This window comes from Micromys minutus (genome assembly GCF_963924665.1).
Source record: "Micromys minutus genome assembly, chromosome: 18".
In the NCBI taxonomy this organism is placed as follows: Eukaryota; Metazoa; Chordata; class Mammalia; order Rodentia; family Muridae; genus Micromys; species Micromys minutus.
In genome coordinates, this window is record NC_137953.1 from 94,503 (window position 1) to 382,860 (window position 288,358).

At 45.2% G+C, this 288,358-nt stretch overlaps 5 protein-coding genes and 2 pseudogenes across 10 annotated transcripts; 4 read left to right on the plus strand and 3 right to left on the minus strand.

Annotated features, from left to right (window-relative positions):
- Positions 1-12,009: 12,009 nt before the first annotated feature.
- On the plus strand, positions 12,010-223,978 carry EEFSEC (eukaryotic elongation factor, selenocysteine-tRNA specific; the record flags this gene model as incomplete). 4 transcript variants are annotated; one of them, XM_080932444.1, is made up of 8 exons in its annotated part: positions 12,010-12,283; positions 87,045-87,252; positions 109,251-109,347; positions 112,780-112,944; positions 173,108-173,767; positions 186,731-186,887; positions 209,351-209,526; positions 223,898-223,978. In XM_080932444.1, 8 exons carry the CDS (start codon positions 12,010-12,012, stop codon positions 223,937-223,939), a joined length of 1,779 nt encoding a protein of 592 aa, XP_080788570.1. In that variant the 3' UTR covers positions 223,940-223,978. The 4 variants fall into 4 exon arrangements, with proteins under 4 accessions (XP_080788570.1, XP_080788572.1, XP_080788571.1 ...); XM_080932446.1 differs by lacking the exon at positions 173,108-173,767; XM_080932445.1 differs by lacking the exons at positions 186,731-186,887; positions 223,898-223,978 and having other exon boundaries at positions 209,351-209,520.
- Positions 85,048-86,121, minus strand: LOC308432685 (glyceraldehyde-3-phosphate dehydrogenase-like; the record flags this gene model as incomplete). Its single annotated transcript, XM_080932452.1, has 1 exon — positions 85,048-86,121. Exon 1 carries the CDS (start codon positions 86,053-86,055, stop codon positions 85,048-85,050), a length of 1,008 nt encoding a protein of 335 aa, XP_080788578.1. The 5' UTR covers positions 86,056-86,121.
- On the plus strand, positions 111,799-111,954 carry LOC308432465 (large ribosomal subunit protein eL39-like; the record flags this gene model as incomplete). The annotated part of the gene is made up of 1 exon (XM_080932211.1): positions 111,799-111,954. The coding sequence occupies one exon, from the start codon at positions 111,799-111,801 to the stop codon at positions 111,952-111,954; it is 156 nt and encodes a 51-aa protein (XP_080788337.1).
- Positions 141,100-141,595, plus strand: LOC308432751 (peptidyl-prolyl cis-trans isomerase A-like; annotated as a pseudogene). The gene has a single exon. The product of its transcript is annotated as a peptidyl-prolyl cis-trans isomerase A-like (transcript).
- Positions 223,979-236,577: 12,599 nt separating the features above from the next.
- On the plus strand, positions 236,578-236,898 carry LOC308432340 (SRA stem-loop-interacting RNA-binding protein, mitochondrial-like; annotated as a pseudogene). The gene has a single exon. The product of its transcript is annotated as an SRA stem-loop-interacting RNA-binding protein, mitochondrial-like (transcript).
- Positions 236,899-245,789: 8,891 nt separating this feature from the next.
- Positions 245,790-246,482, minus strand: DNAJB8 (DnaJ heat shock protein family (Hsp40) member B8; the record flags this gene model as incomplete). Its single annotated transcript, XM_080931927.1, has 1 exon — positions 245,790-246,482. The coding sequence occupies one exon, from the start codon at positions 246,480-246,482 to the stop codon at positions 245,790-245,792; it is 693 nt and encodes a 230-aa protein (XP_080788053.1).
- Positions 246,483-260,943: 14,461 nt separating this feature from the next.
- Positions 260,944-269,194, minus strand: GATA2 (GATA binding protein 2). Its single transcript, XM_080931928.1, has 6 exons — positions 269,059-269,194; positions 268,158-268,430; positions 267,107-267,748; positions 265,387-265,532; positions 263,284-263,409; positions 260,944-262,754 (listed from the first exon to the last, which is right to left on the minus strand). The coding sequence occupies exons 2-6, from the start codon at positions 268,384-268,386 to the stop codon at positions 262,455-262,457; spliced, it is 1,443 nt and encodes a 480-aa protein (XP_080788054.1). The 5' UTR covers positions 268,387-268,430; positions 269,059-269,194; the 3' UTR covers positions 260,944-262,454.
- Between the last annotated feature and the right edge of the window lie 19,164 nt (positions 269,195-288,358).

Genomic DNA, 288,358 nt, shown 5'->3' on the forward strand with positions numbered 1-288,358 from the left:
GTCCAGGGCACAGCTCACTGAGGGAGTGGCAGTTGAAGGAACATGGGGGATTCTGGAGAACATTCCAGGGTGTTCTCCCAGGCTTCACAGGTCTGAGGAGTTCTCCTGCTAATAAAAAAGAGAGGGTAAGACTGTGGGGAGCAGGAGTAGACTCAGGGGTCCTAAAAACAATGGCTATAGTAAATTAAGACCCTCACCAGATGCCAATACACACCTATCAGAAGAGCTAAATTTAAAACAAAGCTGAGACCTTCAAGTGTCTGGTTGAAGCCCTACAGCTCCGCTGGAGGGGGAAAGGGGGTAGCAGAACAGCTACTTGAGAGACAAGAAGTTGTTAAAAGTGAAATAGACTCATCTTGTGACTTGGTCAGTGTCATCATTGCTGTAATGAAACACTATGACCAAAAGCAATTTGTGGAGCAAAGGGTTTATCAGATTTACACTTTCACACCATTATCACGAAAAGAAGTTAGAAGAGTAGATTAGGGGTTAACCCCAATAATAGTCAAAGCCAAACAAAATAACCATAGTCGGATTCTCATTTATTTGTAAACTATTTGGAATATGCCTAAATTGATAGTATTACACCTCACCCCTAGAATTCTTTTAGGAAAAAATTCATAGGAAGGTACAATGAAGCCCTCCAGATACATCATCCAACTCAACAATAATCAACTCACAGTCAATACATGTTTCTCTTCTTTTAAGTTTCTAGTTTGGGTAGCTTTAATTCTCATAATTTCAAATATATCATAATAGGGGCTGAAGAGATGGTTCCATGGTTAAGAGCATTGACTACTCTCACAGAGGAGAGCTTGCAGTGAGGTGGCTAGGAACAGATTCAGTTCCCAGCACCCATCTGGTGGCTTGCAACTTTCTATAAATCTAGCTCCAGTAGGTATGTACTCTTCTGACATCTGAAGACATTTTACACATGTTGTACAGTGAACACACACACCATACCATACACATAACATGTAGGCAAAATATTCATACAAATAAAATAAAAATAAATAATTATTTTGTAAATACTGAAAAATAGCATAATGACTTTTAAGGTACATTTGATGCTTTTATAGTATTTTGCTAGCATATACAAAGCAGACAAAAATACTCTACTAGAACTTATCTTTTTGTGAAGACTTCTTTCCTTGGGAGCAAAACAGATAGGTCAGGGCATGCAAAGCTCCTAGAGCCACTGTCTTGAAGCACCATTCAAAAGTTCATGATGATGGTTTGCTGGTCTGTGGCCCTAGGCTGGCCATGCATCTAAATCCCCCAAAAGAGGAACACTTTGCTGATGTCACAACACATATCTCAGTGTGCTCTGATCCTCTTTCATGGGAGTCTCCTGGCCTTCACCTCTGAGTAGCTCTCTTGAAGTGCTCCTACTCCCATTCTGTAAGGCCACACTGTCATGCTCAGGGTTAGTTAGCAAGCAACTTCACCTTCCTAACCTCACACCTGCTGCTTCTGTCCTAAATGATTCCTCTGATAGTCTTTCTCAGTACCCCTTGGTCTCATGCATGGCTGGCCTTCTTACTATCCCTTTGCCCAACTCCACTGTCCCTTCTGTAATGAACACTCAGCCCTCAATGAACACTCACACCTCATACCTGTGGTGGCTTGAATGAGGATGGCCCATAGACTTATAGATTTGAATGCTTGGACACCAGGGAGTGGCCCTATTTGAAAGAAATAGTGGTATTTCCTTGTTGGAGGAAATGTCTTAATGGGGGTAGGCTTTGAGGTTTCAAAATCTCATGCTAATCCCAGAGTCTCTCTTCTGGCTATCTTTGGATTTGAATGTACAATTCTCAGTTACCTCTCTACCACCATGTCTGTCTGTCTGCTGCCATGCTCCCCAACATGATGATAATGAACTAAACCTCTGAAACTGTAAGGAAGTGACAGTTATAAGAGTTGCTTTAGCCATGGTGTCTCTTTACAGCAATGAACACTAAGATATGGTCTTTCTCATTTACTTCATTTAAACCACTTGTCTTATTTGCTGCTGTATCTCCAGCATAACAGCATATGAGAGTTGATATTATTATTTGTTAGGAAACCAAGAAAATACATGGTGGTGTGGTGCCTTTAATTAGAGCACTTGGGATAGGTGAATCTCTCAGTTTAAGGCCAGCCAGGCCTACAAAGCCAGGGCTATACAGAGAAACCCTGTCTCGAAAAACCAAGCCAAACCAAACCACCACCACCATCAACAACAACCAGCACCAAACCAAAAAAACAAGAAAATGAAGTAATAAGACTTAAATGTAAATAATGATTTAAATTTGGAATTGCATTATTCACTTTTCTGAACTCCTATATTCAAAGCCATCCTCTTCTTTAGCATATAAGGCTCTGGGGCTACCCAATGTGACCTTGGCATCTCTGGTACATTTTAAAGTAAGTGTTAGAAGTAGCACCCTTCCTCCTGAGTACCATAACCTACATGCCACCCCTGAATTCAACATTGATCTTCAGGGGATTTTTTGAGGAGGGTATGTAGAATTTCCATAAAATGCACAGATCTGAAGTGTATACTAACTGCAAGTTGATTATACAAACACTGGTAAAATGTATAGTTTTATCAAGACTCAGAATACTCTAATTACCTCAGAAAAGGCCTTCAAGGCTCTTAGTTAACTTCCAGTCTACTCCAACCTCAGAGTCACCCTTAACACTGTGTAGGCTTTTCCCACCAAAGATGGCTTTTTGCCTGAGACAGTAAGTTTGAAATCCCTACCCCACCCACCAATTCCATCCTTAAACCTGCCTGCCTGCCAGCCCTTTCTACTCTCCTCTATCTCAGGTTGTCATAACCATGCCTCCGAGTATTATTCCAGTTTAGGGAAGATGTTACCACCACCAGGAGCCCTCTCATGCCCATGGCTTATTCACCCTCCACATTTGTACCCACTCCTTATAAATACCAGGTTCAGTGACTGCCCTCTCACCTCTTCCTGTCCTGCTGCAAGCACTGTTTCACCTGAGGCCCAGAGTTGTCCCAAAGATGGGTCATTGCTTTAAAAGTCAACCCATGAGGGGCTGGAGGGATGGCTCAGTGATTAAGAGCCCTTGTTGCTCTTGTGGAGGAACTGGGTTTGGTTCTGACACCCATGTGGTATCTCACAACTATTCATAACATCTGCTCCAGGGAAACTGATGCCTTCTGACCTCTGGCATACCAAGAATACACATGCTGTAGATATACATGCAGGTAAAATAGTCATAGGCATATAATAAAGTATATAAAAACATTTTAAAAATTAAACACATGACGTTCATTATTTGGTTTGAAGTCAATATTACATTAAAGCTTTAAAAACTTAAACTAGTTGTTGTGCTTTCTGTGTGTATTAAGGGAACACTCTGCCACTGATGACATTCATCCCTAGCTCTTGGTTTATTGAAACAAGGTGGATAGGATTGATAACTCAAGTTGACCTCAGACTTCCAACCTGCTTCTGCTTCTTAAGTGCTAGGGTTGCAGGCATGTGCTGTCACCCCTTGGGTGCTGGGGGTTGTCACTTCTTGGGGGCTGGAGTTACAGGCATGTGCTCTCAGGTCCAGCTCCTTAAACTTCAGGTTAAATACACCTCACCTGAGATGCCTGGGACCAGCAGCATTGGAGATTTCAGGTTTTCCCCTTATGTTTTGGAATGCTTGCACACATGTAATGTGATCACTCAGAGGTAGGACCCAAGTCTGAACATGAAGCTCATTGTTTCCTAAGCCCTTTGTGTATGGAGCCTGAGGCTCATTTTACATGCTTGCTTATGTTTTGACTCTTGCCTGACATGAAGTCAGATGTGTAATTTTCTACTTGTGGTATCATGTCAAAGCTCAGAAAACTTCAGATTTTGTTGTATTTTGGACTTTTAGGTTAAAGATGCTTGGTTTTTACTGTTTGTCAGGATTTTATGTAGGTCAGAATGAGCAGTGAAGTTTACTGAAGCCAGGTCCTATTCAGAACATCTTGTTACTTGGAATGTCCTCTAAAACTCTTGTGACTTGTCTGCTCAGCTTCCTCCTAAAGATGTCCACTGTTTTATCATTGGGTTTTAAACAAACAGACAAACAAACAAGCAGAGGGCAAAGCCTTGTTTTCTATTTGGAAGATGGGAAAATGACACAAATGTTGGGCGCACTAATTCATATGAGGACCCAACTCTTGTGACCCATTTAGTTCTAATGATACATCTCCAAGTGCATGGGGAGTGGGTATTAAAGCCTTGGCACACTAGCCTATGGAGAATGCAATTTAGTTCATGGCAAGGATTCTGAGTGTAGAGTTTTGATCCCAAGAGCCATTGGGGATACTTCCTTCAAACACGAATACCTGGCTCATCACAGAGGCAAACTGGCTGCCCAGTAAGAGTCAGTAAACTTTATGCTTGGCTACCATCTGAGCAAAACTGCTGCCCTCTTCATGAGACCAGCTGTACCTATTTTCCAGAGTTCATCATGATCAGGCATGTGGACCATGACATTCCCTCCTAGGAGGAGGCCTCAGCTGAGTCACTGGATCCTCACTTGAGTGTCTGCTACTCCTCCAAGCCATGTGTATTCAATCCAGCCCTAAGGAGTGGCCTCAGGACTTGTGGGAAGAGGTATAGTATATAGGTTATTGTAGATTAGTAGAAAGAAGGAGAGGGAAGCCATAGATTATGATATGAGAAAACTTTCCAGTGCAGCTGCTCTGAGGTTATCAACACTCCTATCCTCTCACCCATATTTATAAGTAAGCTGAATAAACTCAATCCTCAGATGGTTTGTCCTTGAACTCTTAGGAAGAAGGGTAGAAGTCATTTGCCTCATCCCACAGGAGGGGATTTTAGCAACAAAAGCTAAAGTATTTGTCAGCACTCTGAAGTCAGGCTTTTATGTTAGACTGCATTATTGTAATGAAACCTATATAGACAAAGAGACTTTAGTTTTACTCCATAGTTTCAGAGATTTCAGTACACAGTCACTTGGGCTTGATCCCCCAGTCTGTGGCAGAACATTAGTATATCATCATTGTGAAAAGAGAAAGTAGCAGTCTGACTGAACTACTCACTTCATGATGGACAGGAAGCAGAGAATAGGGAAGGGACTACTTCCTTCTGCTAAGCTTCATCTCACAAAATGTCCCTTCACATGAGAGTAGCACCATTCAGCTCTCTAATCCTCATTTCTCCCCTATGAGGTCCCAGGTACCTTTTTTTCTTAGCCTTTGCCAGAGCAATAATTTATGTGTGTGGCCTCTTTCATGGTTCTAGGGCATCAGCTGGGGCCCAAGCATTCAACACACAAGCCCGTGCAAACCAATTCACTTTTAAAAAAAGATATAAAGTTCTCTTAATTTTTGACGAATAAGTAATAAAAAATGTGACATTAAAAGCAAATGTTCACCTTGTCAAATACCAAAGGAGAAAGGATATAAGGAAATATGGGTCCTTGTCAAAGCCTAGATTTAAAAATCTAGTTTTTCACTGATCAGTAATAAGATTGTCTTTGAGACTCTCATATATATTTGACAACAGAAAACTGTATCTAATTGCCATTTTTCCATCATTTTTGCTTTAGCTCACACATAGATACATAATTTTGATTTTTCTTTTTTTAACTTTATTTTAAAAAACAAAGATAAATATACAGATTTTAAGCATTTTTGCATAAAAGTATATGAATACATTTTTATAAGGTTGTAATTAAGTATTTGTGGGTACATATACATACACATATGTATATATGTAACAATAATATAGGAAAAGAGGTTATTAATTTGAGGAGATAGGAGAGAAACTGGGAGGAGCTGTTGGAAGGAAAGGGGGATGTGATACAGTTCTATTTTAATTAAAATATATATTTTTTTCTTTTTTCTTGAACTTCACACAGTCTGTGGGTTGTTTCTGGGTGTTCAGAGCTTTCTGGGGTTAGTACCCCATTATCAGTGACTGCATATTATGTCTGTTCTTTTGTGACTGGGTTATCTCACTCAGGATGATATTCTCTAGATGCATCCATTTTCTTAAGAATTTCGTTACACCACTGTTTCTGATAGCTGAATAGTACTCCATTGTGTAAATGTACCACAATTTTTGTATCCATTCATCTACTGAAGGACATCTGGGTTCTTTCCAGTTTCTGGCTATTATAAATAGAGCTGCAATGAACATTGTGGTGCATGCATCTTTGTTGTATGTTGGAGCATCTCTGGGGTAAATGCCCAGAAATGGAATAACTAGGTCTTCAGGTAGTACTATGTCCACTTTTCTGAGGAACCGCCAGACTGATTTCCAGAGTGGTTGTATCAGTTTACAATCCCACCAGCAGTAGAGAAGTGTTCCTCTTTCTCCACATCCTCGCCAGCATCTATTGTCATCAGAGTTTTAAAACTTGGCCAATCTGACTGGTGTGAGGTGGAATCTCAGGGTTGTTTTGATTTGCATTTCCCTGATGGCTAAGGATGTTGAGCACTTCCTTAGATGTTTCTCAGCCATTCGATATTCCTCAATTGAGAACTTTTTGTTTAAGTCTGTACCCAATTTTTTAATAGGGCTGTTTAATTCTCTGGTGTCTAGCTTTTTGAGTTCTTTGTATACCTTGGATACTAGGCCTCTATCTGATGTGGGGTTGGTAAATATTTTTTCCCACTCTGCTGGCTACCATTTTGTTTTCTTGACAGTGTCCTTAGCCTTGCAGAAACTTTGCAATCTCATTAAGTCCCATTTGTCAATCTTTGACCTTAGAGCTCGAGCTATTGGTGTTCTGTTTAGGAAATTTTTTCCTGTGCCTATGAGTTCTAAGGTTTTCTCTACTTTCTCGTCTAATAGTTTCAGTGTACCTGGTTTAATGTGGAGATCTTTGATCCACTTGCACTTGAGCTTTGTACAAGGAGATAAGAAACGGTCTATTTTCATTCTTCTGCATGCTGAGTGCCAGTTGGACCAACACCATTTGTTGAATAGGCTGTCCTTTTTCCATTGAATGTTTACAGCTCCTTTGTCAAAAAATCAAGTGACCATATACGTAAGGGCTCATTTCTGGATCTTCTATTCTATTCCATTGATCCACGTGCCTATTTCTGTACCAGTACCATGCAGTTTTCAGCACAATTGCCTTGTAATATAGCTTGAGGTCAGGGATAGTGATTCCCACAGATGTTTTCTTGTTGTTGAGAATGGATTTTGCTATTCTAGGTCTTTTGTTATTCCAAGTGAAATTGCACATTGCTCTTTCCAACTCTATGAAGAACTGGGTTGGAATTTTGATGGGGATTGCATTGAATCTGTAGATTGCTTTTGGTAAGATGGCAATTTTTAATATGTTGATCCTTCCAATCCATGAGCATGGGAGATCTTTCCATTTTCCGAGGTCTTCCTCGATTTCCTTCTTTAGAGTTTTGAAGTTCTTGTCATACAGGTTCTTCACTTGCTTAGTCAGAGTCACACCAAGGTATTTCATAGTTTTTGTGACTATTGTGAAGGTTATCTTTTCCCTAATTCCTTTCTCCACATGTTTATCCTTTGAATATAGGAAGGCTACTGATTTTTTTTGAGTTAATTTTATATCCAGCCACTTTGCTGAACTTGTTTATCAGCTGTAGGAATTCTCTGGTGGAATTTGTGGGGTCGCTTAAGTACACTATCATGTCATCGGCAAATAGTGATGTTTTTACTTCTTCCTTTCCAATTTGTATCCCTTTGATTTTCTTTTGCTGTCTAATTGCTCCGGCCAGGACTTCCAGTACTATGTTGAATAGGTAGGGGGAGTGTGGGCAGCCTTGTGAAGTCCCTGATTTTAGTGGGATTGCTTCAAGTTTCCCACCATTAAGTTTGATGTTGGCTGTTGGTTTGCTGTATATTGCTTTTATTATGTTTAGGTATGGGCCTTAGATTCCTGTTCTTTCCAAGACTTTTCACATGAAGGGGTGTTGAATTTTGTCAAATGCTTTCTCAGCATCTAGTGAGATGACCACGTGGTTTTTTTTTCTTTGAGTTTGTTTATATGGTGGATTACACTGATGGATTTCCGTATGTTAAACCATCCCTGCATGCCAGGGATGAAGCCTACTTGATCATGGTGAATGATCATTTTGATGTGTTCTTGGATTCGGTTTGCAAGGATTTTGTTGAGTATTTTTGCATCAATGTTCATAAGTGAGACTGGTCTGAGGTTCTCTTTCCTTGTAGGGTCTCTGTGTGGTTTAGGAATGAGGGTTATTGTAGCCTCAAAAAATAAGTTAGGTAGTTTTCCATCTGATTATATTTTGTGGAATAGTTTGGAGAGTACTGGTATTATGTCATCAATAAAAGTCTGATAAAATTCTGCACTAAACCCATCTGGACCTGGGCTTTTTTTGGTTGGGAGGATTTGATGACTGCCTCTATTTCTTTAGGTGTTATGGGATTATTTAGATGGTTTACCTGGTCCTGATTTAACTTCAGTACCTTGTATCTGTCTAGGAATTCATCCATTTCCTCCAGATTTTCCAGTTTTGTTGAGTCTAGGCTTTTGTAGTAGGATCTGATGATTTCTTGAATTTCCTCAGTTTCAGTTGTTATTTCTCCACTTTCCTTTCTGATTTTGTTAATTTGGATAATCTCTCTTTGCCCTCTAGGTAGTCTGGCTAAGGGTTTATCAATCTTGTTGATTTTCTCAAAGAACTAGCTCTTGGTTTTGTTGATTCTTTCAATGGTTCTTTTTGTTTCTATTTGGTCGATTTCTGCCCTAAGATTGACTAATTCTTCTTGGGTGTATCTGCTTCCTTTTGTTCTAGAGCTTTCAGCTGTGCTGTCAAGTTGCTGATGTATGCTCTGTCCAGTTTCTTTTTGGAAGCACTCAGAGCTATGAGTTTTCCTCTCAGTACTGCTTTCATTGCATCCCATAGGTTTGGGTATGTTGTGTTTTCGTTTTCATTGAATTCTAGAAAATCCTTAATTTCTTTCTTTATTTCTTCTTTGACCCTGCTATCGTTTAATAGAGCATTGTTTAGTTTCCATGTGTCTGTGGGCTTTTTGTTGTCTTTGTTGTTGTTAAAGACCAGCCTTAGACCGTGGTGATCTGAGAGGATGCATGGGAGTATTTCAATCTTCATATATCTATTGAGGCTCGTTTTGTGACCAATTATGTGGTCAATTTTTGAGAAGGTGCCATGAGGTGCTGAGAAGAAGGTGTATTCTTTTTTTTTTTTTTTTTTTTTTTAGGATGATATGTTCTGTAGATATCTATTAATTCAAGTTGGTTTATAACCTCTGCTAGTTTTACAGTATCCTTGTTCAGTTTTTGTTTCCCTGATCTGTTCATTGATGAGAGTGGGGTATTGAGGTCTCCCACTATTATTGTGTGGGGTGCAATGTATTTTTTTGAGCTGTAGTAGGGTTTCTTTAATGAATATGGATGCTTTTGTATATGGAGCATATATGTTAAGGATTGAGAGTTCCTCCTGACAAACTTCCCCTGTAATGAGTAAAAAGTGTCCTTCCTTATCTTTTTTGATAACTTTTGGTTGAAAATCTACTTTATTCGATATTATAATGGCCACTCCAGCTTGCTTTTTGGGGCCATTTGCTTGGAAGGTTTTTTTCCCCATCCTTTTACTCTGAGATAGTGTCTGTCTTTGTTTCTGAGATGAGTTTCTTGTATGCAACAAATTGCTGGGTTTTGTTTATGTATCCAGTCTGATAGCCTATATCTTTTTATTGGGGAATTGAGTCCAATTATGTTAACAGATATCAAGGAATAGTGGTTGCTGTTTCCTGCTATTTTTGCTTTTGAAGGTTCAATTGTGCCTGTATGTCTTTCTTCTTTTGGTTTTCTTGGTTAGGAGTTTTCTTGTTTTTATTAGGATGTAGTTCCCCTCGTTGTAATCGGTTTTCCACCTATAATTCGTTGTAGTGTTGGGTTTGTTGTCAGATATTGTGTAAATTTAGTTTTGTCTTGGAATATCTTAGTCTCTCCATCTATGGTGATTGAGAGTTTTGCTGGGTATAGCAGCTTTGGCTGGCACCTGTGCTCTCTTAGGTTCTGATGATGTCTGTCCAGGCTCTTCTAGCTTTCATAGTCTCTGTTGAGAAATTGGGTGTGATTCTGATTGGTCTGTCTTTATATGTTACATAGCCTTTCCCCCTTACTGCTTTTAATATTTTTCCTTTACTATGGGCATTTGGCATTTTGACTATTATGTGTCAGGAGGAATTTCTTTTCTGATCCAATCTATTTGGAGTTCGGTAGGCTTGTTTTATGCTCATGGTCATCTCATTCTTAAGGGTAGGGAAGTTTTCTTCTATGATTTTGTTGAAGATATTTACTGTGCCTCTTAGTTGATATTCTTCGCCCTCTTCTATTCCTATTATCCTTAGGTTTGGTCTTCTCATTGTGTCCTGGATCTCCTGGATATTTTGGGTTAGGAGCTTTTTGGTTTTTGCATCTTCTCTGACTGTTTTGCTATGTTTTCAATGTTATCTTCGGCCCCCGAGATTCTCTCTTCCATCTCTTGTAGTCTATTGGAAATGCATCTGTGACTCCTGATTTCTTTTTTAGGTGTTCTACCTCTAGGGTTATCTCTTTTAGTGTTTTCTTTATTGTGTCAATTTCCATTTTAAATTCCTTCTTCCATTCCTTCATCTCTTTGGTTCTGTTTTCCTCTAGTTATTTGAGTTCTTTGTGTGTTTTTCTTGTTTCCTTTTTAAAAGCTTCTAATTCTTTGTGCTTTTCCTCCCGTTCTTGTTTAAGGATCTCTATCTACATTTTGAGGTATGATTTTAGGTCTGAGTCTTCTTTTTCTGGTGTGTTTGGCATTCCGCTGTTTGTTGTGATGGGAGAGCTGGGTACTGGTGTTGCCAGGTTGTCTTGGTTTCCCTGGGGTATGTTCTTTCCCTTTCCTCTTGCCATCTTGTTGTCAGTCTTGTGTCCCTAGATCACTGCTGGCTCATGGCTGGCTCATGGCTGGCTCACTGCTGTTCCTGGTGGCGGGTGGTCTGAGCCACCAATTCACTGTCAAACTACAATCCCTCGTGCCCCAGAAAAATAGAAGGATGGGAATGCTTGGCCAGCATCCTCTCTGTGACAGTGGCTAAAGCCAAGCCCTTTCCTCTCCCTTCACATGAGAGCCATACCATTCAACTCTCTAATCCTCATTTCTTCCCTGTGAGGTCCCAGGTACCTTCTTTTCCTTGTCTTTTACCCTTTGCTAGAGCAACTATTTAGGTGTGTGACCTCTTTCATGGTTCTAGGCACCTTTCAATACCTGAAGGGAATTACAGAGGCTAGTTGGTATATCATTCACCGCACATTTCAATTTCATACACAACAGTTGCAGCTCCTCATGGTAGCCTAGACTCCAGAGTGAGGTTTTTCAACGAGGCCCTCTTTCATCTTTTCACAGTGCTTCTAGGTTTCTGATGGTCAGTTCTCAGTCTGCACTGAACTTCTAGTGACAGTAGTTGAGGGGTCTTCTCTGAACTTCACTAGGCTTCCCACTTTTCCATCTCTGTACTTTCCAGATAGTTTGGCTTGGCCATTGGTCTTGGGTTTTGCTCACTCCTGTTTTCACAGCAAATAATGTCGATCACCACATCCTACTAAAGTGTATACAGTCTGCATTTAATAAAGGCTGACAAAAATGAATGGAAGGATGGATGAGTGTGTAAAGAGAGAAGGAGGAATGGATGTGTGGATGGGAGGGTGTGAATATGGATTGGGTGAGTGGAATGATGGAAGGAGTGAGGGAACGAAGAATGGATAGATGGATGATGAATGGGTAGGTGGATGGAAGGAGGGATCCCTAATCTCAGACTGGTGAGACATTGTGGGGTGGAGAGCCGGATAACAGCAACCGCAGGTAGCAGTCAGGCTTTTGTTCAGTCCAATGTGGGCTCTGCCATAGCGTAGTGTGTGCCCGAGGGCGGAAGCTTCCGTGCCGGAACCGGCGCGCTTGGCGCAGGTTGCGGGGGGTGCGGCTTAGCAGGCGGACCTCAGGGCAGGCGCTCAAGCGACTGCGTGAGAGGCGGCGGCGAGATGGCGGGCCGGCGGGTAAATGTGAATGTGGGCGTGCTGGGTCATATCGACAGCGGCAAGACAGCGCTGGCGCGCGCGCTGAGCACTACGGCCTCCACCGCTGCCTTCGACAAGCAGCCACAGAGCCGCGAGCGCGGTATAACGCTTGATCTGGGCTTCTCCTGTTTTGTCGTGCCGCTGCCGGGGGCTGAACCTGGGACTAGCGACGCGCTACTGCAGGTCACGCTGGTCGACTGTCCCGGGCACGCCTCCCTCATCCGGACCATCATTGGCGGTGAGCGAGGGCCGGGGCGGGTGCCGGGCTCGGGTTCGAGCTCGTGGGATGGTGGCCTGACAGCCTAGGCCTGCCTGGCCGCCAGCCAGCCCGGGAGACTTGGGGGCTCGAACTCCCAGCACGCAGACACAGTTCCCACCTTTACTGCCAAGCAGCGAGATGCTTTCCTAGAAAAACAAACAAAACAACAAACAAGCAAACAAAAACGATCCAAAAAAACAAACAAAAAACATAACAACAACAACAACAACAACAAAAACCAAACCCTGCAAAAAGGGTGTACACAAGCTTCAAAAAAAAAAAAAAAAAAAAAAAAAAAAAAGTCACCACTCGCCCGTCCTTTGGTCTCCAGGTTCTCTGTCCCAAACACTGCTCTCAGTTTCCTGTGTATGGATGGTTTTAAGAAACGTACACAAAAACGCAGACAATGTGCAGGAATGAAAGATCCTGTTTTTTCTTCTGCCATAATACTTGGGGTAGGTTGGGGTAGGGGGTGGAGAACCCTAGGCTCTCTTAGATTTCATCCCCCTCCCACCCTGCCCCCATACACAAGTCATCACTGTCTGGAGACTCTGTATCTACACATAAAGTTCCTTTGTACTTTTATACCAACATTTTCTTGACTGACCTTTGTGACTTTTCTAGGGTTGGCTATTCATGCTGTAGTAAATAATACTGTAGCCCAGAAGGCTTGGGGGGGGGGGTGCACTAGTGTAATAGGATAAGTTATGTCTGAACTGACTAAGGCAAAGGTTATATGTATTTTCAGTCATGATGGGCACTGCTAAAATCTGCTTTTAGAATCTGTACCACTTAATGAGTCTTTAAATACAGGCCATCTTTAGGATTTATAGGACATTATAATTTATAGGACATTATAAATTAAAGGACTTGTAACTATCCTTCTTTGCTCAACTCGATCCCTCCCATTTGTCTACGTGAAACTGTTCTTATGTCTTTTAAAATTCTTTTTGCAAACCCACTTAACTACACTTACCTGTTTGTAAGCACCCAGCACAAAAAGAGGTATGGCTGAGTCTACCTGTGTAGCTCCAGTGACTCATTTCCCCCATGCCCTCTTGCCTTGGGTTTCTTTCCAGCAGTACTCTGCAAACCTGTAAGCATATATATGGGGCAGGTGGTTCCTTAGTCATTCCAGCTGTGTGATGAGTTAAGTTCCTTAGGCTTTGTGGTCTCCCGTTCTCTATGCTGCCAGCAGTCTGAGACTGTTCCCTTGTTTCACTGAAGTGGAAATGGAGGCTTACCTGCCAGGGTCACTCTCTTGCACAGTTTATCCAGTCCAGGATTCACTCATTAAAGACTATCAAGGACCACACAGTAAACAAACAAACTAAACTAAAAACTCGCACTAAATTCTGACTGGTCATATTCATATACATTTTAGGAAATGTACTCTAATTGGAGATAGAACATACAGGGTAGAAATCAGAAAGTGGGGTTGACATGTCCTTCAGTGGTGGAGTACCTGCTTAGTGTGCAGGATGCCCTAGGCTCTATCCAGTATTGCAAAGAAGAAGAAGAAATACAGGATCTGACTTGCAATAACCTAATGATTTTTCATCTTTATGATGGTGTGTAAATTGTACAAGTTCAGTAGAGTTCTGACCTTTTCTGGTTAGTGACATGGTTGGTTCTTCTGACACTGAGCAATGCAGCAAGCTGCAGCTCCTAGTCAGCCCTGAGGTCCAGAGTACAAATCTCAGTGTACCCAACTCTGGTTGCTGAGCTGCCAGGTCCAGAGTTTCTGTGTATTCAGTGCATTTTTAGCATACTTAATATTTTCAACCTACAGTAACAGTATTGGATGTAGCCCAACTATAAGGGGAGAAACATCTACTATCTAGGCCAGGGCAGAAAGACAGATATTCTTTTAGAGGTGTACAGAATTGGGTTCAAAGATTTTTCCTTTTTAGCTCTGTACCCTTTGAACCTTGCTCTGGACCTTATGTCACTAGTGAATAATGGTGACTATGCAGTTACTTTCTGGCATGGCTCTTCTCAAATATTTCTTGTCTTGGTCAAACTTTGCAGGAAGCGTGTTTATTGTGTAAGGTTGTTGGGACTTAGGAAGGCAGCTAGTCAGCTGGAACCTTTCTATGCTGCCCCAGTTTCCTGAATTCCTGCCCACCCCTTTCAATATGTACATTTACATAGAACCATTGTGTGGCAAAAGCTTTAACCTGCTGTATATGATCAAAAGGCTGTGGTCCAACACTGGTGTTTTGATTGAGAGTATAGAACCATACAAGGGGATTTGTGCTCTTGTAGCCAGTTGTTGCTCTTCTTGCTTCACATCTTGAGAAAACTTTACTTCCTGGTCTTAAAATGTGGCCAGACCTCAGTGGAGTGATGAGACCATTCTTCCTTAAGGTCTCATTACTACCTTCTTGGGGACCAGAAAAATGTAGCTTTTTTCATTTGAAGAGAAACATGAACCTGCTGGAGTCCCTGCTCTGACCCAGGCCTGTGGCCAAGACCTTGTGACTGGGCAGTGTCCTGTGGAGAATCATCACCCTGGTTTTCAGATGAGGAGACAAGCCTGGCAGTTTAAATGCACAGGGCTGTTGCTGGAAGTTGCTTCTCACTTGTACTCGGGGTCTATTTAATACTGTGTCTTGCCTTCCTGAACAGGCCAAATCTTGACAGTATCTTTGGAATCCTGCCGTTCACCCACTGCTGCCTGAACAGTGGGTGGGGTCATTTTTAGGGTCTTATTCAGAGCATGTCTGTTTCTTGCTTCTAGATTGCCAGTACTTTTTTGTTTGGTTTTGTTTTTGAGGCAGGGTCTCTCTACCTCTGACTGTTCTGGGACTCGCCAAGTAGTCCAGGCAAGCCTAAAACTCAGAGATTCTGTCTGCCTCCAGGTGCTGAGACTAAAGACATGAACCAGTGTGCTTGACTCCTCAGTACATTCTTGTATTTAGATTAATCCAGTTTCTTTGTTCCAGCCTCGGTACCCAGGCTCTCCTTTCCTAGAGCCTCCTCAGCAACTACTTTCCTACATTTTTGACCTTCACTCATGTCCACTTTTCCACTCCTTAAATAGGTCAACAGTTACTTCCCCCAAGGTCTTTGCCCCTGCTGTTGCTTCTTGGTATGTCAGACTCCTTGTTGCTTGTCTCAGTTCAGATGTCCCTTTGTTAGTGAGGCCTCCCTGACTCACTCTCTCAGATGTGTCTGCCCCCAGCCCTCACCCTCAGACTTTCCCATTTCCTCACGCTCCTTGGGTGTTGTGTTTGTTGTCCTTTGCTAGAACCAGGACTGTATGAGAGCAGAGTAGGATTTGACTCTCTAGTGTTCTCTGGTGCCTATGCTGACAGCAGGCATCTGGCAGGTTTATAGTAGGTTCTAAGTGAGAAAGAGCTGTGTTCTTCTAATGATCTAGTTGGCTGTGAGTTAGTAGAGAAGGTAAGGACAGGACTGACATGTAATAAGTGCATCCTAGTGTCAGCTTTTTCCTCATCCAGGAGATGACAAAAGAAAACTAGCAAAGGCACACTGCTACACTCCAATGGTGTCTCTGGAGTTGTGCGCACAGTGAACAAAAGCTGGAGTAACTCATGTAAGCTGAGTATATAGTACAGCTGTCTAGCTACTCCTCAGTGTTCTGGGGGCTGAGGATTGCTTGAATCCATGAATTTGAGCCCAGCCTGGGCATCATAGTGAGGTTCTGTTTTTTTTTTTTTTTTTTTTTTTTTTAAAGGTGGGGATTCCTCACCCTTTGTTGAGGCACAGGATGTGGGTGCATTGAAAAGAAGAACTTCACTAGGGCAAGGAACCACCTGGTGATGCTGCTTTGTTAGGTTAGGTTCTAAGATTACTACAAGTAGTATGGGGTCCAGCCAGATGTCATAGGATGTGACAGGTATGTTCAGAACAGTGAAGGTTTAAACAGTTTGGACCCAGAGAGTGGAGGTGAGGATTTCTCTTTAGGGCCTAGAGCACTTTGGAAGACTGTTGTTTTGTAGATGTTATGTGGCCAGCTGAGCTGTGAGGTATGGTCTTCATCTTCTCCTGGGATCCTTGGATGACTGTACCATCTGTTCTCAACTTGTTGGGGAGTCAAGTGACCCTTTCATAGGGGTTGCCTAAGACCACCAGAAAACAGTTTTATTACAATTCATAACAGCAAAATTACAGTTATGAAGAAGCAAAGAAAATACTTTTATGATGGGGGGGGGGGTTCACCACAACATGAGAACTGTATTAAAGGGTCTCTTGATAGTCTCCTAAGTTAAAGCCAGCTGTCTGATTCTATTGTTCTCCAAAAGAACTCTCCAGAAACAAGAATCCCTCCTTCACAAAAAATGGACATCTTGGTTGGAGAGATGATTCAGTGGTCAAGGGCACTCACTGGCTTCTCTTTCAGATGACCCCAGTTCAGGGCCAAGCACCCACATTGCAGCTACAACCATTGGTCATAATTCTAATTCTAGGGGAATTTGACACCTTCACACAGACATACAAACAGGCAAAACACCAGTTAATGATCTCAAATAAATTGTTAAAAAAAATAAAAACAAAACAAAAACCGTTTTTTTTTTTTTTTTTGCCCTTGTGGCTCAGATGAAGTGCCTGGTGGTGCTCTGGGTCAGATGTGATGAATGCCTGAGTCAGTTATTTGGTGCTGTCCTTCTGATTGGTGCATTAGTTTGTTTTGTTATTGTTTTCTTAACCCTCACAGTTGCCCTGGGAAGGAAAGGTGAAATTCACATTTTATAGATAGAAAAATCCTGTGCCTCAGAGAGAGCAGGGACACAGTTACTGCTAGCCAAGTTTGAATGGACTCCACATGCCTCCACAGCCCTTGTCTGGCTTTCTCAGCATTAATGAAAAGTGTGCTGTCCACTGCACCCTCCTTGGTTGCGCTTCAGGGTGATATTTTTCTCAAATCCATTTTCCAGTATAAATCTTTCAGGGTTAGAACTTCAAAAAGATTAAACAATGTATGTTTTAAAGACTTGGGTTGGGATAAGAGATGTAAGACTCATCTTTAATCTAAGTCCAGTAGACGAGAAAAAATGCTGGTCTCTTGGCTTAGCAATTTATAGTTTTCTGGTGGCTGCAAGGATTAACAGTGTTTTGTCTCTTGAGTCTTTTGTTCTGGTTGTTTATGATGGGTCTCCAAATCCTCCCATCTCATACCCACTCTGTGAGGCAAGCCCTGTATGACCAGGACCTTCTCTGGGTCACTCCTGCATAGGAATGCACAGGAATTTGCATGTGTGGCCCAGTCACTGTTCTTGGAGCCTAGGGGACTTTGCCTCTTACCCTTGAGACATTTTTCTTTGTAATGCTTATGCTATGTATGTATGTAAAGAAAAGCTTTACTTTTCTGACTTCCTGTGTTCTTATTTCCTAGAAGTACAAGTTTTTGGTCCTGTGATCTGCTTTTCCAGGCTCATCCCTTTAAGTCCCTCTGTATTCTGTTAGAGAACCTTCCTTTGGACTTGTGAATGGAACAGGGTTTGTGTGTGCAAAAGAATACATGCCATCAACCAAATTTCTGATGCCACTCTATGTAGTGCACACTGGCCTTGAGACGTGCATACCTAGGGTTAGAATGTAGCTTGGTATAAGCAGAGGGGGCCTTGGACAGAGGCCTTGGCAGCCAAGAACACAGGGGTGTTATTCTAATGGGAAAAAAAAATGAAAAGACTTGTTTTCCTTGCTTTTGGTTATTCTGTGAGCATCTGTGTAGGAACACATGTTGTTAAAGTATGGCACTTACATGCTTGTTATACAACATTGAAGCTTATTTAGGTGCTAGAAGGGGAAGTGCTTTCCTCAACACAGGCTTTGGCATCAGGCATTGGCTGGGCCTTGGTTTCTTGTACTCTACACCTATGTCTGTTATTTTCAGCAGTAAAACACACCACATAAGTACACACACACACACACACACACACACAAAGATTCTGTGTCTGGAACAGCCTCTGTGATGTCTTCTACTACCAGATGATGCTGAGCCAACATGAGTTACTTGCTTTCCCTCGCTTCAAAGGCTCTCTGGTCAGTAGGAAGTCTGCCTCACTGCAGTGAGCTGCTATAGAAATACAAGTGCTTCTGTTGTGCCTGGCGCCTTATCATTCTCTGACCCCACTTGATCTCCTTCCAAGCTACAGTGCCTTTAGCTGTCTCCAGGAGACTCTAGTTGAGCTCCTCTGCACCATTTTCTCTTGGAGCTGGACAGCGGGTGACTTTGCTTTGGTTGGGGTGACAGTGTGGGAGCGGCACAACATCAGACACAGTCTTGAGTTTAAATTAATGCAGAATATTTGAGCAGCAACCAACAGGAAAGAAAAATGGAAGCAGGTAGTCATATTTCATTCCGTTGGGCTACATTTTTCTTCTCATGGGGCTTGCCCTTGAGAATAAAACATATCAAATGTTAAATCAAAGAATATTTTTGTAGTCATGCTAGGAATAGAAAATAATGCAAAGACTTTGCCTTCTTGAGGCAAATATTTTTCTGGAAGGTTATAATCAAAGTCAGAAGGAAATTGTAGCCACAGCTTTGGTAAAGCTGTGATCACTTAAAATTAATTTCTTTTAAGCTTTTTGCTGAACGTCTCTTGTCTGTATCCGAGTGTCTCTGAGTTTTCTTTCAGAACCACTTCATTCAGGCTGGGGTAAGATTTGGGCAGGCATTTAAGAAGATAACCTATCAATGAAGCCCCAGGACCTGGCCTTTCTTGGTCATTCTTTTGTTCAGCCATCCTGGGACTGAGCTTTTTGTGATTCTTTGTTCCCTTCCCAATAAGGGCTTTGGTAGCATGTATAAGGTGGTGCTGTAGCTCTGGCCTTCAGCTGCCTTACAGTCCCAGCTCCAGGGAGAGTGGGATTTTGGAGGCAGCCTTACGATGGAATGGGGAGCCAGTTTAAACTGAGCAACACATTGTCCTCTGCTGTGGGGAAGACCATACCATACTATATGGCTGGAAGCACCATGGGGTGAGGACAATGCCTGTGTCTCCTCTGTAGTTCTACCTGGCCTGCCTAATAGAAAGTACATGATGGTTTTAAAAAGCAGTTCAGATAATGTAAAGTTCGGCATGCTCAGTGTTTTCCTATGTGTTTATGGAGTTGCATGGCTCTCCTCTACAAAGAGGTGCTGTGCTTGCTCACAGTCTGCTCTGCAGAGCTGGGCAGCTGCCAGCCTCCACAGCTCTGTAGATTTTAGACTCTAACAGGAATGGAATTATTTTGCGCCTGGCTTAGGTTTGAGATATGCTTTGTAGCTGTTGTTTTGAGAAACGGTCTCACTGGGTAGCCCATGCTGGCCTTGAACTTGCAGTATTCTTGCTTCTGCTTTCCAGGGGCTGGCATTATGGCATTCCCAGTTTTTAGCATGCTTTTTAAAGTTAATCCATATTATGGCATATAGCTATACTTCATTTCTTCAAAAAATAAAATTTGTTCCTAATCATGATAAAAAATGATAGAATGCTTGCTATCTTACTAAGCCATCCAGGTTGCTTCTTTCTGTGCCAATCATAACCTGTGGGGACCCCTGTCCTAGGGACTTCTAGTAAGAGAGATTCAGATGGGGATGTCTTAATGGGTTTTGTTCTTATTTCTTTTTGTTTATTTTAAGACAGGTTCTTACTACATAGCTCTTACTGACCTGGAACTTACTATGTAGACCAGACTAGCTTTGAACTCACAGAGATCTGCCTTTCTCTGCCTCCCATATGCTAGGGTTAAAGTTGTATACCACTATGCCCAGCCGTCTTGGTGTTTTTATCCACTCACTTTGGTTCTACATGCACTTACTGTGCAGTGTTGTTTTGGATGTTGTACTGGCTGGTTTTGTATGTCAACTTGACATAAGCTGGAGTTATCACAGAGAAAGGATCCTCCATTGAAGAAATGCCTCCATGAAATCCAGCTGTAAGGCATTTTCTCAGTTAGTGATCAAGGATGAGAGGGCCCATTGTGGGTGATGCCATCCCTGGGCTGGTAGTTTTAGGTTCTGTAATAAAGCAAGGTGAGCAAGAAGGGGAAGCAAGCCAGTAACATCCCTCCATGGCCTCTGCATCAGCTCTTGCTTCCTGACCTGCTCCAGTCCTGACTTCCTTTGGTGATGAACAGCAACGTGGAAGTGTAAGCTGAATAAACCCTTTCCTCCCCAACTTGCTTCTTGGTCATGATGTTTTGTGCAGGAATAGAAACCCTGACTAAGACAGATGTGAAGCCAAATAGAAACTATGTGCATGGCTTCAAGGGTCTTGTAGTCAGGGAATTCAGGAGGGAGTGGGGTGGGTAGGTAAGATACAAGGGTTGTAAGAGTCTTGATCAGGAGAACCTGTATGATGTGTTGTGATGTGTGAATGTGTTGTGGCACAAGCAGGAAGGACACACCCCCTGATGGGGACACAGGGCCAAGCCTAAACAGATGACCTGGAGATTTGCCAGCAGAAAAGCCACGGGGAATAGTCTCAGCAAAGTACTGGGGTGTGAGAGCAAGTGGATCTGGTGGGGAAGTGTGATGAAGTGCTAGGCTAGTCCAGGAAGGCTTCTTGGAGGAGGGGCTGTCTGGTTATAACTTTGTAGGATGATTGAGAGCTTATTGACTAGATGGGGGACAGTTCAGCTAGAGAACCTGAATGCAGACAGGCAAGGCAGGACTCGAACATGTAGTCATGAAAGGAAAGAGTAACAGGCCCAGTGGCTAGAGGCTGGCTGGGATAGAGCTTAGGAGCTGGGTGTACCTTGTGGGAGAGAGTGTGTTTTAACTAGGGGTCCTTGTCGTGGTCTTTATAAGCTTTCTTCTAGTCTGAAAAAGGGTCCAGGTCAAGTAACTTTAGGGCCAAGTGTTCTGAATGTGCTCTTCCATCAGCAAGCAAGCAGGCAGGCAGGTGGCTGCAGGGGGAATACAGAACTCTGGGGTGCTGCTGTGAAATGCCAAGCAAGGCCAAGGAGCTTCTGCCTCTCAGGAGAGGATAACTATAGGTTTGGAGGACACACACCATTCAAGACCTCTGACATTTACTTTATTCTCAAGGCCTGTGTCAGGGAGCCTCTGGTGGTAAGTGTCTTGCTGTATGTCTCAGTTGGTGAGTGCTGCCTCAAGCTTCCCCTACCTGGTTCCTGGCCATGCTTTGTCCAGGATTGCAACCATGCCTTTGTCCACATCCATATCAGAAGAAAGCCATAGCTCCTGAAGAGCAGTTTATATACATGGCACATGAGATGGCTGGTCCCAAGCACAGGTTCTGTTAGCATCCTCCCCTGCACTTTTTACCCTTCTTCCCTGGACTGGTTAAGTTTGCTTCTTTTTAATTGGGTCTTTCATTTCTTGTGCAGTGCAGCTAGGCTTCTGCTGCTTTGAAGTGGCCTCACTGGGTAGGAGGGAGGACTTAGATAATGCTCTTCTTGGCAGCAGAAAAAACAATTTTACTGTTGGGATATGTTGACTTTCCCTCTTTTGCTGTCACTGTATTGTGATGATGTTCTCTTGACTTGAGGCCTTCAGGAAAATTAGAATGATTTCCTTTGTCTCTAACCTACTTCCTGAGGATATTTATTTGGTGGCACACACAAGTGCTACCTAAAGATAAACTTGACTTTTTTCTTTAAAATCAGTGCTGGAAATGCACTAATGTTGCTCTGCTTGGTTGAAGGACCTGCCTGGCCTAGCCTTTCCTGTAGGTTTAAAGCCTGGGGAGGTCAATGGTTGTTGCCCTTGGCCATCTGACCTTGATATTGGACCTAAAACTGCTTGTCTGCATTGGATTGTGACACTTGAAGACAGTCACTCTACTACTGTGGTAATTTTCAGGTGAGTCCTATTCCTTGCCCTTTTGACACAGGCACCAGGGACCCAGTATGTGTGTACTTCGGTATTTCCTATTCCAGAATGATGACTTAGGGCAAGCTTGGAGATAGTCTGCAGAGCTTAGCTTTAGAGGAGGAAGACTAGCTCAAGTAAGAAGACTCTGTTTCTTTAATACTTCTGCCTGACACCTAGAGACTAGAAAACCACAGACTGGCTGGGATTGGTGTCCAGCAAGGTGCTCCCTATTGCTGATGCCCCTCTACTGCAGAGCTTGAAAACTTGTTGTGAAGGACAGCCACATTTCCAACAGAACTTTCTGTTGGATATTCTTGAAAGCTTACCAGTGACAAAGATAGGGGACATATCAACTAGAGACAAGTCAGACAAGGCAGGACCAGAGAGCATGGAATTCACAAAAGAGGAAGTGGTGCTCTCCCCTGTGTGTGGTTTGATGCTAGGGGTTGTCAGGGAAGGAGCTTGGGTCTCCTGCCTTCATTGGTATTCCAGACTTGCTCTTTACTTGGTCTGCATACCTGCCAAGCCCCCTTCATCCTGCTTGCCTTCCTAGAGGCCCTTCAAAGCATGGGCTGTAAAATGACCTTCAGTCTTCCTTTGTCCTCCTCCTCACAGGAATTACTTGTTGGCCTTATACCTTTTTCAGTGCAACTGTGCTTGGGATAGGATTCACCTAACTGTAGATTGGATGAGCTCAATTTCTCTGTATATACCTTCCAGTCTGCAGCCAGAAACTCTTCCTAGGTACCTTTTATAGTCCTTGATTAAATCTTTAGTTACTGTCTGATGGCAGAAAGCCCAAGCCCCTCATCATGACTGATGTGCTCCTTCCTGATAAATTTGCATTTTCTCCCACTGGGACTTTGTGACACCATTTGGATACCTCTGCATAGACAGAATATGCTTTCTCAGGCTGTGCCTTCTGATAATAGCTTTTCTGGGGAACCCCCTTGTCTCCCTTCCAGGCTGGACTAGGTAACTTCATTTATGACTTTCTGCACTCTGTGCATACTCTTGGGGATTTATTTTTTCCATCTTACTCATTTTGTATTTAGTGGGTAAATCTTCTGAGGGCTGGGCCTATTATCATTTAACTTGGTCTCTAAGGGGATGATAGGATGGGACCTGGCCCAGTTTTAATAACTAACACATATGTGTAGGCACTCAGGAATTATTGAATAATGGATGGATGGATGGATGAAGAAGAGGTCATTTCCTACTGCCTGCACTAAGCAGTCCTACTCCTATGATGCTTTAAGGGTCTACCCAAAGTTCAATAGTGGAGGAAGCCTGCCTCGAGGTTAGACAAGTTAATCTTTCAATGGAAATTCAATCCTCACTTTTCATTTTCAGGCCACTTTACGTAGCAAAGTAGTTTAACTCATAGCAGATTTCTGCCATGCTGATGGTTAATTTCACGGCCCACAGAGGGTCAGCACACTAATGCCGAGAACACGTCAACCTCAGTGTGGCTTGCCGCACACAGTGAGGGCCCAGCAGCCCTGTCTTTTTTTTTTTTTTTAGAGTAGCAGTATTCAAACATTCTTCAGTAGGCTGATTTTGAGTTAATAGGGGTGACCCTTTCAAGAACAGTTTTAAAAGCTATAATGTAGATCCCTCACAGACTGTGTATTTTCCTTTCTCTATGCAGTTCAAAAGGGCTGTGTCATCTCAGGGTTTTGCCAGCAATCTTCAGCTTGACCCTGGTTGTTTAAATCTGCAGGAGGAAATTTGAACAAACTTGTTCTTTGGTAATTCTTATGCCTTAGTGAACCTTTAACCTTAAGGTTTCTTTCAGAGCCACTGGCTGCATTGTCACCCTCTGTCCCTGCTGAGGCTTTCAAAGGGCATTGTCTGGTGCGCCTGTTTTCACTTTTCTACTGGACTTCTTTTGAGGAAGGGTATTAATTCAGACCTGATTCTGAGGCAGAAGGGGGAACTTTTAAACTTGCCCCAGAGCTCAGGGATGGGGAAATGAGCATAATACAAGCCCATGGCTGATGCTGGTGAAGGAGAGAGAGGCCTCAGCTTTCTGGTAGACAACCTCTGCTCTGACATGTCCTGTCTGACACCATGGTCAAAGAAGTGATTGGCTCTGATAAGCAAGCCTTCTGAATATAAGATCCTAGAACGCCAAGTTCTTAGGAACCTGGGAAGTCAGTGGTGAATATGGGGTTAAACTGATCATTTTGAAAGACCACATACTAATGAATTTCCTGAGGTCAGCCACAAGACACCTTAAGTCTTGGGGAGAGCACTAGTGCTGTCTGGTGCTGCTCCTCCCTGTCACTGTTCAAGAATTCCTGATGCTCGTTCCATTCTGTCTCTCTCTCCTCCTGTAGCTAGCCAGTTCACCCTCCACTCCTTGTTTGTTTTCTCTTGATGTGACTGTGATGGTACTAGAACAAGTCTTTGTGGGCTATGTGATGATTGAGACCAGACCTTACTTGTCATGTGTCATGCCCTTTGAAGCAGGCTTGGGGTCTGCTAAAACCCCTTGGCTGGCTTCTTGGCTTTATTTCTTTCCTTGGGCTTCTTGATATCTTAAAGGTAGTGACCTTATTCTGCAAGTTTGATGACACAGAAAGAATTCCATCCTCATGTTAATCAATCTGCCTGCTAGCAAGGCAGAAGTTGCCTTAGCCTCCCAGACAGGTGGGAGGCAGGTATTGGGAAGTAACAAAACCATGAAGTGTGAGTTATGGTCAGTACTAAGGACAGTATAGGACTGTTGGCTTTGGGGTATCTCTTTTAGGCCTTCCTGAGGCAGTAGGGTTGAAAAGTAAATTCTGTAAAAGGGGCCTGCAACTGGTGAGTTAGGAATGGGTACTACAAGCCAGAGGAGCAGCACCTACAGTGGCTCTGAGGAGAAAGGTAGCTTGGGCTGGTCTGTAACGGGGAGAGGGGATGGCAGGCAGTCACAGACAAATATGCACATTTGGGCTCTGTTAGTCCTGGTTTTGCTGGAAGACAAGCAATAGTATATCATGATCCATGACACAGAGAGACATTCACACTAGCCCTCTACAGGTGGGTGGCCATGCAAGGTTTTCTCTACTGGCTTTTGTATGTCCTTAGCCCTGTTTTGTTTCTGTTACCAGGCCTCAGATTCAAGTGGGTGTTTCTTACCCTTTCCTTAAATTCTTAATGTTGTTTTTGTTGTAGTATTGGAGAATTGAATCTCAGGCCTTGTGTGTACTAGGTGAACACTCAATATTACTTTCCTGTAGTAGAGTAGTTGAAGTATGGTTGGCAGGCAATTCTGGTATGGCAGTAATTAGCAGGTTTTACTGTTCTGTAGTGTGACCAGTGGCACAATGGCATCTCAGGCTCCAGTCACAGGATGGGAAGATAGCAGTCCTGAATGGACAGCAGAGATGTCAAGTAAGGCATCCATCCAGTCAGAACTGGTGAGCAGACATGATGTGGCTGGAACCTGGCCACACTTTGCTAGTCTCCTTGAGCATACTGCCCTTGATGTTCCCCACCACCCCTCCTGCAGGGTGTACTGGGTGAAGGGTAACATACAGGATCAAAAAGCTGTTCCTTCCTGATTTTGCCTTTTCAGAACTGAGGTTACTATGGTTTGGTCTCCCACCTGTGCCAGTGAGATGGAAGAATGGGTGCTGACCTTCTGATTTGTTTTTTAAAACAGACCTGAAAACTGACTTCATAGAAGCCTGTTCACCTGAGCTTGCCGCTGAGCAGGAGTTACTGGCCTTAGATTCGTGGAGGTGTCTTCTACCCTTAATTAAGTTCTTTGTGTTATATTTGTTGCCATATTGGACAATTGAACCCAGAGACTGGCAGATATCCTGCTACAGAGCCATACCCTTAGTTCCCTTTTCTAAAAGCAAGAGAGTAGTAACTGATTGACCTTAGAGCTCTTTTGAGATGCCACCTTGGTCTTCAGTCTCCAGGAAGTGATTGTGTCTGTGCTCTGGAGGAGTCACCAGAGCAACAGCTACCTGAGGGATTCTTGTTCTCCTTTTCTCCTCTGGAACCAAACGGGTTTCCTCCCCCGTTCAGATTTCTTAAGTAAATGGAAGTGCGACTTACTTATTATTGCAGGTTCATTGATCATTTCTAGAAGCTTTTTTAAAGCACATAATAAAAGTCCCCATGATAACCAACAGCTTTTTGAAGAGTGAATGTTTTCTAGGAGCCATAAGAATCTATTGCATTTGGTCTGATTTCTCTAGCTGAAGCTTCCCTCTTATCTCAAAATCTGCCTTAGAAGGCAATCTGGGAATGCACAGCAAACACTCTGGTAACAAATGTGTGTCATTCTCTTCCTGACAAGTCCCTATGCTGGGAGACCCAGCTCTACACAGTAAGTTATCCACTAGGTGTGGGTAGATACACCCTGTGCTGATTGAAGCTTTTTGGTGCACAAGAGGGCAGTGTTTGCTTGCAGTCTCAGATGGGTACTCATGTGCGGGTTCACAGGTCAGCATAGTTAGAATGACCTCAGATGTATTCAAGACAAAATAAACTGTAAGTCATGGTTGTGATGAGTTCTCATATATGCCTTTAAATACAGAACCCTTCAAAACCTTACTGCTTGTTAGCCTTCTATTTCCTAAAAAAGAAAAATATTGTTTTTTTCAATGTTTATTTTTAATTTTTTTAAATCAATGAAAATATGGTTTGCAAGTCTTGTACGACAGTGGTAGAGGTTACACAGTGTCACAGACGCAAAACAACGGCTTCCTAATTAAAAACCAGATGGGCGGATTTTTGTTTGGAGCAAGAGGTCAAATGTATTTTCTACCCCTTTCACATCAATGTAAAGATTATCTGCCTTAACTTTTAAAGTGTTTGAAGGTGTATACGTCAGCAGTCTTTTATTCTGCCACCCCCCTCCCCGTAAGTTGACTTCCTTGCATCCAGGTGTTCCCTGTGATTGACTATGCCTTTTTTTTTTTTTTTTTTTTTCTTTAAGGATTTGCCCATTTTCAGTTCTCCCATGGTACTCTTCTGCTGAAAATTTTGGCTCAGCAGGATGCACGCTGAGCCAAAATGCAGCTCTTGCCCCCACTCAGTTTCAGCTGGGTACTAATTTCCAGCTAGGCTGTGTGTTTGTTCAGTCTCTATCAGCTCAGAATGGACCAAAATGAGTAAGACCTCTGCAGCAAGCAATATGTGAGTGGACCAGAGAGACACATGCTGACAAAGATAGAGTGTATCTGTGAGAGAATGGTCTGGGTGCTATCCTTTCTGGGATGTAGATAGAGCCTTTGTTCTGAAGAGTTCCCTTATACCAGAGATCCCTCCACTAGCATTGTTTGTGGTCCCTCTTGTGCTTTGGTCAACAAATAGATTGTACAATTTTTGAGACAGTTTTCAATTTGGATCTTAAGGCCAGTCAGCTTTCTTGTGTTTGTGCCACTCTATAAGTTTTGCATATTGTGCCTTAAGCATTGTAACTTGTTGGGAGTGTAGGGAAGACAGGTCTACTTCTAAATCTTCACAGGGAGCTAAGAGGTGCATGCCCAGTGAATTATGTTATATCCAGTTATGCACATGAAGCCCAAAGACCTTAGGTGGAAATGTTGGACAGGCCATCTTGTGATCACATAAACGAGCCTTTCCTAATCTTGCTTTCTTTACCAGATCAGGGAACATACCCTAGGTGTGTGAGAGAGTTACAGTAGCAACTGGGATACCAGTAAATGGATTCTGACCTCCTGGAGCCTATCCCTGGGGGTTATAGGCCTACAGGGTTTAGCATCAGGATGTAGCCTTTTAGGGTCCTTGGAACAGTCAGACATCCTTTCCCTCAGCACTGTTGGTATCAGGAAAGAGTATTTAATTTATGCAAGAGCAGTGTTTCAGAGAAGGAAGTGAAATTCTTATTTTTCTTAAGGTGAGGTAGTAAAGGGAGAATACACTCCCTGCTTTCCCTGGCTACTGAACAGGATGGAGAACAAAGCTGCTCTTTCATGTCTGAGGTCATCATCGGCATCTATTTTTTCCCTCTCCTTCTCTCTCTACTAGTGTCCTGCATCTCCCTTGCTTACCCCCTTTTTTTCTCTCTTTTCCTGCTGCCCTATAGAGACTCTGGTTTTTTTTTTTTTTTTTTTGTCTAAACTAGTCCTGGGGAACTCAGTATCACGTTCTGTTCATATCCTGATGCTAGGGTGTTTTTGTGGTCTTAGATCTTCTCTCTAGCATGTATAATGGCTTTCAAGGGCCATGCAAGGTGCTCACCCTGTGCTGCCTTGGCTTGTACAAAGTGCTGCTTGTTGCTTTTAGACTGTGCTTTTGTAATTTCTTGTGCAGTAGTGAGGACAGTGCATGGTTACAGGGTGATGTCAGAGTTGGTGAGCTTTGAGGTAGGCTGGATGTGGATCGGCTTTATTTCTGGGTAAAGCAGGTTTGGGGTTTTGGGCTGGGTAGAGGCTCTCTGGAAGAATTGATCAAATTCAGAGTTGCTTGCCATTTAATGAGTCCCAGGTATATGAATTCTGCCAGCCCAACACATGCAGACTCTGAAAAGCCTGAAGGAAAAGACATGGTCCCATTTGGAGGAACGCCTTCTGCAGAGGGAAATTTGCCAGGTTCTCCTTTCCTCAAAAGGAGGGAGGGAGGGCTGGAGAGATGGCTCAGTGGTTAAGAGCACTGACTGCTCTTCCAGTGGTCCTGAGTTCAATTCCAACAACCACATGGTGGCTCACAGCCATCTGTAATAAGATCCAATGCCCTCTTCTGGTGTGTCTGAAGACAGCTACAGTGTGCTCATATACATAAAATAAATGAATAAATATTTAAAAAAAGGAGGGAGGCAGACTGTATCAGTTGGGAGCTCCTGGTGGGACACATAGTTCAGCCTTGGCACTGGCCCAGGTCTGTACCATTCCCTGCTCTGCTCTGATTAGGGTTTGGGCACCTTGCTGTGCTTACTTAACAGAGGTAAGCTCTAAGCCTCAGTTTTCTTATCTTCAAAATGGGAGAATAATTGTGTGTGTGTGTGTGTATGTATGTGTGTGTGTGTGTGTGTGTGTGAAGATGTACATAGAGCTTGTCTAACTCAGTAAATTTTTAATGGATATAATTTAGTTTTTAAATACTGTCAGAATATACATATACAAATAAATCTTGTCAGAAAATCTTTCGGTGGGAGGCATGCTAGGTAAGCAGTATTTGATGTCATGTATAATATACAGGTTTGTCTCTGCTTGGGACTAAACTCATGAATGTGGTTGAAGTTTAGAGGAAGTCTCTGGTGGGGAAAGGTGATGTAACACAAAGACAGAGATACATAAACTATTGGTATGTGAAAAAACAGTGCTTGGTCTCTGGAGAGGCCAATTTGTAGGCATCCATGACTGGTGTAGTTTAGAAGCCTATAGGAAATGTGTGATGCAAGAAGCAGAACCTTTCTTAAAAAAACATATCTGACACCAAGGAAGAGATTCTACAGAAAAGCACAGAGAAACATAAAGGCAACTGTGGAGTTGACAGGCTTGAGGCCAAGAGCCAAGGAAATGGAGTTTGAGTTCTGGTTTCAGTGTTTGTTAATTGTGTGATCTGAAGTCAATTACTAACTTCTTAGGGCCTCAACTTCCTGGTCTTCAAAATTAAGAAAGAAGCATTTTGAGGATGAGAAGACATATATCTGGTATACAGTATTCAGGTAGCAACCATAATTGCAGCCCCTGCTGCTCTTTTCATTACTATGATAAGGTTTTCCAGCCTCCTGGGACTGCCCATCGCCAGCTATAAGCGTGGAAGTGTTTTTCCAAAACCCTATAGGATTTTTTTTTATAGTATAAATGAGTGCACTGAACCATGGGACATTCTTGTAGACAGACTTACAAGTAAATTTATATGAACAAATTTTGGAAATCCATTTTTCTCTTGATTTGCTATTTTAAAACTAGATTTTTAGAAGCCCTTAATAGCTTACTTAATATATAAGAGCCTAAAGTAGGCCAGTTTTTGTAATTCTGGTGAGAGAAAGGGTTTCATAAAACTTTGGGATATTTTTCTAAAAGACCGGTTCAATTATGGAATGTCCCCTCCTCCAAGTTGCTGTTGATTTGGGGGACATACTCATGTCCAAATGCACCAAATATAAAAGATGAATTTTAAAGCTTTTAACTATCACAAAGCATTCAACCTTTATGGGGGTTTTAAAGGTCTTGATGACTTTCAGTTGCCCACATTTGCATGTCTGTGAAGATTTCTGACAATGAGGTTGGTAAGGAACGATTTAGGGATGGCAGGAGCTCCTATCAGTTCATCAGATTCTGGAGAACCTCCCACACACTTTACTCTTGAATCCTGCCACTTGCTTAACCCCTGCAAAAAGTCATCTGGGTTTAAAGTTTCTTTACAATTAGAAAGGCATATTTTATGTCAAGTTTTTCTCACTAGACAGGCTCATATATATATATATGCACACACATATATTAAAATAGGAAGATTGATTTTGCAGAGTGATGAAGAAAAGCAGGTAGGAAAGAATTAGGCACACATTTGGGTTTAAGGGAGAGCTAAACTATGATTGGGCAGCACAGACTGTGGGTTAGCGTGTGCAGACTCATGTAGGAGAAACTGAGCAAGATTCAGTGCAGCAAGTGAAGCTGCTTCAACTCAGTCCTGGAGTGCAGACTCGTAGGCTGAGTCTTTCCTGTGAAGGTTTTTTTATTTCAGAGACATGGCTTTTTAAATCACTTCAAAGCATTGTCTTTTTTAGGGAGATTTAAAATATACAAGTCATTTTATTTCCTACAGTGAAATGACACTTTTCCTGAAAAGATTCCCATCAGACAAAGTGAAACTGGAAGTTGTTGGGATAAGTAGCCTGGACCCTGGTGCTGAGAATTGCAATTTTGCCTCCCTAGTAATCTACACCAGCTTGGGATTCCTAGACGATGGTCAAATTTTCTGCTATGTGTTTAGCTCTAAATATGGTGTATGTTGAAGTTTCTAAATAAAATTTCTTTGTAGAGACAAAGAATGGGTAGAAGATGAAATCCAAGGACAAAATGGCATGTGTAGATAGATCAGCAGTTTAGAAGTTCATGTTGAGTCTCTACATCTTTTAACAGAGTATAGATGGGCTTTTTCCCTGGGCTGTCAAAACCTTGCTGTTGTTCGACAGACCCAAGACTCCTCTCTGCTTGTAACAGTATTATCACTTCCCAGTCCCTCTCGGTACTGTACGTGTTTTTGTATCCTGGTAGTTCTGTCGTTACATGCTTTAGATATTGGTTGTGTGATTATTGCAGTGTGCAGCCGAGCAGGAAAGCTGGGATTTTACATACATTTCTAGGCATTTTTGCTGGAACACAGGCAAGTAAAATGCTTGTTTTTACATGCTGGATAGGGTGGGAGTCACAGCTTTAATTTTTAAGTGTCTTTTTGAAATAAAAGTTGGTCTAATACTGTTTTAGTTTCTGCAATGATGCAGATTGTACTGAAGCTGTGTCTCCTCCCAAGGTGGACAAAACATGTTCTGTGTGCAGAAATGTGAGCTGCTGCCTGCATCAAGAGGAAGGGAAAGAGGAAGCTGTTTGCAAAACTACTTAAAATAAAATTGAAGGGTCAAACATGGAGCACAGTCACTAAAGGGAAAGGAAAAAATGCCTTGGGTCAGTTACACTGGAATAGCACAGGCATTCACACTGGCTACAGGGCTGTGTGCTTCTTGCTAATAAGATACAATTAGAGTAGATAATATTTGAGTATCTATGGCTAGATCTCACTGCCTCTGTATCAGGGAAATTAACCTAAAGGGCCATGTTTTAAAAGTTTGGTTCAGGGAACAGATGTCTTTTGGAAGAGAAATGGCAAGCTGTTTTCCTCCTTGTGGAACCTTGCTTAGTCCCAGCCTTCTAAGTGGCATCTACTGTCAGATGTAACAAGCTGTGGCTCTGGCAGAAGGCAGGCTTGCGTTAGCATTTTACTTAAAAGCGATCAGTACTTTTAAATTAAACATGCAAAGTTATCTTAGTGAGGCATTGAGGCTGCTGGGTTATCGAATTTGGCTCTCAGTTTAGCCAGTTCAGCAGGGGCGGGAGTAGAATCTAAAGTAATTAATATGCAAGTGCACTTGAGTCAGCAAGGTGGTAGGTTACTGTCTTATCAGGACTGAGAGAATCTTTCTCAAAATGTATACTTTTTTTGCAAGTAGATTAAAATCCTATTGTTTGAAATTCACATTTGAAGTTAGGTGCCAGATTTTAGCCAACAAAGCAGGTGGGAGGGGAAACACCTTCTGTCTAATGCTTGTGTAATACTTAACATGGAGACCTGATACACAGGTTATCTGTGGGTTTTCCTTCTCTACTCACATTGTTTGGGTGGAAATTCTATTGTTGAAAAGTACTCACTGAGCTAGCTAATGAGAGCAGTTGTGGTGAGACCAAGCCTTAAAAAGACAAACTGAGGTGGCAAAGAGATGGTTCAGCAGGTAAAGGTGCCTGCCAGAGCCTGAGGAGATCCCTAGGATCCACATGGTGGCAGGAGAGACCTCATTGTCCTATAATCTCTGGATGTGTGCTATGGATGGCATTTGTGCAAACACACATATACATATACAATAAATAAGTGAGTGCAATATATTATAAAGTGGCAAGTTTAAAAAGACTTGAATACTGGGCTGAGTCCTGTGTACCCTTTAAGGTCCTCCTTACCCACTCCACACACAGACAGCCAGAGTTCACCCACCTGCTCTACCCACATGTTAATACTTGAGGCATGCCATGCGTTTTTTGTTTTGTTTTGTTGTTATTTTTTTTTTCCTTTGTTGTACACAGTGGCTGTGCTGCAGTGTCGGGAGAGGACCCACTTAATCCTGTTTCTTGCTTTTAGACAGGGAAATAAAATCTTATGGATGCAGAACACTGTGGAGATGCATCTTTTTCTGCCCCTAATAGAGTGCAAAACTCCTGATCTAGCACTACCACAGCCTGTGAAATGTTGCTTGGCTCTAGCAGACAGAAACACTGGCCTCTAAATATCCAATGTGACTTAAAAATGAACAAATTAGAGTGTACATCTTTTTTCTGCATGTTTGAGGGTAACCACAACAGAGGGCCAGGTTTTAACTAGCAAAGCACACAGGAGGAAATAGGTGGACATCCTTCTCTTCTGGAGGCTTATCCTGGATCATTGGCTTAAATTAAGAAATTTGGGGGCTTTTGAGTGACAGTACCCTTTGATAAGAAGCATAGAGCTCTTGCTGCTTCAGGACTGCTTCAGAACATGGCCCTGGGATTCAAGGCCAAATGACCTTGGCTTTTGGAAGGTGACACAGGGACTTAGCTTGGGCGTGAGTGGGCGTGTGGCTGGCTTCCTCGAAAAGGGTCTCCAGGGTTTCCTGTGGAGCTGTGCCTTGTCCATCCAGTGCCACAGCCCTTGTGCTTCAGATGAAGGATAAAATACTTGGGAGAATAGCTTTCATTGTTCCCATTCCCAAGCCCTTTTCTGTATGTGCAGAGCTTTCTCAGTTTGTCTGTTTGTTTTCTGTCCTCCCATTTCGACCCACAGCCTGGGCCGACATTCTTTGGAGCAGATCACATGCTCCTGGCAAGCAGTGGGCATTCTGAACTCTTTTTGTGTTTCCAGTCATGGTCCTCAGTTCTCAAGGGAGACCTCCAGCCTCCAGTCCAACTTAGGAGAGAACCAAACCAAAACAAGAAGCCTTGACATAAACTGGAAGTAAAACTTGGCAGCAGCAGCACAGACTACGATAAGGAGTTTTGAAGTATCTCCTTTGAAGAGTCTTTCTTGGAGAACCACTCACTGCTGCTCCACAGCTGGGGTGGGGGCAGGAAAGAGACCTCAGGACTCTTAGTCTGGGGTTTTTCAAATTCAGAGATGTACAAGGAATAAGAAAGAGAATGTAGGCAGGCAGCTTAGGGAGACTCAACACTTCAGGACTTTCTTTCCTGGGCAAAGGTGCCCAAATTGCAGCGTGGACAGCAGCTAGCCACTGAAGCCATTGCTCACTGTCTGTTAATGTCATCACAAACTCTAGGAGGATAAATGTGTTTCTGTCTTGATCAAAAGAAGAAAAAATAGTCATAGAAAAATTAGTAGCAGAAAAGAGACCTGTCCAAAGTGGGTTTGTTTGTAACTGTTAGTTTGTTAGTTAGGTCATATATGTATATGTTAGGGAATTCAAGTATACTAACAGATGGACAAAGAGAGAGTTCTGTCCTCCTGTCTTGGCTCCTAATTTTCCCTTGCCAGGTATGCATGGTTCTGGTAACTGAGGTGGTGCACCTTAGTGGGCAGTAGCAGCAACTGGAATCTCTGTAATGACACTATTCTCACTGTAGATGACCTGTGAGGTATCATTTGCCATGAATAATAGAGCTGCTCTTTAAAACCTTGTGCACTGCTTTGTGCAAACCCCAGGGTCCTTTTCTGCACTCACTGCCCCTGTGCAGACACCATTGACCTTTTTCTCAGAGAAGCCAAAGGGCTCCGACCATGTTTCTGCTATCAAAGACTCTGGCATTTTCTAGACAGCTGCTGAGGGAGGCTGGTCACTGATCAGAAGCATGGCTAGAGAGGAGGAGCAGGGAAAATTATTTCTTGCTGAGTTGTCCAGATTAACCTTGAATTCCTGGGCTCAAACAGTTCTACTGTCTCAGTCTCCTAAGTGCAGGAGGTACATGCCATGGTGCAGGGCTGCAGTGTTCACTCGCCTAGGTCCATACAGTCTTGTTCTTTGTTAGCATCCCATTGAACTGGACATGAATTCCAGTTATGTATATCATCTCTCGTATACACACACACATATGAGTTGAGCCATCTTGGGCACATGATGGGCTTCCTGAGTTTTAGGGTGAGCCTGAGTAAGCAAGGTGCTCAGGGTCTGCCAGTGAGGACAGGAAGAAGCAGGGTGACCATAACTGCTAGTTTGTACTACTAACCTGTTCTTCTCATCTGGTCCTTAGAATCTCTGATCAGTCACAGTTCCTACCTTCTAACTGGCAAGTTACTTGAAATCTGAAAAATGGGACTACTTCTCCTTCCTCCACCAGCTCCCACTCAGAGTCCCACCTGTGGGCTCCAGGTTGTCAGCTCCAGAGGAGACTGCTTCTGTTGTTCAGAGCTGACAGTGCATGCCAGCAGACTTTCTACCCAATAGGTCTGAATGCCTATCAGAAAGGCTGATGAGTAAAGTGCTTCTTGTGTTGAATAGAAACCCAACGTGTGACTGGGCTCCGTTGAAGGGTCTTTGCCTAGTGTGAGCAAAGCTGGCTTCCATCCCTAGCACCATAATGAGGGAAGGAGAGGAGAAAACGAAACATTACCAAGAGGAGGTTCCTTATTTCTGCTGCTCTGGGCAGCATTGTTGCCTGTGTCACTCTAGCACCAGAGTGCCTAACTCCTCATGTGGTACCCAGCAAATCCTCAGTGTGCTATTATTGGCTTTATTATTATTATTATTATTATTATTATTATTATTATTATTATTATTATTATTATTATTATTATTATCATTATCATTATTATTATTGTTGTTGTTGTTATTGTTATTATTATTATTTTATTGAATATTCTCTGTATTTACATCATCATCATTATTATTAATTTGGCTCATATGTAGACTATTAGGGAGGGATTTGAGTTTTTTACATGTTCATAGGACAGCCTGGAATAAAGTTATTTCCTAACCCTTTGTGAGAAGTAGTCATATGGAACATTATGGGAAGTGGGGTTGGTGGAGTTTCCTTCTGGGGTTAAGATGCTTCTGCATTGCTAGAGGGTACCGAAGCCTGCAGTGGGAGCAGCAGGCTACCCTAGTTGCACATAGCTCTCGTCCACTCTTTTTTTCTTAGGAGGTATGCTTTTTGTTGTTTTAAGATTGTGTATGAGTGTTTAGTCCTCATGTATGTATGTGTACTATGTGGTGTGTGTGTGTATGTGTGTGTGTGTGTGTGTGTGTGTGTGTGTGTGTGTGTGCCTATAGAGGCCAGAAGAGGGCTCTGTATTCCCTGGAACTAGACTTAAAGGTAGATATCAGTCATCATGTGGGTGCTGGGAAAGGAACCTGGGTCCTCTGCAAGAGAATCCAGTGCTCTTATTCATTGGGCCATCTTTCCAGCCCCTCTGGGCCTCTCTTAGTATCCCCAGGGTGGAATCAAGTGCCAGTTGAGAGGCATCACAGAAGAGCACTGGTGTTCACACTTTCGACTTCTAATGTGTCCTTCAAAGTCAAGAAATGTGCTATAATATGCACAACATAGAATTTCCTTTTTAGCCACTTAAAATATTATTGTATGTGTATTCACATGTGAGTGTACACATACATATTTGTGTACATGTGTATACATGTATATGGGTGTGTGTGTATCGTGTATGATAGCATGTACATGTATGATAGCATATACATACATGTGTTGTGGAGCACTTGTGAGGTCAGAAAAATTTTTGTTAAGTTGGTTCTCTTCTACCACCCTTAACTGAGTTCTGGGGATAGAACTCTGATCTGTAGGTGTGTAAGCAAGTGCTTTTGCCCACTGAGTTGTCTTGCTGGCTTTTTATAAAAATCATTTTTACATGCTCATTGGTAGTCCTGGAATCATGTGGCCATCACTGCCACCCATTGCTCAGACTTTTTTCATTTTCCTAAGCTGCTCTTAGCACTAACTTTTCCCAACTCTTTGCCTTTGGCACCCACCATTTTACTTTGTATGGATCTGACTACACAGGACCCTCACATGAATAAAATCAACACTATTTTTCTTTTGTAGGGACTTATTTTACTCAGCATAATGTCTTCAGATTTATCCAGATTGTAGCATGTGTCAGAATTTTTCCTTACTAAGAAAATTTATAATAAATATATAAGGAAATTTATTTATAACTGGCTCTGTAGTTTTATATTTGGCTTAATTTATAGGTTTCCTATGCTATTGCTTGATCTTTGAATTGTTACTTCTTCTGATCTTGTTTAAAATGAAGGGTAGCATTATTTATAATAGTCAAGTAAAAATAATCCAACTTTGTATCAACTAGTGAATATAATTTTTAAAATGTGGTATATCTGTAAAAAGGAATATTATTCAGCTTTAAAAAAGAATAAGGCTATAAACAGTGAGATACAGTTTTTTTTGTGTGTTTGAAAATGTTTTAAGTTATGCTGGATGGGGCAAGTGGGTTTTATGGTAACTGTTTATGAGGAACTACAAACCATTTCCATGATTGCTGTACCATTTAATGTACCTCTCTTTTCTTAATGTCTTTATCATAATTATTTTATTATTAATCTATTACCATATATATTTTTTGAATATTAAACTGCTTGGAATTTTTTTTTTACACTCCAGATTTTATTCTTCTCCTAGTCTACCCTCCAACTGTTCCGAATCCCATATCTCCTTCCTGTCCCTCCCCCCATCTCCACATGGATATTCCCATTCTACCTACCCCACCAGATTTCTAAACCCCAGGTCCTCCAGTCTCTTGAGGGTTAGGTGCATCTTCTCTGATTAAACCCAGACCTCTGCTGTATATGTGTTAAGGGTATATGCTGCCTGGTTGTTGATTCAGTGTCTGAAAGATCTTGGGGGTCCAGGTTAATTAAGACTGCTGGTCCTCCTATAGGGTCACCCTCCTCCAGCTTCTTCCAGCTTTTCCCTAATTCAACCACAGGGGTCAGCAGCTTCTGTTTATTGGTTGTGTGCAAATATCTGCATCTGACTCTTTCAGCTGCTTGTTGGATCTTTCAGAGGGCAGTCTTGATTTTTTTTTTTTTTTTTGAGCACTTCATAGCCTCAGTAATACTATCAGGCCTTGGGGTCTTCCCTTGAGCTGGATCCCACTGTGGGCTTGCCACTGGACCTTCTTTTCCTCAGGTTCTTTTCCATTTCCCTCCCTGCAGTTCTTTTCAGACAGGAACAATTATGGGTCAGAGTTTTGACTGTGTGATGGCAGCCCCATCACTCACTGATGCCCTGTCTTTCTGCTGGAGGTGGGTTCTACAAGTTCCCTCTCCCCACTGTAGGGCATTTCATCTAGGGTACTTCCCTCTGAGTCCAAAGTATCTCTCACCTTCCAGGTCTTTGGTACATTCTGGAAGATCCTCCCAACCTCCTACCTCCTGAGGTTGCCTGTTTGCATTTTTTTTTTTTTTTTTTTTTTTTTTGGCCCTCAGGGTTTCAGTCCTTTTCTCCCATCTAATACCAGATCACGATTCCTGACCCCATCCCCATCCCCTTTTCCTCCCAGGTCCCCTCCTCATAATGTTCCTCTCGGCGTATACATCACTGGTTATCTTCATCTTGTCTATTTGTTATGCTGTGCCCATCCCAATCTCTATTTTATCATAGTTTTGATTTGTATTTTTTCTGATGGTTGAGGACAGAGAACATCTTTTTGTGTGGCTATTAATATTATCTTACTTGCTTATCCAAGCTCTTTGCTTATTTTTAAATTGAATTTTCTTTTCTTTTTTATTGTGAAATTGCAAGAGTCTCTAAAATATTCCAGATAGTTCTTTATGCGATGTGGGGCTTAGAGATATTTTCTTCTGTTCTGTGAGTTGTTTTCTTACACTGAAAACCAAAAACAAAACAAATGAACACTTTAAAAAAAGACTTTACTCATTGAACATATTATGGGATACAGTGTGCTATTCTAGCATAGGTGTAACATGTGCTGATGATATCCATATGATTGGCATGTCCATTGCCTCAAACATCTCCTTGTCATTTGCACTGGGAACATTCAAGATCCCCTCTGCCGCTGTTTTAAAGTGCTCTGATGTTGCCAGCCGTAGTTGCTGTAGGAGTTGGAACCTACATTTTGAATCTTTTAGCCACTGCCTCTCCACCCTCAGCCTTTTCCCTAGCTTCTCAGACCCCATTCTCCCTCCTCCTCGGATGACTGTTGTAGCTGCCGTGGTATCATCTTTCTGTTCTGAACTCACTTCCCTTAGCAAAATATCTTGTAGATACTATAGGCTACCATAAACACAGGATCTCATTTTTAATGGTTGGGCAATATTTCTTTTTCTTATAAAAATGATTAATTAAAAAAATTAAATTATGTGTATATGTGTGGGGTGGGTATGTGCACATGAGTTACCCAAAGAGTCCAGAAGAGGGTATTGGCTTCCCTTGGACTAGGGTTACAGTTAGTTGTGAGCCATCCGATGTGGGTGCCAGGTTCTCTGGAAAAGCAGCAAGTGCTATTAACTGTTAAACTATTTTTTCAGCCATCATTTTCTTGATTCTGAAGCTGGAAGTTTTTAAAGTTTTGCACGAGTCCAGTTGATTGTTGTTTCTTATGCTTTTACTGTCATTTTAGAAACTATTGCATGGTTCAAGGTCACAAAAATTTACTAGAAGTTTTATGAAAATTTATTAGGAGTTTTATAGTTTTTAAATCCCTCTCACCCACAAAGTCTCACTGTGCAGCCTATGTAGACCGGGCTATCTAGTTTTACCCTCACAGAAGTCTGCCTGTCTCCTGAGTGCTGGGATTAAGGTGTGAACCCCTGAGCTCTTCCATGTAAGTCTTTGATCCATTTGTGTGCTGTGAGACAGAGACACCTGTTCTATTGCACATGAATTCTTGTTTTAGGACATTTGTTGGTACCTTTGCTGAAGATCTTTTGTTCTTGTGTGAGTCTTTCTCTTTACTTCCTAGTTCTTGTTTTGAAACAGGGTTTCTCTGACCTGGCTGTTCTGGGGCTCACTGTTTAGATGAATTCAGAGAACAGCTTGTCTCTGCCTCCCAAGTACTGGGATTAAAGGTGCCACCATCTGGCTTGAATTACTTTCTGTTTGTTTTTGAAGCAAGATCTTATGTAGCTAAGGATGACCTTGAACTTCTGATTCTCATGCCTCAGATGCAGGGAATATGCCATGTGTCACTATGCCTACCTTTGAATTGCCCTTACAGGGGTTAGGGGAAGATTTATTTGTATGTGTGTGTATAACCCAGAGGACAATTTACAGAAATTTATTCTTTCTTTCTGGCATTTGGGTTCTGAAGTTTGTAAACTTAGATTTTTCAGATGTAGCAAGCCATCTTGCCAACCTGCCTGAATGACTTTTTGTTAAAGCTATGAATTCTGACGCTGGAGAGAGTTCACTGAAAGCAGAAAGATCCAAGTTTGACCCACAGAATTCATGTTTTTTTTTTTTTTTTTAAGTCTGGCATGGTGATAAGTGCTTGTGATCTTAGTACTGGGTGTAAAGGATAGATAGATGATATTGGGACTCTCAGGCCGGCCAACCTAGCCTAATGGGTGAGCTCTAAACGAACTAGAGACTGTCTCAAAAAACAAAATAAAACAAAACAACAAACAAACAAACAAAACCTAAGGTGGACAGCATCTGATGAAGAAAGATGCCTAAGGCTGTCTTTTGGTTTCCACATATACATATACTCCCTTCTCCCGAGACTGCCTTCCCAGGATTTAAGGGTGCTGGATAATGATAGATTGCTATGAATATGCATTCATGGGGAGCCATGAGGAGGCACTGTTTCTCCACCTTCTCTGACATCACTAGTTACCTCTCCTGCTTGTATTCCCTTTTGTCTCTAGGGTTTATTCCAGGAAACCTGACTGTTGAGGTTCCATCTGCAGGAACATGGAGGCAAGTTCTCTGATGTCTTCATGCTCACTAGGTTTCAGCATGACCACACCATTCCTTTTAGAGTCTAAAGCTTGAAGGCGATAGGTCCTAAGCAAGTTCTGTTTCCATCTTGAACATTGCCATTCATATGTAGTTGCCAAGGGCCTCATCCATATTTAGTCCAGGAGTTTCTACCTGAGTCAAAATGAACTAAAAGATGCTCTCTCTGACTTGGGAACTTAGGAAGAGGAGACAAAATTTGGTGTTCTGGAAATTTGCATAGTAATAGTAGTATGAAAGAGAAGGTGGTTGTGCATCCAAGTTTGTGCTGGTGGCTAAAGGCCCTGGGACTCTTTCTGAAGCCCTTCTTGTTGATATACTTTGTGAGAAGGAAAAAACAAACCCTTTATCAGTGGATGGCCCTATGAGGTGAGCATTGATGCCACCTGTTATTTTTCATAAATGTGGGGTGTTGGGTTCTGCGCCACCTCACCCTCCAGGACTTATGTTCTTGGAGTTGGTGGGTAAGAGACAGCATGGGAAGAATATGTGCTGAGAGTCATAGTGTGTGGAGGGCATGAAGTATAAAACCACTGGGTGCAGTGGGAGCTGGGGAAGGCCTCATGGAGGAGGAACCATTCGTATAGAGACCTGACAGATAAGTTGGTATTATCTTGGAGACTGATGACACAGTTCCTGGACACCCATGAATTCAATGGGTTCAGAAGGTACAGCAAAACTATGGGATTGGCACACAGCTAATGAAACTAGGACCAGGGCATGTGGGGCATTTTCTGGAGGAGTAGTTGTGGCAAGGAAGGCAAGATCTGTGGTTTTCTGAGATGGGTAAAAGAGAGAAGGGTGGGAGTACTGGTTTAGTTCTAAATGTCAACTTGCTGCAACCCACTCGCCTGGGAAGAAAGCTGCAGTTGAGGAATTGTCTAGAGCAGGTTAGCCTGAGGCCTGTCTGTGGGCTCTTATCTTAACTGTTGCTTTGGGGGGACACAACCTACTCTGGGCAACACCATTCCCTGCTCAGGAGGTCCTGTATGGGTATGTGAGGAAAGCTAACTGAATCTGAGTAACAACTTAGCAAGCAGGCACAATTTATTTGTCTCTCTCTGCTCCTCACTGTGGATATGGTGTGACTGGCTGCTTCAACTCCTTCTTTGATTGCCCCTCATCAACAGACTGTAATGTAGAGTTACAAGTATCAGGTAAGCCTTTCCCTCCTTTAAGTCGCTTTTGGTCAGGTTGTGTGATCTTAGCAACAGAATTGAAGTTAGATCCCAGGAAACTGCTTTAGAGGTTAGCACTTGTATCTTGTGGGATGGGATGAGGTGCAGGAAGGGTGCTTAAAGCAGAAGGGTGTGAGGTATGGGTGTAGGGAGAGGGCTGAGAGCTCTGTTGCTACCTCCAGGAGGCCTGGTGGGTGCACAGGCGGGTGGCAGGCAGGGCAGCCTCAGGGCCTCTTCCTTGGGGAAGATGAAAGGGACTCCATTTGACTTCGTTTTATGCCAATCAGGTGCAGCTTTTAGATTCCTGGCAAGCTGCCACATTGCCCCCAGGCAAAAGTTGGCGGCCATGGTACTGTTGACCCTTTGTAGTAGATGGGAAAGTCTCTGCCTCGCGGATGGCCTGGAATCAGGAATTTGGAATGCATAGCTAATGCGCCCCACTCCAGACCTTTGGTGTTAGTGTTCCACAGGATCACATCTAATTGACTATTTCCAAACTTTTGTACATTTTGACTGTACAAGCTAGGTATGTTGCCAGCAGCCCCCCTTGCTGGGGCTTCCTCATCTGTAGTGCTCTGGGCTCATCCTTTCCGAGAGCTCCTAGTTCTTCTGACATGAGGGGCTCTGTGTTTAAGGGTGCATAGTGCTTTTTTAGATACTCTGGGCTCTCTGGAGTTCTATAATGCTCCATTGTGTGTGGTGGCTCTGTCTTTTCTATCTTTCCTATTACTGTGGATCTGTGAGCTGGACAGGTGATGAAGCTGGCAGGCCCAAGCAGGACCCTGACCTAGGGGTTGGGGCATGTCAAGGTATGGCGACACTATTCAGATGGAGTGGCCTTGGATCCTCTCTCCTGAGTTCTTTTTCAGTTTCTTGAGTATGGGCTCTATGAACCTAACTTTGTTTCCTCTGCATGGGGTAAGACCCAGTATTCCACAGTGTTCAGTGTTTCTTTATGACCAGCTTCTGACCTGTGTATTAGCCTTTCTAATGCAGCCATAGAATGTTTCTCTCTGATGCTACTTTAAAAAATGTGTGAGGTATTATTGCAGTAAACTATAAAGGATGAGCATTGCCGTCGGCACCATTTTTAAGTATTCAATAGTATTTAAGTTCAGTAGTATTACATGCTTATGTTTACGTTCAGTAGTAGTACATGCTCATGTTTACATTCAGTAGTATTACATGCTCATGTTGATATGCAGCCCTCACCAGTCTGTTTCCAAAACTGTCTATCCACTCTGCCTTGAACCTTCTTGCATGACACAGCTCCCATCACTTTTAGCCCCTGACTGCTATTATCTTGCTTTATACCTGGGAGCTTGACTACTCTAGGGACTGTGGATAAACAGAGTCAAGAGCTGTTTGTTCTTCTGTGACAAACTGGCTTATTTCACTTAGTGTGATGTACTCAGAAGCCCTATGTTGAAACATATGTCAGGATCTCCTCCTTTAGGTGTGTATATCCCCCAGTGGTGATTCTCTGCACATCTGTTAGTTTGGTTGATAGTGAAGCAAATACATTGCTGGGAACTATGGGTCTACAAGGATTGGGTCCTTCCAGCCTCTTTGAGTATTTACTTAAGAGTAGAGTTACTAGATACAATTCAAATTGTCCTTTAAGGCAGAGCTAGCTCTCTTTTTTTTTCTTTTACTAGTGTGTATAAATGTATGATGTGGGGTTGAAGCACACAAGCTCTGCCATGACTATGCAGGTCAGAGAACAACTTTAGAGTTGGTTCTGGCCTTCCACCTTTACATGAGTTCTGGAGGTAGAACTTAGTCACTAAGCCTGAGCAGCAATCACCTCTACCACTAGCCCCAAGGATATTTCTTTGAAATAAGTGATATTGCAAGAAGACTATGGAGTTATTGGGGGAGAGTGCACATAAGATACAAGAGATCTGCTTCTCTAAGAATGTTAGTCTCCTTGGAAAAATGTAAATGAGGCTCTACAGATTTTCAGATGGTAATCACAGGCACATTAGACCCTGTCATGCTGTTCTCTAAGAAGCCACTCAGCCTCTTGCTTTCTTTGGGACTGTTCAACATCATAGAAAAGAACCCAAGTCTTAGATTTTAGGTTCAAATTTGGTACTGCCCCTATTGACCTTAGGACAAATGGCTGTAGCAGGGTATCATAGGCTCATCAATGAGCAGGGTTTGGATGTGGCTCATTCACTTCCTTGGTCTTCCCTGCTTCAAGCAAAGCTTCACTGGATGCCAGCACAGGCATATGGCTTTTCCTCTGAAGTGGGAGGTCAGGAGAAAAGCAGCACACCTTTAAAGGGGAATGATCCACACCATGTGGAATCTGTTTCAGCCAGGGGATTCACTTGGGAAGAAGAAAAGATTCACTGCAACCACATGGAAAGTGAGGACACCACAGAGCTGCCCCAGCCCACATTCCTGGGAAGAAGGTCATGCTGTGCTCCTATTCCTCTCTGCTGCTCCTTAGGATGTGGAATCTTTCCAGGTCACAAAATGCAGGGCACCTGCATGGTCTGTGTCCTGTGTCATGGTGACAAGGCCAGAGCCTCTGAGCTTCAACTGGGCTTACTGGTCCTGCTGACAGGAGGTGGCAGAGCTCCATCCTGGTTGAGGATCTTGTGTACTATGACAGTTATCATTCCTTTTCCTGGTAGAAACCAGCAGTGTTTGGGGAGGAGGAGAGTAGCTATTTCAGTGGTAGGTTGTTAGAAAACTTCTTTCCAGGTGGCCAAACCATTCAGGGGAATTATGGGGACTCTCTATCCACACTTGCAATATGGTGTGATTTTTGTCCCACATGTTCTAGAAAACCACTGAAATGGGCTGGGCTTCTTTTCAGCATTCTGTCGACTGAGGCCCCAGAGGCACATAGTATGTGTGAGTGCTTATGAGGCTACTTGTGACAGACTCTGAAACATGAAGCACCATACCAGCTACAAGGCAAAGTGAAAAAGATTCCAGTGCCTTTTAGTAACATTCAAAGTGCAGGCACCAGGGAGCTACCAGCTAGACAGGTGTCAACAGGCCACTCCCAGGGCTGGGGCTGCAGGTGGCTGACATCTTTTTTAGAAAGTTTTTTCTCCAGGGTTATTCCATTTCCAGTGATGCTTTCTCCAGTGTCTGCAGTGAACATTGTTTGTTTGTCTTCTTCTTCCCCAGGCACAAGTCTGCCCACAGCTCTGAGGAGACCTCTGGGTTGATGCAGCCACGAATGAGGCTGTAGCCAGCTGGCGCTCCTTGCCATACTTCTGCCCCAGTGTGTGGTTCTACATAGTGGCAGTTATGTAATAAACAAAACACCATCTTTGTGCCTGCTGGCACCTTGAGATTCTTTTAAAGATTTATTTATTTTATGTATATGAATATTTTGCCTGCATGTATGTATGTAGGTGCATCATGTATGTGTGTGTATATTACACTCTATGACTAAAGTTACAGCTGATTGTGAGCCACTGTGTGGGTGCTAGGAATCAACAAGTGCTCTTAACCTCAGTGCAGTTTCTTCAGATTTTAATCTAGACTCATTTTCATGCATAGAGACTAGGCTTTTGAAATTGAGGAAACATGAAAGAAACCTACCTTTTTCTATTAGTTTAGATGTTAAAGCAATGAAAATATTTTTCTGATACCCCTACCACAGCTCACCTTCCACTGCTACACAGTGCTGGAACCAAGTTCCTGGTGCGGATGATTAACAGGGCAAATACTTAGAAAAGTCATTAAGTGGGTCTGGGATAATTATTTTGTCTCCTAATGGAAACTGAAGTCTCTGTGCTAGGACTAAGTACTGTACCTGGTAACAGCAGAAACAGTTCAGTGTCTGCTTGGAGCTGCTTTTCTCCCCAGACACCTGCCAGACACAGGCAGACCCTAGCTCCGTTGCATCCTGTCTCTGGGGTTTGAAAATGTCTCTTGTTTCTTACTTTCTGCGAAATGTTCCATAATCACAGTCAGTTCTTAATGGCCATGCCTTCTAGCATCCTGAAAGATATGATGGACCTGGACATGAAGTCAGGATGGTAAAGCCAATGTCAAGGATAGTAGATAGAGGACCCTTGAGACAAAAGGGAGAACTCAACCCTCTCCCAGCAAAGTGCACACCACTATTTCAGAAGGTGTCTGGGTCCCAGCAAGAAGCATTGTTCAGATCAGCAGTGGGTTGCCCTTGTTGCCTTTCTGTGGGTCCTGTCCATATGTGTAGATTTGTATTGTAGCTAGAAGCCAGAGGGGAGTCTGTGACTGCTGTTTGTGTGAGTCAGTATCTAAAGAAAAGAAAAAGAAATAAAGAAGAAAGGTAATTTATAATATTTTCTTCTGAAACAGCTCATCTCAAATAACTAAAAAAGACAAGAGACACTGCTGGGCAAGGTAGTACATGCCTTCATTACAGCACTTGGGAGGCAGAGATAGGCAGATCTCTGTGAGTTCAAGACCAACCTGGTCTACAGAGCAAATTTCAGAACAGCCAGGGTTATATAGTAAGACTGTTTCAAAACCCAAAAATTCCCATAGTACCTAGTCAAATGAAATTGTTCAATTGTTATGATGAGCAGATGATGTACATTAACACAGGTTTTCTTTCTGCACAGATTTTACATGCATATCACTCTATGAGTAAAGTTTTTACTTAAGTGTGATTGGTTGTGTATGTGTAGAATGTGCACTCTGATACAAAATTATTGTAGCCTTTGTGTACCTTTGAAATGTAAGGTTATTGTTTCTAATTATTTTTTTGATATAGGGAAAACTATAAGAAAATAATAATGGACTGGTTTTCATGGTTGGAATTGTATATTTGTGTAATTTTCTTGTGCTACTTTTTAACCTTAATACTGTACCCTAAGCATTTTCCCACACCATTCGGCACTTCAGTAAGTATCTTTTTTTTTTCATGCCTGTAGGCAGTCTACCACAATGAATAGACAGTTGTTTAAGCACATGATAGTAATGGAAAGAATCGACTTAGAGAAATTTTGTTCCTGTTTAGCCTCTGTGCACATTGGCATAAAATGACAAGTACCTTGTTGGGTTGCTGAGAGCCTTGTTCAGAAGGGTTAGGCACACAGGAAGGGGACACTGCTATCAGTAGTGATGGTAGGGGCAAGAACAGGTTTACCATGAAGTCCTCATGAGGATGTCCCTGTTCATGGGTTAGAAAATTTTAGCCCAGTGTGGCCTTTCTTGCTGAAGGAATGCTGTCCCTTCTGTAACCACAGTTCCCTCTCTTGCTTTCCCTGTTCTGTATATTTTTATAAGCTGCTTTACATCCTTTTGCAGTAAGACAGATTAAGAGTAAATAAACACAACTGTTCTCCCTAATGCTGTAGATTTAGCTTGTTCTGATTTCTTGCTGCTGTTAATAGTGCAGTGTGGAATATCTTTTTGCATTGAGGGGTAGTTTGAACTGGATTCTTTCCTGGAACTGTATTCCTAGAAGTGAAGCTCAGGGCCAAAGGGCATGTACACCTTTATACCTCAATCCTATGATGCCAGTTTGCTTCTCAGAAGGTCATACCAGTCTACAGTCCCATGGCAGCAGTGGAAGAGAAGATGGGCACTCCTCTTTGAGGTCCTTGTGAGTGTGGTGTCCTTTTTAAGCCTGGCTCCTGGCTGTAGGTAGCAGCATGGCTTTTCACCTGCCTGTTGTGCCTTGCTTCATTGTCACCAGAATTGAGGTCTGTCCTGCCTCCCATGTAAATCTTGTTTCTGGGGGGAGGTGGTCCTGTCGCCAGTCAGTCCTGCTTGTGAGGACTGCCCCTCTGCTAGACAATGGGCACATTCAGACCCAACTCTGTTTTCAGTTATTAAAAAGCGGAGCCGGCTGTCTGCCTGAGACTTTAATCTTTGAGCTTTTATTCCCTCTCTTTTCTCCCTCCCCCAGCCTTTTGTTTGTGCAGTTACGAACTGAGCTGTGGGGTGTGTGGGTCCTGGAGTCTGAGTATGTTGGGCCTTCTCTTGGCAGTGACAGAGAGTTGGAACCTGAGCAGTGTTATTTCAGAGTAAGCTAGGGTGGTCATGGATGGGAGGGTACACTGAGAGGAGAAGCTCCTCCAGCAGCCTTAGGTCTTTGCAAAAGCTATGTGGTTTACATGGCTATGGGGCAGAGGACCACCACTTCATTCTGTCCCCATGCTTAGTCAGGACACTTTCTGTCCTTGAATTGCTTAGTCTTTATAAAACCTACTGACTTGTGGCCTGTTAACATTTCCTCTTGGGAAATAGTTGCTGTGGTTGAATTAAAAGTATGTGTGTATTTGAATAAATGCAAAATCCCAAGAAAGTTCTTTCATAATACTCTCAAGACTCCTAAGACACACCCAGAATGTTCCAACCCCCCCCCCCCAAATCTTCCAGTTTAGACAGGGCACTCTGTTGGTGATGTACTTATGCCCTGTAGTGACAAATTGTTCAGGATCACTATACAGCTGAAGATCAATTGGCAGAGCCATAATTCAGACCTATGGGGTGCAGAGACACTGACCTCTTTTGGAGGGAAACTAGGGCACTCCTGCTCATGGAAGTACTTTTGTTACTTCTCCAAGGTGTGGGCACAATTCTGCCAAGGACTCCACTTTTCAGGCCAAGCAAGCCTTTGACATGAACATGAGACACATTTTCCTCATCTTTCCCCCTTCTATGTATACGTTAAAACAAAACAAAACAAACCCTTCGTGCACATGTGCAAGTCTGCAGATGCTAAAAGAGTGTGTTAGATCTCCTGCAACTTGGGTTACAGACTGCTGCACACTGCCTGACTTGGGTGCTGGCAGTTAATCTCCTGTCCTCTTGAAGAGCAGTAAGCACTCAGAACTGAGTACAGCCACCTTTCAGCCTCTGATGTATCATTTTTATAATTGAATATGTCTTGTTTTAAGGTTTTTTTTTTTAGACCACCTAGCCCCCACACTTGGGCATTCTATAAATGGTTCAGAGAAAGTGACTGTTGCCTTGCCTTCTATAGGTAGGTGACAGAGGGCAGAGTGGCCCTTTTACTGAGTTGTCTTTGTTTCCATGTGCATGTGTGAGGCTGTAAGCTTCACAGTATGCTGAGCTTCAAAGGCTTTGTACTGTTTTCCTCCTCCTTAGTGGTCAGCTTCCTTCATACCTTCAGAGTTCAGCTCTCCTTAGTGCTGAAGCTGTAGGACATGGCCTTGTCTTGCACCATTTAACCTGGTGTCAGCTGCACGTCTTTCTAAATGAGCACATCTTTCTGTACCTTTGTATTTCTTCCTTAGAAGTAGAAATAGCTGGGCAGTTGTGTTGTCATAGATACTGCCAAGCTGCTTCTCTAAAATGTATTGATTGATTGTTTTATAAAAATAATATTTTAAGTGAGTTGTCATCTGGAAAAATAAAAGCCTTATCTCCATTTATATTTTGACTTTCTGTGCCCTGGCAAACTGTCATAGACACTTAGGTTCGTGAACTTGGATTTGGAAAGCCCAACCTCAAGATTAGTCAGTTTTTTCCATTTTAAACTTGCAATGTGCTGCTTGCAAGACCTCTACATCTGTGGCCTTAACCTGCAGAGGCATCCAGGAGACTTTCCAGCTAACCTATAAAAGAATCCCCCTCCTCCACCCCCTGTGGTCTGTTTTCAGCCAAGCTTTGGTAGATAGGAAAAGAATATGGGTTGAAGCTGTGGAAAAATGGTATTGTGGATTCATGGAGGAATGAACTTGATGCAGGTTTTCTCCAACAGCCACAACACTACTGGAAGGCAAACCTACATTCCCTGCAGTCACTCTTTGTCTTTATGCCACCTTAACTGCCAGTAGTGTGTCTTCTTTTCAGAACATCTGCAGTCACTTGATAACTGTGTCTGCAGGGTTAAATAGAGAAGCTGTGGACCATTACAGTTCCTTTCATTCCTGGGTTGAGGTAGTTTACTGTTGGCCTCCTGTTGGCTGTTAGAGATCAGAGGTGTGTGTTGTTCACATTGTACCCCATTTATTTATTTATTTATTTATTTATTTATTTATTTATTTATTTATTTAAATTTGCATATTTTTTCTTAACTGTCTCCTCCTTGAAGTAATAAATTGAGCATGCTAGTATCATTTCCGTCTATACAAGTTAGAATAACTGTATAACCACTACAGTAGATTTGTATGTCACTTAAAATATAGCGCATATATATATATATATATATATATATATACACACACACACACACACAGGCAAAACATTAATGCACATAAAGTAAAAATAAACAAATCTCTAAAATATGGTGAATATGTTCTATACTTTGGGCAACTTCATACTCTTTCCTAATGGTCCTTTACTGTCTTTCCTGCCCAAAGATTTGGAGCCGAGCTCTTATAGCTATGGGACACAGATCGGAGTTAAGGGGTGGTGTCTGACCTAGCGTTCTGGGTATTCTCTGCAAACCAGAGGTCTGTGGGGAGCCAGGATCAGTATGCTGGGGAAGGTTTGAAGGAACTCTAGAATTGAAACATTGGTCCCTCTGGGAAATCCCAAGAGGGAGGAATGAAAGCCCAGAGCCTAGGAGCAAGCATAGGAGCCCAGGCAGTGCCCAGAAGAGCAGGACCCAACTTCTGCATTTGAGGTCTCTACTGGCGTGTGTAAGAATGACTGCCTGGCCCAGCAAAGGACAAAACTCAGTCTGGAGTGGGAAGGGCAGATACACTGCCTGGAACAGACAAGAAGGAGCCTGGTGAGCAGTGCTATTTTGTTTCATTTAGGAAGGATAAAGCAGTCAGCTCCGGGACTCTGGGTAACTCTGCTTGTTTGATTCTGTAGTGCTCCCCACAACTGGTTTACTCTTAAAATGGACAGAAGTTAAAAGAACTCACGGTGTATTCACCATTAGATGTAATGATTCTAGCACTTCTCTAGATCTGATACTTTGAATTTTAATATTTAAAATTCCAATGACAGAGGCAGAGCCTCACTGCATGTAGTGGGGCCAGCTTGGTTATATGATGATCTCTATTCCAGGCTGGGGTGCATAGCAAGACTCTGCCTCAAAAACCAAACAAAACCTAAAAATAAATCCAAGCCAAAGCACAATCAGAATCTTTTGTTTTTTTTTTCTCTAGCCTAATGTGGCAAGAAGAGAAAATATCCTTTCTTGGTCTCAGTATGGGGTTGAAGATTTTACTACTTCTGCTATGTTGTTTGTTATGGGTTTTCTGAGGGTTTGTTTAGAGGGCCTAGCAGCGGATTGATGCTTCTTATAGATCCTTGACCAAAGAGCACTCAGTTCTCTTCTATCAGGGAAAGATATCCTCTTCTAAGCACATAGTTTTGGGAAGGACACACTGACAGGTGAGAGAAGAAAGAGATGTTCACCTAGCCAGCCAGGCCAGCCAGATCAGATCTCGCAATCAGTGGGGACACAAATGTGGCAACTAGGTAACCCCCCTGTTCTGTCATGAATTTTATGTATGTATTGAACATTCACGCCATGCATAGTTGTGGAAATTGGTGTTTTTATAAAACTCCATTTACTGCAATGATCATAGAGATTTTCTTGTTCTGGTAAATTACAAATGGAATGTTTTGAATGTTAAACATAACACTTGGTTGTAATTTTTCTGTTTAAGCATTCCTTTAGCTTTATAGTTTTTTATTGTTGTTGGTTGTGGTGTTTTGTTTGTTTTGTTTTGTTTTCTTTGTGATAGGGTCTTAGCTTTGACTGGCCTCTATCTCAGTAAGTAGCTGAGGATGACCTTGAACTCTTGGTCCTTTTGTCTTTACATCTTAAATTCTGGGATTACAGGGCTCTGCATATTAGACAAGAACTCAGCAAACTCATTTCCAGCCATGTTGTGTTTTAGTTTTGTCCCAGTTCTAACAAGCTCATGTGGATTTTTATTTTCTAGTGTGAATACCGTGTCCCTGCATTGCCAGAAGTAGATAGTATGGATGGGTGGTTATATCCAAAGGTAGAAATTTGAGGCAGGAGAAGGTCTTTGCTCCATCAGTGACATTCTAATGGCATTTGTTGAGGCCTTGTTACTTGGTTTGATTTGTAGCTCTCTAATAATATTTATATAAAACCCCATGCTATCCCCACTTTCCTACAGGCATACACAAGTCTTGGAGTTGAATCATGATGGGCTGTTTGCTTACCATGGTGGTGTTTCTACTTGGACAGAAGAGGAGTATTGGCAACTACATAGGAAAGACACTAGTTAGTTCTAGGATCAGGGCAGTGAAAGTTAGCCAGCATTGCCAGTTAACTTGGACATTCCTTGTCAGGCAAGCATAGCTGGGTGAGTTTTTGATTGGGCTCAGGCAGGTCTTACTTAAGCCCTTCTTCCTAGTTGTGCTCATAATGCACAGGGAAGGCATGGGCACCCCAGGGTGTGACCGCTGTACAGACACCTGCGCAAGTGATCACACATAATAAACAGTTCATACTGACCTGTGAAGTATGGCTGAGGGAATAGAGGCCTGTGAGAAGTCAGTACCTGTCAAGGATGGCCTGTGGGCTTGCACACCAAATATAGAGAGCTTAAGTCTCCTAAGTCCAGTTGGAAACTCATCTAGCCATATTTGTCTGATTGGGAATGTCAAACTTAATTATGGGAGATTTATTTATCTAGGCATTAATGAGAAGAAAGGAGCATATGCCTGTGACACATCTCTGTCAGGTACTCTTGTCAACTTCATGACTGAGGTATTCAGTGAGTTGTTGGCAGTCAATGGATTGGACTTGCTAATTCTACAAATTCTATACTATTAGAACTAAAACAGATGCTTAAGATATGTGAGGTGAAATTATTCAAGATGATAGCCACCCTCTTCTCACCGATTCATTTCCTCTTAGCTGTTTATTTGTTTTCTCACTCATCTATTTACTTAAAAATTGATAGGCCTCTCCTCTAGGCCAGGCAGATTCTGTGCTGAGCTCAAGGCAAAGGACTACCTTCTGGAAGCTTCAGTACAGGGAAAAGATATGGGAACCCTCTTTTCAGTGCTACCAAGCAGGCTCGTGGAAGGGAGCCATAGGGCGGTGGTGGGCTGGACTGCTGGGGCAAGGAGGGACCTAAAGAGGGGCTCCCAAACCACTAGGGCAGAGGGTCTTCTTAAAGCACAGTTAATTCTATTGCAGTGAACTCTGCCTAAGGAGAGGGCCTCAGGCCTCAGCAGATGGACTGCTGGTCTCAGGCAGTACTTGTCTGCAAGGATCCTTTGCCCTGTAAACATTTTATTAGACCATTAAGTTGTCTTCAGCTTCTCCCACACCCACTAATGCCTGAGAAGGCTAGGCATATGCTTCCATTTTTATGAAAACTTGCCTTTCTAAAGCTTATTCTTTGGGTTTTTTTGCCTTAACTTATCCGGTTAGAATTCTTATCCTACAGATCTGGCCTGGAAGGGAGGGTGGCCCAGACCTAACTCTAGGGGCCTCGTTTTACTAAGAAGTCCATTGGTGCTTTATGGCTAGATGCTTTTGTAGACTGTTCTTTTTACAGTCAGTCACTGACACTGTAGTGTAGGCAGTGGGATGTCTCAGTGTACCAACATTTTTAGAACCTGCCTGTACCTTCTTTTTTCAAGTTGAAATAATATCCCTGTGAGGATTTTACAATATAGTGTAATAATGGGTTCAGGATTACCACTAAAGATGTAGGGGTGAATGCAGTGTATAAAGAGTTGCAAGCTGAGATGGTTTGGGACCACACTATGTGAGATACATTGGTCCTTGCAGGGAGGGGACTGCTTGACAAGCTTAGATCCTTGGCCCTAAGCAGAATCTTTGACTTTCCTGATGGTGTCTGTAAACAGCCCATGTTGGGTTCCTATGTTCTCCAGGAGGCAGAAGGTGCTTGTCATGGTAGGCTACCTTGGAGGCATTTGGCCAGCCATTATCCCTGAAAACTTAGCTTTGTCTTTATCAGCAAATGTACTTAAAGCTTTAGAGCAAAGGATGATAGCCTATAGGATGAAATTGGCTTAGGGCCAATTTGTCACCCAGGATTATATGAGCACAGAACACATTTATTAGGAAAATGGGACGATCATGGCCAGCAGGGAGTCTCTTTTAGGGGCTCTGCAAATGGGAAGACATTTTTTTCTTTGAGAGTTAGGTTAGACATTATAATCACATTATCCACCAAAGTTGCTCAACACATATTATTTACCTTATTCATATTGACTAGTGAGGTAGGTGGTCTAATGTGCCTCTCAGATTATGACAACCCCACCCTACACCACTTTTGCTGTTGAAGTCTTCCCACAAGGAGGGAGAATCTAGGATCCTAAGGACAGTGGTCAGCAGGTGCTGGAGCCCTTTGAACACAGGTTTGGCTTACTGGACTAGATTGCCAAGGCCTACCTGCCCTATACCTGAAGGGGCTCTTTAAGCTCTAGTTTTTAAAACCCCACCATATTTAAACATAAAAACAATGAAAGAACACATTTTCTGGGGGGTGTCATGGCTCATTGCTCCACTTTAATACATCAGATGTAATTCTGCCCTTCCTTCCTTCCTTCCTTCCTTCCTTCCTTCCTTCCTTCCTTCCTTCCCTCCTTCCTTCCTTCCCTCTCCTCTACCTTTGACATTTAACCATTTTCCATTGAATGGAAGCCAGGTTCCAGAGTGTGTTGCCTCCTCTAGCTTCCCCTGAGAGGTGGACTGTGAAGGAGTGCAATCTTTGTTTGTAGTATCCAAGTAATAATGCATTCCCAGTGGGGTTAGGACTATATTGACTTGATAGGGTCAGAATATCCTGGCTTTTCTAACAGATATATCTTAATCATCCCTGCTCCCAGTACTTCTGAATGGTACTGGGGAGATTTTAATGGTCATTTAGCTGCCAGTCTCTTCTGGCTGACTCCTTGAATGTCAGTGCTAACTGGTACCAAGCTGGGGGAAATATTGCCTCCCTATCTGTTTCTTTTGTTTTGTTTTATTTTGTTTTACTTTTTTTGGACAGATGACAGGTTTCTTATTTCCAGTCAAGACTTTGTATCTCAGGAGCCTGAACTGCTATGACAAGGGAAACTACAGGTAGTTGGACTAGGGCTAGATCTCAGTGAGGGAGTTACTTGGAGCAGAGAGGCTCATACAGCAGATGGCCTAGAGTTTGTCCCAGAGCCTCTGCTGTGGCCTTGGGCATAGTTGGACCTATAACCTCTCTGTTTCCCTCAGCACTGTTGGACTACCTATGTGAATTACAGTGTATGTAATGTGACCTCTGAATCCCATTCTCTTCCATCTGTCCATCATCTAGATACGGGACACCAGAAGCCCACAGTATGGGAGGAGGTGGGCTTCTGCCACTAAACTGTATTGTGAATTATCTGGGGGAGTCACACATTGCATGAAAAGTTGGTGCCAAGTCAAGGTGTTATCTGAATCACCTCTGAGAATCCCCTTGGAGGGACTTCCTTCAAGTGATTATTTCCATGTGATCCAGCCTTTTCTCTGGGGAAGCATACTGGGTGGAAAGTGGTCTTACAGTCTCCTCTCCCAAACCTATATTAGAGACCTAGTTTAGATAGGACATTGGCAGAGATGTGGAAGCTGACTCAGGAATTGGGGTCTGCATGTCTGAACAGACAGTGCAGGTAGAAAGGCCAGGCAGAAACTTGGGAGACTTGGTATGGTCAACATCAGAGAGCTACACTGTGTGATCAAGACAGTCTTTCTTGATTGTAGTCATTTTAGAACCACCTGTATTATTTCTGTTCTTGGCTTGAAGCCACATATGTTCAAAGTTAATATGCTTTTATAATCCAATTTAAAAGTTTTAGGTCATTGTAAGGAAATGTTTCTCCTAGCAAGTAGAAAACCAATGGTTTTTTTTTTTTTTTTTTTTTTTTTTTTTTTTTTTTTTTTTTTTTTTTTTTTTTGCATGCAGGAGCCTCATGTCTGTGTTATGGAGTGCCCTAAAAGCAAATAGTTGTCAGATTCCAGCCAGCCATGGACTGTGAGCTTGCTCCGTGTTTTGGTTTTGTTGTGAAGAGAACTTAGAGCAGTTTGCAGAGTTAAGCAGATTATGCTCCCAATTGGGACTTGCTCATTGTTTGATCAGAAAAATTGAAAGAGACCAAAAAGTTAATTATTTTCTTATACTATAATGCCAGATCATTGTATGACTGTAAATGCCCCCTAATTGGAAGACCTTGCTTTAGTCAGTGGTGAACCACTAATGGTTGTGACTAGGAACCTTCTATGCTGTAGAAAGGCAGCATGTACAGGTCTATGGAGGGTACAGTGTTGGAGAAGCCAAGAGAGAAACACAGAGGCAGTGACCATAGTGAGGGAGGAGCAGAAAGCATAATAAGATGTAGGGATCATCAATGGATGGGGTGATGTCTGACAGTTCTTGATAGTGCATAGTAGCCCCAGTGAGGAATCGGGGAGGGTTTATAGAAAGTAGCCTGGGGCAGTTGGGGGTACATTCTGATATTGAGATTTCTGTGTGAAATACACACATACACAGCACATGTATGCCTGCAACTCAGGTTGCTTTGAAAGAAAGGTCAACTGAGTTCCATGTTAGATCAACCCAAGCTCAACTTTGGTCCCATCCTTTGCATGTGAGAACCTTAGTTCCTGTTTGGACAATGAGATTCATGAACTATAAAAAAGGTTCTTAGTTGGTACCTGATATAGCTATGGTACAGAACAGATGCCAAAAACTAGCAGCGTGGGGTTTAAAGTTCCTTCTGATATCCAAGTAACATTTTTTTTGAGAACATTAGCATCAAAGTGAGCAGATTACTGCACACTTTCCCTGGAGTGGAAGAAGCGTTGGCTGCTGTCTGTCAAATATTTGGTGCATGGTGAATGATGGAGCTTTGGCTGCTGCTGAGGTCCCACGTTCAGGCATCAGGAGCATTCTTTAATTTTATTTTTGTCTACTTCCTAAGCAGCAAAAGCAAAATGATTCTGCCTATCTGAAACTTTAAAAGTATCAAGCAGCTGAGAGGAATAGTGGTGGTCTTACTATGTTGTTAAGAGTGTGGGCATTGGCATGGCTTTAGTTGTTTACAAAGTAGGATAAATATTAGGGTGCTATTAGTATCCAGTTTGTAGGGTGGCAGATGCAGAGAGATGTTATATACTGAGATCTAGTATTGGGTGTGGAATGTACTTACACTATGGATGTTCTTGGTTGTCCTTTTTGTACTTCACAGGAGGCTATTAATGAGATGTTTATGGATAACAATATTATTCATTCATCCTTCCTTCCCCCTCTCTCTCCCTCCTTCCCTCTCTCCCTCCCTCTCTTCCTGTTTGCTGTAGTATCTTAAAATATTTAGGTGCCAGGTGTAGTGTGGCACATTTCTTTTATCCCAACATCCAGGAGGCAGGGGCAGAGGTACAGAGGCAGAAGCGCAGAGAGGCAGAGAGAGGCAGACACAGACGCAGACAGAATCCTTGAGTTTGAGGCCCACCCTGGTCTACATAGTGAATTCCAGGACAGGCAGAGCTATGCAGGAGACACTGATTTTGTGTGTGTGTGTGTGTGTGTGTGTGTGTGTGTGTGTGTGTGTGTGTGTATAGGAAATCACAACTAGTTTACCTTTGTGTATTTATAAAAATGTTGATTTTTTTTTTAGTTACATTCTATTTATTTTATTTTTGAGAGTGCTGTGAAGATGGTTCTGCAATTCTTTGAGCCTGGGGAACTGTGAGCTCCTATGCAGAGACTGACTCTCATTATAAGTATTCTTGACACTGCCCTTGTACCCTGAGTTCCCTTTGTTTATTGTTCTATCTGCTTCTTACATGCTGGTCAGAGACCACTTCCATTTAGAGGCCATCAGTCTTATAAACCTTCTTGTTAAAGTGAGATGCCTAGAAAGACCTGGCTGTTCTAATTACAGCCCTGTGCTGCCTTGCCCCCTCTCCCTGATACATTGAGCATGTAGTGCGAATGCAAGTGTAATGGGAAGTTTGGAATGGGTCATACTCAGAGATGCTCTGTTGATTCTCAGGAAGCTGGGCATTTGTGGAACTGGCCTTTTGTCTCCTGCTATTAGGGATGGCTTGCAATAAGACTAGTGGTAAGATTCGAGGTGTGGCTTTTGTTCTAAGATAGTGGAGTTATACTTCAGACTTTTCTGTGGACTTGAACACTGAGCCCCAGCCACCATGGAGAAAACAAATAAAGTGCAGTATACTGCTCAAGTTGCTGCAGTGCTGGCTTGGCTGCATATTCACCACAGCACCTATCCTCACCCCTGGTCTTTTTGGTGAAGAGGAACTCTTGACAGACTGTTACTGACCTGCAGCAAGTTGGCAGCTTGTCCTTACTGCTTGACTTGGCCATTGGGAAGAAGAAAATGCTGAAGTCCAGGCCTAAAGTGTGGTAGCTACTGCATGTAAAATGGGCCATGTTGTTCAGGCCTAGCTGTGTTGTCTATATGCGGAGTGGTGACACTTCCCTTAGGTGGCACCTGGCTCAGGACTTTCTAGATTTGGGAGATGTTACATGCAAGAGCTCCTGGGAGGCAGCCCTTGAGATGTAAGTATCTGAAGTGGAGGGTCAAGCCAAGAAGGAGGATCAGCATGGGCTGAGGAGGTCTCTTCCCAAAAGCTATATGAGGGGGACAATGTCAGACCTATTTTAATGCATAGTAGAAAAACTAAACTAGTACACAATCATGTATTTTTTATGAACATTTTTGTTTGGTGGTTACTAAGAGAGGGTCTTACCATGTAGCCTTGGCTGGCCTTGAACTCACAGAGTTCTTTCTGCTGGGATCAAAGGTGTGGTCTTTGTGCCTAGCTTTTTTCAATTCTTTTAGTATAAAAAGTTTGCCAACTTAAAGATAAACATCAATAATAAAGGAGGTGAGAATCTCCAAAAGCAAATCAGGAATAAGACCCCTCTTCTCCTCAGAAGGGCAGGCAGCATTCTAGATTAAAGGAATCTAGAGAGATCTACCCTGAAAAAAAAAATCAAGAACTGTTCTGAGAGACAGAAGGGACAATGAGGAATTTGAATACAGGAGCTTACTAGGTAATGTCATAGTATCTGTCCTGATTCTAAGACAATAGGTGTTTGAAAGTATGAGTATCACTTTCTGCAAACTACTTTAAAATGGCTTTGAGACCTCATATGTGCAGATATAGATTTTATTTCTGTGTACTACATATGTGCAGTGCCTGCAGAGGCCAGAAGAGGGCATTAGATCACACGGAACTGAAGTTACAGCTTCTTGTGAGCAACTGTGTTGGTACTTGAAACTGAAACTAGGTCCTTTGCAAGGGCAAGTACTCTGTTGAGCCATGTCTCTAGCCAGACATTTTTGATGTTTTATTGCATTAGTAGACTGTACATCTGATGGTGGTTCCTTAAGTATGTATCAGAGACAGGCACTCTCTTAGTGTAAGAACACTTGATGTTTTCACAGCAACAGAATCCCAGTGTTTTCCAGTACGTGTGCCTATCATTAAGTACTCTCCCACACTCTCTCTCTGCCCCCTCTTTCCATCCTCCGTGTTTGTGTGTGTGTGTGTGTGTGTGTGTGTGTGTGTATGTGTGTGTGTGTGTGTGTGTGTGTGTAGGTAGCACACAGGAGTGCACACAACAGCTCAGAGTGGGTGAGAGCAAAGTATTATCCTGTTCCTTCAGCTAACTTTTGTGATTTGGTGCAGAATGACTGACATTTGAAAGTGTCATGCTGTGGGGCTTTTCTTCAAGTCCTTGCTGAGGTTTCATTTCTGGAATATGTCTTTAATAATATATTATAATTGGATAAGAAAAAGTTTTGACCTAAGGAAAATCATTTAGTGACAAATCACTAATATAAGTTGGTTGGAAAATATGAGATCAAGACTCTGTCTTTCAGCTATATAAAATGAGATGACTAAATTAAAATTTTTCTCAAATCAGCATGGCAGAAATTCATTCAGTAGCTATATTTGCAGCCACCAGTTAAGATCCTTATTAAATAAAAAAGGACCTGGTCTAGACCCAGAGGCCATCAGTTAGCCCTGGAATATCCATGATACGATGTGGGATTACAGAGTTACCTGGATCTCCTTATTTCCAAAGGGAAAGTGGAAACTATCTCTCTGTGTCTCTCTGTATGCCACCTAACAGCCACAATTAAGTTTTGTTTTGGTAAAGGTAGTAAAAAGCAGTTGATGGTTGTGATCTGTGTATTTTCTAGCATTCAGATGTGAGGAAGTATCTGTGCCTTTGTGGAGGAGACTGTAATAGCAAAGCCATCAAACATAGTAAGCCATGGTTGAAAGTGGATACATGAGAGTGGAGGAACTGCGGGTGAGCATCTGAGGTAGATGAACTATCTCATCATTAAGGTCATGACAGTGTTAGTTTATTTCACACCACATCTAGTCCAGAAATACATTCCTTTCACCTTGATGCCTTCTGCCATATGGCTGGCATATGAATGCCATAGTTGAATGTCAGTTGCATTTTGGCCTTTCCTAAGGGATTCACAGATGTATATTTTGTTTTGAAGTTGTGGCTATTGATGTTACTCAGATGTCAGGGGCAAGGTGTTCATTATCCTTTTTGTTCTGCCTGCATTTGGGATGAGACTGAGCTAGTGAAAGTGGAGGTATGGCTTTCCTTGGAGTTCAGATTCCTAGTCCCTGGGTTTGGATCCTGGCTCCACATTCTAGTGTCTATGTGACTTGATATATGATGATGATGACTATGATGACTGCAGTGACAATAGTGATAATAGCATTGACCATCCCTAGGTCTTGATCAGATTTTGAGCAGAATATACCTGGTATAGTGTTAGAATCAATAGTATGGAGATACAGTCTAAGGATGAAAGAAATGGCACCTCAGTTCCCTTGTCAAAGCATGGGTTGAGGCATCCTTTTATTCATAATCTTAGGTTATAAAGAACTAAGTAGCATACACCTTAATTCTAGCCCTCTGATAATTGAGTCAGACTAGGCTACAAAGCAAGTGTTTCTAAAATATCTCCTGCTCTCAAACTTAGGATTTTTAAAAAGATTTATTTATTATATATGAGTACACTGTAACTGTCATCAGACACACCAGAAGTGGGCATCTGTTCTCATTACAGATGGTTTTGAGCCACCACGTGATTGCTAGGATTTGAACTCAGGACCTCTAGAAGAGCAGTCAGTGCTCTTAACCTCTGAGCCATCTCTCTAGCCTACTTTGGAAGTTCTTGAGAACTAACTTTAAGTACAATAGAATCTGGGACCTGAAGTGATAATGGTCACTGCCTACCTCTAAGATTACACTTTATATTGGGACTACAGAGTTCTCCAAGTTCTATTCTCTGGCCAGTCTTGACTTCTATACAGAGAAATTTCCAGGGAGATCCCAAAGAAATAACAGAGAAGGTGACTGGCACCTGCTTGGGGGCCCTGTGTACCTTTCGAGTCAGGTCACCTCAATGTTAGGAAAGAATGAAGTCTTTTGAACAAGAATGGCCATGTTCTAGCTGAAGTTCCAAATCTCTAAGTAATAGTTTTTCTCCAACATCACATGGCCTAGCAGACCTGACAGTCTTCATGACAAACCACGTCTCTTGCTGTTTCCTTTCCCCAGAGATTGTTGATAAAGCTGTCATGTTTAGTTGGAACATCACAGAAGTTAGACAGAAAAAACAAACAAACAAACAAGCCTGAGGTTCTGGCCAAGTTGTAGAATGGTAGAACATCAAAGCTTGGCCAGACATCAGGCTTAGCTCCTACTGGTGCCTACATGGTCACCAGCAGCCAGCAGTCTTCAGTTTAGTGTAGGTTCTGTGTGGAGAAGCAGAAATGAGTTGAGGGCAGTCCTGAAAAGAAGATTTAATGTGGGAGATGTAGATCTGGGTTTAGCCCATGTTGGAGCTTGTAGTTGTTCACACCAGGCTCACAGTGCTGTCCCCACAGTTCTACCACTTGCCTCAACCCAGGTCTCTGACAGCCAACCTACACCTGCACCAGCTCTCTGAGTCTGTCTCCTGGTGAGTGTTCACAAGACTCCAGGGCCTCAAGGGGATCTGTTAGCCTGCTTATAGACCACAAGTCTAGATTACTACTACAATACCCACAGTGGTCCTGTTCCACAGGTGGGTCTTTTCTTAGAGGAAGCTGGATGTGAATTGACACCAAACCTGCAGGCACGTTGCTGGGCAGTGCTAAGTTCACCCAGGTTGATCACCTGTAATCTGGGTACTGTGTGGGCCTCATCCCAAGAAGGGGAGGGATTGGAATAGCAGGATTCTAGCTCTTACCCTGGTATGCAGCATAGATGATATCTTGTCTACCTTCTCTTTTAGCAAAAAGGAACTATAGTTTGCCAGGTGACTTCATCAGGCTTTCACCCAAACTCACTAATCATCTATCTATACTAGCTCTCAGTACCCTAGGCCTGGACCTTCTTCTGCCCACCTGTCCTACAGACTGCCTAGGGGGTCTGAAGTGAGTCTAGGAACCAGTGTCAGCACCATGTCCTCCCTCTTTCCACCTCCCAGGTATTTAATGTGTTACCTCAGCACAGTCTTATGGATTTTAACATGATTGTGGCCTTGGGTGGGAGGACCTGAACAGCCTCTTAAGGACAGGTTGATGTGGGTACCAAGACTTGGTCAATTGGCTATTATCTGAGTACCCTTGGTGTTTTAAGCATTGAGCCTAATAGAGTGGAAATAGTGACCCACTGTGCCCACTCTCTGGGACCTTTCTGCATCCTTGTTCTGTACACAAGGCTCAAGAGATTCCTTGAGTTGCTCTGTCCACTCTGCAGATCAGTAAAGAGAGCTAAAGCTGCAGTCCACATCCAGGGAACAGGCAGAGGGCAATTCGAATACAACATAGATTACTTTCTGATGCCTTACCAGTTTTGGGGAAGAGTACTCAGGAAGTTTTTTATAGGGCTACCCTTTGTGATTCATGTAAGCAACGTGCCTGAAGGATGAGAATGGGCAGCAGGGAGAGAACAAAAAAAAAAAAAAAAAGAAAAAAAAAAAAAAAGAAAAAAGCAAACCGCAGAGGCTTAAAAGTGCCCAGACTACTCTGCTGGGTCTGTCCCTGAAGCAGATATAGATTGTAAGGACTGCTCAGAAACAGCTGGTAACAGGACACCATGCTTTCAGCCTTTCTCTCTTCCTTGTTGCCAGAAAAATAATCAGCCCTGTATCTTAAGTACTTGATGGAGTGGCCCAGACACCAGCTGTAACTTAAAACAATTTTTTGTTTCAGCCGTTTAAAATAAACAGATGCGCTGGTATTCAGTTCCAGTCCGGTGTCCATACATTTGAGTGGGTGGCCTCTGTATGCTGCCTCTTGGACCTTCATGCCATGCTGGCATGGGCTGTGTTCTTTGGGACTTCCTGTGTGTGCTTTCAGAGGCCAGAGTGTGGACTGAAGTGGCCTTTGGGCTAGAGCATAACTTAACCCCTTCCTCCTTTCATCAAGTCAGGTGCTGTGCTATACTAGTCACAGCATGAGCAGAAAACCGTCCAGCCATCTGGAGCAAGTCCTTTCAGAGCCTCTTCCCACTCCAGAGCGGCTGTCTAGGCCTCATAAGTGATTGTGTTACAGGCTTTAAGGTGTTTTTTTGTTTTTTGTTTTTTTATTGGTTTTAGCATTATTGATAGAATCCCTAGTAAGGAAGGAAAGATTTCTTCCCTTTCTATTTATTTCCTCCAGCCATGACTAGCTATCCCTTGCACCTCTTTAGAACCCTCAGGAACTTTGTGTTCTGTGCATAAGAGCTACTGCCTGTTGTCAGGAAGTATATAGAAAAGAGATGCATTCATTCAAGGCACATGCTCTAGAGCACTGCACTGACATCTTCCCTGTGATTCCTGGTTCAGCCAACTTCCTTTCTTTGTCACAGTGGTAGCCACCACCCAAATAGCCTCCTTGCAATAGTCTTTTCTTCAGTAGCCCCATTACCCATGTGACAGAGTAAACATCAGCAAACTACAGATCATGTCATTTCTTCACCTAACTGGCCTCATTGGGAGTAACACAACCCATTTCATGCTGCTGCCAAGCAGGCTTCATGTGACTAAGCCCTGCCTCCCTGTTGCTGTTTGAACACTGCCTTCTCATGGTGCCACTCTCTTATGTGACTGTTGTCCTTTCTGAAACACCTTGCCTACTGTGGCTTTAGCTTAGACCACTCTTCCTTTCCACCTTCCCACGGAGCCTCCTGCCATATGCTTTAGAACATCATCTCACAACATCTGTTCTGTTCCATAATGTTGTTTTGCTTTCTGAATGGCTTTATGTAGAAAAAAAGCTAAGCAGAAATATTTGTCATTTGTGTCTTAGCAGAATATAAACTTTATAATGACAGTTATATTTCCTTACAGTAGTGTCTGACACATAGTAGATACTTGAAAAACTTACTGTTTAATGAGTTAACATATCCTCGGCACCTGGTACTGTTTTGCTGTCTGAAGTTCTTTGTGAAAACACCCATTTTTACCTACGGTTGTCTTTGAGGAATGCAGTATGCTGGCAAGTAGCATGGGCATCAGAAAGAATAAAGGATGGTAAGAACAGTGGCAAGCTTGTTTTTATGATTGCAGAGGGGACAGAACCCAGGTCCTGGCATATGCTAGCTACATGCTCCAGCAGTGAGCTGCACTGTAGGACTCCTGTACACTTACTGTGAGGATATTTCAATAAACATATTAATGTGGGGATGTTTTGATACAGCTCCCTGGGGTATGTATCATGTGTCCTCTTCTGCAGCTAAGGGACCTAAAGGACAGAGAAATAGTCTCTTAACAGAGTTAGAAGCTTTACAAGTGATAGACCTGGAGTCACTCAGACATCCTTGCTTCAGAGGGCTTTCATAAGATATGATAACTCTGTTCCTTTAAGGGGATGTCAGGAACTGAATGAATTGACACGGTCCATCTCTACAGGAAGATGTGGAAGAATAGCAGTTCCCAAATGCAGAATCTTCTGTTAGAGCAGACTGTGATGTCAGAGCTCTTACTCAATGGCTGTAGAGAACATAAAATGCCAGGTGACAGAGCTCTGAGTAAAACAGAAGGTCTAGTGTAGCATGTATTCTTTCAGCAGGGTATAGCTTACCAGTCTCTGCACCTCCTCTGAATGGCCACAGACTCACTGTTTCTTTCTTAGCACAGCTCTTTGTGCTATCCCCGCAGGGGCACCTCCTATCCTGAAAACAGCCTGCAGAATGTTTTCAACGCACATTATTTTATGTTGTTGTTCACGTGCTTTATTTTGTTTTTCTAAACAGAGTTTCTCTGTAGATTCCAGGAGCTTGCTGATCACCTGGCCAGGCTAACCAAAAGAGCAAGCTCTAGCTGAGGAGGATACTTAGATATCAACCTTTGCTGTCCACTAAAGGGCACACCATGAACAATCACTCACCAGCATACCACATGCACACATGCACAAACTAGGGTGAACACAGTAACTTAAAACCATAAAACATTGAAGAATGTCTAATTGTGGTATGGAGCAAGGCTTCAGCACTGGGGTTACAGGTGTGGCTTTTTCATAGATATTGGAGCTGAACACAAGTCCTTGTGTCATGCAGCAAGCATTTTACACAGGGTTTGTCTGCCCAGTCCTGCTTCAGGGGGGTTTAATGCTCTCCTGGGGCTTGTTCTGAGGTTCCAACCCCCTGCCAGACAAAGCAATATAGTGTTGCTCCACTATGCACTAGGAAACTGGAAGATGCAGGTGACATCTTCGGACATTTGTTGTAGCCAGCTGGTGGTACTATGTACATCACAATGGCTGGTGGTAGGACAAACTGCAGGCTCTTTGGCTTTCAGTTAGGGACTTGTAGCTCTCTCCCGTGGATTGAGTTGCCATCAGTGTTTGGAGGGATGAAAGTGACATGATGGTGTGTCTCCTCTTAGATATATGTATCTGCCGGATAGTTAACCACCTTCTTCAGATTCCTGCTAAACATGCCCCAGGTACATTGCCTTTCTATATAAATAAAGTAAAGCAGTGCTGAGGAAGGTGACACATGCAGACAGACACTAATGAGGAAAGAATGACAGATCTATAGCTGTGCCCATGGTGTCAGACTGTAGTCACAAGAACCACTTCAACTGAGAGTAAACTCACTGGTGACAGAACTTCTGGGGATGCCCTTAACTGGTTACCACAGCCTAGTCACCCTAGGGGTGCCTTTGTATCCATAGCTTGTGGAGTCACCTATGTTCAGGGTGGATTTGCAGACAGTTACCAGGTATAGAGGAAAGCCACTCCCATGAGATGAGACACACTGACACAGGCAGGAGAAGTCAGACCCTGCAACTGAACCCTGAAAACACATCAGGACATTGTGAAAAAAAGATGAGTAGATAAAAAAGAAGTGAAGAACCATTTCCAAAACCACTCAGCTAGTTACCTGGCCAGGCTACCTAGCATCAGGCTGGCCTTTATTCTTCCTGTTATTCACTTTAATGGTTTTTACCCTCTGACCATGACAGTCAATTCATATTGCATCAAATATGTTTCTGGGATAGAGAGGCTAGTAGAAGCAAAAAAATGATAATCTATGAATCTAGTACACAGCATTCTGATGAAGTTTTATCTAGTTGTAATTATTCTGGACATAAAATTTTAGACCCTGATTTACAACAATTTTTGAGCTATAGGCCTTGTTCCATATCATAATTAAATAGTCCTTGCTGGCTGGCTTATTCTCTTTTATGTTTTTCAGTTATTTGTGTTCACCTTTGTGTGTGTGTGTGTGTGTGTGTGTGTGTGTGTGTGTGTGTGTGTGTGTGTGTGTGTGTGTGAGAGAGAGAGAGAGAGAGAGAGAGAGAGAGAGAGAGAGAGAGAGAGAGACTTCCCGTTCTGATAGCTGCCTGTTGAGTGTTTTCATTTTAGATTATTCTTTTTTGTTGTTGTTTGGTTGGTTGTTTGGTTGGTTGTTTGGTTTTTGAGACAGGGTTTCTCTGTGTATTCCTGACTGTCCTGGAATTTGCTCTATAGGCCAGATTAGCCTCATGCTCAGAGATCAACCTGCTTCTGCCTCCCACATATGCACCACCACATCTGGATTATTGCAGATTATTCTTCAAAGAAAATTATTGGAACTAAGACCTTTTTTGATGGGTAGAATGGGGACAAGGATATCTGAACATGTTTGGCCTTGGCCTTAATATTACATATTAAGGAGTTTGTCTGGCCTGGGCCATGGGTCCTTGAAGCCCTTCAGTGTTTTGTGGGTCTGTTCTTGTTGTACAATGGTCCCACAGTTGGGCTTATTCAGTTGAGATGTTTCAAATGGTCATGCTGGGAAGACCAATCATATGAATGTGGTTTTAGGCTTTGGGCCAATGATAGCATCCTGATTTTATAATCATAGAGCCGGGGAACCTGGAAGGTGACTTCAGTCTCATGGCTAGCAATCTAGTTAGGTGTACTTCAGTAATGAGAGAACCCATCCCTGAAAAATGTTCTGAAAACTGAGGCTTAGATGATTCTCAGGTTGATAGATACTAATCTGAAGTGTTGATATGCTTAGAAAGTAATATTCAGGCCTCATAGGGATGTGGCACAGGAGCATACAGAAAGCATTAGACCCACACAGGCCTCCTTCCAAGGGTTTCCTCTTTTGCCTGATAATAAAACTTTAATCATAATTATAATGCTGTTAATGAGCAGTTCTCCAATCCAAGGAGGTCAAAGAAGCCATTGGAGTTTGGAGTACCTGGTCAGAAGTGTGAGAGGCCCAGGGACTCTCGGACTTGTAATTGATGTCTGAACTGAACGGGTACTTGCTGGAGTCTGTGACTTTATTTTGTGACCTTTGATGGCAGCTTGGCATGGTGAATGCCCCAAGTGAATTACAATACACAGTTGTGATATAAATATCCAACTGTGCTGTTAAGTTTGCACAATGTCTACTTTATCAACTGTGAAAAGTTAAGTGACCTTTAACTTCTCTGAATCTTGGTGTCCTATGAAACAGAACTTTATAATTAGTGATTTGGTGCCATCTCAAGTTGTCCTATGACTAAGACACCTGGGAAAATGCCACTATTACATTTTTATTTATTTACTTATTGAAATTTTTATTTTTTAAGAGAATTTTATACATGAGTGTTATGGTAAATATTAATAAAGGATCTGCTGCTATTGATTCCTACACAGAGCCACAGGCCACTGCACTGGAATCAGAGTAGTGTGGGTGCTACTCTGCCAAATGGTCCGCAAGCCACCCTCTCCCAGTGTTCTTTCTTTTAGCTGCCCTCTTCACGTGGTTCCTTATGCAGGTAGTTATCATGCCTGGCACACACACATCTCGTTCCACGGGCCCTGCACAATCTCACTCTGCGCTGGCAACAGAGCTGGATCCACATGTTCCAACTGCCTTTCAGCCACTGCTTTTACACACTGTCCTCTATGGCCCAGTAAAATCATGACTCAACAATCAATAATTTATCAATCAGATTTATGTGTTAAATTCTTCATCCATAATACATCCAAACAGTAAATTCACTGCCACTTAATAAAGATATAATCCACCCACCTAGACAAGATAAAATCAATCTAGTTCACCTTGATCTGAACCATCCTCCTCTGCTATCTCCATCTTGATTCTCTTGCTTCTCCTTCTCTCCCGCCTTACCAAAACTCCCCCAACTCTACCATCTAATCATGTATCACCTTGACTTAACTAGTGCCAGCCCTCACCTGCATATAGACATCAACCTACACATGAAAACTGTATTTATGTAATTTTCACACTTCCCTCTCCCCCTCCACACCTCCTGAGTTCCTCCCACTTCCTTTTAAATTCATAATATTTTTTTCTTCATTATGGTTACATATCCATGCATGTGTGTATAAATACAACTTGCTGAGTCCATTCAGTGGTACCTATATCATGTGGAGTTGAGTAACTTATTAGAGAGTGTATTCCTGGACAGGGCTGATTCTCCCTAATTGAGCAGCTGTTGGGCCTGGAGCTCTTCCTCCATCAAGTTTGGCATATCAACTAGTGGTGCCATTTTGCTGGCCTTATTGTTTAGATTTCATGGGTTCAGCTTTCTTGTCACACATAAAAGACATCATCTCTTAGTAGATGTCCTAATCCTCCGGCTCTTAGTCTTTCTGCCCCTTTTCCTTGATGGTCCCTGCTCTTAGGTGTAGGGATTCTGTTGCAGATGTATCAGTCAGTTGAGTAGGCACCCAGTTGTTCTTTGCACTTTGACCAGTTGTGGATTTCTGTAATGATCTCTGTCTCCTGCAAAAAGAAACTTCTTGCGAGAGCTATGCTTGTCTGTGGATATAAGGACAAGTATTGAGGATGCAGTTAGGGACTGTGCTGTTTTAGGAAAATGGCAGTAGGAAATCTTTCTGTAGGGTCCTTACCAGCCATGGGTGGTTTGTTAGGTTACAGTAGTAGGCATGAATTCCCTCCTAGGCTGTGCATTGTTGTGGCTCTTAGGCTTTACAGCTGGGTAGGACTAATGCTTTCTTATTTATTCCCTTGGCAGCTTGAATAGCACCTTTAGATACTCTTGAGAGCTAGTTCACAGGAAAGGCTTCTGAGCAAGTTCTAGCTCTATTCTTGTAAATCCCATGTACTAAGTATATGGTTTCTTCAGCAATAAGGTCTTACTTTCATCTTTTTGGTCAGCAGCCAAGGGCAGTGACCATAGCCTATGTTGTTTTGGGAGTCTCTTGGACTCTCATGACCAGCAAGGAGCTTTCCCTTGCTTGGCCCTGGGAATCTTGTTAGATAATCTGTAGCTCTTTGGGGGAAACATTATCACTCCAAGTGGCATAGCTTCATTCAAAGTGTACATGTTTAAACATTTAAACACTCTCTCCCTCCCTCCCCTCCCCCTCCCTCTTTCCCTCCCTCTCTTCTCTCTCTCTCTCTCTTCTTTCTCTCTCTCTCTTTCTCTCTCTCTCTGTCTCTCTCTGTCTCTCTCTCTCTCTCTCTCTCTCACACACACACACACACACACACACTCACTCACTCACTCACTCACTCACTCTCGAGCACACACCAAATATGTATTTTAAAATATATGTAAAATGTTTTTCTAGAACTTCCCTAGAACACCAAACATCCTGTGTTCCTCTGTCTCTGTACAAATGTTAGTGAAGCTGTTAGGGAAGGGATCTTCATTCACTGTTGGTGGGATTGCAGACTGGGGATAGCCACTGTGGGAATCAGTGTGGAGAAGTCTCTAAAAGCTAAAAGTAGATCTTCCATATAACCCGACTATACCACTCCTTGGCATATGCCCGCAGGACTTGCCATCCTACTCTACAGATCCTTGCTCAGCCATATTCACAGCAACTGTGTTCACAGTAGCTAGAAACAGGAGGCAACCTAAATATCCTTCAGCAGATCCATTGGGTGGTGAAGATATGGTAAATATATACAATGGCATTCAGTTGCAAAAAATTAAATTTGCAAATAAATGGAAGGAAATAGAAAATATGAGTGAGGTAACTCAGATCCAGAAAGATAAACACTACATGTTGCTTATTTGTGAATCTGAGCTCTGAATCTTTAGATGTGACTACATAGGCGTATAGTAACCACAGAAACCAGAAGATAAAAAGGGACCTTGGCAAGGGGGTAGGGTGGAGCATTAGAGAGGGTGATATGGTAGGACACAGGTGCTGTGAAAGCAGGAATGGGAAGAGAGAGGGCCATAGCCTGGGTGGGGAGGAAAAACAGAATGCATGCTACCCTGACTGGGTGATAATTTCTGGGCTCAAGTGGTCCTTCTTGGGACCACAGGTACAGGGCATCACTTCTGGCAAATATCCCTTCCTCCCTCTATTCTTCTTTCTTGCAGTATCTTAAAACATTTATGAGTCAGAGTGGTGATACATGCCTTTTATCTGAACATCCAGGAGGCAGAGGCAGATAGAACTCTGAGTTTGAGGCCAGCTTGATCTACATAGTAAGTTCTGGGACAGACAGGACTATGCAGCAAGACCCAGACTCAGAAAGCAACAAACAAATTTATGAAATCATACATCAATTTACCTTTGTTTATATGTCTCTAAAAAAATTGACCAAAGCAATGACTTATTAGTACTAGTATTAACTGTAACTCCTTGAATTTTATACCTCATTAATATTCAAAATTATGCTACCATTCAAAGACTGGTGTTTAAATTTTGTTCTACAGAAAGAAACACACACACACACACACACATACACACACACACACACACACACACACACACACATTTCTGATGTTTGGTACAGGTAAGGTGCCCAAGGCTCAGGAAGGTAACTGATTTCTTTGAGTCAACCCACAATGGAGGTGTTTGAACCCATGAGTTTCCATGAGGTTTGTGGTCTGTGCACTATTCCAGGCTGTCTGGGTCCACTTGTCTAGTGCATGAAGCCTCTACCCTCAGCAGAACCTACCACATACATGCATACATACATACACACACACACACACACACACACACACACACACACACACACACACACACATGCAGGGCAACTCTTTCCTGGAAACCAGAGCTGAATGCTTAGTATAGATTCTTCTTAGATTTGAGTCTGTTCTTTCTTGCTATTGCTGCTTTTTGCTACTAAGGATGGAACCCAGGGTCTTGCATATGCTAAGCATGCATCTCCTGCTAAAAGCCACACCCCAGCCTCTGTGTCTGTTTTTAAGGAGCTGCTTTTGGAATGGAGCCAGAGGCCTCCTAAAGCAAAAGCACATGACTAGAAAGGTGGAGAGGACTATGGGGGATTGTGGCTTTGGTATCTTAGCTCTGCCATGCTCTGGCTGTGTGTTTGAGGCTTGCAAATCGGCCTCTTTTGTTAAGTTTGCTTTGGCAGGATAGAATTATAGTGATTTCCTTATAGTGGAAATAATGGATAAGTAGGTTCTGAGCACTTATGGGATGTGCCTAGCATGGGATACTTCTAAATGTGAGTGTGACAATTCTTCTCTCCTTTAGGGAGGAGGACAGAGCACTAAGGGTAGAAGTTACCACCCATGCTTCATCTTTCCTGAATTCCCAGTCCCAGGACTATTTTTCCTCTTTTCTCTCCCTGGCTTGCTTGGTGTACAGGTGCACAGGGCTACTGAGCCAAGGGATACTCAATCTTAACATTAGCAGACTTTAGAGCAAAGTACAGGACTTCAAGAGCTGACTGTGTCTTGCCATTGCACCTCATGTGGTCTTGGCACTGCTGCTTTGCAGATTGAGGTGCCTGGCACAAAGTTGGAAGCACTTTTATCTTCTTGTGGTAATACGGGTATTTCTAGTTTCAGAGTGATGGGACTCTTGCAAGAAACTGATGCAAGAAACTGGCAGGGCTTAGACTCTGCAAGAAAATGGAGCTCTGCTCAGCCTGAGAGTGGAGCTCATTGTTGTGGGAATCTTGCTGCCAGGGGTGTACTGAGACATTCCTTCACCTTAGAAGAAATGAGGGTTTTAGAAAGAGGTCAGGGGCCCAGAACCTTAACAAAACCAGAGAGTTCATAGGGTGAGTCACATAAGAAGGACATCAGAACCAATTGGCTAGAGAGGGTCTAATAAATTGTGTCCCTCACAAGGACCAGCATTTTCTATTCCTTGGGTGGGCCACATGTGCTTTGCTCTCAGGAAGATTGGGAACAGCTGTCCTGAATCGTTGCTGTTGAGTCATATCTGGTCCATGGGCCAGCAGTTGGCGCCTCTGGTCATTCAGTTCCTTTTTAGCAAAGCTCTTGGGGAAGTGCATGCTCAGCATCCTCTGTGTGGTGCTGGCAGCCTGGCTTCTGTGACCTCCTGCTGTGTCCTTAGCCCAGAGCAGCCTCTCCTGGGCTTTCTAGGTCCTTTAGCAACACTTAGAAAATCTTTCAACTTTACTCTTCTCTGTTGTTCCTCTACATTACAGTGGGTGTGTTGGGAACAGGAACAGTGTTGGACTCCTGAATTCTGGAGCTCTATTCATGGAGTACCTACCTGAACAGGTGTTTGAATGGGAGAGGACCAGACTCATTTCAGTGCCTGGTACCAGGTGGGACTTGGGTAGCTAGTATGAAGGTATTAGAGTGGGGCATCTTGGAGATGAACAGTGGGGAAAGAGAGCCTCAAAGATGGAGCTGTTTCCCTGACATACTGGCCTGGTCTGCCTACCACTTTCTCCAGGGGCCTCTGTGTCCTGGCAGGTCTCTCATTGATTTCATTCCTTAAGTTGCTAACTATTGGGCCCACAGGACATTGTGGACTCTGCAGCTCTTCACAGTGAGATGTGTTCCTGCTGCCCCTTCTGAAATGAGGCCTGCGGTGCCTCTTCAGTCCCCAGTCTCCATCCAAAAAAATGTCTAATTGTATCTTGAACTCATTTACATTGCTTGCTTCAATGGCCTCACTTGGCAGCTGAGGCCATATGCTAATTCTATCCTTTTCATGAAGGAATTCTGCTGATTTTACTTACTTTTTATGGTAGATCCTGTCCTTTCTTCTCCCCCCTGCCCCTCTTTTTTTTTTTTTTTTTTTGTCTGCTGGTTTCCAGGCAGTTTTTCAAGCTGCTCTTTCACTGGCCCTGTACGCCTGTGCCCTCTGGACGTGTTCCTCTATGGTAGAGCTCAGCCCTCAGTCCTGGCCTTTCTTCACTTCCAGCTCAAGGCTAATGTAGACTGCCTTGCTGTGGTTTCTCTACAAACAAGGAGGGTTTTCTATGGCCTGGTGGCACACATCTTCCAGGGCATGTTTGTGTCTGAGGCCGTTGTGAGGGTGCCACAGCAGCAAGAGCCTCGGGAAGGGGGACCTGGCCTCTACACCGGGTAGGGCCCATTGTGAGGCCTAGAGCAGTCTCTTCTGCCCTGAGTTGAGCCTTCTTTACCTGCTCATGGATAGATGAAGACCAATCTTCTCTATTCAAGTTTGTTGAGTGTTTTCCAAGTAGAGAAGTCCTGGAATCTGATCTTCACTGTAATGATCCTTACTTGACCTTGCACTTCAGGGGCACAGCTGTTCTCTCTCCTTTTGGTTTCTATATTCATACACCTTGTCTTGTTTGCAGTGCAGGAGATTGAAGCCAGATCTTACACATGCTAGGACACCACTACTGAGGAGTAAAGATGGATTTGGTCTTTGCAGTAGGGGGGAGGGTGTTCTCTGTGTGGTCTCAAGCTTTATAACAGTCTATCAGGTGATGATACAGCCTAAATATGGAGGTCCCATTAGCAGGGCTGTGAAAAGTTGTGATGTTCTTGTGATGAAATCTTCCAACAACACCTCTGTTTGAAGTTGTTCCTGCATTAAATAACATGTGACTAACTTCAAAGTGCTGGACCCTCTGGCCTTATAATGCATTTCATTCACTCTATGTTAAGTGTTGAACACCTACTGTGTGCTTGTGGTACAAGGGGAAAGACAGCCAGAGTCCCAGAAGCTGCAGAGGGGCCTGTATAGAAGCAGTATAGCAGAATTGCCCAGGGGCCTGATGGAGCTGAGGGACGTGTCCCTTCTAGGCCAGAGAAATGAGAGGTGATATGAGAGGTACAGGTCAAAGGGCATGTTGGGGTTGTGGGAGTAAGCCTGGGAGCCTAACACCTCCTCATTAGCTCTGGAGATGCCAAAGCTGGGGAGGGAAAGTAGTTAATTCTCATAGCCCATTTGGAAGTCTGGGTGATCCTCAAGTTTGTAGCCACTTTGATATCAGAGTTACTTTTCATTTACCCTTCTTGGCAGCTTTCATCCTTTCCCTCTTTGAGCACTGAAGGAGCTCCCAGGAACATGGGGGTTACTGTGAGCCTGTATGCTGGTGCCCAGCTTCCTTCTGACACAGGTAGGTAAAGGCTGAAGAAATGTGTTTGTTCTACTTCTTTCAATATGCCTTTCTAGAGAACACTCTCTTCATAGAGCTCACTCTGGGAGCTGCTGACCACACTTGACCCATAGGCATGTTTGGTTTGGGCCATATAGTTTAAACATTTTTTGAATTGGTTGTCAAAATTTAAAATTTGGCAAATTTTATGTAATAGCCCAGATTTTTGGCTTCTGTTGAAAAGTAGGAAGATCTGGCAGTCCCAGGCCTGCATTCCTGCCTGGCTATGGTGGGCTGGAGCTGGAGAAACTATACCCTCTAGCAGGGCTCGGGAGTTTCCACTCCCTGTGGTCTCATACTTGGTCTTGCTCTTTGCTTCATCACCTACATAACATTCTCACAGCCCCAGAGGTGTTTATATTTTGGACTACTGTATCTTATGTTCTCCGTTCCAGAAATGTAGAGCATTCATCAGTGAGAATGGTCTTTGTCCCAGGTGGCTGTATGATTCAGACCCCAGGTGAGGGTTGCAAATTCATCTGTGAGCTTTATAGTGCCAAGCAGGTGGGAGAAGCCCAAGGTGCAGACATGGAAAGGCTGTTTGATAGTATCATTTGGGGAACTAGAGTCCTTTGTCTCCCTGCAAAGCCTGTTTCACAACCCACTCTTACTAACATAATGTCCCATGGGCTGAGGTGTGCCTGGAAACATACAGGTGGACAGGCTCCCTGTGGGATTATATAGTTCTGTGTTCAGAGGAAGTAGCCCCATGGAATAGACCTCAGACTGAGCTAAGTTAGGCCTAGTGCCCCATGTTCAAACTGTAGGTTGTGCTGCCTCCTGCCTTCTTCCTCCACACAGGCTGAGTATGTTGTATATGCTGAACAGGTTCTGACTTTCTACGCCTACATTGCTGAGGCATGTCTGACACTACATCCTGCCAAGTAGCTAGTAGCTGTTTAGGAATAATGAGCTCTGATTGCTTATTTTCACTATGGAAATCACATAAGTAGGACCCCAGAATTACCAATGTTTTGAGAAAAATAATGACTTAGAAAATAAATCAAGTGTAATGGTATATATCTCAAGTCCCAACAACTCAGGAGGTTGAGGCAAGAGGATTACTGGAAGCCAGAAATTCCCAACAAGTCTGGGTAACTTAGTGAGATCTTGTCTCTAAAACAAACAGAGAATGATATTTCCCAGGTATCTTGATAGCACTCACCCCTCCTGCTTCAAGGGATAAGGTACTCTCCTAAACCACAGGCTGTTGCTGGGCATATCACAAACTGATTAGGAGTGGCTATATTTGCGCTGGTTAGATGGATGCTAGCCAGAGAGCTAGGCATCTTGTGAAGGATCACAAATTGGGGACCATTGCAGGCTTTAGACAGGAGTCCAAACTCTAGGTGTGCTTTTCACTCTGCACTGTGGGCCCTTTCCCCAGCTCCTGCTCATGACCCAGAGTGGCCTGTGGTGATGGATCAGAAAGTTCAGAAATTCCCCATGCCTGTAATGTGTATTGGGCCCTGGTTGGTCAGTAAGCCTATCTATTCATTAGTGTCAGGAAGGTTCCCAGACTTCATCTTGATCCTGCCTAGTCCTCTGTGCCCACCTTATCTCAGAGCCATAGCATGGGGTCTGTGTTTGGGCCTCAGACATTACCATGTGAAGTTTGCTTCAGCTGCTGGCTTGGGCACTGTTCATAGTTGCATTCCCACATCCCCTCTCAGTGGTTGTCCAGAAGTTCTGCATCCATATTTGGAGATTCATCTGTGTTTCCCCTTCTTTCTCCAGCCCCTCAAGGTATCTGCCAAAAGTCTGTATAACTCATATCATCTCCCAAGCTGTTATAGTATATGAAGGCAAAGCATAACTTAGTTATTTTTGAATACAGATTTTTTAGCAGAAGTAAGAAGTGTGGTGGGGGAGTTTTTATACTCACTGGACGAAATAGACAATATTTCCTGAAACAGGAGATATGAACCTCAAAGAATTTAAAATAAAACATTCATTTTATTATTTTTTTTAAAGAAGGAGAACTGGGGGGGGGGGGGAAGTAGAATAGTCAGTCTTTTTATCCTAAGTACAGATGAAATTGATTAAACCTTAAAGACTGGCCTCCGCACACCCGGTTTATTAATTGAAGAATTTCCTCTTACCCAGAATGGGAAGTTCACATTAACATTGAGCTTGCCCTGAGTGCTGGTGACACTTGAGAACTGAACATTTTCCACAATCCTATTTTCTCTTCGGTGCTAGAGGAAATCCTAAAATGGCTAAAATGGGGGAGGGGAAGAGGGAGCAGAACCCATACTTTTAAGGAAGCCTTCTTTCATTTCCTTGTAAAGCATGAAATCAAATTATAGCTTGTGGCCCACAATTATTTTATTTCTACATTTCAAATTCCATTTTCTGCTCCTTCTCAATGCTCTTGAACAGGGGCTGTACTGTTGTACAAAGTCAGCTGAAGAGATTACCCCAGATAGACTGTGACACAGTAGCTTAAGGAAGCAAGCAGTCAGGCTCCCCTGCTGGGTCAGGACCAGGCCCCATGAACCCTCCTACATCCGGAAGGTCCATGGCATCATTGCTTCTGTCCAGGGAGCCTCTGCTCTGTGTGCAGACCCTGGCTGTACCTCTAAATTCAGAAAGGGCAGCATGTGCAATTTTCAGAGGCTCCCAAGTGTTAGTGGTAGGAGGTAGCACAAGGTGAGGCTGGTACTGATGTTCTGCTGCTGGCTTCTGGGGGCTAAAGAAATACCTGTTTTGTAGACTGCAGACCAGCTGTATCTGCTGCAGTTATCTATCAGGGTTTATTGACTCACAAAAGAAGGGGTGGGAGGCTTAGTGGACTCTCACCTAAGATTCCAGCTGCTCCTCCCAGCTGTTTGTATACAGTTCTCTCCCTAGTGTGCTGAGGCATTAGAATCACTTGCTAGTCTAGAGGTTGGAAGACATTAATTGAAAGAGCTCCCTCCACCTGTGTAGCTATAGGGAAGCTGTCATTAACACTGGGTGACAACTTTTCAGTGCAGCTACTTTGGGGTCACCAGAACTTCAGCCAGTAATCTCTCACCCATGCTTTCTAAGTAAAGTCAATAAACTCATTGGTTTTTCAGGGGGACTTTGGAATCATACTTTGTGTTGTTGTTATTGAGGCTGGGTAGACATTGATTATGTCTCTGCCTGGAACTCTCCCTGCCCTTCAGCTCTTGGTCAGTAGTGTAGTTTTCTCATCTGTAAATGGGGTGACTCAGTGCCAGGCACTGTTAATTCTGTCTTGGGTCCTTTTTTTTAAATTTCTTAAGCAAATGAATACTTTTATTAACATGTAAGATTTTGTTTTCAACAGGGTAAGGGTTCTTTTACTATGGTCATTATTACATTGTTAATCCAGTAGATAAATCATGGGATTTGAGAGTGGTTTTACTAAAATTTTTCCCCTGGTAGTTCTAGGATATCTTCTTTTATGTGTGGGCTGTCTGTTCATTTCCTCTCCTCAATTTTACTTCACCTTCTTCTTCCTTCTTAAATCCACAAGCTTCCTCCTCTTCTGTCTTTGCTCAAATGGGCACTGGACAAGTCCCTTCCATTGACCTGCTGTATATCCAAGCCACCTTTCCCAGCATAGTTCTGAGCTTGCCTGTCCTGTGTTCTTGCCCAACTGGAAATCCATTTGCTGTGTTAGGTGTTTGCTTTTTACTTCAAATCACTGGCTCATGATGGATTGGAATCCTGTTGTTTTGGCTGTGCAGGTATGCCAAGCTCTTATGGAAAGCCAGGACTCTGAAAGTACTCCATCATCAGTGTGCTGCTAGCTGTTGACCTCTCTGGTACTTTCCATTAAGTTTTTGGTGTTCTTATGATTAGTTTGAACTTCATTCTGTTTGAGGCATTAAGGTTAGTAGTATAGTGTGATTGTTAGGACTTTATTTAGCCTTTAGATTTGTCTTTAATTTTTTTATTCAGAAATGTTTATGTTGATGAATTTACTGACTTCCTATTTTCACCTCTGAGCTATGTACCCTATTTGGGTATGTTTTATATTTCTTTATATTTCTTTCCCATGCTTTTTTCCCCAGTACTTTTGTGTCTTTATGTTTGAAACGTTTTGTTTGTCTGTTTTGAGACAGAGTCTTTCTATGTAGCCCAGACTGACCTCAAACTCATAGCAGTCTATCTGCCTCTGCCTCCCAAGTGATGGTATTAAAAGTGTGTGCCACTGCCATTCTTGGCTGAAATATTTTATTAAATTGCACTTATTTACTCTGTGTGTCTGTGTGTATGCTTGTGCGTATCATGGCAGGCAGGCATGTGGTCAGAGAACAGCTTGCAGAAGTTTGTTCTTTTCTTCCCATTGTGTGGGTTCTGGGAATTGTCTTAGTGGCAAGTGCCTTTATCCATTGAACTGTCTTGCCTGCCCTTATGTTTGAAACTTTGATTAATTTGGAAGCATGGTTGGTGTAAAGTATAAACTGTAGATCAAATTTTATTTTTATCAAGATGCTGACTGCTGCCCCTAGCTCAGAGTTGTGAGGTTGTCCTGATTTATAGATAAAGAGCTTGGAGAACAATGGCTACCCACTTGTGACTTCACAGACTACAAAACTGGACATCCTGTTCATGCCCTCTGCTCTGGAGCTTTCAGCCAATCCCCAGCCTGCATACTCTTTTGGCATTTTTTGTTTGTTTGTTTGTTTGTTCTTGGCCAGAGTCCAACTCCTGCTTTTCTTGTCCATTCTGTTGAAAATTTTTTTTGATCTCCTACATGGCTTCCCTTTGTTGTCCCTCCTATATCTCCCTGTAGACATGGCTGGCATTGTTCTTCTGTGTGTATCCTTAGGTGGTGATAAATGCAATGGTCTTAGATGGCACGTGTGTTCCAGGGGACACTGGCAGATCTCCTTCACTTGAATCTGCTCTCCTTTCTTTGCCACCTGCAGGACCTTGCCCACCTGTTCTTTGGGGTGTCTTCAGGTTCCCAGAGGTCTCAGGAATGTGGGATTTTGGCCATCAGGCAGCTAGTGATAGGGAAAGGGAAAAAAAAACTTTGAAGTCAGACAATACTTGGCTCTAGTATTTCTTTGGTTGTGGATGACTGCAAGCTTGTCATCAGGTTTGTTTTTAGGGAAGTAGAAGAGCCTCTACCACATGGGGCTGAAGTGAGGATCAGGGCTAACTAGGAAGTCACAAGTTCAAAGTTGATAGGAGCCTACACTGGTGTAAATCCAGGGCAGGGGTTCATTGGAATGGTCTGCATAAGGTATAGCTCAAAATTCATCTCTCAGGGATCTTCTCCTTGGCTATGTTAAATATAAGCCCAGTCTTAACCACATCTGCTAATTTGTAAAGATTTTACGTAGACTTCTTGAATGGTTGGTGTTAGCTACGCATCTACTCGTCACAATACTGTGCAGGCTAAATGACTCTTGTTCCAAGCCTAGGCTTGGCTCCATCTGGTTCTTTCTAATAGTGGCTGCTGCTTTGGGGCTTTTGGCTGACTGGGCAGCCCACAGATCCAACTGTGCCTGGGTTGGCTCTACTCCTACCCTGGCATTCTGGGGATGAATACCTGGACTGTGTCCTTTGGACCACTTGATCCACTTGGTCTTCTACCTCAGGAACAGGAGGCTTTGCTGTTGCTTATATCTTAAATTCCAGGTGGCAGGGAGATGTCACTATCACCTTCTGAGCCTTTCCCACAGGGCTCTCCACCCAGGATTTGGCTAAGATGTTTAGAAGGTCAGTTGTAGGTCAGTTGACACAATAAGAATACCCATCCCAGTGGCAGATACAGTGCTTTAGGCTGCCACTAAAAATTGATGCCTGGTAAGGGGACACCCCATATACTACTTGGTAGGAACTGGTGGTAGCATTCCTTTCATGTTTCATTGATGTTGTATACCCAGGCCTGTGGATATATGTAAGCAACATAGGAGTCCAAGGGTTTCACGGAAGTCCCATATCATCCAGGCCTGTCCTATTTCAGAGAAACTATCCAAAGAGCAAAAATCAGAAATGCGCCAGCCATTACACACCCTATTAGATTCTTCTTAACAGAGACAAATGGTCACAACATGATATAAATCTACACATACATGAATGCATATACAGCTAGAGTCAGTGTAGCAACAGCTGCAACCTGTGATGACATCTGACCAATGTTGGTTTCTACCTGTTAGCAAGGTGGTTTTGGAGAAATTATCTAACTTGCCAGATTCATAATCCCATTTACCATAAAATGGAAAGACAGGTAGTATAATGAGTAATGAATTAATACAGTATAGTGATGATGGGACATCCCTTTGCAAGCCATGACCCTCTTCTAGACATGCCTTCTAGACCTGGTCTCTATCCTGAGCATCTACTGGAGCAGGAGCCTGTGTACATTCACTACCCATTGACCCAAAGAGGGTTTTGTGGTTCTGGGCTGAGATCTTGCTGGCATGATATGGAGTAGTCTGATGGAGCAATGTCAGTGGACTGAGCTTCATTCCCTCAAAATCTTTGCTCCTTGACCTTGACAAGATTGTCAACCTTTCTGAGCCTTATTTTCTCTTCTGTAGTCAACCTCTTTATTGAAGGATGAGCTGCAGCTAAACCAAAAGGAACATAGACCTCCACAGCACATGTAACAATAACAGCTATAAAAATAGGCAGTGATGGCTGGAGGCATCCTGGAGGCTGCTATGGCCAGGTGCCACCCTAACTTAGGTACAGTCATCTTTTCCCTCCTATAGATCAGAGAGCCGGGGAGCTAGTTCCCAGCACCCATGTCAGGCAACCCAGAACCATCTATAACTCCAGTGTCAGAGGATCAAATGCTTGTGGCCTCTACAAGACACACACACAGTTAAAAATAATAAAAATAAGATCTTTTAAAAAATAGGATAAGTTATCACCGCAGCTTCACATAGATGACATTAGTATGTTTACACTGTAACTGTGTACCTAAAAAGTCAACAGCTGAAAACAAAATTTTTATTATTTTAAATTTAATATTTCTTCTTCTTAGAATGTCTGCTTCTTTTGATTTTTTTAAAAAATATGATTTTACAGATGCTAAAATATGTTTAGTTTTTTATGTCATTTCCTCGCCAAAACATTGTTTTCCGAACAGTTTTTTCTTCAATCCCTGGAAGAAAATTATATCTCACAGATAAGTCAGACTTTGTTAAATGCTGACCTTTGTAAGTTTTTTGTTATTTTTATTTTTGAAATGATTAAGATATGTAATCTACAGAATTGAAGATTGTAATTTTTTAAAGTAGGGAGAAACTTTAACCCTGTCATAATTGCTCTGCAAACCTTTTAAGGGTTCTGTGGTCGGGATGGCTGATGAAAAGCTCTGATAGATGGCTAAGTATAGAGGGTCCCTTGTAAGCCTTGGATTTTTTTTTCTATTTCCCACCCACTCACTCACTCTGTCCCTCTAGTTTCAGGGTGATTTTCTACCCTGGGTTCATGGGAATTGGGAAGGACACTGTCTGATTCATTCCATGAACATACTAGAGAGTTTGAAAAGGCAAGACAGGCAGGCCAGTTGTATCACTTCCTGTTGCCTGATCAAATGTCTGATGAAGAAATGGGAGGAACTAGGAACTGCTGCTAGACACTGGGTATTTGCCTGGAGCTGACCCCAGTTTCCAGTGGTGCCCTTGTTCTCAGTGTGACAGTCAAGTGGCCTTGACCTCTGCTTTCCTTAGAAGTTCCCAGTGCTGCCCATGCTGCAGAGAATCTCCTGGAACAGAGATGTGTGCTTGCTGCAACAAAGGCCACTTATGGATGCCAGATAAGACTGCAGATGAAGCCTTTCTGGCTCCTGGTGCTTGGGTACTGGCTACACCAAGCACCTGGGTGAGGTGATTAGTTTTGTCTTCCCATTCTCAAGGATGAGGGAGGGCCTGCTGTGTGGAGCTCATGAGTAAACTGGAGTTCATCATGAGTTAGCCTCTCCAGCAGCCAGGCAAGTGAGGCTCTATTGATAGTTTTATGTACTGTTGGAAAATTGGATTTTGAGAAAAAGAACAGAGGAGGTGGAGAACATTGCTTATTTATCCAAACATGGGCTTATTAAACAGTGTCATAGCAGGGTCTTGTGCTTTACACAAAGATTGAAAGACCAAGCTTCAAGTGAGAACTCAGTTGGGCCAGAACCATGGGCAGTAAGGCACAGGTGAGCATCAATATAAGGTGCCTTGGTTCTCAAATGGACCCTAGGTGGCAACTGAGGACAGGGATTTGTTGTCCCCCACAGGGACAGGCAGATTGTGCAGCACAAGAGGTAAGAATTCAGGTATAGTTGTTCAGATCTCTGCTCTGATGCATTCACTGTATAACACAGTCACTCATTCTGTGTCTATACAGTTTCCTTTTCCTCATTTGTGAAGTCCTTGTGGGGCTGATGTTCTGAGAACCTGGACAATTGGAATTAGCCCAGTACCAGTGTTCTGCTTTGAGTCTGTGCAAACAGGTGCTCAGGCCATGACACACATCCTCTTCATGGTTTGCCTACAGACTTTAGTTCCTCTAGTAGCTGAAGAACCAACCATGTGACCCTGGAACCAGGGCCAAGGCTTACTATATGTGGGAACATTTGTAGGTGGCTAGATGCATCTTATTGGTGAGATGGGCCCAGAGAAAAGAGAACACATACAACTAGAGTCGAGGTTTTGTAGCCTGTGGTGGTAGGCCATGGTAAAACTACTACTGGTTAAAAAGAAGGAAGATCACATTGATGAGTTTTTGCGTTTAGGGGTCAATGGAGTCTTTTAATAGCAAAGCAACTCTGCCAGGTCTTTGCTTCATTCTTTGGCTTAAGTTCTTGTAATTTTGCTAGCTTTTAATAGATTCCTTACACTCCTATTTGAAATGGAAAGAAATAGTGTGTGTGTGTGTGTGTGTGTGTGTGTGTGTATGTGTGTGTGTGTGTTTGTGTGTGTGTTTCATTCCTACCACTCTTTCTCTCTCTATTTTTTTTTCTATATTCCCTTGGATATGTCACATATTGAACAAATGCTCATTCATCTGCAGGGCTCTCACAGGCACAGTTAGAACATGCTTTACTCTGCCCTGTGCTCTTCTCCCCACTGCAAATTATTTTATAGTAGTAAAAGGATCCTTTATTTTTGTCACTGGTGTTGTGCTATTCTATTTCATGATATACCTACCTATTTTAAGTTTGTTCCCTACATTCACAAGGTCTCCAACTTCAGTAACAATATATGTGTTACAAATGTGTCCTGTGTGTTAATGAGTTTGGCTGGGTCAAAGATTTATATGCATTTTCTTTCCATTTCATTTTATATATATGGGTGTTTTGCCTGCATGTATATCTGTACACTATGAATATAATACTCTCCAAGGCCAGAAGAGGGCAACAGATCTCATGGAACTTGAGTTATAAGATAGTTGTGAGCCACCATTTGGTTGCTGGGAATCAAACCCGATCCTCAGCAAGAGCAGACAGTATTATTAACTACTGGGTGATCTCTCCAGCTCCAATTACATACATTTTGGTACTCATCTCCAAAATGTTTTTGTAAGTCTAAAGGTCTCCAGCACTGTGAATCAGTTATGTATTTTTAGTAAGTTCTTTTGGATGTTCTAAAGTTCTAAAGAATGGATTTTGGAAAGCCAGTCTAAGGAAGCATCCCAGATAACAACTGGCTAGAATTGGAATGGAGATGGTTACAAGAGGCAAGTTGGTATCCATTGCATAGTGGGACCTTTTGCTTCCATTCTGTGGAAAGCTTCTGTTCATAGAAGTGGGAGAAGCAGTATCTCTTTCAAAGCAGTAAGAGGGATTTGGGGCACTGCCTACCAAGCAGTGACTTAAACCAGGACATGGCTGGTTTGATGCTGCTGCATGCACCTGTTCTTCCAACTGTATTGTATCCCTGCCTGACCAGGTAAGATAGAAGAAGAGGCCTGCAAAAGAGGACACCTTGGCCATGTCAGGCCTGCAGACACACTGCCATTCCTTGGGGCTGGGGCTTTAGCCAGTACTAAATAGGCGGCCCCTGAGAGCAGCAGGTGGATTACTTTAGCAGTTCCCTTTGGCACCAGATGGCCTTGTGACCTAGAGCATGTACTGCCATGTTTTGAGCCTTTCTGTACCTAAAACAGGGTAACAAAGAATGAGCATTGCTGGTGTGGCAACCATGGCCAGCTTTTTTCTAGTGCCCCTCTGCCCCAGTAGTAGGTGGGATTGGTCATAAGACTCACTTTCTTTCTTTCTTTCTTTCTTTCTTTCTTTCTTTCTTTCTTTCTTTCTTTCTTTCTTTTTTTCTTTCTTTTGTGGGTGCAGCAGAACTTTATTGATGGTATTCAAGAGAGTAGGGAGGGCTCCCTAGGCCCTTATTATTATGGGGGTCTGGGATGGAAATCGTGAGGGAGATGCTCAGTGTTGGGGGCTGAGTTGGGATGAGACTCTTCAGCAACTGAGGGCCTCTCTCTTGCTCTCAGTGTCCTTGCTGGGGGGAGGTGGGTGGTCTAGGGTTTCTTACTCCTTAGAGGCCATGTAGGCCATGAGGTCCACCACCCTGTTGCTGTAGCCATATTCATTGTCATACCAGGAAATGAGCTTCACAAAATTGTCATTGAGAGCAATGCCAGCTCCAGCATCAAAAGTGGAAGAGTGGGAGTTGCTGTTGAAGTCACAGGAGACAACCTGGTTCTCAGTGTAGCCCAGGATGCCCTTTAGTGGGCCCTCAGCTGCCTGTTTCACCACCTTCTTGATGTCATCATACTTGGCAGGCTTCTCCAGGCAGCATGTCAGATCCACAACAGATACATTGGGGGTAGGAACACGGAAAGCCATGCCAGTGAGTTTCCCATTCAGCTCTGGGATGACCTTACCCACAGCTTTGGCAGCACCAGTGGATGCAGAGATGGTGTTCTGGGCTGCCCCACGACCATCACGCCACAGCTTTCCAGAGGGGCCATCCACAGTCTTCTGAGTGGCAGTGATGGTATGAACTGTGGTCATGAGCCCTTCCACGATGCCAAAGTTGTCATGGATGACCTTAGCCAGGGGGGCTAAACAGTTGGTGGTGCAGGATGCATTGCTGACAATATTGAGGGAGTTGTCATATTTCTCATGGTTCACACCCATCACAAACATGGGGGCATCAGCCAAAGGGGCAGAGATGATGATCCTTTTGGCCTCACTCTTCAAGTGGGCTCTGGCCTTCTCCATGGTAGTGAAGACTCCAGTAGACTCCACAACATACTCAGCACCAGCATCACCCCATTTGGTGTTAGCAGGATCTCGCTCCTGGAAGATGGTAATGGGCTTCCCATTGATGACAAGCTTCCCATTCTCAGCCTTGACTGTGACATTGAATTTGCCATGGGTAGAGTCATACTGGAACATGTAGACCATGTAGTTGAGGTCAATGAAGGGGTCATTGATGGCGACAATCTCCACTTTGCCAGATCCTGAGCAGAAGGCAGCCCTGGTAACCCGGCGCCCAATACGGCCAAATCCGTTCACACCGACCTTCACCATCTTGTCTAAGGGATGGGGCTAGCACTGCATGAGAAGATGCGTCTGTCTGTAGAACAGGGAGAAGCAGAGAGCCCAGACTCACTTTCAGAGCAAGCTTCTTCAGACTTGTTAGTGATCATAGTGTGGTCCTGAAAAGTCTCTATGAGGAGATCTTGTAAATGGAGGCTATAATTACTGTTCATTTCAGAGGGGGCTGTGTCTCTTTTCCTGCTTTTTCTAACTTACCCCTTTTCTCTTTCTTCTAAATTATTGAAAATACCTCTAACTTACCTTACAGAGGGCATGGTCACTCTGCTTCTAAACACTTGTGCTTCTAACATAGTAGTTGGCACTTTCCAATCACTAACACCTCTGTCATATGAGCACCTCCTATTGTCCAGCTCAGACATGCTATAAATGTATACATAGCCAACTGTGCATACAGAAGTTCTGGATGATCCAACATCCTAGAAAGAACAGAAGCTCCACAAACAGGTTGTAGTACCAGTGGTACTATAGATGGTGAGCATCAGGCTTTGAAGCCATTGTAGGCAACCCAATATTGTGGGGGAAAATGACCCTCTTACCTTTCCATACATTGATGGAGAGCTTGTATAATAAAAGCCTTGCTAGGGCAGGGAGCTAGGTATTGGAGTCTTTCCTGGTCAACATCTCTTGCTGGGTGAAATGAAAATGAGAGCAGTGGTCCAGCAGGGAGGTGAAGGGCTCTGGAGCCAGGTATTTCTTAATAAAACTCAGCCCTACTGTGCACAGCCATGGGGCCCTGAAAAGGCCTTCAGCTTCCTCACCTCTCCTGGTGCTCTTCTGGCTGGATGAGGTTATACTAGTTTGTATACTCGTTTGGACTGGCCAGGAAGTATCAGCCATTCCTCCCAGTCTGTCCACTATTGCCATGCTGGGACTAGGGTGGTGACCTCCTATGACTAGGATGGTGACTTCTTGTGAGGCTCACTAACCCAACTCTTCTAACCTTTCTTTTATTGCTCCAGGTGCCCAGATCATTGATTTGATGATGCTCGTGATTGATGTGACCAAGGGAATGCAGACACAGTCTGCAGAGTGCCTTGTGATTGGCCAGATCGCCTGCCAGAAGCTGGTTGTGGTGCTGAACAAAATAGACCTATTAGCAGAAGGGAAGAGACAGGCAGCGATTGACAAAATGACCAAGAAAATGCAGAAGACTCTTGAGAACACCAAGTAGGTTTGCTAATGAGAGTTCAATGTAAGGTGGTTTCTCATTTAACACTTTGGGCAGGCAGGTCAGCCTTACATCCTGGTAAGTAGAGTATGCCTGTTCACATAGCTGCTACTGCATTAAGCAAGACTAACATGCCTTTTAGAATTCCAGAAAGCACTGGAACATAAAGAAATGGGGCACCCTCACTTGTGGGAGAAGCACAGGTGGTGTCCTGGTGAGCAGTCTTCAATCTATCAGTTCTGAGCACTGGTACATGCTCCTGTGTATGTACTGAGAGCCAGCCAGGTACAGGGCTATACTTTAGACCTCAGATGTGTGCCCAGCTTTCAAAGCCTTGGAACCTAGGGCATGGGTCCTATGCTGTCCATGAGAACTCAGACCTCAGTGCTGGAGCCTAGGTATCATGTTCTCCAACCACCTGTTTTGTGATGCCTCCCACTGTCAACCCAGGACAAAATTGCCAAGCTTTGTAAATGGGTGACTGCTGCTGCTGGCAGCCAGAGCACTTGCTTTATCTTGAGAGAATGAGAGAGATCAAGAGAGTGAGGGAGCAAGGGGAGGGGGGAGGGAGAGAGAGAAAGAGAGATTGAGAGATATCATGTTCCTAAGGAACTCTGAGCAGGGAGTAATCAAATGAGGTTTCAGACCATCACTGGTTATAGGAGGAAAGCTAGCCTGGTTAGCAGATTCAGGCTCCAGGAGAAAAAAAGAGGAGGTGGGTCAATGGTTTGCGACGTTTTCCCAGGGAGAAAAAGGCTGTCTGTGGTTGAGACTGTGTAAGAGGAAGGAGGAGAGATGTAGGAAAGATGCAGGAAAGCCCAGTTGCCTCTATGCAGATGGGGCAGCAAGGTATTATTAGAGCTAAGGGCAGAATAGGAAGTAAGAGGTGAAGATCATCTGTTTGCTCAGGGGCCACAGAACTTACTGATTCTGATGTGGCCAAGAAAATGAGTTAGTCACTTTGCTGAGCACACAGGGCTGGCATGCCTTGTTGTTTGATGGCTCTCCCTCTTTGGCCATTCCTTTTGGTCAGTTCTGAAAAGCCGTCACTGGGAAACAGGGCTTCCTCCTCTATGCTATGTTGCCTGAGACAATATCCTCTTCCCATACCTCTCCTTCTCCAGCCTGTGGAGGGCAAGTAAGTAGAGAGTGGTTTTGTTTCCCTGTCATAAAGATTGATATGCCTTCCCATTTATGATTTTTTTTTTCTGATCCAACACCTGCAGCTCTCCCTCAGATGCTCAAGTTGGTTAAATTAAAGCTTCAGCTCTGTGAATGGGCCATATATGTCATAAAAGATTTCCTTGCTCTGCCTTTTGTTAGCAAAATTCATCAATCTGATAAAATCGACATATTTAGATAAGTGTTGCATAAGAATTCAGACTTCGTTATTCCTAACGGAAGTGGATATGAGAGTGTAAAAAGGAAGATAAAAATTATATCTCCTTTTTAGTGAGTTATTGATCTCCCTGCTGTTTGATTTACTTGTCAGAAAGGGGTGAACACATTTTTGGAGACTTGCATAAACCCCAACAGTGTCAGCTCACTTCAAATGAACGGGGCCTTCAGGAGTCCAAGGGCACTTCTGAAACACTTGCAGCTCTGACCAGTCACAGGGAGGGGAGAGTGTCCCTTGTTTTTAAGTCATCTTTCCTATTTTAATGTATTGGCTGGAGGCCAAATTATTACTTTACAATATTAAAAGAGGAAATTGTCCTCAGAAAGGTATGTGAGCCCTTTCTCTCCTCCCATACCCAGAGGCGGGGCAGGAGAGGGCAGAGCTGTTGCTTGTGAGTGGAGTCTTGGGGTCCTGTGCTCAGGCTGAGTTTGAAGAGCTCTGCTGCATCATTTTCAGTGGTCATTTCCTTCCGTTTGCTGTCTTTGTTAACTAAATGTGAGAAACAAAAATGTGGAATGGTGGACGCCAGCATGGTCAAAACCTTAACAATGTTTAAGACAAAACTTATTTTTCTTTACTTGAAATTTTACTTTTAGTAGAAGAAGTTGAAAATAGAAAAAAGTAGTTAAAGAGCAGGGCTACCTAGTGATTTCTTTTTTAATAGCAGTTACTGACACCTTTGGGCTGGTGCTCTCTCTCCTATCTTTTTAGAAGTATAGCATTGCTTCCACACTTATTGATCCCAGCACTTTGGAGGCTGAGGCAAGGGCATTTAGAGTTTGAGTTTAGCTGGGATCACAGGTATGTGACACCTGCACTCTTCCAAGTTCTTTTGTTTTGTTGTTGTTTTGGTTTTCTAAGTTGTGGTAGAATACACTTGAATACCATTTTACCATCCATAGATAAATAACCCAATGACTCAATGCATTCAGTATATATATATATATTTATATATAACTAGACCTTTCTGTGGTCCTTGTCAACTACTCCCAGGCAGTAACTACCTCCTTGCCCCCCATGCGGACTCTTTTCTGCTCTTTATCTTGATGATTTGCCTGACTCATAGTCTTTTATGGATTTAAGTTTTGTCTATGATTACAGCTGTATCAAGATACTGTTGCCAAGGCTTAGCCTGCTTTGTTTTATTTGTGCCATGTGTTTTTCTCCCTACTGTATACCTGCCATTAATGGGCTGTGGGCTACTCTTAGCTGTTGGAATGATGAACTGCTGTGAACTCTGATTTCTGTCCTAGATCTATGTACCTAGGTATTTAGGAGTTGGGGCAGACTTGTTCAGGAGTTCCATTCACACTCCCAACAGCCATACGTGAGGGCTCCAGAGTGTCTATAGTCTCTCAACACTTGCTGTTTTCCTTGAGGTAGGGTCTTACTGTGTACCCTAAGCCTACCTGCAACCTACAGCAAGCTCTTTCCCCAGCCTCTCACTTTAGTGCTGAGATTATAGGTTAAGACTACCACATCTGGCTGTTTGCATTTCCCCCCAGCTGTCCTTCTTTGCCAGGTAAGAAGTCACCTTACTGCAGTTAGAGTTTTGTACTTCTATTGTGGCCGGTGCTGAGCATGTAGTTGGTATCTCTATATTTTTGTAGAGAAATAGGTGTTTATATCCTTTGTCAAGCTGTAAAGTGAGTTGTTTTCTCATTGTTGAATTGTAGGTTTGCACATTAATCTCTTATCTGAGATATAATGGGAAAGTATTTTCTCCTATCTTGTAGGCTTTTAACTTTCTTTAATATACACAAGTTCTGAATCCTGGTGAAATCTCATTTTTCTAGCTGTAGCTTTAGCTCTTGTGTCTTGGTTGTTGGTCTATTTGATTGTCTTTTGTAGTGGTGTGAGTTAAGAGTTGAGTTTCCTTCTTTTGCATGTAGCTTTCCATTTTTTTTCTAGCACCATGTATTGAAACAATATTCTTTCCTTTTATCATTGCTAAAAAATTAACCCACCATCTAGACTTAGCTCTTGGCTTTCTGCTCTTGTATTAGCTACTTTTCTTCTGTGGCTATGATAAAATACAAGAACCAAGTCAACTTATGGAAGAAAGTTTGTTTGTTTGTTTGTTTGTTTGTTTGTTTATTTGACTTACTGTTCCAGAGGGATAAGAAGAATCCATCAATTAGGAACAGCAGAGATCCAGGGACACAGGCCTGGTGACACTGTGGTGGGAGTAGCTGGGGAGTAGAGAGGTCAGTGCAGAGCGCTCGGAAAGTGTGCCCCCACCCATTGGTTCAGGGGAGAAGGAACCCTGCCATAGGGTCTCAGTTTCCACCCGGCAGACCCGTTGTGTACAGAACAGGCGCTCAGGCCATCTGCTACCAGAAAACAACAAAGATCCAGGGACACAGGCCAGGTAAAAGGGAGAGACGGGGACCAATCACTGACAACAAGACCACATATAATCACAGACAACAAGATGGAAAGAAAAAAGCGAAAGAACTTACCCCAGGGAAACCAAGACAACCTGGCAACACCAGAACCGACCTCGCCCATCACAGCAAACAGCGGAATGCCAAACACTCCAGAAAAAGAAGACTCAGACCTAAAATCATACCTCAAAATGTAGATAGAGATCCTTAAACAAGAACGGGAGGAAAAGCATAAAGAAATAGAAGCTTTTAAAGAGGAAACAAGAAAAACACTCAAAGAAATCAAAGAACTAGAGGAAAACAGAACCAAAGACATGAAGGAATTGAAGAAGGAATTTAAAATGGAAATGGAAACAATAAAGAAAACACTAAAAGAGACAACCCTAGCGGTAGAAAACCTAAAAAAGAAATCAGGAGTCACAGATGCAAGCATTTCCAACAGACTACAAGAGATGGAAGAGAGAATCTCAGGGGCCGAAGACAACATGGAAAACATAGACAAAACAGTCAGAGAAGATGTAAAAGCCAAAAAGCTCCTAACCCAAAATGACCAAGAGATCCAGGACACAATGAGAAAACCAAACCTGAGGATAATAGGCGAAGAATATCAAGTAACCGGCACAGTAAATATCTTCAACAAAATCGTAGAAGAAAACTTCCCTACCCTTAAGGATGAGATGACAATGAGCATAAAACAAGCCTACCGAACTCCAAATAGAGTGGAACAGAAAAGAAATTTCTCCCGACATATAATAGTCAAAACAACAAGTGCACAAAGCAAAGAAAGAATACTAAAAGCAGTAAGGGAAAAAGTTCATGTAACATATAAAGGCAGACCAATCAAAATCACACCTGACTTCTCAACAGAGACTATGAAAGCTAGAAGATCCTGGACAGACATCATGCAGACACTAAGAGAACACAAGTGTCAGCCCAAGCTGCTATACCCAGCAAAACTCTCAATCACCATAGATGGAGAGACTAAGATATTCCAAGACAAAACTAAATTTACACAATATCTGACCACAAACCCAGCACTACAACGAATTATAGGTGGAAAACCCAATACAAGGAGGGAAACAACATGCTAGTAAAAACAAGAAAATATCTAGGCAAGAAAACCAAAAGAAGAAAGACACACAGGCACAATTCAACCTCTAAAAGCAAAAAATAGCAGGAAACAGCAACCACTATTCCTTAATATCTGTTAACATAAATGAATTCAATTCCCCAATAAAAAGATATAGGCTATCAGACTAGATACACAAACAGAATCCAGCATTTTGCTGCATACAAGAAACTCATCTCAGAAAAAAAGAAAGACACTATCTAAAAGTAAAAGGTTGGGAAAAAACCTTCCAAGTAAACGGCCCCAAGAAGCAAGCTGGAGTGGCCATTATAATATCGAATAAAGTAGATTTTCAACCAAAAGTTATCAAAAAAGATAAGGAAGGCTACTTTTTACTCATTACGGGGAAAATTTGTCAGGAGGAACTCTCAATCCTTAACATATATGCTCCAAATACAAGAGCACCCATATTCATAAAAGAAACCCTACTACAGATCAAAAATACATTGCACCCCACACAATAATAGTGGGAGACCTCAGCACCCCACTCTCATCAGTGGACCGATCATGGAAACAGAAACTGAGCAAGAACACAGTGAAACTAGCAGAGGTTATGAACCAATTGGAATTAATAAACATCTACAGAATATATCACCCTAAAACAATAGAATACACCTTCTCAGCACCTCATGGCACCTTCTCCAAAATTGACCATATAATCTATCACAAAACAAGCCTCAATAGATATAAGAAGATTGAAATACTCCCATGCATCCTCTCAGATCACCATGGTCTAAGGCTGGTCTTTAATAACAACAAAGACAACAAAAAGCCCATATACAAATGGAAACTAAACAATGCTCTATTAAATGATAACATGGTCAAAGAAGAAATAAAGAAAGAAATTAAGGATTTTCTAGAATTTAATGTAAACAAAAACACAATAAACTCAAACCTATGGGATGCAGTGAAAGCAGTACTGAGAGGAGAACTCATAGCTCTGAGTGCTTTCAAAAAGAAACTGGAAAGAGCATACATCAGCAACTTGACAGCATAGTTGAAAGCTCTAGAACAAAAGGAAGCAGATACAACCAAGAGGCATAGACAGCAAGAAATAATCAAACTGAGAGCAGAAATAGACCAAATAGAAACAAAACGAACCATTCAGAGAATCAACAAAACCAAGAGCTGGTTCTTTGAGAAAATTAACAAGATTGATAAACCCTTAGCCAGACTAACTAGAGGGCAAAGAGAGATTATCCAAATTAACAAAATCAGAAATGAAAGTGGAGACATAATAACTGAAACTGAGGAAATTCAAGAAACCATCAGATCCTACTACAAAAGCCTATACTCAACAAAGCTGGAAAATCTGGAGGAAATGGATGAATTCCTAGACAGATACCAGATGCTAAAGTTAAACCAGGACCAGGTAAACCATCTAAATAATCCCATAACACCTAAAGAAATAGAAGCAATCATCAAAAGCCTCCCAACCAAAAAGAAGCCCAGGTCCAGATGAGTTCACTGCAGAATTGTATCAGACATTTATTGACGACCTAATACCAATACTCTCCAAACTATTCTACAAAATAGAATCAGATGGAAAACTACCTAACTCATTTTTCGAGGCCACAATAATTCTCGTTCCTAAACCACACAAAGACTCTACAAGGAAGAGAAGTTCAGATCAATCTCACTTATGAACATTGATGCAAAAATACTCAACAAAATCCTTGCAAACTGAATCCAAGAACACATCAAAATGATCATTCACCATGATCAAGTAGGCTTCATCCCTGGGATGCAGGGATGGTTTACATTATATAAACAAACTCAGAGAAAAAAACTACACGGTCATCTCACTAGATGCTGATAAAGCATTTGACAAAATTCAATACCCCTTCATGTGAAAAGTCTTGGAAAGAACAGGAATCCAAGGCCTATACCTAAACATAATGAAAGCAATATACAGTAAATCAATAGCCAACATCAAACTTAATGGTGGGAAACTTGAAGCAATCCCACTAAAATCAGGGACTTCACAAGGCTGCCCACTCTTCTCCTACCTATTCAACATAGTACTGGAAGTCCTGGCTGGAGCAATTAGACAGCAAAAGGAAATCAAAGGGATAAAAATTGAAAAGGAAGAAGTGAAAACATCACTGTTTGCAGATGACATGATAGTGTACATATGTGACCCCAAAAATTCCACCAGAGAACTCCTACAGCTGATAAACAAGTTCTTCCAAGTGACTGGATATAAAATTAACTCAAACAAATCAATAGCCTTTCTCTACTCAAAGGACAAACATGTGGAGAAAGAAATTAGGGAAAAGATACCCTTCACAATAGTCAGAAACAATATGAAATACTTTGGTGTGACTCTAAGCAAGTGAAGGACTTGTATGACAAGAACTTTAAATCTCTAAAGAAGGAAATCGAGGAAGATCTCAGAAATGGAAAGATCTCCCATGCTCATGGATTGGAAGGATCAACATATTAAAAATGGCCATCTTACCAAAAGCAATCTACAGATTCAATGCAATCCCCATCAAAATTCCAACCCAGTTCTTCATAGAGTTGGAAAGAGCAATGTACAATTTCATCTGGAATAACAAAAGACCTAGAATAGTGAAATCCATCCTCAAAAACAAGAAAACATCTGCGGGAATCACTGTCCCTGATCTCAAGCTATATTACAAGGCAATTGTGCTAAAAACTGCATGGTACTGGTACAGAGATAGGCATGTGGATCAATGGAATAGTATAGAAGATCCAGAAATGAGCCCTCACATATATGGTCACTTGATTTTTGACAAAGGAGCTGTAAACATTCAATGGAAAAAGGACAGCCTATTCAACAAATGGTGTTGGTCCAACTGGCACTCAGCATGCAGAACAATGAAAATAGACCGTTTCTTATCTCCTTGTACAAAGCTCAAGTGCAAGTCGGTCAAAGATCTCCATATTAAACTAGGTACACTGAAACTTTTAGATGAGAAAGTATGGAAAACCTTAGAACACATAGGCACAGGAGAAAATTTCCTGAACAGAACACCAATGGCTCATGCACTAAGGTCAAATATCGACAAATGGGACTTAATGAGATTGCAAAGTTACTATAAGGCTAAGGACACTGTCAAGAAAACAGATTGGGAAAAGATCTTTACCAGCCCCACATCAGATTGAGGCCTAATATCCAAGGTATACAAAGAACTCAAGAAGTTAGAAACCAGAGAATCAAGCAACCCTATAAAAATGGGGTACAGAGCTAAACAAAAAGTTCTCAATTGAGGAATATTGAATGGTGGAGAAGCATCTAAGAAAGTGCTTGACATCCTTAGCCATCAGGGAAATGCAAATCAAAACAACCCTGAGATTCCACTTCACACCAGTCAGAATGGCCAAGATCAAAAATTCAGATGACAACAGATTTTGGCGAGGATGGGGAGAAAGAGGAATACTTCTCCACTGTTTTTGGGGTTGTAAACTGGTACAGCCACTCTGGAAATCAGTCTGTTGGTTACTCAGAAAATTGGACATAGTACTACCTGAAGACCCAGTTATTCTACTTCTGGGCATGTACCCCAGAGATGCTCCAACATACAAGAAAGACACATGCACAACAATGTTCATAGCAGCCCTATTTATAGTAGCCCAAAGCTGGAAAGAACCCAGATGTCCTTCAGTAGATGAATGAATACAAAAATTGAGGTATATTTCCTCAATGGAGTACTAGTCAGCTATCAGAAACACTGACTTTATGAAATTCTTAAGAAAATGGATGCATCTAGAGAATATCATCCTGAGTGAGATAACCCAGTCACAAATAAAACATAATATGCAGTCACTGATAATTGGATACTAACCCCAGAAAGCTCTGAACACTGCAGAAACAACTCACAGACTATATGAAGTTCATTAAAAAAAAAACCAAAGCCCAAAAAATAAAAGAGAAAAGAAAATGAAAAATTATCATGCTTAATATTTACACACCAAGAAAACTTTGACTATTTCCAGGTTACATACATCTTGTTTTACATGTACTTTATGCTCATTGTAATTAGTAAGATTTTATTGCATACTATCAAATTTTAAAAAAATCAAGTACTGACAAAAATATATTTGTATGCTTTCATGCAAAAATCCTTAAAATCTGTACAGTTATCTTTGTTTTTTTAAATAAAGTTGTTAAATTTAAAAAAAAAAGAAAAAGTAAGAAAGACAGAAAATAAAAGAAGAATCCATCATGGCAGAGTGGTATGGTCGCAGGATCAGGAAGTTTAGATTTCATGTCCTCAAATGCACAAGTCAAAAGTAGAGTATGTGAGCAGAGGAGACATTCATTCCCAAAACCAACCCCAGTGATGTGCTTCTTCCTTCAGCATGGTTGCACTATCGAAGCCTTGCCAAACTGTGCCAACCAACTAGAGACCAATGAAGCAAACTATCTAAGCCTATAGGGGAAAATCTCATTAATGCACTGCAATAGTATTCTATTAATCTATATTCATCTTATGGGCCTTCCTTATCACTTTGACAACTAACTTTGAGATATGTTTCAGAGTCAGGAAACAGAGTCCTCATAGCTCTGACCCTTTTTGAAGCTGTTCAGCTGGCTGAAACTTGTACAATTCTGTATGAATTTGAGGGTCTGCTTTTCTCTATCTCTGAAAAGGCTGTTAAAGTTTTGATAGGGATCTGAAGGTAACTTTAGCACATTTCATACTTAAACAATATTCTCTCCCAATCCACAAACACTGAGTGTCTCCCCATCTATCTAGATCAGTAGTTTCAATCTATGGATTGTGACCCCTTAAGAGGAGCCAAATGACCCTTTCATAGGGGTCAATTTCAGGTATCTTGCATATCAGATATTTACATTATGATTCATAACAGTAGCAAAATTACAGTTCTGAAGTACCAACAAAATAATTTTATGGTCAGGGGTCAGCACAACTTGAGGAACTGCATTAAAGATTCACAGCACTAGGAAGGTTGAGAACCACTGGTCTAGATCTTTGATTTCTTTCTTCAGTGTTTTCAGTTTTTAATGTTCAGGTCCTCTGTAGTTGATTTATCCCCCATTTAATTTTGCAGAGGTTTTTGCAAATATAGACAGACTACTTTTACTTTCACTTTGGCTTGTTATCTCTAAAATATGAAAATGACTAATTTTTATGTGTCAATGTTATATAAATTCAACTCCTTTAAAATAACAATTGTAGTCATGACTCTTGTTTTGGTTTTTTTTGTTCTTTATTTTTCAAGACAGGGTTTTTCTGTGTAACCCCAGCTGTCCTGGAACTCTGTAGACCAGGCTGGTCTGGGATTCATAGAGATCTGCTTGCCTCTGCTTCCCAAGTACTGGGGTTAAAGGCATGGACCACCACAGCTGGCTATCATAGCATATTTTTAATTTTGGTTTCTGTGTTTATTAATGTTTTACCTAGCAGGCTTTTAAGTAGCTAACATTCTGTTCTCACCCTGTAGACTGGGTTCAGTTTTTCTTGTTATACTCAGATGAACCTGAACTGAACCTCTGTACAGCACTGACTTTGTCTCTACACTTACTCCCTCATGGTAGACTCTCAGCTGTGAGATCATGGGAACAAAAGCCATGAACCCTTAAGCCCCTTTTGAACATTTGAACATTTTTCATATTACATGAGTCTTGGCAGCCACATTTGTCTGTGGGTATAAGATGCATTTTAAGCTTAGGGTTATGATGGTGTTTCACTCTGGTTTTAGTTTGCAGGTGACTACTGAGGTAACTGATAGTAAGCATTTGGACTTACACGTCTGTGATTTTAACATGTATGTTTTGTCTCTTTGCCTCTTGGCATTTTAACCTTTGTTTTTGCTTTTCGGGAGTGTTGATATCAGTGACGACCTTGCTAGCCCTTTGCCCATCACCACACTTGCTACACTCGAGGCTTCAGCATTTGTTCCAACCATTTTAGTTGCTTTTCCTTCAGCATCTCAATTTTCTAATTTTCATGTAGTCAAACTCTTTGATTGTTTTTCTTTGTGATTTTTTTATCTCTGAAAGCATTTAAAATTACTGTTGCATAAACATTTATCAATGTAACAGAAATCAGAATAGTAGATAAAAATGTACTCACAATCTCCCCAATGCAGTAAATTAAAATGCTTCCTCAGAGGATCCCTGTCAGTCTCTTCCACTTGGACATAATTGGAGGCAGTTGTTATCACCACCACATTGACACTGTTCAGTGTTCTGGGCTTTTCTGTTTATTTTTCCACTAAGTGTTATCATCTGACAGCACCCTTGATGCATCTTTCTTGCAGATTCCTAGTTCTTTCTTCTCTTAAAATACTGTGTATTTTTCTTTCTTTTACAGCCAGCTTAGAACCCTGCATTCTCCAAGTTCCCCTGATTCTTGACACACTCCCTGGAATTGGCCTTACTATCAGTCTCCAGGGATTCATTTCTTACTCTGTGGACTCTGCAGGCCTGCATCATACTGCTGTGGCCAGTTGCCACATGCTCTTGGAAAATTCTTCCTCCTTGAGGTGTTGTTTCTTTGTGAGTCAGGAGCTGTTGAGTTCAGCCTCATAGCCTTTCTAGGAGAAGTGCTTGGAAGCCTGCATGTAGCAGGTCCTTAGCAGGGAAAACTGTAATGAGGAGGCTTGGCCCTATGCCAGGGATTCCCACACACAGATCATTAAGTTCGATGGGTTACCCCAGAGGTCGGTTTTGCAACCTGTTTGACTGCTGAGAAAATAAGACTTGATAAATGATGGTCATTTTGGAAGTCTATGACATAAAACTTAAAGCTTTCATTCTGTTTACTTAGATTTCTTTTTTACATGGCTTATAAAATAATTTATATGTAATATGTATACATATGTTGTTGTTATCTAGGACTATATGCTTGTGGAAGTCAGCCTCGGTACACAGGTGTGTTTGGGCTAGTGAGCACTATGATACATCTGTGTGGGTAGACTGGAGGAGATGGGAGCGGGTCAGGAGATGCTCTTGAATGCTCCTGGTGTCAACCATTACTTCATTACAGGGCTGAGGGCTGCCATCTGGTTAGAGTCCTTCTTCTGGAACCTCACAACAACCTAGGAATTCCTGGATAGTTCTCCTCTTTGTGCCAAGAGCCAGGATGGCTCATGTACAGTAGGCCTAGAAAATAGCACATCTGTCTCAATCTGGTGAAAATGATCAGACATCTAGCAGTGTGTTGCCCAGATCTGAATTTCCAGATACTTTATGGCAAATTCTTAGAGCACATGCGTGTACACACACACACACACACACACACACACACACAGGATGGGGAGTGGGGGAGAGAACTCACTAGGTCCTAGACCTGAGGCTGGAAGCAGAGCCAGAGTAGGTATGCTGCTTGGTTCTAATTCCAGAGTTCTGTCACCTACAACAGAATTTCCTTAACCTGCTTCTGGTGTAGAAGGTGCTGGACTCTGGCTCCTGAAGAGCTGATGGGCTGATGGTACACTAGGCCTCTGGCAGCTCTGGCCAATCTTTAGCTTCTCTGTTGTAGGGACCCAAGTTTTGCTCCCAAGCATTGGGATTCTAGCTGAGCATGTGCCTAGTTCTTTGTATAGAGCAGGGCTGGGGTGTTTACTTTTTTCTCCCCTTTTTGATTTATGTCTTAGGGAGAGGCCTGCAGGCTCAAGAACCCAAGAAGGTAGGGTCTCTCTTGAGGACATGAAGGACATATATAGGAGTAGGCTTTAGTGATGTGTCAAGAAGCAGGGATCAGAAGAAAGCATCTATTTCTGTTAGTGTCACACAGAGGTAGAAACCTTAGCAAGAGCTCCAGTCTCTTACTTGCCCATGGCTCCAGGAATCCTTGGGTTTAGTTGTGAGCCATTTGTACATCATGGCACAAGTGGGATTTCATCAGAACCTCACTTAAGGAAGGATACTGTTATAAGAAAATCAGGTGAGAGAAGGGGGGAGGATAAAAGGAGGGGGAGGATAAAAGGAGGGACAGGATCAGGTGTGGGAGGAAATGGGGGAGAAGTACAGAGAATCAGGAAATTGAATGGAGAGGTATATAGCAGGGGTGGGGTTGGGGGTGGGGAGATGGGTAACCAGGGATAGCCACTAGTAAGTCCCAGATGCCAGGGAAGCAAGAGGTTCTCAGAACCCAATGAGAATGGCATTAGCTGAAAAACTTACAAAGGGGAGGGAGAACCTGTGGAGACCATAGCCAGGGGATATGTACAGCTCCCATTTGAGGGATGGGGCCACCCACCCATCTCAAAAATTTTGACACAGAATTGTTCCTGTCAAAAGAAAATACAGAGACAAGGTGTAGAGCAGAGACTGAAGGAAACGCCATCCAGAGACTGCCCCACTTAGGGATGGATCCATTCCATCTTCAGACTCCAAACCCAGGGCACTATTGCTGATACCAGGAAGCACTTGCTGACAGGAGCCTGGTATAGTGGTAACCCAGCAGGCTCTGCTAGAGCCTGACCAATACAGATACAGATGCTCTCAGCCAACCATCCAACTGAACCACAGGGATGCCAAGGCAAGAGGTAGAGGAAGGACTGAAGGAGTTGAAGGGGATTGCAACCCCATAGGAAAAACAACAATATTAACTAACTGGACCCCCCCACCCTCCAGAATTTCCAGGAACTAAATCGCCAACCAAAGATTACACATGGACTGACCCCATGGCTCTAGCTGCAGATATAGCAGAGGAATGCTTTATCTGGCATTAATGGGAGGGGAGGCCCTTCGTCCTGCAGAGGTTTGATGTCTCAGCATAGAGGGATGCTAGGGAGATGAGTTGGGAGTGGGTGGGAGAGCACTATCATAGAAACAGGGAGATGGGATTGGGGACTTACAGTGGGGAAACCAGGAAGGAGGACAGCATTTGAAATGTAAACTAATAAAATAACCAATTTAAAAAAAAAAAAAAAGAAAGAAAGAAAGAAAGAAAGAAAGAAAGAAAGAAAGAAAGAAAACCAGGCCTAAGCTATGTGAATAGCAGACACTGGGTTTTTTGGAAATAGCTGGGTGGACTATTTTAGCCAGAGGACTTTTCCTTAAAGAGAAACAAAATCTAGGCTGTAGGGAGGCCTGCAGAGGTCCTGAGAAGAGGTCAGCAGATGAAAGGTTAGGTGAGGGGCAGACTTAGTCAAAGGGACTTCAGAAGGCTTGAGATGGGCAGTAGGATCTAGTGGTGCTGAGTTCTTCCCAGGGTTCTCCCCTTCAGTGACCTCTTCTTGGGCCCCCAGGATAGTGGGGTAATGGCAATGACCAAGAGCCTTGAGGAAGGAAAAGACATGTGACTTGGAGTGCATAACTCACACTGTAGTGCAGGCAGATTGATGTGGCACAGCTGCCACAGATGTTGGGAGAAAACTAAACTGGGTTATCTCTAAATCTTTCTTACCTGTTTCAAAGAAATGTCTCAGCTCAGTCCTGCCATGTCTTTTCGGCACCCCTAGGTTTAACCAGGCTCTGTGCCTTCAGTGGAAACAGTATCTAGATGGTAATAGCTTTGTTTTGTTTTTCTTGTATTTATTTTTGTAGCTTCAATAGTAGAAGCTTTTTGTCCTCAGAGACTAAGCTGCCATTAGTTAATTTTAAAAAAATCTGTTAGAGCAGAAAATAATTAAAAAAAATTTAAAATAACACATTCATACCTTAAGCATAATATTTTCACTGAAAACACTTGTATTCATGTTCACTTAATAGAATCAGTGTCTAAGTGACAGAAGAGTAAGAACATTCATACACTCCAGTGCTGCTTCTTTCTCTGCGGGTGCTTTTCTGGCATCTGTCTTGCCTGTCTAGGATGTCTTTGCTGTGTGAGCACATCTGTATTTGAAATTTGGGGCATCTCCTCTTCATGGTCTGATTTTTAAAAATGTTTGTTTCCTGCTTTGTGTGTAATTTCAGTTTTTCACAAATGGTCACTCCCATTGTCTTGGATTCCTTGGACAAAGTGCTATGTGGGTAGGGAATGGGGGAGAGGACAGGTCTTTTTGGTGCACCTAGGCACCAAGAACTATGCTGGTAGGGGCTTTCCATTCCTTCTGTCATGACCCCACAAGGTGGATGTCACTTCTGCAGACCACTTTGACAGAAGAAAATCTTAAAGTTGGACTGGCTGCAGTAAATTGTTCTAGGTCACACAACTCATGAATGATGGGAAGTGTTTCAAAGCCAGCTCTGTGTAAAGTGTCAACCTATGTTCTGTGGCCAGATTAAGAAGAGTAACAAAACCTGATACAATGTGTGCAGTTTTCAAACCAATATAATCATTATATGATAATTGTTGGGAACTTGATTAATCTTTTTATTCTGGAAGGACTAACGTAATTTTCTGATATTATCATGAGAAAAGTTTTATTTTGTGTTAACAAATTTCAACATATATAAATAATTTTAAAGATACAAACTATATGTTGAATACAACAAGTAAATGTCTTGTAGAAATCATTACTAAAGTTAGGATTTTAATAGCCAGTTACATGATAGGCATAATTGTAACATCCAATATTCTGGTCATTTTCTATCATTTTTAAATTACAACAGAAACACCTGCATATTCATATTCATGCAACAATATTTACAATTACCTGAGTTATGGGATCAGCTTAGGTATCTGTCAACAGAGGAGTAAATAAAATAGGTGTGGCCTATATATGCCCAGTGGATTTCTGTTCAGCCATAATGAAATTATGTCATTTGCTGGGAAATAAATGCATCCAGAGATCATCAAATTTAGTCAGACTCAAACATACATGGCATATGTTTTCCTCTCACTTGTGGATTCTAGGTATCATATAGACACATAAAGCCATATATGGATATGTGAGACATGGAAGTAGAAATAAAACTATCTTTGGGAAAGAATAGCAATAAACAGAGAGGGGAGAGTAGTGAATAAGTATGTGCAATTACATGGCACACATGAATGAAATGTCTATGAATCCTATCGCTATGCACCTTAGTTAGCCTTACCTTTCAACTTGATACAACCTAGAGTCATCTGAGAGAAGAGAAGCCTCTAAGTTGAGGAATTGTCTAGACTAAGTTTCTTGGTGAACATGTCTTTGAATAATTGACTTGATTTATCTTTGTGTTTTAAATTATGTAGGATTGTGCTTAAGAATAGAAGACATTAGATTACCCCAGAGTTGAAGTTACCTCCAGCTGTGAGCGGCTGATAGTGGTGTTAGGCACTGAACTCTAGTCTTCTATAAGAGCAATGCTTACTCTTAATTGCTGGGCCATTCCCTCAGCCTTCATGTTGATAATTGTAGGAGTGCCCAAGGCACTGTTGGCGGCACTATTCCTAGACAGGTGGTCCTTAAGTGTATCAGAAAGCTAGCTAAGTGTGAGCCTAGCAAAAATGAGCTAGCAAGTAGCATCTCTTCGTGGTGTCTGCTTCTACTTACTGGTTTGAGTTTTTGCTTTGATGTCCATCAGTGAAGGACTATGGTCTGGAAGTGAAAAGCAGATAAACCTTTTATCCTCTTACATTGCTTTTTGTTAGATTATTTTGACATGGCAACATAAAGGAAACTGGAACACTATGTAAAATAAATATACACAAAAAACCAAGAATAAATTATAGACATTAATTGATCAATCCTTTATTACCATCAGACACAGGCAAGAACTGAGATTATTCCAGAATCTTGAGTTCATTTCTTAAATAATATAGAACTTACATGATGTGCACAGTACCTGATTAGATGTTTTCATTGCAGTCTTCAAAGTAATTATATCAGGGATTCTACTATCATCTTAATGAGGAAACTGAGGCACAAGGGTAAATGGACACTGCAGTTATGGGAAGGAAATTTAGGAGCCAGGAATTACTTAAAGTTCAGTGTTTTGGTCTTAGAAGCCTCTTTGCAGAGCCTTATGCTAATTCTATGATTGTCCTTACAAGGACTCTAATCCCTCGGCTAGTTGCTATCATTTGTCCTTCAAAACCAGACTAAACAATGGAACCCAGTGACACTCTGGTAGCCTTTGCCACATACAGAATCATAAAGTCTATGTCTATTCCCTTCTTCTTCTCTCAGCTGCTGGTGATGTAGTCATGGACTTTATTGTCTGAAACCATAAGCCTAATTAAACACTTTCCTTTATAAGTTGCGATGATTGTGGTGTTCTGTCCCAGTGCTAAAAAGTAACTAAGGCACATGTGAACATAAATTCATTTCTTCCTTCCATTCTTGTGGACACGTGTAGTAGAATTCCTTGGCCACATGGTACTTCTGTGTTCTTTTTAATTTTTTGAAGCATATTTGTTGGTTAGATATATGATATGTGTTGATGGGCTTCCTACAATTTAAATATAACATCCTCCTGGTCTCCATGGCTGAGACCAGCCCCACGCACTATTATTCTCACCTGTGAGATGGTTTCTTTCCAAGCTGGGGGATATCCTCATCACCAGCCAAGGCTGTCATCTGCCTACTTTTTGAGTTAATGGTTGGAGTTTGTTCAGTTCTAAAATGTTCAGGTTAATATTTTCATCAAATTTGGGAAGGAACAGACTATGATTTTGTCATCCATGATGATCCCATTTATTCTCCTTGTTTCACAAGCCACCATTGTATTTAAGCTGCTATGTCTGAGATACAGCTTTGCCACTACAACTGGGTTCTCTGCTTCCTTTTCCCGGGTGAACCAATCTCAGTTGTCAGCTCTCTATTCTGCATGCTCAGACCCATTCCTGATCTCATGTGGAGTTTTCATTTCATTTGTTGCATTTCCAAACTATGGATTTCTTTTTAATGTCTGTTGTGTTGACTTTCCTAGGGTGATATAAACAAGCATCTACTTACCCCAGATAGAGAACTGATGACAGACTGAGGTCTACTATAGCACATTGCTGCATTTATTAGGTCTACTTAACTCTAAGAGCATGGGCAACTTTAAGGAGGCTGTATCACTGAACTTCCACACTCCATGAGTGACTTGCTAGCAGCTGGGAACCTGGGGCTCTCTGTGACTTGCAGGCAGCCACACAACTTTGGATCTCTCTCTTCAGCAAGCATAAAGCTTACTTAACCTAGGGGAAGGAAGTGCTCTGTGAATCTGATTTCAGAGACTTCCTGACACTTCCCATTATTTCCTTTCTAAATCTTAAGGATTCCTTTAGAACTTCCTGAGTCTTAATGAGCTTCACAGAAGAATAAGTGTTTCAATTTGGAGGAAATTGTCACAGTATATCAGTGTGTGTGTGTGTGTGTGTGTGTGTGTGTGTGTTGAGAGACAGGGTCTCTATGTAACCATGGCCATTCTGAAGCTCTCTCCATAGCCTAAGCTGTCCTCAAACCTATAAAGATCTGCACCAACTGTTACACTTTCTCATTTGGTTGAGGATTGCCATCTTACCCTGGAGTTGTTTAGACTTGGTTTATTTATTTGAACACACTGTGGAAAAACTGCTATCAAGTCTGGGAGAGCTTCCTAGGGACAGTCTCTATTAATTCTTTCTTATAAGTGGACTCTTCTCTAGCTTCTTTGCAGTTGTGATGGGTGATGTTGGTTGTCAGCTTGATGGATTGATAAGTGTTTAGAAGGTTAACATAACACATTTCTGGGTATGTCTGTGATGGTGTTTTCAGAGAAGATGAACTAAGGGATAAGACCCCCCTGAATGTTGGCAGCCATACCGTAGGTGAGGGGCCAAATGGAATAAAAAGAGAAGAAAGCATGGGTGTACTCTCTCTGCTACTGGCTGTCATGAGTTGAGTGGTTCTGTTCCACCATGCCCCTTCCCTTTGTAATAGACTCTGCAACACTAAACCAGAATAAGTCTTATCTTTTCTCTATTAAGTTGTTTGGCCCAGGTATTATATCATAGCAAAACACAACACAACACACACACACAGACACACACACACTTGAACAAACTTTGAACTAATGTGCCTATATAATAAATTTGTTTTGTTTTGATTTTTTGAACCAGTTTCTCTGTGCAGCCCTGAGTGTCCTGGAAATCATTCTACTAGGTTGGCCTTGAACTCACAGAGATTTGCCTTCCTGTGCCTCCTGAGTGCTGGGATTAAAGGCTTATACCTTAGTCTCTGTGCCTGGCTGTAGAAGAAATTTTTGTTGATTTGATAATAACATATTGAAGTAGCATTGGAAGTCACATAGACCCTCATTATACTTTGTTATAGATAACTTTACAGATCAGATTGGGAAAAGTATGTATTCTTTGTCTTGGGGGCCCTGAAGTTTCCACTCAGCTTAGTGGTCACTAATGATAGGACAGAAGTTTCCCTGGATGTGGGATGCTCCTTGATGAGGGTTTCTGTATGCATGTGGGGCCAAGCTGTCAGAGTTCCAGCAGCAGTTAACATCTGTTTTTACTCTCTGTTTACATAGAACCTGAAAGACAGAGGTGAGGGCCCAGCTTCTTCTAGGTCTCTCCTGAACATGCAAGTTCTGTGCCCGTGGTGACCTCTGTTCTCAGGATATGTGAGAGCTTTTCTAAGCCAGCTATGAGCATCTGATTTTTTAACTTTTCCTGCTAAGCTTTTTAATCATCTCATTGTTTGCTTAAGCAGTTACCTTTCACCTCTTTGTGCTGTTGACTATTTCCCTTTATTTTCAACAGATGCACTCAGGGAAAGGGCTTTTGCAATGAGAAAATGAGCTAATCATTGTCCTATCCTGGGTTTCTCTCTACCCTCATTATGAGAACTTAGTGGGAAGATAGCAAAGGGAAGTTAGGAGAAACTTCATTTTCCATGCAGGAGTAACACCTTAAATAGGAAAGGAAAAATTCAAACAAGAAGCAGAAACTCAGGAGCCCTCAGCAGCAGCAGGATGCCAACCAAATGTTGTCACTATCATAACTCCATGCACTCAGCAGGCTTTGGGGTGTAGCCCAGAGATTTCTCTGAGAGCCTTAGGTGCCAATTGAGAGATGTTCCTTCAGAGCAGATCTGCAGAAAGCAGATCACCAACAGCAGCAACAGGAGGGCTGTGTCCCCTGTCTGGCATGTGTGGAAGACTGGAATCACAGGTTTCTGGAGCAGCAGGTCTTGGAGGCTGGAGATAGCAACAGGAACAAATATCTACAACTGGAGTATGGAGTCTTGCTGGCTGAGTTAGGAATGGGTCTCCTTGCATGAGACAGAAGCCCCCATGTGGTGAGTCTCATACTGTGTCTGTCTCTGGTAAGTCTTCAAGGCAGTCTTTCTTCTCCAAAGAACATAGCATCTGGGAGCTGGCTTACTGGCCAGAGCCAATGTGAATGAAGTCATCATTCTCTTCCTCCTCTAACAATCTAACAAGTCTCTTTCTCTAGAACTTATTGGCTCATATATAATATATACATATATATAGTCAGCTGTGGCCTGATTGACCAAGCTAAATATGTGTACATGCAAAGATGATGAAAACTAGAATCAGTTAGGGGGAGCTCTCAGACCTAGGAGGGGAAGAGAAAGCCTCCCAAACTTTGAGCATGTTTTTGATTAAGTCACTTTCTCTATGTCTTCTCCTTCCTCCATGTTGTAAGGGCAGTGAGAGTAGAGGTAGAGATCCCTCCTTTGGCCTTCCACATTTGTACCTGATGCCTTGAGCTTGCTTTCAGCTACATGGAGAGCCTTCTTTTAGACTGCCGTGAAGACCCAATCTCAATCTCAAGCCATCCAGTCTACCACAGTTATCTGTCAGATATATCCCATTAGGCTAGGGATCCATTCTTGCATGGGTTGCGCTTTGTTTTGAACCTTTGTTGCCTCAACAGTCTCTGGGAAGTGGGCACTTGGTTGTCAGAAAGGTGGCAGCCATGAAATTGATGCTAAGGTCAGGGTCCATTCAATCTACTGTTGGGGTGTCAAACAGCCCATCTCTATCTCCTAGCTTTTGGAGAGTTCTGATACTCTTTCTACTCCTATTTAAAAGTCCTCAAACAGTCCAGATACACATAGCCTTTCTGATGGAATCCTCTAGGAAACTACCAAATAGGAAAATTGTATTTCTTGGGGTCAAGTGCTCTGATAGAACTTAAACCCATTCTGCTCCCTCTATGGTCTAGCTGACGCTAGCATGGTTCTAGTTGTCAAGGCCACCACAGAGTTGGTAGGTAAATGGAACAAAGCAGGTTAAAAATATCTATTTATAACTTGTTCTCAAATTCCCAACCATTTTCACTTTTCTTGTTCAAGCCTTTGGTTAACTCTAGAGTTCTGGAAAAGTTGGGTCATTTCTGTTTAAGCTCTTATTGATTCCATGAAGAGTCTTTGACGTGTACTTGTTTACCTTGGCTATTGATCTTTCAAGGTGTGTTCAGTCTGAGGTTCATAGCTTATGGATTCCCCTAAAGCCAAGACAAGTCTGCCCTTTGCTGGTATGCTTGCTGCAGTGAATGCTCATAAATGAGGAACTTCCAAGTCACAAGGTTAAACTGTGGGTTTTATACTCATACCCTTCCCAGTTTCTTTCTCTCTCTACCTCCTACTTGTGGATCAAAATGTGAATTCTCAGATGTTTCATTTAGCACACCTCTGCTCTGCCATCATGGACTCTAACCCTCTGAAACTGTAAGCCTCCAATTAAACTTCCTTCTATAAGTTGCCATGGTGTCTATTACAATAATAGAATGTAACTAAGCCAGGGGAAATTCCTTGGTACAAAGCATGAAAAAGCTATGTTCAGAGGAAAATGTAGCATATGGGAGTTGGGGGGTAGATTATGAGTGGCTTTTTCCTCCTTCTCTGGTAGTGTTACTGCTAGTTTTGTTTTAATGAAGATGGCTTAAGTAAGAGATTCTCCTCAGAGAGTAGGGCTTTCTAGATGCAGCTTTAGGGATCACCAGTAGCCTTAAATTTCAGAGAACTGGATTGTGGGGATCTTTTAAAGAGCTCCTTGTAGTCTTAAGACCTGCCTAGATCCCTGCTGCTTCCTGGGAAGGCTCAGGAGGAGTTGAACTTGTAGGTGAACCCCTTAGATTCCAATATCTTTTTTTTGTAGTACCTCTATTTCACCTGGCAATTCAGAGCAGTGATGTTACCTTCTCATGCTCATCTGAAAGGCTGAAAAAGAGGCATGTGGCATGCTCAGTGATGTGCCGGCATCTCTGCAGGTCTGCGCCAGGTTGCGCTGTGACTGTCTTGATAATTGTTGTTCTATTTCAGATTCCGGGGTGCACCGATTATTCCTGTGGCAGCCAAGCCTGGGGGACCAGAGGCTCCTGAAATGGAAGCTCCACAGGGCATCTCAGAACTCATTGAGGTACTGTTGGCTTAAACCCAGGCTGCCCTCTGCCCCAGTCCTGCTCAGGTTGCCCTCAAGTTTCCCTCTGCTTAAGATGAAGAGGCAATCCTAGCAAGAGGTCTCCAAGGGCCCCTCTCACACTCTGATGTCAGACTCTTCACCTCCCTTAGAGACTCCAAAACAAAGGTCCATAGAACCCCTGGGCACTAGACTCTGCAGAGTCCTTCTGACCTGACCCACTGTGCTTTCTACTCTGTCCCTTCTCTTTTATACTTCCATTCAGACAAAGTAGTGCCTTTGTTTGTTACCTGTCCCTCAAGCCTGCTATACTCCCAACTCTCTCCTCTCACTCAGTGGAGACTCAGTCTTGTTTAGCATATCTGATCACAAACACCATTCCTGTCCTTCAGATTGCATAGGTTTCTTCAGTCTGCCTCCAACTAAGTAAAGCCTAGCAGCTGGAGCAGCACAGCCTCCATCCTGGCAGCCTCCACATTTATAGACATTTTATTTTGTAGAACTATGGGTTTAAGGCTCAGGCTGCTCCTCCAGGCTCAGTAGCAATGGCAGCAACAGTAAGCCCAGTCATCCAAGTAGTCCATTGCTGTTTCCTTCTCACTGAACAGAGAGCACTGAGAGCAAAGCAGAAGCACAGAGCACAGTGATAGTGCTCACCACCTTGCCAGTGAATGAGGCTTTCATTCAGGCAATCTGATAAATACTGGTTTGACCACTGTCCTTGTTCTTCCTTTTGCCTGGCAGGTGTCAGCAATATCCCATGGTAGCCAGCAGACAGGGATGTGTTCAACGTAGTATGGATAGTGATACAAAGGAAGAAGGCGGTGAGGAGGAAGTGCACTGAGTCACTGAGCCCAGTCACTCACCTGGTTCAGGAGTTAGAATGTGTGCTCACCTTGGCCTGCCTACTGCTCTCTGGATTCAAAAGATTCATGGGTGTGGGGTTGAGAGAAGGGAAGCCATCCCGCTTAGTGAGACTATGTCAAACAACAAGAATTACTTGTATTAGATTACTTATTTCATGCAGTGAACAAAGTTGTAGTGCAGGAAAGGTAATGGCAACGCCACAGAGATGCTATGAGGCTAATTGAATTACTAGGAGTGATATGTTTACCACAACAGTGACATGATTTGGCTCACCAGGCTCCATATTTAAATCCTTTATTTTTTTTGAAAAAGGATTTATTTATTATATATAAATACACTGTTGCTGTCTTCAGACACACCAGCAGAGGGCACCAGATCTCATTACAGATGGTTGTGAGCCACCATGTAGTTGCTGGGATTTGAACTCAGGACCTCTGGAAGAGCAGTTAGTGCTCTTAATCGCTGAGCCATCTCTCCAGCCCCTTAAGTTCTTTACATACTGAATCTGCAACACTCCAACCAAAAGTTGGAAGGCTGAGGAAAAGTGAGATTCAGAGAAGTGTAATGACTTGCCCCAGTCACTTTGTGACAGTATGTGGATACATCCATCCTGAGAAACTCCTTACCTGGGATACAGGCTCACAGATGTTACACAGGCCTCATATGCCATGTATCCCTCTCTCCCAATCAAGCACTCATGACAGACAAGTGTGGAATGCCAGCTTCTCCTAGAGAAGTTACCTCCTCTTGAGAGGCCTCTTCTGCAGGGATGAGTCTCCCCACCTATTACCCTACCTCATTCCTACTGTATGAAATAAATTAGTATGGGCAGTTCTGTCATTGCTGTTCCTTTCTGTTGGAGTAGGATCTCATTAAGTAGCTCAAGTTGCCCTGGAACTTTCTATCATTCAGTAACACAATGCCTGGGCTTCCTACTTTATGTCAGGGAACAAAAGGAAGAACATAGATTATTTATTTACTTGCTTATCTCAGTGGTAACTCAGACCCAGACCATGGTCAGAATTTGTTGGAGTCACCCAGATTCCAGAGCTAAGTTCACATGTGACTTCCATGTACCAGCCATGCCCGTGTTTCACACTTAGCAAATGTTTTCTGGGCAGGCACTTATTATTTTGTCAGTTCTAGAGAACACAAATTTGGGATCCTGGAACAATTAAGCAAAATCTAGGAAAATGTGACTATGAAACATGTCTACAAAGTATAATATCTCAGACCAAGTCTATATACATCTCAGACCTAGTCTGTTTTGAATCTTTCCATTATTTTTTCAAAGAAACAGTTATCACAAGACAATACTTTAAGAACACTTACTGCTGACCTGAATACTTAGACATTATTACTACTCTCTCCTGAAATCAGAAGTAGGAAACTGAAAGCAGTGGAATCTCTGTGCTCTTTAAAAAAAAATAGTGATTAGTTCTGACAGCGTCTCAAGCACATAAATGGCCTGAGGAACGCTGGCCAGTTGTACTATTACATGTAGAAAGCCAGCCATGTTTTTCAGGCCTGGCCTTTCTCTTTCCTCTGCCATCGTGGCACTACACCTGATTCAATGCTCTCACCATGTTGTCTCACAAGACTTTCAGAATCAAGCGATTACTGGCCAAGAAACAAAAGCAAAATTGTTCTATTCCTCAGTGGATTCGGATGAAATCTGATAACAAGATCAGATACATCTCTAAGAAAAGACACTGGAGGAGAACGAAGCTGGGCCTGTAAAGATTCACACAATGGCAAGACTGAGGGCTTATACTGAATTGTGGTCATCGATTAGTCCTACCAGATGGATTTCAACAATTTTAACCTGGAGACTTGCTCATGTCTAAATTAGGGTGTTTGTCCAGTGATAAAATTATGAACCTTTCAAGAAAAAAAAAAGCCAGCCATGAAGGAAAAGTGGAAGCCCAGATTCCAGGAGCCTCAGGACCCAGTGAACTTATATCTCCATTTGTTAGTGCCTGCCTGGCAGAGGGCACAAAAGTTTTATGTGTGCAGCCCTTTGCTTTGGACCTTAGGCATAGAGTGTCGCCCCTGGAAGCCAGCCTTCCACCCTCTCACCTTGAGTTTTTGCTCCATCTATCCTTCACTCATATGCTTTTCTCTCAAGCATGGTGCTAGCTACTAGAGATCTCTTAAGTCCATGACCTTTTGGAGTGGGGATAGGCAGATGTTAACAGCAGGGAGTGGACTGTAGTGATAGGTGAGGAGACTCAGCCATACAGAAGAAATCTCTGCAGAGGTCTGCCTACTGTGGGTGCCTGGCACTGGGATATGGCATGGCAGGCAAGGCCTGGATGACATCTGGAAATCAGATGAAGAATCTTGGAGCTTGCAGCTTGGGGAGGGACTGTATGTGAGGACCATAGGGCAGATAACCTGCAACAGCTGTTTCAGCTGCAGTGTGGAGTCCTCACCAAGTCCTTCTCATTGAGTTAAGTACAGCACTGGTCTACTGACCTGTGCCAGCTTGCAAGGTGGCCCTGGAGGATGCCAGTGGCGTAGCCCCTGCACCTGTAGGTGTTTATACCAGCATTTCTTTTTCAGCTCCTGAAGTCCCAGATTTCCATCCCAACAAGAAACCCCTCTGGACCATTCCTTATGTCTGTGGACCACTGCTTCTCCATCAAGGGTCAGGGCACCGTGATGACTGGGACAATCCTCTCAGGCACTATCAACCTTGGGGACAGTGTGGAGATCCCTGCCCTCAAGGTCAGTCTTCCCTCAACTTTCCTTTGTCCCAACCCCCACCCTCATAACAGTAGGAGAGAATACAGGCCCTTGGTCTTGAGAACAGCAGAGTCTGCTGACCCTTTCTCAAGTCTTCTCTTCTACCTAAAGGGGAGGTAGCCTGCCCCTCTGTGGCATCATCTGTTATTCAACCCTCTGGCTTCTTGGATTCTAGAACTACCGTTTTTTCTAGTCTCACAGTAGTGACTGTATAGTGTGAGCTAGTGATTGCCCACATAAGAGATTCCTAAAATAAACCAAGTCTTCAGAGGTAGGGTGAGCTTGAGAGCACCTAGGGTGCTGGGTGAAAATCCAAACTTTCTGGATATTGACAAAAAGTATGTGTGGAACTATCTCTCTGTTTTGTATCCCAGTCTTAAATTTGTGATTCTCTTACCTTGGCCTCCCCAGAACTGTGATTATATATAAGGTGTGTGTGTGTGTGTGTGTGTGTGTGTTTTCAAGCATGTACACAAAAGCCACCAAACCTGGCTTTAGATCTATGAGCACCTTTAAAAAAAAAAAAAAAAAAAAAAAAAAACTAGGAGAATAGAATCGTAAATCACACACAGTTTTGGTGTACAGTTGTTCACTCTGTTAGAAATACAGATTACTCGGCATTCCCAGTGACTGCAGAAGCCCTGCAAGCCCTTTGAGAGTGGAGGCTTAAGGTCCATCTTCTCTTCCAGATACTGTGGCCTGAAGGGCCTTTATCAAGGTGACTTATTTAAATGACTTATTTAAAAGGTTACTTAATTGGGCCTAGTGGCATCTACCTGTAATCTAGCTTCTAAAGAAGCCAAGGCCAAAGAACTTAATATGATCCTGTCTCATGAAAAAGTGGAGGAGGAAACCTGACAATAGCTCATCAGTGGAATGCTTGCCTAGCATAAGACCTTACAGATACTTTGCCCATGTCCAAGCACCATGGTTGAGCCCTGCTAGCACATGAAGTGAGCATGTTACTGCACAAGCAGGCCAAAAACACAGCCCTCATCCTAAGCAAGAAAGGACAATCCTATTCCTGTGCCTTGTGCCAGCTCTGGTTAGGACAGTGTGTTGGACACAGGGAAAGTGTATGTTCTAGGGTCAGGGATGAATAGTACTGTATCCCACATGAAGGGTTGGTGGCACAGGGAAGAATTCCCTAAGCAGGGAGTCCCAGCTGAGGGGAAAAAGCCTGAGTTCTTACAAATCCAAGAACTCCTGGGTGGTGTAGCCAGAATGGGCAGCAAGGCTATATCATTTCCTGAGAATAATTGTGGATAAAAATCCCCTTCTTTCCCCCCAGTATAGCTCTTCTTCTGAAGAACACATAAGTCAAAGCCATTTCAAGCCAGGGGTTAAAAGCCAGATTGTACAAAATAAAGCATAAAATTACGAAAATAAACTAAAGTATATTTAACAAAAACAAGACTAGAGTTGTGACAATGTGCTAACTCTTAGTTGGAACAGAAAGTAAACTGATGCTGAGTTTCTGAACAGTTCCTATGATCAGCAAGGCAGACCTATGGGGCCAGCCTGGACCATCTCCTTCAACCCTGGGAAGACATGTTGGCAGCTTGAAAGAGGAGCTAGAGCTAGGAAAGAGGTGTGACAGAAGGGCTCTCAGTGAGCTTTGATCTGGGGGTCCTTAGGGCATTCAAGGGCGTAAAGAAGGCTTTGATAACAGGGCAGTAGCTGAATCACTGAGGCCAAGGGCTTGGAGCAAGGGTAAGACCAATATCCTCCTCTTTGGTAGGCAAACAGACACTTGAGTAAGGACATGCACTGAGATCCCTGGCCACCCTTTTTACCCTTATAAAGAGGTAGAACTTACCCATCCATCTCCTAACCTAGAGCCTCTGGCATGTGTTTGGCACCTGTACATGTAACTCTTCTCTTGCTGTGGTATACTTGCATCCCTAGATAATGTGCCAGTAATCTCACTGGTCAGGAAAAACAGAACTTGTAAGCAATGTATTTGAATATTCAGCTAAGATTGCCAAGCACAGTGTGGAGGATAAAGCCTTCTCTTTTTCTGCTTCAAGTAAGGTGAGAGGAGAAAGGAACGAATCAGGGAGAACTGTTAGGGGGTGGTTATTCTCAAGCTTCTTGGATGTCATGACTGCCAAGGCTGCTGAAATTGGGAGATGGCTGTTGAGAAAGCACAACTGCAGTGGGTAGGGGGCATACTGTGCTGAAAACATTAGGGCATGTCAAGTGGACCCAGTCAGGTATCTCAGAAGAAGCTGGGATAAGGTAGACTTATTGAAAAAGGATGTGTGGAGCTGGTTCCTCTTGTTTAATGATACAGATCCATACTAGCAATACCTCTGGACAGGAAGAGGTGCAGAATGACAGGGGGAGGGGGAGGAGGGGGAGAGAAGGAGGGAGGGAGGGAGGGAGGGAGGGAGAGAGGGAGGGAGAGAGAGAGAGAGAGAGAGAGAGAGAGAGAGAGAGAGAGAGAGAGAGAGAGAGAGAGAGAGAGAGAGAGAAACTGGGGCTGCTGGTGGCCTATCCCCAGGTAAGGCCTGTCACATGCCCCAGAATCTTTGTGGACATCTTGGCATTGTCAGCAGAGGGCTCATAGGCTGCAAGTACACAGAAGCTCATCTCAGATCCCAAATCTCAGTTTCTTGACCTATCACCTATCACCCCTCCACTAGCTGTGATTGGCCAGTGCCTGTCAAGCTGGTCAAGCACGAAGGCATCATAAACTGTGGCCTTCTTTCAGTGCACAGTGCCATCCTCGTCAGATTTCACTAATAGATGCAGACACGTCTGACCGCATGAACTCCCTTGGAGGAAGGACATGGCCATTCCAAATAAACAGTGCATTCCCCTGTCCATACCTTGGCTTGTTTCTGCTACCATGTCCATTTCCAGCTGGGGTTGATTAGCTGAGTGAGGAAATGTTGGGGAATAAGGAGTAAATGACAGAGGTGGGGGTGGAGGGAAATCTCATTTAGATCCCAGAGAGGTTTATCCTGAGAGTCATAGCTTTCTGTCTATCTTGGTCTACAGGTTAGGGGATTCCTCTGGTGAGATTTTATCTGGAGATTGTAGGTGAGTTATATTCCTGGTAGTGATTGGATACTGGGTTGTAATACCAGAGACTGTCCAAGCTACAGACATGGGAAAGAGCATGCTAGGCCTTCATAAAAACCCATGCCTAGCACTTTTTAGCTCTTTGGGCCCAGGCAAGTTGCACAGAGCTGTAGGGTAGGGGATGTGGAAGGATTGAAGAAGGGCTTGGCAAGCCTTCTGCACCAGAAGTGGCAGTGTCTGAGTTGACATCTTTGGCTCTTTTTTGCCTTTTGGTGTCATATGTGGAGCTCTTATTGTGGGTTCAGAGAGATAAATGTGGTATGGCCTGGCTGTAAAGATACTGGTCTCTAAGGACTACTAAAAGACTTACTGAAAAAAGATGTGCTTTGCAGACAGTTGTGACCAGCCAAAACCAGACACTGCTTGAATAATGGTAAGATGTATTTCTTTTTTTAATTTGGGGAGGAAAGGATTTATTTGGTTTATACTTCCACATTGCTGCTCATCACTGAAGGAAGCCAGAACAGGAACTCAAACAGGACAAGGCAGAAACATGAAGGCTGGAGCTGATGCAGAGTCCATACAGAAGTGCTACTTATTGGCTATTTCTGCATGGCTTGCCTAGTCTTCTTTCTTATAGAACTCGGGACCTCCAGCCCAGGAATGACACTACTTACAGTAGGCTAAGCCCTCCCCCATCAGTCACTACTTAAGAAAATGCAATATAGCTGGATTAGATAGAGATATTTTCTCAGTTGAGGTTCCCTTCTTTCAGATAACCCTAGCTTGTGTCAATTTGACACGTAGACCTAGGCAGCACACTTGGCATCATTTAATTTAAGTGTGCATGTTGAGGTGTATTAATAGCATATTTAGATAATTATTTAATTCATGAAACATGTGGAGAGTCGAAATTTAATAGCACATGCCTTCAGGTTGTCATGTTCAGACCTTCTCAGTCCCAGAGAAGAACAGGAAGACCTTCAACACCACAGGGCATCCTGTTCTTTTGGGGGTTGAGTGCATATTGGTTATGTTCAGGGAGAGCCAAGTCCAGGCCACAGTTTTAGTATGGGAGATGTGGCAGCTACAACCTGGGTATCTTGGAAGGATGCAAGCCTGAAGGAGCCGTGCTGTCCTCTGCTTAGATAGTCCATTCACTAGTTCTCCAAAATACCTTTGGACTTCTAGGTCTGAGACCACAGATAAAACCAAACTGCCAAAGAGTCTTGTCTGACCCTAAGCCCCACCCCACCATAGACTTAGCCACACCCAGCAGAGTCTTAAGTCCCACCCACCAGAGTCTAAGCCTTACTTGATAGCTGCCAGCTATTAAGTGAGCTCTGCTTAGGTGGTCTGGGAGACATGTGCAGGTACATCCACACCTTGCCCACCTACAGTCTGAGTTCATTTCTTCCACTACTCTTTCTGCTGAGGGGCTGTGTATAGAGTTAGAGCTTGTAGAGTCACACTGCCCAGCTTGTATTTTCTACACTGGCAGGTCATTTCACCTGTCTGATGTACAGTGGGGAGAAGATGTCACTGTCCTCATATCAGAGTGTGAAGATCACATAGCTGTTCTAGTTTACTTTTCTCTTGCTGAGAAAATACTGATCAAAAGAAATTTAGGGAAGAAAGGGTTTATTTGTCTTACAAGTTACAGTCCATCATCGGGGAAGATTCAGCAGGAACTAGAAGCAGAAACTTTGAGAAACACTGCTTACTGGCTTGCTTCCCCTGTCTTGTACAGCTAACTTTTTAAACACAATGTAGGTCCGCCTATTCAGAGGTGACACCACTTACAGTGGGATAGACTCTCCCATATCAATCAGCAATCAAGAAAATGTCCCACAAACATGCCTTCAGACCTATCTGATGGAGATTGAGGTTTTCTCTTTTCAGGTATAGTTTTGTATCAAATTGACAAAAACCATAATAATGGCTCAGCAGGTCCCATATTTGGCACCTCAATCCCTAGGTTAGGTTACTGCTCCCATGGTTGGCACTACAGGATGCACCAGCTTCTGACCTCCCCTGCTGGTGATAGGGCTTAACCCAGTGGATGCCTATTAAGCAGATAGGTGGTGGGAGAGTCTAGTCACTTCAAGTGGATATCTCTTATGAGAGCTGCCTGTTAGTAGAGTACCAGCCCAGGGAGCCTCATAAACTTGCAAGTGGCCATTGCATCTGCATGTCCTACCACAAAGCAAGGTCTCCTGTCCTGTACAGGCTTTGAGTGGGACTAAGTCGGTCTTTGTTTCTAGGTCAGGATAATGATTTGATCAGAAATGACATTCATGGAGGGCTGCATAGTATACCTGGGCATCTTGCCCGGCTAAAGCACAGAGTCTAGGTCCCAAGTATGCATCCTATTATTGGCACACAGGTGAGTCATTCTTCTGCAGTCTGGGTTACCTTCCTGATGAAGACAACATCCAGATGGGCCTGAAGGCACTTGACCTTTTCACCATTGCTTCCCTCCCATGGTGGAGAAGGTGGCCAGGAAAGCTCTGACTAAGGCTAGGTCATGGTGGATTCTGAAGTGTGGTAGATAAAGGCTCACCACAAACTTTGCACCATAGCTTTGGGGCTGCTGTGCCCTCCTTCAGCCATGGCATATGACATGTGTCACCAAAGAAAATGTCAGCTGCCAGTAACCTGAGAGGATTACAATTTAATAAATGAAATGGGTTCTCTGTTGGGAAGTAAATGGCAGCCAGGGGTTGAGAACCAAGTAGACGTAGCTTGGTGCAGCTATGCTGAATTGGTCAACATCTATCTAGTGCTGGACTGTGCCCAATACAGACACGAGTGCTGTGTGGCACCTAGCAGCATCTGGTCTGTGCAATCTCTAGCAATCTTTCTGTATTGGAAGTATGCTTTGGCTTCAGTGGACAATGTGGCAGGGTGTGGTCCAAGTAATTACTCTGGTTGCCTCCATGAAGCCAGTACTGTTCTCCCCAGATGTCACTGCCATCTATCTCATGGTGAGAGTGGACCACTAAATATCATCAGCTCAGGGGAACCTGCAGTGAATGGAGTATCCCTTATCTTCTCATGTGGAAAGTACCTAGTCTTGACCCTCAGATGTGTGCACTGTTGCTGAACTAGGAGGAAGAGCGTAGTGCTCTGGCTAGCATAAGGAATGTTTCAGCCCACAGGAGAGTGATGCCTAAAGTAGTTGATGGACATATGAGGCTCCCTTCACAGCAGGCTAGGAACTGGACTGCTTGGTAGATTATGACTATCAAAGAGCAGAGACAGGAAGGGGCTATCTGGAAGGACAGTAGAGGAGGCTATCTCAGAACCAAGCTCTAGAGAGCAATTCTGGGGACTTCATGTGGCCTCTGGAACTTTGAGCATTTTTGCTTTTCCTAGGCTCCCTTTGTCACAGACAGCCTGTAACCACAGCATGAGCTTGTTCCAGCTCCCTAGTACCCACCTACCCTTTCAGGAAGGCCTCCTACACTATGTAGAGTAAATTCCACAAACAGGGTTGTCAGTCCTGTCCTTTCCTGGCACTGAATTTGAGGCCCAGTAGGCCCTAAGCCAACACTTTTTGCATGTAAGAACAGCGGGAGTCTGTGCTTGTAAAAACTCAAGGTCACATCACATTTGCCTGAATTCCAGTCAGCTGGAATCAAGGAATGGATGTCTTGGATAGAGAGCATCTAAGGCAGAGGTTTTCAATTTATGGATCATAACCCCTGGGGGGAGGGGTGCTAAGATCTGACTGGGTCTGACATGGTATGACCTGGTACCTATTCCTGTCTTGTGCCTATACAGCCTAATGGCTTAACCACAGCTCCTGTCTGCACAGAGAAGAGTCAGGAACTGAATTTGCTTTGCAAAACTGTAGTGGACAGTAAAAGGAGAAAATTATTCATTCAGTGTCCATGTTGTTCATTCAGCACATTGTGAGCACCTGCTGTGTACAGGAGCCAGGCCCAGTCACAGCTGTTGTCAGAAGTTACCTCTTCAGTGGAGGGCACTGAGTGCCTTATTGAAGTGATAATGGGATAGAGAGCTGCCTTTAAGAATAGGCTAGAAGTATTCCACAATTCATGGAACTCAGTCATTCAGTGATCCCAGGAAAGAGACTGGGTCACAGCCAGTATGTCCATGACCCCATGACCTAGGAAGAACTATGCCAGTACTCCTTACTTCACCTTGGGTAACCAGGCTGCTGGCTAGGGGCTGGGGGCTGGAAGGAGCTGCTGACCCTTTCTAGTGCAGCTGACCAACTACACCTACAGCCTAGGCTCAGCCCTACCCTGCCTGGTTTCAGTCTGGGGCTCAGCTGGGACCTTTGTATTTGTTTTTCTCCCAGAAGGAAAGTTGAATATTTCCTGAGAATTTGTAAAGCCAATTCACCACTAAACTGAATACTTAGATTCTTTCTTTAAAAATAAAATAAAACAACAGTAAAAGCACTGTAAACTTTACTGTAATTGTTCACAGGCTTTAACTTATAATAATTAAAGGGAGCAGGCAAGTGAGATGCCTTATTAAAATAGAGATACTTGCCTGCTTTTGTTTGAAATTTTGGTAAAACACTCCATTATAACATATTCTTTTAAAAACTAAATTCTGTCCATTCAGAATTTGGGTATTTTTAATTTGGGTTTTTCCCCCCTTCTCTTCAGAATATTTAAGTGAGCTGACTCTGGGCAAGGGTCACTAAGGAGTCTGGGCCTGCCATGTAGGTCACTGAACTGTTAACACACAGCTATGACATAGCCTCTGGTTGGTTGTTCAGGATAGCATTTGTGAAGACCTCAAATATGGCAACAGTGATGAGGACCAATTTGGCCTGTGCTGCTCTGGTACTGCAGATCACATTGTCTACTGGCTTTCCCCTCTGGCACATATACACAGATGCCTACAAGGTGAAGCAGGCATCTGAAGTCTGAGGAAGCAGAAACTTCTAGGGAAAGGCTGAGCTGCTGAGGCCAGGTTTGCAGGCTTCCAGGCTAATGCCAGGGTCTTGTGGTGAGAGGACCTCAAGGAACATGGCACAGTAGTACAGTGCCTTAAAATTATTAAGGAAGTGGGCTTACCAGGGTTTGGTGAAGGTCAGAGCTTAGAAATGGTTATGGGAGAGACATGCTATGGATGACCCCACACCTCTAGCCTGAGTTGTTGCTGGGTAACAGTACCCTTGCTAAGAATGAGAGCTCTGAAGGTCTAGAAATAAGCAGGGCTTATAGGCCAGGGCTATAAGGTTTCAACAAAGTAGAAGTGATTAAGGAACCACCCCCCCAACACACACACACAAACACTTGATAGGATGCAAGCTAACAGACATGTTTGCAGCTCAAAGTTTGGAATAGTTTTCTGTTGGGCATTCAAGCCTTGCATTTAGGCTTCTAGCATGAAATGATTGAGAAAGTTTTTTAAAATGTAGCCATAGAGGACCCACCAGGGCTGCTTCTGTTATCTCAGCCTCTTGCCTCAGGAGCTATCCCTATTCTGAAAAATGAGGGGGTATTTCTGGGGACCCCCCGAGAGAGGCAACCCTTGCCTGATAGGGCCAGGTAACAGAGAGGGCAGCCCCCTGCTTCCCAGCCTACTGCCTCCTCCTCTGCTGCTGCCACTGTGAAACAAACCGGGGTGCCTGGGCGGAAGGTCAGGAGTTTAAAAGCTGTTTGATTCAAGACTGGGGTAAGAGACAGGAGGGGAGTGCGCTGGTTTTATATGTGGATCCTGGTATTTTCTTTTGAGCTGGGGCGGAGAGTGGAGGGGCAGGGAGGGAAGGCAGGCTGCCAGAGGGAACATTGCCAAGCAGAGCACTGCTAATGCAAACCATACGGCTGGCGGGCAGGCAACAAGGCCCATCTCCTGGCCTGCTTAATGCAGTCCTTGCAGGCAGGCAGACAGGCAGCCTGGGCAGCAAGGCTGCTTAACCCTTCAGGTGCTGAGCCAAAAGCAGACCTTTTTACTTCAGCATGTGGCCATTTCTGTCCTAAGCCATAGGAAGTAGAAGGTTTAGCAACGACATTGGCTTCTACACAGTGGGTGCCAGAAGCACTATTCCTTCCATTCATGATGATCCAAAGTCCCTCCAACATTCTGTGAGCCTGCTTGTCTGGGGTTGGGAAAACCATGGTGAATGGCCATAGGTCTACAACAGGTAATTTTCAGCCAACAACCCTCCTGGGAAAGGATGTCTATCCATTCCTAAGCTGTTTCTAGAGTGTTGTTAGGGATAAATAGTGTAGACAGGCAGCTGCACTTACAAAAGGGAAGCCAGATTCGCCCAGGGCTGCATAGCCAGTGTTCACCATTGTCTGCCCACACTCCCCTCCTCTTCCCACCCCATACACACCAGCCACTTTCCAGCATAGCAAGCATAGCCCATCTCGGTCTCTGGTCATAAGTGTGGAGGCAAAGGCTATATATACAGACCAGTTACCAATAACATCAGAGTAATGGTTAACCTGTGTGCCAAACCCACTGCTGGAGTCAAGTGATAGTTAGAGACAGAGACTTGTCAGACTTGCTGAAGGCATGCAGTAAAGAGTCTGAATAGCTGGAATAAATGCAAAGCCAGGTGCAGAAGCAGGTTTTAAAACACCAGGGGACTTGGCTCCATTTACACATGCATTCAAGTTTATACAAGTGTGTCAGAAACAGTCTGGAAGAAGACAGCACAGTGTAAGTAGTGGCTATCTTGGGGGAGTGACAGACAGTGGAATTTAGGGAGCTCAAAGAGCTTTCATGTTTTTGTCTGTATAATTGGTGTTTAACTCTTTACAATGAGCCAGCATTCATCTCTTTCTCATGGGGCTTTTATAAAAGAAAAAACATATAGAGTCAGAGAAAGAGGAACTTTTGGTCCACTCTCCCATGTCTCCATTACCTCTCTTTTGTTCCCTCACCCAGCCCAGGCCCTGCAAAGCCATTCTCTGCTGGGGAGGCTTCTGGTGGAGCCTCCCTGTTCTGGTGGACCTATAGCTACCCACTGCCTTTGTGTGCAATCTACAGGCTAGTCTGACCCACTTGGAGCTTAGCACAGCTGAGGCTTACTGTGAGATAGTTCAGTCTCTGGTCCCTACTGTGCTGGGCCTTCTCTACAAGTGGTAGCCTTGCTCTGGTCATGAGCATAGCTCCTTGCTTCCCCTCCAGTTGTTTTCCCTTTCAGCCTTTGGTACTTTGCTTGTATGCCCTTCTCAAGAAACACACATGATCTGTTGTTTGGTACACCAAAAATGCAGTCTGTGGCCTCCCGTGCATACATACATAGATTATTCTATCCTTAGGGGCTCCTGTCTTCTCTACCAATGCTCTGTTGATGCAGCACTTTAGTACTTCTGGCTTCTGCTACGACAGTGATGCACTCTTGTTTACCAAAGCCTACTTGCTCTTCCCCAGACACCAAAACCAGGCACTTCCTGTTTCTTAATTGGCAAGGAAAAATCATGGCTCTAAGAAGTCAAATCCCATATTTTATGTATAGATCTTGTTTCAGTTTGCGTGTACCTTCCACCTACCCTCTGTAGCTCCTGTAAGTGATTGTTACATGGTTTGAAGCACTCTTGGCAATGTTAATACTTAGGCTTTCCAGTTGCTTTGTGGGTCCTAAGTAGGACCATGCCTTATAGCAATTCTTGGCAGTTCTTAGCTTTGGGCTCTGCAGGCCTTCATGGGCATTTTCAGTCCCAGCTTAGACTGTGGTATAGAGTGACCACTTTCATCCACAATTCAAGCAGTTTATCCCCAGAGACTGTATATAGAGGAGGGACAGATGTGTCACAACAGATGATGTGGGCATACAGAAATCTGCTTCTTGGAGATTCTAAAACCCCAGTTAGAAAGGGATTTAGGCCTGGCACAAGAAGTTTCTGGAGAACTTTGCTGTGGAATCCTATATTGAAGAGCAGTGCTTGAGATAGCTCAGTTATTCCTTCCTGAATGACTTAGCAGTGAGGACCCTTTCTTCTGGTCAGTACTATGGAAACTTGCTCTGATCTCTCAGGAACCTAATTTGCTAAAGCTATGTTCCAAGGACAGGCAATCAGGTATGTTGTGGCCTATATTGGGCTTTGTGCTCTGGTGTGGGTCATGGATCTGGATCTAGCAGCTTGGACCTTCTGCTCCTCTGCTCTTTATAGCTCAAGGGTGTGTGAAAGTTGAATTCCACTGAGTTGTGGCTCTTTCTATCAGGAAACACCATGCCATTGAACCTGCCCTGAAAACTTAAGACCTTACTGAAACTATCTAACGGGAATTTTGGAAGACCCTCTGCCCTCTCTTGCTGTGAGCAGAGCTCTAGCCTTCAGGCTTCCAACTCAATGCTTGACCTTGTGGTCCACATGAAGTGTTAGGAGACAGTGGTGGGAAGCAGGTGGCCAGCTTGTGAAGGCCAGGAGTAGGTTGCTCAAGCCTCCTTCCCACGGCCATGGCCAAGGTCCATAGGGAACCCTATGAAGCTTTTGATGTGCCGCTGGTGCTTGGCTTCACCATGCTTGTTTGCCTAAGCACTCCTCCTGCCAGTTCATTCGGACCTTCTTCTTCTTTTAAAAACATGCTTCTTGCCAAAGGTTATTTTGGATCTGTTTTTGTTTATCAGGTAGGATTGTTCCAGCACAATTGAAAGCAGACCCACATGTTGACACGCACTAGAGCTGCTTGCCAGGGCACGCATACATATACACACGCAGGATATGTAGGAGTCAGCCAGAGCCCTTGAGTGTAAGTCACTTGAGAATGGGCTCCAGGAGACTTCTCCATAGAAGACTTATATCTTATAGATGCCCTCTAGATGCAAGTCTGGGCTGAATGTAAGCTGAAGCTAGGGAAATAACCTCTTTGGATAGGTTGATGGGGTTTAGGAGATAGTTGTCTCTGCTCTGCCTGTATAAGGGGCCTTCACTGCTCTAGACTGAGGGATCCTTCACTGTGACTGGGTTCCCTCATTCTCAGGCTGCTGTGTGAACTCTGTGTTGGACTAGAACTGACCAGATATAGGTCAGAGGCAAAGGAATGAGACTGCCAGACCCTGCGGCTGAACCTCCTTTCTTTGGAATATAGCTGGGGGCTTTCTGTTGGAAGACTTGTAGTGGGTTTCTTCTGAATATCACTCCCCATATGCACACCATGGACCTGACTGCATACAGACTGCTCAGAGGAGCCAATTCTGGAACACACTCATTTGTATCCTGCTGTCCCTTGAGGGACACCTGGAGGCATACACATTGCAGAGAGACTAGGTGGCTAGGCTTGCCCTCTTTTCAATTCCAGACCAGCTTGCAGGGAGGCAAGTACACCAGTTCAGCTGTGGGTCTCACTGAAAAGGAAACACAGTCCATAGCCGAGGTCTGTTTGTTCATATTAGGTTACCTGTGATAGCAACTGAAGTCAGAGAATTCATTTGCTTTTCCAACTGAAAAATCAGAGCGTTCTTTCTGAGCCCAACGGCCTAGCAGAGATGTCTCATTCCTTTGTGTCCTGCTTCTACTGTTTTTGGCTCCAACACAGTGTAATCTGGTGCAGCTCCAGGCTAGGCTGCTCAGAATGCCCTCCAGCCCTTCCTACCTGGCTGTGCTCTGCCACACCAGGACTCAGCTTCCTGATGTCAACTGCTGAGGTTTAGGTCTGGGGCTTGAACCTCTGGCTCACATAACAGTAGCTTGGTAGAACAGGGCTCTCATGCCCAGTGATGTATGTGATGCTACTGTCACCCTTTCCCTTCCATATCATTCATTTGTAGCCTTAGACCAACAAAGGGAAGCACAGAAATACTTCAGCTTTCCCCTTAAATAGGAAGGAGAGGCATTCTAGCATTTTCTTCAGAGTTTTCAAAATAAGATATGCTTACCATTAAGCCTTTAGCCCTACTGAAAAATATCTACAGATGACCCTATCTTGCTAAAGCAGGTACCATGGGCTAGTTTTCCACCAATAGCTCCAAAGCACACACAGCCTGCTGCACAGTTCTGTGATAGTGCTTTGGGGAACCCCTCAACCCAAATATCCGGGACATTTTTCCTTTTCAGTAAACAGATTACAAGGTCACAAAGCTAACTGTGAAACACAAAACAATTGACACTTCACTGAGCCTGGAATTTTTCTAATATGTACTTTCTACTTCTTGTTTCCTTGATGGTCACCATTCTTCCTAGAGTTCTGCATGTAAGTTCATCTTGATGTCTCAGCTCATTCTAATAAGTCAGGTGTTATACGGATGCAGATTATAGAAATTTACTAAGTGGTTCCATGCCAGCTGGCTTGGTGGGCTATCCTGGATAAAGAGGTTCTGGTCCTGTGAAGGCTACTAGGTATAGTATGAATACAGAATCTCTGTAGTCACTGCACTAAAGAAGCATAAACAAGAGGAAGGAGTGAGGGACTATCATAGGAAGGAAGTAGAGTTAAGGTACCTGGCCATGTGGCTAGCTTATTGGAGACACATTGTGGGTGTGTGGTGATGCACAGTCCAGGTGAGGGTTCAGTTAAGAATAAGAGTGCAAGCTAGCCACTGGCCTTTGTGATACTTAATGAACTCATGACCCTACCACCCCCAACCCCTACTTCCTCCTAAATGCTGGAATTACATACATACAATGTAATGTTTACTCTCTTGCACCTTTTGTGTATGTGGCACTAAGGACTGAACCTAGGATGTTTAATGTGCTAGACACAGTATTCTGCTAGCAAGTCATCCACTGGGACACAGGACTCATGACAATGAATAAGTTTGCAAAGAGAAGACCTTCCTTCTTGAACATCTGTGGCATGTGATGGATGAGTAGAGAGCAGGGAGGGGAAGGGCTGTAAAGAAGGCCAAAGGGTAAAGGAAAGCCAGAGCTGTACTCTGCCTTGCTCTTTACTGCCTGCATCATTTGTACTGTGGAGCAGTAGGATGGATAGTGATCAGACAGCCCCTTCCTTCCTGCTCTGCAGCCTTTCCTGAGCCTTAATCTATTTTTCTTCCTTATGCTGCCACTGTGGACAATGACCCAGCTTCCCCTCTGTACTCCTTCAGTTTGCTTCTTGCTAGCTCTGGAGCCTGCACTTATTGGCCTCAGGGCTCTTGGCACTCAGCCCCTTGCCCACCCCTTTTGAACTGTCCCCTAAGTCTGTAGAACTGTCAAATAGTCCATAGAGGCTTTAAACCAACACACTTACAGGCTTTTAACTGTACTTAGGAAAAGACCTTGATGATACCTGTAAGCTCCTGGGTTCACTCTATGAGATACTTTTCTGTCTGAAGTTTGAAAGAAATACTTCTTCCACAGGTTTATAGTCATAAATATATGGCATTGTTTTGTGTGTTTTAAAGCTATATGCTAGTGGTAACGTTTCTGTCTTATTTTGAGCCTGTTCTCTATGGTTGGCAATGTGATTTCCAGGTTTATCTGTGCTGCTCTGCAGCCTTAGTTCATGAAGTCTTCCTGCTGTGTGGTGCTCCATATGCCTGTTAATTACCATTCATGTATTTCTTCTTTCAGATGTTGTGGTGCCTGGCACCATACTTGCTTTTCAAACATTTCTCTTGCAGCTTTAATGTTTTTTCCATTGTCATGGTATTGTACCTGCAGTGTGATAAAGGGTTCTTTTCTGGCCATGTCTGGTTGGGTTTATGAATGCCTCATGTTCTTTTCTTTTCCTAGAAGTGGTGACTTTCTGTTATAATTTCATTGAAATCACTTTCTGTGTCCTCAGTCTGCATATCAGCTCCCTGGGTTAGTCTTTTCATTGTGTCCCAGTGATTTTGGATGCTGTGGTAAAGACTGCTTTTTTTTTTTTTTTTTTTTTTTCTCTGTATTGCTATCAAAGTGGTAACCCTTCAGCCTTACCTTCAGTTGCTGACAATCTCTCTCCTTCCTGTTCGGTCTATTGAGATTTTTGTATTACTGGTTTTTAGTTTTCTCTCAGACTCTCTCTAACTTTCTTATCCAAGTTGTTGAATTTATTTTTTAAGGTTTGTTTTTAAAAAATATATTTGTTAGTTTTTATGTATGCATGCCTGTGTGTACATGCCTCAGTAGCATATGTGTGCAAGTGCTCAAGGAGGCCAGAAGAGGGTGTTGGACTCACTGGAATTGGAGTTACAAATGTGTGAAAACTGCCATGTGGGTTCTGGGAGTCTGCAAAAGCCAGTAAGTAAGCACTTTTAAATGCTGAGACATCTCTCTAGCCCTTTCTTATTAAAGTTGAATTTTTTGTCCAGGTCTTGAATTGACTTGAATTTACTTCATCTGTCTATTTGAATATTCTTTGAGATAATTGGTTATTTTAAAAACCAAAATTTTTAGTTCTTTGGCATCTCAGGCATTTTGCTGTCTTTGAATTTGGTTTTTAGGGAGTCGTAGATTATGGAGTCGTCTTTCATTGTTGCTTTGTCATGTGCTAAGTTGTGGTACATATCTGTTGGAATGAGCATCATTTCTGATTTCATCTGGGGATCTTCTTAGTGATCAGTCTTCTCTGAGGGCCCAATCCTAACACCAGGGAGGAGAAAATAAACTACAACTTACCAAGACAAACCAAGTATAGATACAGTTGAAGTCAGTTAAGCCAGCTAACACAGCCATAGAAAAGAGGATAGCAATAACATTGTGAACTGAAGTTAAAAATCAGTCACAGTAAAAATGATAATAAATGAATGAAATAGAATGGCAGTGAAAGGGAAAAAGGAAAGAAAAGGCAAGATAAAATAGAAAAAATAAACCAGGAAGAATGAGGAATTAGAAAAGAGTGAGAGATAAATCTAATTACACAGTAAGGAAAAAATACCTTAATGAAATTAGAAAAGCAGTAAAAGTGATTTAAAAACTAAAAACAGAAAAGATCTTTAAAAATAGAAAAGTGAAAACAATAATATAATAAACAGAATAAAAATGATTTTTTAAAATGATAATGAATTGAAAGACTTTTTTTCTGGTTCTTTTAACTTGAAATCTGCTGGTTTTGGGGTGGTAGTTGTAGCCATTGCCTCTTACCCTTCCTCCACAGCCTTTCCTGTATTACTTTTGAGCTTCTCGAAGCTACTGTTGGCCTAACTAGCTTTGCAGCTTATGAGCTAGGCAGGATCCACATTATCCTGAGACTCCCCAGTTGGTATATTCATGAGAGACAAATATTGAAACCCAGAAGAGTCTGAAAGTGCACTGGAGAGAGTCAACTCTGAGACACTGGAGGGGAGAACTAGGGAAAGCCAGTGCTCTGTCTGCTGACCCAACACTTTCAAACCTGCCCAGCAATGAGCCACCCTTCAAGGAGCGAGGCAACTGCAAACAGTCAGGCCTCTCTGCTCTCTCTGGGCCAGAGTTCTCAATTCAAGCAGCCAGTAGACTACATGTCCAGGGAATGGGATCCTGGGTTAGCATTCCACCAACCATGGGTTCAGGGCCTCCTCAGGAATCCTTAGGGATGTTCCTTTGCCACAGAGGGAACACAGGACCACAGACCACAGCATGAGCCCTTCTACTTAAGCTTCTCTATACCCAACTCTCCACTCACCAACCCTCATTTTTCTGCCATGGCTATCTCCTAGGCAGATACCATGGCATGTGTCCACAGTCTCCCTAAGTTGCATTTGTTCCTTGTCTACAGGTCCCAGAGTAGCTTGGGCCTTCTTTCAAGGTGGTACCTGGCTACATCACCCCAAGATACAGAGAATAATCAAATGGATTTTTTTTTCTCCATCAGTGTCCTGCAGCACAAGAGTCAGGGTCATCTTCTGGCTAGAATGCCCATTGGCAATTCAGAGTTGCCTTTCTTTTCTTGAAGTGTGACTTTGGCTCCAGTCCCCAACAGGTCTGTTGGTTGGCTGGACAGACTGAGGTTTGTCCAGCCTCTTCTGCCACCTTTCTCCTTTACATAAGTCCCAGTGTTCTTCTTTCTCTCTGGAACATAGTCTTCTCTTAGTTACCTGGAATCTTGGCCTGTATTTGATGAATATACTTCAGGCATTTTTCATCCTTCCCTTAGTGACTGTTATAAATATTTGAATCCAATGTTCAGTGCACCTCCATGATCTGCCCTCCTCATGGGCAGAGCTTGGTCCAGTAGAAAGAGGAAGCTTCCCCACCTTAAGGAAAGAGTATTTCATTATGCATCATTAGGAACCTTTCCCATGGGAAGTGTCCTTTTCTCCCCATCGGGTAATTTAGTCAGGCATCTTGATCAGTATGGATTGTGGATTTGGGCTTTATACTTAATGTTATAATCCAATATTACATTGTTTTGCTATTCAAATGGTTTAATTCCTGACTACTGTGTGCTCTCTCAGTCTGGCTTCTGTGTCCCCTTGACATTTTGAGCACTTCCTGACTTTCAGATACACTCTACTCATCTTGTAATTTTGTGCCCTAGCCCTGGAATTTGCTGTTTCTCCCAGAAGCCTCTGGTTCTTTTAACTGGTGACTGATCATATAAACCAAGGTCTAGGCACTGGTATTGTCATTGATACTGGATCATCATTACTTCTGAGCCTTGTTAGAAAGCAGAAAAATATACTCTGGTGTAGAAACCTTTACAGACATGTCTGTAATTATAGATGAAGATATATGTCCACCCACATAGTCTATATTGCAGCTTGGCAAGAGTCCCTGACTCCAATCAAAATCCATCAGGGCTCCCTCTGGTCTTCCCTCTTCCTTGACAATAATTTTTTTTTCTTACTAGAAGGATCTAGGCTCCTTTAGCTGGCTTAGACTCCCCAATCTCCCTATTAAGGTGATAGTGGTGGTTTAATGATATCTCCCACAACACCATGACCCACTGTGCTGTGGGAGTAGAAGTGATGCTATTCATACAGTCATTTAGAAAAGCAAGCCTCCAGAGTTAATTTGGTATGTAAAAGATGACCTTAAAACATGTAGGCCAGGGAGTTGCACACAGGAAAGACCTTGGTGAAGCAACTCAGAAGTGGAGGCTTATATACCCTCTGTCTTCAAGAAAGGCTATGCAGAGCCATGCCTACCATGGTAAGGGAAGAAGAGATGAGAACTAGCTGTAGATCTGTATGTGTGCCTGTGCCTGTGTCTGTGAATGGGGAAAGCAAGGCTGGCTGAGACCAGAGGAAAGAATGTTATAAGAAGACTACTCTTCTGGTGTTTGGTCAGGAGAATTAGTCTATGGGACTGCTTTTCAGTGCTGGAAATAAAGCCTGCAGCCTCCCAAGCACAATGCAGGCACTCCACTAGTGAGCTGCATCCCTGCTTTTAAGAAAATAGACAATACATTATTATGATAGAAAAAAGTCCAAATGTATTGCAAAGTGTTTCCCACCCTAGCACCATTCTATATGCATACCTGTGCACAGTCAGGTGTGTCTCTATTTCCCATTACTGCTCTTTTAATGGCACTGTAACATACACATTTTGTACCTTGAGTTCCCCAACAAAGACTTTGTCTGGGATGGTATTCCAGAATAAGGACAGACCTGCCTATATAATGCTTAGTTTTTATTTTCAGCTTAACACAAACTAAGTCATCTGGGAAGGGGGAACCTCAGTCAAAGATTGCCTCCATCAAATTAGCCTGTGGGTATGACTGTGGAATGTTTTCTTGATTACTAATTAATGTAGTAGGGCCCAGCCCACAGTGGGCAGTGTCCTTCCTGAGCAGATGGACCTGAACTGTGTAAGGAAGATAGCTGAGCATGGGTCGTGAGAACATACCAGTAAGCAGTGTGACTTGGTGATTTCTGCTGTAAGCTCCTAAATTGTATATCTGTCCTGACCATCCTCAGTGCTAGACTGTAACCTGAGAATTATAAAATGAAATAAACCTTTTCCTCCCCAAGTTGATTTAGGTTAGTGTTTTATCACAGCAGCAAAAATGAATACAGCCCACTTCCCTCTGCCTTATGCAACTGTAGTCGCAATAGCACAAACACACCTTCTTTCTTGTCATAACCAGTACGCCTGTTTCCAGTCTTGGTTGATCGTCTCTTTTGTGTCTTACAGTATGCATTTATGACACAGGTCTTTTTTGTTTGTTTTTGTTGTTTGAGTGATTTTGGTTTTTAAACAAATTTCTAAGAAAAGAATTTCTAAGGATGTAAGTGGTTTTGGCAGATGTTGCAAAGACAAAATTTAAGGCTGTGACAGCTGGTATGTTTCACTCGAGGTAGAGGTGCCAAACAGGAATTTGACTGAGCTTCTTGACTCCTTATCTTTCTTACTACTGGAAGGAAGGAAAGTGTACATTCACGGTGAGCTAGTTGTGCCTGAGCAAGACTGAACCCTGCCTTCTCTGACAGTGATCAGCAGGTCAGGGGGCTTGAGATCACTCATATTTGAGACCTAGCATAGGGCCAGGTGAGGAAAAGGAGAGTCCCGTGTGAACAAGCGTGTACTTGAACCCTAGGAATGGGGCCCTACATTGACTCTAGAAAGCTCTCAGCACATAGTACTCAGCTGGTATGTTGAGTTGGAGCAGAGGGCCTGTAACTTACATTTCTGGGGTGAGAGAGCTAGAAATCTATACTTTCAAGAGGCTTATGCTGGAGAGATGGCTCAGCGGTTAAGAGCACTGACTGCTCTTCCAGAGGTCCTGAGTTCAAATCCCAGCAACCATATGGTGGCTTACAACCATCTGTATTGGAATCTGATGCCCTCTTCTGCTGTGTCTGAAGACAGCTACAGTGTACTCAAGAGGCTTATTTGGTATAAGCTAAATAAAACCTATGTGTATGAATCCTGGTTTTTTTTTTTTTTTTTTAACCACCTTTGGAATGTTTGTTCACCTGCCTCTCTGCAGTACCTTGGTATCTTCTCTCTCTCTGGAGGCTTCTAACCTGTCTGAGGGGGCTATGAAGAATGGCCAGTTTCTGTACTTATGAACCAAGTACTCAGTTGCAGCCAGGTATCAGTATAGATAGAGTATACATGGGTGGGTACAGTTGCATTTTTATCCTGTTTAGGGGGCTGTGTCCAGTAAAGAGGACCAGCTCCCATGCCCAGTACCAGTATGGGATCATACTGCTTGCTATTTAGTAAATTGACTGGTAAGTGATCTTTTATGAATCATTATATGATTCTTTGTGCATTTTATTGATATCTGAGATCTTTAATTTTGATAAGCTTCAATTTGTCATTATTATTATTACTATTACTATTATTATTAATAGTGTGTACTTTCTGTGTTATATGTTGTGTGCCATCCCAAATTTAATTTTTTGGTATGAAGAAAGGCTTGAAGGGTGGATTCTTTATTGTTATTTTTTCATATGTCTGTATAATTGTTTTGAAAAGAATTTCCTTTCTCCCATAAATGCCTTGGCATTTGTGTTTTAAAAAGTGAATTACTTGGGCTGGCAGATTGGTTAATCACTTAAGGGTGCTTCCTACCAAGCCTGAAGACCTGAGTTCAGTCCCTGTGACCCATGTTGTAGAAGGAGAGAACTGACTTCTGCAAGTTGTTCTCTGACTTCCACATGTACATATACATATGTAGATAAATACAGTGAAAAAATGTAAGTAATCGTATGAATGTATTTCTGGACTCTGTTTGGTGCTATTGATCTACCCATTTTAATTCCAAGTTTATACTGTCTTGATCATTGTTACTTTAGAGTAATTTTTAAATGAGGTAGAGTCAGTCTTTCAGCTCTGTTTATCTCACACATTGTTTTGGCTCTTTAAGACCCCCTGCAACCATAAGAATTTCCTTATTACCTTAGTTTTTAAGTGTATTGGGATTGTGACTGGTGGCACTGGGTGAAATCCATGGGACACCATAGGCAGCTGGCCTCATGCCTGAGCACCCCAGTCCATGAACATGGTATATTTTCTATAGCTTTGGAGATATAGTTTTTCCCCAGTAAAGAGCTACAGTTTTTAATATCATTTATTAAGTTTATTTTAAGTATTATTTGATATTACTGAAAAATATTTCTAGTTATTTGCTGTTTGAATATAGAAATACAATTGATTTGCTCACATATTGGATATCCCCTCAAAAACTCAGGTTGTATTCTGTAGCTTGCCCTTTTCTTGATATCTGAGATCTTTAATTTTGATAACTTCAGTTTGTCTTTTTTTTTTAACAGGATTGTGCTTTTTGCATTTTAGGTTGTGAGCTATCCCAAATTAATTGTTGCTGGGTATGAAGAAAGGCTTGGGGAGGGGCGTTGCAGGGTTTTTTGTTTGCTTTTTTCATATGTCATATAGAATTTAGCCACCATTTTAACAGTTCCCAGACCATAGCCTCTAAGGAAGGTTTAGGCCTACATTTCTAGCTTTTAAATATGGATATATATTAGCTTCCACTTTGTTCTATTATTATATTTTTATAAACCTATTTTTTTAAGATCTATTTACTTTATGTATGTGAGTATACTGTTGCTGTCTTCAGACACATCAGAAGAGGGCATCAGATCACATTACAGATGATTGTGAGCCACCATGTGGTTGCTGGGAACTGAACTCAGGACCTCTGGAAGAGCAAGCAGTCAGTGTTTTTAACCTAAGAGCCATCTCCCCGACCCTTTATGAACCTATTTTATCTATTTATTGGTATAAAATTAAGAAACTTTTTTGGTATTCTTTTATGTTTTCCAGACTCTGTCATGATCTCCCATTTTTTTCTAATGTTGATATTTGTTTTTTTTTTCCCCCTCCTTATTTTCTTCCTCACCATTGACTTGTTTCCTTTCTTCTGACTTCTTTGGGTTATTCAGCTGTTCTCATATAATCTCTTGAAGTGAGTGCTATATCATTAATCACCTGCCGTTCTTCTTTTCTGGTGGATACATTTAGAACTGTAAATTTTCCTCTAAATCCTGTTTTGACTTCCTCTAGTAATATGTCCTACTTTTAATCACCTGATAAAGCTTTCAGGTTTTTGGTTCTGATTCCTTCTTGGGCCTATAGGTGATTTATAAAAGTGTGGCTGAATTTTCTAATATGAATTTCCTAATATCTAAGGTTTTTTTAAATTAACTTTTTCTTGTTGGTTAGAGAACCAATATCACTTTTGTCTTAATGAGGAATCACCTTTTGACATGTACCCAGACCTCTGTAGTGCCCACTAAATAGGACTGTCCAATGGTGCCAGGACTGCCACTGACTGTCACAGGACACTTGTCTGGCTGCACTCAGTATATGTGGTGTTCATTCAGTTCTGGCACAGCTCACTCAGTCACAAGATACATTTGTCTGGTAATCCAGGCTTCAGGGAAACAGAAGGAGGTGATTCAGGTTCCAGGTTCTCCAAGATCCCTCCTTGCTCAGCATTGACAGGCATGTCATGTCCCCTCAGTGCTGCCTCTGGTGACTGCCAACCACAAGAGCAGGGGTGGCCCCTGGCTGCTGCCTGAGGCCTAGGAAGGAAAGGAAGCAAGTTCAAGTATGTCACCTGTTTATAGTTTTCATGATTTTTCATTTGGCATTTCGATCTGTCTGGTTTTGGTCAAGGAAATGCACCCGTATCTCATAACAGGAAGCCCCTTTTGTGATCTTTACTTCAAGGCATTTTTCTCTCTCTACTTCCCTTTACCTTTTTTTTTTCTTGGCAAAAATACAGACCTAATATGATGTGCATCTTATTAAAAGTTCAGCATAATTTATTGCCATTGGTTTGTTTACAAAATAAACATTCCAAGCTGCATGACATGGCCTTCCAACCATCACTGCTCCTTTTTTTTGTGGGTTTTTTTTTTTTTTTCCATCTTCCTTGGGGCTAAGTTTGCACTGGGAAGATGGACAAGAACTCAAGCCTGAGAGAAATCACATGGTTCCATGCCTGTTTCCTGTGGGAGTCACTTGTTAAATAGCTAGTTTCAGACAGCTAGCTAACCTAGCAGCTAGTATTAGTCATGTGAACAGGCACCCCACCAGGTGAAGCTTGGAGCATATCCCAGACCTACCTTTGCCTTCTAGGTGAGGGCCTCAGATGGAAAGTGAGAGCCAGGGAATTCTTGACCCTTCTCCAGCCAGCCATCCTTCTGCCATAGGAAGTGTGTGATGGGAAGAGGAAAATGAAAACAAAAAGATTTTTTTTTTTTTTTTTTTTTTTTTTTTTTTGGTGTTCCTCAACTCCATCTGAGCCTTACACCAAATAGAGCACATGCTATTGCCATAGTCTTAAGTATTACTCCATCAATCCCAAGGAGCTAGAAGGACGTTAGGAGAGGTTATGTTTGTCTAGGCACCTGGAGACAGACTAGCCTGGCAGTTTCTGTGGAGAAAGGGATTATAAAGCAAGATTTCACCCTCTGCTTGAAGGCTGGTTGTCCTCACTAGATGGATCAACTTTGGAAGTACCCAAAAGCTGAGAAATGCAGTCCATGCAGGATCTCAGAATACACTCATCAGAATCAGATATCCTGCCTTTGTAGGGGGAAAATGAGGTACAGGCTAGGTAAAGAAGGCAACCTGATGGCTGGGGAGATGGCTCAGTGGTTAAGAGCACTGATTGCTCTTCCAGAGGTTCTGAGTTCAATTCTCAGCAACCACATGGTGGCTAACAACCATCTGTAATGGGATCTGATGCCCTCTTCTGGTGTGTCTGAAGAGAGTGACAGTATACTCACATAAAATAAATAAATCTTAAAGAAAAAAAGAAAACCTCTGTGCAGCTAACACATTCCAACTTTGCCCTGGCATCTTTGAACTCTCCTCTTACTCTACCCAGAGTCCAGCACTACAGACTTTCTGATGGGCCCATTTTCCTCATAGTCTGGATTTCCCCACTCTATTCCTAGCAGAGCAAACTGCAAGTGTTTTCTGGGTAAGGCAAGCCTTCAAACTATCCACAGGCCTTTCAGAACCTCTACCCTTCCACACTTATATAAGTCTTAGAGAGGCAGTCAGGGGTCACCTTATTGACTTTTCTGTCCCTCTACTCTAAGCACACACACTCATTCCTGTCCATCTCCCAAAAATCTAGTGTGTTTCACAGTACATTTTGGGTACCTCTAATGTACTTAGTGGCTTCAGACAACATGCATGCAAACTGTGTATTCAGCACAAGCTCCTAATGTGATATAAACCAGAAAAACTTTTTAGAACTTGCCCAAAATAGTTGATAATTTGCAGATTTGCTCTTTCAGATCTTTTCTATGCAATGTAAAAACAGATAACCACCATTTCTTACATAAGACTTCTTACTGTTTGCTCAGGTTATTTTCCTGTGTGTTTACATATACCATGAATTATTTTTCCTTTTTGTATATTTAAACTGGGCTTTTGTGTTTCATTATGATTCAAGTTGAATAAAGGTAAACGTAAAATTGTGTGCTTAGTTTCTTCACTCAGCTCAAGAACATAGAAATGTTACTTCCTGACAGGGTAAGGGGCTATACCCTTGCCCTTCTGGAGCACATAATGTATATGTGGTCTCCTGTGCCACTGGCCCTCTTATAAGGGACTTGGCTGAGTTGGAATAATAGGAGAACACTGCATTTCTGTAGGAAGGTATGAGGCTGTGCAGCCTCATACACTCTAGCTTTGATGTCTGTGTAGAGCTGGCTTCCCCTCATCTGTACCTGAGCAGTTCTTAGTCAACAAACTTTGCCCAGTTCTGCAGAGCCCCATACTACCTAGGCTGTGGATGTCTCCTAGACCTGGCCTATACTGAAAGAGACAGCTTTGGGGTGTCAAAACCTTTTCTATTGAAGATCAGAAGCCTGGGTTTGGTTTGGAAGTATCCTGTGAAGCCAGTCAGGTATGCAAGTAAGGTCTGATTCCTGGCCTAGTGAACACACCCTCTTCCATTAGAGTTTCTACTGCTGTGAAGAGATACCACGACCAGGGCAACTCTTATAAAGGAAAGCATTTAATTGGGGCTAGCTTACAGTTCAGACATTAAGTCCATTGTCATCAAGGCAGGAAGCATGGTCACATTCAGGCAAACATGCTGCTGGAGATGTTACCAAAAGTTCTACATCTGGATTGTCAGGCAGCAGAAAGAGAGAGTGAGCCACTAGGCCTGACTTGAGGTTCTAAAGCCTCAAAGCCCACCCACAGTGATACATTTTCTCCAACAAAGCCACACCCACCCCAACAAGGACACACCTCCTAAGAGTGCCACTCCCTATGAATCTGTGGGGACTATTTTCATTCAAACCACCACAGTGAAAATGGGCCCCCAGGCTCATGTTTAACTACTTGGTTCCCATTTGATGAAATTGTTTGCGAAGGATTAAGAAGTTTGTGGCCTTACTGAAGGAGGTGTGACACAAGGACAGGCTTGAAGTTTCAAGAATCCTGCCATTCTTAGTGTGCTCTTTATCTCTTGATCATGGATCAAGATGTAAACTCTTAGTTATTCCCACCATCATGCCTTTGCTCTGCCATTATGGAGTCTAACCCTCTGATACTCTTAGCTCAATTAAACACTTCCTTTTGTAAGTTGTCATGGTGAGCTGTCATAGCAATAGAACAATAACTAAGATACTCAACTCTATTGTTCATAGGCCTTTCTAGGTCCCTCACTTTTCTTCATCTGCCTCACAATTAGCTTTACATCTATTTTCAGTCTGGACTCTTTCATAACCTGAAGGACAGGATTTATGGGAGAATGGGCCAGTGGATGAGCTGGTACCAGAGGATTTAACTATGTGTGATCATTGAATGAGAGGATGGATAGTGAGAATGAAGGAATCCTTGAATGAGGATCATTTGGCAGTAACAGGGCTTAGAAGGCCCCATTTGGAAGGTGGCTGCAGAAATGTATGGTTAGCTGCCCCTGACCTGAGTGGCTGCACTTTATGAAATGATGCAAGGATGAGTTTTTCTCACTATAGTAGAAAAACTACCAGATTTTTATTAGGGCAAGTTGTTGAGAGCGTTAGTTACATAATTTGTCAAAATTCATTTAGGTGTCAAAATTAAATCATTTTTCTTCACTTCCTGGAGGATAGGTAATAATGATAACAAATTTCATGGCATGACATTTAATCAGCCCAGTCAAGAGACAGAATGAGCTGGGCAGAGAGCAGAGGGCAGCAGTGTTAATGACCTTGTGGCCTTGATGAGGTGAGTTCACTGTCTTAGTGTTACTGTTGTAGTGAAATACCATGCTCAGATTCACATTACAGTTCATCATCAAACAGGAACTCAAGCACATCAGGAACGTGGAAGCAGGAGCTGGTAGAGAAGACATGGAGAAGTGCTGCTTACTGACTTTCCCATTTTCTTATGTAACATAGAACCACCTTCTCAGGATATTCCCACCCATAGTGGGCTGGACACTCCCCACATCAATCCTAATTAAGAAGATGCCCTATGGGCTTGCCAACAGCCCGATCTTATGGAGGTATTTTCTCAGTTGAGGCTCCCTCTTCTCAGTGATTCTAGCTGTGTTGATAATGGAGGCTGGGGCTAGTGGTTTACTGTCAATTTCCTGAGATTCTGATACTAGGCAAGGATGACTGGATAGGCCAACAGATTCATTATTCTGGTCTCTAGTAAGTTCAAAAATAAATGCACTGGGTTGGAGAGATAGCTCAAGTAAAGTGCTTGCCATATAAGCGTGAGGACCTGAGTTCTAGCCCCAGAGCCCACATAAAAAGGCCAGGTATGGTGTCACATACTTGTAACTCCAGCACTGGGATGATGTAAGGTAAATCCTTATTATCCTGCTGCCCAGTCAGGCTAGTCTACTTCATGAGGCTCATGCCAATGAGAGATCCTGACTCAAAAAAAAAAAAAAAAAAAAAAATGGATAGCTCTTGAGGAATAACATGTGGTATCCTCTGGTCTACACACACACACACATACACACACACATGCATGCACGCACATGCTCGCACAAATAGCCTAGAGAAATCACAAAAGTAAAAGATAATCTTGCTTATAAGCAAACATTTATTAGTTTAATATGGAAAATAAGGGAGAAATTATTGAAAATCTCATTTTGTTAGATAATTGTGGCTTTTTAAAAAATAAAGATGAATCATCTCAGCAGAAAAAAGATGAGGCAGTCTTTCCTTCCTCACTACAGATCCATTCCTCAGAACCATTGCAAGCAGGTATAACAGTTGGGTTTTTTGTTTGATTGTTTGTTTGTTTGGTTGGTTGGTTGGTTGGTTGGGTTGGGTTGGGTTGGGTTAAGTTGGATTGGTGTTTGGATTGGTTGTAGTTTGGTTTTGGCTTTTACCAGTTTTTCAGAGGCAGTTTTATATCAGGACTCATTTAAGAGCATTTGGGGGTCTCTGTGTGTTTACACACACACACCCTATTGTTTTTGTTTTGCTTTGTTTTTTACTTAAAAATAAAATGGTACAATTTTTAATTGTGCTTTAACATTTTTAGGTCATTAGCAATATTTGAAAATTACCAGATTTTTCCTGAAAAAAAAAAACACTGGCAGATTTGCATTTTTTTTAATTACAAAATAGAAGTTTTATACATTCCTGCTTTTCTCTCTGTGTAAAACTTTTCACAACTAATTTATTATCTTGATAGCAATAGAACTTTTAAAGTTAAAGCTAATTTAAAAATAATGATACATCTGTGTGTGTATGTACTATTCATTAAGCATGAGTATGCACAAGAAAATCAATTTTATTCAAGTCCTGAACACGTGTAGAGACTAAGTAAGGCTCAGCAGTGTTGGGACTGATTTTCATAATAGGCCAATGTAAACTAAATTTTACTTTAAATACAATAATATATTTAATAAATAGTAGTTTACTACTACTGTTTTACTACCATCATCTTTCCTACCACACTATCCACTGTGCTTTTTTATTGTTTGACAATTTCATATATTTATATGATAAATATGAGTCCTTATTATTGGAGGGCTAATGAAAGAAATATTTCACTGTTTTCTTTTTTAAATGAAATTGTTATGTTCATTCATTTGTTTGTTTATTTGTTCACAATATATTCCAACTGCAGCCCCACCCCCAATACTTCCACTCTGTGTGAGCCACCTCCCCTCTACCCCAGACCTACTCCTCCTTCATTTTCCTTCTGAAAAGATCTGGCCTCCTAGGGATAGCCACTAAACACAAGCAGCATTAACAAGATACAATTAGAGTGGACACAAACCCTCATATCAAGGCTGGACAAGGCAACCCAATAGGAGGAAAAGGATCCCATGAGCAGACAAAAGAGTCACAGATATCCCCATTCCCACTGTTTGGAGTTCCATAAAAACACTAGGCTAGCAAACACCGCTGTCCTGCTGTCACTTTTCTCCTCTTGCTGCAGCCATGGTCAACCCCACTGTGTTCTTTAATATCATGGTAGATGGCAAGCCCTTGGGCCACGTCTCCTTTGAGCTGTTTGCAGACAAAGTTCCAAAGATGGTAGAAAACTTTTGTGCTCTGAGCACTGGAGAGAAAGGATTTGGCTATAAGAGTTCCTCCTTTCACAGAATTATTCCAGTATTTATGTTCCAGGGTGGTGACTTCACACTGGCACCAGGTCCATCTATGGAGAGAAATTTGAGGATGAGAACTTCATCCTGAAGCATACAGGTCCTGGCATCTTGTCCATGGCCAATGCTGGACCAAACACAAATGGTTCCCAGTTTTTTATCTGCACTGCCAAGACTGAGTGGCTCGATGGCAAGCATGTGGTCTTTGGGAAGGTGAAAGAAGGCATGAACATTGTGGAAGCCATGGAGCATTTTGGATCCAGGAGTGGCAAGACCAACAAGATGATCTATTCCTGACTATGAACAACTCTAATTTCTTTTGACTTTTGGGCATTTAACCCATCAAACCATTTCTTCTGTAGATCAGGAGAGCACTCCCACCCCATCTGCTCACAATATCCTGTAATCTCTGCTCTCACTGAAGTTCTTTGGGTTCCATATTTTCCTCATTCCCCTTCAAGTCTAGCTAGATTGCAAAGTTAAATATATGATTATGAATAAAAACTAAATAAGAACTGTTTAAAAGAATCACTAGGCTAACAACCATAGCATATATTCAGAGGACTTAGTGTAGACCCATGCAGGCTCCATGATTATTTCTTTAGTATCTGTGAGCCCCTGCAAGCCCTACTTAGTTGATATCTGCAGACTTTGTTCTTCTTGTCTTATTGACCCCTCTAGTTCCTCAATTCTTCCTCTCCCCATTTACCCCAGCTCTAAGGGGAGGGACCCAGTGGAGATCTTCAATTTGGGCTCACTCTCCACCTAATATTTTGATGCGGGTCTCTGCATCTGCTTCCATTAGCTGCCAGCAGAAGCTTCTCTGATAATAATTGAGCTAAGCCTAGATATGGACTTTTGGCAGCTGGTGTGGTGCTTCTGTGTATGTTCTTTTAAAAACAACACTCAAGCCAAGCATGGCAGCTCAAACCTATAATCCCAGCACTTGGGAGCATGAGGCAGGAGGACTTCTGTGATACCAGGGACAACTTTAGCCACACTATGAAACCCTGACTCAAAAATAAAACAGACGACAGTGAAAATGATAAGAGACTGGAGAGAGAACTCTGGTTAACAGCATGTACTGCTCTTTAATGAACCTGAATTTGGTTCCCAACACCCATGTGGTACCTTGCAACAACCAACACCTACCTCCTAATTCCAGGGGATCTAACACCCCTTTCTGGATTCTGAAGACATCTGTATTCACATGTGCACATATCCCCACACAAACATGCACACACATAAAGCAGTGCTCACTTTATGCATTATTGTGATCTTCATGATGCTTGTCAGAGTGTATATTTACATCTGATTTTGTTCACATTCCATAAGCATTGAGTTATATGACTGCTGTTTTCTGTAGCTCTTTGATAAACTGCTACCCTAAAAAAATCAGTTGATTATATACATGCAGCCTGTTTCTTAAGCTCAGTTGGCTTGTATGAGGATAGCATGTGTGACTGCTTAGTGATAAGGCTGCAAGTCAGATGGTTCATAGATTTACATCCATAGTTCTTAAAAATATTGCCTAGGGGCTGGAAAGATGGCTCAGTGTTTAAGAGCACTAACTGCCCTTTCAGAGGTCCTGACTTCAATTCCTAGCAACTACATGGTGGCTCACAACCATCTGTAATGGGACATGATGCCCTTTTCTGGTGTGGCTGAAGACAACAACAGTCTACCTCATATAAATAAAATAGATAAACCTTTAATATATATATATTCTAATTCCCTCATGGAAATGTGGCATCAGGTTACACCCTACAGTACTCTGTGAAGATTGGTCTTTTCTCCAGACTTTGGCTGGATTAAGTGTTACTAGTTGTCTCAAGCTTTACTTGACTTGTCAGGTGAAATGAGGCCATTTTCCTTTGCTGCTCTTTGAATTTCTGTTACTTATGAACAAGATTGTCTTCAAATGCTGTTTACTGGACATTTGTGTCACTGTGTCTATAAATTACCTCTTCATAAACTTGTTCGTTTTTGAACTGGGCTCTTTTGTCTCTTTAATTTGCATAAACTCTGTAAAATGAAGACCTTGGCCTATGCCAAATATGTTATAACTATTATTGTTCTTTCTCTGTGTGTGTTTTTTACATTTTGTGTGTTTGTGTGTGCGTGTGTGCATGTGTGTGTATACTATGTCACAGTGTACAAGTAGAGGTACCAGGACAATTTGCAGTACTCAGTTCTCTTTTCACCATGTGGGTCCTGGGCCCTAACTCAGATCATCAGGCTTGGCAAGTACTTTATCCACCAAAGCATTTTGCCAGCTTCTTTTGGTAATCATTTGACTCACCTTATTATTTTCTACTCAAAAGTTTACACGACTTGTGTATTTTCTTTCCAGCTCACAATGACCTCTGAACTTAACCCCACACTCATCTAAAACCACCTAGTTTCTCCATTCTTCTGCATATAGTCTTTGCCTTTGTTTTGATGAGGAGAAAGCTATGTTCTCACCTTATTCCTATTAGGTACAGGCATCATGTGTTAACAGTCCCCTCTTAACCATCCCTTTGGTGACACACTTCTTAGGAAACATTCAGACCATATTTGTGCTATCTTGTAACTCACTGCTCTGCTCACACCTCCAGTGCCAGCACTCTGTTCTTTATGATTATTCTAGTTTGGAAGATAGGCTTTTTGGAAGGGAGTAGGGTCTCTCTTCCCTTGTTTTTCTCCTGGTGTCTCTGTTTCTGTTTTGCATTTATGTTTCAGCTAAACCTTCACACCACTTTGTTGCAATTATAATTGATTTGAATATAGAACAGTTTGAAGATCAGCTCTTTAGTTTCCCTAGGATAAATACCCATTTTAACATTTGGTCCTTTTTATATGCGAGAAAGCATTTTGTGTCTTCCCATCAACTTCACATTTTCTTCTGTTCTCTACATTCCTTGAGTTTGTACTAGACATGAAATCTTTTTATTTTCATTTTTTGCTTTTGTGTAGAAAACTGTTTGTTGAGTTAGTGTTAGTTCTATAAACTTCCAACACAGACCTCAGTGGTGGTTTTTCTTTCTGATCCTTCAAAACCTTTTGGTATGTGATTGCATCATTTTTTCAAGCAGTAATAATCTCTATTGTTCCTTGTAAATACTTAGGTTCCCACTTTCTTTCTTTTACTGTAGTGCTGACTGGCTACAGAACAGAAGCATTCTCTTAGTGAGATGTAACTACTGTTTTATCATTAAGATGTTAATTTCTGATCTCATTTAACTTTTTAAAAATTTGCCAGGAATCTTTATGATATTATTTAGGATTATTTTTTAATCTTTTGTCCTACTAATGTGGTAGGTTCTCTAGTAATACATAACAGAATAGATGCTGTTAGTTACATGTCATTCTTTTTAATAATTGTATTGTAATTTTGAATACTTTCAGTTAAGATTTTTATGTTGGCATTCATAATTGAGATATGGTTGACACTTCCGTTAAGTCATGGTGTTATATAAACAGAAGGCTTTAGAGGAAGAGCTCACCCACTTTCCTCTGTGTTCTGTCTAAGATAGCTATTCTTTAGAAGAGGAAGGGAGCTCATATCTGGAAGCATCTGATTTCAGTATTGGTGGGAAGGGTGGTGCTTTGGTCTTTTTTATTTCTGTCCCTATCAATTTGGTAACATGTTTTCCTGGAAAATGATCTATTATCTATTTTATTTTATTTTATTTTATTTTATTTTATTTTATTTGGTCTTTTTGATACAGGATTTCTCTATTATCAAGTTGTCTTGGAACTCCCTATGTAGACCAGACTGACTTTGAACTCTCAGAGATCTGCCTACCTCTGCCTCCTAAGTTTGAGGGACTAAAGGCTTGTGCTACCACTGCCCTGCTTCTGTTGTCCATTTTTAAATGTGTTTGCATTGTTTGTACATTGTTGGCCTTTGCAATTCTCTTTTGTACACAATTCCAAGCCTACCATTATTTTTGTTCTGACTAAATATGCCACCATACCTCCCACTCTGTCTCCCTGGGCTTCTTGTTCCTTTCTTACCCTGGAAGGGTCTCACATCCTCTCCTCAGAGATCCTGTTAGCACCACCTTAAGTGCTCTCCACTGTACACTGTTGCTTCCCAGATACCCCATGGGGGTCCTTTACCTGTGAAGCTGGTTAAATAGGAATTCCTCATCTCCAGGTTTTAGGCTCTTTCTCTCTGTTCTTTAAGGATCTCTTTCTTTATAAAGTTTATAAAGTCCCACAGCACTTTTTCCAAGTGTTTTCCTGTCTGTAAGATGGGTAGTTTTAAAACCTTGGATTAGACAGGACTTGAGCTCACTATTTTATGTTTCCTCACCTGCTTCGGATAACACTGGTCTTTTCACTCTGACAGATAATGAAACTAAGACTCAGGAAAGCAACTCTCCCAGGGTTGCACAGTTGAAGCAGTGAAATAATGATTCACTCTTAGCACAGGGGTCTCTCATTCCCAAGTCTTTATTTGTTGTTTCTGTTAGCAGCAGCCATAGCACTATGGGTGGATTCCAGGTCGCCCTGTATTTCTGGCTTTTGAGGTGAACTATGGCACATAATGTAACCTGGTAACTACACTTATTTTGTGCTTAATTGGAACCAGGCTGTATTGGGCTCAAAGGTCAAGCAAACAGTCTTCTAGCCAGTACCTTGTTACCCTCCCAGCCTCTTCAAGTGGGGGCAGCTCTGCTGCCTGGAATGTGGCCTGGCCACATACAGGCATCTCCTGTGCCTGCCCTCCAACCTTTACTCCAGCTCTTGTGTGCTCTTTGGACATTGTTTCTAGCCTCAGTTCTGTGTCACATTCAGAGACAGTAGATGGAGCCAGAGACTTGGAGAAAAATGACATCCATTCTAGAGTTCCTTACTCTTGGGGCCAAGATACTGTGCTACAGGTAAAGAAAAGGCATGGCTCACTGGGACTGAAGAGTGATGAAGGGTTTTTCTTGGCTTCTTTGTTGTCATATATTAAGGTTTATCTGAGAAGTAAGGACTCAGGGCTTAGCCAAAGGAAGTTCATAGAAAGTCAGCCCTGGTTCTCACTGGCTACATGACTGCTTTATGGGCCTTGTCCTGGGTTTCCATTCATAACAGAAAGAAATTCTTCTGTCTGTTATGTTACCCCCACAGCAGTGGCTAGAAAAGTGCCCTGAGACAGCACTGAATTTTATGTGCGACTAGGACAGGTAGGAAATGTGCTGTATCTTCATCATGGAGTATCTAATAGGAAGGGTCAGACTAAAACGAGTCCCTGCTATGTAAATGCAGCCATGCCTGCTTGGCTAAAAATCTGGCCTTGCACATTGCCCTGGATCTCCTCTAACAGAGCATAGCTGCCACTGACAGTAGCTGGCCTTGCCCTGTTGAAGGCATAATGACAGTGGTTACACCAATTTTCTCTCATGCTCACCCCTGAGCTGGTTAGTGGGGCAGAGCATGTACCCAGTGACCCTTCGTGACTCCCACTGTAAGAGTGCATGACATATCATGGCACTCAAGCTCATAGTTTCTGTGGCAGATTGAGCTGTTGTCTGGGATAGATGAAGCAAGAAGCTTGATACCTTAACTGTTTGTGGCACACTCTGCCCGCAAAGAAGTGTAGTGGAAAAGCAGGATTTAGGAACTGATATCTACTGTTCAAATCTAGAGCTGGCCTCAGGAAAAGGGCAGGTTACCAAACCTATATGGTGCCTAGTGACCCAGTTCTTGCTCACTCAGAGTAGAAGTACCAGGCCTCAGTGCTTCCATGGCTGCCTTTGCTCTGCTCGGTGTGTCTCAGGCTGGGTAGAGGTATATGAGAAGAGGAGGCTATATCAAGCCCTTCTTGACTACCTCCCATAGGCCACATGTTGGCCTGGGCTCTGTGCAGAAAAATGAAGCTCTTGGATGTCAGAGCCAACAGGACCAGCCTCCTCAGAGTTCTCATTCCAATCGTCTTTAAACATTTTCAGCTAAAGAACTTGAATTCAGATGGACTTGATGCAGAGCCCCCGAAAACACGGTCTATAAAAAGGAACTAGTTTGTTACAATGCAGGTGGGAAATTTAGTCTTGCTGCCTTGTGGCAGCCATAGCAGCCAGAAGCACAAGAGTCCCAATATGGTAGTTGTATTCCTGGACTTAATTGTTTGCAGACACATATTGCCTGAGTTTCAGTCTTCCCAGCTGTAAAATGGATGCTCTGTAGGAAGGTAGGAAAGTTGGAGATGCATAGCTTTTGCTTTGAGCTGGAAATTGAGGAGATGCTTTAGCCTAACAGTGGTTATGGATGAGCCTTTCTGACAGATGGTCAGCTGGGGGCTTGTGCTCAGGAGCTCACGAACAGTCTGCCTTTACCTGGGAACCATACTATGCAACATTTGTTTGTTCATTCTATGACTTTCTCACAAGTACTCACCAAGGACTGAACTAGGTCTGGTTATGGTAGATTTTATAGCAGCTTCTCACTTATGGTTGGTATTGTCTTAGTCCAAGGCTTGCAGAGAACCTGAATTCCAGGTGGTAGCCATACAAGTAGAGAGAGGTAAGGCTGACAGAGTGGGCCTAGTAGCACCTGGTGGGACTTAGCAGCTAATTGAGGACAGGGCAAGAAGAAAGGGAGGGAGATCCTGGCTAGAGTTGGGAACCACAAGAGACAGAGAAAGCTCAGCAACAGCATTAAAGGGCAAGGGTCTGCCAGAGGGTGGGGTCAACATACAGGATGAGGAAAGGAAGGAGGGCCTTTAGCAATCTTCTGTCTGAGTCCATGCAGATAACCTCCATACCCACTGTGTAGCGAAGGGGAAAACTGAGGTTCATAGAGGAAATGTGCATGTGGCTATATAACCAGTGGATGGCTGTAGTTTGCATGTGTGGATTTGTTTAATAAAACAAACAAACAAACAAACAAAAACCAAAAAGAAACCAGTAGCTATTGGTTCCAGCCAGAAGTTATTGTGATTCTCCTCCAGCTGTAAGGTTTAAATGGGATGCTCAGGTTTTAAGAGACCTAAGGTAGAATTAGAAAAAACCCAAGTGGCCAATTGCAAGGCATAAGGCCCATCAGGAGCAACAGAGAGCTTTGCTTCCAGCCAAAGAAGTATCTGCTTCCTCTCAGGCTTTTCCTAGGAGGGCCTGGCAGCTACCCTGGGCTTCACCCTGTCTGGCTTCCCTACCTGGTCTAGCCTAACTTGCTGAGATGCCAACTCCACATTCTGGGGTTCTACTCACATGCCATCCTTTAGGTTTTTACATCATCCATCCATTTAAAACCAATACACTTGAAAAAGGAAGTAGAAAACAGAGGACTGGTTGTTTTCTAATCACATACCCCCTGTGCAGTTTAATGAAGTCATAACAGAACTAAGGGAGGGGCCTGTTTGCTCTGCAGTTCTTGGGAAGAAAAGCAGATGCCACCATTATCTCCATGCCTCTGGCCACCATGTTTGAGAGCCTAAGAAGCAGAGCCACGAGTAACCACATAACCTTGGTCTTTGTGTGGTGAGCCTGTGAGCAGGGTGACAAAATTATAACTCACCTCACTGTATTTCTAATTAGAACTGGGGAAGACACAGGTTCTCCTACTTTTCTCCATCCTGCTATAAGCAGGAGCTGTGTCTCTTAAGCTGGGAAGCACCCATTTCTGGCCAAGGAAGACTTGAGCTCCCCAGCCCCTGGGATAGTGAATGACAGAGCTGCCACTTGTGGCCTTGACCCTGGACTCTTTCACACTTGGAACTTGATTCCTGGGTGTTCCTATGCATGTGGGGCAGAGCACCCCAGCCTCCTGACATCTGCTCTGTTGCAGTCCACTTTTCGTTCTGTTCATTTTCATTAAAATGTGGTTAGAGTCAACTCACTGAACTGCCAGTTCACAAGGTGGGTGTCTGCAGTGCAGCTCAGGCTCTGGGCTACCTAGTAGGCTCTGCCACCTCCTGGCCTCTGTCATCTCCAGGACTCTGCTATTTCCCAGGATCTGCCATCTTCTGGGCTTATCACCATCTTGACTATTCCGTTTCTCGGTCTCCACACCTCCAGGGCTGTAATCTAAGAAAGTCCCTCTGAATAAAAGTATTTGATTTTAGAAAGGCATCTTAGGAAGGCTGCTACATTGCAATAGGAACCAACTGTGAAAATAAGTCAACTAAAGGTGGTTTGCATCTCAGGAAAAAGCCTATAAAATTTTTTAAATAAATAAAATTCATACTCAGAGTGAAGCCATCATGAGAGGGTAGCAGTATGCTTCGGGGAGAGATAACTATGAAGTACCTTTAATTGCATGGCTCCTTGGTTCTTAGAAAGTATTGTTGTTTTTACAGAAATATGATCTTCCAGCAGTTTCCAAAAGTGGTTCTTTGGGAACACAGTGATGTTTTTGTCAGAGCACTCACTTGTCCCATTTCTTTCACAGCGCACACACCCCCCCCAGCCGCTAGATTTGCTGTTTTTTGCAGGAGAGAGCTTGACAGGTAGTTCGTGAAAGCATAGACATGCTAGGTTAGAAGGTTAGAAGCTGGGCATGGTCAGGAGAAGGGGAGGGTTTCATTTCATATTCTTCTCTATACACTAATGAGTCCAATGTGCTCCTTGGGCCTTGAGGGCACAGCCTAGAAACCTGGCCATTTGCAGCTTGTCCTACATGGGAAGGTCCAGGCCCTAGAACTAGTTTCTGGGTTCCACTCCCAGCCTCTTTAACAGTACCCTGCCCTTTGTGGCCTTGGGTTGGGACTCTTGTAATGTCAGAACCTCACAGAGAGAGTGCAGAGACTTAGTGCTCATTGACATGCTGAGAACAGCTACCCAGCAGTGCTGTGACTTGCAATGGTTTTGTCCCTCCAAAGTATTGTTAGAAATATTTCTAGTTCTCATGTACTCCTTTGGAGAACAAGTGGGCCCTGCTTTGTACTGTAGAAGTCTTCTTTTTTATAGTAATATGAACTTGGCACAGTGTACTCCAGAACTCAGACCACCTGGCCCCCTGCCCTGTACCCACAGGTTGGCGGCTTTCCAGTGCTACATCCATCTAGATGCCAGTGTTCATGACAGGGTTGAGTCAGAATTTGGAGAAGTGAAGAGCCCACTGCATGTCAGACCTAGAGCCAAGCAACTCCATCTTTTGTTCTTAACCTGCCCTGCCCTGCCCTGTAGTTATATTGATGATAGTCCTTTCTCAGAGGAGCAAATTAGAGTTGCTTTATCACATATTAGTAAGTAGGTATACTACTAATATGTTTTGGACAGCATACATATTTCCACCTACATCCAGCCACCCATAACTGGTCCAAATATGCCTCTTCTAGAGTTACGGCCACTTCTACACACATAGGATAGAGTACAGGGGTCTGCTGTCTTTGTGTCACCAACCTGTGCTGAAATAAGGGAAGCCTTTGTTTGATATAAGCACCTAGCAGCCGTCAGATACCAGCACTCAGCAGATGGTCCACCTTCACTCTCCGAGGAAGGACAGAGCCATTCTTGGTTGCTGAAAAGTAGAATGTTCAATCTAATGAGAAGCAGTTGAGAGATGGGTGGCCACCATCCTTGCAGCAGGCCTCATGTCCTGACCTGCTTGTTGAGGCTCAGATGACAAGCAGGCTGTAACAGGTGTGGCTTCATCTGGGCAGGACCTCTGTCTCCTCCTTCTTCTCTGTCTTGTAGAAGAATATCAGAAGAGAGTTTCCATGTTCTAAGCTACCAATTGTAAAAACCCTGACCCTCTCTGCCTAGTTCTTCTACAGGAAGATGACTTGGTTTGGGGAAATGCTGGCTTTTGTCTTACACAGCCTGTAATTGGAATCTGAGGGTTACCAGCTTAGCTGCACTGTTGGGTTGAATCAAGAAGCCCTGGAGGTCTCTGTCCTCTCTTATTTCCAAGTTCCAGCATGGCAGGTAATACTTTCTCTATTCTTGTCAATTCATGAGCAGCTACATCCTACTTAACCCACCAAACCAGAGTGAGCCTCCTCCTGCAAGGAAATTTGCTGCTCCTTTCACTGTTTCTTGGGACCACAGGGCTACCTGAGGTCAGAAGTTTGTGACTACCTGTTGAAGCCAAGTTTGGACATGAAGAAGATACATGGTTCACTATGTTAACAGTGGGTTCTTACTTTGCTTCTTGTGGGCTATACTCCCAAGTTCAGTCCAGCCCTGTGTGATTCCTTTCTATGCCACATTGAAGCCCCAGGAGGCAAGTAGGTGTTTGCCACCATACTATAAGCACCATGGTACATATGCCTCTCACCTAAGCTGGCTTGTTATCAGGCTAGCTCTCATCTGTTCCACTCTCCCAAGAAAATATTTCTACCCACGATGTGTGTGTGTGAAGGTCTGTGGAGGTCCATTGTTGCTAGTGTCTGCTAATGAAGCTTTAGCAAGCCAGCTTCCTTCATTTACAACCTGAGCATTGTGAACCTAAAGCTCTCAGGGAGATGCTTCCTACTCAGGAACTGCCTTCATGTTCCTGAATATATTGCACTTTTGTTTTAAAACTTTTTAGTTTTCATTTTTAAAAGATGCCTTTATTATTTTTATTTATATGCATGTGTGTCTTTGTATGCTAGGTGCCCTCAGGGGACAGAGAAGGACATTAGATCTCCTAGAGATGTAGTTTTAGGTTGTTGTAATCCACTGGACATCAGTCCTAGGAACTGAGCTTTGGTCCTCTGGTAGAGTAGGAAACACTCTGAACCACTGAGGTTTCTCCAACCCCTCACTTTTGTTTTAAAAAAGCGATGTCCTGAGATGGAAAATACCACAAAGTTTACAGAGTGAAAGCACCCTAAAGACTTCTGCCCTGGGTTCTGTGTCCCAGTGAGCTGCTGCTATTGCTCTTCTAATAACACACTCCAGTGTCTGTCTCCTCATTTCACTTCAAGATCTGTAGAATGCAGCCTGCTTTTAGCTTTCCAGGTCTAGATATGACCTACACACATACCTCAGTCCTAAACACTGCCTAGGAGGCAAAAATGTGCTTTCAGAAGTTCTCACATTCCTGTCCCCCTGCTCATGCTAGAAGCATAGCCATGCAGAGTTCTTTCTTTTTCCCTCTGAAGTGAGTTCTCAAGCTTAGCACTGCTGTATATGAACCTGACAATCCTGCCCTAAGGATCATGCTGGACCCTAAGAAACAGAAGCATTTTTGGCTATACCCAACTGTGTTTGTGACACAATAACACCTCCCTGACATTCCTTATTGCCATTGTGACAAGCAGCAGTTTGTTCATGCTGGGCATTTATACCTTCTATGAGGTGGGGAGTCACCCAGATGGAGAGCCACTGAAGCTCTGACAAAATTTGGAGAGCTGTGCAGAGGCAGACACAGATGCCTGGCCTGGGAAGATGGTAGCTGGGGTCAGATAGAGACATCAGCATGCATATTGCCTGCTCTTCAGTACTGCCACCCTCCCTTTCTCTCTCTCTCTCTCTCTCTCTCTCTCTCTCTCTCTCTCTCTCTCTCTCACACACACACACACACACACACACACACACACACACACACATTTGCTTATTCCCTCACACAGGATCAGGATCTTATATCAAAGAGGGTAAAGTACGATGTGCAGTAGGTATGTTATAAAGCTGGATTTCTCAGTGGCAGTACTTCTATGTGATATGCAGAAAGGCTTCTGAGGGTAATGCTAACCACACCAGCACCTGCCTCCTATGCTATGAGGAATAACACAATAGTGATCATACATGTACATGGGGCAGAAGTCATGTACATGATCTAAGCATTGGATATCTCTATTCTTGCTGAGGCATTATCTTAGTTTGTAACCTGGACTAGCCTCAGCCACCACACCTAGCAGACATCATTCTATGAAGGAATTATCTGCCAAGCCCTCCCCAGGGCTTGGGCTTCTCAAGTTTATGTCTACAATAAATTTGGCTATACTGGTAGGCAGTGTAGGCCTTCATCCTCTTTAGATTCTAGAAACAGAGGCTCAGAAGATGAAGCCTTTGTTCAGGGCCACACATTGTACTCAAAGGGAGAAAAGCTATGCTCAGACTGCCTGGTTGTTGTATATCCAGCAGACAGGACTGGGTCTGAGGGAGGAAGGGTGAGATAGAAAAGAAGGGAGGCTGTTGTTGGTACTGTGTGTTGTAGCCAATTAATCACTGTCAGGGCCTCTTTGCCTCCAGTCTTTTGCACAGTGTCAGTGTATGGATAAGCTCCATGTCTTGAAATCTGCACATTCACCAGAGCCCTTGGCAGGGTGACTCCAACCAGCCTACCTCTTGAGCTCAGCCCTCTCCTGCCACTGCCAAGAACCTGAAGTTATGGGTCAGCATGGACCCCCTCTTTCTGTTTTTTTCTTAGTTGATAGTGTTTTTCTGATTATAAAAGCAATGCATACATACTTGCTGGACAAAATATGGGGAAATGTAAGGAAGAATATTACACAGACTTTCAGCACTCACCATTGTGTTAATGTCTTGTGGTATTTGCATAGCAGGGCTCACTGGGTTTAATTTTTACTTAATACCCTATTTTCTGTCTGTCTAACTCTTTTCCTGAATCAGGGTTTTACTGTATAGCCCTAGATGTTCTAGAACTAGTTTATAGGCCAAACTGGCCTCAGACTCAGATACCTTGCTGCCTCTACCTCCTGAGTGCTGACTGGGATTCAAGGCGTGCACACCACCGCCCAGATTAATTTTTTATTTCAGACAAATTTCTTTTTTTTTTAATTTTATTGGATATTCTCTGTATTTATATTTCAAATGTTATACCCTCCCCCCCACTCCCTTCTCTCCTCCCCCTCAACTTGTTTCCATGAAGGTGCTCCCTCTCCCAATCACCCACTTCACCTCAGTGCCTTGGCTGCTGCTGATGTTGTTCAGACACATTTCCATACCATTGTTTTGTACTGTCTTTGTCCCATGTCTTTGACAGCTCTTGGCCAGTTGCCACTTTATTGGTCACATGATATTATGTTTACATGTTTTCTTTATTAAGATTCTCAAAATAAGTTTTAATTGTACAACTGACAACTGAGATACATTTTTATTGTGACTCTGGACTGCCAGGAAAGATCAAGTCTTTTGGATCACATCATATTTCTCTTCTGACACAGGGACGTGATGCTTGTGGACTTACTTTTCAGAGTCTGCTATTTCTCTGTTGCCTTCTTCAGTTATAATGGTAATTTAAAAAAAAAAAAGTAATACACAGGTACCTCAAGTTGAAAGTCTCTGAGATTCCATCTAGAGAGAGTTAAGGTTAGAAGTAGCTATGTATCTTTGCAGACATGCTTGGTGAACAAAGATCACCACTCAAAACACAAATATTTCGTATAGCAAGTGTGTAGTCAAACTTTCATGTATCTGTGCCCACACACTCTGGCTCCTCTGGTCCTTCAGCATTTAACTTCTTAGAAGGAGCCGAATCTGCCACAGCATCCCTTATGTTCACGTGAAAAAGACTGCTTGGCATTTAGACTGCACAGCATCTTTCCATGGATAAGTGTAGTTTGGAACTACTTTGGCTTTCTAAAGAACTGTCACGTGGCTCACTGTCTGGAGACCTATAACCATTGGGGGTAGAATCGGGGGCGGGGTTAAGGAGCCTGCCTGGAGCCTACAGGAACTCTGGTACAAAAGACCCAGGGTGAGAGCCAACAGGCGGGGCTGCTGCTTGGTCCACCAGCATCCTTTCACTGGGGCACAGGCCTCCCTCAGCGCTGTGTGGTGCCATCATTTTCCCCTCCCATGACATACGACAGCAGGGAGTTGAGTGGTTTGTTTCATCTCTTCTTAAGAAAAAGTTAAATTTATAATCCCAGTCTCGACCTTCCTTGTAACTCATGTGCTCATCTTGTTAGCTGGTTTAATATATGGCACCACTATTTCATTAAACAACATACAGGAATAATTAGTTCAGCAACGATGCCTCAGAACAAAAGCCCTTGATTTAGTTTAACTTTATAAGTTGTTCTCTTTTGATGTGCAAGAACACATCTGGGGTCTTAAAGAAAGCAGAAAGAAAAATAGGAGCTGTTTTGTCAGGCGGGGTTAGGGTTTCTGAGCTCAACCAGTAACCCTTTGGTACCAGGCCTCCCAAGCCAGCATAAGACTTGAGAAGAGGGCATGGGGCTTGGAGGCAGCAGGCAGGCTGTCTGTTGTGGGCCTGGGAGCAGTGCTGTACCCCCTTTCTCCAGCACAGAGTCTCCTTCTAGTTGTGTCCCCACATTTTCCTTCACCCTGCAGCACTCCTCAGGGTTCCTTGGAGTTTGCTGCTGTGATACTGAGGCAGGCCAGGAAGGGAAAGGGCCCCACTTGCAGAACACTCTCCATAGCCCACCAGCTACTCTGGATTTGTCTTTTAAATATTTCTTACTCAGATGTCATCTCATCACTGTCAGTTAGGGCTGAAGACAGCCCAATTCCTGGTGAACCTGTAGATTCATCCTTTGGAAGAGCAGCCAGTGCTCTTAACCACTTTTGGGTTGGTGTTCTGTCCAGTACAGCACATATACAATGGGCATTGTGGCCTCAGTCAGGCCACATACAGGCTGGGCCTCCTCTGCCCTAAACCTGAACCTCGCTCCCTACCCACCCAGGTTTCACCGCCTCTGGCTTTCTTCATGATCCCTGTACTGCAGCCATGCTTGGCCAATGCTTCTACCCTCTGTGCCCTTGTCACCCTCCCCCCACCAAAACCCTCACTGTTTGGGAACTATTAGTAGTGCAAAAGTCCTAATAGATCTGGGTGGGGTAAAGGCTATTTCTCTGGTCTCCATAAATATGGACCATTTGGAGGTACATGATCTCAGAACAGTGGCTATCTGCAGGTAGGGAGACCAGATCCTGCATTATCCTGGTTCTAGCACTTGACAGCTGTGAGCCTCATGTTGGTCATTCGTAAAATCTGTGTTATCCTCCTATGAGGGACTTCTAGGGATCAGAAGCTCAGCAAGGGCCTTACCAGAACCAAGAACATAGGTTATTCATTGGCAAGCACTGCATCTTCGAAAGGTTAGTCAGGGCACATTTCCCAGACTTGATCCAGATACCTTTTAGTCTTGACAGCTGAAGTGATTTTTACGTCTGTGGTTTCTAGTCTCCAGGAATCCAGGTTCTACAGTAGACAGAGGAGCATTTAGTTCTGCTGGAGGCTAGATGCTCTCCTCTCTTCCACTCTTTCAAGGTAACTTTTTCTGCTCTGCTCTGCTCTACTCTGCTCTGCTGTTTTTTCTTCCCCAACATTGTGCCCAGGACAAGAGAAGCAAGCTGCTACTCTGCTTCTTCTACTTGCAGAATCCAGATAGAAGTGCCAAGACCAGGAGAGGTAGCTCAGTGGTTAAGAGAACTGTCTGCTCTTCCAAAGGATAAGTCACAGATTCAATTCCCAGCACCCACATGGCAGCTCACAACTGCCTATAATTCCAGGTCCAGGGGACCTGGCACCCTCACAAAGACACACATGCAGACAAAAATTGCCAAAGCACATAAAATAAATTTTATAAAAGAAGTGCCAAGCCCCAGTATACCTTGACCCAAGTGTCCAGGAAGTTCAGACAAATCGGTTCCCTTTCTCTGTGACATCTGTCACCAGTGATGAACCTCACCACCCAGGAATTGCCTTTAACATTACTGCATACCCTAGCCCTTTCCAAACGATATGTGTAGCACCAACAACAAATGCAATCGACCAGGAGAATGTGTCTTGGGTAGACACCCTGTGGACCTCATGCTAACAAAGGGAGAGAGGCCATGTATATCCTGCTGTGTGAGAGAAAGGAAGGTATGAAGAGATCAAATGAAACACCCTATGTTTAGGCCTAGACACAATCTACACTAGATCTGTTGGATCTTAATGTCCCTGCTCCTTTTACTGTTTGGCATCTGTCCTCAGGGAAATCTGAAAGTTGTTCATACATTTTCACCTGGGTCACTTATCTGTGTTGGCTGTCATTTATGTGCTATTTCTAAAACCCTGACCCATTTGACCATCTTGCCTCTTTCTGTGGCTACCATACCCTCAAGGCAGTGCACCAGGCTAGCAGTTAGGAACCAACTCATCCTGCCCAGCTGCCTTGCTGGGGACAGCAGCCTGCAGAGGCCCCCTTGTAATCTCTCTATCCACAGCCCTCATTTTAATTTGCAAAATTGAGCCCAGATCGAGAGCAGCAAAGCCAGGGGCGGTAAATATTCATGCCTCAGTAAGCGAGGGTAGCTCCATTACTGGTCTGAGGTTGGGAGAATTACCTGGGGATTATGTATATTCATGGGCCGATTTTTATTTGCGATAGAACATGACTCACGTTGGCCTGTGTACTGCGCGGTCTACCCCAAACAGACTGCACAGAGCTTATGCCCTTAAGCTTCTGAAAGTCATCTGTGGATTGGCCTTTCCTTAGCTCCTAGGAGACAGTTTAGAATAACAATCACAGCACAGCCAGCCAGTTGCTCTCTTTGAATCCATCTTCTCTGGGCCTAGGTCATCAGTGCCAGGTCATAGGTGAGACAGACAGTGATTGCCATACTGTAGGGGTGATGTGGATGCCATACCATGTTGGTACTCCTAACTACCCATCTTTGCTTCATCTGCAAGGGCCCCCAGTTTGAGTGATGCCTAGTAAGGCAATGCAGGTCTGCCCACTGCTAGACATTCAGGGCCTTGGATGAGGGCAAGTACTCTGCAAAGGTCAGCAAACCACAGATGGGAAAGTCTTTATTGAAAATCTATATGTTACCTATATATTTTTAAATTTTTATTTGTTTTTATTGTATGCGTATGAGTGCTTTATCTACATGAATGTATGTGTACCAGATGTGTGCCTAATGCCTGAAAAGACCAGAAGATGGCATCAGATTTCCTGGAACTGGAGTTACAAACAATTATGAGATATCATATAAGTATTAAGAACCAAATCTGGGTCCTCCCTTAACTACTGAGCAATCTCTCCCAGCGCACGTGTGTGTGTGTGTGTGTGTGTGTGTGTGTGTGTGTGTGTGTGTATTCAAATCCCACACTAACTATTTCACATGGATCATCTCAATCTTACAGGTGTCCAGTAGGATTGGCACATTTTCCATTTAAGGGAACAGAGAGAGAAACTCCTTTGTTCAATGTCATGTCAGTACTGTAATCTAGCATCAGATCCCAGAAGCCAGACTGCAAGACCTGCTCTCTGTCAATTATGTGTGCCTCTACACCAAACCATTACTGCACAGAGAACATACCTAGTCACCTTGTGGATGTGCAGGCAGAGAGATGACCTAGAGCAACAGTGTTTCTCAGGGCCCTTGTAGAACATGCAAACAAGGCAGCAACCAGTCTTCCTTGTGTGGGTACCAGTGGCTGGAGTCAGCCCAGTGGACTTTTGCCTCCATTCCACCATTGCTGAGCTGGTAATTAACCTGGCCTCCCTGGGTACATTTGGTCATCTGTATGCTGTGATAGTGAAGCCGCTAGGTAGATTTTTTTTTTAAATGAAGTCCTACAAGGGCAAGAATGGGGGTAGCAGTGGCCTCCATGACAGAAACAAGTGCCAGACAGGTGTGCGTGGGGGTGGTGCTGGATAAAGGGCCCTGTTTGTTATGGGTGGACACTGGCAGAGTGTGGGTCCTTATATGCTAGGATTACTTGTGTTCTTAAGCATAAATAGACCAGACCATCTGAAGGTAGCCTGTAGTTGTGAGGGGAGAACCAAGTGATGGTGTACTAATACCTTATTGCCTTCACAAGCCTCTGTTTACTACTCTTATCCTAGAATAGTCCTGGGCAGCAATTCTGTCTCCCATGCTGACCTTACAGACCTCCAGCTCTAGGGTTTCCTGCATTGCCAAGCTTCCTGATCTCCACTGCAAAAGCCTTCCCAGAAATCTTTGGTTACTCAGTCCTTGCTTGGGCATTACCCACTGGGTGTTGACTCACTGTCCTACTGGTACCCTGGAGTGTGCCATGCCACACCAGAGATAGATTTCTCATGGATCTCTGTGCTAAAAGTGATAAGGGGGCATAGAGGCTTGAGTGGACATAAATGTTAAAGCTGAAGAGCAAAGAGCAGCCGGTACATAGAGAAAAAAGAAAGCAGGGGTCACTGTCTCCTTACTACGTACTGAGGACATAAGGCAATGGTCTACAGGGGCTGAGGTTTTTCTCTTAAGCCTGGAAAACTGACAAAGTTTCATGTCTGCCTCCCTTCCATTCCACTTCCACCCCATGACCTAACAGAGCCTACCTCAGCCGCCAGTCATGTGACCAGATATGTCCTGCCCAGGAGTAAGGTGGTAAGCACCAGGAAGCATGCAGAGCTGCAGCTGCTTGAGCATGGGGTGGTTTGAGCCTTGCCAGGTCTACCTCTGCAGAGTCAGGTGATCTTGTTTAGAACTAAGACATTGAGTTGTGTTTGTTTTGAGATAGATTTGCTATATAGCCCATGATGGTCCTGAATGAAAGATCTCTCTACCTTAGCCTCCTGTATGCTTAGGGATTGCAGGCCTGTACCTGCACTCCCAGCTTTAAATGTATTCTTTAAACTTTTTTTATTCTGCTACTACACTTGGAAAGTACATAAGAATAAACATATAAAAGGAAAGTATCCTTAGCACCTGGTCCCTTGGTGATGTGGGTCTCAGTCCACAGTTGGTCTTTCCACACCAGTTGAATAGCTCTGGCCTTCATTTTATAATTGGAAAGAATCTTGAACCAGGAAGAGACTGATGGAGAGAAGAATCCATATTTCCTATGGTTAGACAAGCTGAATTATCCCTCTTAATTCCTGTGATCTACAGGTGCTGGACTTTTTTCTCTTGGGCCTGAAAACCTAACAAAGGTTTAGGCAGGCCCTTAAGGTGAGAGGTGAGCCTAAACCAGGCTACTACTGTATACCCCATGTATATAATCTCTGAAAGTCCTGGGGAAGGAGGACAGGGAAGCAATATCCTTTTCTTTAGCTCTGGACACAAACATTGTGAGCTCCTCTAACATTTCTGTTTTGTCCCAAATGTGGAGTGGAGCTTTTATGCCTCCATCAGAAGCACTCTGGTCTAGTGAACACCATCTTTTCAGCCACATGTGAGTGGGTTAGAACCCCTGTCAGTCACTTTCCACCAAGTGGTCTAGGGTAATGACTGGCTTTTGGTTTCTGTCTGTCAAATGGTGGTAAGCCAGGACCTGGTTTCCCTGTAAGGCATTAGATTGAGGAAGAGACTTTAGAGGGCTTTTGTCAGTACAGATACCAATGATAGAGAGCACATTCCTACAGTCTGCTGAGGTGGACTTTGTTTCTCTTTTAATTCAGAGTTTTTAAAAACCTTTATTCCAGTTGTCAAAGTTATTCATGCTTACTTTAGAAATTGTTAGGAAGTATAAGGAAACCAGAACACACACACACACACACACACACACACACACACACACACACACATGCAAGATAATTCTTGAAATATATTTTATGCCTTGACAGTTTGTCCACTATTACAGGGAAGCATTTCTCCTTGCTAACACAATTTCCTAGTGTAAGTGGCATTTTATTCTCTGTCCTCTTTAGCTGTCTCTCTGTTGCTTGGGTGTCTCCATCTCTTGGTGATCATAAAGAGTGAGGTGAATTTTAGTGAGCCATCCTCCTTGCCTTTTGGAAAGTTTCTAAGAGGTAGGGGTGCTTGGGCATCAAATAGAGGCATAGTGAGAACTTTCCAGAGAGTCTGGGCCAATGTGATCCATGATGGAGAAAGGGGACCCAGAACTTTGTCTCCTAGTGACTGCAATCAGGAGCATGTCTTTGTTGCAGGGCACATTGGTGCAGTGTCAGTTCATACATATTTGGGCCAAGTGCCCAGTTCTTGGACCTCCAGTTCTCTGCTGGCCATGGCAACCAGAGCTGAACTCACTCAAAGAATCCTGCTTGTCCTTGTATTTGTTGCCATTCTTTTTTATTCCCTGGTATACTCTACCTGTGCTGTTTCTTTGGCCTCCCCTCCTGGCAAGAACAGCTGCTGTTTCCATACCAGAGAACACCTCAGTTTTCCTGTGTCCATTAGAGGCCCTTCTTCCTGTGGTGGTGACTGCATGGTAGCCTCTAGGCCAGTGAGCCCACTCATGTTGGGAGTCTGGGAAAGGTTCTTCCTCCAGCTGCCTACCTACTCTGCCACCATTGCTTGTCCTCTACTCTAGTCTAGTTGAAATTAAATTATTGAGAGACTTGATTGACACCCATTCTGGTAAACCTTGCTGACTGAAAGCCTGCCTCTAATTTTAAATTATGCAACTAGGTTATTTTAGTGTCTTCAAATAATAAAACCTTTAGTTGGCTGTTGAGCCACGTGCCCTTGTGGTTCTCCATCTGGAGGTATCCATATCCTATTTTGTTGTCCTTGGAAACCCTTCTCTTAGTTTTATCCATAAAGATATAGAGTGTGATTTATAAGTGTGTGGCATTATGATTTGTGGTGTCTGCCTTTTCTGGCTTGGTCAGAAAGCCAGCTGGTCTTAAGGACCGGTACTCCTTATCACATACAGTTCCCATACTGCCTGCTGGCCACATGATCTTAACAGTTTGGATTCCTTGGCTGTGCATATCCCCCTAACAGTTTCATGCATTGTCCGATTTGCTTATCCTGAGGCTGTGCTGACCTTATTGACCACACCCATATGTGGTTCCCCCAACTACCACCAAAAAAATGAATGCTGGCCTTTCTTTCCTGAACTCTGTTAATGTAACTCAGAGGACACTCCTGTATTGCTTCTGTATCCTTAGGATGACACACAAAGAAAGGCAGATGGAGCTTTGTCTCCTCAGCATCCCACTTAAGATTAATTCTCTGTATTAAAAAAATCAAGTACTGACAAAAATATATTCATATATATTTACACTAAAATGCTTTTAATAATCTGTACATGTATCTCTGGTTTTTTTAATAATGTTGTAAGAAAAATAAATAAATAAAAATTAAAGAAAAAGGATTAATACAGTGTAGTTCAGAGTTTATCATCATGGCATATGGTAGCCCCTCCTTGCCCTTTTCTTATCCCACTTGTAGACATTGTCCTTCAAGACTGAATTCAGATGCTGCCACCATTCTTCCATCCCACAGCTCTGTGTAGCCCTCAACACATCACACTTATACAGTGTCACCTTCCCCAGTGAAGGCAGAGCTATGATTTTCTTCTCCATGTCCCAGAGGCCATTGCAGGGATTCCTATGTGCTACATTAAATCCAAATGAGAGGTGAAGGCCATGACATTGGAGATGACCTTGAAGACTGCCACCTTAAAGGGTGAGCATCAGGGCATTCCTTGTGGGTGCAGCAAAGTAGGGGACCCATCCAAGAGTCATGCAGGTTCTATATAGATGCTGGTTATAGCCAAGCCAGAGAGAAAGATACAAAGACAGCCCAACATGAGCCAGGGTGTCCAGAGCCACAAACCAAGTTTCCATAACTGACCCAGGCTCTAGACTTGGGGCTTGTCTGATAGTGCAGAAGGGAGGAACAGACTTTGGGGACCTTGAGCATAATGGGAGGAAGAGGCTAGAAAAAAAGACAGTGAATGCTGAATTCTGAAACTTAAACAGTGAATAGTACAGTCTACCCTCAAGTACCTGGTGGCTTCTAAAGGCTCACCTACGTAGGGATATACAACTTCCATATAATTTCACAGGTTCCTGTATCTTGAGCCCTGCATCATCATTCTATGAAGGATGACCAAGACTTGAAGAAAAACAAAAATTGAGACCTCACTTCGACTTTCAACTGCTAACCCTAGCATGCACTGCCCAAGGAGCACTACACACACACCACCAGCCCCAACCACCAACAGTGAGCAGATCCTAACATGCAGGGGAAAGTCTGAGAGCCATCTCATGCATGGAGAAGCTTGATTCTCAGGTCACACTTACTGCCCAGTGTCAGAAAGCAAGTGGGCAAAAGTTCAGGGTTGAAAAGGAGTACAGATTAGGCACTCCCAACATCCCAGGACTGAGGGCTGGCCCTCCAACCACTTGTAACATAACTCACCATACTGCTATTTGTTTTCTCTATCATATGGCTAAAGTTAAAATAAACAGAATTGAGAGAAAGAACATGTGAGGAAGCCTGATTTAGGATCATCACTATTAGACATACCTTGAAGAGGTGGGCATATAACACAGTGGTTGAGTACTTGCCTAACATGCAGGAGGCCCTAGGTTCAGTTCCCAGGATCACGTTTGGACATTCTCAGAACTAAAAGAGTTCAGACTCATGTTGATACCAAACAGAGACTGCTTTAGGGTTGTAAGGCTGGCCACCCTTGTTCATGCCTGCGATCCATTGTTCCACTGGTCAACACTTGGCCTGTAGAGCAGTATTTCTATTATCTGGAGATTGGTGGACAGAAGACACTTTCTTTTACCCAGAATAGCATAAAGCTATTCTGAGTATGAAATTATCCTAGCCCTACAAGTCACTTTTGATAGTAGTCAGGGTGTGACTGCTCTCAGGAGGTCCAACAGTGTCAGCTAACAACTAGTCTTGTTGCTCCTTCTGTTTCTCTGTCTTCATCACCCTGCTTTCACTTCATTTCCTGTCATTGACTTAGATCCACTAAGGCAGTGGGCCTGGATCCCCCTGCCTGAACTTGTTGCGTATGGCCAGAGATGGATGCTATCGTGGGATGAGTTGGGTGATGCTACTCTCCTCCAGCCTTATTGTGTCATGGTATCTACTCCATCAGCCGAGCCTAGGAGATTACTAAGCACAACTGCCAGGGAAGAGCTGAGGCCAGTGCTGCCCATTGCTTCCATCTGTACAGGGAGACCAACTAGTGGTATTCCACACCTTGTGCCACAGACACTGAGGTAAAGGCAGGAGGCATGAGCACCAATGTAGTGAGCAGTGCAACCTGTCAGCTACAAGGCTGTGGGATAGTGTTGTATAAGATAGAAGAAGGGCTTAGCCCTGCCAGGACATAGGCCCGGGAGGCACCTTTGATGTTGAAGTTGTGACCATTCATGATGTGAGTGTCTGCTGCCTGGTTGTGCTTCTTGCACCCTGTACAGCAGTGGGGACTGAAATCTGGAAGACTCATGGGAGTGTGCTTAATGCTGGGCTTTGATGAAGAACAGGATAGTTCAAGAACTGTGGGACCCCTTCTGTCCACCTAAGATTTAAATTCACATGTTGTTCATTGCCAAGACCCAGGGATCCAGATGTGGCCACCTTTGCTGTTCCATTATGCAGAGGGCCTCTAGCCACCAAGAGGACAGCTGGTTCCCTCAGCTTACCTCATATGGATTCCATACTCCGAACCCAGCAGTTACTAAAAACAAAGCACAGTTGCATGGAAAACGTAAGAATCTAATGTTGATGCAATTCAGTTTAAAGTTTTATGACAAATACTAGAAGTGACTTGGGGGAGGAAGAAGGCTTCCTGGAAACCCCTTGTCACTTTTACAGTTCTACTTTGTTACAGCCACTGGGAAGCTAATGGGAAGAGTGAATTTGTGAGGTTGACATGGAGGGACATGAACAGTGCCATTCCAGAGATCAGGGATCAGGGATCAGTGCCCTGCAAAGTAAATGTTCATTTTAGTATCCAGCAAGGTAAACGTATTCATTTTTGGAACTGGTGTCCAGCATGGAGGACCCCAGGAGGCAGCAATACAAAGGCTTACAAGAAGTTACAGCTGTTGTAAAGATTTCCTGAGGAGGGTGCTGGAGTCATTTGTATATGGAGTGAGGAGGGTGGAAAGGGCTGAGCAGAGAAGGGCAATTGTGGGCCCAGCTAATAATAGCCAGTGCTCAAAGACCTGGTGCCCAGTGGAACCGAAACCAGCCTGAGTAAGCAAGGTGGAGATAGAGCTTGGCCTCACGGACAGACTGAAGACAAACCGCTGCTTCCTCTGGTCTTAGAATAGGAGGGAATATTCCTCTTCCTCTAAGCATGGGTCTCCCTGGCTCCCTCCCAATGGACAACTAGGCTTTTATTTAAGGTCTGATGGAATTTTTGCATGAAGTAGATCCCTCTAGTTAATATATCTACTAAGTTTTGTGGAGGGCCCTGGAAGAGAGAACCCAAGCTAGATGAAAGAGTAGCCTTGACTCTCAAGAGCCTCTAGAAAAGTCCCTGGCCTCATGCCCAGAGGCTAAATGGAGCAGGGAGAGCACATCATGCACACACCTTCTTACCTACCCCTTCCTTTCTTTAGGACTGAATCCGGCTCAGGAGTGCATATTCACAGAACACCCTGTTCTTATAGTGGGTTGTTTTGGTTTTAAGCAGTTTTTATTTGTGGTTGGGAGTAGGACAAATGAGAAGCCTTCTAGACAGACCTGTTCCTGGTGGTGGGATTAAGACACATTAAGACAGCAACAAACTCGGAGCTTATCTATCAGACTAGTAAAAGCAACAGACCTGCAGGAAAGAGAAAGAGACTTTCTTGCATTGTTGATAGGAATATAGCTACCACTGCCAAGAGCAGTCTATGAGACCTGATAAAACTAGAAGTATACTCACTGTGCTAGAAAAACCATGTTTATGCACAAGCTGAGGCTTAATCACCACAGAAGCTAGTAACCCTCATGGACATCAATGTTGGGAATAAGTGATTTGTTGGGGATTTGGCTCAGTGTGTAAAGAGCTTGTAGACCTGGGTTCTGATCCCCATATAAACACTGCCTGTGGCAGTGCATGTCTGTAACTCTATCTCCAGCTCCCTGAGGCTGCCAACTATTTAATGTAGCTGAATTAGTCAGCTTCAGGTTCAGTGAGAAACTTTGTCTTACATAAGATGAAAAGCATTGAGGAAGACATACGATGTTGACCTCTGGCCTCCACAAGTGTATAACATGCACAGCAAGAGAGCATATATAGATAGGTACATGCTGTATGTGTATGTGCCTGATATGAAGAGATGTCAGAAATATAATGTCAAAGGAAGATGGTCAGTAGTAATGCTGTACCGTCATATACTAACAAGTTTGTATTCTGCTCAAACGCATACATTGATGTAAATGTATAAAATAGGACACAGTGGATTCATGCAGATAGTTGCTGCAACACAACTTGCAGGAGGAGGAATAGGATTGGGATTTTAGCTCCTGGCAGAGGAACACAGGTGAGATATCACATCACCTGATTCTCTATGGTTTTAAATGGCTTTAATTTCTCTAAAAAACTAACCGGTTAAAATAGAATGCCCCAAACTGACCTACATTTTGCTCCCTAGCCCAACCTGGCCCATCAGGGAGGCCCTGGCATCCCCCAGAGGCTCATATGTGCTGTCCTCACACAGAGCCCAGAGTTTGCCTTTGTGTGTGTGTGATACGATTAAATGCATTAGGAGGAGGAAAATGTCTTATCTGTATACAGCCTTGCTCAAAGAAGAGGGAGAAATAAGAGCAGCCAAATGAAACCTTATTAAACAAAATTGGTTAGGTCTGATGGAGCCCAACCTAGACTGATCTTTAAAAGCTTATTTCATTTTTCCCCTCTAGTCTGAACCTCTTTGAATTGAAGTAACTGATCCTGCTGTTGTAAGCTCATTAGCATCAGACTTGTGTGTCTCTTTTCTGCCCCGATTAACATTATATTAAGTCACAGCAAAGTTGTGCTTGACCTCAGCCAAGGCTCAGGCTCATTAAGAATTAGATTGGGTACCGTCAATCCAGTCTCCTCATAGCTGATACCACCACTCCAGAAACTACTGCATGTCACAAAGTCTGTTCAGCTCAGGCTTTAGCTTCACAAGCACCTGTGGGCTGTGCAGAAATCTGGAGGGCTGCTCCTCAAAAGAGCATGCTAAGTTGGACCCACCTGGCAAGGGCTACCAGGCCTCTGCTGCACTATCTTCAAGTCCTCTGCATAGCATTACACCTCATCCTAGTCCTGGTTCTGGTACTAGTTTCTAACCTTGGCAGACCTCAGGTTCCTGGCCTATGTAGTAAGACCACCATTAGCAAGCTGGAAGACTCTTCCATGAGAGTTGCATGAAATTCATCTAAAGTTCCTTTATCTGCACACCAGCAGATGGTAAGTTTTCTGAACTGTCCCTTTGAAAAATAGTGCAACAGAGGACTGAAGGCATATTAGGGGTCTCTAGAGGAACAGAACTGATAGAATGAAATCTATCTAAATATATAACTTATTAGTGGCTTATGTACTATGGTCCAGCTGACCCAGTAATAGCTGTCTACCAATGGACAGTTCAAGAATCTAGTAGTTGCTCAGTCCACAAAGTTGGATGTCTCAGCTGGTCCTCAGTATATATACTGGAATCCTGAAGAAGTAGGCTGTAATGCTAGTGAAGGAATGAGCTTACAGCAAGAGCAAGGGCAATCAAACAAAAAGCAAAAGCTTCCTTCTTTTATGTCCCTTATATAGGCTGCCACCAGAAAGTATGGCCTAGAGTAAAAGTATATCTTCCCACCTGAAAAAATCAGGTTTAAAGGTAGGTCCTCCTACTTCAAATAATTTAATTAAGAGAAAAAAAATTCCTTGCAGGTGTACCCAGCAGTTTGGATTGAAGTTAATTCCAGATGTAGTCAAGTTGACAACCAAGAGTAACTATCATGGGTTATATAGCTCAGTTGGTAGAGTGTTTTCCTAATATTTATAAGGACCCAGGTTCAAGTCTCAGCACGACATTAACCAGATGTGGTGGGGCACATACACTAGGTAATCCTGACACTTGGGAGGTAGAGGCAGAAATATCAAAAGTTCAAGGTCATTTTCCTCTACACATTGAGTACAAAACCAGATGTAGCTACACAAGACTATCTTTTAAAAATGAAAAAAAAAAAAAAGTAATGAGAGACCCAACCCAATTGTTCCAGGCAGTGGCATTATGTACAACCTTCAGAAAACTAAGTTGCATGAGGATGTTGCCACCCTTTGCCAGGGCAGACAGCAAGGTGGCTCAAACTGAGATTTTAGGGGGAGGTAGGCCTGGCTATGTCTACTAGCACTACTGAGGCTTTCAAGGCAAGTCTTTCCCATATACTTCCTCACCCACAAGTAAACCTTGGAAAGAACTTGAGCATGGTGTATGAGATTACCTGTCTGGAACTTTGTCCCCTTAGAATCTGTAGCCAATTGTGGGTCAGTACCTGAGCAGCTTGGTAGGGAGCGTGATCTATGCCCATCTTCAGTGTCCTGGGCTTCTGTTTCTGCTCAGCTGCTCAAGAGATGAGACTGTGAATATCAGGCCTGCCTTGCAGCCCTGGCATTTTTGTCCCAAGTCTCAGTCTGTTTGCTTTGTGACCTTGGAGACATCACAAACCTCTGTTTCTTCATCCATAAAATTGAATGTAAAAATATTGACCTGCCTTGTAGGATTTTTATGTAGAATAACTGACCCAAATGATGGTAAAGCCTCTTTGTTAATCAGAAAGAACCAAAGTGCTTAGCAAGCATGAACTTGAGTTTTAGAAAATTGTTTGCCTGCTTGACATATTCCTCCTCCCTCTGCATCCTCCCTGAGTTTGCACCTTCTTTCCTCAGCAGGGCTGAGATCAGGGCACAGCAATATCCCAGCCCTGTCACCTAGCCTCTGGGCCATTCTGACTGCTCAGAGAACCAGGGCAGGCAGGACCAATCATCATAGTAGGGGCCATGATAAGGTTATGCTGTGCCCCTTGAAAACAATGCTGTTGTTTTGGGGGACAGAGGTATAGCTGTGTGAACACAGGGATAAGGAAGTAGCCAATACATTTCATCTAAGATCTGGGGTTAGAGCCACAATTTTCAGATAATAAAGCCGAAGAAGCATTTTGGTTTTGTTGAGTCCAGGCCATTATGGGTGGGTGAGGTGGGATGGGACTCTGCCATCTAATACTGGCCACTCTTCCTCAGGTCTCTACTGCTAGGCCATTAGTTATGTGCTACTGAGACTGTTCCCGAGCACAGACCCTTTGTCCTCACCCAACACAAGACAGGTCTTCCACAAGAGACCTGGAACATGTCCTTGTCCCCAGGTATTCCTCATCCTAACATAGATTCTGAAGCTAGGCATAATGGCACATACTTATAATATGGGGAGATGGAGACAAGAGAATCAGGAGTTCAGAACATGAGACCTGTCCCAAAAATACACTAACAAGAAAAATATAACCTGATCTCTGAGGATCTTCTCTGTCCTGCTTCATTTCTCCTCCATCTGTTTTCCACTCTGTAGCCAAAGTATGCCTTTAAAGATGCACACAAGCTGGGTATGGGGGTATAATCCTTGCACTCAAGAGGCTAAGGCAGGAAAACCTCAAGTTCTAGGCTACCCTGGGCTATATAACAAAATTCTGATTCAGAAAACAAACTCAAAGGTATCATCCCAGGCTCATAACTGGTTTGTCCTTCTTACATGGTAGAGGTAGCTTCCCTTTGTTTACAACTTTATACCCCAACCAAACTCCCAGCAGCCTGTGCACTTCCACCTTCTCAAAGGACCAGGCTCTCCTTGCATGGACCTTAGGTTTGTTCTGCCTCAACTGCTAGGTCTCCTATGCGTGGTGGTACTTCTCCCTGGTCCCAGTTCAGTGCTATCTCCTCAGGGATGCTGGCTACCTCTCCTAAAGCCTAGTTTGTTTTCTCTCACTACACCTCCCAACAGTTGTGCAGTTAGTATTCATTAGTTGTAGATTGAGCTGTTGTTCCCATCTCCAGGTAGTAGACCCAATTCTGCTGGTTTCCTGGACTTGGGCTTTCATGTGAGATACATAGCAAACATGTTGAGTGACAGACATGTGCTGGCTCTACCCATCTGCATCTGTAAGGAATGCTCAGTGATCCTTGAGTGAATGGATAAAGTCTTACAAAACTAGAAAATGAACAACTGGAAGGAAAGCCTGATTCTGTACTATTAGTGTCTAGGTCAGCCCTCTATTCTTAGCCTCCCTGGGTGGAATACAAGCTCACTGACAACTGGTGATACTGTGTGCATGTGCCCAAGAGAACCAAAGTAGCGGCATACCGCCTGTTCCCATCTTTATCTGCTTCACAATTTCCTGTGTCGGCCCTTGGAATCTTGATCTTCAGTTATTTGTCTCTCTGCTCTTCTGCCCTTGCAAAGCATTCTTTATTATTTCAGTCCTGAGAACATGAGCCTGTTGAAGGAGAGCACTGCTGTGAGAGAAGCCCGCCTGGCACTGCTGCCCCCACCCATCTCTGTGAAGAAGCAGTAGTCAAGCCTAGAAAGGTCTAGAATCTCAGCAAGATATGATGTGGCTGCAAGGGGCAGTCTATCTCTTTAGGTGGGCTGGATGCATGTTGAACCTGTGGGGGTGTTTGGGTGCTGGCACTAAGGGTGCAGCAAGACCTTGAATAGATCATACCTACAGCCCACATCTGAATTAGAAATGGAGACACCCAGATTTGACTAGCAAACACTAAGAAACCTGGCAGTGCCAGACTATAAAGATGTACTGCAGCTAGGATCACACCCTGATGGCAGAAGTCTGTTTCTGTGCTTCGCAGAACTGAACCCTCACTTCTGAGACCTTCAAATTCTGCTCTGGGGTCTGAGCCCTTGAGAGGCTACCTTGTATATAGGTGCCTGGTCAGATCCTTGTGAGAGGAGAGGCACTTACAGCAACAATAGCAAGTACTTCAGACACACTTAGCTCAGGCAGGCAGTCACTAGCCGGTGATCTGCAGGTATCTATACCTCAGGAACATAAGGGGTATGTAGGCATTCTCAGAAACCTATATACAGGACACTCTTTCAGAAAGCCCAGCCACTCACATAAGGCAGTGCAATCAGCCACTACTACTGCATGTTTTGTACACCTGTATACAGTCATACTGTGGAAAAAGAGAGGAAAGACTGAACACTGAATTTTAGATAGTAGGTCCCAGATGCTTTACTTGGGATGCATATAGGAAATCCCTTCCCATAGTGCCCTGGGTGCTCAGGTAAAGAGACCAAGACTTTGTTAAGAGGTAGAAACCTAAGTAGTAGGGGAAACTTGGAAAACCACAGGGACATTCAGAATCACTATGGAGGTGGGGGCGGGGCGTGCTTCAGAGGCCTCTAGATGTAGCTTATGGCTTAAATGGGTGTTGAACACATGGGATATGAAGACTGTAAAAATAGGCTGTATGGAGAGTTTCACTGAAGGTAGGGAAAGAGCCACCTTCTCCAGAGTGCTTTCTAAGTGTCTAAGTATCTGAGGGCTATGGCAGCCTACCCATGTAAAGGGGCCCTTAGTTGACTTAAGGCCCTTCCTAGTGCTGAAAGCTGGAAAGAAGGGGGTAGGAAAGTCATAAGCCATAAACCCAGAGCCCAGTTGAGGCTGTGATATACTTTCCTCCTTCGATCTGCAGGGTAGTGCACTGCCCCAGGAAGAGGGGAGATGTTCTGTGAGCTTATAACCTCAGCACCCTTCCCCCATCGCCCACCGCTAGGCCACCTCAGAGAAGGCTCGAATCTCCCTTTGATTGATCTGGGCTGCAGCTTTTGACACTGCTTCTCACTTTCTCTGCCCTCTGACCCTGTGGGTGGGGAGTTAATGATCTTTAAACAAACACTTGAGTTTGATACTCTGGTGAAAGGCTCTGGGCCAGAGTGCCACCAACACAGCATTCACCCTCTGTCCAGGAGGAAAAGCATGGACACCCACCTCCAGCCCTGGTGACAGGAATATTGGTAGCTGAATCAAAAAATACAGGCTCATTCTATTTCTCTTGCTCTGTTTTCTGAAATGGATTCTATGTACTTTGCTTTGTTCAACAAAAAGTGTTGGATGGCACCCTGCAAGTGGGGCTTAGGAGATATGCCCACTATCTTGGGCTTTGCCATGTCTGCTCCTGATTTGCAGGCTGTGAAGGCAGAAGTCTGCTCTGTGTGGAGTCAGTGTAACCTTTCAGAAACTGAGATAAGATCACATTGCCCCTTCCAGTGATTCCAGACAGGCCCACATATATACATAGTGCCTAGGCCTTGACCTCTGGCCTCCAGTCGCCCTCCTGCCTTCTTATTGACTGCTTAGCCTCACAGAAAGTGCCACCTCTGGGTCTGGCCCTTAACTCATGTCTTTGCCTAAAGCTATTTTGCTCTGGATCTTTACAGGCCTCACCTCAGAGGCTGCTTTCATAGCACTCCTCTACCTGCCTGTGCAAAAGCCAGAGCTTGTCCAACCCTAGGCGTTGTCATGTGTCTCATGTCTCATGCACCTATATTGTAGAATTGTGTTTCAGTAAATATCAACACAATTTATATACTAGTATATGTTATATAAAATAGCATTAATATAGCTGTATATCCTGTGTACATCATTTTTCTTGTTTCTAGATATTGAGCTCTTTGAAATAGAGCTAGCTCTAATCCTTCTCCTGAAATAGAAGTTGACACATAGTAGGCACAGAGACCATGTAGAATAATAACTAGAGGAAAACTCTTCTTAGAGAGCCCTCAGCCTTGGCAGGCAGTCACAAGCTAGACAGTGGGGCTTTCATGGACAAGGAGAGGTAGAGGGACAGGTCACTCAGGAATCAAGAGCAAGTCCTGACCTTAGTCACTCTATAGCCTGGCATCTGTCCCAGTCTTCAAAGCAAACGGGACACTGGTAGGCAGAAAAGCTAGATGTCAAGGCTATGCAGAGGGCTAGAATGTGCTGGAATGGCTGATAAAAAGGAAGAAGCTGGAGGATGTAGAACCTGGGTGAATCAGCTTCTAGAGAACAGAGGGGACTGAGGTTACTACTGTTCTTGTGCTGGCACAGGGATGAGATTTGGAAAAGTAGTCTAGTGTCGCATCCTGGGCCTTGGCTTTTTGGGATCCTTCTTTCTTTGCCCACAGAGGTCTGACTGAACCCTGACCTCCTTTCTGCTGTTTGCCTGGACCTCCACTAGGACTTGGGGGTAGGTGGATGTTGGGGGTACAAAAGAAGAATGACCAAAGCCAGCTGCAAGACTTATGGGTTCAAATGTTCTCCCTCTTGCTCCTGATCAGGTGGTGAAGAAAGTGAAGTCCATGCAGATGTTCCATACACCCGTTACCTCTGCCATGCAAGGAGACCGACTGGGCATCTGTGTTACCCAGTTTGACCCCAAGCTGTTGGAGCGTGGGCTGGTATGTGCACCTGAATCTCTACACACCATTCATGCAGCCCTCATCTCTGTGGAAAAGATCCCTTATTTCCGGGGGCCCCTGCAGACCAAGGCCAAGTTTCATATCACAGTGGGCCATGAGACAGTCATGGGCCGTATGCTGTTCTTCAGCCCTGCTCCTGACAACTTTGACTTGGAGCCCATACTAGATTCCTTCGACCTTTCCCGAGAATACCTCTTCCAAGAGCAGTACTTGTACAAGGATTCCACACCCACAGCCACGGAACGTGTTGATGAGGCAGACACAAAAACAGGCCACTCTCCAGGGGGCCACTGCCCTCGCCAGCAGTGGGCCCTGATAGAGTTTGAAAAGCCAGTCACCTGCCCCCGACTCTGCTTGGTGATTGGCTCCAGACTGGATGCTGACATTCACACTAACACATGCCGGCTGGCCTTCCACGGTGTCTTGCTACAAGGGCTGGAGGACAAGAACTACACAGAGAGCTTCCTGCCAGCACTAAGGGTTTACAAGCTGAAGCACAAGCATGGCCTTGTGGAGCGGGTAAGCACAGCCTTCAGTTTTTTTCTTCTCCCTACTTGGTACTAGGTTCTACAGTCTGGGCTGGAACCAGAGTCAAAAGTCTTCAGGCTTCAGACTAGATAGTTAAGGTCAGGGTACAAAGCAGCCTGAGTCTTTCCCATCATGCCCTCATGGAATTGGACTTTAGCCAGATCCTCCAGGTTAGTAGACTGCCCTCTCCCAAGGCCACCTGCCTTTGCTAGCCCTGTGTTTTCATGCCACTGGATCCTGCCAGGCCCAGACCAGGTTCTCATGACCAGTGAGGGTACCTGGGACAGTCCAGATCCACTTCACCTACAGGTTAGGGAAGGGATTGTGGGTTCAGAGATACAAGGAATAAGGAAAGAAAAAACAAAGTTACTGGCTACCAGAGCACATTGGAATCACTATGACTGAACAAAGCTCTAAGATGCAGACCTGTCAGTGGAGTCTGCACAATGTGGTACCTTTTTCCTGAAGTGTTGGTACACCTTTTTTTTTTTTTTTTTTTTTTTTTAATGGCAGTCCAGACCTAGAATGAAGAGTTCCTTAATGCCCAGGTGTCACTGTCTCTTCTGGCCCTCTGACTGTACCATGGGCTTAGTAGCTGTGTGTGGTCCCAGGATGTAGCTGGGCTCCCACCAGATCAGTACAAAGACAGTTCCTCCTCCTCATCTTGGTGCAGCTGCTAGTACAAAACTTGACCCAGTGGAGTACAAACTTGGGACATACAGGCATACATTCCTAGTACTATCTTTTTCTAATTCACGGATTTTGCTAGAGCTTTCTGCCTTCCCCGCCTCTCCTCTTCATCCAGACCTGCAGCTCAGGACTATTGCCTCGGTGGGTTCCATCCACCTCAGCACAGCAGAGATGCTTCTGCAGATGGGGTGATACAGTGGGCGTCACCATTCACCCAACTTGATTTATTAGCAGCATTATAGGGTGTAATTATTCTGTAGTAAAGCAGCTATCAGAGAATAATGTCTTCTTGGTATGGCTCCAGGTCTAATTGTTCTCCCTCAGGCCTGTCACTTCCTTAGAGAACTGGGAGGCACCAGTGAGGAGTAAGGAAATACAGGCCTCCCAGGAACAACAGAAAAGCTCTGGAAACATGCTGATCTGTGTCTTACCACTAGCTTTTTCATACTTAGTCCAGAGAGTCATCAGACCATAGACTTGCAGCACAGGATTAGTGCCCACATTGGCAGCCCTGAGAGCCACAGACTTCTTCAGCCACCAGGGGTGGCTATTTGGTCTTAGTAGGCACATCCATCTGAATGTAGACAGTCTTAACCTCATAACATAAAACATGTACCTTCACATTTGAAAACTAGTTCTCATCAGGTGAGGCCAGAACATAGCACAGTTCCCAAGTGACCAGCAAAATTGTTCTGAGGGGCAACTATGTTAGGCATATTCTCTAAGGAAATTGAACACAGAGTAATAGGGGAAAAGTGTGTGTGTGTGTGTGTGTGTGTGTGTGTGTGTGTGTGTGTGTGTGTGTGTGTGTGTGTAAAGAGAATTTATTGGATTGGCTTACAAGATTCAAGTCTGGAGAGTCCAACAGTGGCTATATTTGTTCTAGAGAGCTACAAAGCTTTGTAGCTGCTAGGAACCTAAATGCTCAGAGGACCAATGATGTAGCCCCAGCTCAAGGATGAAGGCCTGATAGGTCTCTGGAGAGAAGGAGTCCATGTTGAACAGCTGAAGAAGTCAGAGTCTCATGTCCACAGCAGGAGGGTATTGATAGACACACTGGCTCAGAAGGGTGGAACTTGTGCACAAAGGTGGTCTTTGTAAGGCAGAAAAGTGTCCTGAGCCCCCATCCTTGGCTATGCTGGCTGACTCCAAACATTCCTAAGTGTGTCTTCGCCAAAGAAGTTTCTAGGTAGTTAGGTCATCTTATAAAGGTTAAATCTGTTATCCTATGCCCTACAATACTGGGTAAACTCAGTGCACCAGCCCTGACTTAGGAACTCAGTCAGTTTAGGCAACTAAGGTATCCTAAGTTGCTAGTAAAGAGAATCCCCACTTTCTATCCGAGCATGAATGGACACTTCCCATCAGAGCATGGACTAAGGCACTTTAGCCTTCTGTTTTTGCTACCTATAAAGGCATCATCTTTCATAGTTAGCTTTACTGAGTTCCTGTGTGTATTCTAGCCCTGATATACAGAAACTGTCCTAAGATCATCCTCAAAGTAGAGGCTGAGACTGAAATAATGTTAATCAAAGTTCTGTAGGCAGTACTTGGGACCCAGGAGATGCTAACTCTGCAAGCACATAGTCTCTTCTGTGCTCTTCTTGCTCTGCTGTGCAGGTCAGATACCTATAGATGTGCCTGAAGATACAGGTACTCCTGAGAGTAAGTGGTACCTGAGCCCAGCCTGAGCTCTTACTCCAATTCTAGTCATCTTAAATAAGCTTATTTTCTCCAGATACTTTTTTCAACTGGTACAATAAAGTACATCTTAATTAATTTATCTTTGGTAAATGGCTTTCCTTTGCTTGGCTAACAAATGAGCCACTCTGAAACTTTGGAACCAATTTCGTTCCCATTTTGTGTCTACAGTGATGAAATATACTATTTTAGTTTTTCTTGTTTTTCTCATCATTGTTTTTCTGTTAATTAGGAATATTGTAATGTCAGGGTACATTGAGCTAACACATAAATAATAATAATAAACACAAGGCTTAGCCAATGGAGCTCAATAAGATGATGCCCCATATTCTGTTGAGCCTCCATGGTGCGCCATTTGAAGCCCACTTTGTCTTGTTTTCACATGAGAAATCCACACTCCTAACAAATCACTAGCACATCAGAGGCAGAGGCAGGAGAATCCCTGTAAGTTCAAGGCCAGCCTGGGCTACATAGCAAGTTCCAGGCCATCCAGGACTACATAGAAAATTTACAAAGTTTTGATAAAGTGTCATTTTCCACCCAAGAATAAATTGCACATGAGTTCCTTCCAAAGAGGACAGGATGGAAAGTAAAAGGCTGAGAAACCTTACAAACCTGTCTTTTAAAAGCAAAAATAAACTAATCTCTAAGTAAGTGTGGGGTGTGTTAGGCTGTTGGCCATCAATCTTCCTGCAATTGCAAGTCCTTGAATGCTTTGTTCAGTCTCTGTCTTAATTGTGTTCTTGCCAGTAAAGCCCAGAAACAGTTGTGAGCTGCACCTAAATATGGTTGTGTTCAAATAACATCTTCCATTAGTGAATGCTAAAGTTTGACTTTGACTTAGATTTCATGTATCATGAAAGATTCTTTTTAATGTTTTTTAGCTCATTAGACAGACAGCAGTTCTTAACTCAGAAACCATCTAAGAACAAGTCTAGGCAGAGTCTGACCCTCTGGCCAGTTTGCTGTTCCTGGTCATAGCCAAAGCTGACCAGTTCTGCTTGCTCCACAGCCCAGCAATTGGGCCATAGGGTAGGGCCTCACAAAGGTAAAAGCATCTAAAGTGTCATTCAGGAGAAAAAGGGGGAGTCTGAAGGGCTGGAAGCTCCCTGGAAGCCTGTTCCACAGGCTGGGCCATCTTCCAGAGTACTAAGACATGGGAATAGGAGCATCATTTAAAGGTGCACTGTTTGAAAGGATAATACAAAAATTGAATTAGACTTTGATCACAGAGAAAGAATGAGTGGAATAGAAGAGTTGGAAGAAGTGCTTATTCACAGAAGGAAAACTGGAGTGAACCTGATAAATCAATACAAATAAGAAAAATAAGAATAATGCTTGAAATGATGACAGTGATCCAAGGGACAAAATTAAGAAGCACTTGCCATACTAAATAAACACAAGCTATAAAAACACTAATAGGTTCAGTTAGAACATAAAGTCTATTGTTATGCTGTGTCTAAGAAGCAAAAGTAAAGAATAAAGATGTCAGGAGACTGAGCAGGAAGACCACCCGAGTGGACAGTCATCCTTAACAGATGTGGGGCAGTCGCAGAGATGAAACAAAGAGGGTAATATGCAGTAACAGGTGAAGTTACAGACCAGAACCAAGTATGTTAAAAGTAAAGCCCAAAAGGAATCTAGGGCGATGAAGCTATTGGTTTTCAGAAATGCTCAACTTAGGTACATAATAGTATAGATTGTAAAGATCTGACAGAGTTGCCAATGGTCTGTCAAAGCTGAGCATACCACTGGGCCCTGTCCTCAACAAGCTACTAATGCATCAGATTTACACATACATGATTTGACCCAGGGGCCAGAAAAGTGGGTCTGCCTGTGGTCCAACAGGAGCAAAAAGCCCATGAAGGGGCTAGAAAACTGAGAGGCAGGAAATGAGGAACAGAATTCCACCTAAGATGGAGGAAGCACAGAAGAGTGGAGCCTTTGAGCTGTGTGTGTCTTGAGCTGCTAGCTAGAGAACCACTGGTCAGACATGGAAGGACACTGGGGATTCTAGGTCCAGGAGCTGCTCTATGTCACAGAGGCCAACCAGTGCCTGACTCTGAACCACTGGAGCAGCCAGTCACAGAGTCAGGACTTCTTCTTGGAATAGTAGGTTGGGGGGCTTGGAAAGAGAGTGGCTTTGGTTCCCAGTGCAAGAATCACCTCAGAGCTAGAAGTTGTCCTGTGGAGGCTTCAGCTATCCTCTCACCTGCTCGGCTACATCCTGTCACTCAAGGCTTCCTGACCCAGTTCATCTGGATCACAAGAACTCCCAGGTTAAAATAAAATAGAATAAAATAACTCCCAGGTTGGACAGCACCTGGTCCATGGAGCCATATTTCTCCCTATAGCAGTTCTGCTCTCTTTGCCGTCAAGTAAGAGATGAGGCAAGTGGCCAGCAGCAACTGTCTTCATGCCCAACACATCCTGACTGTTGCTGCATTCAGGACACCCTCTCTCTATGACTTCCGGCACCCACCTCCTCCTACCTTACTGTGGTCCTCAACACCTGGCAGCTCACACAGCCTCACATAAATAATGGTACATGGCAGAAAGGTCCTGCCAGCTCTTATTACACAATCTCTTTAGATCTAGAACCTTTACAGAACCAGGCAATGCTGTGCACAGCACTAAAGTGGGCCCTAGGGTGTGGCAAGTAGGTAAACAAACATGGAAAATGCTGGTGCTTTGCCAACCACAAGGTGGCCCTTGTTAAGCCCTATGCATCATGACCATAGTTCACATTGTTCATGGCACACATCCCAGGGTCTAAGCTGAGTAGTGGCAAGAAGCTGTCCCTACTATGGAGGAGGGAAGGTCAAGCCAGATATATTGGCTACTGCAGGTCTAGCCCTGTGGCGCCAACCAGAAAGGCCTCAGGCTGGACTTCAGGAGCCTGAGGCATGGACCCAACCAAGTGTAAACATGCAGACGCCACCAGGAGCACTGGCTAGCTTTGAAGTCTGATCAGCACTGCCTCAGGCTCCTGGCTCTACTTAGCTCTACTGCTGATGGTTTGTTAAACCTGCTCAGGGCCCCAGGAAACCTACCACCTGCTTCTTTCTGAGCTGGAACAGCTCAGGTTTGGGGGTGCTATGCAGATCAACTATAACACCCTAACCTCTGGCCATTTAGTCTGTCTTACTGTTCTTGCCCATAGGCACCCAGCTATAAGTCAGAGGCTGTGGACACCTTAAACAAAATGATTCCAGGAGACAGATTAAAATGGCCTACTGTGACAGGTTCCTCAGGCTTCAACCTGACTATAAACCAGCATTTCTCCTGGTTTCTTCCAGGATCAGAGTCTGATAACTGGAGCCCACCTTCACTGCTTTGGAGACTGCAGTCATGTCCAAAGGAAGGTGCAAGATCCAGGGGCGAACATAATAGAAAGCTAGCTCTGGAAGCTAGGACTGAGTTAAGGCACAGTCTAGAATAGCATAGCTGTGACATGTTACTCCTCAAACCCAACTCTTCTGTAAGAGTGCTGTGCTGGGAAGTTGAGACTACATGAGAGAAGGGCCAAGTGGCTGACATATGGTCAGTGCTCCTTAAGTTACGTACCCCCTTTTCTCTGTGGAGGACAGCTGACAGGGAACTGTCGCTTAGGATCTCTTTAACCCCAGTAGGTGCTTTATTTACCCAGGAGGGACTCAGGTGATGGCTGAACATATAGAATGTAAGGAATGTTCAGGGAGGAAGGAGGCCTGGCCTGAGGAGAAGCCTGAGAGTCTGTGGTGGGCAGAAGTATAGGGCAGCTATCCCAGGCAGCAGCCTGTTGTAAGGATGTCAGTGGCTGACACCAGGCCTCAGACTTTGAGCCTCTGGAATATGTTTGATGAGATGAGACAACTGTAGGCTAACTTACTTCCCTAAGGTTTATACAGAGCTTATAAGAAAGTTGTTTGTTGTCACAGTCTTTGGTGCCAGGAACCTTGTCTTGTCCCTTTAAAAGCAGAAAACTGTCTTGTGTTACAGAAGCAGAGCCTGAGGTACAGCAGAGTGAATTGGCTTGCCCAGGTGTTACAGTGGTGAAGTGAGAACCAGCCCCAGCCCACAGGTTAACCAGGGCCTCGTTCTGCCTTTCCACCAGGCCAAACTGGTAGGGAGGAGGAGCAAGAAGATAGTGTTTTCTGGTGATGTACAAGAAATTCACTAATATAGAGTCTGTTCTAATGGTAATTCTGTCATGTCTTGGTGCTCTGGTCAGTATCAATGTGCTAATCCTAACAACCTATGTCATGAAAATACTGAAGTTTAGAGAAGTCCCCTGCCTCAGGCCATGACACTATAAGAGACAAAGCCAGAACTCAAGCAACTAAAGCCATTTCCCTTCTGAGAACACAGCCCCTCCCCCTCCTCACTATAGTGGGGAGCCTAGCTCAGCTCTCTTCACAGTGACTTCCCTTTCTGCGCGGTGAACTAGTCGAAGCTTCAGAACTTGGGCAATTCCCAAACCTCATCCTGGGAACCAAGCCCTGGAAGAGAGATACATGTAATGACATAATTATGTGCAACAGCAGCCAAGTTCCTGCTCAAAACCTGGGGACAATGGGGACTCTCCTGGCATGGCAGCAAGAGCTGGACTTGGATGCACAGCTGTAACTGCTGAGGGAGTGTGACCCCTCCAGCAACCACAGGTGGGTAGATGAAGCCAATTCTCATGCTAGCAGTGAAAGTCCCCACTTGAGCTATTGTGACCACTGGCCTGTGTTCAGCATTGTCCCCAGGAATAGGGCCACCAGCAAACCCCATAGGCATTGCCTTCAGTTTGACACTGGTGATTGATTCAGAATACTACCCTCCAACTGCTCTGTCAGGGCCCCTCTTTCTGATGTGCTGGTGTCTGCTCTCTGTATTCTCTTCTTACTGCAAGGGTGAGTTTTGTCCCTGGGCTTTTTTGATATGTCCTATATCTGGGTTGAGTGTCACACCATGGTCAGCTAATGAGGGCAGCCTGCAAGGGTGCTGGGCAACAGGTCTTACCATGTTACCAGCTCTACCTTCTCTCCCTGCCTCCTCCCTCTAAAACACCTTTGGGAGTCCCTGACTATAGGGACTGTCTTCTCTCTGACAGGGTTTTCCCTGAGCTCAGACAAGCAGGATTGAGGCTGCTCAGCACTCCAGAACCATTGAGTCAGCCAGTTAGCATTAGCCCAAGAGAACCCAGACACCAGAAAAGGATATGATGGGCTCATTCACAGAAGTGTCGTCTCCTTTGTCCTTAGGTCTTATGAGGACTAGCCAGAACAACCCCCATTTGGCCTCTGTGCAGCAAGAAGGGTACCCACCTGACAGCCTATGGTAAAATGGGCTTGATAGCCTCTTCTATTCCCCAGTACTCTCCCCAGAAGTCACCACACTCATAATCTCACCGTAGGCTACCTTCAGTCTCCTAAGTAGATCTGACACAGTGCAATGACCTCTCACTCAGTTATGTAAAGTGATAGTTAGAGCTGAAAGCAGACAGGGCCACCAGTATTCAGGGAATGCACAGGGACCTAGAAGCTAAATTCCATCCCACCCTCCCTGGACCTAAACTACACTTAGAAATGAAGACATAGAAGAGGTTAATGGAGGGAACAGGGAATATACTTGGTGCTAGTAAATCTTCTAGCAAAGGCATAAAACAAGAAAGTAGAAATAACAGAGACAGCTCCTTTAGATTTTAGGACCTTATGGCTGCCATTCTTGCCATAGAGGAACAGAGGCCAACCAACAAGATGGAGCTCCTGTAACCTCTCTTGAGAAGGTCACAAGAAGCCCATTAACTCCATACCTTAACCTGGATGTTTAAAACAATATGATGGTGCTGGGTGTGGTGGCACTCACCTTTAATTCCAGCACTCATAGGGGTCTCTGAGTTTGAGGCCAAACTATTCTGCATAATGAACTCCAAGATAGCCAAGGGTAAATAGAAAAATCCTGTCTCAAAAAAACAAACACCCTAAGGAGATAGAAACTCCACAGGAAGACCAACAGAGTCAACTAACCTGGACTGGACCCTTGGGGCTCTCAAAGACTGAAGCACCAACCAAAGAATATACACAGACTGGACCTAGGCCTCCCGAGCATATGTAGCAGATGTACAGTTTGGTCTTCATGTGGGTCCCAAACAACTGGAGCGGGGCTATCCTAAAAGCTGTTGCCTGTATTATGATATATTCTAGTTGGGCTGCTTTGTCTGGCCTCAGTAGGAGAGGAAGTTCCTAGCCTCAAAGAGACTTCTTGAAGCACAGGGTAGGGAGATACACAGAGGGGTTCCCACCCACTCAGAGAAGGGGAGGTGAGAGGAAGGATTGTGGGAGGAGTAACTGGGAGGGGGCAGTGAGTGGAATATAAAATGAATAAGTAAAAAAATTTGTAAAATGTGGTAATGTAGGTCTGTAAATAGGGCTTCACACGTACTAGCAACCCCACAGATTTGACTGCCCACCACTGGTCAGCCAGAGAACATAACAAGTATAGAGCCCTAGACCTTCACTCTCCGAATTGTTTAAGTATCACTAAAACTAACTTCAGGGACTTCCCTGGCATAAAGGCAGTGAAGCTTTTGACATTGTCCTGATGTTAACAGAATTATCCTACCCTTTGGCAAGGACATTTAGGAAAAGAGGGAAGCTCCACTCTCTTTGTGGCATTTTGGAGAGAGTAACGACAGGAGATAAAGCCAACCAGCCATGTGAGTTTTCAGTTGGAGTGGCCAAGGGCCACTCTATCTGATTATTCCTGGGATGGCAGGGGAAGTTTAGGAGTGCCCAGTCATTGAATTAATAAAGGCATTTTAAGATTAACTGGCGTGTGTGTGTGTGTGTGTGTGTTGATTTTTATCTGTAGATCCAAGAAAATCTGGGTAAGGGCTGGTAGCAGGGTCCACTGAAGCTTAAGGCAGAATAGCAAAAACTACATGCTACAACATTTTATAGCAAAAGTTGGGAAACAGGGCAGTAAGGAGTCTTCAGAAAGTCTTTGCTAATAGATAGCATGCCTACCACCCAGCTCTTTGTCCAGGAAGCCAGGCCTCCAGGCTCACTAGACAGCCAACTCTGGCCACCAGGCTGCAGCATTGGGTAGGCAGCATCTAGGCTGGAATTTGCCCTCCTATCTTGTCAAGAGAAAACAAAACCACATTGCTGACAACTGGCCCTCTTGTAGACAAGTCCTGTCTCTCTAGGATTAGCATATGAATGATTAAGTTTTGTCTCCAAGAAGCAAAGAGCTATCTAGCTTCCCACCCTTTCTTTCCCCCTCAGTCCTATACATGGATGCCTGTTCTTTCCTCATTGCCTCTGAACATGTGTTTACCAAGCTCTGTGAGGTGTGGTATATAAAAAAGAACCTCTTTCCTCTGCAGGATTAAGTAGACAAGCTATGTTGGGTTTTAAGACAGGGTAGCCAAGCTCAGAATAGAGATTCCACCTCAATTCTGGGAGTAGAGAAGGCTACCTGAAACAAGGTGCAGAGTAAAACCAGGGTGGGTAGGGAGGATTCCCCCAGTGAACAGAGGAAGAGGGTGAGAGGCATGGCAGAGGGGCCTGGAGACTGTACGGTGACAGATATTAAAGCTTTGCCTGATGGTGTCACAGGCCTTGCAGGTCTGTGTACCCATCTAAATGCACAAGTGTTTAATTGCAGTGTGTGTGTGTGTGTGTGTGTGTGTGTGTGTGTGTGTGTGTGTGTGATTGTGTGGCATGTGTGTGGCAGTAAGGGTGGTAATAAAAGACCCCAAGTGAGTGGCACAAGCTGAGAACAGTACTGTGGAGGGCGGCGCCCATGTGGGAAATGATCCTGCTCTGATTTAAGTAGTGAACAAGAGAATAAGGATATGACATAAGGACAAGTTGTAATCTGAGGATACACAGAGTGAAAGTTGGGGAGGAATCAGTAAAGGCCGTGGGGTCACAGAGGCCTGAGATCTCATTCAGGTCTATTCTGGCTGGTCATGCATCCCCTCAGATGCCAGGTAGGTGTCTGCCTTGATGTCACACTAGAGGTACTTGGGAACAATGCAAGTCCTTATGGGAAGAGTGAATAGGACAATTTTGTCATTGATTTGGTCCCAGTAATGAACTTTTTTTTAAAGATGTGGTCTTACTAATAGTATATAACCTAGGATAACCATGAAATTTCTAAGTATCCTAGATTCTCCTTGAACACATTGATTAGCCTACTACCTCAACCTTCTGAGACTTGGAATCATAGGCATGCATGTACTATCAGGTCTTAATGGTAATGCTTTTTAAAGATGCTTTCAAAGTAAGCTGTGAGCTCTTGGTCCAAGGACTCTCTTTCTTATTCTTAAACAGTGATGCTGGAGGAAGTCTATAAATCTCTGGTGTATCTGTCTGTCCCCAGTGAGCCTCAGTACATGGGCAGTACTCTAGCCACTGCTTCAGTATGGAAGGGAGCTACACCACGCTGACTGCTGGTTTGGGTTTCAGCATAGGCTTTGCAAAGGGCCTAGCAGGCCTGGGCTGGATCCCTGTGTGCTGTTCTTCAAGTCTGACTCCCCTTAGGTAGGATAAAGTCCCTGAAGGTGAAGAGGGGGCAGAGGAGATATGAGAGACAGCCTGTGCAAGGACTGATCATGACTTGAACACTTTTTTCAGCCATGGGATCATGGATGGACTGTTCAAGCTGGACTCATTAGACCAGTTAAACTAAATATGCAGGTCATGCCAGGCTGGGCTGTAGAGGTAATTATTCTGTGTTGTTGGAGGATCCCAGCTCTTTACAATGATCCTAACATGGTTGTGGTAATGGGTCTCTATGAAGCAACAGGCTCTACTGTGTACCATTTGTAATTGGGGATATGAAGTCTGATCAGTGGAACTTCCAGGTGCCAGTGAGCAGAAGGCTGGCAGTGCTGGTTCAGTAGACACACCCACCTTCCAAGAGCAAGGTCTGCCCTGGGAGAATGTGCTGGAGCCATCTAGGAGAGAGAGAGGAGGAGCCACTATGTTGGAAAGAGGCTTGTGAGTTACAGAAGGCTGCACAAGTGGAAATTATAATTCTTATCATTGTTTGAATCCAATTCATCAATCACCAGAAGAGAAGGAATGTGGTACCTTTTATCTACTGCTATGAATCAAGGAGAAGAGGATATGTTTTCCAAAAGGTTTTTTTAGAGTAAATAAAACAGTTTCTACTTTTCCAAACTATTCACCCAGGCATCTTTAGTAGCAGTGAGATGTTAGTAGGAAATAACCCAATGTCCCAGGGTATGCACCTCAGAAGGGGACAGCCATTAAAAGTGTCTAGAAGAAACTGTCCTCTATTTGTGGCTATCAAAAAAGAGTAGGCTCACCTTTTAAGAGTGAAAGACAAATAATTTGCTATTTATTTAAAATTTTTAGTCTTAATTTGAATAGGTAATTTTGTTTCAAAGACCAGAAAACATAGGAAAGATATATAATGAAAAATTCTCCAGGTTCCCATGACGGTACATTCCCTGAGGCAGCAGCTTCTCCTCATCCCATATACTCCTATTACACACAGTTCTGCTGATACACACCCAGTTCCCCTTGTCCTTCATACCTTTCCCTCTTTGCAGTCACAGGGTGGCCATTGGGAGCCATGCATGGTTTTTCTATACTTGGGCTGGAACTTTGGATTGTTCCTCCTTTGCTACCAGACACCTAATGGGTAACCTGTATGCTGCCATTTCCCACCTGGACAGGCATATCTAAAGGGTATTTTTCTAGAAGCAGTATGCATAGCAGTTGCCAAGATGAGGGACACTTTTTATAACAGGGTCTGTCTTAGTGACTGAGTGCAGCATCTGCAGAGTGGGCTGCTGAAGGCAAGAACCAGTCAGGTAGAGGATGGGATGTCACTCCCAGCTGTGATGAAGTTCTTGTTGACAAGACCTTGACAGGCTAGCCATAGATGAATACAGCCAGGCTGGGCTCAGGGGCTTGCATAGGAGAAGAGAGTTTGTGGTAGAATCCATTCAAGCTGCCCCCAGCCAACAACTTCACTCACATGTGCCCATATGCACCCACAAAGAGATGAGTGGGCAGCCAGGACTCCTAGCAGGGATGTGAGCCTTGTGACAAGGCATCAGGGTCTAGGGACCATAAGGAAACCTGCCTGGAACTTGACTGACAGAGGGCATCATAGAAGTCAGATGGCTGGCTGAGAAAGAGTAGTTGGTACAATGCAGACAGGAGCTTGAACCAAGGCATGTGGGTAAGTCAGGGATGCTCCTAAGAATCTCTCCTGGGGAAAGCCAGAGCCAGAACTGCTGTTGCACAAAGTTACTGAAGCCGCTGAAGGCAGAGACAGGTGAGATGATGGCTGATGCAGGAAATATAACCCTAGGCCACCTCTGCTCCTCGGGCTCTCTGACCCTGGCACGCTTGTATGTTGGCTGTAGTATAGGGCCCATGAGGTTGCCATGAATGTTGATCCTTCTTAGTGTCTGTGTTAACAGAGTATGGTGAATGTGTAATAGATCATTCAGACCTTCCTCCTACTCTATATACATCATTATGTATGAGGTGGGCACATCAGTTCTCAGCATGTACTACTAATGTCTCCTCTTCTGTGTGGGGACAGGTAATGGATGACTACAGCGTGATTGGACGTTCCCTGTTCAAAAAGGAGACCAACATCCAGCTCTTTGTGGGGCTTAAGGTGCAGCTGTCCACAGGGGAACAGGGTATCATCGACAGTGCCTTCGGCCAAAGTGGCAAGTTCAAGATCCACATACCTGGTGAGTGCAGCTACATCCCTGCAGAGTGTGGGAAAGAAAGAGGGCCTGAGCATAGTCAAGACAGCATTGCTAGCCTTGACTTCTGGCTAGGAAGCAAGCATGGGTCTTGAGAGGGGACTGGACATGGACAAGGTCAGGGTTGAATTTTATCCCACTGTTTAATATTTAGGACACACCCTAGCTTCATTGCAAAGTAGGTATTGAGCATGCTCAAAGGAGGAGGGGAAAGGAAAGCCTGCCAGGGCTGACATAGCACCATGATGCCCAGTAAGTTCAAGCAAATTGACCATCAGGCTCAGGGCCATGTGAATGGCTGGGTCAGGATGTACACCTGCTTCTGAAAGTGTAGCCTGTGTTTTTTTTATGTGGTCATCCCTTAGGTCAGATGTGTGTTTCTAACAACTGCATTTTATTGAAGCTGACTGTGTACTGGGCCAATGCTTGGTACTAGAAGTGTGTAGGTTGTCATGGGAGAGAACAGATAGTGAGCTGTGGATATGTATTATATATCCACAGGCATTGCAAGACAAGTGCACAGGTCTGAGCAGGGATATGTAAGATGTGTGAAGTCTTGAGGTAGTAATTAGCTGGGTGTAGGAGGGATGACCATCCAAGGTGGGGATGAGCTACCATGGAAGTGATGAGAGTGTAAGGTAGGCATGTGCTGAGTGTTTGACGACTGCAAGTCCTAGGGTGCTGAGTGCTAGAGGTCGGGGTCGGGGCAGGGTCATGTACTGGGTGTGTGAGGGCCGCATGTCTGCGTCGACATGCTGAGTATGCAAGAGCTGGAGGTCGTTGGTTGGAGTATTCTTGCAGGATGGGCAGGTAGTGCACAGGTTGCAGGTAGGACTTGTGCATAGTTTTTTACAGCACAGGAAGGACTGAGGGATCTGTTTGTAGTAATACATTATGATCCCCAACCTTTGATAATTTTCAATTGAGCAAAGTTGAAATATTTACAGTGAACCATATCTGATATCACACAGACTCATACAGTTCTCTGTGGCTCCAGGACCCTGGGTTGGGAAAGGAGGTTAGATATGAACGGAGGCTTACATGAGGTGAGCAAGATCATCATCATCTTGGTTCATAATTTCTTGGCTAGATCATCTCTGACTCAATCCAGGAATAAGGCTTCTTGGCCACTCCTCGGGTACTTCTCAAGTATATACAGGGCCACAAATAATATTGTACTCTCACAAAGGAAGGTAGTAGTCACCAAAGACCTTCTCTGTCATCTCTGCTTGAGGCAAAGGAACAGCAGGTATGCCCGCAGCAGAGACAAGGACCACTTATTGTCTTGTATATCCAGCTGCAGACCAGCTGGGCACACAGATCAACTAGAACACAGTGTCTGCACTCAAAGAATTCACAACCATTTCTGCATCTTCTCTGTAGTGCTTTTGACATCCCTGAGCCAGACCCTAGGACTAACAATGTGAACACAGTTGTGATGACTCCATGTCAGTGGGGCTTACAGTGTCATCTGGCACCACAGGAGTTCTACAATATCACTGGTTGAACTGTTCACAACTCTGGAAATCTGGAGGCTGGAAATCCAAGATCAGAGTGGACAAAGCTAGTCTCTCCTTGGTTTGCAAATGTCCTTTCTCTTTGTGTTCTCTCATAGCTACCTGTATATCTGTCTTAATCTTATATAGACACCAGTCATATTTTATTAGAACTAACATTAATGATCTCTTTGTAACTAAATGATCTCTTTACAAGCTCTCTCCAAAGCGCTGTCTCAAGCTCAAGGGCCAGGGTGTCTCTTGTCTCTCTCTGTGATGTATGTGTGTGGGGGGGTGTAGGGGCACTTGGTCAGCCTGCAGCAGGTATGAAGATAGAGCATGCATCCTCAATGTTTGCATGTTACTAGCCATGTTAATGCTGGGCGGGAAGATGTATGGTATTGTGACATCTCACAGCAAGGCCCCTCACTGAGTCTGGAGTTTGGAAGATTTACCAAAAAGGTGTCATGGCTTCTGAGACTGTGCCCAGAACACACACAAGCCAGTATTCATCCTGTCATGGCATTGGTGCCCATGATGAGTGGTGGTCATGAAAGGAATTGTTGAGCAGGTAGAGTCAGCCTGGGACCCAGTCTCACTATGAGCAAGAACCAAGTTCATGCTTACTGGTGGATCACAGGTTATTAGTGAGCCACAGGAGTATGTGTAAGAAAGCATCTGTGATAACTATGGAAGTCGGAGCCAAAGCCTGGGCCAGCAGCATGAAGCAGAGCTTGACTTGAGATGCCCTGCCATCTTGTGCTCATTGAGCTAAGCAAAGAGCAAAGAACTCTCAAAACTTTCTTTACACATTCCCTCCTGAGTTCTAGCTGTGGCCTGTGTCTTGGTGATACCTGAACCCAGTATGCTGGTTTTAGCGCCTTCGCAGGAGCAGTCTGGTAGAGAATATTTCAGAACTAGCTTCTTAAGGAAGACATGGGGAAGGGATGATGGGAGAGAGAGCATATGACCTGCCCCTTTTAACCCTCCCCTTCCAGAGAAGAATGGGAGGTGACGAGGAAGTTCCCCAGGCAACAGAAGGAAAAAATATCCAGGAAGGAAAGAACAGAAAGTGCTCAGTTGTCACAGAGACTGGACAAAGTGTAGCACAATTTGAGACTCTTGAATAATAACAGAGTGTAATAGGCATTAAACATTGTGCTGCATGGGACATTGTTCTGAGTGCTTTACATGGTGTAGCTTTTACTTTGGAGTGTCCAAAATGCTAGTTTGGGAACAGTTTTTAAATAATGGTACTTCTGTCCCCACAGCAAGGTCTTACAGAACTGTAGCATACTCCCTGGTGCTCACCCTCTGTCCCAGCCCAGAGACTTGTCCTTAGATGGTAAAAAGAAGTAAGGACTTCACTCCTGGAGGCCTCAAACTTGTACATATCTTGACTTTGGGTCTGGGTCCTTCTGTTGTGGGGATGGACTGTGCATTGAGGGTGCTTTCTAGTATCCCCAATATCTACTCCCTGCACAGTGCTGAGCCATAGCCTTCTGTAGATTTATGTTAAGTCAGTACATGATTGGACAGGGAAAGAAGGTGGGAAAAAGGAGAGGAAACAGAAGAGGAGGAGTCAGGGAGTAAAACGGAAGAGGAGGAGTTGGAGGAGAAGAGGAAGGAACGGGAACAGGAGGATAGTTAACAGCAAGTTATAAGGGATCTCCTAGAGAGTGTAGTGGTAAATCTGCCCAGCACAGCTTGTTTTCCTAATTACTGAGTTGTGTTTTCATTGAATGGGTTTATTTGGGTTGAAGAGGATATTGCAACAGCTTTCCACCTGATATCTCAGGGTATATTCAATCTTAGGTTTCCCTGTGCAGAGCTCTGTACTCAGCATGTTAACACAGACACTTGACTCCCTCGCAGAGCCTCTGTGGTTCAGTTATTGACCAGGAGAGTGGTGGTAGCACATGCCTTTAACCCAGCACTCAGGAGGTGGAGGCAGGTGAATCTGTCAGTTGAAGACAGCCTAGTCTACAGAGTTCTAGGACAGCCAGGGCTACACAGAAAAGCGTGTCTCAAACAAACAAATAAAAATAGTTACTGACTAGGAGGGGTATTACTAACCAGAGATAGCCTCTGCCAGGTCACATGCCAAGAGTACAGAAGAGGTCCTGAAGGGACAGAAAAGCATGCTTTGTATCAACCATTGCTGGTGCTGTTCACCAGCTTCTGCCTAAGGGTGTTGCAAAAATCAGTTTTCCATATTGTAGCAGCCCTTTGTGGTAAGCTTTCAGGGAAGCTGTTACTCACTGCAGATCTGACATTAAGACAATGTTCTCATTGTGGAGACTGGACAGGTGCTGGGCCCTCCATGCTAAAGCAGAGTTCTTAACATGGTGTTTATAGTGCAGTGACAATCAATATATGGCATGTTGGCAGTAGCTGATACATCTATAAATGTCATCTTCGCCATTTTGGGGCCTCCCTCCTGGTGGGTACCTGAGAAAGCCAAAAGATAAAGTGGTCACATCAGCCACAGTCCCCAGGCTGAGTGAGCCTTTTACCTATAACTCTCACAGAGTCTGCAGGTATGACAAGATGAACTGTCCAGGTCAAATGCCTTACCAAGTTGTATGGCTGAAAGGGGACTTTGTTGGGCCTGGCATGTCTGCCTGCAGAGCCCATTTTGGTGCTGAGAACTGGGCTTAAATGGGAGATGCAGAGCCAAGTGATTGGGTTGTGTGAGGACCTAGTGCCTGTCATGTAGGCTTCAGATTCACCACATTCTTGATGTCATCTTCCAGCTGAATTCATTGGCCCCTGGTCTACTGCAGGTGTCCCTGGGAAGCATCTATGACCTAAAGAGGATCCACTCTGAACTGAACTTGGTTACCACTGCCCAACAATGAATTAGTCAGGTCCTCAAGCTTTAGTGGGTCCAGGCCAAAAGGCCATGCTGTTCTTTTTGGGTTCAGAGAATAGATCATTACATGACTATGGCAGAGAACTCTTCAGGCTGCTGCTCTAGCCCCAGATTCTCCACTGAGGATCCACCCACTCAGTCCCGCATCTGTTTGTGTAAGATATGAATTAAAAACTAGGATCCAGGTATCCTGGCCTTAAATCAGTTTTCACTGGACTCACAGATTACATTAGCCTGAAAAGCTGTGAGGTTTCTCATAGTCTCCTCATCTCAGGGTTTTAGGCTAGTTGGTGATTGGGTTTGGTTTTGTTAAGACTGGTTCTCTCTTCTGTAACTCAGTAGACCTGCAAGCCCCCAACTGCTTCACCAGTGTTGGGACTACAGGCACAGGAAGCTACCACACTGGATTTTTTTATATTGTCCTAGAGATGAATCTCATACCTCATTCTATGTATGCAACAAGTACTTCCTCCTGGCACTTTTCACAAACCACAAGTGTGAGGAGGGTACACTACAATGTCTGCAGACTGTAGGATCCCAATGTGAGTGCCACATCATCAGATTGCACAAGTGGGATTAGAAGTTGAATCTCTCCTCCTGTTGAAAATGTCAATGACTAGTTCCCTTCAGAAGTATAATATCACTCATTGTCAGTGACCCTGGTACCTTTGTCTAGCCCAGCAAAATTTGCAAGAGACCATCCTGAATTTGGCATCTGTGAAACAGAGAAGTTCCTGTGAGACCTCAGAGTAAATTGACTGCATGGCACCCAAGGCCCTCACCAGTGAACTCATTGGCCTCTGCCCTAGGTAAGAGGCTTCTGGCTGGCCTCTTCCATTCTCAGCAGGGAGCCTGAACATCAGTGGTAGAGCACCTTCCTAAGCTTACTGTAATATAAATTGTTTTGTTAGGATTAGTTCTTAGTAAACCAGGTACACTGAAACTATTAGAAGAGAAAGTAGGGAAAACTTTAGAACACATAGGCACAGGAGAAAATTTCCTGAACAGAACACTAATGGCTCGTGCCCTAAGGTCAAAGATTGACAAATGGGACTTAATGAGATTGCAAAGTTTCTGTAAGGCTAAGGACACTGTCAAGAAAACAAAACAGCAGCCAACAGATTGGGGAAAGATCTTTACCAACTCCACATCAGATAGAGGCCTAATATCCAAGGTATACAAAGAACTCAAGAAGTTAGACACCAGAGAATCAAACAACTCTATTAAAAAATGGGGTTCAGAGCTAAACAAAAAGTTCTCAGTTGAGGAATATTGAATGGTGGAGAAGCATCTAAGGAAGTGCTCGACATCCTTAGCCATCAGGGAAATGCAAATCAAAACAACCCTGAGATTCCACTTCACACCAGTCAGAATGGCCAAGATCAAAAATTCAGATGACAGCAGATGCTGGTGAGGTTGCAGAGAAAGAGGAACACTTCTCCACTGTTGGTGGGGTTGTAAACTGATACAACCACTCTGGAAATCAGTCTGTTGGTTCCTCAGAAAATTGGACATAGTACTACCTGAAGACCCAGTTGTTCCACTTCTGTGAATATACCCCAAAGATGCTCCAACATACAACAAAGACACATGCACCACAATGTTCATAGCAGCTCTATTCATAATAGCCAGAAGCTGGAAAGAAACCAGATGTCCTTCAGTAGATGAATGGATACAAAAATTGTGGTATATTTACACAATGGAGTACTACTCAGCTGTCAGAAACAATGACTTTATGAAATTCTTAAGAAAATGGATGCGTCTAGAGAATATTATCCTGAGTGAGGTAACCCAGTCACAAAATAACAGACATAATATGCAATCACTGATAATTGGATACTAACCCCAGAAAGCTCTGAACATCCCAGAAACAACTCACAGACTATATGACGTTCAAGAAAAAACAAAGGCCAAAAAAAAGAAAAAGAAAAAGAAAAAGAAAAATCATTATGCTTAATCTTTACACACCAAGAAAACTTTGACTATTTCCAGGTTACATCTTGTTTTACATGTACTTTATGCTCATTGTAACTAGTAAGATTTCAATGCATACTATCAAACCTTTAAAAAAATCAAGTACTGACATAAATGTATTCATATACTGTTATGCAAAAATGCTTTTTAAAATCTGTACATTTATCTTTGTTTTTTAAAATAAAGTTGTTCAATTAAAAAAAGGGATTAATTCTTAGAAGTTAAATTGTTCTAATTTTCACAAAGAAAGGACCACATGTTTAGAAGTTTCCTGCCAGCTTCTGCATTGAATCACCTCACTTTACACTCCTTTCAGCCTTGTAGATGGAGTGGATTTCAGCTTTTCTATCCTATGCAATGCATCCTCTGTAGTCAGGGCTTATTTACACTTCTTTGGTGATGAATAAAGTCACTCTTAACTCCACCTCCATCTCATACATACACACATACACACACACTACACTCATACACATGTACACGTGTGTATAGATAGTAGAGGCTGTAGTTCCCAACCTGGACCAAGCCAACTGCACAGGTCCCACTTCTGGACTTACACCTGAGCTGACTTTTCTTTATTCTAAACATACACCATGAAACATAAGCACATCGCCCCAATGGTGTTTGGGGTGCTGCTGCCCATATGCCTCTTGGTCCTCTATAGCACCTGCACCTGTGATTCTAAAGCCTTGTGCTATGCCTTGAACCTAGAACCAGATCCTCTGATGATAGTTCTGCCACTCCACACATCCTTGAGCTTAGAAAGTTGTGGCTAAGGGCAATGGCAGGAGAGCTTCTCAGAGCTTCAAGGTATCATCCTGACCTAGTGTAAGTAGCCTAGGAGAGCAAACAGGCACCCTGCTGGGCTTCCCTACCTGCCCTGGATAGACCTTGTTTCCAGGGATTGTTCTCCTCCGAGGGTGCCTGGCAGAGGTCAGTGTCATAGTATAGTGGGTGCTAATGGTGGAGGAACCTGGTAACTACCTGTGAAGACCTGAAAGCTTCTGGTGAGAACATAAGACCATGTTGGGTGAAATCCAGATGACAACTCATCCAAAGTACTGGCTTTCTTTAAATATCCCCAACTTGGGGAGAGACAGCTGGGTCTTACCCATGATGCCCAAGATGAGACAACACTCCTGAGCAGCAATTCATTCCACTGGGTTCTGCCCCACAGCTAGCTGCCAACTCCTACAAGAAGGCAGGAAAATAGCCCACTGGGAGAAGAGAGCTGAACAGGGGTGAGGGGTGAAAGTTGAGGTTTCAGAAAATCCTATAAAAATGAAAACAAACCATCCATCTTTCTCCCGGCATCTTACCCTGACGGTGCCCTTTCTGGATCTTGCCCTGATGTCTGTAGAGACAACAACTCTGAAATCTGACCCAGTCCCCATAAGCTGCTGCCACCCCAGCCTAGGGCTGCCCTGGACAGAGACAACCTGGTACCCAGAACAGGGAGCACATTGGGGTGTCTTCTCCCCCTAAATGAATAGCCTCCTCCAACTTTGGCCATTGAGGCATTTCAAAGCAATTGTAAAAATTATATGAACCCCATCGAAGAACTGTTACAACAATGTTTATTCCCAGCATTTGAAACAAGGACAATGATATTATAAATAATTGTAGATGATGAAGATAGGCAAGAAAAAATAACATAATTAAAAGAATTTTACAAGACGACCCGTTCACAAAGATGGATGGAGTAACACAATACGATGAAAATATCTGCAATTAACATAAACCAGTGCAGTGGACAGAAACCAGCTGCTGGTCAACCTCCCCGTCATCCACATGGGCAGTGCTGGGGCTTCTTATAGTGGTCATCATGGCTCTGGGGCCCCAGGAAGAAGCAGTCTGAGGGTTCTTTCCTGGCAGCAGTTGGAAGCCTGAAATCCAGGACCTGTTTAATAGAATTTGCACAAACCAAGGAAAACCTAGGATTCAGAAAGTCACAGGGCTTGCTACAGAACTTCCCTTCCCTTGGGAACCCCTCCCTAGCTCAGGATGACATTAACCCCTCAAAGTTCCCCATCATAGCATACTACCAAGCCTTCCCATGGCTAAACTTTCTACAACTTCTCCCTAAGTACTGTCTTCCCTCCCTACTGAACCCCACCTCAGGATTGGCACATGCCAGGTGCTTGGTTACTCTGAGTTGATCAACTGATTGGTAGCCTCAGGCTGTTTGTGTGGTGTAGGAAACAGAGCGAGATAGCTATGCTTATGCAGTTAGAAAGTAAACAGAGTACAGCCTAGCTAGACACAGATGCTTTAGGTACCAGGTATCTGCTGCTGGACCCCTATCCTTACCTCCTATCTGGGCAGGGACAGCCCAGAAGCAGCGGATCACTTTATGCCTCCTGTATGTCTATCTCCTCTTCATCACAATTTGATTTCCTAAAATAATATAATAATTAAACTTGTTTTCACTGAAAAACATGTGCCAGACAGTACAGAGTTAGATGGTTCTGTTATGTACAAATCATGGAGATGGAACTTTGTTTTGAACTCTCCCATAGCCTCACCTAGATGTGGTAGTCCTGCCTGTAATCCTAGCATTTAGGGGGCAAAGCCAAGAGTTTGAGGCCAGCCAGAGCTACATGGAGAAACCCTGATTTGGAGAGGAATTATTTTAGGGTTCTTTTTTTATATTTTTGTATTGTTTTGTTGTTTGTTTGTTTGTTTTCTTTTTAAAGATGTAGATAAATCTGAAGTTTGGCCCTCCCTGGAAATGAATGTCATTCTCTTAAGCTGGCCTTGTGCCCTAGTGGGTCATCTCCCTGTTTGATGACTCTCTGTTAGTCCACAGCTTAGCATCCCTTAGACAAATACTTGAGACTAAGGGCTGGAGAGATGGCTCAGCAGTTAAGAACAGCCTGTTCTTCCAGAGGTCCTGAGTTCAATTCCCAGCAACCACATAGTGGCTCCCAACCATCTGTAATGGAATCTGATACCCTCTTCTGGTGTGTCTAAAGACAGCGTCAGTGTACTCACATACATAAAATAAATAAATTGTTTTTAACAAAGTACTAAATTGATCATTTTTCAGATTTTATAGTATTTAGCTATGTCACTAGCTAAGCATTTTTAATGTAGAATCAAAAATCCCCTAAAATCAGAGACTTTCTGAGCAGCCCATAGACACTCAAAAGAATTTCTGAGTTTGGAACCTCCTGGGTTTTGCCTATGTTGTTTTTTAGTTTTATGGAAATGTTTCTGTTCCAAGGATTCCTGTCCTGCAGCCATTGCAATTTACCCTGTTTAACCACAGTTGTCTCATGATTTGAATGGCTCTTTAGTCACCCGTCACTTGTCTGAGGTTTCCAGGGCATCCCACCTCTCCACTCCACAGAGACACCTGAGCAGCTCTAGGTAAATGCCAACAGCAGAGCTGTCCCAGTATCACAGGTGACAGAGGCCTGCCTGCACATCACCCAGTTTGCATACCTGCCATCCCCAGCAGTGGGCTCTCTGATTGGCCATTTCTTGCCAGTTCCAGGTGCAGAAGGTAGTTTTCAGAGCTGCTGTGCTCTCCTGGTTTCTTAGACATTTCGGATTGGGCTTCTCTGAGCAGAGTGGGTTTAGGTTTTCTGGTGGACTTATGCTGTGGGGGTATCAAGAAGCCTTTGTTTTTTAGTTAGAAATCAGGTTCCTGTGTGTACCACCTGGTTTCCTGCTAGCTTTGACTTTCTGTCAGTAACTGAGAATCAAAAAACCTTGGCTTTGTAGGAGTCGACCCTTTGCTGAACCCTTGGGCAGTGTCTTTAGGAAGGGACACACAAGCAGAAGTGCTTTGGCTGCAGTTCATGGGAAGGGAGAAGTGATGGTTCTTGAGGTTAAGGATCGGGTGTCGGGAATTCTTCTAAGTCAGGGAGGCCCTGGTTCAAGAAACAAGCCCAGCCCTGGAACTGGGTGGGGTTCCTCAGGCGAGCAGCTGTGCAAAGGCCCCAGATGAGACTCAAGGTAGTGGGGTGGGAAGCAGAGGCTGTAGGAGGAAGGAGAGAGATGCAGTGGGGGAACACTGCATGAAGAACCAGTGAGTACTGTTGGGAACTGAGGGGGAGGTAATGAACCTGGAAGCCAGGAGAGGGCTCAACACATATGTTTGTGTGAAGCCACTTTCTTGGTCGCTTTTAAGCAAAGCTCTAAGTCTCTTTTAAAACTGGAGTCAATTCAGCCACCTCTTGTTGCTCTAAACAATAAAGCTTGTGGTGTCTACCTACCCAAAGCCCTCCAAGACTCCAAAAATGTCATCTGTGGCTGCCCTCAGACTCTTGGGCCACCTGAGGCAGCCTCCCTACCTAAAGCTGGGCACAGAAGCAGGTGGAGGAGGAGCATGGAGCAGAGGAATCCAGGCACTGGGCTTCTTCAGTCATGTCTTCGTGCGTCCCACCTGTGTGTGCCGTCCTCTGACAAGAGGGAGGTGAGGGAGAGGCCAGCTTCCTGACGGGGCAGTTGTGAGACATTCATAAAACTTTTATTGGACTTGCCACCCTTCCAGATAAATATTTTTCAATTTTATGAGCTCGTTTTAGGACCTAGGCTTAATTCTAGCTTTGTAGCTGCCTTTAAAAAATTAAATATTGTTTTGGCAAAAGGACCCCCTCCCCCATGCCGCCAAAGGCAGCTCATAAATCCCTATGTTCAACTCTTGCCCTTGCCCTCCTCACCCGGCTTTCTTTCCTCCCACACCTTGTCCTAGAACAAAATGGGATCCAGCATATGGCCACAAAAGAAAGTCTAGAGAGCTTTGTCTTGGAGCCCACAGCAGCACCCCTGAGATTCCTAGTGGGGTTCACATAGGTACTGCTGCCCTGTGTGTCCCAGGCCCTCAGTAAAGCCCCTTGCATTCTGCCCTCTCTCTGCTGTCTTGAGGACTGCCCACTCAGGACAGCACCCATGGGTGCTCCTAACTTAGGGCTCTGCCTCTTCCTAATGACTCCTGCTGTCAGAAACTTTCTGTTCCATGTCCTTATTGGGCATGAGTCTGTCCCTCTTGGAAATGTAACATGCATGGCCCCAGATCTGAGCCACTACCATCACCCAGCAGGCATAGGTGGCAAGTGCTGAATGGGTGGTGTGTGGTGGCTCTGGTGGAAGAATGAGTTGACATAGTTTAGACTTTGTTTTTATGTGACATTGTCCTAAACACTGTCATGTTAATTCACAGCCTCATCACAACCCTGTACAATAAGTGTTTTAACTACCCATTTCTCAGATAAGGGATGTTGAGGCAGGGCCAACATCCCATATAAAGCTGCCCAGTGATTAGATCCTGGGCCAGAGTCTGGGTCCTGGTAGTAAGCAGCCTGTGTTCTGGCTACCATGTGGATGCCTAACTCTAAGGGACAATTGCCCACTGGAGAACTTGGCTTGGGTTCAAAGGTGATTTGGACATCCATGTTCAAAAAGGATGGAGTGACCCAAGATGGAAGGGAGTGAAGAGAGATGAACAAATTGGAGAAGGGGGTAGGGGGGCACTTAGACTCCACCACAGTGCCTGTGATGTTGCCGAGTCCTATAGACCTCAGAGCAGTCTTGTGACACAAGCATGGCTCTCATCCTAGCACTCATATACACAAGGCATAAATGCAGCCGAGGATGGGGAGGGCTCATGTCCCAGGATAAAGAGCATGGCACCAGCTTTCTCATTCATCTGCTGCTTCCAGGCCATCTGCTGTGCCAGGTGCCCTGAAGATTTCCTCACTGGCACCTTCCTATGCCCTCCAAAGAGCAGGCATTGGCCCATATCACAGAAGAGATACCTGTGGGTCAGTGGCACAAGGGCTGGCCAAGGCATCTGCTTAGCTGGGAAGAACAGTGCATCCTCTACTTCTATGCCTCTACTTCTAACCACTATGTCCTGGGAAATGGGGGGACCTGGGAAATAGTGCCTCACCACTAAAACAAGGGCTTCATCAGAGGTAGCACAGTTTTGTCAGCAGAGGAATTCATGTCCCATGACAGGAGCCACCCTCTTACCCTACTTCCTTACTGTGTTATAGCAGGCAAAGGCCCAGGCCACAATGTTCTCATGTCAAACCTTACCCCAGTACACCAGTCACCATCCTTGGGTCCCCCCAAGGTGTCAGAGAAAAAGAGAGGGCTGCTGCTGGCTCTCTCTGTATACTGCATGATAGGGAATGTAGTTGTAGCAGGAAGTATTAGACCCACCTCCTTCCAGAGTATATGGCTCCTGTCCCTGATTTCTCTGGCCCCCTCACCAGCCCTAAACACGCGGCACCTGCAGGGAAGGCTTCTGAGTAGAAAGAAGAGGCATTGCTTGCTATTGGAGGAAGAGCTGCCTGTTGCTCCTCAGAACCTTGGCAGCACAGCACTCTGTCCCTAAGGCTCTGAGCTGATCCCAGAGATGATCCCATATTCCTTCAAAGATAGCCCTCTCATAGCACTGGCCAGGCTTCAATGGCTGTGCTTCTGGTGCTGTGCTAGACTGGAACCCTTGCACTTAAGATGCCACGGAGGCACACCACCAGCACTCAGGTCCCCAGTGAGGGGCCCAACCATGTGTGGCCCTTAAGTTCCCAAGAGCTTCCAAAGAGACACGTAGTGGGAGGTATTCCAAATCAGAGGCCTGCCTAAGGGCCTCCCATATAATTCCAATAATATGAATAATTCCAATAGCTATGATGAACCACAACTTGGAACCATAGGGACAAATCTCAGCCTGGGTCAGAACATAGTGTGGTATTTTGGAAAGTGTCACATATCAGTAGACAAGAACCACTTTAGACCATCAGCCACTATGCTGTGAGGTGCTGTAAGAGGTCCAGGCAGGCAGCAGTCAATAGTGATCCTAGAGAAAACTGCTATGAAGGCGGGAGGGTTGGAACAAAGGGGCCAGTTTGGGGAGAAGAACCAAGACATGGTCACTAAGAGATACTGCTCTCCAGACCTCCTTTGGAAACTCATGTGCTCTCAGTATGAGGAGACCTAGCTGACGTATCCATGAAGTGTTTATGAATGAATCGACATGCCGCTGCCAACCTATGAACTTAACTGCCAATTTCCAGACAACACAGGCAGGAGTTACTCCAAAGAATCTTTCTAAACAGGTCCACTTCCCCCGTATCCTTTCTTTTCCACCTCTTGGTGGATGGTGGGCTATAAGGGACGTTAAAACATTTAAGAACCATCATTAAAAATAATGTTTGAAAAAAATTAAAGTTATACCTAACTTGGCAGATATACTAGGAAGGCAGGCTGGTGTGCCAGTGTTCCAATGAGGTATGCCTCTTCGAGCTACAGACCAGGTCAAAAATATTCCCTAGAGACTACACAGAATACAGCCAATCATCTCACACAGAGCATCAGCTGTGCATTTAGACATCCTGGGTGACAGGCAAGTGGAGGTGAGGGATAAGTTGTCAGAGCCTGCAGCTTCAGGAGCATGGATAGGGACTGTGCTGCCACGCCCCCCCCCCCCCCCCCGCCCTTCATCTGCCAGCCACAGAGGGCACTGGTATATTGGTCACCTGTGCTTGCTTCTCCCTCTGCTCTGGCAGCAGAGCTGATACAGTAATCAGGATGCCACATATGGACCTTGGAAAATGACTGCTCCTGAGCCTTTGTTCAGTCTCATTATTCTCTATGGCTCCCCCCACCCCGCAAGTCATAAAAATGATGCTTTTAATATGTGGGTTTTTTTTTAAGAAAAAGCAATATGAAGGCAATATGAAGACTTTTATTGTCAATAGCTTTACCTTTTAAACCAGTTATCTTAGTTTCTGCTCTAGGTATTTTAATTGAAGATTAACTTATGTTAAAGAGTGTACATGTAGAGAGTGGGAGCATTAAAATTCTGCCCTCTGAGTGGTAAGGGGAAATACTTATTGGGAAGCCACCAGGACCCTACCCCCAACCTCTCTGGCTTCAGGACTACCTTTACTTAATCTTTCCCACTTACCAGGAAAATATAAGTCCTTAGTCCCTGTAGATTGAAGCAGACCACACCACAGCCAGCACTGCCCCTAAGTACAAGGGAGGGAAGGTAAAAAGAGGTGTGCAGAGTGGTTGAAGGCATTAATCTAAATGAGGAAGTCCTCACTGTGTCCCTGGGTATGTTACTGAGTATCTCTGTCCCTTAGTTATCTGACATAGAAGTGGCCGCAGTTAAGGTGTGACTGTCTGGAACATGGTCCCCATCAATGAGCACTTTCTCTGATGGCTCAGAGATCTTTTGGTAGTGGAAACTAACTAAGCTTTCTGTGGTCAGTAAGATGGCCTTCCTTCAGGACCAGACTGCAGTGGGTACTTCATAAGTATAACCCTAATGTAAGTCCTGCTCCTTGACCATAGCTATGAGCCCTTATCTGCCTAGGTAGTGACTCAGCTATGGGATACCTGTGTGGCTAGGTAAGAGGGCATGTGAGGGGATGCTGGTAATGGCAGTATCAGAAGTGACCTGAGATTGGCATCCCTTGGACCCATTGAACAGGAAAGAAAGAAGGAGTTCATCCACCAGCACACTTCCTTGCAACCCTGCCCTACAGATGCAACTCACCTCTCTCCCTTTTCGATTCTTACTACCCACCCACCCTACCAGCTTTATTATGGTTCTATCCCCACTCCCAACACACCTCAACTCTGTCCCCATGCTGTCCCTACTGCCCTCTCACCCCATCCATTCATCACCATGGCCTACTGCCTAAAAGGTGTGGGCAAATCTGATTGAGCCTGGGGGGGGGGGGACAGATAGATTCAGGACTCCCTTTATCCTTACCCCAAAGGACTCTAAGTCTGGGTGAACTTAGTAGAGTTGGAAGAGCTCTAGTTTTCCAGGACTTCCCCTCTCTTGCCTGCTTGCTGCAATCAGAAAATGTATTCCTTGTTCCCCAGTCTATGTGGGCTTAGAGGCTCTCTAGAACAGAACCATACTCAGGAACCCTTCTGCTGGTTCCAAGCAAGTTGAAAGGGCCAATATGGCGCTTGCTGGAGTCTCTAAGGAAGGGTCAGTGCCTTAATCCCAGGAGGAAGACTACCAGGGTATAACACACCTCTGATTGAAAGTCTAGGCAGAAGGCACTATGGCAGTTGCCATATTCCACTGAGGAAGACCAGCAGATACTGGAACTGAGGCAGCTGAAGCATGAGAAAGGACTGAAGGAGGCAGGCAGTGGGAATCTAAGCACATGTGGGGATCTAGAGATTTCTTCAGGAGAAGCTGAACTGAGAGAGGTGGTCAAGATTTGTTCTAAAAGGATTTTGGATAGCACAGAGGTGAGTAAGCAGAGAGAGGCTTACCATCAGTGGCTGGGAAGTTCACACATAGACTGTACCATGGCCCAGTCAACAGGACCTGCACTGCATACTGCAGAGACCCTGGGACCTTTAAGGAGCATATGTTAACCCTCACGGTACATGGGGGCTTGGGGTAAGATTGCCAGAAAGTCCAAGGTTCCATGTTGCACATAAAATGACACCTTGTCAGTGGGAGACCTGGACCTGGGGATGTCTTAGAGCCAACACATGCTTCAAGGGCCTGCAGTTACCTCATAGGGTAGCAACTTTACAGGATCAAGTAGTAAGAAGCTGACCTTAGGTGGTTAACAGCTCATCTATGACTGACAATAAATGTCTCCCCTAGGCTGCCCCTCCAATGGCGAAGCCTCCATCTGAGTCTCAAGACCAAGTCATTTCCTGGCTGGATCAGAGTAATTGTGGTTTTATTTTTTAAAAAGCTAATACATATTATATTGCACCATTTTTCCTCCCCATACATCCCAATCTCCAAAGTACCTCAATCTCTAAAGCTCGCCTGCATTGTGACTTCAGTTAACTTGGTGCAGGAATATCTCTGCAAAGGGTCCTTTTTTGTTTTTGAAGAATTCATTGTTGTTGCTAAGAAGCTTAATATAAATTAAAGAAGGAATTAGACAATATTAAGACATCAAAATGGGCAAGTAGGGCCCAGTGCCTCTGTTTTCTCCTAATCAAAGAAGTATGTGAGCCATCAAGTGTGCTCCAGAGCCTCAGAAGAGACTTGGTTCTGTGATTACACAGCCCTGTCTGCCACCCCCTCCCCTAATTCCTTTTGTTACTGAAACAGCAGAATACAGTTTTGCTTCTTTCTTTAAAAAATTAATCACCTTATCTCTTTAAAGCAAATTGCATCTTTGTTTACATACATGACTGTTGCAGAGAAGGAAAGAGGGAAAGCAGGGAGCTGGTACCCACAGCTGGAGGGGATAGGTAGACCTGGGAGGCAGTGAGCACAGGGCCTTATATACCAACACATGGCAGGAGGATCCAGTTGCTCCCCACACAAATTCAAAAGGAACCCAGGAGGAACTGGCTTTTTCTCCCCAGATCTTCAAGATCTGTCTTTCTGGCCTGTCCCAGCTAGGTGAGGAACTGATGACAAGCCAACTGTGGCAGACAGAAGTACCACACTCACACCCCAGCTTCATCCCATAACTAGATGGAAAACATACACCTTGGTTTACCTCACTGGTTCCCCTGCAAATCCTATGCAACCAAAGCTTCCTGTGTATCAGATGGGACTGCCAGACCTGCATTAAGGTCTCTTCGACCTTACCAACTCACTCATTTCTTTCATGCCAGCCCGAGCCTTATAGCCAGCACCCTGACTCCACCCAAGGTAGCTTTTACCTTTGTCAGCAGTAGCAGCAGCAGGCCCCTATGCAGAAGCAAGTCACTTCCACTCAGAGTTTTGTTGCAAATGGCCCCATGTCTTGTCCAGCTTCAAACCTGTTGAACTTGAACCCTGTGGCCATCCAGCTGCCAGCCCAGCAGTCCTTACCAGGATGCTGCCCCAGGAAAACCCTAAGCTCATTCCCTTTCTGCCCTGCTTCTACAGCCCCCTGATAGCTACTGTGGCTTCAGTTAGCCCCTGAGGGGGCTACTGACCCTAAGATGCTTGCAAGGGATCCGTTCCCACTGGGGGGTGCCAGCTCCCCACCAGTTTGAAGGCCCTTCTTCTAGTCTGGCCCCTGACATGAAAGTGACGCCAGCAATTGGAGGCAATTTGCTGGCCTTTGATGGCCATTGCTGAGCAGCACCACGCTAGACTTGAAAAACTTCACTTCCCACATTCTTCCCTGATTGCCCATCAGAGCCAAGACCCAGCAGCCTGCAGCCCATTGTGTCTTTGTGTGGGCTGGCACACAGTGAGAAAGGCCAGCCAGGCCCTGGGAGAGGTCCCTATGGGGAGCCATGAGCAGTGGTGTCACATGGGGTCACTGCCACCGGCATTATCCTGGGGTCTGGGCTCAAAAGAGAGTAGAGCAGGCTCCAGGACTGCTCTGGGACATGATGGATAGGGAGAGTGGGCCTCCTGCACAGAGGATATCATGGCCTACCTCAGCCCAACACCCACCCTGCCAAGGAGAGCACCAGTCCAGCCTGATGTCTGAGCCAGACTGCTCTCTGGACCACTTTGAGGGCAGACATGTTTTTCTCAGACCTCACCACTGCCCTATTCATCTGGGTGGAATGCATGCAGGTGTGTGTGGCATGAAGGGGTTGGCATGTAAATGTATGTAATAGAGTTCAGGTGGGTATGACTGTGATATGTATAGGGGTAAGTGCATGTGTGGAGTGTGTGCTGGTATATACAAGGTCATAGGACACAAATGTGGGTAGCACAGGTGAGTACTGGTACCTACATATGCTGTGTAATGTGTATATAAGTAAGTGGGTGTATGGAAGATGGCATGTGGTGGGACATGTGGAAGTGCCACATGTAGCATGGGAATGCCTTCATCACATTCACATTCCCCAGAAAACCTGGAAGGCTCTGGGCCCAGCAGGAAAACCACCATTCACCAGCCCTGAGAGGAACAGTTCTATAAAACCACAGTAAAAATTGGTGCTCAGTGAGGCTCCTAGCAGGGACTCTGTCTAGTCTGGTGTAGTCGGGTGACATGCTCCAAGGAGCAGTAGCAGAGTCTGAATTTAGAAGGTAGAAAGGAACGAAGCTCACAGACATGAATGATCAAGACCCATGCTTGGTTTCCTGTACCTTGGTTTGGTCTCAGAGTGAGACAGGAACATCAGGGAGTGGAGAGGCAGATGAGACAGACATGGGCCCTGAGTGAGGACATGCTTCTGCCAGTGTGACCAGGTCCCAATATCACATAGGTCTTAGAGGATTTTCTGTGGTGGCAAGGGAGCAGAGCTGCAGGAATGGCCAGTGGAAGCTGAGGAGCTGGGAGAACCAGTCCCTGAGCCTGCCCCATGAAATCTCTACTCTAGCTGAAAGCAGCTGAGTAAGACGCTTTGACCTTGGTACCCATAAAGGAGTCCTACCCATGCTCAGCCGCTGGCCTCCAAGTGCTAGCCTATTTCTTGATCACAACTCCCCTAAGCCCCAACAGGCTATGGGGATCTCCCTAGACCTCCTTCCCTGCCTGCCTGTGTGCTAGATTATATTGCAGCACATAGTCCCTTGTATGGGCTCAATGGTAGATGGCCCTCTGTGCCTAGCCCAGGGTTCTCCAGAGCCCTTAGGCAGGAAAGTAGAAGAAAGGCCCTACATGCCACCCCTTGTGATCCCTGCTGTCTGGGCACATAGCCTTCTGGTCTTTTCCCCGCAGCTCAGATCTGGTAGGGTTCTTCTGAAAGTTCTGCTGCATTTTTTAAAACTAAGTTTAGAATACATCTTTTGTATAGAGAACAAAGGTCAAGTTTCGGTGTCTTCCTCTGTTAATGAGCCTTTTTTTTTTTTTTTTTTTTTAAAGATACTCTCTCATTGAACCTAGAGTTTACAGAACTCAGCTAGACTGGCTGGCCATCAAACTCCAGGAATCTCCTGTCTTTACCTCCTAGATAGTAAGATTATAGGTGCACACAATTTTACCCAGCTTCTTACCTGGCTGTTGGGAATATGAACTAAGGTCCCCAGGCTTGCAAATTTATTACTGAAAAGGCCATCTCTGGCTCCTTGCCCTTAGCACTGGTCTGTTTTTAAATGCTCATTGATCATACTCAGTCCTACTAAACATCACTTTACTATAGCAAGGGAACTTATCTCATCTTCCCTTGGTCTCAGATCCCCTCTAACTGATGCTAGATGTGTGGTTCTCTGGTACTCAAACACAGATGGGGATCAGACAACCTTAGTCACCAAGTCTGCCCCCCCAATCCCCATTGCAGGATGTTGGGCAAGCCTAAAGCTCTTCTGTATCTCAGTTCCTCCAGCCCTGACCAGTGAAATCTTCTCAGCTCCTCATGGAGGCACCTCTGCACACAGGCCTATGTGGCACATGCTTGTCTGCTCTGCAGCACTGGGAATAGACTTCTTGGTTAACATTGACTTGCAGAAACTATCTCACAAGCTGTTCCTAAATGCATGCTCTCTGGACTCTTGGACTAGAAATTTGCCTCCAGCCCTGTAGGATCCCACCAGCACTAACAGGTGGAAGCCAAAGTCCTCAGTGCAGATCACATGGGTGCAGACAGAAACCTCACTGTGGTGGGAATGGTCACAGAAAGATAACAAATACTAGCCATGGAGATAATAGTCTACCAAAGGAGATGAAATTACAGGAAAGAAGTGATGCAGGTAAGGGCCAGAGAGGCCGGCTACAGTAACCAGATAGTTAGCAGGCCTGAGAGGTAACACATGAACAGGGACAAGAAGGTAGTGAAATAGATGCTCTTAGAACTCTAGGGATTACATCATCCTAGCTGAGCGATTGACAAAGCCAGATGCAGGACAGGAAAGCTGGTGTTTGGTGGAAATCACTATGTTTGCCCATGCACATAGAAAAAGCCAGTAGAATGGGGTGGCAGGGTAGGAAACTGTCCTGCCTGAGTGCCCCTAGTCTAAAGATGCAGGTACCCTAAGCAACCTGCTGACTCTCCTGACCCAGTCCTCCAGAGCCAAGCATACACTTCATAGACATGGCCATATCACAGATTCCCTCTGCTTACACAGCCTGCCAGTAATCTCTGCGGTGATCCCCATCATCTGGCCATGAATCTAGCAGTCTTTTTAAGAGCCCTGCATTAGGTACATCAAAGCTGCTACCATCGCCCTCCCAGGGACACAGGATCATTTCCTTAAGGATCATGCTATCTGGGGCTATCTGCCTGTCAGTCCTTGTGAATCTAGAATCTCCAGGGGACCTGGCTTGCACTGCATGCCTGCTTCCAGTTGTTCACTGATCCTACAGTACCAAGTATCTTTAAAAGGAAAGCCCCAAGGAACTGAAAAACATTTGCAGCCTAAACTGGGCCAGGCTCCTGTGGTAGGTACAGCTCCAACTCTTCAGCATATGTCACCTGGCCAAAGGAAAATGGACTGTTAAAGAAATAGTGTGATCTATCAGCCACATTGCCCCGGGAGCTGTTGGCACGGGTTTTATGGTAGACCCTTAGTATTGCTTCCAGATCCCTATGATGACAAGGTGACCAAGCTACTGAATGGCCAAAGTATCGCCAATGCCAGATTTGCTCTTGCATCTCTGCCTGCTCTGAGCTGATGTGGTATGCACTGTGTGTAACCAGAGCCATCATAGATGAGATGGACGGCTGATTGGGCCACACCTGTCTCTATAGCATGGCATAGACGTTCTGGAGCCCTGCAGCTCTTCAGCGATCAGACCTCCTGGCACCAGAGAGAGACAGGCCCTTAACATTTGTCAGGGTCTGATGCCAGCAAAAGGAAGGCCCAGCTGTAATTCAGGGACTCAGATACCTGCAGCCCTGGCACCAGCCCAGGACCTAGGCACCATCTGAGAGGAGGAAAAGCCACAAATATGGGGCTAAAGATCAGGCCACTGCAGGAAGACACCATTTTCTATGTGCACTCAGGCAGGGGGAAAGTAGGCAACCTTACTCCAGGGCCTTATTAGCAGCTTCAAGTCCTTGGCTTTCCCAAGGCATCCAGGTTTTAAGGTGACTCACAGTCTCACTTTTGCATGTAAGATTAAGCCCAGACTCTTCCTACAGTGAGGCGAGCTACTCCTAACCTGAATGCAATTATGTAGGGATATACTACTTTTTAAAATCCAGAGATTAGGGGTCAGTGCAAGGTGCTTAGAGAGTTGGTAGCCCTCTTCAAGATCATTGTCAGAGGCAGGGGGGTGTTAGCATATGCCTGTAATCTCAGTACTCAGGAGGCAAAGCAAGAATATCTCTAAGTCTGAGGCCAACCTGGTATACATAGTGTGTTCCTGTTCCGGAACAGCCAGAGCTATATAGATAAACACTGTCTTAAAAAAAAAAAAAAAAAAAAAAAAAAAAAAAAAAAAAAGCAGGCATTGTCAGAGGCCCACATGCCTTCTGACAATGAAGGATCTTACCCTTCAGAGTTAGAGGATGTCAGGAGATTCTCCCAGGTGCTAGTAGGTACTAGCAGGCACATCTTCCCAGCATCTCATTTACAAACTAAGACAATTGAATATCTCAACACAAGACTAAAGAAGCATGTAGGATGCTGGACTCAGTAACCACCACACAGAGTCTACAGCTGCCAGACACTGTCAGAATGCAGCTTAACTTAAAAACAGCTAAGCCGCTATGCACAGCCTTTCACTGAGGGACTAGGGGACATCTTCCACTGTGGAAGTGCAAAGAGAAAGGGGAGTTGTGGGTGAAGAAAGACCGTTTTGAGCTCTTGAGAATGGCCAGGAGCCCAGCTTTATTCTGGATTGGTGGTGAGAATGGAGGAGCCAGCTAGAGACAGGTGATAGGTAGTGTCTTCCAGAGCCTGGGTGAGATCCCCACAAGAGCTCTGACCCAGGAGAGCTGATTAAACCTCCCAGCTGTTCCCCTGATCACCTCTGGTCAACTGAGGCTCCCCTCCTCTGAATGCACCTGGAGGCAGAAGACACTAGAGCCTGCTATGAGATCAGACTCTCTCAATATAGGGGTAAAAGGGTATTTCCATGGTGGCCAGGAACTTAAAGTGACATATTTGGCAGGTAGAACAATGTTCCCAGAGAGCATTTGGACCTTAGGGACCAGATAAACAGCCAGAAGATCAGAGACCTATGCCCCAAAAGTGACTGGCTGGTAATGAGTAGGCAGAGACAGTGATGCTGAGTTGGGGGAGGGCATGGAGCTGGGAAACATGAACAGCTTTGCCTACAATGAGTCAGTGACACTTTTATCCCTTGCAGGTGGTCTCAGCCCTGAGTCCAAAAAGATCTTGACACCTACACTAAAGAAGCGGAGCCGAGCTGGCCGTGGGGAAACCACCAAACAAGAAGAGGGCACTGAGCGGCCAGAGCCCATACAGCCTGTGACACTCAGCCTGTCTTTCAAGCGCTATGTCTTTGACACCCAGAAGCGCATGGTACAGACTCCCTGAATGAACCATCCTGTCTGGCTGCAAACCAGACCACAGTGCCAGATGCCCCCAGACGTGCCTCAACCTTCCCAGTCCTATAAGCAGTCAACCCCATTCCACTGCCCTGTTATTGAGCCCCATTGATAAAACCTGGGGAAAGTGAGGAACAGTGCCAGGAGGGCCTGCCACTCCATCCTTCCACCCACTCAGGATAGAAACTAGGCCTACTAGAAAAGGGCCTTAGTGGAGCCAGAAACACAGGTCTTCCCCAGTTAGGGTGTGTGCAGCCGCTCAGCCCTGCCCCAAGTAGCTGGCACCTCCAACTAAAAATAAACATCCCATGTGTGACCTAGTCTAACCATAGTCTGCCTGTCTCCCAGGGGAATACAAGGCATCACAGGGTATTGTGTGCATTAGGATTAAGACTCAGGAGCTGCTAGGTTCAACCAAGTGGCTCCTGGGATGTCATGGATGGACCTTGAAAAATGAGGGTTCTCTGAGTAGCTGAGTTTACTGGGGTCCTCTGGTCAGGGGTTAGTACCCTGGGGCTCATCCATATTCTAGAGGCCAATAGGCCTTGGCCTCCAGTTTTAGAACCATGAACTCCCAGGAGTGCTAGACCAGGGGTGGAGTACCTGGACCCTCTTCAAGCTCATCTTCAGCCCCCAGCACCCTCAGGCTTAGCATGGGGACTGAGATGGGGGCAAAAGGGTAGAACTGACCAGTGAGGGAAAATCACAGCTTTTCCAGACACCTGTAAGGGGGAGCAGATGTCCCAGTGTTTCCCAGTTTGGCCTCCAGACATGAAGGCCTCCCTTTATCCCAGTAATCAGTGCATTATGCTTTAATTTTCAAAAATGGCATTAAAAATATTAACAGGGGCAGGTTGTGATCAAATGACTTGGGTCTGTTAAGCCCCAGAGCTGAGGGCAGAGGAAAAGGAGCCAGACCACAGAACACAGTGTCCCTGTAAGTCACAGCTCCTAATCAAATACATCATCAGCCCGCCAAGCCCCTCATACCTCCAAGTGGCCAGGATGGCAGTGACTGCCCTTCACTGTCCTTGGCCAAGCCCCAGGCAGCCAAAGTCAGAACAGCCTATAGCTGAAGGCAAGCAGGGACAGGGTTTTACTACCATGCCACTAGGGACTAGCCTCCTCCAGCTGTAGAAGTCTATGGTACCCTTGCCACTAGCCTGTCATTCCCCTGGCCTGGGTGTGACCAAGAAGACAGCAAATATAGTGAGCGTGGCCACTATAACTACAGGAACTCTTTTCCCAATGGAGCTGAATTCCTGGAACTCCACTGCTGCCACCTGCATGGGCTCCTCAGACTGCCTTCTGCTTGGTCCTAAGCCTCCTGTGCCCTCATTTAGCCCCACACAGCCCTGAAGACTATCAAGCCTAAAGGACAGGGCCACTGGCTGAGCTACCCATCCCTCATCCCACCCTATTTACCTGTTCAGTTGCCTGTGGAAACAGCCAGTTAGAGCCAGTGAGGCCCTAGCTTGGACATGGGCCTCAGGTTAGGTAGCCAACCTGGCTGAGGTACCATAGTCCCCTATATCACTCCTGGGAGCAGAAAAAGCCTTCCAGGACTGGTATCCTCTAAGTGTCAGAGGGTAGAATAGCAGGTCCAAATCATCATAGGTTAAAAAACCATTGTGTTCAGCATAGAGTCTGAACCAACATCCTCCCCTGGACAGGGGCCCTGAAGCTTACTCCTGTCAGAATCCCTTCAAGTTGGGATATATTAGCCCTGTCTTCCCTGACCTTGGGCAAGTCCTCAGCCTGTACCTCAGGGTCCCCATTATATGAGAGAAGCCACTGTTCTATAGGGTAGATCTGATGATATAGGTCTCTGCTAAACATAGAGATGCAATTACATTAGGTAGCCTGGAAGAAAGCCAACAATGAAAGATAGAGGCCTGTAAACCCACAAGAGGCAGCCAGCCCCAGCCCTAGCACAGCTTCAGTTCAGCCATTTTTTCCAGGACCTGTATGTGTTTCCATGTCTATTCTCTATCATTTCTCCAGAAGACTGCTTTCCTTAAAGTCCAGAGCTCAGACTGAAAGCAGTGGAGACACATAAAAGAACCCAGGGTTGAGCACTGGGAGGGGCTACTCAGATGTAACCTCTGAAAGCTTATAGGACTCTCAGAATATATATAAGGCAGGCCTGCCCAGTGTGGCCTCAGAACACAACTGAGCCCCAGAAGAGGCCTCTCTCAGGCCTGATATTGATGGAAGCCTAAATACTCATTAGTGAGTTAAAGCCAGGGTGAGTAGTCTGAAGGGGCAGCCCAGCCAAGGTAGCAGTGGGAGGGGAACAGTGTGCACTGCTGACCAGGACTGGCTATAGGCAGGACCCTCAACTCCAAGGCCCTTCACCCCTCACACAGTCCCAGGCTCCCATGTTTTGGGAAGACACAGCCCCAAAGGGCCAGGCTCACTGTAGCCATAACCCACAGGAACTTGCTTGGGATCTGTGCCAAGGGTTAAGGCCCTAGACAACTCCAAACTCCTTGCCATAGTGCCTAGGGTGTATCTTTGAAAAAGAGGCACCCTCTGGCCTACTGGCTGGTCTGCCTGCACAATATGAAGTCACAGCAGTGTCACAACACAGGCTGGATGGAGGCAGCATGATTGGCAGACCCTGGAGCACAGGCCTAATGCACCAGCACAGAGATAAGGCTTATCTGGAACCGTCCCTGGAACCAAGACTGATGGAAATAGGCTCAGGGCTAATATATTTTTGATAGATAACAGCTGGTAAATGGGAAGCCTTAGGGGCCTGGGGCAAAAGGGGTAGTCTCTGTTCTCCCATTCAGGCACATGTGCACCTGGGTCCATGTGTGTACCAATCAAGGTCACAGTCTGGACACTATGTGCTCATGGTTTGTCTGTCTACTGCATGTGTAACATCTGCACAGAAGTGGAATAAAGGAGAGTCGGACCTGGTATATGCAGGGATGCAGGGTGGTGACCCACAGTACACAGGGCACAAAGGTAAATGAGCATCTTCTCTAGGACCTGGCAAGAGTAACAATAGGGGGTTACCAGAAGTACCAAACCCAGGGCCTTGAGCCAGGTAGAATTCCCTCCAGCTTGAGGATGATCCCAACCTGATGTAGACAACCTCCACATTGCCAGGTTTCCTGAACACCACTCATGGACTCCCAATTCTAGCTGGGCCCTTTCTTGAGGGTCATCTATGACCCTTCTGCCAAGAGACCACAGAGGCTCCGTGAACAAGATCTTGAAGAGAGAGTAGGAGTTTACCAGGGAAGGAGGGGCATACTGTTGAGGGACTAGAAGTACAAGCTCTAACAAGGAGAGCTGATAGCTGAGGAAAGTATGTGAAGGGCTCTCCAAATCCCATCTTTCTAGGAGCCCCACAGGAGCAGCCCTCATTAAAACAAGTAATCACTATGCCACTGATAGTAGAGTTAGCCATTAGTTAGCTCACCTCAGCCAGCAAAAGGCTTGCCTGCTGGGGGTAGGTGGGCAGCATAGTACTGGGGTAAGGCCAATAGGGAGACTGGAATGGAGGCCTGAGGAAGCCTGAAGAACAGCAGCAGGAGTGGATTCCAGGGTACCCTTCTTGTACCAGTCAGAAGCCTGGGAAAAGGGTCCCTAAGGAATGCTGGCTCCAGGATAGGGAAGTTTCTGGCTGTGGGAGGGAAACTGTGGGAAGCAGTTCAGGATGACAGTGGGAAAGGTGTGTATGGAAGGTTTGAAAATTCAACATGGGTGGTGGAACCTGGATATAGGAACAGAGTTGTGTAGGACAACAAAGATGCATCTTTGGACACTGATTAGGGTCCCTCTGTTCTGGCCCAGCATGAAGACACAGACCTATCTGGCCTGTACTCACTAGATGTTGGGAAAGCAGACTAGACCTTCCCACCATGGCCTGTACCCTTTCTTCCACCTCAGTCTGCATGCTCAGGTCCAGCTGGTAAACCTATAGATCAGAGGTCTCTCAGCCCAGGCAGGCTTAGGTGTTACTCAATGTACTATGATCCCCTGACGTTATCGTGGGCCTAGAGGGGAGACCAGCAGCAAAACAGTGACTTCCTGCAGCCACAGCTGGGGCCCCTGATAAAGACTACTGGAGCCTGGTGACCCTTCTAGGGATGCCCTGTGGGTACACATCCCACATGACCACTTCTGGGCCTAGGCTTTGCTTGGCCCTAACCAGCACAGCTGCAAGGGACCATGGTGGGGTGGGGATTTCTTCCTCTTTATGGTTCCCATCAGTCCCTCCCCTCCCCTGAGCCATAGGGTTTCCTAAATCCCATGGAGGCAGGGATGGAGGCAACCAGAACCTTTTCTACAGCAGTGCTCCAGGAGGCTCTTTTTGCCCCAGAAGGAGACTTTATGTGTGGCTCACTTTCCAGTTTCAGGCCTCTGCCCTTTACATCTGTTTCTTTCTGTCTCTCTTGTCCTTCATAGGCTGTGCTTTGCACTTACCATACCCTGAGCCCACAGTGGATGACCAGGTAGAGGAAGAAGTGACAGCCACATTACCCAGGCTCTACCTCATGAACCAGAGGGACCCCCAGCTAGGGATCTAGAAAACTAGGAGAGGACAGGCTTCCCAGGGACCTGGGAAAAGGCCCTGGAAACTCGGGATTCTCAAAGGCATCATTAGTTGAGCTTAGAGCAGATTACAGAGACCAGAATTCTAATCCTACTCTTCCCTTAAGCCCATTACCACACAAAACTGTCTATACCCCATTACCCCTGACCTCCATTATAAACCTCCAGCACTAATTTCATCACTGTTACGACCATTATTAAGTTCACATCATTGTCACCAATACTATTGTCACTGGCAGCAGTATCTCCACCACTTCCCATGATACACCAGACCTGTGAAGAAACCCTGTCTTCAGGACAGCAGTACACCCTGCCACCCCACCCAACCCCCAGTACAGTCAACAAGGCACACTGGCCTCGGGCCCCATTAAAGAACACAGCTGTATATGGGGACTCATCCCATTTGTTCCTTATGGTGGTGACTCAAGCTGTCCCTGTATCTTGGTCTATCCTCCTGCACAGATGTAGAGATCCATTCTCAGCATGGTGCCCATCAGGGTGGCTGCCAGTGAGAACTGAGGCCCTTTGTTTGCATCCTGTATCCACATTTTTACTAACCAGGTTGTGAATGCCTGTCATTTCTAACACTTGATAGTGAAAGCAGAGAGATCAGAAATTTAAGGTCGTGGACTGCCATGGAAAGCAGAGATGAGTGGAGCTGGGCTTGGGATTGAAGCAGGGGTAGAAGTGAGCTGACTCTGAAGCTGGTTAGTAGGGATCCAAGGACAGCCTCAGCAGAGGTAGGTGGCTCAGCAGAGGTGAGTGCCCTGATGGGAGCAAGCTAAGCAAGATGCCTCCAGTGTTGGATTCCTGAGAAAATGACTGGGCTGCTTCAGATTGGTGCTGGGAAAAGGCCTGGGCTAGACACACAGAGGGGAGAGCCTCAGGCAGCTCCTCACAGGTGCAGGGTGGCGCCACTAGAGGCAGGTGGTGTGGGTGGGTGATGGACAAAACTGTGCTAAGGCAGAGAAAAATGGAGCAATGCCTCTCTAATCAGATGTGAGTGAGGTGGCTAGGCGAATCGTTGCATCTCTCAATTCTTGGTACTTGCCCAGAGGGAAAGAACCATCAGTATGCTGTCTGGCCCTGCCCATCACTATTCCCAGCAACCCCTGAGGGGATATGGCCTTCTCCAGACCTGGCGTCAGCTAGGTCAGAGACCACCTGCAGATAAAGGCTAGATCTCTTCTCGGGGATGCTGGTGGTTTGCTAGACTCCATGAGACTGAGAGGCTTCATCCTAGACTCTGTATAGCCCCAAGGACAACACAGATCAGAGGCAAAGTAAGCCTGTGCATGGACAGGCAGTAGGCTGCCGATAAGAGAGACAGTTGTCAGAGTCATGGGGACCACTGATAAAGCAGACAAGCATCTCCCGGTGGCCGGAAGGTACTGGGAGGGCCAGTAGGGGTACCCACATGGGTAGACATGCTGAGGCTGCTGGTGAAGGGAAGGGCCCATCCAGCCTCAGTAGGCAGCTGCTGAGTAAACCCAGCCTGGAAAGAAAACCTTGCTGAGGTTGTTACCAACCTCCAAATGGGTATCAAAGGCTCCCCAGCATTCCAGATCCTCCCTACAGTCCTAGTGCCAGCAGCAGGGAAGGTCCTTAGCAGGAGCAGTCCTCCTCCTGGCCATCTCTTCCAGTTAAGGACAAGTAGCCAATGCAAAGAGGACCTAGGAAATTGGAGCTGCTAGGACAGTAGGGCCCTGTATCACATGTGACAAACCTGGTGTGTGTGTAGCATATTCTCACTCACAAATTCATGATATCCTGCAAAATGTCCTACCCTTGATTCCCTCCTTGCTGATTCCCAAAGGCCACTTGATAGACCTGTGATACATTGTCTAGTGACTGTCAGGATACTCCTCAGGCACCCTTGAGTATGCAGGTGGGCATTAGGCCCTTTGGAGCTACCTGCCAGCCATAAGGTCTGAGGTATTAAGGCTGATAGCATAGCTAGGTTGTCTCAGGTTCTGTTATAGGTAGGGCTTGCTGGTTACCATTCCAGTTTCAACCCAGGAACACACAATTGAGGCTCAGAGATAGAGGAAAGCCTCACAGGATCATCTGAGATTGTGTGGCCTGGGGACTCTGCATCCAGTCTAAATTAGTCAGAGTTCACACCCTTCCCACCATCATGTGTTTTGTCACTTTGCATATATATGCATAGGGAGCATCCTGCTTCACAGTGGACAATAGTCCCTCTCACTGGGACCTATTCTGCTTCACACTAGGGTGCAGGGGTCAGTTCCTTTCTAGGGACCATCCTGCTTTACACTGAGGAGGGACAGTCCTACTGTCCCTGCCCTGCTTTATATACTAGAACCTGTTCTGCATTACTCTGGGGGAGGAGAATCCCTCTCCCTGGTACTCTTCATGTGGGTGGATGGATGTTAGTCCCTCTCACAGCCCCAGCCATGCTCCTACCTTGTTTACTTCACACTCACAGTAAGGGAGGACCCAGCACATCCCAGCACATCGTTGTCCTGCTGGAATATGGGCAGGATCTTTGGCTGGGGCTGCAGAGCTGCAGAATATTACTATGAAGCTGCATCAGCCACTTGTTCACCACAAAGGGAAGCATCCATCAGAGAGAAGTGATACCTACCCAGAAAAAGCAGAGAAGTGGGGAGTACTCCCTGTAGCCCTGGACCCAAATGTCTGTGGATGCAATGTCACAGTCTCTACTCTACAAGAGCCAGTTGGAGCCATCTTTCTCTTCTGTGACACAGTATGTGCAGTGGTCAGTGTGGATCTTAGCCAGTCTGGAATGTGTGTAAACTGGTGACCAGCCAGAGAATCTTACCTAGGCCAACACTCTTATCCCTGCCTTGGGTCCTCAGCCATCCTACCCAACATTTGCTCTCTGTACCTTCCTGAGCTGGAGTACCTACCTGGGGCCACTTATGTCCCATCCTGCTCCCTGCTTAGCCTCTTGAGACCAGTCCTCAAGTCAGTCCCCATCCTATCCCAGACCCTGCCACAGAGCCACCACCCTTCACCTGGGCATTCAGAACCAACTTAGCAGTACCTGTTTTCTTTATTGTGCCCTTAAATCTATCTCAATCTCTCTCTCCCTCTCCCTCTCTCTCCCTCCTCCCCCCACTCTATCTGTCTCTCTCTGTCTCTGTGTGTCTCTCTGTCTCTCCATATATATGTGTGTGTGTATATACATATATATATGTGTATATATATATATATATATATATATATATATATATATATATATATATATATATAATTCTATTTATTGTGTATAAGTGTTTGGTCTGCATTATGTCTGTGTACATGCATAACTAGTGTCCACAGAAGAGAGAATCAGATCTCCTGAGACTAGAGTTACACATAGTTATAAGCTACCATGTGGGTGCTGTGAATCTAACCTAGGTCCTCTACAAGTACAGCCGGTGCTCTTAACCACTGAGCCATCTCTCCATCCCCCGGTATATAGTTTGGGATGTGTTGCCAGCACCCCCCCCACACACACACACACATACACACAAAGCAGGCATGTTTTAGGACTGTTATAGCCCTAGGTAAAGCGCACACTTATCTCTATCCCCAGCCATAAATAAGTAACGAAACATGAACTTGAGCTTCTTGCTGCCTCTCTTTCATCAGACAGCTGATAATAGCAGCTCCACCACTCTCCCCAGCCTAGCAGCACACCTCCCCCAGAAACACATCCTACTAGGCCCTAGACTTCCAAGGCCCGAGGTGATCTGGCCTGTGTGTTGACTGGTTACCTACCAGCCTGGCCATCAACATACATCCCTCACCTTCCTTGGTTTCATTCCCCTGATAGACTGCTGCCTGCTCTCCTCACTCACTCAGTGTCCCTGTAGAATGAACTGTAGGATGGGGCTTTCTGTCTCTTTCTGTGCTACTTGTCCTTGTCCTGGGCAGAATCCACAACAGGCTTAGGCAAGTGCCACACACAGTAGTGACTGGCATGCAAAGACCAACAAACTGGCTGGTGATGAGTCTTGGGAGTCCCTACTGGGCATGCATCCCTGCAAACACATCTGCAAACACATTCCATCCAGGATGCTACCATTTGGCCAGCTTTCACCAACAGGGCAAGGTACAATCTTGAATATTCAAAGTACCAGCCACATCTATAGCTTCTCCCCTGTTGGTGATCTCTGTGGACACCTGCCCCACCAGTCCAGTTGCCAACAGACATTTGGTGCCATCCTACCTTCCATGGGCACCATGTTCTCTAGGCCCTCCTGGATCACAGCCTCTAACTGCATTGCTTCTCCATTGCTAATTTCAATTCTCTTAGCTTGACAGTTATGGTTGTAGGATATAGCTGGAGTTCACTAACCTGTCAAGACCACCACTCTCCCACTGCAATACTTGATCCTTGCTAGGCTCTCCCATCCCATTCCTGTTGTGCCCACAGATAGCAGCTCCAGCCCCAGCTGCCCAGTGTCCCTACACGGGCTCCCTCCCCCTCATACTTCTTCCTGCCTGCTCTGGATCCATGGGAAGAGCAGCTAACTCTGGCTCAGCAGAGATATGACCAGGATTGAGGCCAGGTGCCCAAAGCAGCTAAATTTATTCTCTCCTCACTACCACCTTGCCTAGCCACTCCCCAGCAGCCATAAAATTGAGCCAGGTGTTCCCAATTCTACCTAACAACCCCTGCCCTACAACCTAGTGGTCCAACACCCCAATTCTATCTAATACCCCAATTCTACCCAATATTCCACCTCTAGCTGGCACCCAGTTCTATATAGCACCCCAACTCTATCCAACATGTCACCCAACATCCCAAATTTGCCCAGAACCCCAGCTCTACCCAGCACCTCAACTCTGTTCAGCATACCATAATTACCTAGCATTTTGTATTTCCACCTCAGCAGCTAAGACCTTCACAAAGTACCTGGGATGGATCCTTCAGAAACTATGGAACAAGGACCTACTGAAGGTCACTGAGGACACTCAGAAGCCAGCAGGAAGGGGCTAGGACTGGGAGAAGCTTTGAGAGCATTGCCTGTCACCCTGCAGAAGACCAGGCACTGTGATAAAAGACAAGTGGGCAGGTGAGGGAGGGAAAGAAGGATGCAAGGGGCCTCTGCTCCCAAGCACACATGGCTGTCCCCTCTCAGAAACCCTAAATGGGTCTCAAATGATAGAGACCCTGCCCCCTCAACAGTTCTCTCTTGCAGCCACCATTCCTGACTTTGTCCTTCAGGCTCCAGACCTCAACCATGCTCTCTCCTTGAGGAAAAGACCCTCATCTAGTTCCCAATTTCTTGGCATCCTTACTATCTCCCTTGCAGCCCTGTTCTCTATCTTCAAACCTTTGATCTAACTGATTTTTAAAAGGTTGATAAATGTTATGTGTTGGCTAGGAAGTAGAGAAACCTGAAGAAAGGCATGTAAAAAAATGATCCACTCCAAGGCAGCCAGGACTGCCACTCAAAATGTCTAGAAATGGTGAGGTATTCAGACTACATTTGAAGTGTTACCCAGGTAACCTTCTAGGGGATAAAGGTGTCTGTGCATCACAGAGGTGTTTTATCATGGAGATCCATGCTCACAGCTCTGTAGTTCTCATTTCTTGATGGATATGTTCCATTCAGTCCAGAGTGTAGGAACTGGGGTGTGTACAGTGAAGCCCTGGCTCCTTCCTATGGCTGCCTTTGGCTTTTCATCCTCCCCCTGGCTCCATGCTACAGCTCTGGGCCAGGGGTTTTATTCCTGTGCCCAGACCTTGCTTAGGAGAAGAAATCTAATCCAATGAAGAAAAAGAGAGACAGACAGACAGAGACAGAGACAGAGAAAGACAGACAGACAGACAGACAGACAGAGACAGAGCCAGACAGACAGAAAGAACAAGATCAAACAAATAACTGATGGGTCAGGACCCACAAGGCAGGGAGAGACCAGGCCACTCTGATTGCCTGGGCTGACTACAATTAAAGCCTGTAATTGATTCCCTCGATGGGGACCATTTCAATGCAGAGAATTAAGGTTTTCTTCCAAGATAGAAATAAAGATTAATTTGCAATTTCCTTCCTCACCATAATTATGAGAACAGCCCCTGCCTAGAGGAACTCAGTTCTGCAGGAGGGCAGCAGACCTGGCCTCATGGATAGGGCCACAGAGTAACCTGGAGAGCTCCAGATCTGTCTGTACCAGGCTCAAATGGAGAGGCCCACCTATGTCATATATTCAGACCAAGGCCTCTGGGGGTTTGAGCTTTGGCTTCTGACTAGCCAGTGGTCTTGGGAGAACAGAAGGCTTGGGGAGGAATCAGAATCAACAGGGGTCTCACAGGAGAGTCAACTCCTCTGCAAGAAATGGCCAATAAGAGTAAGTGGAGAACTGTGCATGCTTTCCTCACCTTCCTCTGGGCTCTTCCAACAGAGCAAACTGGGCCCTGGAAAGGGTGCCAAGGAATGCACATAAGAGCTACACAGGAGCCCCCATTTAGCCTGGACCTCCACAGTTCCCTATGATAGCCCTCTTTTGTAGAATTTAGGCTCAGCTCCCAGTATGCATCCCAGAAGTCTCAGCCCAGCACTTCCTGCCACCTTAGCCTAGCCCCTTGAGATCAGCATAGTCCTCCATCCCTCAAAAATCTCTGCTCCATTATGGGGCCTTGCAGAGTTCCTGGACTTCATCCTGTCCCCTAATGTTGCTCAGGATTTATCTTACTCAAGAATGGGTACAAGGGGTCCTCAACTGAACACACTCTGAGGTTACTACTGCCCAGGGGCTTGGCTTGACTGACTGTTTTGGGGTGACTTGCGGGTGACTCAGTGACTAGGTGGTAGAAACAGATTTATAAGAAGATCTCATACCCTTCTGCAGTCTGGCCTGTATCCCCATTGGCCTGTCTCCCCTCTGTAGGTACAGAGGCCCACTGTCCTCCTGAAACTCTCCCTAGCCCTCCTATGACCCCACAAGGTCTATTTGGGGAACACATCCAAGTGTTCCCTCCTGCCGTGCCTTTAGCTCTTCCTCAAAGGGTACTAAATTCATCATAGAAATGAGGACCTATCAGCACAGCATGAGGACAGCCCAGACCAGACTATGACAGCTCTGATGTGTCCTAACCCTGCCTCTGTACCTGAAGAGCTAGAGACCACTAGCTTACTTTTTACCCAAATGCAGAGGCCAGCAGCATCTAGCCCACCTCAGGCTAGACCCTTCTAACTATGGTATTCTTTAGGGAAACTGAGGCACCACTGGCCCCTACAGCTTCCTGTTATCATGAGGCTAGGACCTGGCTCCCTACCCTTGTAGCCCAGAGTTCTGAGGGAGTGAGGGCTAGCTGAGGCACTGGTCTGAAAGAAAAAGGCTCAGTGCAGCCCATGAACATGGAGCCAGGTAGCTGGGACCTAATATGGGGATGACTCAGTCTACTTTCCCTAGGGGTGGCCAATGTGCACACAGGAGCTACTTATGGAACAAGCTGGACCCAGCCCAGGCCAAAGCTCAGGAAACTCCAGTCTAACTATCAGTTTAAAAAAAAAAGAGTGTGGGGTCCGGGCCGACCTCCATCCATGGTGGATGGACATGCTTCAAGGTCTATCTCTGGTGTAAAATGTGTCTGGCTTTATTTCCCATGTTAAACCCCTAGCATACAAAACTTCCTGTATGTTCAGTCTCATCAGACCCCCCCCCCCAGGACAGTGCTAATGGGGAATCTGTGCTGACCCCAGCAGCCAGCAGCCCCTAGTACCTTTGAGACTCTGTGGCTGGCTCTCACCTCTGCATCCACCATGGCTTCCCTACAGATGCAGTAAGGCCTGCCTGGAGCAAGTGTCCCACCTCTCTGGGCCCTAGAAACTGGAATTACTAGCGGACTCTGCCCTAGTGGGTAGAAATGCAAGCTAATGGGACCCACGGCAGACACTCAATAACTATTCCATGCCTAGTGCTGCAAAGCAGAAAATGTTTTATGAAGAGTCATTGCACCGAAATGGAAGCAGCCTGCCTTATTGGCTGCTGTCTATCAGCTGATGGATGAATGACCAAATGTGGCCTGCCCAGTTGGCAGAAAGCCCCAGGAGCAGAATAACGCTCATACAGCACATGTGACCCATGAAAGTACCACAGTCTGGAATATCACACAGTATGATGTATGTGAACTGTCCAGAACAAGTAGGGAGATCAGAAGAAAATTCTTGATGGAGGTAGTGAAAGACGGTGCTGGGAGGAGATGTAGGATTATTTTCAGTGTGACAAAAATGTATTAAAATTTACTGAGGTAGTGTGTACTCAACCCTGTGAACACATTGGGACCCAGAGATTGGACACTCTGAAAATTTTTCATTGTAGTGTGTGTGTGTCCCCATACAACAGTGTGCCATGAGAAAGGTATATGGAGGTTACAAGACAACTTACAGTTATTTATTATTCTTTCCTTACAGTGTAGGTCCCAGAGATCAAACTCAGGCTATCAGACTTGGCAGCAAGCACCATTACCCACTGAGCCATCTTGCTGTCCTGAAAAGTATGGAAATAGTGTCTCAATAAAGCTTTGAAAAACCAAAAACAGAGCTGGAGTGTATGTAGCATGATGCATACCTATGATCCCTAGGCTGAGGAATCTGAGACAGGACCCCTGTGAGTTTGAAGCCAGCCTGGGCTACAGAATGAGGCCTGTTTCAAAAAAAAAAATTAACATAGAACCTAACAATCCTGCTCCTAGGTATATGCCCAAGAGAACTGAAAATATATCCACATACAAAGCCACATGTGGTTATCACAACAATGTTTACAGCCAGACCCCACACACACACCTGCACTTGCCTGCTGCAAAGGAGCCCCCCCCCCCACCTGCACTGGCTTGCAGTTCTCCCAGATACATAGATACACAGAGATGGCCACAGAGGAACCCATGGGCCTCCCAGATAATGATGTCACCCCTATGCCCACCACTCCACCCCTCCTGTGGTGGTCCCCACCTCCATCCTTTTGGGGATGACTGATTAGAGAGGTTGTTTTGTCAGTCTTGGGCAGGGCAGAAGAAGCCACCTATCCTGGTCCCAAGCTGTCTAATTCTCACAGTAACCCCAGACAGTACAGAACGACTCAGAGACTCTTAGAACAAGGTTTGGACCTCATAAGGCTCAGAGAAGTGCACCAGATTTGTGTGCTTTCTCCCTTATTCCCTCCTTATGGACCCTTTTGTGTCCTTGTTCTGGTCACTGTCTTTCAGCATCTGCTGGCACAAGCCACCTTCTGTTGGGTAAGAGCTAGTAAGCTGAGGCACAGGAAGTGTCTGAGCACATTCATGACTGCAAGCCACAGCTTGCTGCTGGATGCTGTGGAGCACCTGGCAGTCGGGTGATAAAAGTCTGCACTGCCCTGCCACTGGGCTCCAACAGAGGGCAGGCACGACCCAGCCTCCAAATTGTTAAGTGGGACACAGAGGAGAGCTGAGCACAGGGCTGGGGGCCCAAGGACATCTCCGAGACTTTGGGTAAAGACCCAGGGACATGAGCCAGAGTGTGGAAGAAAAGAAGGGACTCAAGGTACAAAGCTTCTCCCAAGAGCCCTGTACCTGCCAGGTCTCCATGGAATCACAAGTGCTAGTATCCAATATAGGCTGATGACAGAGGCCAGTAGAAAGAAGGTGCACAAATGCAGGAGTTTGTGCATGCATGCATGTGTGCATGTGTGTTGCTAAAAATCCACTTTCTTTTTTTTCTGTTTGTTTAAAATGCAGCTACTTACATTTTAAAATTCCACTCTGACTCGTTCCTGGGCCTGAGTGATCCATCTTTGAGACTATTTTTATTCCATAGAATCGTCCCACCAAGGCCAGCTGTTCAGAAGCAGAGACATAACCTGCCTATGGCACAAAGGAATACACAGCATCAGCCCAGGCCAGGTGAGCAGCACAAGGACACAGGTGACAAGGTGGGGAGCTAGTGTGTGTCAGGAGTGCACAGGGAAAGGCTGCAACAGAGAAGGAAGCCTTCAGTAATATACAGCCCGCAAACACCAATACACATGTCCTCTGTGCACTAGATCTGTGGTGGTCACGGCACATGCCTACCCCACCATCCCATACTCGTGCACACCACAGCTCAAATCTCTGCACATGCTCCCATATCTACCCCTATACACAGCCCTGCATATGCCCATGCCTCTGCCTGCACCCCTGCAAGTGTGCTAGCCTGCAGGGCATGGGTCTGTGGCCACTGATCCCAAAGAGGATTTTGCAAATATTTTTTTATGCTGGCCAGCTGACTGACCCAATCACCACCTGAGGGTTTTCTGAGCCCCCAAAACTTGAAGATTAGGGATTTGCTGAGGTCCTATCTACCAGGAGCAAGAACTGAGTTGTATAGCCTGTAGAACCCTGTCCCTCAATGTGTGCTGCCTGCCACCAGCTCCCCTGTGGGGTCTGCCTCACCCTCGGCGCCCAGCATTTGTGTAGGGCTCCCCAGGCCCACGATCGCCTTACATGAATCCGATGATAATCTCTGTTGAAATAATATTTAACACATGCTGCACTTTTAATTAACTATCTGAATAATCTCAAATTAATACCAGAGCTTTAAAATAAGTTTTCATTTTCACATTTGGTAACATAATAGCAGCCCGGCTGGCCCATTTCCCCCTCCTTTGATTTAATTAAAAGCCCTTTTGTGTGTCTCTTGTCACTTCAGAAAGGGACAAAGGCCCCCACCACTTTATCCCACATGGGCAGCCTGGCTCCTCGCTTCGGGTACAGGTCTGAGGCTCTGAACAGTCTGGATGAATGAGACACTTTTAGATGAAGTCTTTCCAGAGGCCCAGGCCAGCCCTGGAGTGCCACCGAGTGGGCCAGCATGCCAGCGCATCATACATGTTTACATGGGGTCCTGGGGCATGGGCATGGATAAGGCACATTCTGCAACCACAGCTCAGCCCTGGAGGATAGTAGCAGCCATTGCCCTGTATCCATCCACAGTATGCACAGCCAGACATACAAGAGTTGAGAGCTCCTGGCAGCATCCTTTAAGATACAGCACAGTACATGCACACACACATATGAGTGTGTGCTGGAACCCTCCTGACTTGGTGGAACATTAAGAGTTCAGGTCTGGGAGCACCACTGGGCATCTGTGAGATGTATGTGGGCATATTTTGGAGGGTCTCTAGCTTGTTTTCTATGCCTCTGCCTCTGTCTCTGACTCTCTCTCATTACTGCTGCTGCTGCTGCTGCTGCTGCTGATGATGATGATGATGATGATGATGATGATGATCTCTCCATTCATTTGTCACTGTCTACCTGGCCCCCATTTTCCAGGCTTCCCTGTTTTGGAGATAACCAGGGCACAAGCTTACTGAAGCACAAGCTTGCTACAAGCTGGTTCAGCTGTAACTGTGTCTGGAGACTGGAGCTATCCTATTCTCCTGGCCCAGAGACCTGCTGCTTCTAGGAGCCTTTGCTTGCTCCACTCTGGGGAACCACATCTTCCTCCAGAGATAGCTAAGGGGCCTCCTCAGCCAGCAGATTAGGAACTTACCTCCAGTCCAAGTGAGAGGACACAAGACAGACTCTCAGCCTGTAGTGTCACAGAGGAAAGCAGAGACTGTTTTAGATCTGAAGTAGATCACAGAAACTCAAGACAAAGAGGGCACAGCCAGGTGTAGCCGGAAAGACATCAGAGGTCCTAGGAGCTTCTGCCTCCCCTAGCAAGTCTTCAGATTAGCTTGGCCAGCTGGGAAATTGTCACCTCCTCTCAGTTCCCATGCTTAGATCATTTATTCAGTCAACAAATTCCCAGGGTCCAAACATGTCCCACAAATGTCTTGAGCATGTGACCCAGACTACTGACTGTGAGAGTTTTTCACACTGCCATGCATCCATTCCAATGGGTACCAATGTAGAATTTCATGAGGAGGCTGGCCAGCAGGAAACATGCAGCAGAGAATTTAGATGGCATCTGTCAGGAGGTCAACAAAAGCTCCCAGGGCTATGAAGACTAAAGAGAGGCAAGTCCTAGGAGCCATTACCTTGGGGTACACTAAGCCCACCGCCCCTCACTACCCAGATCTTTTCTGGTTCAGAGTGGCCAGCAGCAGTCATTCATAACAAGCATGCCTGCCCCAGGGTTGCTGGAGAAGTAACCAGCCAGCTCCCACTTGCCACTCTGACTGTAGAGCACCAGCTGGGCAACACCCCAAGTGTCACACACATACAACCACACTGTCTCTACCTCATACAACATTCAGCTGTGGATAGAGCTATTGCCAGTCTCCAGTCTCCTTGAGCAGATGCTTACAGCCACATGACACTCACACAGTTACAGAGACACACGTAGTCATCGGCCACAGGCATTTACACAGGTAAACACATGGCCACATGTAGTCACTCAGAGCCACAGGCACACACACAGCCACATGTGATCAGTCATAGGCACTTACACAGTCATGCATGGTAATTCAACCATGAGGACTCACACAGGTAGACACAAAGCCACAGGCAATCACACAGGTACACACACACTTGCATACTGTAATCAGCCATGGACATTCATGTGGGTATACATGTGTGGCCATACATGGTGTCACACACATGATCACAGACACCCACACTCATGTGATCATATGCGGTCACACAGGTTCCTAAGTAACACATACAGGTAGATGGACACACAGCACACAGTCCTGACCTAGGCAAGCAGGTAACTGTTCTCCCACAGCCAAGAGACCTGCATAAGTTTCCACTGCTTCTTTCCATCTGGTCAGGTAGTCCACCTCCACATCTGGTGGCCATGAGCCCTGGGATTCTACAAGTCCCAAGAGATGATGATCCTACCAGAAAGGGAGACAGAGATTAAAACTCAATCATACAGTAAGAAATTCACAACAGGGTAGTGGTGACACATGCCTTTAATCACAGCACTTGGGAAGCAGAGTCAGGCAGATATCTGTGAGCCTAAGGGCTGCCTGATCTAAATATGAATTTCAGGACAGCCAGGGCTACACACAAAAAAAAAAAAAAAAAAAAAAAAAAAAAAAAAAAACTGTCTCAAAAAGCCAAAAAGAATGAGAAGGGGAAGGGGAAGAAGAAGAAAAAGAAGAAGAGGAAGAAGAGGAGGAGGGGAAGAGAAATTCTTAACAGTGCATAACATGTGCAGTCCTTATACACACTGTATGCCCCCTAGCCATGGCAAAAAGTCATCTATTTCCATGGTGCATGTCCCCTGATGAACAGCCTCCTTATGGAACCCTACATTGATTCCTAATGTGTGTGTGTATTGGGGAACCCTCTTATGGTCAACCAGCCTGGACCACCAGCTTAACATGTTTACTGAACATGTTTGGATCCTCACCATTTCTTGGTTTAATAAATGAACTAAACATAAGCAGCTAGAGGAGGTGGCCATTTTCACTCCGATCACTCCAGACTGATCTGAAGGCTCACCAGGACTGCTCTGGGGAGCTGGGGCTTGCCAAAAGGCTCACAGATAGCTTGGGCCCAGGCTACATCTGGACCCACAAAGGACCTTAATTGATTTGGCTAACCCTGAGAACTTGCCCCTCAGGTCTGTGCTGAAGAGTTACAGACATTGGAAGGAAGGGGGACCCACTGAGGGTCTAATGGTTGTCACTGGTGGGGATGTAGAGCTGGGGCATGGACTTTTATCTGGCTCCCTGATTCCATCACTCCACCTGGCAGGACACAGGTGCTGTCCCAGGGGTAAGCACCTGGCTTCCACCCACTTGGAACAGGCTCTCCCAAGACTCAGTGTCCAGGCAGAGTCCATGATGTAGATTCTGAACATACCATTAATCATTGGTGTGGGTGAGGGGCTTCTTCTGCGGAGTCTGCATTTGAAGCAGTAAAGCCAAGGAGCCTACTGACACAAAAGACCCAGGCAGAATGAGCTGGACAAAGGATAGGGGTGGGGAACCTGCAGCTGAGGTCAAGAAAGCTGCCTGTGGGAGGTGGCAGTGGAGCAGCTCCAGCCTGTAGCTCATGTAGGTTAAAGGTAAGTATGGCCAGATGTTCCAATTTTGCAAGGAAACTTGGAAGCCTGAATTTGTGCAATTTCCTAGATGTTTTTTGTTTTTTTAGATTTCTTTCACTTTTTAATTACTCGGCGTGTGTGTGTGTGTGTGTGTGTGTGTGTGTATGTATGTATGTATGTATGTATGTATGTATGTATGTATGTGTGTGTGTGTTTGAGTGTATGCCTGCACTTGTGGGCTATGTACATGTGAGTGCAGTTTCCTCAGAATCCATAGGCTTCAGGTTCCCTGGAGCTGAAATTAAGAGTTGTGAGCCACCTGACTTGGTTGCTGAGAACCTAACCTGGGTCATCTGCAAGAGCAGCATGTACTCTTTCTTAACTGCTGATTCCATACCAACCTCCTAGTTTTTAAGCAGCCATATTTTTGTTTGTTTGTAGTTTCATTTTGTTTGTGTTTTGAGACAGGGCTTCACATAGTCTGAGGCTGTTTTTAAGCTCCTGGCCTTTAATTTTTGATCCTCCTGCCTCTACCTGGAGTGCTGAGATTACAGGAGAGATGGGCCTGCATGAAAATCCTACACCCCACACTGCACAACTGGGCCATGAGGGGCTAATTTCTTGTCCTCTCTTCACCTCGGTTTTGTCAAATGGAGAAAATGATGCTAATGTTACAGGGCTGGGCAGACAGAAGTGATTACATGTACCCAAGTCATCACTGAGTAAATACTAAGACACCTTCCATGTACCAGAGACAATGCCCCTGGGGACTCACAGCCAATGGAAGAATGTGGCACTGCTGAATCTGAGAAAGAGAGAGAAATGAGCATCAGGGTGTACTCAGTGCCTTGTGGAAACACCTAGACCAGCACTGCCAAGGAGAGAAAGTAGGAAGGGTGGGGACCTAACATAAAGATGATGGCCTCACCAGAAGTGACATTTACACTAGCCCAGAAGGCACTGAGGGAACACACTCAGCAACTCAGGTGGTACAGCGAAGCCAATTTGAGAAGACACACAGCTGGGCCTTCTGGCTAAGGTGTAACAACAGTGTAGCTGTATGGAGACCAGGGTGAGAAGAATGAGTGGATTGGGGGAGGGTGTCCTGTGGGCATTGCTCACCTTTCTATGACCCATCCTCCATGTCAAATGGGATGGGAGGAGGAGCATGCCTGGTGTTGGCTCTTCCTACCTGACACTTTAGTACAGTTCCTCATGTTGTGGTGACCCCAACCACAACATTATCTTTGTTGCTACTTCCTACCTGTAATGTTGCTACTGTTATGAATCGTAATGTAACATCTGTGTTTTCTGATGGCTGCAAGTGACCTCTGTGAAAGGGTTATTGGATGACCCAAAAGGGGTCATGGCCCACAGTTTGAGAGCTATGGCTTTAGTCACTCTGGTTGCTGCTGAAGAAGAAGTGGCAGTTAGCCAGGAAGAAGGCTGTTGCAGGAGAGAGGTGCTTCTGTTGACAGATATGGAAGCTGTCTGGGTTCTGGGGTCTAAGTGCTCAGTTACCTTAGAGGACAGACAGCAGTCAAGGAACAGAGTCTGGCTTGGGTTCATAGGAAACCTGGTCTTAGGATGGAGACAATGGCAAGCTCCAACCTGTGGATACTGGGTAAGAGACTGGAGAAACTGCAGGAGCCACCCCACCTCAGACCCACCCCACCACCAACCCCCATCCCCGGAGGGGCAAGCCACTAGAATCACAAATTGATAGATGACCTTAATTTTTCAGCAGGGTGGTGCCCTGAGAAGCCAGGAAGTGCCCTTAGCCTTTGCTGAACATTTTGAGTGCTAAGCATGGAGAGGGTCCCCAGGCCAAGTTCTCAGTGGCCTGAAGGCTCTGGGACACTGGGGACTGTTCTTGAGCTTCACCCTGTGCTGGGCCCCCTCTCCCCTCCCCCTCACCACCTGCAGGTCAGTCAGATCCGGGCCTTTGTCCCACCACCCAGCCCCTAGCTCTGCATGGTGCCCCCCGGAGCAAACACAGCTGAGTGCTGGGCTCGCGTGCCACTCCCGCCCCCCAAATCTCCGGGGCTGCGGGGCGGAGGCTTAGCAAGCAGCTGCCTGGCTGGCTAGGCTGGGCTCACCAAGGCCCCTATTGCCTCTCCACTGTGTGCCTTTGTCATGCAGATGACCCGCTGGCTGCTGCCTAGGGGCTGCTCTCTTGGGCGACCTCCACTCACAGCTGACCTAGGAGTCGGGCTTCAGGCTGCCAAGGAGAGTGGGGTTGAGGGGTTCCATGCCTGTTACCAGTGACCAGTCAAATCACTGGGCATCTCTGCAGCATGCCTCGAAGAACACAGATCCCAGGCTTTCTGAGGAGGCTGCAGACACACACGGGCAAATCGCCCGATTCCTGATCCACAGGCACAGCTCAGACCTCAGACTTCTCATGGTAGACAACCGGGATCTAATCCCACCCCAGTTTAGCCTGTGTCTTCCCAGTGTGCTTTGAAGGCAAAGCAGAATATAGGGAATCTGGGCATGGAGAGGACTGCCTCCTGTTCTTTTCTCTACATGGCTGCTGGATATCTGAGATGAGAGTCTCAAAGGACATGGTACTCCAGCTAGAATACCAAGGCTCCTCATCCTGCCCCAGCTGTGGGGTTCTCAGTGGGGCTATGCTGTCCCCAGCCACCCCCCAGGAGCAAAGAGTCTCTAAGACAGGTAGTCTAGTGGAGACTTGATGACAGCCCAATATAGGCATCAGGTCTGAGCTACCCTGTGGAAAAGGTAGTTCTGCCATGTCACCTGTTGGGATCCTTCCTCTCTTGGGCATTCTGCCCTGTCTGCAGGTAGCAATGACCACCCAGACAGCTTTCCACACTGCAGATAATAGATGACAGAGCTTCAGACCAAGAGTACAGAACAGCACACAGACCCAGCATGCCAAATTAACCCTGTGATGTTGTTATCTACCACAAGGAAAACCTTGGTGACTCAGAAGGGACAGGTGGGGAGCACCAGGTTGCTCAGAATTCCACAGTAGTTTTGATTGATAGTTATCCTTTAAAAGGAACACACCAAGATAGTGTGCATGCCTTTAATCCCAGCCTTCAGGAGGCAGAGGCGGTCAGATCTCTGCATTTGAGGCTGGCCTTATCTACAAAGGGAGTCCAGAACAGCCAGGGCTGTTACCACAGAGAAACCCTATCTCAGAAAAAAAAAACAAAAACAAACAAACAAACAAACAAAAAACCCAACAACAAACCAAAGCAAAACTAAAAAAGAACATGCCAGGGCTGGAGAGATGACTGCAGTGAGGAACATTTGCTGCTCTTTCAGAGGACCCAAATTCAAATCTCAAGACCTTGTACCTCACAACTGCCTGTAACTCTATCCTCTGCAGGTATCTGCATGCTCATGCATATACCCTAACCCTCTACACAGATACATAATAATAAAATAGATCTTTTTAAACAGTAAAATATATAGAGCAGGCAAAGAGACTACAAAGCCAAATACTTTTACGATGGAGGTATAAGATGTCCAGATGGGAGTCTTATCCCAGCTCACTAAGTCCCAGTTGTGTGCTCTTGGGCATCTGACCCTAACCCTTCTGGACTTAGTTTTCTCATATGTGTTTAAGGAGGGATAATAAATGAATCATATCAGGGCCAACTAGGGACATCATGAGGCCTCCCAGGTAGAAGGCACACCCTCATGAGTGTACAAGCCTTGGGGACCTACTGGTGGTACCTGGGTCCCTAAGAGATCTTCCCCCCAGACCCTTTGCTCTTGCTGGCCCTGTCTATGGCTGGCTGAATCAGGATGTTCCTCTGACTCAGGGTGAGCAGTGGGTAGCATTGGGTAGCATGGGGCATTGCTTCTCTGTCTATTGGGCTGTGTGTCAAACTCACCTAGAGTCAACCCTGCTCTACAAAGGAGAGGAGGCAAGCAAGGCTCCCCAGCTCCATCTGGAACTGCAGCTCTCTACTGTAGAGAAGGGGTGGGGGCTGCCTCTCATTCCAGGAGGGGCCTCACCTCAGTCAGATCTGGTTTCTGGTAGGACCGGTTTGTCCAGGTAGCCCTCGATGGACAGGGGAGATAAAGCCTAGGCAGATTGACCAGGCTAACTAGAGATGTTGGGCAAAGACTGGGGCTAGTCTCTGTCTGAAGCAAAGTTGACCCATACCTTATTCAAACTGCCATCATCAGCTTTGGGGGCTCCCCTTCCAAATTCCTTTTCCTTCAAGGAGAAGAATGGCTGAAGGTGACCCTGAGGAGAGCCATGCGTGCTCAAGGTTGTCTGTGTTGGGTGTTAACTGAGGAGATCCAGGCTCCAGAGCACAGTTAGACAAAGGCTATGAAGGGTGAGGTTGTTGAAGAGTCTGCATTCCAACAGGCACCACCTTGGCTGCCTCTGCAGCCTAGATGTTGACACAGTACTGAAGCCACTCAGCTGGTTGTATATCCTCAGACTCCCGAGCCTGTAGCCTCTCCTTCATCAATAGGGTTTGCTCTCCCAGGTTACTTCTGCCCGGCTGAGGAGATCAGGTCTCTCCCAAGAGTGCCCTAGCCCTAATAGGTTCTGTGGCCTGCTGATACCCCAGATAGGCAACTACTAGCTACCACTTGAGGGGTCCAACAGAGTTCTGCTCACCCTACCATGTCACATGCTCACAGGGACCTTGGCACCTCTCATCCTCTGATGAGTGTTTCCTTGGTGCTTGACTTTAGATTTGTCCCTGATAGGGGTATAATAGGAGGAAGGACTGCATTGTTGATATTTTCCTGGGCCAGATGGCAGCTATGCCTTCTCTGGCCACTGCTCTTTCAGGGAAAGCAGCAAAACTTGAGGGAGGGACTCACTGACTGGATATTTCTTTGAGAAGTAACCCCAGGGAAGAGTAGGCAGGAGGAGGTGACTCAAACCACACAGGGACCAGAAGAAGACAGAACAGACAAAGGCTTCACCCATATGTAGCTGCTTTTCTTGAATCCCTAGTGTGCATTGTGGCAAACAGCTCTTGAAGGTGGTCTTTGAAATATGGCTGTGGAGAGTTGGAGAGGAGCCCAGCTAGCCTATGGTAGGCATCAGTGCAGAGCTAGTAACATGGCTTTCATGCCCCATTACTGGTGGAGGCAGTAGGTATGGAGATCTTGGTGTTGGTCAGGGATTCAATGCAGCCCTTGATAGGAATTACTGTAAGTCAGTGAAAATATGATTATAATGAGGCCAGGGCACAGGAGAGAGATCGGGACAGCAGCCACTGGTTCTCCAAGGACAGAACATGTGTGCCATGTGGACCAGGAAGGCATGGGATGGGCAAGTGGAGGGGCCTATGGCAAAGGTGTTCACCGTGGTTCTATGGGAGAGGACAGTTGAGAGAGAGGAGAGAGAGAGAGAGGGAGGGAGAGAGGGAAGGAGGGAGGGAGGGAACAAAGCCCATTTAAAGATGGCCCAGGGAATTTCAGGAATCTGGCCTGTGGCTGTCCTGGGTGTCTCTCCTGGCCTGGAGCAGATGACACTTTAAAGTAGTGTTGTGCAGTGTGTGAATCAAGTGGAGGGGTTGGTTTAGCACTACATTTGGAGGTTTGCACATGAGAGCTGCTTCATGTGATTTGGAATTCCCTAGAAATTACCCAACCTAGAAAGGGATGTCCAGCCCAGGCCAGTAAAGTCCCGAATGTCATAGCAAGCAAACCCAGGCATCCCCACCCAACTTCACCATAGGCTGTTGCTGAGCCTGTGTGTCCAGATCTCAGTCTTGACCTTGGATAGTTTCTCACATGACAAAAAGTAGATTGGGCCCAGCCTTCCTTTTGACTGTGGCCCTTCCCCCACATCTGCCACTCTCTCTTGGTCTGCAAATAGCTACTCAGGGTGGTCAGCCAATAGGATGGCCAGGGCTTCATGGGACCAATTATCAGCTGCCACACCTTTTCCAGTCAATGTACCCACTTGTCACTGACACTAAATGGGAAGCCTGAAGGATCCATGGGCTCTGGGAGTTGTCTTCCTCCCAGATAATGACAGTAGTCCTGTCCTGTCACACTGGTAAGTCACATGCTACCTGGGTATCTGGGCTGTTCCACTATAGACTTCTCAAGACCCATTCAATTCCAGATCTGAGTCCCTCTGCCACACATGACAAACGTTCTTGGTACTCATTGCCCTGCTGGCTACCTGCAACACACTGTAGGCCCCTAATGCTCAGGAGTTGCTCCTGACCTTGGGCTGTGGACATGTACATTGCTACTTCCTCCCATGACTGCCCATGATGTCAGTGGGCTGTGTGCACTGTCTTATGGCCAGATTTCTCCAGCATGATAACAGACAGCCAGAGCTTATCTGGTGCCCACCTCAAAACTGGCCAATCCCATTCCCTGACAGGAGACATTTACTAAGTCAACACTAGGCAGCCCCGAAGGCCAGGCCTCTGCTTTCTGACAAGTAGAATAGGGGTGGCTTCTCCTCCCACAGGGTTTTCCTAGTGTGCCCTACATCTCAGAGCTTCACAGTGTTTGCCTAGGACATAACATGTGTTACAAGGGTGCCAAGGGCACATGCTACAGCTGCTCCCTGACCCAACTGGTGTGTTGTCATTGATGGGGTGGACAGTATGACCCTCTGGCCCACAAGGATTCATTTTTCTCAGTGCTCCATGAAGCTCTCTGGTCCATACCTTTGAGATGGTCAGTAGAGATCATCTTCTGTCTCTAACCAGTTTTGATCTACCCTTCTACAGAGGTCTGTAGAGGACAGACAGCTCAGAACACAAACAAGAGGTTGTTTACTGTCACGTGATTAACAGTGAAATAAAACAGCTTTAAATAGATTTCCACACAAGGTTTAAGTGAAACAAGTTGGAATTCTCAGCTGAGAGCCAACACTGGTCTGGCAAGGGTTTTACTGCTCTAGGAAGGGTTAATTCACAAGTTCCTGGAAGGCTTGGATGTTAAGAGCAGGTGTAAATGGGGCTCCTAAGCTGCATTTGAGGCAGGAGTCCAGATCTAGAGATGAGCCACCATAGATTAAATATAGGTTTCCCAACAAATATGAAACAGCAGAAATGAATAAACACCCTACCCAATCCTGGATCCTTATCCCCAAAGTGGCCTTGGCCCACAGGAAGAAGACCTATTTCATGTACAGCATGTGGTGAGTAAAGTTGCCACCAAGAAACATGTGGGCTGACATGAAAATAACCTTGTTGGGGTCACAGCTAGGGTCCTTGGACAAAGGATATTTTAGCTGTACCCCAATGAGTGCATGCAAATAAGGCAAAATAAGAACATTATACATGCCTTTAATATCAGCACTTGGAAGGTAGAAGCAGAGGATTGCTATGAGTTTGAGGCTTGCCTGGTGTCCATACTGAGTTCCAGGATGTAGAGAGACCCTGCTTCAAAAACAAAAGAATATTATTGGTAGGAAAAACAGCACTGCAGGAGTCCCCACAGCAAGCAGATGACATCATTAGAGATGCCATGAGGTTTTCTGCATAGGGAACAGGTGGGACCAGGGGAGAGATGGGAACCAAGTGTGAAAGGTTCTGTCTTCCAGCTCTATAATAAATGGCAAGGACCTTGGGATTTTTTTTTTTTTTTTTTTTTTTTTTTTTGGCTTATTGGAAATCACTTAGCCTGATTCACATTTGGATGAATGGAGGCCAGAAACAAGGAGAAAACAGAAAGACCCACTAGGAGGAGACTGTAGTACAGATGAGAGGCCATGGCTGCCCATGCCCTATGCCAAGGGCAGGCAGGATGCCCTCCTAAACTGCATGGATTCATTGTCCCAGCCCAGTCTGAATAACTAACCCTGGTTTCTGGCCACAACTAGCTGCAAGGGAGTTTGGCAAATATGACCTTGTTTAGGAGACCTTGTGCTGTGGAAGAACCTAGGATTCCATTTCTGAGGAAGAGAGAGGTGGCATGCAATAGCTCTATTATAGTGAGTATTTGGTCTCCTCAATGATGTGCACTGCACATACGGTGCACATACATACATGTAGATGAAACACACACAGAAAATAAATACATCTAAAATAATTTTTATCATATGTACAAATGTGTACATACCACACACACATATAGAGGTTAGAAGACAAGTTTCAGGAAACGGTTCTCTCCTCCCACTGTATGGGTCCTAGGGATCAAACTCACATGGTCAGGCTTGGGGGTCTAGGCTTTGCCTACTAGACCTGCTCCTGCTGTCTTCTTGGGGGTCACAGTTACATACACCATGGTTATCTAGTTCTGATTAAGAAATCCCTCTTGAAAGTCAGCAGCTTAACACAGATGTGTGTGGCTGATGTGGCTTCTTGAATTGGTAACCCAGAAGCACTGTGGCTAAGTTCTGAGACTGGGTACTTTAAGAGGTTTCTGTTAGCTTCCTATTACTTTAACATAATACCCGAGGCAGTGAACCTTAAAAAGAAGGAAAGTTTATCACCTCAGAGTTTCAGACATTTTGCTCTCTGGTCCCTGAGCCTGGTGTTTTGAGCCTCTTGAAGGCAGGATATAAAAATGAGAGCTGGATTCATTCAGTTTTTAACATGGCAGCCTCCACCATAAAGGGACTAACAGCATTGAGTTCCACTACTGGTCAGCCTATTGCATTTATCAGAAAAATTCCTTGGACTGCGACATTGAGTGATCTGAGAGAACATTTTGCTCAATTTGTCCATGTAAGAAGGTGCACTGTACATTTTGACAAAGAGATTGGATTTCACAGAGGTATAGGTTGGGTTCAGTTTTCTTCAGAATGCACTACAACAAGAACATCATATTATTGATGGAGTAAAAATCCATGTTCAAACTCAAAAACCAAAGGGTTTGCACAGGCTCAAACATCTGATGAAGAGAAAAATTTCTGACATAATCAGTGTACCATCCATTAAATAAACAAAACCTAGACTTTAAAAAGAAAAAAGAGAGAGAGAGAGAGAGAGAGAGAGAGAGAGAGAGAGAGAGAGCTAAGGGCAGAGAAAGCTGTTCTCACCTCATGATGGGAAGCAAAAAATAAGAGGAACCAGAATTCCTACTCAAGATATACCAACAGTGAGCTGAAAGTGCCTCCTCATAAAGGTTCTACTACCTGCCATTAGCACCACATTAGAGAACAAATCTTTATCACACTGTGCCCTTCTGGAACATTCCAGAACCAATCATAGTAAGGTTGCCTCCAGGATCCCAACTTTCATTATTTTGAGGTAGGCTGGGGCTGTCTGAGATAGCATGCTCACAGGCTGGCCCATGGAAGCAGACTGTTGGTAAAGGTAAATCTTGGGCTTCCTCTGTACTGTGTGACACGTAGACTCTTGGTAATGCCACCATGCCTTCTGGCCCAGCCTCCAAAGCTAAGCTCTGCCATTTCCAAAATACCCTGGTGCCAAAGACCTCAGTTTTAGACTTTATGAATGAAGACCACACAGGGACATGACAATAGCAATCACTGGAGGGGGCTCTCTCCTTCTTATTGATCCCAGAGTGATGGAGATCAGAAGAAGAAGTCATGCCTAGGAGAGATCAGCCTCTAAGCTCTAAGTGAATTTATCAGTGCTAATCAGCCTGTATCTCTGTGCCTTAACCCAGGCTTTCCACCTCCAACTTTGTAGGGAAAAAAAGATAATACAGAAGTACCTTATCTTCCTGTGACCAAGCACTCTGTGTGTGTGTGTGTGTGTGTGTGTGTGTGTGTGTGTGTGTGCCTGCCCTTCCCTACAGTTGCAGGACAAGAGTTAGTGTTGCTTTGACCCAAGACTAACAGCCTCTGGAGCTTGAACCTCCATCCTGTCTTCCAAAGAATTCCTTCTCATTGCTCTTCCCCCTGCCCATGTTCTTCTCTTTCATGCATGCTCCTTTTTCCAGAAGCTTTCTTCTTCCTGGTGCTTTGAAGCTCTCTAGCCAGCCACTCTCTAGCTGCCCTCATTACCCTCTGTGGTGGAGAGTTCAAATCTTCCTCTGACTCCACTGTGCCTCTAAATCCCAGATTCCATTAGAAGCAGGTCAGAGGTTGCACACATTCGACAGGAGTGGGTCCTATGCTATGCCTGGACTCCTGGGTGGAAGAAGCCAACCTTGTCCAGAAGAGGGCAGCTATACAACAAACTGAAACATACTGAGATGTCAGCCATCCCAGTGTCCCCAAGAGGGGCTATAACACTCCACTAAACAATGCTGGACACAGCAGGGACTGCCTCATTGTACAGGATTAAATAAAAGCAGACTGACCTGCCATTGAGCCTTCATTGCCAGAGATTGTTTCTCAGGGTGACTAGTTGACAGCAGTTGGGTGATATTTTTTCTACCAAAATTCTACATCATGACATAGGAAGGACAGATGTGACCTCTGTGTGTGCCCCTAACTATGGAACTAGGCACAGTTATCAATGACTGCTAAGGTCATGAGGGAAAAACTAATGGATACATTGATGGGTGGGCCAGAGTAGGAGCTCTTGAAGCCAGTACTCAGACTTAATTTATCAAAAGATGTGACCAGACACCAGGTGACCCTGCAGAATGCTGTAGTAGGCACACACCACAGAACATGTAAAGATGGTTTCCACAGCATGGTCAGTCCCTAACCAGCAAAAACTGGAGCTGAGGCACAGCATTGATGGCTGCTGAGTGACAGATGAGCCCTGTGGGCAGTGGGCAGCCTACAGCCAAGCATCCCACACCAGTGAGTATATGGCTCACCAGAGAGAGCTGCCCATAGACAGTGAGACCAGTAGCCTAACTGTGGTGGGAGCAGCTACCTGGGGCAAGTCATGGACACAAAGGCTCTGCAATAGGTATCCATAAACCAGCCTTTTCCAACCAGCAATTACATTGGCCAACAAATCTAATTAATAATTAACTTTTTAATTAAATATCAATTTAGAGCAACACACAGTCTCTTGAAGTCAATTTCTTGCCTTCCTTCTCTAGAGAGTCTGTTAAGGTCAGGGGGTGTGTCCAGATCCTGTGGTGGAGGGGTCAAGAAGAGAGCTGGAGGGTGTTGTAGTAAAGAGGTGCCCCATTGCCTCCTTCCCCCATGGCTACAGGGATCTGGATCCAACAACACATCCCAAGTCACACAGGTCAGAGCTGCCTCTCTTTACCTCCAAGCCTCTTCTGGGCTCATGCTGGGCCAGGGGAGCTGGAGTCAGGATGACTCGGTCTCCTCTCTCAGTGAATAGACTGGGCCAAGACAGATGGACAAGCCTCAGAAAACAGCCAAGTTGAACAGTTACCAAAGTAGAAGACAAAGAATAGGGGTTCTGGCTGGGCTGGGTGGGGAAGAGCAGGTCATATATCTTGGGTGGAAGCCAAGAAGAGGAGGACCCCATGCAGCCCTGGTGTCTAGAGAACATGGCTACACTCTAGCCACCAACCTAGATCCTACAAACTACTCCAGAGGTTTCCTGACCGGCTGCTTGGGTGACCGCAGGCGTAACCACGGCGCCTGGGAGCTTGAGAGGCTGGTGGTGCCAGGTTCCTGCTTTGGGGTGTGACAAGCATAGTGTGGTCGGCGGGCAGGTGGCCCTGGCCAGTGCTGCCCAGAGCCCATGCTACAGACCTTATGGAGTGGAACCTGTCTCAAAGACAAGCCAAGGAGAACCAGGGCCTTAGACACAGGAAGCCGCTCAGTCGGGAGAGCTGCTCAGAGGGGCCTGAGGTCACTCTGAGCTTGGGTGCTAGCCCAAGATATGTGGAGTTCATGGTAGAATCTAAGGGACTCCAGGGGCAGCCACATCCACCTGGCTGTCTGCTCCTATGGTAGACACTTTCCTGGGATGACTGGTCTTCACCATCTGAGTTCACTGCTATGACCAAGGCCCTCAGACAAGGGTCTTGATAGTGACCATCAGAATGTTCCCAGAGCCAGGGAAAGAACAGGAAGAGATGTAAAAATAGAGACCATGGGGAAGAGACAAGACTATGGTCTCCAGCAGTAAGACAAAGACCTTCCATCAGGGTTGTGGAAGCTGCTAGTATCAGCCTTTTCTGTGACACTCTCCTGTCTAAGTGTTGCTGTCAGGCCCACACCACATAGGACCATACTCCAGCCCTGCTCCCTTCTGCTCTCTCCTGTGCTCTGCATCCCAGACCCACCCTTAGATCCACTCAGGGAACCTACACTTGCCCAGGTCCTGCCCCAGGCCAGGCATTTAGTATCCTCTCTGTGCCACCCGAAAAACAGGCCCCCTTGGAATAGAGCCATTGGAGAAGATGATAAACTGGTCATTCCACTAGCTCTCCTATGTAGTTCTGTGAGGAAGAGAGGTGAGTAATATCTCCCCACTAAGATGTCCTTGCCCTGGTCCTTCACAAGACAAAGGAACTCTCAAGAAGGGATTGAATGAAGGAATCAGATGGCTTTGGGTGATTCTGAGTGGACCCTCATTGTCATCTCCAGGGCTTTGTCACAGAGACCCAAAGATGCTGGATGCCATCAATGAAGCAGAGAGAGGCCAGGATGGATCCTTAGATCTCAGGAGAGCCAGGCTGGCAATGTGCTGTGGACAGACAGGATAAGGCTGTGTTACATAAGCACCAAGCTCATTCTTTGTCACAGAAGCAAGGGGAGGTAAGCAGTCAGCCTTGGCTCCCACCAGCTCTGAAACTGGGATTGAGGCCACCTCTAGATCAGGCTTATCTCATGGTTACCCTTATCCCAGCCCCTCGGGAGGCTGGCTGAGGCAAGAGGATCACTAGAGTCAGGAACTCCGGCCCAGTCTAGGCAGCATAGCAGAACACAATCTTAAGAGATTTTTTTTTAACCAAAAGAAAAAAAAGGTTTATAAAGGAAAAATTATGGGTGTACATGAGTTTTCCATCACTGGTTAGCCGTCCTCAGCACAGCCCCTGGTGCAGAGTGGAGGGCACACTGTGGCTATTCTGTTTTATGCTCTTTTGCTTTGATGTTACCAGGAATATGAACTGGGACATTCCAGTCTTGCCATGGCTTCAACTCAGGAATCACCAAACACGGGAGAGGCTGTGGCACCACCCGCCACTAATGGGGACCAGTTCCAGCTCTGCTTAGCCTGGACAGGGGGGTCAGTATTCCCTAGTCACTGAAACTCAAGATCCTCTATGGTCCACAATTGGAAAGGAGAGGAAAGGCAAGGCCAGTCCTCCTGGTAACTAGAACAAAGGCTGTGTGGTTCCACCCAGCTGCCAGATCCAGATCCAGATAGGATGTGAGACAGTGGGGACCAGGGGCCAGGGAGGGGCCAGATTGATGTCTAATGAGACAGCATCAGTTCGGGAAGATGAAGACACTCTGGAGTTGGATGGTGGAAACAGTATTGGGACCCTTGACCGGTTTCAAGCCACTGACCTGCACCTTGAAAAATGGTTGAAGTGGTGGATTTTATGTTTCATGTACTTTTCCACAGTTAAGATAATGGAGCAGGGAAAGTGGTGGCCCTGTGTGAGCTGGAGGCTGCTTCGGGGAGAAGAAAGGATGCCCAAGAATGTATGAGATGGAACTGCCCCCACTCCAGTTACCATGAGGAAAGAGGGTCATATATTAAGGTAAATGTTCAAGACATACCTGAGGCAAGACTTAGGCCTCCTTTTAGCACTTTCACTCACAGTGCCCTCAGAGGTGACAGTTATGGCTGCATGGGTGCTGCACTCTCTGTTTAGGTCTTTTCTGGGAGATGTCTGACAGCCTCATCCTCCAAGGTGGGGTGAGGGGGTACCTGTGTAGGGCTGTTTGGTACTCTGTAGTGTCTCTCAGCTGGAAAGGTACAGTCTCTCCCAATTATGTAAAATTTCATGGTGCACTAGAAGCTTCTGGAGGAAATCAGCTAGTCTCCTGGCTGAGCTGAGCTGTCAGGGGCGTGTCAACCTGTCACAGCAGATAGGCTGACTGGAGGTATCTGGCACCAACTATCACCCTTCCCCAGTGGACAGAGAGGAGTCTCCAGACCAGTGGGAATACCTCTGGTTGTGGCAGACTGGCTTCAGTCAGGCTGTGAGGCAGGATGTGGGTGAATGAGCATGCTGGTCCCTAGTCACCTGGGCAACCATTGGCCCTGCCTGAGTCCTGCTCAGCTCTCCTTTCTGCAGGGTTCTTCCTGTCTCTATGCCTTCCCTCCATCTCCCACTCCACCCTGACTCTCTCTGATCTCAGTCTCTCTGCAGTCCCAGTGCCCACACCCCTTTAGCCCACTCCCTTATCTGGGTCCCCGCACAATCCAGGGAGCCCATCCCCATGACAACAGGGCAGATGGCCCTGCGATAGTGGCTTTCCCTCCCACCATGGCTCAATCCGTCTTTGAAATTAAATCAGCTGTGATAACATCAAGGGCCAGAGGGAGGGGAGGCTGGCTGTGCCCCACCCACCCCTCCTGCTCAGGCGAGGGGACCAGGGGGCAGACCAGCTCACAGTGAGGTCAGGTGACCTTAGCCAGGTCTCTATCCCCTAGAGCCTCAGTCTCTTCATCTATAAAACAGGCTGATCATCCATATTTATTGCTTAGGTTAATAGGAAGCTTGGGAGCACTGGACAGGCCTGATGTCCTTTAGCCCAGATGGACCTTAGCCCTCTAAAAACCTACCTGGCCAGGCCTTGAGACACAGAGAGACCAGCTGCCCAGCAAAGGTTGTAAACGGCTCTCATGCATCTCACTGCCTAGGCCATGGTATACTACATGTTATTCATACTCGGCAATACCAATCAGTGTTATACATCTCCTCAACAGGGTTAGGCTTCTTTAGACAATCAGGGCCTCTGCAGAGCACAGCAGCCTGGGAGTGGAGAGCACAGAAAATAACTTTCTAGCCTGGGAAAGCTGGATGGCTGAGTTGGGGGTGGAGAGTGCAAACAGGTAGACTATACAGAAGTTGAGGTGGGAAGAGGGATAGCACTGGGAGGACCAGGTGAGGCCTGGAGAGGAAAGAAGCTGGGATGCTGGGCACAGCCTGTGCAAATGTCCTGGGACAGGATCTGCAGGCTGCTGCTAAAGGCAGTAAAGAAGCCTGTCAGGCTGGAGCAGAACAAAGGTGAAGCCAGAGGTTGCAGAGCAGGTGACACAAGGCCTCACAAGGCCACAGCCAGGATGGTGGCTTTTATCTGTCAGTACTTCACAACACTCTTAATTTTCACTTTTAGGTTTCTACAAATCTATCTGGCTATGAGGTGAGGTTAAACAAACAGGGTCAGAGGAAAGAATGGGGTGCCCAGGTAGAGACAATAGGAACAGTGCAAGCAGCAGAATTAAGATATACATTGTGCCTAGACCCTCATGTACCATAGAGCAGGGTGGGCATGATCTGTGGTTGGCTAGTCTCCATGTGAAGCCCTTTCAGAGAGGTAAGACAGAGATGGGGCATGGGCAACCAGCCTGGGTCTAGTAAACATTTTGTCCTGGGCAAAATGCCCTACACAGAGAGGCTTGTTGAAACCACCCAGGAGATGACAGACAATGGACTTTTCAGGAGGACTTTAGTGAGCTGGAAAGAGACTAGCAGATCTTGCTTCCCCCACAGGAGCACCTGGAGATGGGATTTCCACAGAAAAACAGAGTGGATTCTGCCCATGGATCTCAGGAAGTGTAGTCCTGCAGAGAGGACAGTGTGGTGCCAAGCAATGCTATGGGGAGAGAGAACCAGTTTAAGAGTCTGGCTTTATTCTCTGGAGCATTCGTCTAGCCTGTGGTATCACAGCAGGTGCCCCAAACTTCAGGGATTCAGGTCTTCCTTCTGTAAAATGGGCAAAGATGTTGATGTTGGGACCCAAGGTCAAGGACCTGAGGCAACCCTGAGGATGGGTTGGGAATGCCATATCATGCCTGTGCTGGAGACACAGAGAGAGGACACAGCCTGAGACTAAGGAAGGGGAAAGCCAGTTGATCCCTGGCACCAGGATTCTTGGGATACTAGAATCCCTGATTCTGGCAAGCACCCAGATTTCCTTTGGGCGCTCAAATGGAGTGTGTGGCTGTTCAAGGCTGCTAGGCTGTAATTGGATTTTCCCAGCAGCTGGCTGCCCTAAGCAGGCCCACTTGAGGCTGCTGTAGCTGGCCAGTGATTAGTGACATTAGCAGGTCAACAGGGGCAGAGGTCAGGTGGTTAGTGCCATGGGGACTTTGATAAAGTTAGTCCCCAAACAGGGCTGGAAGCTTGGGCTCTGCCTTCTGTGTTCTCCAGCTCCCTTGCCTAACCAGTAACGTGGTTAGCTGCCTCCAGCTGCTGGCTGAGAACCTCTGAGGCGTATTCCAGGGAGCTGTAGCCGGGAGCTCAGGATCAACAGCTTCTGCGATCACACTTGCGGCACTTGGCTGGCCCTGATGATCTTAGGATACCTGGCTTCCTAGAGATAGAAGAAGGTTCTCTCAGTGGCCTGCACCCTACCCAAATAGTCTTCTTCCTAGTATTGTATGGAGAAATAGTGAGTTCTTCCCTCTGCCTCTCAGTTAACTAGGCTTCCCTTAGGGTCTCTTGACCTGTTGTTTCCCCACTATGAACACCAGAACATGCCTTGGACCTGCTGTCCCCTGGGACTCTGTAGTTTACATGGGCTGGACCCTTCCCCCGCTTCCAATGCTAGAATTTACATATGAGCAATCTCTGCTCAGATCATCACCCGCTTCCCCCATAGGACCTGTCTCCTACCTGGGAGCCACACATGGTTACTAGCCAGTATGAAGCCTGAAGCCGGTGGGGGGGCCCTTAGTGATTGTCCCAACACCCAGGAAGCAAGCACTGTCCAAGCACACCTGCCCTCCCTCACTGCGGCAATGGTCACCATGGGCATTGTTTAAAGGCAAGTCCCTCCACACTAGCAGCTGGGATGAAACACTGGCTCGGTTGTCTGCCTGTTGTGTAATCCTTCCCTTTGCCTCAGTTTCTTTTGCCTAATGTGGAGTCAAGGACCTCAGCAGGGAAAAACTGGGGGCATTTTATGAAGTTCCTGATTCACTTCACCTGTCTCTTCTGGTCCTTCCAGCAGGGCAGCCTGCTCTTCTGCCCCAGGCCCCAGGCCCCGGGCCCCAGGTGCTGTTCCCATTGCTCAGAATGTTTTTCTTGAGCTGTCAGCCTCTTATAAGATCTTTTCCAGGCAACCTGGCCTGGGATCCCCATCCCTATCTCTTAGCTGTAACATTGCTGTCCCCACCCCATCCAGTGGTTCCCAGGACCAAACATGAGCATAATCATGGTGTGGACAAGGACTGTACCTGCTGCCCATGTAAGGGACCTGAAGTATTTGCAGAGAGAAGCATAATAGGAAAGTCACAGGGTCAAGATGGGAATGCTGAGGCCTGGGATGTAGTTGTTGTTAGGCTACAGAGCTTTGTGGTGGAGATGAGGCCAGAAGACTTCATGATCAGAGCAGAAGGAGCCAGGAGGTTGAAAACAGGGCAGAAAGGACAGACATAAGAGCCTGGATCTGGGATGGCTGCTATTTGGTTAATAAGTAAGAAGAAGTGGGAATTGAACATGTGAACCTGTGAGGACAGTGAAGAGCAGGTAAGGTAGGACAGAAAGTAACAGGATGTTACAGGTGACTGGGATTAATAACACCCAAAGACCTGGCCCTGAGCTTCCTGTGGGGAATAGCTAGTGCCAGGCATCAAGGCCGTAAGTTCCTGAGTGTGTTTGTGGAGTTGTGGCAGCCACACAGTGGGCCTGCAGTGACATACCCCACCGCTAAGGATGGTAGAGGACTCTACACAAACTCACTTGGCACATTTATTAACCACTAGGTTGTGACTACTGTAGCCCCTTGTGGTCCCCTAGACTGGCCCAGGGATGTATTAGGTGGCTGTCACTTGCTGTCCACCCGCTTGAGCTTCTCCTTGCCGTTGACAGTTACTGACCGGAGCTGTCCATCCTCTTCCACCTCCACACGCTCTTGGCCATTTTCAACGATGCGCTTGGTGGTTACCTTTCGGCCGTTCACCATCTCCGTCGATGACATCACTGACTTGAACCCTGAGCTGCCAGAACCAGAGCCACCAAAGGAAGTAGATGAAAAAGTGGAGCGGTTGCCCCCACTGTGGCCCAGAGTATTGAAAGATGAGAAGGCTTCCATGAAAGCTGGGAATTCACCGAAACCTGAAGCGAAGGCTCCACGTAAACCATGGGACCGGCTTCGGTCGCTGCACGGGGTGTCCCAGAACTCGAAGGAGAAAGGATCCAGTCCCCCAAAGAACTCACGGAAGATATCCTCAGGATTTCGGAAGGGATAGCCAGCACCAAAGGGACCACTGTGAGGGACACTGGCACCTCCCCCAGCTCTCCAGCCATCACAGCCTGCCCGGTCGTACACAGAACGCTTCTTAGAATCTGACAAAACTTCATAGGCCTCGGAAACTTGCTTAAACTTCTTTTCAGCCTCTTCTTTGTTGTCAGGGTTCTTGTCGGGGTGCCAACGCAAAGCCAGCTTTCGATAGGCTTTCTTGATGTCCTCAGGGGAGGCACTTGATTGTACACCCAGCACTTCATAGTAATTGGCCATGATAAGAGTGGAGGGGGGCTGACAGGATTGAGGACTAAGGAGGGCTGAAGCAAGTGGCTGGGGTCCTCCCTTGGGTGGGGGACTTGCTGGAATCTGCTGGTTCTGAGTGGTGAAACTTTAGCTTTCCATCTTCCCAATCTCAGGGACAGGTGGCACCTCCACTGAGAGGGGTTTGGGGGTTAGGGACAGTGTCGTTCTGGACCAGGCCAAGGTGGCCCCTTCCAAGCTGGGGCCAGGGCCCTTTGTGACATAAGCACTGAGTAGCAAGCTTCCACCCCCTCAGTCAAGCACCACACATCACACAGAGCTGTGGGCAAGGCCAACCACTGTGGTTTGCCTGCACTGAGTTTGGCTACAAGGAAGCTGTTTGCTCAGCTCCCTGGGAGCCAAAGAGGAGAGGTAGAGTCAGTGACAGGGTTAGATCAGGGACACCAAAGTTAGGGGCAGCTCAACAAGAGGAACAAGGGCTTCCTGGGATTCATCTCTTGAGTTGAGTCTGGGTTGCTGTGATGTATTAAGGAGACCCCCAAGAAACGTGGGGTGTATGGGAACAGAAGTCTTTTATATTTGTGTCTTGTTATCTCTAGATTCTCAGAGGCATCAGGAAGGCAGGCATGTTTGTCAGCAGCTGGGACACAGTCAGCTCACAGTGCATGGTCAGTAAAGATTTGTTAAATGAACGAGGCTCAGAGACATAGAGCCACAGCAGCAAATAAGTGAGAGGGAAGAAAACTGGAACCTGGGGCCATCTGAGTGGTGGCAGCCAGCAAGGAGAAGAAGACACATTCTACTTAACCCAGACATAAATTATTAATACAAAGTATGGGTGACAAGGACAGAGCCCCCAAAGACATGCTTCTTCTTAATCCCTGGAGACCAAAGGTGGTCTCATTCATGGGAGGAAAAATGTAGAAATAAGCTCATCCTAGACCCAGAAGACACTTGTCTTCTTGAGTAGGCAATATGAAGGAGGAGACAGACACAGCTCCAAGAAAAGCCTATATGGTGGGTGGGCACAGCACAGTAGGGTACTACTAATAGACAAGAGGTTCTGTGTTGTCACTGGGCTGGCTGTTGCAGCATCCCTGAAAAGTCTCCAGGCTCTCCAGGTTTGTGGTCCTCAGCCAGTGCTATACTGTGAAGTCCTGTTTGGACCAGCACTGACCTCTCCCTGTTCCAGTATCCTCTCTCTCCTTCCATTTCCCAGTGCTCCTGGGCTCTCAATTGCAGACAACTTTCAGGGGCCATAGTAGTTCATTTGGGTCCCACAGGCCAAGAAGGACAACAGACTCTGGGGACTCTTCAGGCAATCATTGTCACCAACCACATTGATTTCACCAAGGACATGACAGGCTCCATGCTCCATACCAGTGCTTGCTTGCTAACTCAGGCTGCTGCTGCTGGCATCAGGCAAAGGCTGCACCAGCTCCATTGTAGTTAGGGATGGAGATGACAAGAGAGCTAGGAGGTAGTGATCAATGGTCTTACTAGCAGGGACAGAGGTCACAGGGATGATGATGATCAGTCTGGTGCTCTTATGTAGGTGGCTAGGGGTGGAAGCCATGTGTGACTCAGCTTGCTAAGGTGGTGACACACACCCTGAATATGCCCTCCTCATCTGCCCACCCTGCAGGGGTTGCTGGAGCTCAGCCTCCCAGGCCTCATTAGTGGGGCCCCTGAAGGGAGGGGTTAGAGACAACAGGCTCCAGAGTCACTGCAGGCTGCTGGTGGTGTTGTGCTGTGGACAGCCCTCTTTCAGCTCTGTGAAGGTTGGTGTCTGCTGGTTGGGAAAGACCCTCTCTTATACAATTCTGCAAGTCTCAAGGCAACTGCTGGAGAGGCATGGCACTACTGGATGGAGGGAAGGAGAAAACAACTCCACACTAGTTTTAGGTGGCCAGAGTAGGTGATGGGTGTGAGTAATAAGTAATGTTGGCAGTGGGATGATGGAAGAGAAGGTGGTGGGGGAAGAGATGATGATGGTGACAGAGGTGGGGGTGAAGGTGGCAGTGGTGGTAGTACTATGGTAACCATAGAGGTGATGATGATAGACAACATTATGGTGGTGAATCTCAGTCTGGATAGTCAGTGGAGGTGGTGGTGATGGTGAAGTGGTGATCATGGGGAAGTTAATGACAGTGTGACACCATCAGAGGCAGTGATGATATAAAGAGGGTTGTCATGGCAACAGTGACTGAAGAAGTAGAAACCGCAGCAGTAGTAGAGATGCAGTGTCAGAGCATGTCTGTGATGCTAACTGGAACTGAGGAGACAAACACATGATGGGCCCTGAAATCCTATTGTTTCCCCAGCACTAACCAGGCTTCTCTCTTGTCTTGCTGGCATCTCTGGTGTTGTCTTGTTCATCTCCAAGGAGAAGCCTTCCAGACTCTGCTGTCTAGGTGAGTTTCCTAGGCCTCCTCATCCAGATGGAGTCTATCTACCAAGGGAGACCACTGCCCAGGCTCAGCAATTGCCCAGGAGACAGAACACCCCAATGACTTGGGGTCTTAGCATACCCAGGGCAGATCCTAGCCTTACAGAGCCAAAAGGACCTTGACAATGGAGACCCCCTAAGTGGGCCATAAAGGAAGATACAGAACTTAGAACTGGATAGCCACTTGGTAGCAGCATGCCAATGTGACTTCCCCTTCTACAAAGAGGTCCCAACTAACATCCTGAGGTCCCAAAGCCTGAAAAGTGGTTGGGGTCCAAGTGGGAGAAGAATAGCATCTGAGAGGCAGAGCATGGTGAACAGACATGCACATCAGTCAGGCCCTGTGCTCCTGGTTCCATGACTCTGAGGTGGATGACTCACTTCCATTCTGTAAATCTTATTCAGTGGGATGGTGAGACCCCTTCTTCCTCCTCTCTGGGAATTCAACATCTGATATTTTAAGTCCATAGTCTCAGAACGGACTCTGGGAAGGAAAAGGACCTCAGATAACTGGGTGATGTCAGCAAAGCCCAGCTCAGTAAAGAAGCAGGCCCAGAGAGGGCAGGGCACCCCCAAGGTCACACAGCAGCCCCAGAAAGCCCTCCCTAGGCAAGCTGATGGAGGCTGATTAGGCAGCCAGAGGCCCCTCTGTCTCTCTAATTAATGGAGTGGCTTTTTAAAAGGATTCTAATCACCCCGATGCTATCTGCTTATCGCCAGAATTCCTAATTAGATGGTCCTGGCAGGAACTTGCCTAATTCCCTCCAGCCTCTGTAGTCCTGCCCAGGGGGGCAGCCCACCCACCCATCCACCCCACCAGATGGGCTGCTGAGGGGCCTCCTCTCCTCTCAGGGCCTGAGGTGGCCAACTGCATTTCCTTCAGGATGGATGGGTGACAGGGATGGATGGATGGGGCTGCTGGGTTGGCAGTGACAGGTGAGTGATGGGCCTGGGTTACAGCTATGAGGATGGATAGATGAGTGAGCTGATAGACTAAGAGATAAGGTAATACAGTGATTAAGAGTGCAGACTGCCAAGTAAGATGACCTGAGTTCGAATCCCACATCTACCACAGCTGAATGTTCTTGGGGAAGTTGCCCAACTTTGCTGTGACTCAGTTTCTTCATTTCTCCTGTAAAATGGGGGAAATATCTCCTCTCCCAGGGGTATTTGGCAGTGACTGAGGAGGGCTGCTGCTGGCATCCCCATTCCAGGTAGCCATGTCACCCTACACAGTGACTCATCCTCAGTGTTCAGCAGTGCCCAGGCTGAAAACTGATCAGCCATTAAACACAGCTCTACATTGTTGTCCAATGCCAGAGGCAATGCTGTCTTCACTGTGGACATTGACTACACACAGGACCTGGGGACAGCTCATTTCTTAGTTGAAAGGAAGACTGGAAGTATGAGTGTTTCCAGCAAAGGGGCAAGAACAGGTGTCTGAGGAGACCATGAGGCACAGAGGCTGAAAGCAGGGGCAGGGCCAGGTCTAAGCTTGGAAAATGTTGAGCTGGGAGGCCTTGGAAAGATTGGGAGCAGGAGGGTCAGTCAGTTGTAGGTTCTAGAAGATTCTCTCTGCAGCAATCATACTGAGTGTGAAACACAGGTAGCAGATATGTAAAGACTGGACATGACCAAGTACAGACAGAATTAGGCACCTGGTGTCCCCATTCTCTGATGGCTAATATAAACAAAACCATTAGGTGGGAGATTTTTGAATTACAGATTCAAGTGTATTATTCTTGTCTCTGTAAACCTCTAGGCTCTTACCCCATAGGGTGTAGGAACGCCAACACTTCTTGCTGCCCTGTGTATAGCAGTAAATTAAACAGCTTGTTTAAGCCCTTTTCAAAAACAAATTAATTGATTTTATTTATGCTTATAGGGGTTTTGCCTGCATGTATGTCTGTGCACCGCATGTGTGTAGTGCCTAAAGAGGACAGAAGAGGACATCAGATTCCCTAGAATTGGAGTTAGAGATAGTTGTGACCCACCATGTGGGTGCTAGCAATCAAACCTGGGTGCTCTGCAAGAGGAGCCAGTGTGCTCATCACCACTAGACCATCTCTCCAGCTCGATCACTTAGCATCTTTAAAAAAAAAAGAAAAAAAAGAGCAACTATAGCACATTAACTTTATATTGTGAACTATTATTTTGCAGCAAAAGTGAATGAGCCACAACTTTATATGTTAATGTAAATAAATACCTCAAATGTGATGGTAAGAAAAAAAAAAGGGATTTCTTAGTATCTGATGTTGCAATCACATACCCCACTTACCTGATTTTTGGTTGGAAAATATTAAATGAAAAATTCCAAAAATAAACAATTAACTTTAAACTATGTACTATTCTGAGTTGCTTGATATCATCACCCTCTACTCCCATTCTGCCCAGAACATAAAGCATCCTTTATCTAGTGATGTGTGTGTGTGTGTGTGTGTGTGTGTGTGTGTGTGCATGTGTGTGCTGCCCACCTGTCACTCACACCCTTCATCCAGTGACCCAGTGTGTATGCAGCTCAACACCATGTAAGTGCTGGCAGTCACTTAGCTGCTATCAGGGCCTTGATTGCGTTCAGATATAGTATATGCATCCCATTTAATTAATGGCTGGAGAGAGAATAGTGTTGGTTTTATTGTGGGATTGTTCTGTTATGTTATTACTGTTGTTAGTCTTTTACTGAGCCTTAACTATACACTAAACTTTATAATAGGAAAACATGTCACCCACGGGACTGGATATTACTCACAGTTTCTGGGACCTATTGGAGTCTTAGGGCAAACATGCTGCAGGTGAGCAGAGATCTACCACATTTGTCAACTCTGAAAACATGCAGAAAAATGGAAGGCCATCTTACTGAGGAAGCCTGATACAGGAATAAGAAAACTGTGTCACCACCACCACCTCCCATGCAGAGGGGTATGAGGGGAAGGGAACCCTGGTAGCTAAGGTGGGGGCAGACACTTTTTGCAGCCTACATTCTCCCAGCTCCCACTGCCATGTACCAGAGGGTAGGTGGGAACTGTGCCAAGAGGGTAGATGTCCTTGTTGGTGCCACTGCTGGTTATATAAGACTCCACTGTAGTGGTGACACAGGTGTCTCTCTGAAATAAGCTACAGAATCTCCACAGCTGTGAAGAGTGAGCAGGGCTGAGCATAAGGGACCTGTCAAGGATGTCACAATCCCTCCCAGCAGAGCCCTGGTTTCCAATGAGTGCCAGTCAGGGATTGCCTTCAGGTCTAGCCTGGTAAGGACAGCAGGGAACCTGGCTGGAGACCTGGCTGGCAACAGAAACCATGAAGTACAAATGTGCAGTTTCAAGTTGGAAGTGTGCCATGAAACATACCAAGGACCACATGGTTACATCACCTACTATGTTTTTGGGTGTCTGAAATATTTCTTAGATTCAAGAGTTAGAAAAATCCTGTGGTAATCTAACCTATGAGAGTGGAGCAGAATAGGCCTGGAAGGTGAACACCTGAGAGGTAAATGGGCTGGAACAGGAGTTAGGGGTTCAAGTTTAAGGTCTTCTGAGTATGAAGTTGAGGGGAAGGGGGACTGTACCAGCATCTTTTCAGAGTTAGAGCTTGTTTCACACCCTGCAGCTACTGTTTAGCCCAGGGTAGCACTGCCCACCCACACTGAGGGAAGGTATTGAGGGAGAGGGAAAAGCAACATTTTTCCCAGGGTTCCCTGGGGAGTCCCAGTGTGTGCAGGGCGTGGGCCTTGAAGGACAGATGGGCTAGGTCAGCAGCTGGCAGGGGCCTCTACCCTCTCCAGGGGAACAACCCTACTATAACTATCCCATTCTGTCCAAGAATTGAGCTACTCCCTTTTCCCATCAGCCTCAGTTTCTCTAGCGTTGTGAACCCAATCTAAGCTGGAATGGGGCGGGGGCAGGAATGGGAAGATGCAGACATGCTTACTAAATGCACAGGCCCATTTCCACTGCCATTCAAAGGAAAAGGACCTGGAAGGAAGGTATTTGTTCAGAGCCATCAGAAGGGTGTATCCACATCGTATGTACTACACACCTGTCAGTCTCCTTGCTGGATGGCCTCTTGGAGGAGCCAGTGAATACTTGCCTCTTGTTGCCCTTATAGCAGGTTTGGAAGGTTCTGTGTTGTTTTACTGATATGCATTCCAAAAGGCTAAGCCATTTGCTCAAGGGTGCACAGCAAGGAAGAGGATAGTCTTGTCTGAATTCACCCCGATTCCTTCAGATCTGTACAACCTTGAGTGACGTTGTAGGATGTCAGAGAGACCCTCAGGGCCTTCAAGAAAGAAGTCTGTTAAGTTACTTCCATATGGGGATGCTCCAAGGGTTATAGAGAGGTTCTTCTGGAAGTGCAGGAGGAATGGACAGCCGGGAGCTAAGCAATTTTCTGCTATTTAAATGACAGAATGGTTAACTACTAGGAATACACCAAAGCATTAGCATGTCTGTAAAGTAAAATGGTCCTTCCAGACTAGCAGTGGCCACTTCTGTTCTGTTTTGCTAGGTATCGTCCTAGACATTTTTCTACTTTTATTAAGTGTGTGTGTGTGTGTGTGTGTGTGTGTGTGTGTGTGTGTGTGTGTGTGTATGATATGGAAGGTGTTGTGTGACAAAACTTTTCCTGGGGAGACCTAACACACATGTTTACCCACCCCAAATAGGGAGCCCATGATGGACCAAAGTAAGGATACCACCAACATCCAACTTGGTGAGCCAAAGAGTTATATTAGGGTTACTTACATGATGGTGAGGGGTGACTTACAGGAGCAGAAATGACTCAGAGATAACTGCATCACCAAAGCCCACCCCAGCATGGGTAATGGCTCACAAAACTCTGAACCGGAGCACACTTCACAGCCTGCAGGCACAGGTCAGGGTGGAGGGTGTCCTTTCCAGGAAGAGGTGTAAACTTCTTCCAGGCAGCTCGGCAGGTTTCTGCTTCTTCCTGGCAGCTATTCTGGTCTCCTAGTTTTCCTTGTGTTGCTCATCTAAGAGAGATTCTCAGCTTTTATTGCTTACTCTGGCAGAAAGGGGCCAAGTGAATTTGGTCAGTTTTGGGGACTTCCTGAATATATCTTGAGTTGTTTACCTTCCTGCTTGAGGAGCTTCCCTACAGAACAGAATATTTCAGTGTTGGCGGAAACTGTTGTACAACAGAGGATTAGACTCTGGACTTCACATGGTAAATCAGCACTCCCCTTTAGAGCTATATCCCTAGTTCAACACAAACATTTTTTTTATTTTTAAGTAATATTTTGGTTCATACATAAAGACTGAAATTGAACATATAGTGTATGTTCAACTGGTGGTTTGTTGACTTCTTTGAGACAGGTTATAAAAGTCTCAGGCTGGCTTCAAACTTGTTTTGTAGCAGTTTGGAGCAGCTGGCCTAGAATTTCTGACCCTTTTGCCTCTGTCCTTCCAGGTTTAGATTGTATCACCACAACAGATGTGTTGAAATAAAAAAAAAAAAAAACATCATAATTTGGCCTACTGGTACATAGCTGTGATCTCAGACACTCATAAGGCTGAGGCAGGGGGATTCAAAAAGTTCTAGGACAGCCTGAACAATTCAGTGAGATTTATTTTTTGTCTCAAAAAGAAAGAAAGAAAGAAAGAAAGAAAGAAGGAAGGAAGGAAGGAAGGAAGGAAGGAAGGAAGGAAGGAAGGAAAGAAGGAAAAAAGGAAGGAAGAAAGAAAGAGAGAAAGAAAGGAAAGGAGAAAAAGGAAAAAGAGTAGACCATCATGCCTAGAATACACCAGGGTTTAGTCTTAAACCCAGAGCTGAACGGAACAGTCCCACAGACTGCTGTATACAGAACAATGGGCCTTGTTTTATTCTTTCTAGCACTTTGTCATATGCTAGCAGGTCCAGGGACCATTTGGATCCTGGTCACTTCTAGGGATACACAGTCATGCAGGGGGTTTGTTTCTACAATGGCCCATTGTAGTGAACCCTCAGGAGCCAGTACTAAGGTTGGGGTTGGGGAGTGGCTCATCAACACCTCACTGAGATCCCATACTTGTAAGACAGCTTTCTGTCTGCACTTGCCTGAATGTGTGGGGACTTATGTGTACCTTCTCTGTGTTCTCCTTTAGAAGGTGGGTGAGCTGTTTCATACTTTATCCTAGTCATTGTTATTTCTTATACCAATCTCACTGTGTAGCCTGGCTGATCTGGAACTCACTATGTAGACTATGCTGGCCTCAAACTCACGATCTGCCTGTTTCTGCCTCCTGAGTGTTGAGATTAAATGACTTTATCATTCTATATTTTGTAGTCTGGGTCTTTACATATTTTGAAAATGTGTCTCCTAGTCGGCAAACATAATTTCAAACATCAATAATTAATTTTGAACACTAATCCTTCTATTGTTTAAGTTATTTAACTTCATTTTGGAACCTTTGGAAGATAGAAGGAAAATTCCCATCCCATAGAAGTTACCTTTTGTTAACTAACTTCCAGGAAAGATTGTCATGGTAACTACAACTTAGTGTTGTGATTCTCATTTGCAATGCCTCAAAATTCTCACTACCAACCAGACCCAGAACTTCCCAGACCAGTATGGTGTGCATGCCCAGTTCTTGGAAGGTAGAGACCAGAGGATCAGGAATTCCAAGGCCATCCCGAGCTACAGGAGACCCCATTTAAAATTTATCTTCAGAACATTCCCGTCTTCTCCACCAAAGCCCCCCATCCAGCACTACCCTCTCCACAGATGCTGGTGCCCACATGTTGTTCTGCCTCTGTGAACCCTTGGCTCTGGAGATCCTCAAGCATGGAGGATCATCACATTGTACTGGGGCTGGCTGTCTTTTCCTGGCATAGTGTCTTTTCAGTAGCATGTATTATCAGTGCCTTCCTTCTAAAAGTTGAGTGGCCACCTTCTTTGGTTAGCCTCAGCTTATGTCCCTCCTTACAATGGACCCCTGGGTAGCCATCACCTTTTAGTTACAGTAAAGTGCTTCTGTGAATGTAGTATAGGGACGCCTGCCTGAGTCCCTGCTTTCTTTTCTTTGGGGTGTCTACTCTTGCCAACCCCCTACTTTTTAAAAACATTTATTTTATACATGTGTTTTGCCTGTATACATGTTCACACATCAACAGTGCCTGGGGAAGCTGGAGAAAAGCATCAGACCTCCTACAACTAGAGTTATAGACAGCTGTGACACCATGTTGTGGCTCACCACAGGCCTCTGCAAAAGTAGCAACTTCTCTTAACTTCAGATCATGGCTCTAGCACCCTCAACCCTTCCCTTTAAAATAGTAGTAGGAGTAATAAAAGTAATAACAAATAATAGTTATTACTATACTGTTGTTATTATTGTTATTATTACTACTATTTTTATTTCTGTTGTAGTCAGTATTGTTTTGGGTCTTTTTCCCTTCTTTCTTTTGAGTGTGCATGCACTTGGGTTTATCAAGACTGTCCTAAAAATCTCTGGACCCAAAGTGAGAGTATTTAGATAGCCGTGGAATACTGTGTCCTGAAATGACAATCTATACATTGCTTTTGATTGCCCCATCCCATTTTTTTTTATTCTGCTTCCCCTCCCTGATGTAGAAGAAAATCTTTGTTTGTTTCCAGTGTACTGGTGACAGTTTATCTGGTGTTGGGGGGGAGGACCAAACTGGGCAATCCAGCCAGATAGGTTGTAATGGTTGGTCCCAAGATTGTATCTTTAGGGTTAGGGTGTGGCTTGTCTGGCACACAGGAGGCCTTGAGTTCCATATCTAGTACAACAGAACATAAGAAAAAGGTCCAATCATAAACAACAACAATAACAGCAATGACAAAAACTGAAGTATATGATATGTATGGTATTGCCAAGACTCAATATCCCCAAGATCCAGGTAGGCACAGGACCTAGTAACCTACATCCCTCATTAGGAGAGACAGAGAGGAAGTGAGCCAGGCTCTGGGTATTTTTATATGAATCTCCTCATCCCAAATCTCTTTTGCACAGATTTGGGTACCACAGTTACCTACTACCTTGTAAATCACAGTGTATGTTTAGGCTCATCTGGGTCCCTGCAGATCTGCCTGTCCTCACAGCCATGGCAGCAGAATCTAGAACAACTTTTCACATGTAACATACAACATGCTACCCATGCACTCACATGTACCACACAACATGTTTCCCATACACTCACATGTAATATACAACATGTTCTACATGCACTCACATGTAACATACAATGTGCTCCCCAAACAATCACATGTACATATATAAGCCCTCCCAATACACTCACATGTAATACACATTATGCTCTTCATGCACTCACATGTAATACACAACCCCTCCCCATGAATTTACATGTTCATACACAAGCCCTCCCAATGCACTCACATGTAATACATAACATGTTCCCCATACACTCACATGTAATACACAACCCCTCCCCACACACTCAAATGTACATACACAAGTTACACATTCCATTTTTCCTTAAACATCAGGCTGATTCTGTTGACTTGCCTGTCTTTCCAGATGAAGTTTGGAATTGTTTGGGTTTTTTATTACTGTTGTTGTCTTTTTTAAAAAAAATCAAATTGTTTTTCCTCATAAACTCATTGAGGATCCACCCATCTTGGGAATGGCTCCAAACTAAAGGTCTTCTTCCCAGCCTCAGGTAAGCTGGTCCTATCCTGTAGTGGAGAGCAGGCATTCCTCCTAAATTCTCCCTGGGGCTGTGTTCCCTGCTGAGGCCCTTGGATTGGTCAGTGAGATCCCTTCCCTCCTCTGGTGACAGTTCACCAGGAGACAGGAGCTGACTGAGAAGAACAGAACTGGTCCCTAAAGGTCACACAAAAGGTTTGGTTTCTACTGGGGAAAATGGTAGTAAGAAGCCAGACTTGGAAGCATCCCAGAAGAGGAAGGGAGGGAGGGCCTGAGCTGGCCAGCCCCACCTGGGTGCAAACAGATGGAACAAAGACTTGCTCCACCCTGGCTGCTCTGGTGCAGATCTTGTGGGATCATAAAGACAGTGGTCACCCTGCTGAAGGCAGCCACTTGTGGCTCCTGGTCTGCCTGAGTGCTTTGTCCACAAATTTCTTATTTTTACTGGGCAATGACTGAGTATTGGGAAGGTAATGGGCTAATCGCTATATGAAGAATACATACTGAGACCAGGAGCCCCCTGAGCCTAGACTTCCAAGCAGCTTGTTTGAGCCTTGTGAGCCTGTGGTCCTCAGTGTTCATACCACCCACTACCTTTCTCACGTTGGCCCACACTGCACTGACTCCTCCTCCTCACAGGTAGTCCTTAAGCTCAATGGGCAAGCATGCATGAAGAATGAACCTATTGAACAGAGAGAGGGGATAACCTCTCTCAAGAATGCTTTGGTGTTCTTGGGTGTACACAGAGGGAAGTCACTTACCTGCACAGAGAGAAGTGTGCTGGCTTCCTCCTGGCCTGCCTCCCAGCACCTGAGACTGTACCTGGAATGAAGTTTCCAAATTTTTGGGCTAACAGAACAAAGGAAATAAAAGCCAGGTCATCATGGCCTCTTGTAAACTCTGAGTTCTGGGATTGGCTCCTGGCTTTTGGGTGCTCTGGTAAGCTCCAGGAGCTTTACATTCCAGATATCAGGTTCTAGGCTTCATATGTTGGGATCTTAATTCTGACACTGGGCTACAAGCCTTACTTCTAGGTTCTGAGCTCCACGAGTGCTCTAGATGTGGAACCCAGCTCTGCACTCTGTGGTTCTGAATGTGAAAGTCCCATGCTCTGAGCTATTTATGTTGGATGTGAGTGTCCAGACTCTAGACGCTGTTTTTGAGCTACAGATTCCTAAGTTTTTTTAGTCCAGAGCTGTAATTCTTTATTCTTTTAGTTTAAACTACAGGTTATAGAGCAGCGATTCTCTACCTTCTTAATGCTATAACCCTTTAATATTGTTCCTCATGTTATGGTGACCCTGAACCATGAAATTACTTTGTTGCTACTTTATAAGGGTAATTTTACTACTATTATAAAATATAATGTAAATATCTGATATGTAGGATATCTGATATGTGACCCCTACGAAAGGGTTGTTCAACTCCAAAAGAGGTTGTGACCCACAGGTTGAGAACCACTGTTTAGAAGGTCTGTTTAGAACTTGGGCCTGGCCTGACAAGTTTGCTCCAAGCAAGAACATTACATCCTCTGGAGGATGTAGGGGTTTGTTCTCACAGCGTCCATAATTGTATGTGAAAAAAGGGGGTTGTTAACAGCACACAAACATGCACACACATGCATGCATAACCCATTCCTGAATCCATCTGCTGTCGAACACACAACCCTGTAGCTGAGACCTGGGGACAAGACAGAAAGTTGTTCCTGGGCGTCACTGTGGCTGTAGCTAGCAGGAGGCCAAAAGGCCAGTGTGGTAGTCCTGTGGAAAAACACAGCAGCCCAACTAAGCTCCTTCAGGTGCCTATTCTGCAGGGAAATATGAGGGCATGGTAATGGTGGCATTCCAGGGTAGTAGTAGTATCCTGAGGCCAAAGCCCTGGAGATACTATCTTACTACACCCTGATGGACTGTAACACTTTGACAATGGTGCTGGCCCTTGCTAGGGATATTTGCTTTTACTATGTGAGATAGCCCAGCAGTCTGATTCAGGAGAAAAACCCCCAGGTGTGGATAGATGTTTGTACTGTTGAGGAACAAGAATGTTGATAGCAATAGCAGTCAATGGGGACTCTAGTGAAGAGACCCAAGAGGCTAGAGATGATGAGCAGAGATCAGCTACTGACCAGGGACACATGCTCGGCAGCTAGAATCTGAGAGGGCTTTATCCAAGAAGGTGTGGACAAACAATGATGACCAGGAGTCAGCTCAGAGGTTTCAAGCAAGACTATGGTTGACTGGATATATTATGGTCAGGGGCATGGGAGACTCAGGATTTGGGGTTACTAGGATCATGAGGTCTTTGGTGCTTGAAGATGAGAGACTGGTGATTAGAAACTTATGGGATATATTTGGATCAACAGCACTAGTGACCCTAAAATGCAGTAACCAGATACACCAATTACTGATTATTAACTAGAGACTAGTTAGGAAAGCTAGTGGCCAGAAGTATGGGGTTTAAAGGGATTTGGGAGAATGGGAGTGCTAGAGTCAGACTTTGACACTTATAACAGGATCATGGTAACTGGAGGTGAGCTCTCAGGGGCATTAGTACCAGAGCATCAGAGAAAATGTGGCTGTGAGAGGGTGTGGTTACTAGGCACTAGGCGATCAGAGGCTAGTGATCGAGGATCACTGTTAAAGAAGCAATGAGTGACCAGTCATAATGGCCATATGTCAACTTTTCAGGAGGTAAAGTCGAAAGATTCATAGTGCTTACATGTTTGAAGCCAGCCTGAGCAATATAGAGACCCCACAATTCAAATTCACACACACACACACATACACACACATCACCAATGACACTATTGGTGGCCTGCATCTGTCCACACATTGGCCATGAGAAGCTTTCTTGATGAGAGACAGATTCTAGGCATGTGACTATTGACAATTACAATATTACTGACAGGGATGACTGGTGACTCCATTGTGTACAGAATAGTGACTGAACACATCACTGACCAAATACATACTGGCAATCGGTTAGCAGTCACTAAGGGCATGATGGCAGATGCATTCATTAGGAATATTGGTAGCAGTGGTTGTCCTGGATCATTGGTCAGAGACAGCAATCTGTGAAGGGGTGATCAAGTATGTCAATGAACAGATTTGGCAACCTGGTACCCTAGAAGCCAGAGCTGATCACACTGGAGAGATCTGAGTGTGGCCAAGTCAGCTAATGGTTCTATAAGAAGCCCAAAGCAGATACCTTGCTTGGTCTCTCAGAAGAACACAGACTGAAGAAGAGTCCTGTCCATCCCCTGGGCCATAGAAGAGGAGGCTTTAGCCAAATGGGTCTTTTTCTGACAGTCAGAGACAGCAGACACAAGGCCACCAGACAGCTTAAACCCCACCAAGGGTGTAGGGAGTCCCAGGGACCCATTTACCAGGCTATAGCATTCACAAAAAGTATTTTATTATTTTTAACAGTATTCACTTTAAAGGAATAAGAGAGTAGTAGTAGCATACAATTTTTACAGACAATATTTAAATGTTGTACACAGTTAACAATAACTTAGGTCACTAATTCAAAAAAAACAAGCCCAAAACAAAAACAGAAAGTACTGCTGATTCTTCTCTTATGCGGGAACTAGCACAAAATAAGTTACTTTCGGTTAGGGTGCTCTGCAGCAATTGGACACCAATATTGCACTTGGTTGACTAGTCAGCACAATCTTCTCCCTGGGCTCGGGGCCCCCTTGCTGGCTGCTGCACCACTACCACCACCGCACACAGAATCAAAGCTTGGGACACATTTTATGTACAGCTGTACCTTGAAGGATCCAGCCAGCCACAGCAGAACGGAAGCCTTGGATCACAGGGCCATTGCCTGCCTGCCCCCTCTTCCCCGGAAACCAAGAGCTTAAGATTCCTCCTTGTCCCAGCCTCCTGCTAGGGCTGTGGAACCCAAGAACCATTCAAAGAACTGTGAAGCTCAGCCCTGGTTTGTAGGTTTTATTCTTTTTCATAGTGGGGCTTCTGTGGCAACGTACAATTGACTGGACCCAAAAGTTTCAAAATAAAACCACTCATCAGCGGGTTAAGCTTATGCAGTTTGGTTTTTTTGATTCGAGTATTTTCTTATTTATCGTAGAGTGGGAGGGGATCGAGGGGTTAGCAGAAAGAAAGAAAAAAAAAAGATGTATTTACAGGGTCCAACTGGCTTAGAGCACACACAGGCTGCAGGTTGGCCCATTTGGGTCACACCAGCTTTGGCCTCTGGAAGCCAGGGGAATGATCTGGGAGACGTTTCCCCTTTCCAGAGAATGTTTCCTTCCTGTGACCCAGCCCTGGCCTGGGAATCTGCGCAGGACTGCCTGCAATTGTCTCTGCCCTCTAGGGCTTCGTCAGGGCAGGGGCTACCCTCCAGGCAGGCTGGGAAGAAGGAGGCTCAGGCTGAGGACTAGTAAGCTGCCCCCAAGAGTCCTGACTGATGGCAGTAGGTCCTAGGAAGGACCCAGAGAACACAAACAGCCCATGCCTCTGTGTCTTCATGTTCTTGTAAAAATAAGAGCAAAATAAATTAATTTTTTGCCTACTCCTTTCTCCAAAAAACAGAAAAAGAAAAAAGAAAAAGTTTCATTTTTTTATCCCCAGTCTCCCCCTCTTGCTATAAATCTGTAAACCTGTCCATTTTGCTCTCCAAACACTCTCCGTGAAAACACTTTTCTGGGCAGCACCCAGGGCACACACATGACCTGCAGCCCACTTAGAAATATTCACAGTAATGGCGGCACAAAGCTGGGAGTCCTCCAAGAAGAGGTGGCTTCAGCCAGGCTAGGCTGGCAGGAGGAAGTGGGTCTCTTGGGATGGGCGGGAGCCAAGAGTGCGTCCCACCCATCCTGGGAGTGCCTAGCTTCACTCTGGTTCTGCCAACCACCCTTGATGTCCATGTCTGTCCAGCAGGAGGCTGTGCCTAGCCCATGGCAGTCACCATGCTGGACGGGTGGGGGTGGCCAAAGGAGAGACTGGAGGAGGGGTGGATAGGCGTTGGCGTAGGTAGGATGTGTCCAGAGTGACTAAAAGGTGGGAGATGGCCCACGGGTGCCATGTGTCCAGCCAGGGCAGCCGCACTAAAGGGGGATGACTTCTCCTGCATGCACTTGGATAGCTCCTCAAAACATTCAGCCCCTTTCTTGCTCTTCTTTGACTTGCTGGACATCTTCCGATTTCGGGTCTGGATCCCTTCCTTCTTCATGGTTAGTGGCCTGTTAACCTGGGGGCAGCCACAGAGCCCTTAGGAGAAGTTGCCTACCACACAGATCCCTCAGAACTTTCTCCACGGGTCAAGAGAGGCTGAGTTACAGAGTGACAGGAATTATATCCCCAGAGTGACAGGAATTATACCTTCAGCCAAGCCCCAATGCCACTCACCACGAAGCCTCCTTAAGCCCTCACTGTCACCTTTTAAAGGAAGAGTGTATGGTATAACAACCCAGATAGTTGTTTAAAGACCATGAAATGCTTGCACTGCCCACCTCCTCCAACATCTCTAATCCTCTCCTGCCCCCAAGTTTTCCTAACACAGAGGTGCCAGTTCCCTGCCTCCCTGCCCCCATCGGTCCCACCTCCAAAGCAAAGGCATCCTTCTTACAGGACGCCCTTCTGGCACTCTGGGCTGACCAAGCAGGCTGCCGGCTGTGGCTTCCCAAGCCAAGCCAAGCTGGAGATTGTGGCTGGGGCCGGCTGGCTGGCCAGGCAGCACAAAGAGCTAAGGTCCCTGGGGAGGGGTGGGGTGCACTCACATTGTGCAGTTTGTAGTAGAGGCCACAGGCGTTGCACACAGGGTCCCCATTGGCGTTCCGGCGCCATAAGGTGGTGGTTGTCGTCTGACAATTTGCACAACAGGTGCCCGCTCTCCTGGCAGCAGACTAGGAGAAGAGGAATAGCATTAGCGGCTGTCTCCCACGCCCCACCTTGACCTCCTTCTGGGACCTTAGCACCACCCCCAGCTTCACTGCTTAGCCAGGAGCAGTATGTCCCACAGGGGAATCAAAGCATCTCAAACCGAGAAATTTTAGAATTTGAGATGTAAACTAGTTGGGAATCAAAGAACTTTGGAATAAAGAGCTCTTAGAATCTAAAGGGTTGTCAACACAGAAGGGCAAAGCAGCCACTTCCCCCTAACGGCCCAGCCATCTAATTTCACAGGTAAGGAAACAGGTCTCAAGGAGGCTTTAGTCCTGTGACCATCCTGATTTGCTCTAACTCCAGTTGCTTGCCTCCTCCCCCACTGTTCCCCCGGAAATCCAGAATCCTGGTGAGTCACGGCTGGGAGGCCTTGGCAGCAAGACCCTGTACTGCCCAGAAGAACCCAGAAAACCATGAGGAAGTTTGAGCCCAGGATTAAAATGTGGAGTTGCCCTGTCCTATACAGGAATCTAGGAGTCACCAGGAGAGATTTAAATTAAATTTAATGACAGTCTAAAAACCAAACACTCAGTTCCTTTTATTGCACTAACAGCATTCCTAGCAATCAATAGTCATACTAGCCAGAGGCTTCGAAAGAACTATAGAGCCCACCGCCCAGAAAGCTCTCACCTGCTGCCTTTACCAAGCCCCTAGACCCAGCCCCACAGGAAATGCCAGTCAGAGGTGAGGAGTGGAAGAGAGATCTGGTCTTTAGAAGAAGGATCAAAAGGGGCTGGGAGGTGGAGAGAGAGAGAGAGAGAGAGGCCTTTTCCTAGAATACCGATCATCCTCTCTGCCAAGCCTTCTGCCTCAGGTAAACAGAGCGGTGTTCCTGTGTGTTCCTCCTCACACACCCTACCTCCACCCAACTACTCCTAGCACTGAACTCCACTAGGCAGCCAGTGCGGGGTGGGGGCCAAGTCCAGCTGAGTCCAGAGTGGCCCCGGGCTTGAGCCTGCTCATGGAGGGAACCAGAGCTGGCCTGCCCCTGCCGCGGGGGCAGGGAGGGTGAGTAAGCAGCCTGAAGCTGGAATTCTGACTCAGGGGCCAGCAGCATATCCTCCTTCCACTCCCCCCCCCCCAGCCTGCACCGCCCTCACACTGCTGGGGGGGGAGAAAAAGAAAAGAAAAACGGCCCCAAAGCGGGTGAACGATTTAAACTCATAAATCACTTCACCCTGAAAAAATATATTTATTATTCTTAGCATTTTACACATTATTTGTAGAGTGGAGGGTATTAGAAATTTCAAAACAGCCCAGCGAGAGGCAGGACTGAGTCGAGGTGGCTCTGAAAACTTGCCGGTCCGGAAACAGATACACGAAGTTTCCTTATCTACCGGCTGCAGATGTCCGGATAGGAAACTCCGGCAGGAGATCCGAAAGGACATTTTTTTTTTAAATCACTCAAATGAAAATACACAGTATAGGTGACTCCATGGAAAAATAATAAAGGGCAGGTTTTTTTGGTGGCCGCTGTGTGTTATTTAAATAAAGCGTAGGAGACTGTGAGCTGGGAGGCAAGCGAGGGCGGCCAGAGCAGCCACAGGGAAAAGTACTTCATGGCCCTATTTTTAAAAAGAGTGAATAGAAGGCCAGAGCCTGAGGGTGGGCTGCTAGACCCTGAGCTCTGGGAATCCTTCAGCAGTGATGGGGGTGCCCGGTGGCTGCAGGGAAGGGGGGCTGCGGGGTGGCTGCAGGACAGGAAATTTGGCAGGAAAGAATCCGCCAGAACGAAGACCGACCTGACTGACCCCCCAAATGATTTTACTGATAAGAGAATTTCAGGTGGTGAAGTCTTTGAATTTGAAGTTTTGTTGTTGGATTGTTTTCGGGTTTTTGTTTTGTTTTATTTTCCTCTTCATTTAATTAACTACCAGCTCTGCCTAAGTTGGTGGCCACTGTGGCCTTGCCCTGCCCCATGATGTGCCCATTCCTACCAGCCTCCTCTTGGGCTTGATGAGTGGCCGGTTCTGTCCGTTCATCTTGTGGTAGAGCCCACAGGCATTGCACAGGTAGTGGCCGGTGCCATCCCGTCGCCAGAGAGGGGTGGCTGTGGCCCCACAGTTGACACACTCCCGGCCTTCTGTAGGGGAACAGGAGAGACACAAGGCCTGCTTAGCCTGAGGATCAAGGTTATATTAAGGGAGACCCACCACTAACCTAAAGGGTGACTCAGGAGGTCCCCATAAAAGAAGTCCTGAGTCTTTTAAGGATAAATTCTCATTTCTGATGCTGCTGAGGAAAAACAAAGAGAAACAGCAAGTGCAGGGTTCCAGGGATTCTCAGAGCCAGCAGCAAGATACCGGGAAAAGGAACTAAAGACCAGCTTTACAGAGTACAGGTTACTACTTGCTTGGCTCAGGCCACAGTTGTCTGGGATTGGAGTTTGGGGGAGCCTCTCATCCTCCTCTTCCATTCTATTTCCTCTCACCAGGACTGAGCCAGCATCCCCAAGTCTGTTCCTCATCTCTACCATCAGCCCTTCACTGTCCTAATCTTCCATCTAGGGTCAGGAAACTTTTCTATTCTTCCAGTTCATCCCCCTTTCAGCTAAACCCTTAGGATCCAACGATCAAAGTTGTTTCTAAAATGAAATAAATAAGTTCTTTCACTTTAGGCTAGGTGTCCTCATTTTCCGTTGTTTTTGGCCATCTGGAACTCAAATAAAATACAAAAAAGAAAAAAAAAGAAAAGAAAAGGAAAGAAAGAAAAAGAAAACACGGAAGGGCTACAAAATAGGCTGAGACTTTGCAAAAAGGCAAAGTTGCTGGTCTTGGAAGAGCAGGAGTTAGAGTCAAGCTGGGGCTGAAGTTCAGTGGAGTGGGTGCTTAGTGGCTCGGTACCCAGGAAATTCTTCCTGATCTAGTTCGAACTAAGTCACCAAGAGAAGTTGGTTCCTCAACTCAGAAATAAACTTGGGAGGAAGCCTTCCCCCTCCCTTGCTAAAAGCTAAGGGAAGGAGCCTCAGAGCCACGGGTTATTGCCCGAGGGCCATATGGCTGGACAAACCCAGCTGGATCCAGCTGCAGCTGGCAAAGGGGTGCAGGCACCCGCACAGGTTCTCACTCCTACCCTCAGGGAGAAGGATCAGGGTCACTAGGATACAAACAGACCTTGGGAATTTTGCTTTGGGGAAATCTCCAAGGAAATCTGGAGTCACTGCAATCCTAAAACTGGACTAGTAGAGTTAGAGAACCAGATTCCTTTAGGGCCTGGATCTCGGCAGTGCCCGCAGCACGAACACACGCTCACAGATACACGTACACATAAGTATGCACTGACTCCTTCCCTCACCTACATCCTCTGTTCTCTCCCACACCCAGTCACGAGGCTGCTCTGTTTCAGCTGAACATTTGGGGAGGAGACAGGGAATCACATTCTGAGTATTAGATGATACTTGCCAACCTTGGAGAGGGGGCATTGAGAAGTGAGGAGAGGAGCTGAACATTGGGGTTACTAGGAGCACTCAAGGGCAGGGTGACAGTTTTGGGGTTTTCTTCCTCTCCACAGGGAGCTTCAAATGCCTGTGGACTATCAGAGAGGACAGCCACCCATTCTTAAATTAGGCGCCCTAGCATGGCTTCTCTAGCAGACCACAACCCCTTTTACAGAGGCCCACCACACCCACAGGCCCTGAAGTCCCACACCTATCTTTACCTGAGCAGGATCTAGCCTTGCTTCGCTGCTTAGGGGTGAAGCTGGAGGCTGGGCCACCCAGGAAGCCTCCCGGATGGAAGAGCCCGCTGCCATAGTCATGAGCTGAGGCAGGCACATAGGAGGGATAGGTGGGTATTGGGTGGTGTGTTGCAGGCTGGGTGCCCATGGTAGCTAGGCCCGGACGCAGGGGACTGCCACCTTCCATCTTCATGCTCTCAGACAGTGATACTTGGTACTTGATGCCATCCTTGTCCTCACCCCGGGCTACACTACCCCCTGCAGAAGATGAGGCTGGGGAAGCAGCTCCTGTGGTGCTGGGGTCTGGAGACACTTCTTTGGGTGGCGTGGGTGGGAAGCCGAAGAGATGGGAGCCTGAGTGGGCTGCAGTGGGGGTGAGGGAGGCTACGGAGCTTCCACTGCCTCCCCCGCTCCCACCTGCAGCCCCTGGGTACACAGACAGAGGCCCTCCGGGTGCTCCAGCAGCTGACGGGTGCAGCGGGGTCTTGGAGAACGGGCTGACGGTCCAGGGACTGTGGTGATGGGCAGCAGCGGCAGAGAGAGCTGCTTTACCCCCGTCCAGCCATGGCAAGCCTGGGCTGTGCAACAAGTGTGGACGGCACATCTGGCCTCCGGTGAGACGGGCTGCAGCAGAGAAAGGGTGAGGGTGATCAGGGGTTTCAGAGCACACAGGCATACAGGATCACAACTCAGGGAACTACCATCAGCAGCCCCACCCTTTAAAACATCAGAAACATTACACTTTAGCCTGTAATCATCAGCAATGTCAGTAAAAGGCCGAAGGACAAGTGACACAGCAACCCTACCAGACAGGACCCAGAAGGAGCCCCTCCAAGACAGTTGGAAATGGGCCGAAACCCTACAGGTCCCAGACCCTCCCCAAGAAGTCACTGCCTCCACCTTCCTAGGCCCGATTTCGCAGCTGCTCAGATTCCTGTGGATTCCACATCCGGGAAGCTGCTATAGGCCGTCCTCCCCTCCAAGGCCTGGCGCGGGCGCCAGTCTTCCAGAAACCCCGAGGGCCAAAACTCACCATGCGCTGGGCTGTAGGAAACGCGCGCGCGCGCGTGGGCTGGATTGGCGTAGTAGGGGTTGCCCTGCGAGTCGAGATGGTTGAAGAAGACATCCACCTCGTCGGGGGGCAGCAGCTGTGCCGGCTCCATGTAGTTGTGCGCCAGGCCCGGATGGTGCGAGTCGGGGTGCTGCGCATTCAATACGGCGGGGTGCGCCATCCAGCGAGGCTGCTCAGGCGCCACCTCCATGGTCCACTAGTGCAGCTTGAGATCCAAGCGAAGGTGGGGCGGCCCTGGATAACAGAGGGGATGTAAGGGACACTGCCGCCTTCTGATACCTCATCCCCAAAGTCGGTGTCTTGAGAGCAAAGGCGCTCCATCGGAGCTTCACTGAGGGCCAGTCCCGGGTGGGAGGAAAGCGCAAGGTTTAAAACGAAAGGAAGGTGAAGGAAGGGGTTCAGTCTGAGATGCTCGCTGAAAAACTCGCATTCCCACAGACACACACGCATGCACAGGAGGTCACACACAGGGATAGGTCCTGACACCGGTGACCCCAAAAAACGCACGCAGAACTGAAACCGGGTTCTCACACCATGCCCCTGTCCTCTGGACATACAAACACATAAACTCCGCGACTAAAAGTTAGAGACAATCGCCTAAATATCCATTCTGGGGCGAACGCCTTCACACCCCCCTAACACTTACTTTGACAATGTATACATAAACTAACCCTGACACCACGGGCCACCCCAAGAAAAACGCACACGCAGTTCCTGGGGCTGAGAGCCGATCCCCAATGCACCCTCTAGCAGTTAGCCAACCTCTCTCCAAAGCATAAGAACATAATCGCCCACAGGAGATCCTGGTCTGAGATCCCTCCAACCTAGGAATGCCCACAAACCCGCTGAACCTCAAACTTACACTCGCAGCGGCGCGGGAAAGGGAAGGCTCAGCAGTAGAGAGTAAGGGACACTGGGAGAGCCCAGGTTCGGTGGGCCCAGCGACAGCGCGTCCCAACGCTGGCGGATTCACGGGATAGGGGTGGGGGACAACGCGCGTCTCGGCCTCCGGCCCGCCCGGCTCCGGCCCCTCTGCATCCTCCGGCCGCCCTGGCGCCAGCTGCCGACTCCTGCACAGACATGAAGCGGGGGCCGCGCACGCCTATGAAGCCGGCGCCAGCCAATCAGCGTCGCGCGCCGCCCAGCCTCCGCCCCCCCATTGGCTGCTCCCGCAGCTTCGGCCGCTGGACTTCGGGACTGACCCGCGAGCTGGCCCCCCTAGGCTGCCTGGTCCCCTCCCAGCTCCCTCCCTGCGGTCTCTGATGCCAACGCCCCCCAGGGGACCCTCGTAGCGGGCGGACCCTGCACCCCTCTGGCAGACGCTCGAGTCCTCCAACCTTTGCCCTCCCAGCAACTAGGCACGAACGGGGTCCCTGACTTCCCAGGAGCCGAGACACGCACCTTCTGGTTATTTCTCTGCTGGGACTACAGCTTTCCACTCTCGGGCGGAGCCCCACCTCCCCTATTAAGGACCACAGCCAACACAAGTCCAACTGACTCCCCAAACCCTCTATCCTATCAGGGCTGGCTGTGCAAGGGACGGGTAGGATCGGCACGAGTCTAGGGATTGTGGACCTCCCTAGAGCACCCGAACTCTGGGTACTAGGACACATAAGGCTGTGGTAGACCGATGGTCGCTATCACGCCAGTGGCCCAGGGAGGGGGAAGGACTCCGGGCGTGGCCTTAGAAGACCACCAGGCTGAACTGCCTGGGGCGAGGCCATGAAGCGAAGGACTGGCGCCAGTGTCGGCTGGAGGGAGACTCCCGGGTTATTGGCCATATATATATATATATATATTTTTTTTTTTTTTCCTTCTAGGGGTCCCTGAGACGGTCTTTGGAGAGAGAAAAGCAACGTTTTCAGCACTTTGTTCCCAAAGTCACCTGGAGTTTTTCTCCACAACACCTCCATTGTGGAGAGGCAGTGAGATCAGTGGCGAATATACAAACCTAACTCCCTCCCTGGCTATAGACCGGAGACCTAAACTCCAGAGTTCAGAAAGAGGCTTGCGAGTTCAAGACTTTTAGGGAAATCTAGACAGGTGCGATGGATTGGCCGAGCTTGAAGCCCTCCATCTAGAGCCTCTATCTTTGCAGGGCCCGAGGACCCTAAGGAATAATTCCAGAGGGGTCCCAGGTTAGTCCAGAGCTAGGGGAAGGCTGGGGTCCCAGCGCCCCCAAGGATGGGGGAGGGGCAGCAGGATTGACAGTCCGTAATTGGGTAACTGGAGGCGGCTTCTCCGGCCCGGCGGCCCCGCCACCGCGACGCCGGGCCCCTGACGTCACCCGATTCGCCAGGAAATGAACTTTTTAATAATCCAAGGAGGGTGGAAAGCCCTCGGTCCCCTCGGCTCGGGGGGCGCCCAGCCAGGAGGGCTCAGCTTCTCGGGCGCGTCCCCGTCACCCCTCCCAGGTCCTCTGTGGACGGCGCAGTGGGGGCGCGCTCACGGCAGGGCCTCCTCCGGCCTCTGCGGCTAGCGTCCATCAGTCTGTCCGAGGCCCTGGAACAGGTAAAGGCCCTGGGGCCCGCGGTGTGGAACTCCACTGGACCGGAAGCCCGCTACTCTTGCTCCCTAGGGGGGGGGGGGTGTCCTGCTGTCCCCTGTGTTCCCGGCTCCTCTGCGCTTCAGAGCCAGCAGGAGCCCAAGAGGCTCAGGAGTCCGCTCACAGCCGAGGCGGGAGGTCTAGCAAGAGGGATCCAGGGGCTGGAGGGGCGCGAGACCACAGTGCCTCGGGGTCGGCTGGGCAGGTGGGTGGTCTCAGTGTCAGCCAGGCTCAGGCTCCCACAGCGCGGTTCACTTAAGACCCGCTTTCGGGACGGCTTTCTTAGCTTCTCCCAGCCTTTAGCCCATGATTATTCTTCATTAACGCGCAAGGCGAAATCACCATAGAGTTTCCAGATTGTTGATTGTCCCTGGAACCTAGCAGGAGAGTCTAAAGGCCTCTCAACCCCGGCGATAACCCCATTTTCGACAATGGTACCCCATGTGGCCGAATTCCATGGCGGTGCCGAGATCCAGGAGGAGAACGCGCTGCGCAAAGGAAGCTGCCCTTGCAGAGTAGGCGCCACGGCTGGCAGGGCGGGGGTCTCCCAGCACCACCCCTGAGAGCAGGTAATTTCCTTCTTTTCTCCCGAAGTCGCAATTAAAATTAAAATTATCTCCCTGTTTCAACGAGATGGGGGTTGCCTTTTCCATGCCACATCGCGGACAAGGCAGAGTCCTGCCTTTTACAGAGGTGAAAGTGGCCAAGCTTAGTGGGTTCCCACTCGAAACGAGAGCTCCAGGGCTTCCTACCCTGCTGGCTCAGAGCGGAGTGCAGAAGGGGATTTAATTACTCCGTTCGGCAGCTCAGAAAATCGCCGTGCAGCAAGGGCTTAGCCGGTGGTTAAACGACGCTTGAGCCTGGGCCTCAGGAGACCCGCAACAGCCTAGCCTGCCCACAGATTGGGCAGAGGAGAGGAGAAGGGGGTATCCTGCCAGGTCCTTTGAGGACCTAAGGTTGCTTTCTGAAAAGTGCAAGCAACCAGCCAGCTGGGCCAAGCCCCTGCTGAGGTTGGAGTCCCTGCGTCTGATGCGGGACTGCTGAGTTTTCCAGCAGGAACTAACCCGTCTGAAAAGGAAAAATGCAGTCTAGATAGCAGGGCAATGAATTGGCTAATAAAGGGGAGCCTGTGCTGATGAACCATTATGTGGACCAGATAGATCCACACAGCCAAGAATTCACTACTAGGCCAAAAACGAACTAAAGTCCAAACAAACACCAGGGAGGGCAGAGACAGTTCCCAGGGTGGCTTAGATTCAACTTCCCCCAACCCCACCGCTCCCCTAAACGAAAACAGATTTATTTCAACTTACAGACCCCACTATGAGGTTCCTAAAACACCTTCAGGTGGACCTTTACCTTTAAAATTTTTTTGTTGTTAATTTTGGAACGTACCCGGAGATGTTCTTCTCTGAACTAAACTGCCCTTTTCTTTCTAAGGAAAAAAGATTTCTCGGAGAACAGAGGGAGCTTGGCACCCAAGCTAAATTTCTAACCACTTTTTTTTTTTTTTTTTTTTTTTTTTTTTGGTGTGACCTGGAAGCTTTTACAGAGAGGGGACAGTGCTAGGGGTGCTCTTGCGTGGGAGCTGGGTTCTGTGGATCCAGACCCTGTTCTCTGTGTGGCCCGGTTCCTGCAAATCATTCTGGAAAGGGATGGACTCATATAGGGCCCCCACTTCATGCTGTCCTCCCCACTTGCCCTTTGTTTAAACTTAGCTCATCCAAGCCACCCTCTGGGATCACAAGTTTACCCTCTCTTTTGCAAGCTAATTCTCTCCTTTTTCCTTAGGGCAACTAAGTGGCCGGCTAGCTTAGGGCTATTTTAGGGCTGCCGTCCAAACAGAAGTCGCTCACAACCCGGAGGTCTCCAACCCTACATCGGCCACAAGGTTTGAGGGACAGTGTGAAGGAAGTGTAGGAGCTTTGGCCATTATTGGTCAGGGTCTCCTCTAGGTGGTGGACTCAGATGGGTCCTTGGAAGCACCCATCAATTCAGAGGGTCTCTAAACGGTCCTCCTTGCTCTTTGGAATTCGGTCCTCCTTGCTCTTTGGAATTCGCTTCCAGCTCCTCAAAATCGAAAGCCCCCCCCCCACCCCCGCGCTCGCCTAACATCTGCCATTTTATTCTGAGACTTTGGAAATACAGGGACTGGGACCCAATATCCTAGGTGTCTGGCCCACTGGTACCAGGTGCCTTAGACTCTGCGATTTCATGTTAACTTCTAACCTCTATACCCCTACCTGCAGACAGTTGGGGGGGGGCTGTCTCTCTTCGCCAACAGCTATGCTTTACTCAGAGGCCTGGGGATCAGCGACTTGACAACTGCTAAATGCATTTCGTTAGATCCAATTTGCTTGCAATTTGTCAACCCGGCTGGGGAACGCTCTCCAGACGCATGGCAGACACTTTGGCTCTACCTGGTTCCTGGATCCTACCTGTTTATAAACGAATCCCGATTTGGGCCACAGTGTAGGCCCAGAACACACCCCCAACTGTTTTTAACCTTGGGAGGCAAGCTGTTTAAAAAAAACAAAAAACAAAAAACAAAAAAACAAAAAAAAAAACGATTTTCTTTCCTTGTTTTCTGGTAAAGGAGAGGATGCCACACGGGAGGTCCTTCTGAATACAAGACCTTTCCCCCCACCTCTGGGATAAGCTCAAATTCAAGCCCGGCCGCCACCAAATGGTTCACTGCCCAGCGTCCAGACAGGCCCAGAGTGCCGTCTACGCCTGTGCACGGCGGATCCCCTAGGCTGCATCGGTCTCGTTCTTATTGAAATCCCACTGAAAAGATTCCGACTCCGACTTGGGCAGGGAAAGACTTCCATACGCTGCGCTCTCCCCCACCTGCACCCTTGCCACACAGGATAAAGGGCCGCGGGGCGCTTCGAGCGGGGGGGGGGGGGGCACAAGCAGGAGCGGGCCGGGTTAAGCCGCGCAAAGCCGGTGCACGGGACTAGCCGGCAGGTGCAGCCAGCGCCCGGGCAGCCGGGCTTGGGCGCATCCGCCGCCGCGACCCGGGGGTGGGAACCCACGGAGACAAAGGCCCCAGCTCTGGGGTGGGAGGGGGGCGCGTCGCAAAGCTCTGGAAAGCCAGGTCTTTAGGTCTAGAGCTCCGGAAAAACGTAAGGCAGGAGCCCTCAAGCGGGCCTTTGGGTTTCCGGATGTCCTGGGTTTGAGCCACTAGAAGGATTGTGCGATCCGGTTGTTGGGAAGGCCCAGCCTGGGATCGGGAGGCTCGGGACGGCGCGGGCGGAGTGCAGGAACTTACCGACTGCAGCGCGGTGGGCGGCGCCCTCGGGCGGCCACGGCCAGGGCTCAGTAGGGAGGCAACGGTATGCGCAGCGTGGCTGGTCGGCCGGCGGGAGCCAGTGCGGTCGCGGCGGTCACCAGTGGGGCCCCGCGGAGCGGAACGCAAGCTAGTAGCGCAGGCAGCCGCTTTTGTCCCCCAAGACCAGCTATGGTTGAGGCGATCCCAGGCCAGAGAGACCTGAGCAGGGAGTTAACGCCCAGCTGGCCTGGCCACCTCTCTTGATTCTGGCTGCCTCTTGGTTCCCGGCCGGCCGCAGAGCGGCAGCTTTTTTATTTCGACATCACTTGAGGGGGGGACGCCGCAGGGGGGCAGGAGGGTGCCCGGGCTCTGAGCCCTGTCTGCCTGGTCCAGCCGCCAGGCTGGCCAGGCTTGGGCCACTAGTCAGACGAGGCGCGCACACCCTGCAGGCCACTCCCGCCTTCTCGGGGCCACGCAAGCACTCTGCTCTCAGGGATGTAATCTTAGAAAGCCTGGGATGTCTTTCTTTTGAGACTCTCCTTCACAAGCAAGTACACAGACACCCGCCCCTCCTTTCATACACACGTTATGCACACGCTGTTGCTGTGTAGATGTCCCCAGACAGGGGCTCTCTGGCACAAGAACACCGGTGCACATATAGATATAATGTGCACACACACATGCACACCTCCCATACTTCTTGAACATTTGGCTATGTGTAGATGCTTTCCCACCTTCTTTCCCACAGACGCAGGTTTCCAACTCAGAAGCATTTTAGAAATGAAATTTCTGGTGTGTCCTTGACCCATTCTTGGTGAACCTTTTGCATCACAAAATGCTTGTCCTTAGGAGGGTGTTCGGAGGCAGCTTGGTGGCAGTCTACACCCTAGGAGGCACCTGAGCTAGATAGCACCCTAAGCCCCTCTAAGAGATTCAACAAACCCCACTGACTTATTCTGCTTGGAAAGACTATGCATCCTGGTGTGCTCCAACTAGGGACTAGGTCTGTCCCTGCAACCACATTCTTGTAGCACCAGATGTTTTGGATCTTTCTGAATCTGTTGCTTTGTGTATGTACCGTCTACATGAAGCTCATTTTATGTGTCCAGTGGCCTATTATTCATCATGGGGAGCTCACGGGGGAGTGTTTGCAAAACTTAAGTGTGTCTCTAAGCATTTGTTTTGGGAAGTATGGCTGTTATCAGTGTGTGGCCCTACAAATGCATACAAGAGAGTGCCTGTGGAACTGAGTGTATCTCTGTGTATGTGCATATATCTCTTTGAGAGAGACCATCATATTCAAGAATCATGTGATAGGCGGTCGGTATTATAAGCATGTCTTAATCAGTACCTTTGTACATTTGTGTATGTATCTAGGCATGCATTTGTTTCTATTTTTAGTAGTTTGGCTATCTTTGTATATCTTTCTATGTGTGTGTGTCCACATATGTGTGAGTATGTATGAAAGATGTTTGCAATGTGTAAGTATACTCACTGACAATTCTATCAATTAATTGGGGGGGGTGTCTGTGTATCTGAGATCATACAGTTGTGTGTTTTTTATTTTAAAACAAGGTATCACTATATCACCATGGCTGGCCTGGAACTCATAATGAAATGCTTGCCTCTGCCTTCTGAGAGCTGGGATTAAAGGCATGTCCTGCCACTCAGGGTTAGCATGTCTTAATGGCGGGTGTTGATGTCTACCTGAACTGAAGGTAGATGGGGACAAACATATCCAGGTTTATCTGCATATCTGTTGCTTCTGGTGAAACTGATGTGTTAGGTTGATGTCTGTGGCCATGCTTGAGGGGTGGGCACCTATGTCCATCATTCCATCCTGTATCTGTGTTTCTGTATCCCCGGTTATTCTATGTCTGGTAGGGGAGGGGTGTGAAGACAGTATGTGTATCCTCCAGGCTCCCTAGCCACTAGCACCTTCCCTAACCATCAGGGCAGGCAGCCAGTGGAGCCCCGGGGTGCCATTTACTCTGGCACTTTCTGTCTGTCTGTGGGAGGGGGAGATGATCTGATAAGCCTTATCTGCTATTTCCAGAGCCATGCTGAATAACCGTTCTAATGAGGTAGCCTCACTGGGACCACTAGCTCCCAAGCCCCCTTCTTATTGGGTAGGGATATGGCCAGCCAGACCTGGAGCACAGAGCCGATCCACCAGAGACCTGGTAGAGCCTGTGCCCCAGAGATCCTTATTTATTATTATTACTATTACTATTATTATTATTACTATTAGTTCTACCTTGTTTCTTAGAGGAAGGTCCTAGGAACTGCAGCCAAGAATAAGTCCTCTCTTTCCCCTGGCTGGGTTGGGCTGGTTAGAGAGATAGGAGCTGCTCAATCTGATCTTCTGAAGGCAGGCAGTATGAAGCCCAGAACTTGGGATGGAGTGAATTGGAGTCCCAATGACAGAAAGATCTAGAGAGAAAGGGAGAAACAAGCAGCAGGGGTCCTGGGAACAGACCTTTCTTTTCTTTTCTTTTCTTTTTAATGTAGCCATACTAAAGGGCAGAAGCGCGCCTGGGGTACTCAGGCTGAAATAAACATCTAGCAAGTGTCAGAATCAATCAGAGAGATGGGCATAAAGGCGAAGAAAGTATCGACTTGTGAGAGGCACAGACACGGAGACAGAATCGAGGTGCCGAACCGGAGATGGGCCGAAAACAGGAGAGCAAGGAGCAAGGAGAGAAGGTCCCAGAGAGGCGTGGGCAGGGGAAAGAAAGCCAGTTTGAAGGAAAAGGACGGGCCAAAGAGACTGAGCCGGCTGGCCGAAGGGAAGCCTGGTCCTTGGAGAGCCGGCAAGGCATGAGCTAAGGCTGGGACCCCAGGCAGGGCACGGATCGCTGGGCGGTGGCGACGGGCAGGGGGGTCTGAGTGGGACTGAACCGCTTGTCCCGGGTAATTTTTCATCTTGGCCGGCTAATCTTTGTTCCCGGCGAAGATAATGAATAGCCAATCGTTATCTGCCCGGCTCCCGGAGGCTGCCCGAGAATGGGGTTGTACAGGGCTGGGAATTGTTTCCAAAGTGCTGCGGAATAAATGGTGTTTCTTATCTCTGCCTTCCAGATTATCGCAGCCCTTTCAGAGCGCACACAACAAATGCGCCCGCCATCGAATGCAGCATTTACCACCACAGATCCGCGAGCCGATGGGCAGGCTGATAGCGTCCGCGGGGGGCTCGCCGGGGCGAGTGTGCGCCCCGGCTCTGCCTCGTGTGTTTGGAGGAACACGTGGGTATGGCAGCGAGTGGACCCTGAGCAAGCAAGGATGTGAATGTGCGAGTAAGTGCCTCAAGAAAGTTCACGTGTGCGAGACCCTGCGCACACGCATGGTGAGTGTTCGTGGCGAGTGCCAGAGCAGAGGCCGCCAAGAGGCAGGCGGGAAGGGATGCTGCACGTGACCTCGTGGGAAGCATGCGGCTAGTGTGTGCACTGTGCTAGCCGCGTGCACGAGACAATTTACTGTGAGGGCCTACAAGTGCCTAGCCTTGGAGGATGTTGTTTGGGGGTGCGGAACAGAGAGGTTCGATGCCGCTGCTGAATGGTACGTGTAGCACTTATAGGCCGCACACCACCAGGTGTATTTCTGAAGCTGCTGGGTAGGCACAGCAGCTGACGTTTGCGCCAACGGCTCAGGCCTTTGGAACCCGCACGGATCTGTGGGACAGTATGAACCCAGAACGACTAGGTGTGCAGAGAGATTCGCGAAGCTAAGGACTTTTTTTTTTTTTTCGGGCTTTGATTGAACCCGTGTTGTGCAGACTCTGGGCTGGACATTGGCTGTGAGGATGAGACGGGCTGTACGCTTGGTCCGGGAAGTGCTGGAGAGTGAGACCCGGGAAGGGGCTATGGAGTTTGAGACCGTCCAGGGGTCCTAGTGCTGGCACTGGGGCCCCTCGGCAAAGGCCTTGCAGCTGGGGCAACAACCCAGCCCGCCGCCCGAGGTCCCGGCCGTGAGTGACACGCGCCGCCACAAAGACTGTATTTTTCCAGGCCCGCGCCCCGCCCGCGCGCGATGGTCCCCATGGCGACGCAGATAGCGCGCGGCCATTTTCCTATCTCCCCGGAGTCTATTATACAGCGGGATTAGCTCATCTCCAGGCAGGTCAAACCCAAAGTCACACAACCTGCGGCGTGAGCCCCGCCTCCGACCGCTCCTCCCCCCCCACCCCCCCGCACCCGAGCGGGCGACCCCCGCGGCTGGCTGGGCGGGTGCGCGAGTTCAGAGCGCCACCTGGCGGCTGCCCATTCCCAGGCCCGCTTCGTGAGAGGCAGCAGGTGCCCAAGGCGTTGGCTTTGTGTGGTTGCTTGGGCGACTCCAAGGGAAAGGCTGGTACACAGTAAGTGCCCCACAACTGTTTGCTGGAAGGATGGATGGACAGGAAATTCGACAGGGACTGACTGACAAAGGCCACCGGCATGTTGCCAACAAAACCCATCCCATTGAATGAAGAAAAGTCAATCTCCTTTGCAACTGTAGTAGCACCCTTGCTGACCCCCAGATCCAGTTTCCTTCCTCCTTTCTTGCGATTCTTTGGAGTCTCTGGACAGGAACCTCTTTTCCCTCCTCTCTGCTGGTCCCTCCACCCGGAGAAGTCTGCCTATGGTCAAATGTCACCCTTTAAAAGGTAGTTATTCTCCTCTCCCCTACTCTTCCTCTGCCTGATAGTCAACTTCATAGTTTCCAGTGAATCTTCTAATAATGTTTGCCTGTTCAGGGGTCTGTAATGTTTCAAACAACGGCAGAGCGTTGGAATTCTGACAACTGGATGGGATTGCCGCAACATTAGGAAGTAATGGTTGAGGACCAAATGTAACCCATGGGCCAGGTTACAAAGCTTTCCTTGCCTCATTGAATCTGGGATACTCACTGGATGTGAGGTACAAGAGTTACTCAGAAACCACCCCTGCCCCCTGATCTGAACTGGAGGGAGCTCCATGGTCCCTTCTCTGTACCGGCTGAGAAGGTGAATTCATCCCATCTTGCTCTCCTACAGCAGGTCCTGGGTAATAGTGGTAGGTGGTGTTGGTGCTTGAACCACAGAAAACCTCATGATTTAGGTTAATTAGGCAGAGCAGTACTGGCCTTGGTGGTCCATCAATGACTGTGGATGACACTGCCAAAAGGAGCTTAGCAGGCTCTATCCTGAGGTTTGGGGAAAACTGGGAATAGCTCTGACCAGTAGTGCTGGGCGTTACCTTCAAGTTCTAGCAGCTTCCTCAGTACTGTCCTGGAAGAGGAGATGGGTGGGGGCTCTCCCGCACCATCCATAGACCTCCCTCTCCCACATGGTCCACACACCCTCCCAGCTTGAAAGCTTTATACAAGTTACTTTCCTACTCTGAGCCTCTGGTTCTGCCTCTGCACTCAAGCCTGGCTTGTCAAGTTGGCAACCAAAGTCTCCAGCCTCTACCACGTCCAATGTCTGCCAGCACTAGGAATGGACAATCTCATGTAAAGAATCTCATTTCTCAATTTCTGGGAAACACTTCAAGACTGGCCACTTTGTACCAGAGTTCTTGCATGGTGAAGGAATGCTGGTGTGCTGCAGAGCCCCCTGTGAGTCCCTGCATCCAACCCATACCCCAGTCCTTAGATCAGGGCTGTGGCCCTCACTGGGACACTGTGGCCTTCCCTTCCAGCATTGGGGACTTCTGGCTTGTTTCTCCCTGTAGGACCAGTAAACCAATAGGCAATTAACAAGTCAATGACTTAATGCAATCAATATTTAAAGGAGGCACATGGAGCCATGCTATAAAGGTCTCCAGTGGTGCATATTGAACTATGCCCAATGCAGTGAGTTGTGCCCAATGCAGTAAAAAGTCAGGTCTGACTTATCACAAAGATCAATACATTATGAGATTGTAGTAAAAAAAATCATTGGAGGTATGTTTTTTAATATCCAGCCCTTCCTCTGAACAATAGGAGCCATGAAGTAAAAGAAATGTGATATCACCACCAGAGAGTGGTCAATCAGTAGGTCCAGCAACAGCCACCAGGGAGTCTGAGGAGAGGCATTTACAGGAACTTAGGAACACACTATATAAAGAGGTCGACCTGAGCAAGAGGGATCAGTAGATACAGACTTGTCACCAAGCCTGACCTGAGTTCAATCCCTAGGACTCACATAGTGGAGGGAATCAACTTCAGCAAGTTGTCTTCTGGCCCTTATCCTGTCTCCCCTATAAATAAATGCAAAATAATGTCAACAAATCAATAGAAAACACAGCAGGAAAATTCACAAAGGGTATAGAGGGAAGATTCATTGAAAAGTAATAAGATGTCTCCTAAACAAATCAAAACATGCAATGTCTAATCTTTTTTAATTCATTTCCATCTGTATCAATTAAATATTCTCTCTCTCTTCTCTCTCTCTCTTCCTCCCCTCCCCCATTTGTGTTGTGTGGTTGTTGTTTTGTGAGACATGGTGGGCATGGAACTCAGGATCCAGTGATGATCTCCAAGCCAAGCCAACCTAAGAACTAGGGCTATTTTCCAAAATACAAATTACTGCCCTCCAAGTTAGGATTCGTGGTTAGTAGTGGTGCATTCCTATAATTTCAGCACTTGAGAGAGGCAGAGGCAGGTGAATCTCTGAGTTTTGGGTCAGCCTTGTTTACAGAGTGAGTTTCAGAAAAACTAAAATTAAATAAAGAATGATCGGAGAAGGAGGAAGAGGAAGAAGAGGAGGAGAAGGAAGAGGAAGAAGAGGAAAAAGAGGAGAAGAAGGAGAAAGAGAAGAAGACAAAAAAGAAGAAGAAGAAGAAGAGGAGGAGGAGGAGAAGGAGGAAGAAGAAGAAAAGGAAGAAGAAGAAGAAGAAGAAGAAGAAGTCCTCTTCCTCCTTATCTTTCTCTTCTTTTTTCTCTTCCTCCTCTCTGAGCTGATTGGCTTTGGTTGTGAGAGGTCCATTTATATTTTGGAAACTGCTCATCCAGCCATGTTGGAAACAGAATGGACTTGAGATGGCAGCATGGTGACAGAGGGGTGCCTGGAGAATGGTAAGGTGAGTCCAGAGTTCCACCTTGCAATATGTCTATCCTGACCTCTCCCATCTGCATAGCTGCTCCTTGCTATCATCTCCTGCTCAAATTACCATTGCTACATTCTCTCTGGACATCAAAGCCAGGGTTGCATGGGAACCTCCTCTCCTTCCCTGCTAGGAGAAGCCCCCAAAGCTGGTTCTTTGTTACCCATCCAGCTGCTGAGCTGTCCTCCTGGTTCCCTCATACAGTTCCGCCTACTCCCCAGGTGTTAGGTGTTACCTCCCCAGGCCATTTCTAGCTTAGTTGGGAGGGGAGGGTGTAGCAGGGATCAGGAAGGCCCTAGGAATTATAGTGTGCAGGTGGGCCACTTCACAGAACTTCTCCAGAATTCCCTCAGGGGCACAGGAAACTTGACCAGACCAGAGAAAGACCTGGGATGAAGACAAACAAACACCCAAAGCCCAGTATAGGGCCAGAGGCCAGCTGTGGACATGGTTAGACCACCTGTGGAGACTGGGATGCATGACTGGATGTTGTGGGCACACAGGTGTTTCTTCTCAGACCCCACATCCACTCAATGCAGAACACCTGTGTCTCCTGAGCCTGGGCAATCTGAGCGTCCTGGATTAAGATGCATTGGCTTAAAGTAGGTATGTAATTTAGATCTAAGAGAAACACATCTGTACACTCATCTAGTCTCCCATCCAGGATTCATCCTCTTGGTCAGACAAAACCAAGAACTGCTGGTACCATCTTTGTGCCATACAAAAGCCTACTAAGAGCAGAAAACATTGGGGCACAGAGCTGAGGGAGACAGATAAGTGCTTTCTATGCTATTTTGTTTGTTTGTCTGGTTGGTTGTAAGGATTTATTATTATTGGTTGTGGTGATGGTGGTATTTTATTTAATTTAGTTTAGTTTTTAGTTTAGTTTAGTTTAGTTTAGTTTAGTTGACACAGGGTTTCTCTGTGTAACCCCAGCTGTCCTGGAACTTACTCTGTAGACCAGGCTGGCCTCAAACTTGAAGAGATCTGCCTTCCTTTGCCTCTCAGGTGCTTCGATTAAAGGTGTGCTTTGCCACAGCCAGCTCCTACTTTTCTAGTTAAACCCCAGGACTTGACGCCATTTGCTGCCTGGCTTTTGCAGTTCCCTAAGACAACATGGCACTGCATTGGTTCAAAGCTTTTACTTTTTTACAACTGAGTGTGCTCTGGTCTCACAGCTGGGGTTGGTCAAAATCAGCTACAGTCTCTGCTGCTGAGAGGGACAGCCTGCCTCTGACTGCAGGTAGGCTGTTGTCAGTGATCTGAGGAGGTAGAAATGGCTTCTTAAAGTATCCTGGCCCAAGCCTAGACCATTTCCTCTCACTTCTGATTTTTGTAACTCTTGGGAATCCTGAGCAGCCACACAAAAGCAAAAACATTGTAGGCCGCTGTGGGCCAAGTGTGGAAGCCCACACCAGTCAAGAGAATGCTCTATGAGGTCCCAGCTGTACCAGCCAGAGGCTATTTGCAAGACACAGATACCACTGGGAAGGTGAGGGACCCGTGTATCCCTTTCTTCATCTATCATGATTTGTCTTCTTATTTACTTTCCATCTCCCATGAACAGTATAAAGAGAGGGTTGTTGTGTCCAGAGTCACTTGCAAAACAGAAACCACATTTTAAAAAAATGAGAAAAGGGTGGGTAAAATGGCTGTGCAGGTAAAGGTACTGCCAGCAAGTCTGCTGACGTGATCGAGTCTGAGTCTGATCCCCAGGACCCGAAAGGTGGAAGGAGGAGGCACTGCTCTCAAGATATCCTCTAACCTCCACATGTGTGCTGTGTGCAGGTATGTACCACACACACACATACACACACAAACACACACATGCTATACAGGCACGTATACATGATTCACATACATACATACAATGTAATTGTGTGTGGTGAGGAATAGACAATGGTAGGCAGGTGAGGGCTGGAAATGGTCAGTGTATGTATCATATGTGTGTAAAATTGTCTAAAAACAAATTTAATAAAGTAAAAATGTATAGATAAAATATTTTCATTAAAAAAGCTGCCTTTGTCATGTGTGTTTTTTTAATAATGTCTCATTTTATAGCATTTCTTTCAGCTTCTGTTCTTGTGCATAAATATACAGCTTTCCTGTCATTAGACATTAAAATGTCTATTTTAATTATTAAAATATGAGTAAACATGAGCCAAATTTCCAAAGCTTAAAATTTTTAAAAGAAAGATGAACAATCTGTTAGAAATTTAAGTTGGGGATGGTGGTACAGGTTTGTAATCTCAGTACTTGAGGTGTAAAGGCAGGGAGATCTCTATGAGTTCAAGTCCAGCCTAGTCTACATAGAGGGTTCCAAGATACCAACCACAATTACATGGTGAGACCCTGTCTCAAGAAAGAAAAGAAAAACAAGCAAACAAAAAGAATTTGGGTTCAGAGCCATAGTGGTGCAGGGGATGGAACTTCAGGACAACAGGGGACCATGACCCTACAGCTCTGAGTCACAGAACATTGCCACCTTCTTGGGTTGGGGAACCGAGGAGGAAGTGACTGGAGAAAATGACCAAAGCCAAGAACCAGCAATTCACCTGTGTCAGCCTTCTGTTACTGTAACAAATGCCAGAGACGGGTGTATTTAAAAAGAAGACAGGGTTTGTGGCACAGTTTTGGAGAGTTCAGGCTTAATCAGTTAACACTACTGCTCTGTGGTAAAGGTGAGGGAGCAAAGAATCTCACCTAAAGACCTAAAAAGAGAAAGGAGGGCTGGAGAGATGGCTCAGTGGTTAAGAGCACTGACTGCTTTTCCAGAGGTCCTGAGTTCAATTCCCAGAAACCACATGGTGGCTCACAACCATCTGTAATGGAATCTGATGCTATCTTCTGGTGTGTCTGTAAACAGTATATTTTGTATACATAAAATAAATGAGTAAATCTTGGGGGAGAGAGAGAGAGACAGAGACAGACAGAGAGAGAGAGAGAGAGAGAGAGAGAGAGAGAAGATGCTGGTCCACAATTCCCTTCAAGGACACAAACACATCTCTAATGACCAATATCTCCCCTTATGCCTCACCTCACAAAGAAGAGGACCTGAGTTTATATGGTCATGGTGAACTCCCAGAACAGAGAACGTTCTCTGAGTGGTACAGAGGTCTGAGAGAAAATTAGAAGAGAAAAGCCAACTTGTAGCTATTCCCAGCAAATGCAAACACTCCTTTTTGGAGGGAGACTTAATATCTAGGCAACTTACAAGACTCAAGAAGCTCAGAAAGTTACAGGACTTACAAGAACACTCTCCAGATTTATAAAGCAGTTAGTGATTACTGGGAAGAGACTGTTGACACTGCACTGTTGACACTGCTTGCAGTCTATGTGGGGAGCTCCTGGGGGGCAGTTTTCATGACTCTGTCATTCATGTTGGGGAGGGCTTTTTTGTGGGCTGGGCTTTTCTGTGAATCAGCTGCCTCCAAGTTATCATTGATCCTATGAAACCTCCAATAAACTCAGTGGTTCACTAAGGTAGGCACCTAATTTTATAGTGTCAGGGTTTGAACACAGAGCTTTGTGCATGGTAGGCTAGCACTCTACCAACTGAGCTACACATATGCAACACGTGGATGACTGAACCACATCTCTGTGGCCCAAGCATAGATGCAGGCTACACTACAAAGATGTAAAGGACCTTTAGTGTCAGCACACAGAGCCAAAATAGATCTAGAAGACTGTGGGTCATGGTGGCACACACCTTTAATCCCAGCACTGAGGAGGCAGAGGCAGAAGGATTGTTATGAATTCCATAGCCAGGACTACAGTGATACCTTGTCTTAGGAAAAAAATTCCTCTTTCTCTAAATATATAGAGAGATCTCCTAATATGTATATATAGGTATATATATTTCTATACATATATGTATACATATGTACACATAAGTATGTGTGTGTGTGTGTGTGTGTGTGTGTGTGTGTGTGTGTGTAGTTTTGAGGCTGGAGAGATGGCTTAGCAGTTAAAAGTACTGGCTGCTCTTCCAGAGGATCTAGGTTCAATGTCTATCATCTAGATGGCCAATCACAACCCAAACTCCAGTCCTAGTGGGTCCAATGCCCTCTTCCAGCCTCAATAGATACTGCATGCATATGATGCACAGACATGCAGGGAAAATACCTGTACACATAAATCTAAATTTTAATTCTTTTGAAATATAATAAATAATTTTAGGCATGAAAGAAATTAAATAGAATAATAGTTTGAAAAATATCTGTGTGGGACTGGGGAAGTGGTTCAAAGAATAAAACATTTCCTGTTTCATGACATTTGGATTCCCAGAACCCAAGCCAAAACAAACAAACAAAAAACTGAACAGACACTGGTGCCTGGAGAGGTGACTCAGAGGTTAAGAGCACTGGCTGTTCCAGAGACCCAGGTTTGATTACAAGCACCCACAGACAGGTAGGAACCATGTAACTCCACTTCCAAGGGATTGATCTGATACCTTCTTCTGGACTCTGTGGGCACCAGGCACACATGTGGTTACACAGACACACATGCATGCAAAATACGAATACATATAACAAAGATGGGGGGACATGACAGTTGCCAAGTAATCCTACCACTTGGGAAGCAGAAACAGGATCTCCTGGGCAAGCTGATTTGCAAAATGAGCAGAAGTGGTGCATCCCAGGTTGAGTAGAAGACCTTGCCTCAATAAACAAAGTGGAGACTGACTGAGAAAGACACTGTGCTGGCAAGTTTTATGTCAACTTAACACAAGCTAGGGTTACTGAGGAAGAGGGAGGCTCAACTGAGATGAGGCTGTAGGCAAACCTGCAGGGCATTTTATTAATTAGTGTTTACATGGTGGGGGGTGGGCAGCCTATTGCAGGTGGTATCATTGTGGCCTGGTGGTCCTGGGTTACATAAAAGTAGGCTGAGAAAACCACTGGGAACAAGCCAGTAAGCAGCATTCTTTTGTGGCCTCTGGATCAGCTCCTGCCTCCCGGTTTCTGCCCTGTTTGAGGTCCTGTCCGGACTTCCTTCCATGATGAACAGTGGTATGTTAGTGTAAACTAAACAAACCCTTTCCTCCCCAAGTTGCTTTGGTCCTGGTGTTTCATTACAGCAATAGAATCCTTAACTAAGACAGCCACCCAAATTCAACATTAGATACCCAGGAATGTGTGCATTCACGTATAGGTACACACTCACCAATACACTCAAACATGGATACACGCAACAAAACAAAAACCTATGGACCCAACAGCTTGTTTGAGCATAAAAACATGACTAGTATTGTTGAAACAAAGAGTTTTTACCATAAACTGAGATAAGCTAGACAACTTTGTGAAATTTGACATGGTGACACACACCTTTAACCCAGCATTCAGGAGGTAGCAAGCTCTGGGCCAGCCAGAACTACATAGTAAAACCCTGTCTCAAAAAACAAACAAACAAACAAAAAGGACAGACAGACAGATAAGACTTGTGGTGGGAAAGCCTTTCTAAGCATTGCCAATTGCCGAGAAAGCAGAAGCTATAAGGGAAAAGATTTATGCACTGCACTATGCAACCTGTTCCAACTTCCACAAACAAATTCAAGTGACAAACAACAGATTGAGAGAGGACACTTGCCATGTATATAATGAAGCAACAGTTGTTATCTATAATATGCAAAGTGTTCCTAAAATTAATAAGACAAACAACCCGAGCGGAAAGTAGGTCACTCTCCAAGAAGAAGAACACTCTTATCCTCAGTCAGACTAACAAAAACTGAAAACTCTAGTCTTCTTTTAGCTGACTGTTGTTTTTTTAAAGTATCACCCAGACAAGAACAATAACATTCAGCCAGCAGTAATCTGGAGATTCTCCACTATATACTGGGTGGAAATATAAGGTGACACAATGTAGCTGAAGCTGGTCTTGAACGTCTGATCTTCCTGCTGATGGGATGACAAGTAAGTACCTCCAAAGCTGGCTCATGTGCTTCAGGTAGAACTAAGCCTCATGTATGCCCAGCTGGTACTCTACCAAGTGAGCTGTATTTCCCAGCCCATGCAGCTTTAAGAAAATGCATACCTATATCCATATCTATATATACCTGTACATGTACACACATATACACATATGTATATACATGTATACATTAATTTTGCCATTTGATTTTGTTTTCCAAGCAGGGCTATTTTTGTGACCACTGGGTTGACAGTGTCTATTGGAGGCTTGAGTGGGTGAGAGGGTCATAGATGGGCACACAGCTGAAGACCATGATTTCCCCAGTCCGTGAAACGATCAAGAGCAAACAGTTCAGCAGTTAGGGATGGGGCCTGAGTCCCTACAGTGCCCATGGATTGCTGATCTCTTCTTTTGCAGATAATAATTTTTTTACTTTTATTTTATTTTTTTAACAACTTTATTTTACAAAACAAAGATAAATGTACAGATTTTAAGCATTTATTTTTTAAAAATTAATTTATTTTTGATAATCAAACCCACACCGCAGACAACTTTTTTTTGTGGTTTTTATTTTATTTTATGGGGTTTTGCCTGCATATTTATCAGTGTGAGGGTGTCGGATCCCCTGAAGCTGGCATTGCAGACAGCTGTGAGCTGCCATGTGGGTGCCTGGAATTGAATCTGGGTCCTCTGGAAAAGCAGCCAGCACTCTCAACTACAGAACCCCCAGTTCCCTAAAGGCAGGTTTTTTGATGAATGATAGAGAGGAATGTGACAATGGCATTGTCTTCTAGCTCCTTTCCAAGTCACTCTGGAGTGGGATTTGGCGGTGGGTGACTAAGCCTGTATGGAGCAGAGGATGTATGGCAACCTTCCCTCTAATTGTTCAGCAAACATAAACTCTTTTAAAAAGTCTTTTAAAGCTAATTTGTGGTGTCTCACGCCTTTAATTGGAACCCTCAAGAACCTCCCTGTCCAGAGTGGAATGGAACTAGAAGCCATTGTTACATAACTGTCTATCATTCATTTAAAAAACTACCTATGGGGGCTGGAGAGATGGCTCATCACTTAAGAGCACTGGCTGCCTGCTCTTTCAGAGGACTCACGTTCAATTTTCGGCATTCACATTGCCATATAGCTTACAATACTATATATTGTATATATAAAATATATAAATTGTAATTTTAATATAAAGATAAAATCTATTTCTATCTCTTCTCTTTATAGATTTTTTGTCTTATTTTTTATTTTCGCTTTTATCTTTTTATTTGTGAGACAAGGTAGTCCTGGGTGACCTAAAACTCACTCTTTAGACAAGACTGATTTTGAACTCATAAAGTTCCATCTGCCTTTTCTTCCCAAGTCCTGAGATTATAGTACCACAGTCTGG

What these genes read in the sequence shown, in the direction of transcription:
- GATA2 (XM_080931928.1), bottom strand. Translation starts at nt 268,386, where the DNA reads ATGGAGGTGGCGCCTGAGCAGCCTCGCTGGATGGCGCACCCCGCCGTA. An exon ending in TTCCTACAGCCCAGCGCATG is followed by an intron (nt 267,749 to 268,157) that starts GTGAGTTTTGGC and finishes TCTCTGCTGCAG; the next exon opens with CCCGTCTCACCGGAGGCCAG. An exon ending in TCAAGCCCAAGAGGAGGCTG is followed by an intron (nt 263,410 to 265,386) that starts GTAGGAATGGGC and finishes CTCTTCTCCTAG; the next exon opens with TCTGCTGCCAGGAGAGCGGG.